At 39.3% G+C, this 281,117-nt stretch overlaps 3 protein-coding genes and 1 long non-coding RNA gene across 7 annotated transcripts; 2 read left to right on the forward strand and 2 right to left on the reverse strand.

Moving 5' to 3' along the window:
- Positions 1-16,850: 16,850 nt before the first annotated feature.
- On the forward strand, positions 16,851-19,564 carry LOC105466668 (high mobility group box 2). 2 transcript variants are annotated; one of them, XM_011715745.2, is made up of 5 exons: positions 16,851-16,997; positions 17,612-17,781; positions 18,060-18,205; positions 18,279-18,453; positions 19,033-19,564. In XM_011715745.2, exons 2-5 carry the CDS (start codon positions 17,632-17,634, stop codon positions 19,183-19,185), a joined length of 624 nt encoding a protein of 207 aa, XP_011714047.2. In that variant the 5' UTR covers positions 16,851-16,997; positions 17,612-17,631; the 3' UTR covers positions 19,186-19,564. The 2 variants fall into 2 exon arrangements, with proteins under 2 accessions (XP_011714047.2, XP_011714048.2); XM_011715746.2 differs by having other exon boundaries at positions 16,884-17,023.
- Positions 19,565-26,976: 7,412 nt separating this feature from the next.
- On the reverse strand, positions 26,977-179,812 carry LOC105466671 (polypeptide N-acetylgalactosaminyltransferase 7). 2 transcript variants are annotated; one of them, XM_011715751.3, is made up of 12 exons: positions 179,614-179,812; positions 102,991-103,451; positions 58,881-59,047; positions 55,741-55,871; positions 55,423-55,502; positions 53,278-53,460; positions 49,105-49,222; positions 47,184-47,306; positions 36,774-36,992; positions 33,222-33,320; positions 32,398-32,526; positions 26,977-29,429 (listed from the first exon to the last, which is right to left on the reverse strand). In XM_011715751.3, the coding sequence occupies exons 1-12, from the start codon at positions 179,737-179,739 to the stop codon at positions 29,292-29,294; spliced, it is 1,974 nt and encodes a 657-aa protein (XP_011714053.1). In that variant the 5' UTR covers positions 179,740-179,812; the 3' UTR covers positions 26,977-29,291. The 2 variants fall into 2 exon arrangements, with proteins under 2 accessions (XP_011714053.1, XP_011714052.1); XM_011715750.3 differs by lacking the exon at positions 53,278-53,460 and adding an exon at positions 52,954-53,136 and having other exon boundaries at positions 27,015-29,429.
- Positions 157,638-179,437, reverse strand: LOC112424025 (uncharacterized). The gene is made up of 2 exons (XM_071092822.1): positions 178,188-179,437; positions 157,638-177,622 (listed from the first exon to the last, which is right to left on the reverse strand). The coding sequence occupies exon 1, from the start codon at positions 179,323-179,325 to the stop codon at positions 178,615-178,617; it is 711 nt and encodes a 236-aa protein (XP_070948923.1). The 5' UTR covers positions 179,326-179,437; the 3' UTR covers positions 157,638-177,622; positions 178,188-178,614.
- Positions 178,699-196,069, forward strand: LOC112424024 (uncharacterized). 2 transcript variants are annotated; one of them, XR_003014664.2, is made up of 6 exons: positions 178,699-178,834; positions 180,475-180,630; positions 181,771-181,915; positions 182,253-182,427; positions 182,533-182,646; positions 183,424-196,069. It is a non-coding gene; the product is annotated as an uncharacterized lncRNA (long non-coding RNA). The 2 variants fall into 2 exon arrangements; XR_003014663.2 differs by lacking the exon at positions 178,699-178,834 and adding an exon at positions 179,124-179,229.
- The last annotated feature ends 85,048 nt before the right edge of the window (positions 196,070-281,117 follow it).

Raw genomic sequence — 281,117 nt, forward strand, 5'->3', positions numbered from 1 at the left:
TTTTTCTTTTTTGAGACAGAGTCTCGCTCTGTTGCCAGGCTCCAGTGCAGTGTTGGCGATCTCAGCTCACCACAACCTCCACCTCCCGGGTTGAAGTGATTCTCCTGCCCCAGCCTCCGGAGTAGCTGGGACTACAGGTGCGCACCACCACACCCAGCTAATTTTTGTGTTTTTAGTAGAGATGGGGTTTCACCATGTTGACCACGATGGTCTTGATCTCCTGACCTCATGATTCACCCACCTCAGCCTCCCAGAGTGTTGGGTTATAGGCGTGAGTCACCGCGCCTGGCCTGGAATATTTTTTTTTTTCCCCCACTGAATGTAACTCCCTGGAGATTCATCCAGGCTGTTGCATGTATCAGTAATTTGTTCCTTTTTATTGCTGAGTAGTATGGTATGGATTTGGAACAGTTTGTTTAGCCATTCACCCAGTGAAGGACATCTGGGTTGTTTCCAGTTTGGGGATATTATGAATAAAGCTGCTATAAACATTAATGTACAGGTTTTTTTGAAAATGTAAGTCTGTATTTTTCTTTCTTTTTTTCTCCCTATTTACTTTTGGAGAAAGTCCTTCATTTTTCTGAGGTAAATATCCAAGAGTACAATTGCTGGGCTGTGGGGCAGTTTCATGCTTAGGTTTTTAAGAAATTGCAAACTATTTTCCACAATGGCTGTATCATTCTACATTCCCAGTAGCAATGCGTAAGTGATCCAGCTTCTCTGCATCCTTGCCAGTATTTGGTGTTGTCACTATTTTTATTTTATCCAATCTGATAGGTGTGTGGTGATATGGCATGGTGTTTTAATTTGCATTTCCCTAATTGCTAATGATGTTGAATATCTCATTTGCTTATTTGCCATCTGTAAACCATCTATGGTAAGTTTTTATTCATGTCTTCTGTTTATTTTCTAATTGGATTTTTATTGAGTTTTGAGAGTTCTTTATATATTACAGATATCAGTTCCTTGTCAGATGTGTGGTTTGCAAGCATTTTCTTCTAGTCTGTAATTTGCCTTTTACTACTCCTAATGCTTTTCACAGAGGAAAATTTATTAGTTTAGATAAAGTTCAGTTTTTCCTTTTATAGATCATGCTGTTGCAGTATGTTAAGTCTAAGAACTCTTTCTTCACGCTTGGATCCCAAAGATTTTCTCCTATGTTTTGTCTAAAAGTCTCGTAGTTTTATATTTTACATTTAAGACTATTTTCTATTTTGAGTTAATTTTTGTATAAGGTGTGAGGCTTAGGTTTAGTTTATACACTTCTTTATTACTATAACTGTCTTTTATCAGTTGTAGATAAATCTTGGCTATTATATCTTCAAATATCCCTTTCCCCTATTTTCTCTCTTTATTTTCTATGTCTCGAGTTACATGAATGTTAGAAGTCACACCGTTGCATTTATTTCTGATGGTCTTTTTTGTAGTTTGCACTTTCCTATTTCTCTGTGCTTCTGACTGTTTTTTACTTATCTACCTTCCTTTTCTTATACAAGAAGCCCTGTTTACTTTTTTAAAAAAATAATGCTCACTCTTCCTTTTATTCATACAGTCTTTCTAGGATTATTTTCCTTCTTCCTGAAGTACATAATTTAGTAGTCCCTTTAGGGCTAGTATGTTGATAGTCTCTCAATTTTCCTTAAGATTTTTATTTGCCCATATAGCTTTTCTGAGACAAGGTCTTGCTCTATTGCTCAGGATGGAGTGCAGTGGGATGAGATCGTAGCTCATTGCAGCCTCAATCTCCTGGGTTCAAATGACCCTTCTGCCTCACTGTCATGAGTAGCTGGGACTACAGGTGCCTTCCATCATGCCCAGCCGACATTTTTATTTTTTGTAAAGATGAGTGCCCCATTATATTTCCCAGGCTGGTCTTGAACCCCTGGCCTCAAGCAATCCTGCCTCAGCCTCCCAGATTGCTGGGATTACAGACCTGAGCCACCACACCTGGCCTGCTCATATTCTTGCAGTTCAAGAATGGCAGTTATTTTCTCTCAGCACTTTATATTATAGGTATTTTTCTACTGTTTTCCAGCTTCCATTGTTGCTGCTGAGAAGTCTGCCATCAGTGTAACTGTTTTCCTTTGTAGGTGAGCTTTCTTTTCTCTCTTGCGTCTTTTAAAATTATTTTTCAGGCTGGGCATGGTCGCTCACACCTGCAATCCCACCACTTTGGGAGGCCTAAGCAGGCAGATCACCTGAGGTCAGGAGTTTGAGACCAGCCTAGCCAACATGGTGAAACACTGTCTCTACTAAATATACAAGAATTAGTTGGGTGTAGTGGTGCACTCATGTAATCCCAGCTACTCGGGAGGCTGAGGCACAAGAATCACTTGAACTCAGGAGGAAGAGGTTGCAGTGAGCCAAGATGGTGCCACTGCACTACAGTCTGGGTGACAGAGCGAGACTTTGTCTCAAGAAAAAAAAAAGTGTATATATGTGTGTGTGTGTATATATATGTATATATATGTGTATATATATGTATACGTGTGTGTGTGTATATATTTTGACTGCATATATATCTGCATATATATCTTCAAGTTCACCTTGAAGTTGTCTGTCATGGATTTCTTTTTATTAAGCTACTTGGGTTACTTTATGCTCCTAAATTTGAATTCATATCATTCACAATGAAAAAAATGCATCAAGAATATTAAAATAGTGCCACTTTGTGCTTTTCTCTATTCTTTTTCTAGGACTAATCAAACATATTGCAATATTGATAAACATTATTCTATTTCCAATGTTTCTCAGTTTTGTTTTTAAAATATTTTTCATCTCATTCTTCTGTGATTCAGTCTAATTTTTTCAGCAAAATATGTTATTTTTAGCTTTATCTAATCTGTGTAGCTCATTCATTAAGATTTCAACAACTGTTTTTTTCTTTCTCAAAGATCCATTTGGTTGTTTTCAGAACTTTTTTGTCATTCCTGATAGATACCTGCTGCTTCCTCATCTTTGTCATTTCATCCTTTTTCTTATTAAAAATGTTTGTATTCTGAATCTAACAATTGTAAATATCTGAATTACTTGGATGTTCAATGGTGGCTTGCTTCTTCATGTACCTGGTCATCTCTAATTTTGTACTTATATTTATTCCATCAGTCTGTAATATTTCTAAAGTAAGATGCTTTCCCTCAGTAAGGATTTCCACCTGTTTCTGCCAAGAGACAAGGTATGCTACTAACATGCTACCATTTTAGTTTATTGAAAGAGTCCCAGCTTAATGTAGTATCCAGTTTGGTTTCCTTTCCTTTTTGTGGGCCTATAGGTAAGGATTACAATTCAAACTTCTGCTTTGGGTATTTGTTTTCATGGCTAATTTGCTTCCCAGGTTTACTTACCACTCAAATTACCATGCTTGAGTCTAGCACATGATTGGCATCCCTACCAATCCTCATCCTCCGCCCCCACACTCTTGACTTATTTTGGTGTCAGGGAAAATTCCTTAGATATTTTTCCCAGTTTCTGTCATCCTAGGAATGCAGTAAAAATCTATTTCGAATTAATTTTGAGGGGATCATAAAAATATCTGAGTATCTGGGTCACCAGAGTGATGAAAGCTGCAATCATACATCACTCTTTTACATGGAAAGACAGAAAAAAGAAAGGCCAGCTTGGAATGTGAAGATTGCTTTCAAATAAAATTACTGTCCTTCATTCATTCATTCATTCATTCTGATTCAAACTTATAGGGACTTATGTACCAAATGCTTTGTTAAGGGAGAAGAAAAGGAGCATGTCTCTACCCTCTGGAGGTCTAGGCAAGGATACAGATACTAAGCTAATAGGCTAACAAATATATATATATATATATAATTACAGATAGTGATGAATGTTATAACCAGTGATATAAGAGGAAGTTGGGTAGTAACTTTATATTTAAGCTTAAACCTGAAGTGAAAGAGCCAGCCATGATGAGAGAGAAGATAAGAGCATTAAACACAGAAGCAATAGTATGTGCCAAAGTCTTGAGGCAAAAAATATTTTGGTGTTTGACAAACTAAAAAATAGTTCTATATAGCTATAGTATAGGGAGTGAGAGTGAAAGTGGTAGGGGATGCAGTCAAAGAGATAGGAAGACGGCGGGCTATGCAGGGCATTGTATGCAATGATAATGTATTACATTTTATTTGGAATTGGAGGCCATTCAAAGATTTTATGCTGGAAAGTGGATTAACCTGTTTCATGTTTTGAGAACACTCTGGCTATTCTGTGGAGGATGCAATGTTAAAGCCAAAAGTCTCTGGAATCAGGTAGACCAGTTCAGAGTCTATTGCTATAGTCTGGATAAGAAATTATTGTGGCTTGAGCTTGTGTGATGATAGTAGAGATGGAGATAAGTGGATGGTTTCAAAATATATCCTGGTGACAGAACGGAAGATTTTTTTTTTTTTTTAAATAAGCAAAGTGGCTCTGCAGAAGATCACATGCATAACTGGACATGTGGCTTTAACTTGTATCTGAAAGGCTATCATCTCACTACAGCTTTCTTGGTGATAGAGCCCTCTTGAGCTTCTTTAGATATAAGTGTCAAAATATGGAGCCAGCACAGGTAGAGAGCTGTAGGGAAAAACCGTGGTCTTTCTTTAGTTAGGGGGGAATCCAAAATAGTTAAAACTTGAGTGACCAAATACTTACTGCTTATCTCAGTTTTCTGATGAGTTACTGTAATGAAATAATCTAGTCCAGAAATAAATGACTTGTCTTGGGGTTGCTATGCAAAAGAAGAAAAAAATGCTATTAAAAAAGTTATTAGTCAATGGCTGCATATAATAGAATACCTACCTAACTGTATTATTATGAGTTTATTTTTCTGACATATAAGAAGACTGAGAGAAGATGGTTACTGGTATTGGTTCAGTAGTTCAATTAATGTCCGGGTTGATGTCTACGATTTTCTTACCCTTCTCGAATGCTACTGAGAATAGCTTTCTCATGATTGGTTTGAATCTGCAATAATTTATCAATAACTTGTTTATAATCAAGGTATTTTTTAAAGTAAGAAAAAAGGAGAAAATGGGTTTTGGGTAATTAACAGAGTTCTGAACAACAAACTAGATTTAAGAATTTTAGACAAAGGAATAGAACAAGACCATGCTACTTTATAGTTTTCAAACAGATGAAGTTTTTCAGAAGTTAACAGTAATGAGTTATTGATATGAACTATAAGTTTAAAAACACCTATTAACCTAGAAAATAATATTTAATGAATATTTAATAATCATTACATTGAAAAATTCATCCAGTAAATATTTGAGCCTATGCATATGCATAGCACTGTACTAGGCCTTATGAGAGATGTAAAAACATGATATTACTTCCTGCCTTCAAGAAACTCCTAAACAAGAATTTTTGGTATTATATTTTATATTTTATAACACTCTTTCATAGGTGTTCTTTCTTTTGAAATTTATAACTCCATGCATTAGGCAGATAAAATTTTTACCTGGTGAAGAAGTTGAGACAGACCCTGCTCTTGTCTCTCTGGCCATTACTACTTCAAAGTTCATTTCTTGGCTGAGGGCTTTCTCCAAAGCTGTGGAAGGCAGCTCTGTCCTTGTGTGATCAGGGCAATTTGGAAATGCCTGGGAATTAACAAACTCCCACTCTAGCAGCCTTCACCCAGTGACTGGAAAGATTTGTTATGTAGATACCCCAGCTCGCTTGGCCTTCAGATGGGATAACTTTGAGGCCTGTGTTTTCCCAGAGTTTTCTCATGGGATTATGCTGCAGTCATTACAAGTGGTAGCTGGCTTGATACCGCACCCTTTATTGACTATTTTCCCTTCTTTGTCTCGCTTCCCCACCTCCTACTGGTGTTTCCTGCACCTCTTAGATAAACTATTTGCAACAAAATCCTTGTCTCAGGTTTCTAGTGAGCATTTCCACTAGGTTATTTCCCCTAATACCTGCCCCGAAAGTGCCTAGCTTAATGAGGGGGGCACACGATTCAAATCAAGCCAGTTGGAATCATTCACAGGGAATTTTGTCCAGTCTGAAACAGTGAGAAAGGAACTCTCTTCCTTCATCTTCCTTTCATTTTGGTTTTGGAGTAGTGTCCGGCACAAAGTAGAAACTTAATATTTCTGGAATATTTAATGAATCCAATTCCTACAATTTCTTTCCTGCCAACCCGCATTCGTCATCAGCCATTAATTTAAAAATGTATGAAATAATGTTGCTATAGCATATCATAGTGTCACTGCATACTGTAGCAGTTAAGTGAATGGACTCAGGAGCTAGACTGTTTGAGATCTAAACTCTACCACTTGCCAGTTGTTTGACTGTGCTGGTTATTTGTCTGTTGTCTGTCAGTTCCATTCTCATTCTTTTACTCTCTCTATATTACAGAGTACTGGAATCCTAAAAATCGTTTCCCAGATTCACTTGCCAGTTTGTTTCCAGTTCAGTTCTGTTAATGGGAGATTCAAAGCCAAGAGGATGGAAGGCATTTTTTCTTTTACTCTAGCTCCGGCCTCTGCAGTGCTGTGCTCTACTACCCTGACTCCAGGAGTGGCCCGAGCAGGGTGAAGGATGCATAATCCTCAATTATGCATAAGCGCATTTTTTTCAGTCTGATTAGAATTCCAGGCTTTAAAATTAGATGTATATTTTGAAAAGTGTATCTGAAAATTTCATAGTTTGTGAATATATTTTTAAATACAGTCAAAATACTAAGCCCAGTAACAACACGATTTAGAGGACAAAGTTGTAAATATGCCACCTTTATATGAGTATTTACACAAGAATTTGCAGTTTTAAGTCGTTATCAATCATTGAATTGATATAAGGTCAATATAGTATTAATATATCACAAATTTACTTTAGCAGAAAACACCTACACAAAAGCAGATACAAAGTTATTTTCAGCCGGGCACAGTGGCTCACGCCTGTAATCCTAGCACTTTGGGAGGCCGAAGCAGAGGAATCATTTGAGGTTAGGAGTTCGAGACCAGCCTGGCCAACATGGTGAAACCCCACTCTACTAAAAATACAAAAATCAGCTGGGCATTGTGGCGCATGCCTGTAATCCCAGCTACTTGGGAGGCTGAGACAGGAGAATCACTTGAACCTGGGAAGCGGAGGCTGCAGTGAGCTGAGATGGTGCCACTGCACTCCAGCCTGGGCAACAAAGTGAGACTCAGTCTCAAAAATTTACAAAAGGATGATTTGCTAGTATATGAAAGTGACAGATATTCATCTGAATATGGGCCAAATGAACAATTCTATTACAATTCAAGAACAAAACAAGTCTGGGTGTGGTGGCTCATGCCTGTAATCCCAGCACTTTGGGAGACTGAGGTGGGTGGATCATGAGGTCAAGAGATCGAGACCATCCCGGCCAACATGGTGAAACCCCGTCTCTACTAAAAATACAAAAATTAGCTGGGCATGGTGGCACGCGCCTGTAGTCCCAGCTACTTGGGAGGCTGAGGTAGGAGAATCGCTTGAACCTGGGAGGCAGAGATTACAGAAAGCTAAGATTGCACCACTGCACTCCAGCCTGGCGACAGAGCGAGACTGTCTCAAAGGAAAACAAAAAACAAAAAACAAAAAAACACCACAGAAACTCTTATGGGGTCAGACCCTTGTAACAATTTAAATCTACTAATTCTTCCTACCCTTTATGCCATCGTTGTCATAGATTCTACTTGTCCAGTTTATAAAAATCCACAAGACATTATTATTGCTGTTTTAAGAAGGTAATACTCTTTTAAAATTTACGTAATTACCCTTGATTATGCTCTTTTCCTCCTCCTAAGGATTTGAGATTATTTTCCTTAAGTAGGATTCCTCGCAGTGAATTCTCTCAACTTCTCTTTGTCCAGAAACATCTTTATTTTGCTGTAATTCTTGAAAGCTTTTTCCCTGGATATGGAACTTGAGGTTAGCAATTTTTTTTTTTTTTTCCTTCAGCGATCTAAAGATGTCATTCTATGGGATTCTGGTTTCCCTAGTTCTGTTGAAGAATCAGCATTTAGACTTACTGTTGCTGTTTTGAATTATTTTTCCTTTTTCCTCTGGTTCCTTTTAAGATTTTCTGTCTTTAGTTTTCAATATTTTATTTATATATTATGATGTGGTCCAGATGATATCTTCTACTAGAGATGGTTTGACTTTTGCAATATTCTACCTATTGCTAACAGGGAGAAAGTTAAAGGATTATCTCAATCCAATTAGAGATTGAGCTGTGTCCAGGCTAGGCTGCAAAGTTTTAGTAAGACCCTTCCATCTGTGGCTTATTTCTGTTGCTCATACATTAAGACACTATCACACAGTCTTTTGATTAAGGGATTGACAGTCTGTGTCTCCTTAGCCCTTAAAGACTATGAAAAATTCATTTCTGTTCTTTGGAGGGTTTGAACTTGTGTCTCTACACTCCTGCCTAAACAAGTTCAAAAAATGTCAAATGTCTTCAGGAAAAGACAATGATAAGTTTGTGGCAGACCCCTCCCTCCAGCTGGACTTTTGTCCACTAAACACTGTGAAACCCTGGGACATTTAGCTTTGTCTTTTAGAAGCTTCTGGCACAACTCTCTCGTCTCCCATACCACCTTGGCATTCAGCTAATCTGTGGAAAATGGGCCATTATGGATATTTCAGAGTCCTTTAGTTTCCAATTGATTGTGCTAACGCCCACCAATACAACTGACAGATGCTTGCTGGAGTCTCTTTCATTTAGTCAAAATCCTTTTACCTAGGCCAAGTTAGACTGACTTCAGTTCCATGCCTAAAATCTACAAAATGTTTTCAAAACTCATCAGCATACCTAGGAAGGGCTCTTTCCGGTCTGGAATTTTAATTTGAGTTATTTTTTGATTGCTTCAACAGATCTCCAAAGTATTTTCAACATGATTTTTGCAACTTGTCATTTTTTTTCTAATTGTAGTAGAGGATTTTAGAACTAAGTAACTTTCTTGTGGACATTTAGCTGCTTCTTCTTCTAATTATTATTTTTGAGACAGAGTCTCACTCTCTATCCCAGGCTGGAGTGCAGTGGCTCAGTCATAGCTCACTGTAGCCCCTGTCTCCTGTGCTCAAGCGAGCCTCTTGCCGTCAGCCTCAGTAGCACAGACTACAGGCACGCACCACCAAGCATGGGTAATTTTTCTTTTTTTAGTAGAAAGGAAGTCTCACTATGTTGCCCAAGCCGGTCTGGAACTCTTTAGCTCAAGCAATCTGCCTGTCTCGGCCTCCCAAAATGCTGAGATTACACGTGTGAACTACTGCACCTGGCCAGTTTACCATAACTCACAAAAATAGTTGTTTAAATAGGAAAACAAAATATATTTGACTAATTGTTTTGCATTGAAAATGTTAGCATCAGAATGATAGGTTTTCATTCCTTCCTAACCTGTGCTTCACTTCTTCAAAAACAGTGTTATTTCAGTAAATTGAATTTCTGGGGTGAGTATACAGTTAGGCTTCTGAATTGGCGATCTACCCATTAGTGGATGTGCCTGTTTCATAATACTTCAGTAGGCTGATCCTTCCCCTCTCACAGCTTTTAAAACAATTTGAAAATATTAAGCACCAACGTAAGATTTGTCTTTGAGAAACTGGGTGCAGAGTAACAGTTTTTGGGTTTTTACATTATAAAACTCTAGAAAGCAATTATTTTATATGCAACTAACTTTTTATAAAGTATACATAAGGTTGGCTATGAGTTAATAATTATCAAAACTTTTTATTGCTTTGCAGAAGGGCTTAAAAAAATAAGTGTATATTCACTTTCCATCAGTATTTTCCAATCTGGTTTTGTCCGGAATTGGTGGGTTCTTGGTCTCGTTGACTTTAAGAGTGAAGCTGCAGACCCTCGCAGTGAGCGTTACAGTTCTAGAAGATAGTGTGTCCGGAGTCTGTTCCTTCAGATGTTCAGATGTGTTCGGAGTTTCTTGCTTCTGGTAGGTTCATGGTCTCGCAGGCTTCAGGAGTGAAACCACAGACCTTCGCGGTGTTATACCTCTTAAGGCGGGGCATCTGTAGTTGTTCGTTCCTCCCGTCTGCAAGTATTCATTCCTCCCGGTGGGTTCGTGGTCTCGCTGGCCTCAGGAGTGAAGCTGCAGACCTTCCCGGTGAGAGTTGCAGCGCATAAAGGCACCATGAACCCTAAAAAGCGAGCAGCAGCAAGATTTATTGCAAAGAGCAAAAGAACAAAACTTCCAAAGCCTGGAAGAGGACCCAGCCAGTTGTCTCTGGCTCCCTCACAACCTGCTTTTATTCCCTTATCTGGCCCCACCCACATCCTGCTGATTGGTCCATTTTACAGAGAGCTGATTGGTCCATTTTGACAGGGTGGTGATTGGTGCGTTTACAATCCCTGAGCTAGACACAGAGTGCTGATTGGTGCATTTACAATCCTTTAGCTAGACACAGGGTGCTAGACAGAAAAGTTTTCCAAGTTCCCACTAGATCAGCTAGATACAGAGTACTGATTGGTGCGTTTACAAACCTTGAGCTAGACACAGAGCGCTGATTGGTGCATTTACAATCCTTTAGCTAGACACGGAGTGCTAGACAGAAAAGTTCTCCAAGTCCCCACTAGATTAGCTAGATACAGAGCACCCATTGGTGTATTTACAAACCCTGAGCTAGACACAGAGTGCTGATTGGTGCATCTACAGTCCTCCAGCTAGACATAAAAGTTCTCCAAGTCGCCACTAGACCCAGGAGCCCACCTGGCTTCACCTAGTGGAGCCCACACTGGGGCTGCAGGCAGAGCTGCCCAGCATGCCCTCACTCCTCAGCCCTTGGGCAGATGGGACCGGGTGCCAGGGAGCAGGGGGCGGCGCCCATCGGGGAGGCTCGGGCTGCGTGGGAGCGCACCACAGAGGTGGGGCTCTGACCGGCGGGCTGCAGGTCCTGAGCCCTGCTGCGGGGGTAGGCTGCCGAGGCCCTGGGAGAATTTGAACTTGGTGCATGTGGGCCGCCAGTGCTGGGGGACCCAGCAGAACCTCCGCAGCTGCCGGCCTGGGTGCTAAGCCCCTCACTGCCTTGGGCCTGTGGTGCCCTCCGGCAGCTCTGAGTGTGGGGCTCCCCGAGCCCGCACCCACCGGAACTTGCACTGGCCTGTGAGCGCTGTGGTAAGCCCGGGTTCCTCTCCCTCTACACCTCCCTGCAAGCAGAGGGAGCCGGCATCGGCTGGGGCTCCCGCAGTGCAGTGATGGGCTGAAGGGCTCCTCAATCGCCCCCAGAGTGGACGCCGAGGCAGAGGAGGTGCTGAGAGTGAGGACTGCTAGCACATTGTTACCTCTGTTTGATGACCACAGATTATGAAAAGTCAAATTTTTAGGAAAACTAAATAAATGCTAGGAATTTCAATAACTGGCATTAACACAGATCATTCCTGTCAGATTATTACAACTGCTCTAGATAAATTCCAGTTTATCAACAGAATAGCGATTTAGAGGTGTTAGAGGACTACTTTGGAAACAGCTTCACTAACTCATAGTTTATTGCCTAATGTTTATATTTTACAATTCATGAGATGCTGAACTCAGACAAAGTTTGGCAAGTAAAGTAATATACTGATATCATCTGGCAGGGAAAAATGCTGGTAAGGTCATTTTAATTAAAGAATAGGATGACTGAGCAATACTGTGTAATGTAAAGTTTAGTCTACATTATTATATTTGGGCTATCAACTTTATCCTAATGCTGTTTTGATTTTAAAACTTATTTATATCTTTTGGGACACGGTTTTGCTCTGTCGCCTAGGCTGGAGTGCGGTGGTGTGATCACGGTTCACTACAATCTCAACTTCCTGGGCTCCAGCTATCCTCCCACCTCTGCCTCCTGAGTAGCCAGGACCACCAGCACATGCCAACATGCGTGGCTAATTTTTGTATTTTTGGTAGAGATAGGGTTTCACCATGTTGCCCAGATTGGTCTCAAACTCCTGAGCTCAGAGTCTTGCTCTGTCACCCAGGCTGGAGTGCCATGGTGTGATCTTGGCTCACTGCAACCTCCGCCTCCCTGGCTCAAGCAATTCTCCTGCCTCAGCCTCCCAAGTAGCTGAGATTACAGGCGCACGCCACTACGCGTGGCTAATTTCTTTATTTTTAGTGGAGACGGGGTTTCTCCATATTGGCCAGGCTGGTCTTGAACTCTAACCTCAGGTGATCCACTTGCCTCGGCCTCCCAGTGCTGGTATTAACAGGCGTGAACTACTGCGCCTGACTTCATTGGCACTCTTATAGTCAAGGGATTTCATATGACCCAAGTTACTTATTCTTTAAAATGAAATTATAATTTCCTGACTGCCCAACTGCATAAGTTAAAATGTATTATTTTCCCACACTGTGATCACATATTCACAGAATTATAGAATCATATGATTTAAGAGCTGAATTCTACCTTGGAGATTATCCCATAAACTTCAATTTATTGTCTATCAATCTAAGGCCTAGAAAAGACCAGGCACGGTGGCTCATGCCTATAATCCCAGCACTTTGGGAGGCCTAGGCAGGTGGATCACCTGAGGTCAGGGGTTCGAGACTAACCTGACCAACCCGTCTCTACTAAAAATACAAAATTACCTGGATATGGTGGCGCATGCCTGTAATCCCAGCTACTTTCGAGGCTGAGGCAGGAGAATCACTTGAACCTGGGAGGCAGAGATTGCAGTGAGCCAAGATCATGCCATTGCATTCCAGCCTGGGCAACAAGAGTGAAACTCCATCTGAAAAGGCCTAGAAATGCTAAGTGAACCATTCAAAACCATAAGCCCTGGCTGGGTTCTAATTTACGCATTTTTAAAAAAATGAAAAACACAACTATTTTCCTCTATATTATTTTGATACATGTTTCACCTTGATACATGTTTTAGAAATGTGTATCATTTTAATAGAAATAAATTTGTGGACTTTTTAGAATATATACAGTTGATATGTTCTTGAAAAAGTGGCTTTAAAACTTTTTGAGAAATACAATCTTACTTGGCATTTAGGACTGCAACAGGATTAAAACAATGAGAAACACGTTTAGTATTAACTCTTTAACGGACATTTTAGTTTTCTGATAAAGTCATAATAGTGTGGCAAATAATTCATAGTATAGTGAACTGGCCTTATGTTTTGAGTGTGTGTATTTAATTCATCTTTTGAGAATTAAATTTAGGACTAGATTTTTTGTGCTACCAGATTCTGTATATATTTTTCACACAAAAAATGGGCTTGTTCTGTAACCAAAAACTGTATGTGATCTCAGCTAAGCCTTATTTCTTTTATTACTTTACTGTGCCTCTTAATGGTACTTTTAAGTCAGGAAGTGTGTTATAAGAGTGAAGTCTTGGCAGCAATGGTAAAAGTAGGTTAAATATAGAAATGTTTTCCTTTTCTCTGCTGTTATGGAGAAGAGAATGGTAATTGATATTAGCAGGGGTGGTTCCTTCCCTGCTTCCTTGTGGGCTATAAGGAAAGGATCAGTTCCATGCCTCTCTCCTTGGCTTGTTGATAGCCATCTTCTTCCTGTGTCTTTTTCACATCATCTTACTTCTATGGCTGTCTCTGTCCAAATTTCCCCTTTTGATAAGGACATCAGTCATACTGGATTAGGGCCTCACCCTATTGCAGTGTGAGCTCATCTTAACTAATTATTTCTGCAGTGACTATATTTCCAAGTAAGATCATTTTCCGAGATACAGGGTGTTAGTTAGGACTTCAACATAGAAAGTTGGTGGGGGGAACACAATTCAACCTATAATCCTTAGGTGAGCTGAGCATCTACTCTTAGCTTACCCTTGTGGCCCTTTGCTTCTCCTAGGCATCAACTACTGGGAAGTGATTAAAACATCTTTCTGGGTCAGGTGCGGTGGCTCACACCTGTAATCCCAGCACTTTGGGAGGCTGAGGCAGGTGGATCCTGAGGTCAGGAGCTTGAGACCAGCCTGGCCAACATGGTGAAACCCTGTCTCTACTAAAAACACAAAAATTAGCTGGGCATGGTGGCACGCGCCTGTGATCCCAGCTACTCAGGAGGCTGAGGTAGGAGAATCGCTTGAACCTGGGAGGCAGAGGTTGCAGTGAGCCGAGGTTGAGCCACTGCACTCCAAAAAAAAAAAAACCTTTATGAAAAATAGTACCCCAAATCCAATCAGTTGCTAGTTTAAGTGATGGAATAGAAAGAAAAGAGATCTAAGAATCATGATTCTTAGAAAACAGAAGTGCTAGAATAGAATGTAAACTTCAGTTAGTGGCTCTGATTTTGGATGTGAATAAATTCACTATTTGCATTACAGTAACATTAAAAAAAAGCAGGTTGTGAAGCCATCCTATTAAATTATACAAATAATGCAAAATTCCTCAAGTGAAATAAAACTTTAGTGAACATTAAAAAGTTGATTAGCTTGTAGTGAGAGATTATTCATGTAAATAAGTGACTCACATCTATTACCATTGTCCCTTTGACTACAGTTTCGGACTCATAGAAAAGAATGAACCCAGTGAATTGATTTCTAACCTTACCTCATTTATACCACGCTATCAACACCGCTATCTAATGTGGAAACCTAATTATTTCATTTTCCCCAGTTTTCCACTGGGGAGATAAGGACTAAATTCCTTTATAAGCTGCAGGTTGAGTACCATCATCATTAAGTTCCTGTAATACTGAACTACTACTAATTGATCCCCAAACAAGCCAGGCTCTCTCAAAGGCCTTTCTGTTTTTTGTTTCCCTCTGCTTGAAATTCTCCAATCCACCTCTACTCAAATGCTACTTTCACAGAAGGGTTTTCCTATTTCCCTACACAGTCTTTAGGTGACTGTCTTATGCTCTCATTAATGAACAATTTTAACTAATGTTGTACTGTTTCCTATTTTTGTCTCTCTACACTAAATTTTTGAGGGCACAGGCTATGACTTTTCATCTTTGTATCTCGACTGCCAAGCTCAATGCTTGGCATATTCAATATACAGTTCTTGAATAAAGGCCCAGTTTTTATATAAACACAGCTTACTTTATGCCATAATTTAAAAAATTCTAAACATAAAACTTAAAAATACATTTTAAAAGTGTAATGCATTAGTGTCTCACTAACTGATATTAGAATAAAGTAGTATGAATTACTTGGTTAATTTGGATTTTTGGGTGTTTTTGTAACTGATTTTGTAGGTATTGCAACTTAAGGCAGAAAAGAGAATGTTATCAGCTAAGGATTATGCTTAACAAAATTCTGGGACACTTAAATACAAGAAAATACATTTTTTTCCTGTTTGAAAAACCGCCACTTTATTTTTTTTGTGGTAAAACATACACAACATAAAAGTTACCATTTTACCCATTCCTAAGTGTATAATTCACTGGCATTAAGTATACTCACAATGTTGGACAACCATTATCCATTTCCTAGGAAAATACATTTTTTTAAGATCTCATTTTTATTAGTAAACATAGATAAACAACTGCTGGTTTTCAAGTACTATTATGATAACCATATATAAGCCAAAGAGCATAGTCTAACAAGTGACAATGAACTTACGGAAAAATTAAGACAAAATATTTAAATTTCTTGAGTCATGCAACCTATATGTCAAAAGTGGGGGGAACCCCTCAAAACTAAATACCACAGAAATAGTACACCAGGATGTCAATTAAAGCCCTCTACCTTGGGAAAAGCAGCTTGTGACGCTGGTAAGCAGTAAGGTAAGGTAGCTTTGGCGCGCTCTCCCTATACTAACACGGAGGTTCTTAACTCGCGCTTGGAGGAGCCTGTAAAATGTGGCGATATGCCGTTTGGAGGATCTACGCAACTGGGGGTGGAGTAGGGAGCATGCATTGCTTTTATGCGAGTCTCAATTTTTAAAAACTATCACACTAGTAGGATGAGGCAGTGAATGCCCAGGCGAAGGCCAGGCCAGCCAAAGACAGGGAAGCCGCCGGACTCCGAGCTCCCGGCGCAGCGCTGCGGTGTGCGGCGTGGGGGCCCAGGCGCTTGGGGATTGGAATTCCGGACCCGGCAGGAGGGGGCGGGGCCGGGGGGACAAGGCGCCGCCTCCGCCCCTTCGGGACCCGGAGGGTGCCCTTGTTTACCTCCCAGTATTTGTCACCCGAGACAAAGAGGGAAGGAAGGAGGGGCCTTCTGAGGGAAACTCCCTCGGCGGGAAGCACCTACTTTCAGAACGTTTTGTAACACCCCACGGGACGCGGGAACGGCTCCCTCCCGGCCCCCCGCGCCCTTTCCGAGGTTCCCTGCCTTGACTTCCCCGAGTTCTACGCCAACCTCAGCAACAGCGGGAGGAGCTGGGCAATCGGTTTTGCAGGGCAAACTCCAGGCTCTCCCCATTTATTATTCTCTGGGCGGCTCAGGGGAGACTCTGCAGGGCCACAGAGCAGAGCGACTACAGCTCCCAGGAGCCAACACTGCAGGGCTGAGCCGAGGCGGGAGACAGACAGGACCTAAATGGTGGTCGGAGGAAGGGCAAAGCGGACCTCTGCTGTTACCTTAGCGCCAGCAAACCGAGCCGCCGCCGCCGCCAAGCCAGGAGACCAACCCTCTGTCTCCCGACTAGGTTTTTTTAAAATCTGGCGGGGCTTTCTCTCCCGAGCCAACCACTCCCACCGTTTACAGTCCCAGCCAGTCAGCGTGAGGCCCGCCATTTTTCAAACCCTCTTCCCGCCGCCAATCAGGATCGAGCAGTACATTCCTCTCCTGACCGGTTCTAACGGGTCTGGGAGTTAACGACCTGGGCGACCCACCGAACCTGCTAGGCTGGGGCGTGGAGGGCGGGTCTGGTAAGACCCTGACCAATCGTTAGCCGCCGTGGCAAGGGGGCGGGGACTATCTGGGTTTGAATAATCGTCAGAACCAATCAGAGAAGTGGGGATGTGGCCTGTGGCCTAGCTCGTCAAGTTGCCGTGGCGCGGAGAACTCTGCAAAACAAGAGGCTGAGGATTGCGTTAGAGATAAACCAGTTCACGCCGGAGCCTGGTGAGGGAAGCGTCTCTGTTGGGGTCGGCCGCTCTGCAGGACTCTGAGGAAAAGCTCGCACCAGGCAAGAATACCCTCCAATACCCTCGGGTTCGTGGACCTGCCTTTCCCCATTCCCTCAGAGCCTCTACTCGGTCTCGGCGCTGTGGCTCTAGGTGTCTGACCCGGCGAGCGGCATTTGGGGTGCGGGCCGGCGAGGGCCGGGGCTGTAGAGGGCCGGCAGGCAGTCGGAAGAGGCGGAAACTGCCCCCGCCCGGGCCCGGTTCTGGGAGTTTTCAATGTCGGTCACGAGGTGATTAGCGATTGAGTGAGGCTCGCGACGTGAAAGCCGGGGGACATTTCTGTCAGGAAAGGCGTCTTGAGGGCGCTTGCGGAGTCGCCGGACTAGTTGAAGGGCGGGAGGCGGCGTCTCAGGCCCCGGGAGCCACTTGCTGGGCGAGCGTGAGGAGTCGTCAGCCGCGGCCGCTCGGGCTGGGAGGAGGAGGAGGAGGAGGAGGGTGTGCGCCGGGGCGGGGGCGCGGGCGGCCGCCCTCGGGAGGACGCCCTCGGGAGGAGGGGGGCGCGGGCAGGGCGGGAGCGGATTTGGGCGGGAAGCGGAGCCCCGCCAGCGCCCGCCCTGGCAGCTGCGGGCTCCGCACCGACCCGCCGGCTTCCCCTCTCCCCCCTCCGCCCCGTCAGGTGGACGCCGATCTGTCACCATGGGTAAAGGAGACCCCAACAAGCCGCGGGGCAAAATGTCCTCGTACGCCTTCTTCGTGCAGACCTGCCGGGAGGAGCACAAGAAGAAACACCCGGACTCTTCCGTCAATTTCGCGGAATTCTCCAAGAAGTGTTCGGAGAGATGGAAGGTGAGGCGGGAGAGGGGGTGCAGGTGTGGTTTTCGGCCAGGAGGGCCTTAGGCAGGTAGGTAGTAGGCAACTCGAGAGCTTCAACTTTGCCACCCCCGATGACTCACCTGAATATCTTAAGAGTTTGAGGCAGACGATTTTAGGTTTTTACTTACATAAGACTTCGAAAGCAAAATGCAGTTAAGGAAAATGTGCTCCTTAAAGATGATCTTCTCGTCTTTGGGTGTTTATAGGTAACAATTTTGCCGTATTCTTGGCGCTTATTTTTATGTCCACAGACCATGTCTGCAAAGGAGAAGTCGAAGTTTGAAGATATGGCAAAAAGTGACAAAGCTCGCTATGATAGGGAGATGAAAAATTACGTTCCTCCCAAAGGTGATAAGAAAGGGAAGAAAAAGGATCCCAATGCTCCTAAAAGGCCGCCGTAAGTTTAAAATAAACCAAATTGCCCCTTGGATTTTTCCTTCAGTTTATTAAGCTCTGTTGCTTCCTTTCAGATCTGCCTTTTTCCTGTTTTGCTCTGAACATCGCCCAAAGATCAAAAGTGAACACCCGGGCCTATCCATTGGGGATACTGCAAAGAAATTGGGTGAAATGTGGTCCGAGCAGTCAGCCAAAGATAAACAACCATATGAACAGAAAGCAGCTAAGCTAAAGGAGAAATATGAAAAGGTACATTGTCATCTTACTTTTTTAAAGCTGTGATTAAGACTAGGTATAGGGAATAACTGTAGAAAACTTGGGAAATTTAGTTAATCTTGTATTAACGGTTGTCAGCTATGTTTTGAAAAGGCCTAATGAAAATTGTACACTTAAACACAAAGTAATCAAACCTTCCTTTTGAATGAAACCAGTGTTTGTAGCACTAGTATATTCCTGCAGACAGACTTGTAGTTACTGTGTAGTCTTTTTTTTTTTTTTTTTTTTTAAAGCAGAGGGTCAAATAAATTGTTTTATGTATATATATATAAAATATGAAGGTACAGCAGGGACTATGGCACTGTGTGTGAGGTAAAAGAGTATTGTTAGTGAAAGTACTGATACTGCTGTATTGCAACCCTTGTGATTTTACACCATTAACTTGTTAAAGCCTAGAGGGATAAGTGCTCTTAACACTTAGACTGGCTACCTTTTGGACAGTTATCAGGGTTATTGGTCAATCATCTTCGATTGTTTACAAGTAAGTGGTTTTCACAGTTGAGTAATGACACCGGATGCTTACTTTATTTTTTTTTTTAAACAATATTTCAGGATATTGCTGCATATCGTGCCAAGGGCAAAAGTGAAGCAGGAAAGAAGGGCCCTGGCAGGCCAACAGGCTCAAAGAAGAAGAATGAACCAGAAGATGAGGAGGAGGAGGAAGAAGATGAAGATGAGGAGGAAGAGGATGAAGATGAAGAATAAATGGCTATCCTTTAATGATGCGTGTGGAATGTGTGTGTGTGCTCAGGCAATTGTTTTGCTAAGAATGTGAATTCAAGTGCAGCTCAATATTAGCTTCAGTATAAAAACTGTACAGATTTTTGTATAGCTGATAAGATTCTCTGTAGAGAAAATACTTTTAAAAAATTGCAGGTTGTAGCTTTTTGACGGGCTACTACATAGTTAGATTTTACAGCTTCTGATGTTGAATGTTCCTAAATATTTAATGGTTTTTTTAATTTTTTGTGTATGGTAGCACAGCAAACTTGTAGGAATTAGTATCAATAGCAAATTTTGGGTTTTTTAGGATGTTGCATTTTGTTTTTTTAAAAAAAATTTTGTAATAAAATTATGTATATTATTTCTATTGTCTTTGTCTTAATGTGCTAAGTTAATTTTCACTTTAAAAAAGCCATTTGAAGACCAGAGGTGTGTTGATTTTTTTTCAGTATTTCTGCCTAATAGTTCTTAGACACAGTTGACCTAGTAAAATGTTTGAGGATTAAAAGAAAACCAAACATGCTCATATTTGCAAAATGTTCTTTAAAAGTTATATGTGGAATTCAGTGAACTTTGTAAGAATTTATGCAGTTTTACAGAACGATTAAGTTTTATACTTGACATTTCTGTTTGTTCATTAGCTAACTTGTTCCTCAGGAATTTTTTTTTTTTCTTTTTTGAGATGGAATCTCACTCTGTCACCCAGGCTGGAATGCAGTGGCACAATCCCAGCTCACTGCAACCTCTGCGTCCCAGGTTCAAGTGATTTTTCTGTCTCAACCTCCCTAGTAGCTGGGGGTACAGGCATGTGCCACCAAGCCCAGCTAACTTTTTTGTATTTTTAGTGGCCTCATGTTGGTGAGGCTGGTCTTGAACTGACTTCAAATGATCTGCCCACCTCAGCCTCCCAAAGTGCTGGGATTAACAGGTGTGAGCCACTGCGCCTGGCCCAGTATATTGTTTAACAACAGTTTATTTTGGGTGAGAAATTCTCTTTAATGTGAAGAAGAAAGCTAGAATGTGAATTCATATCTAAAAGGACAAACTGAAAAAAAATTCAGTAACAAGATTAAGTCTTCTGCTATTAAGTTGAGCTATTTCAAGATAGAATACCAGATTAGGTTTCGAATTACAGTAGTCCCTCCTTATCTGTGGGGTGTAAGACCCACAGTGGATGCCTGAAGGTGCCAAGAGTACTGAAGCCTTGTTTTTTCCTATACATAACTGATTAATTTATAAATTAGGCACAGTAAGAGATTAACAGCAATAATGAGAACATTTATAACTAATAAGTTATGTGAATGTGGTCTCTGAAAATACTGTAGTGTGGGAAAGTGAAACAATGGTAAGGGAGGACTACTGTGTATCTTCATTTTGGTCTTAAGCTTTAGAATTATGGGTAACAAACCGTTTGAGATGTTATATTTCATGACTAATTTAAACTTACTTAGGAATTGTATTATTTATGGGGAAGGCAGTTATTTTAAAAATGCTTGTTTAAGGAAGCAGTTGCTGTATTTGAATTAAGATAACTTTCAGTAGAGATTATTAGCGAAGGTTGACCAGGTTCGCTACGTGCTTATAGAAGTAAGCTATTTGTTGACAATTTTAGAGTTAAATTTGACAGTCTTGGTTACCTACCAAACTTTAAGATAGAAGTCAAGATTTCTGTTACCCAACCATGAGAGCTTTGGTTGTCTTATGTCATATTTGATAAGGATAGTCCTCTGTTAAATAGTGAGATATTAGAACAAATGGACTTAAGTAAAATCTTCAGTCATCTTTGTGATTGCCCTCTATTATATTCTGAGTGGGAGAGGCCTCCCAAAGCCATGGAAGAATTGATAAATTGGCCTACCTAAAAATAAGAAATCCTACATTCAGACTTGGGGCTTTCACTTACCATAAGATGAAAACTAATTTTCAGTGTTTCCCCGTGTTAGGTGACTTAATATGCTAAAACATTTGGGGTAATCTATTTTAGATACATACCTGTGTCTGGGACCTAGTTCCCTAGCTCTACCAAATGCTAGCAGTATGAACTTTATGTACTTAAACAGTTTTTTATGGTCGAAGTGTTATTTTAAAGTAGTAACTATTGCATAAAGGATATCAGATAAGAGTTTCTAAAACCGAAATAGAGTAATAGTTTGTTTCCTTAAGAATTTCTAAATATATTAATTAGATCCAAGAGGCACACTTGTTGGGTTCCTTGTCACCTTTCTTGGAGCCTGTGACTTCTTTCATTCTCTTTTCCATAAAATATATTTAAGTTTCTAAGCTAAGAACAACTATTGTTTTAATCAAGAGTACCTCCAGAATGAATTCAGGATTTGAGATGGGTCCTTCCTGGCTCATGTTTGATATTCTTGTAAGTGTGGATCAAAATTCAATCTCAAAATTCTCAATAATCAAGACCAGGTGACTTCAAGGAGTGAACACATTGGAAAGCGCTGAAACGAGGGCAAGAATTAGATCTCACACCAGCCACAACTTGGAGGTGTGTTTCTGAAATCTTTTTTCTTTTTAAAAACATATCTTAATAATTCAGAATGTAAAAGGATATGTAATAGTTTATACCCTTTCTTGATTCTGCTACCCTGTCCCAGGAAGCAACGCCAACAATGCAATAATCCTTTAAGGAAGACATAGGTGTAAAAAATATATGTGTATATGTTACAGTGTTACATAGAAGCTTCCTATATACAAGTATATTCTTCATCTCACCATTTTGGAGATTGTTTTCAGTATGACAGTAACAGAGCTGCCATTTTCCTTTAAATAGCTATCTGTATAGTATCCCATTGAATAGATCATAATTTAACCAGTTCCTTAAGGATAATAGGATAATTATGGTTTTTGTTTTGTTTTTGTTTTATATAAATATTTTTTAAGAACACCGTTGCTGGGTATGGTGGCTCACGCCTATAATCCCAGCACTTTGGGAGTCTGAGGTGGGAAGATCACTTGAGCCCTGGAGTTTGAGACTAGTCTAGGCAACATAGACCTTGTCTCTACCAAAAATACAAAAATTAGTTGGGCATGGTGGTGCATGCCTGTGGTCCCAGCTATTTGGGAGGCTGAGGTGGGTCACTTGAGCCTGGGATGTCCAGGCTATAAGCTGTGATTGTGCCACTGCACTCCAGCCTGGGCAACAAACCAAAACTTGGTCTGAAAAAACCATGTGATGTCACATGTGAAAAAAGACCTACAAGTGAAGTAGCTGGGCCAAAAGACATGCACATTTAAAAATGTGCTAATTATACTAGCTAAAACCTGTACTTAATATATGCCAGAAACTGCTCTCGTGCTTTGTTAACGGAGCCTGCTAAACAAAACTGCTTGTCAATAGAAGTTGTACTATGCTAAGCAATGAAATGTTTTAGAGTGCCTGTTTCCTCATCTCAGCAACATAATAGTTCTCAAACATCTTAGTCTTTGTTATTCTGATATAGATAAAATGTTTTCTATTATGAGTTTAGTTGTTTCTCTTTTTTTATGTTTAAGCGCCATTTGTGGAGCCTAGCGCGGTGGCTCATGCCTATAATCCCAGCACTTTAGGAGGCTGAGGCAGGCGGATCACTTGAGGTCAGGAGTTCGAAACCAGCCTGGCCAAAATGGTGAAACCCTGTCTCTACTAAAATACAAAAACATTATCCGGGTGTAGTGGCAGGCACCTGTAATCCTAGCCACTTGGGAGGCTGAGGCAGGAAAATCGCTTGAACCCGGGAGGTGGAGGTTGCAGTGAGTAGAGATCATGCCACTACATTCCAGCCTGGGTGACAAGAGCAAGACTCTGTTTCAAAAAAAAAGAAAGAAGAAAAAACCATTTGTATTATTTCCTGTGGTCTTTTCTCATTGGTCTTTTTATTAATAGCTTTTGGTAATACCATATATTAAGGAAAATGACCTTTTTGAGTTTATGATGCTTTTTTCATGCAGAGATTTCTTTATGTAGGCAAATTTAGCAATTCTTTCACTGAAAACTTTTCCAGTGAGGTCCTTCCCACTCAAAGATCATAAATCTACAAGACTATAAAAACAATTATCCTTTGTTTTCTTTTTTTAAATTTTTGATTAAACCTTTGATCCTTCTGGAATTAATTTTGGTGCAAGGACTGAAGTAGGGGCTCACGTTTCCTTCCCAATGTCAACCACTACTTTTGGTCTTTTAATCTATAAAAGCAGGGCACTGGGTTAGAATTTCCTAAATTCTCTTATATATCAAAGCACTCACTGCAAACTTGATCAATAGAGGAAAGTATGCTTTTTTTTTTAAATTTTTTACCAGTTTCACTTGCTGTAAATCGTAAGATTGTCTTACAATAGTAGAAAAATAGCATTATCTTAAACCTGGATTTTTATTACTAAATATATCACTAAAAATGCTTTACCAAGCAGTAATGATTTTATTTCTTGGGGAATAAAATCAAGAAAGCTAAAGGAGCTGCTATGCCACTGTGTAAGATCTAGTCCTTTAAAAATGAAATTTCATACCTCACCATGTTTGGATTAGTTCTTCATGAGATTCCTGTTGGAGACTGACAGTTTTAGAGAAAGGCAGAGTATTGACATTAGGACATGCCAAGACCTATAGAGACTAGCCAGGGAAAAGGACTGGATGTGGTGAAGTGAAGAACATTTCGAAAGTAAGCTCTGTGAGAGCAGTAAAACTTTCACTTTTGTATACTGCTTTGTCTGTAATGCAAGAAACAGTGTTCTATGCATGTTTGTAAATGTACAAATAACCAGGTTAAAGGGGATAGCCACCATTTAGCTCAGTCCCATTGCTAGATGGAAATGTGAATATAGGATTCCCAGATCTCTCAAATTTTCAAGTAGAACTAGAACTCTGTTGAATTCTGAATTTTAAATACAGTATTGGCAATGAATTCCAATTTTGGGGTCAAAACATGTCTATAGGTCAGATTCTGCCCAAAGGTCACTAGTTTGCCACTTCTATAAATTAAATAGTATAGGTAAATAAAAGTTTAATAATTTTTACTTGAGTCAGGTCCAAGGTTAATAAAAGTTTATATATACTTTACAGCTAACCATTGTTTTTATAGGTCAGAAACCCTCCTTGCCCTGATTGGAAACTCAACTTATCCTGCAGCAAAGGTAAATAAAAATGTTTCAATGGAACTTCATTGTGCTCCTGGGCCTTTATTCTTCAAGAGTTAACAGTGCAGACTTCTAGTGATCCTCATCCTGGGTGTTGCCACATCTACAGAATAGTGACTCAGGAGTGCAATAGACTGTCGCATTAAAAGGAAAGAAAAATAACTTTTCAGCTTATGTAGCACTAAATTTTGGAACTGGAAATGGCCTTTATATCATCTAGTCTTTCATTAGAAAGGCGGGACAATTAACTTGGACATTGTCCTCGGGCAGGTAAGAGATAGTAAAATACCATAATCCATTCATATTTGTGTAATTCTTTGATTCTCCACGTTTTTTCCAAAAGAAAGATTAATGGCTTATACAAAGAAAAACAAGAACAAAATATACAAAGAGAAAAAAACAAGGTTATGAAAGAAATTAAAAGCAAGGTAGTGAATCACGAGCTTGAATAGGGCTCTGTTTTTCTTACTGGTTTTGTAACATCAGACAACTCATGTAACCTTTCGGTTTCCTCATCTGTAGAATTTGAATGTTTTTGGTGATTAAATGAGGTAATACATTTAAGACACTTATCCTGGTGGCAAGAAATAGCAAATGCTCGATAAATATTAGCTAAAAGTATACATGCCAATATACATGGGTTAATACAGATACCATGATGGAGTATTAGATTCATTTCTAACTGACTGCAGCCTTCAGCTTCCGAACTCAAGTGATCCTTCTGCCTGTCTTTCAAGCAGCTGGGACCACAGATGTGTGCCACCACACATGGCTAGGTTGCCCAGGCGGGTCTTAAACTCCTGGGCTCAAGCAATCCTCTCCCTTGGCCTCCCAAAGTGCTGCGATTACAGGTGTGAGCCGCTGTTCCCAGCCCTGAGGTTCTTGATAGTCTAGGTAGAGAGAAAAATTAAGTAAGTTATGTGGAAAACATACATTCTTTAGGAGAGTTTTTCCTGGCACCAAATAAATACTCATCCCACAGAGTTAGAGGGATATTGAGTACTGGACTTGATTATGTCCTTGACCCCAGTACTAAATTTGTGAACTTGGACAAGTTATTTAACCTATCATGTATAAATGTGTAACATACTGTATGTTTACTTTTAGTCACTTTTGATATTGGTAAACAGTGATGAATAAAGTGTTTTGGGAAGTGCCTTTTTCATTCAATCCTGTACACCTAAAACTTGTTTATAACAGTTTATTCATATTCATCTCTGTAATACTCCATTGTGATTATATCATAATTCATCCTGTCTCCTGTTGATGGGCATTTAGGTTGCTGCCAGGGTTTTTGCTATTGCAAATGGCACTGATATGAAAATTCCTGTAGAGCTCTCCTGACACTCAAGGGTACTTCCCCTCCAATAACCTGGATTGTAGATTCTAGCTGTTTCAGCAGCCGGAAACCTCCACTCTGCCTCCTCAGTTCAGCAGTATCACCATTCTGAGCTGCATTCCTTGCACCATGTTTGGGAATGTCCTCCCAAGGAGACAGACGTGGTGAACCTGGGGTTCACCTTGTGTATTTCCTTTCTTTTAGATACCAGTCTGCTTTGACTAGTATCCAATTCCTGAAAACAGTTGCTTCATATATTTTGTCCAGTATTAACTGTTGTTTAGGGTAGCAAGATAAGTCTACTTCCAATTATAGCCGGAAGTGGAAGTCTATTCATCCGTATTTTCTACTCAAAGTTTTAGTTTTGTTTTGGGTAATTCTTAATACAGCTGTTTTATTTGCTCAAACCAAAAGCCCAAGAGAAATTTCATTTAAAGGTAATTTAAAGGATACAATATCTTAGATATTCTTCAAGATGCACTTAGTTCTATCCAAGGACTGAAAACACAGTTTCATAATGCTCAACACGTTTTAAAAAGTGCTTTCACATGGAATAATTTTCACATACCTAAACTATTGACCTGTTAGATATCTGACTCTCTGGTGAAGTACTTGTCATGTTTTCCATTTAATTATATAGGGATTTTTTTCCCAATTACTTTATATCCAGAAATGAAATATATTCCAAGATCCCTATGAGAAACTTAAGAAATAAAGGAACTCCCATTTATTCTAGTCTGGTGCTATGTCACTTTTTAAAATTTCTTAGTCTACCTCTACAGCAGCTAAGAATTGAGAGATATGACAATAGACAGGTCAGTTGAGAGAAAGTTTCCCAAATCAACACAGCCACTTACTTGAATCTGTTAGCAAACCGTATCTTCTCTTGAAATGGGTTTTGTACCACAAGGTCCTGTGGACTATTTCTAATTTCATTGTGATGGGCTTCCCTTCTCTTCATTTTTCTCCACTTAACCTGATCTGTCAGGTTGTAAACAAATTTGATTTAAAGGCATTTTTGCTTCTAACAGGCAATTCTATAGTAGCATATGCTGCCAAGAAGGATATATGTTGCTGGGGTAATTTTTGTAATTAAAAAAGTATACACTTAAAAAATTGGTATACATAGGCTAACAGGTAAAAGTAAACCTTTGTTTCCTTCCGACAGATACATAAGCTCTGAGTATTCTAAGCATGTGTAACAGAATGCTAAGCAACACTGAAGCACTTACTCAACTAATAACTGTGGTCTATAATACTTTAGGTATTAAGTGTGTCTTGTAAATAGTAAAATCAAGTAATTCTTTCAAATGTGCAGTGTTTAGATTTGAAATGATTACAAGCACCAAAAAAAACCCATGAATTAAAATACAATATTTTATTTTTTGTCACCTAAAAAACAAGCAACCCAGAATTAAGATATACATAAGTTTCTCAAATTTACCCTAATAAAATTTTGAATATTTATACAATTTCTACAGAAACATACAGTGTATCAAAATCTGCATAAATCAAATTTATAAAATGTGTAGAAATGCATAGTGATATTATCAACTTACAAAGCAAGGAAATGGGAATTATTTCCAAAGCAGCCTACAGTAGAAAATAGTCATTATGGCAGCAGCTTCTGATGTTTTTGTTTGGTAAGTTTTCTGATTTCAATATATAGAATCGTATTCATAGAGTATCTTCTTTTAACGAATTGCACAAAGTACCCATTTAAAATTTACATGCACAGTTCATTGCCACCTTTCTTAGGCCTATGCATAGTTAATAAGGTTATAATCTACTCAACATGGAAAATGGAGCCTATTTGCAAACACACAAGTAATTAAAGTACCAATTCTCTCTTAAAGTTTTTTTTATAGTTGATTTATTTTGCAATTATAAATGTTAAACATCCCTAGAGATGAAAGTTAAAATGGCTGATCACAGATCAGTAGCAAAATACAAATTGACAATTCAAAATTATAAATAAAACTGTTGAGGATGTTTAACTTTGACTCTCCAAATTTAAGAGCTAAGCTTGGAAGAAACAAATTCATAGGTTATATTTCCCTCTTAAATTAAAAAACAAACTTCCTCTGGCAGTAGTTTGTGAATTCCTTTCATTGTAATGATACTATGATTACAGGATCAAAAATGCTTAACTTACTTGCCATTCTGCTCACATCATCACAGTTTTTTTTTTTAAAGCACTCAATGTAGGCATTTTAATCTTTTGGGTAACAACAGAGTGTCTTTTGAGAAATTAAAATCGAATTGACCATTTGCAATATTTGGTTTTCATAAAAGGGACTGTCTTAGTAAATATTTAAATCCAAATAAATCTTCTGTTCACTGGAAAAACATTAATAAAAATACACTTCCTAAAAAGAAATTAAGAAACACTAGGGAACACCTAATCTAACAGAAAGTAGTTCACATTTGTTAATAAACTGTATTTGTAAATAGTCCTTTGTTTTTAAATTTTAAAAACATGCAGATAATGTCATTTGGATGAAAATATAAATGAAACATCAATTCACTCTTGGCTTCACAGGTTGCACAGCTTAGGTTATAATGCACACAAGTTTTATAAGGCCTAATCTAACAAGGGCTTGGAAAGTCTTACCTCAGTCAGAATGAACCTTTGACGTGTTTATAGCGGTGTTTTGTTGTTGTTGTCACCCTCCCTTTCAAGGGATAACAATAACAACTGATAATAGTTCTCTATAGTGACAGGTATTAGAGAAAAGGGAGGGTGACAGAGAAAAGTAAATCCCAAATGTCAGTGGACAATTTTTCTCTAGTTGGAAGACTCCTTTGCAATCCTAGAAGTAGGTATGGACAGAGGGCACTGGGAATGCCAGTAGGTAAGGGAGTGAATACTACACAACTTCCAACCCTATGGGATAGCCTTGGGATGTTCCATATTGTCATTTCTTTTTCAAGCCATACAACATTCAACTTTATAGCAAATGGCAGCACATAAATTCATTTCTGAGTAGTAAAAGTATTCCCCATACAGGTGACAAGTCCATCATTACCATTCTATAAATTTCATCACAAGCTCTTGAAATATATACTGAGAAATGAAAGAGGCACTAAATGTGTTGAAATTCACCTTTCAAAAAAGCAGCATGACTGTGAAGGAAGGCCACCTTGGCTAATAACCTGTGGCAGTGCTTCAAAAAGATGTAAAATTAAATAAAGACACAACAGGTTGATAATCACCAAGTTATATATGAAAGTCTGGCTACTCCAACCTTTTTTCAAGTGTGTTAAAAGTAAAAATCAAACTGCCTTTCAGACCCCTGAGTGTAATCCCAAAGAAGACAACATGCTTTAACTCTGTCTAATAAAACAGAGCTAAAGGCACAAATTACCAACATCATCTTAAAACAAAACAAAAAGATGTAAACATCTACAAAGTTTAAGGTAAAAGCAGTCTTGTAAACAGTAACTGCAGATGATAATGTTATTGTAAAATCACAGTTTATCAATGTCCTTCAAACTGATCAGGAGGTTCCAGGTTTGGAGCTGTACAGAGTTAATAACAATAGTTGCAGCAGGTTTCAGGCGGTTTTCAGTCCTGTATAAATTTACTTGTCAGTAGGTAGGTTATTGGTTTCTTTTATTCTCTCTAAACACTATGGATGTTATTCATTTCCCATTTTTGAGTCGTTTTACTGGAGTCACAATTGGAGATGAATACTTGATGCAGGACCTCTGAGCGATCTAAGCACTTTCCTGAAGGAATATGAGTAAATCTGTGCAGGTTCTGGAAAACACAGTAAGAAAAAAGTTTCAAATTTGGACTCTTGATAGCACTGACATCAGAAATCATCACTTGGCTTTCATAAGGAAACAGTTTAAGCAAATGGACAAGCTTATCAACCACACCTCAGACTTTGGATTTCTCTTGATTGTCAGTTTTGCAAGTCCTAAGATCTTTCATTGTTAAGTCACAATATACTGCTGGTATCTCACATTCAATGTGTACAAACCTAAATTCATTATCTGCCCCTCCAAATCTATGTCTCTTGTTTCTATCCTGGCTAATGACAATCCCAGCTTTCTAGTCCTTAGGAAATACTGCACTTTCCCTCATTCATTCACATTACACCAGTCACTAAGGATGAATATGTGCAATGTCTCTGGTTTATATTCCTTCCCATCACCACTGCAGATGCCCTGGTTTGGCCCTCACCGTATGTTGTAGGTTTCTTCAATATAGCTCAGAGCTTCTCAAAGTCTGGTCCTCAGACTATCCAGGATTGGGTCTGTAAGGGCAAAACTATTTTCATAATAATACAAAGACTCCATTGCCTTTTCACTTTAGCGACATTTATACTGATGGTGCGAAAGCAATGGTGAGTAAAACTGATGGTGCCTTAGCATGAATCAAACTATGCTAGTACCTGTAGTTGTATTGTTCATTGCCACACACAGTTAAAAAGTAAATGCCGGTTTCACTTAAGGATGTCACTGATGAAGCAGTAAAACATTAATTTTATTCAATCTTGACCCCTGATATACTTAAAAAAAAATTCTATGAGATGAAGTGGGAAGTACGTATCAAGTACTTCCATATAATGAGGTACAATGCTCAAGGATACCAGTCTACATTGCAAATACGTTTTAAGAAACTACTACTTATTAAGTTGTGGTGTGCAATAAAAAAATAGCCACAATTATATGAAAGGCTATTAAATTACTCCCTCTCTTTACGAACTGTATGCTTGTGTGGGGCTGGGTTTTCCTCATATATTGAATGAAAGCAACATATCGGATCAGACCGAATGAAGCAGGAGTATGAGAATCCGAATCCAGCTGTCTTCTTCTATTAAACCATACATTAAAGGGATTTGCAAAAATACAGAATTTCATTCTTCTCACTATTTTTTGTGGGTAAACAGTTATTTTTTTCACTAAAAATGTCATTTAAATTAGTGTTTAGTAGGTATATTATTGTTACTTTTAGATGAATTAATATATAAAAATTTTACAGATTTCTCAGACAATTTCCAATTCTGGAAATATTGTTAGTGATAACCTATATAAACAAAAGCAATTTGGGGGTGGGGGAGTTCAATAATTTTTAAGAGTGTAAAGGGAATCCAGAAGACAAAGTTTGAGAACTGCTGCTCAAGCTGATCTTGTTGCTTCATCAGTCCATACCTTACATTTCCAGATTATTTTCCTAAAAGTAGCCATTGTTTCCCATCACTACCTTTCTCAAAGAAGGTCAGTCCCTCTCCAAAACTTAAAATATGAAGTTCGGTACTCTTTCCTCCAAGCACAATTTAGGAATACCAAATGAAATGCAATTCTTTGAATTTTCTACATGTTTTCATGCCACGTCTTTGCTCATCCAGTCTTTCTTATTTACTTTCCATGGAAAGCCTTTTTACACTTCAGGACTTGTGCAATGACACTTCCTCTATGAAACTCCTCAGCAGTAATTCCTCCCATGAATCACTCTTTTCTGTCCTATGGCATTTTGCTTATCTCTATTTTTGCATTTCTTTCTTCTCTACCATTATATAATAGTGTGCTTTAGCTACATTTTTGAACTCCCCTACAGTCTAACACATCATTGGTCCCCAAGTGAATATTTAGTAATATCTAACACACAAATGTATATTCAGTGCTGTGTCTTTTAAAATACCTAAAACATGTTATGTGTCATTTTTTGGTCAATTCCTTCTTGATGTAGTTTCTGGTGTGTTAGCCTTCTTTTACTATTTTGCTAATATTGTTCTCATTGACCCCTACTATTTATTGCTATTATATTTCATTTTTCTTTGTGAAAATAAATGCTCCAGTCTTTAAGGTTTATGCTATTCTTCTCCTTCCTAACTTGTAAGAAACAAAATCATCAGGTGATACATGCTTATCACTTCCTGTAAATGACAATAACAGGGAATGTTAAGCTAAGTCATATCATTATTACATAGCAAACAAGTGCTTGCTTGCATGACAGATGGGATATGATAACAAATACTGGGTGAGTAAATAAAATGGAGGGTTGACAGATTTTTTAGTGTGAGGCAGCTTTCCCCACTTTTTGTTTCATAATAAATTGATTTATGTTAGCCAAATCTAGAATTTGAAAAACTATACATAAATCTACTAATATGTTGTAATCCTCAACTTGCCACAGAGCTTTAAATACTCACAGCTGAAACACAAAGCTGCCCCAGCAGTGTCACGTGAATAACTAAATTTGACCATTAAAGCAAGCAACTAGCTACATTTATCCCACTGTATTTAGCACACAACAATGATAAAAATGAAAGCCTAGATTTTAAGTTTTCTTTGTTTGTCTCTATCTCCACCTGCTGGACAATATCAAATATTAACCAAATTTTTTAATAGTATAAACATATTTTACTTTAATGAATGATTCACTTAAATTTCAAAAATCAGATTTTGATGTGAGCAATGGTGATGACTGCCTCATAGAACACTGACTTGCTTGTATTACTAAAATTAGCAGTGCTCGTCATAGACATCATCATGGCCTCATTACATGACAATATTGTACGAGAGAACAAAAGTGATGCCTCATTATAGAACAATGAGTCATCCAGTGCTCAGGAAAACCTATGCAAGTGACTAAATGAGAGGAAAATGCAAGCGAATTTGAATGCAGGTTTTCAGATTTATTTATTGAAATTCCACATGCTAGATGTTATTGAAAATGAAATAGCATATAATATTTCAGAAGTTCAAATGCAGAATACCTTGAAGTACTGCCATTCCTTAAATTCATTTAGATTACAATGTGTAATCATAACTTTTGATCCATCAGCCCCCTTGCTCAAACACTGGTCATACTGCATGAGTTGATTTGCTTCGTTGATTCTGAAAAGCTGTAAAAGGAAAAGATGGAAATAAGTAACAGAGGCATCTTCCCTGCTGATGTACATTTGAAAAGAAAGAAACTTAACTCCTATCATTAAGTTGAATGACTAACTTATTTTTCCATAATTTTTCTGTTTAGAACTGTAAGTCCACAGACAAATTATATTTATTTTGATGTTAATAACGAGCCTTATTAACACTGAAATCATTAAGTTCTGTACTCTCTAAGATACCAAATGGGTCAGTAACACAAATTTATTAAGTACCAACAATGTGAGAAAATGAAAAGGCAAAAACATACCCACATAAGTAAGAGAATATATGAGTGAAATACACATTACTGGCAGTAACACTCTATTGGCAAAAAGATGAGGATTAGTGAACAATATTTGCAAAAAATTGTTAGGGAGCTAGGCTTACATAGTTATGGTAGTGACATATACTCCCACAGGAATATATTTTAATCTCTTGTATTAGACATTAATTCTAGATCCTGACTGCTTACGTGAAAACCAATACTGCCATTATTCCCATCATCTAAGTGAATGTTTTAACACTGTCAATTTTTTTACAGAATGTTTTACTTTATCAAAACAAACAAAATTACCAAATCGAAAACCAAAGTACAAAGATCATTCTGTGATCAATAAACCTGATGGCCCTCAATGCGGAACAATTTAAACACAAAAGTAAGGTGGTTTACCTGATTCCCTCCCATCCTGTGGCAGGGTCCTAGTTCAACAAAGCCTCCATTTGTTTTTCCCATGCTATCAATGCAGTAAGCAGTTTCAAAGCCTCTGATCTAGGAAAATGAACAAAGATGCAAAAAGCAGGCAACAGTTTAGTTTCTAATGAACTCTGGCATCAGAATTTAACATTTCAAGGTAAATATTACAGTTTACAGGGAAAATCTGGGTATGCATAGTGACAGGTTATTACTGTATTGTCAATCTTTACATAGTTTTGAAATCATTTATGGTCTTGAAGTCAACACTGGAACGGGTTCTTTCTCTAAGAGCAAAGGACTATAAATTTCCATAAAATACCATAGAGAAAAAAACCAGTTACCATTAAATACAATTTCAGAATCACAGTAATTCATGTGAATGAGAAGCAAATAGAGGAAAGCTACCTAACCACAGTGGTAACAGACACTGGCCCTAGATATCGAGAGAGACTGGATTTGGAAGAGACCTCTCCCAAATGGCTGTGCAGCACTTTTGGTAGCTGCCTCGAGGGGCCTAGGGTGCACAGGTCATGCATGGCACAGGCTCGGGCAGTGAGGCTTTTCTCTATCAACATAGATGAAAAGCAAACACAGGTTTCCATCTTTGGAATGTACATTTTGTATGAAAATAACTATTTTTGGAAAAACCATGTATTTCTCTGAATTATAAATCACTACAGTATTTGGATAAAATGTTTTATTCTTGCATTCAGTCAGCAAATACTGACTGTGCACCTATGATGATAAGAGGTTTTGAGGATACAAAGAGGAGCAAGTCATGGTCCTCACCGCCTATAGACAGACAGAGGGGTAGTGGCCAGTCAGGACAGAGGCATGAATGTGCAGAGGAAGAGCTGCTCACCCTGCCTGGAGGAGCTCCAAAGACTGCCCCAAGAGACGCCTTTAAAACAGGTAGGGGTTTACCCTGGAATGTTAAGGAACTGCCGAGCAATGAAGTATAAAGTGCAGATGTCAGGTTAAACTGAAGATATACTTGGGAGTGAGATAGTAAAAGGAGGACAGAAAATTCCATTCATTCATTCATGTGTTTATTCACTCACCAAATACTGAGTACCTGATGTGTGCCAGGCATGTTGTAGGCTCTGAAACACTAGTGAACAAAATGAAGACCCCCTACCTCAGTAATGGGCATGCCGCAGTGAATGTGGGCCCCTGCCTCCATTCACTCTGGGAATGTAAGGGAAAAAAGACAGAATATAAGTTAAAAAACATAGTAGACAATTTGTCTGTTGTGGCGAAAGGTGGTAAGTGTGGTGAAAAAAAGGACAAGAAGAGGAAGTTAGGGTGGGCGCTAGGGCGTTGGGAAGTAACAAGAGGGACCTCACTGAGAAGTGGTAGGTCAGCAGACTTGAAGGAGATGTGAGAGCTGGCCATGCATGCGGGTATCTGCAGGGAAGCATTCCAGGGAGAGGGAACAGCACGGGCAGGCACATGCCTGGAGGGAGTCTGAGGACCAGTAAGGACGTGGGGCTGGAGTGGAGTGGGGAGAGCAGTAGCAGGTCAGGCGAGAGAGGAACGGGGACAGATGTTGTGGATCTTGGAGACCACCAGAAAGGACTCTGTCTTCACTTTGAGGTGAAGGTGCAGGGTTTGTAGCAGAGGAGGGACATGACTTGCCTTCGTTTCAAAACAGTCACTCTGACTGCTGTATTTGAAATAGGCTGTAGGAGAGCCAACAAGTTAGTCTCAGTGAGAGATGATGGTGGCTTACACCAGGCAAGAAGGGACAGATTCTGGAACTAGGTATGAAGTGCGAGACAAACAACACAGGATTCATGGAAGACTCCAAAGTTTTGAAATCAGCAAAGATGAGTTGCGGGGAGGAGATGGGAAGTTCCATTTTGGCTATGTCGAGTGTGACATGCCTGTCAGACAATCAAGTGCCAGTTAAGCATGCAGTTGGATAAACTTGTCTGGGCCCTCAGAGAGATTTGTATGTTGAAGGGTTTATGGTCTAGTTGGGAGTTAAACATAATCTGCTGTAATACGACAGGTAAAATAAGAGTATAGGGAAAAAGTATATTAAAGCAAGAAGTACAGAGAGAGCAACATGAGTGTCCTCTGTTGGTTTTTCCTTCTATTCCTGAACTTTCTGAGGGATGGGTCTAGTCTTCTCTTGTCTATCTGTATTTTCTCCCTCGGTGACCTCATTCAGTCCCATGAAATGACCTACCTGCTGATGGCCCCAAATGCACATCTCCAGAGTGGCCTCTTTTCTGGACTTTGGCATCGTGCAACCTACACTCTATGATCAGTAGGCCTTAATGGCTCCACCTGGGCGCCTAGCAGGTACTTCACATGCCCAGAACACCAACAGAAGCCTTGCCCGCTCCATTCACTCCCCTACTGTCTTCCAATCTCAGCAGTCACCTAATCAGCTACTCAAAAAAAGAAAAAAAAAAAAACAACCACCACCACCTCGATGTCATTCTGGCCCTTATCCCTTCACACACCAACCCATAAAGGATCCGCCTCCAGATGAACTATGCTTCCGCAGTTGGTCTGCTTCTCTTCATCTCCACTCTCTGATTGGCTGACTCTTTATCATTCGGATCTCAGAACGAATGTCACCTCCTCTGAGAGGCTTTCCTTATCCTGTCCTTAAGTCCTCTTGACAGTATTACGTGTCATTATCATTTATCACCATCTGTCATTATCATTTTTGTTTTCTCAGACTTTTTTGGTCTCTCTCCCCAGGTAGCATGCCAGTTCCCTGAGAAAAAGGACTTTGCTTCTCTTGTTTTCTATCTACAAGAGTGACTGGCACATAGTAGGCCCTCAAACAATATTTGCTGAACATAATTAAGCAGAGGATGTAGACTTGAACGTTCATGGAAGGTTTAGTGTACCTGTGAGGAATACAGTGGGGCTGAGGGGTGCAATCAGAAGTGAGTCTGAAGACAAGTTTGAATAAACAAAGAAATGACAATGTCTGATTGCCAAAATGCTTTTGTCTGATTTTAATTATTTAATTCATTTGAAAAGCATTGTTGGAGTGTCTATTGTATATGGTTCCCTGCGTCAGTCCACCCGGACACAGTGGTGATCAAGGTCCTGAAGTACTCGGACTGGTTGGGAGATGGTTGATTTTGGGTGTTGTGAGAACCCCTGGAAAGAGCACAGAACTGCATCTTTTTGATGAAGTGGGGAATAGTAAGAAGGGCTTTTCAGTATTGGTGATCTCTAAGTTGAGAGCAGTAGGATAAACTGAAATTAGTTAAGGAAGGGAGTTGGAGTAAGGGGCATGGAGGCACCAGGAGCTGGAGTGAAGAGTCGACGTGTTGCAGGCTAGGGGGCCAATGTGCAAAGGCTGCCAGGAGACAGTATGGTGGCTAGCGGGTCTAGCAGCTGTAGCTGTTTAGTGGAAAGGTGGTAAATGCTATCAGACAGTTTTTACCCCAACTTTTTCCCAAGAATACTTCTCTCTTACTCACATATTTCCACCTCTCTCTGCCTTCTCCCAAACTCAGTCTACAAACACATACACTTTGAGATGTGACTACTTACTTCTCCCCAGTCAACATTTTTGGGTGGCAAAGGGTAGTGTGAGGTGATATCATAAGCTATTTCTTCCATGAACCACTTAAAACTTTTGCAGTTGTGATCTTCTCGAAATTTTTTCAGCTCCGATATATCCCCATATGGTAATGCCTGTGATTCAGGACGACTAGCATAGAAGTAGTCTTTATATTCATCCCACCAAACCTCCACAACTCTAACATAATTCTGTAAAAAAAGATAAAAAAATATATATATTTATAAAAATACAAATGTCATATCATAAACAGCCTATATCAGACACATGAAATATGGCTTACATATAGCAAATTCATTTCAATAGGACCTGGCATTTAATTAAACAACAAATGCAAGTTAATGACTCTAATATGTCATCTGCCAAGGATTAAAATGTCATGTATATTTAAGTAAAAAGTGTTGTACAAAACCTGATATCCCTGAGCTGGAAGATCATATATGCTGAGATAATGTATTCTAATCTGCTAACGGGAGAAGAAATTGAATCACAGAGTTTATGAGAGCCTGGCTGGACACTGATACTTCTTTCCCTATAATAATCTTTTTTTTTTTTTTTTTTTTCCTGTGATGGGGTCTTGCTCTGTCATTCAGGCTAGGGTGCAGTGGTGCAATCTTGGCTCATTGCAGCTTCACCTTCCTGGGTTCAAGTGATCCTCTCATCTCAGCTTCCTGAGTAGCTAGGACTACAGGTACATGCCACCATACCTGGCTAATTTTTGTTATTTTTTTGTTTAGATGGAGTCTCATTCTGTTGCCTGGGCTGGTCTCAAACTCCTGGCCTCAAGAGATCCTCCCACTTCAGCCTCCCAAAATGTTGGAATTACAAGTATGAGCCACTGTGCCTGGCCTACAATCTCTATTAGAATCATTCTGTTGGTAAATGTAGGGAAAAAAATTCTCATTTCAGAAACCATCATGAGAAACAAAAGCTCTGTTTAATAAAACCATTTTTGCAGGTGATTTTATTGATCCTGTTATAACTGTAATAGAACCATGTCACTATAACCCCAAATGGATTGGGTATTTTCCCCAGTTGGTTAATTTTTTAAGTTTAAAAAATACATTTTTTTGAGATGGAGTCTCACTCTGTCACCAAGGATGGAGTGCAGTGGCGCAATCTCGGCTCACTGCAACCTCCGCCTCCAGGGTTCAAGCGATTCTCCTGCCTCAGCCTCCTGAGCAGCTGGTATTACAGGTGCCCGCCACCACACCTGGCTAATTTCTGTACTTTTAGTAGGGATGGGGTTTCACCATGTTGGCCAGACTGGTCTTGAACTCTTGATCTCAAGCGATCTGCCTGCCTTGGTCTCCCAAAGTGCTGATAATACAGGCATGAGCCACTGTACCTGACCCCAGTTGGTTCACTTTAAGAAAAAGCAGCTATAGAGCAATAAAATATGTTGACATTGTGATAACTGATAAATACCTAGCTTTTAAGGCTTTAATTGATGAATGAATGCTTGCATGAATATATGTGACCAAATTGGTACACACTTGCAGTGATTTGCATGTGGTTTGTCTTTGCCAAAATTCATGTCAGAATTTGATGCCCAATGTGGCAATGCTAGGAGGCAGGGCCTACTGGGAGGAGTTTGGGTTGTTAATACATTAATGGCCTCCTATGGAGGTGAGGGGGTGAGTTCTTGCTCTCACAGAAGTGTATTCGTTCCCACAAGAGTAGTTTGTTAAAGAGTCTGGCTTCCTTGGTCTCTCTCTTGCTTCCTGTCTTGCCATGTGATGATCTCTTTGCACATGTGCATCCCCCTTCTGCTTCCCATCATGAGTTGAAGTAGCATGAGACCCTCACCAGATGCAGCTGCCCAAGCCTGAATTTTCCAACCACCGGAATCGTGAACAAATAAACCTCTTTTCTTGATAAATTACCCAGCTTCGGGTGTTCTGTTGTAGCAACACTAAATGAACTAAAACAATACTCAATCCCTTGATCTTCTACATCATGCATCAGCAAATATTCTCTGTAAAGGACCAGATAGTAAGTATCTTGGGCTTTTTGGGCTATACAGTCTCTGTGGCAACTATTCGACTCTGCTATTGTAGTGAGAACCATAGACAATACACAAACAAATGAGTGTGGCTATCTTCTGATACAACTTGGTTTACTAAAACGGGTTGGATTAGGCCTGTCAGCCATAGTGGCTGACCCATGTTTTATATTCAAAAAAGAAATACCTAGTGTTCAGATTAAATGTTTTCTTTTTTTTTTTTTTTTTTTTTTTTTTTGGAGACGGAGTCTCGCTCTGCCGCCCAGGCTGGAGTGCAGTGGCCGGATCTCAGCTCACTGCAAGCTCCGCCTCCCGGGTTCACGCCATTCTCCTGCCTCAGCCTCCCGAGTAGTTGGGACTACAGGCGCCCGCCACCGCGCCCGGCTAGTTTTTTGTATTTTTTAGTAGAGACGGGGTTTCACCGTGTTAGCCAGGATGGTCTCGATCTCCTGACCTCGTGATCCGCCCGTCTCGGCCTCCCAAAGTGCTGGGATTACAGGCTTGAGCCACCGCGCCTAGGCAACAAGATAACTATCGAAGGGTGAACATGCCCCTAAATGCATTGTTGTTGCAAAAGTCCATGGGTTTAAAAAAGGCTGTTATAAGCAGCAAGATAAAAGAACATACAATATTGCCACTTGACATGGTTTGGATCTGTGTCCCTACCAAATTTCATGACCAATTATAATCCCCAATGTTGGAGATGGGGCCTGGTGGATGGTGACTTGTTCATGGGGGTGGATCCTTCATGAATGACTTAGCACCAGCCCACCCTCCACCCCCACGCCCATACCGTCCTTGTGATTGTGAGTTCTCGTGACAACTGGTTGGTGAAAAGTGTAGCATCTTCCCGCTTCTCTCTCTTGCTCCTGCTCCCACCATGTGAGATGCCTCGTTCCCCCTTTGCCTTCCACTATAATTGGAAGCTTCCTGAGCTTTCTTAGAAGCAGAAGCTGCCAAGCGTCCTGTACAGCCTGCAGAACTGTTTGTCAATTAAACCTCTTTTCTTTATAAATTACCTAGTCTCAGGTATATCTTTATAGCAGTGTGAGAACAGACTAATATACCACTAAACATTCTGAATCTTTGCAAATCCATATGAAATTAGACACAGTACATGTACTCTAGACATGAACAAACCTGAAGAGTTATGTATACACGTGTAAGATTATGGCAACAAAAAGAAGGAGCAATTAGTTTTCTGGGATGGACAGGGCCAGAGTGGCACTGTGTTGCCCCGTCTCGAAGGAGTGGTTAATTAAGTGGGAATGGTATCCAGGGCAAAGAGAAAAGCAAATGCAGTATGATAAATCATGGTGTATTGCAGTATAGCAAGTAGTTTACAAAAACTGGAATGCAGCATACACTGAGAGAAAACTTGCTTCAGTTTCTTCACTTTAAGACGAGGATATAGGCCAGGCGTGGTGGCTCACCCCTGTCATCCCAGCACTTCGGGAGGCCGAGGAGGGCGGAAGCCAAGGCGGGCGGAGTTCGAGACCAGCCTGGCCAACATGGTGAAACCCTGTCTCTACTAAAACTACAAAAATTAGCCAGGTGTGGTGGTGCGTGCCTATAATCCCAGCTACTTGGAAGGCTGAGGCAGGAGAATTGTTTGAATCCGGGAGGCAGAGGTTGCAGCGAGCTGAGACCCTACCATTGCACTCCAGCCTGGGCAACAAGAGTGAAAATCCGTCTCAAAAAAAAAAAAATTAGATGAAGATATAGTCCTTACCTCATAGTGTGTTGTGAAAATAAGAAGTTAATCTATATAAAGGATTTAGATTTATGCCTGGTACACTGTAAGCACTTAATAAATGTTAGCTATTATTAATATTATGATTCTTTTTAAGAGAACTTTGAATTTTACCCTTGAGATGACAACCATAAAAAAGTTTTAAGCAGGTAAGTGACATCAGATTTAATTTTCAGGTGAATGACACCGGTGGTGAGTGGAGGGTGGGCTGAAGGGGGTTGAACCTGATGGCAAAGAGCCAAGTAGGAGGCTATTTACTATTCATGGGAGAGATGTGAGGAGCTGCACTAAGTATAGAAAGGGAGGGATTGAAGAGCTACATGTGAGGCAGAATCACCAGGGCTTGGTAAGGGGGACGGACAGAGAACAACTCTACATGCCCCCTAAGATTCATTCACAGGCAAATAGAGAATACAGTGGAAGGAATCACTTTCGAAGAAAAGTTAAAGGTCAGTTTTGACTTCTGTTGGTGGAAGATCTAAAGTACATCAAAGAGGATAATTCTAGAAGGTTTGAGACTCAGAGGAGACAAATGAGCTGAAGAAACAGACCTGGCCACTGGCCCCCTGATGGCTCAAGTAGACGCTGTCAAAACTGGAGAAAAGAAAGTGCCTGGCACATGCTGGGTACTCACTAAGTGTATGCTAAATTCACCCTTATTGGGTAGTTTGTATGGTATATAGAGTTAATTTTTAGAGTGGATAAATATCCACCTGTCAGCTTTTTTCGTCTCTCTTTCAGAATAGACTTTTTTGAGTCAATTTGGCTTTTCATCAATTCTTCGTGATTGTGAGTCCAACTCCAAGGGGAGTTTCCTGCAATGTCAGTCATGCCTGGTGTTAGTTTGGTGCTATTTTTGTTTTATCACAGACATTTAAATCTCATCCCCTGTTGTAGCTGGGGCTTCATTTGGCCCATGAGAAGGATGTTCTGGTTCTGAAAGCTTAGCTGTCTGCTTATTACCTATTCCCCTTTTTTGAACTGTCCCAAGTTGTGTCTACAGTCAACAATAAACTTGACTTGGTTAAGCGTTCCAGAAAATGAGGGGCATCAGAGTTGCATGCCTCTTAGAATTTATGAAAGCAGCCCAACCAAATAAATTTCAAAGTTGTTTTGCCAGGGATAGAGGTCTTTGTCCTCCAAGCAGTTGGGACATCTGGATTTCTGCATGAAGCTTCCTTGGTTTGTTTCATAAATAAATGCCACCCCTAAGTGTCACTAGTCTGGGATGAAATGTCAAAGAACGGGGAGACCCGAACATGGCTGGATAATCACCAGATCATCATTCACCACCACACTACTTCTAAATCTGTCCTCCCCAGCTAGAAACTGTCGTTCTCTTGGAATACGGTGACTATGATATATCTCATTTTAGGAAGCGGAGAGAGAACTTACACTGCATGGAATGGTGAGAATCAATAGAAGGAACTAGAACTATGATTTATTTCCTAATAAATGTGTGACTGGGAAAGAAGCCTGGGAGGATGCTCATCCCACTAAAACAGTCCTGTTCAGTTTAAGTTAAATACATTTTATTTATTCAAAAAACAGTTTTTAACATTTCCAAAATGTTTTTAAAAACCAATGTTTTGTTTTTCTGCAGGTTCATGAGTTTTGGTAAAATATAGATTATCAATCCTAGTTCTACATTTACGGCATAGGAGATAAATTTTTATTAAATAATCATAGCAAAATATTTATCGCAGTAGGACAATTTGGATGTCACAATGAAAAGAGTCAGTGGAATTTTCCTCTATTTTTTTTTTTTTTTTTTTTGAGATGGAGTCTCCCTCTGTTGCCCAGGCTGGAGTGCAGCAGCGAGATCTTGGCTCACTGCAACCTCTGCCTCCCAAGTTCAAGTGATTCTCCTGCCTCAGCCTCCCAAGTAGCTGGGATTACAGGCACCCACCACCACACCCAGCTAAATTTTGTATTTTTAGTAGAGACAGGGTTTCACCATGTTGGTCAGGCTGGTTTCGAACTGCTGACCTCGTGATCCGCCCACCTCAGCCTCCCAAAGTGCTGGGATTACAGGCGTGAGCCACTGCGCCCGGCCAATTTTCCTCTATTTTATATGATAGAGATGGAGAATTTGGAGGCAGAATGCAATAGGACAAAGGATATTCACATTAACTTTTCAATCTTTGAGGGACAAGAGATATTAATCTCTTGTAAGCATTGTTCAAAAATTTGATTTTGCTTACTATGCAAACTCCTAACATGATTATCTAAATTAAAAAAAAAAACATATTTTACTCATGTGTCAGTAACAGAAGCTAGTATTTTTCCTTCAACTATTTCTCTACACAGTGTCAGACTTTTTAGAATTTATTTGAAATGTATTCGTGGAGAACATTCAATATAGGAATCTTAATCAGAATGGGATATAATGGGAGGTGAGGTCACCAAGATGGCAAAGTAGGAGACACCAGCCTTTATTCAACCCCAACTAAAAAACAAATACAGAGAGCTATTCACAAACCCAAAGAGCCCAGAGAGCTCCAGGGCCCATTGAAGAATCTGCAGCAACACAACGGAGCAAAAGAAACTAAGAATATCTACATAGGACAGGATCACCTGTGAGGTCTACATACCTGAAGCACAAGGAGATAGCTAGGAGAAAAGAAGAAAGGCAGATGCTATTGGTATTGTTCATGCGGCAGGAACTACCATAGTTTCCAGAGGTCTGCTCTGTAGAGGACACTGGCATCACTGGCCACTAAGGTAAACAACAACCCTTTTGCTGGGGAACCCCAGAGAGGGAGATGCATCTGAACACTCACCACCATCCAAGAAGCAGCTACTTTTCAATTACTTTGGGAAAAGCTCTGCCAGCTCTCCCATGCCCCAGTGAGCCCTGATCCTGAAGCCACAGCTGCTCTGCTAGTGTCCACACTGCAGCCCCGGGCTCTGTGGCTGCACTGGGCCTACCTCTGACATTGGAACCATTGCTATAGTGAGCTAGTTCATGCTCCAGACCCCAGAGCCACGCCTTTATTGTTCATGCCCCATCTCCAGGTCCTGGATCAGCTGCAACGGAGAGCTAGAACCCACCCCAACTCAGGAGCTGCTCTAACTCTATGCATGTTTCTGCTCCTTTTCTTGGCTCTAAAAGCTACTTCACAAGCATCTGGTACCTCACATTCTGTTATCAATACAGTAGCAAAGTATCTTTGCTCTAAGCCCTGGGTTTTTAAACTGCCCCAGATTCTGCAGCCATAGTCTTTCCACTCCTGCTTGTGCTTCAGTCCTCAGCTCCACAGCCACTCTACAAGTGCCACTGCTGGTGCAAGTAAGCCTATGAGTCAGAACCAGTGCCAAGATGCATTCAACTTCTGCAATGAGAGAAAAATCAGGATGACCTTGGCAGCCATACCCAAAGACCCCAACATGCCTCACTGCCACTATAGGTATCTACAGCATTAGCCACTGAGGAGCACTGGAATCTTTGCCAACACTGCCCTTGGTGGGCTCATCTGCACAGGGAATACATAGCTGGTATCCTTAGTAGTCCCAGAACTGCTATATCCCACCCAGCAAGAACCCTCACACCCTCCTTCCCCTACAGAGGAAAGTCTTTCCACATTGAAACCAGCCTATAAAGTCTGCAAGAGGTGACTGGTCCACAAAATGCACAGGCATTAATGTAAGTCAACAAGAAACATGAAAAATGAAGAGGACATAATACCACGAGAATACCAGTAGCAGACCTGGATAAATAATTCTGAATAATTGTTTTACAGAAGCTCAGTTAAATCAAACACAGAGAAATAATTAAAAGATCATTTATAATGATCAAGTGGGATTTATCCCTGGGATGCAAGGATGATTCAACATACACAAATCAGTAAATGTGATCCTCCACACTAACAGAATGAAGGACAAAAACCATATAATCATCTCGAAAAAGGCATTTGACAAAATTCAATGTAAAAAGCGTCAACAAATTAGGTACATGAGGATTGTACCTCAACACAATAAAGGCCATATACGACAAGTTCATAGCTAACATTATACTCAATGATGAAAAGTTGAAAGCTCTTCCTCTACAATTAAGAACAAGACAAGGATGCCCGCTCTCCCCACTTCTATTCAACATACTACTGGAAGTTTTAGCCGGGGCAATTAGGCCAAAGAAAGAAAGAAAAGACATCCAAATCAGAAAAGAAGTAAACTGTCTCTGCAGATGACATAATCTTATATATTCAAAACCTTAACGCTATTTAAGGTAAATGTTTATCTTTTACCTAATATACAGCTAATAATTTAATATTTTGTTTTCTACATATATCTTAGAGTTTTTCATGAAATAACGTTCCCATTTAAGATATAATTTCAGTGCCTTAAACGTTCAGGTCCCAAATGTAAAAACAATTTATCAATTAAATAATAAACTGTCAAATTAAAAAAAAAAAACCCTAAAGAGACTCTACCAAAAGCTGTTAGAACTAATAAACAAATCTAATAAAGTTGCAGGAAAATCAACATAGAAAAATCAGTAGTGTTTCTATATGCTAACAGTGGTCTATCTGTAAAACAAACTAAGAAAACAATCCCATTTACAATAGCTAAGCAAAACAAAAGAATATTTAGGAGGTGAAAAATCTATGTGCTGAAAACTATAAAACACTGATGAAATAAATTGAAGAATACACAAATTAAATGGAAAGACACCCTGTGATCATGGATTCAAAGAACTAATATTATTAAAATATCCATATTATAAAAGCAATCTACAGATTCAATATAATCTCTATCTAAATTCCAACGACATTTTTCCCAGAAATAAAAAATTCCATCCTAAAATTCATCTGGATCCACAAAGGACCTTGAATAGCTAAAGCAATCTTGAGCAAAAAGAACAAAGCTGGAGGCATCACAATACCTTATTTCAAAATCTACTACAAAGCTATAGTAATCAAAACAGTATGGTACTCACATAAAAACAGACACATAGACCAAAAGAACAGAACAGAGAGGCCAGAAATAATCCATGCATTTATGGTCAATTGATTTTCAAGGTAGATGCTGAGAACACATTAGGGAAAACACAGTCTCTTCAATAAATGGTGCTTGGAAAACTAGATATCCATACGCAAAAGAATGAAACTAGACCTTCATCTCACACCATATGTAAAAATCAACTCAAAATGGATTAAAAACTTACATGCAGACCTAAAACTGTAAAACTTCTAAAAGAAAAGAGAAAAACTCCATGACATTGGTTTTGGATGTAACAACCCCAAAAGAACAGGCAACAAAAATAAAAATGGACAAATGGAATTTTATCAAACTAAGTAGCTTCTGTAAGCAAAGGAAACAATTAACAAAGTAAAGAGTCAATCTATGGAATGGGAGACTACATCTGTGAACCATACATCTGGTAAGGGGCTAATATCTGTAATATACAAGGAACTCAAACAAATCAATAGTAAGGAAACAATCTGATTAAATTGGGCAAAGGACCCAAACAGACATTTCTCAAAAGAAGACATACAAATAGCCAACAGGTATATGAAGAAATGCTCAACATCATTAATTATCAGAGAAATGCAAATTAAACCACAAGATAGCCCTCCCACCTATTGGTGGGAATGCAAAATAGTGCAGCCACTATGGAAAAACAGTACAGAGGTTCCTCAGAATATTAAAAATAGAACTATCATCTAATCTAGCAATCTCATTACTAGGTACATATCCAAAGGACATAAAATCTGTATATTGAAGAGGTATCTACACTCCTGTTCATTGCAGCAGTATTCACGATAGCCAAGAGATGGAATCAAGCTAAGTGTCCATCAACAGATGAACGGGTAAAGAAAATATGGTATATATACACGATAGTATTAATACTATGCACCCTTAAAAAATCCTTAAAAAATAAAAAAATCCTGTCACTTGCGACAACATGAATATTATGTTAAATGAAATAAGCCAGGCACATAAAGACAAACACAGCATGATATTACTTACATATGGAGTGTGAACAAGTAAACAGAAAGTAAAATGGTGGTTACCAGAAAGTGAGGATTGGGGGGAGTGGGCTGATTTTGGTCAAAGGACACAAAATTTCTGTTAGGAAGAATAGTTTCAAGTGATCTATTATACAACACGGTGACTACAATTTGTAATATATTACATATATGAAAATTGCTGAAAACAAATTTTAAGTGTTCTCACCACAAAAACAAGTGACATAATACATGTCTAAATAGCTAGATTTAGCCATCCCACAATGTATACACATATTAAAACATCATATTGTACAAGATACACACAAAAATATTTACTTGTCAATTAAAAAAATAGGGTGCAATCTTTTTTTTTTTTTTTTTTTTGAGATGGGGTCTCATTCTGTCATCCAGGGTGGAGCGCAGTGGTGCAATCATAGTTCACTGCAGCCTTGAACTCCTGGGCTCAAGGAATCCTCCTGCTTCCGCTGAATAATCTTAAAGAACAATAAGATATTTCATGAATAAGTCTAGCTAAGTTCAACGTGAGAATCAACATGACTGCTGAAGAGATTTACCCCACTCAATAAGCTGACAATTATTAAGTAATTACTATAGCATGTGGTACATAAATGTTATTTCTCTTTCTTCCCCTTTTATCCAAAAAACTCACCTTCAGAGTTGGAGAAGACCCAACATAAATGGGCGGAGGATTTCCTTGCCAGCCCTCAAGACGATAAATATGTCCAACACGAGAACAAGGAACAAATAATAATTTGCCACCACACTGCCATATCTATGAAGGAAAAACACGTTGTGAAAGTTGTTTCCAATACAAACATAAACCATAACTGAAAATTTATCTTGTAAGTGTACATCTAAAATCTAAATTATATACAATGTCCACACAGAATTCTTAAACTAAACAAGCTCCTAAAATAATTTGCTCTTAAAAGTTCATCTAACAACCAAGAAGGCAACAGGGAATATAGTATTAATAATAAACTGCTACAAAGGGGCCTCTTCATAGCCCCTAGCAACCTTCTCCCAATATAATCTTGCAAAGTCATGTGGATTCTTTATTCCTAACTCACTCATCATTTCCATTGCTAATACATTTCCTACTTGGGTGATTATTATAATAACCTCCTAACTGGCTTCTTCACCTTCAGCTTCTCTCTACTCAACTATCCTTATTTATAGCAAGAGATTATTACAGCTGAAGGGCAGCTTTGGGTCATGTTATTCCCTTGCTTAATATCTTTGATCGTTCTCCACTGCTTATCAAATTAAATAAAAATCTCTTAACTCAGCTTTAAAGGCTCTCTTCAATATGGCCCTAATACACGTTCCCATTTTATCTTTTAGATGTCTTCCTTATTCATGTTGCCTGATTCTGCCCAAGTGTGCTCCTTGCTGTTCTCTGAATACGTTCCTTGTGTTCCCTTCTTTGTACTTTTCCCATGCTACTTGCTTAGATGTCTCCCTCCCGCCCCTTATCTGTACTTACCAACATCATACCCATCTTTCTACTTCTGCCTCAAATTCTACATCTAGCATAACGCTGCTCCCCTCCCCTCCCCTCCCCTCCCCTCTCCTCTCTTGCTCTGTCACCCAGGCTAGAGTGCAGTGGTGCAATCTCGGCTTACTGCAATCTCCGCCTGCCGGATCAAGCAATTCCCCTGCTTCAGCCTCCCAAGTAGCTGGGACTACAGGTGCGCACCACCATGCCTGGCTAATTTTTTGTGTGGCTAGGATGGTCTCGATCTCTTGACCTCCTGATCTGCCCACGTCGGCCTCCCAAAGTGCTGGGATTACAGGCGTGAGCCAACGTGCCTGCCTGACACTGTTTTTTAAACACACCAACTGAATGCCATTCTGCCTTCTTGCATTATGAATTTAAGTATAATTCTAATACCTTCTTATCAAGTTCCTTGAGAGCAAGGACTGGTTTACTCCTCTTCTATCCCTCACAGTGCTAAGCACAGGACATTTAAGACAAGAGGTAATGAAAACCTGTTGAACTCAAACTGTGATATAGTTCTCTCTCTCTTTCTTTTGGAAAATGGGGGTAGGAATGGGGGTTGAGGTGGGGGCTGGAGCATGGAAGGTAGTATTGCTCCAAGACTGCTTCAACAACAGGGGAGGCACTGCAGGAAGACAGCTCCAAAGTCAGCCTGAGGATGCAGCCATTGTGGGGCTCTGCTTCTGTCTTGAATCATGTCCTAGTGATAAAGGGTGACTATATCAGTGGGTGGTCAACTGTGGCCCTAATGCACGCAGATTCTTCCAAGGGCTTCTATAATAAAAAGCTCCAGTATATAGAAAGTTGGGGTGTGGGGTGTTTTCATTTCTAAAGGTTGCTAGCCACCATTTTGAGCTGAGCCCTGTATATATATGGTAAGTTTGGAGCTTGCATTTCGCCTTATTTTTCCCTCAAAGGCATCCATTTTCGTTAAATCATTCTTTATATAATTTGGAGAAATGCATTATATCATTATGGTTTTATCCCCCTACAAGAAACCAGCTTTATCTGAAAGCCACAGAAGTTAGTAACTACTTGGAAAATTCCATCTGTTGAAATAAAATGTTACCTTGTATGAGATCTCAAAATTTTCACCACCCCAAATCTGGAGACCTGGATCATAGAGACCCAATTCAAAGAAGAACTCTCGTTCAATGGCAAATAATCCCCCAGCCATGGCTGGGGACCTAAGAAAAAGAAACACTGCAATAACCATCATAGACAAACCCCCAATAACCCTTCACCAATAGGCAAGAAGCCTTGTAGAATACAGCCTAAAAATGCATAGAAAAGACAAAACTGATGGCCAAACATGAAGAAATTATAAAGCCTTTACAAAAAAAAAAAAGAAAAAAATCTGTTCATAATTCCCTAACGAATTTACCACAATTTCTAACTGAAACTATAGTTCATTACAAAATAGAGCATTGTTTCATTTCACCATTAGAGGGCGCCTTGGTTCCTTTGTCGATTTAAAAATTAAGCCTTAGTTTTAATTAATACAGAATTTTCTCTTTCACTCTTAAAAACACTGAGCCATACAGCCGTGGTCTGCTAACTGCTTCTGCACTGATTTATGAGTCATTCTTGGATGAACAAAACCATACACCATGGAAGTAGTCTGTCATTTTTAAATTTTATAGCTCAGGGACTCGCCAAATAAGGGTGTAAATCATCGTAGAACATCCACAGTTCATTCAGAGTTTGCAAATGTAGCACAGAAACGACACAGGAGAATTAGACATAGGTATTTACTGTGCCAGGAGGTAGGAATGCAAAAAGGTGATCTGTGGATCTGTGGGGCTTCTTGAATGGACCTTAAATTGGACACTTTTTAGGTCCAAGAGAAAAAAGATTTGGTAGCTTCTTAGGGACAAGTCACTCCCACCATTGGGAGAAATGACAGCAGAATTTATTTTACTCCCTGCTCCCCTCCCCAAACAATTAATTACTAATTCATCATGTTTCTTAAATTTTAGGGTATTCATTATTATTAGGGTAAACTTCATCATCATACATAATATTCAATCTATTCAAATAGGTTCATTGGAACATATTTCAAGGTTCCATTGATTCTACCTTGAAAACAAAAATCTTTTTTTTTTTTTTTTGAGATATGGTCTCACTCTATTGCCCAGCCTGTAGTGCAGTGGCATGATTGTGGCTCACTGCAGTCTTGATCTTCTAGGCTCAAGCAGTCCTCCCACCTCAGCCTCCTGAGTAGCTGGGAATACAAGTGCGCACCAACACATCCAGCTACCTTTTTATGTATTTTGTAGAGACAAGGTTTGGCCATGTTGCTCAGACTGGTCTAGAACTCCTGGGATCAAAAGTTCCACCTGCCTAGGCCTCCCTAAGTGCTAGGATTATAGGCACGAGCCACCGCACCCAGCCTTGAAAATATATCTTGAATCTGCTGACTTATTTCCAACTTCACTGCCACCAGCCTAGACCAGGCCAACACTGCTTGGACTTTCCAATATGTCCCGAGCTTGTGTCCTTTTTCTCTTCTGCCCCCTACTCAAGGCTAATCACACAGTAGCCAGAGCAGACTCCTCCGCATGCGCCTGCGTGATACCAGCCTCTCCCGGCTCTCTGGGCTCACCACGGTCTCTCTTCCCGTTGAGTCCTTCACTGCTCTGCTCCTACCTGGAATGTGCAGGCCTCCTTTCTGTCTCAAGGCCTTCATTCATGTTATTCACGATCCTGAAATGTTCCCTCTCCACAGAATTGGGCCCTCATCCTTCAGATCTCAGCCTAAATGACACTTTGTCAGAAGGGCCTTTCCTGATTTCCCAAGCTGGATTAGGTTCATCTTTCCATAAACTCATGTACTCTGTGATTTTTCTTCATACTACTTATCACAGCTGCTGTTCCAGAGTTTTGTTTGTTTTGTGAGACAGGGTCTCACTCTGTTGCCCAGGCTGTAGTACAGTGGCACAATCATTGTTCGCTGCAGCCTTGAACTCTTGGGCTCAAGCAATCCCTCTGCCTCAGTCTCCTGAGTTGCTGGGACTACAGGCACGTGCCACCACACCAGGCTAATTTTAGGGTTATTTATGTAGTTATCTGTTTAATTTCTGTCTGACTCACTGTATTTTACATTCAATGAGGAAACATATCTTTAAAAATGTATCCCCAAAAATAGTGCTTGGCATACGGTAAGCACTCAATAAATGTTTGTTGAGTGGATAATGAATCAAGAAATACTTTCAATACTAAAAGAAAATAGCATCAGGAAAAAGTTGTTCTCTTATGCCTTTTCTTAAAGTATGCTGTCTAACTCAGTAATAACACTATTACATTTTAGGTGATATTTTCATGTCACTTTTATTTAACTGTCATTTAAGATTATTCCATTATAGCTGTGTCTTTTTTTTTTAGACCGAGTCTTACTCTGTTGCCCAGGCTGGAGTGCAGTGGTGTGATCCTGGCTCACTGTAACCTCTGCCTCCCAGGTTCAAGCGATTCTCCTGCCTCAGCCTCCCAAGTAGCTGGGATTACAGGCGCACACCACCATGCCCAGCTAATTTTGCATATTTAGTAGAAACGGGGTTTCACCACGTTAGCAAGGCTGGTCTCAAACTCCTGACCTCTGGTGATCCTCCCGCCTCGGCCTCCCAAAGTGCTGGGATTACAGGCGTGAGCCACCTTGCCTGGCAGCTGTGTTTTTATCTTTAAATAGATTCCCATTCCTCTCAGTACATACTTGAAAATGCATCTTAACATGGACACCAGTGAGTTAATTAACAGATAACCTCCCTTTAATTTTTCTAGCTCACTTAAAAATTTTTCTTTACTGGCCTATGGAATTAGCAGAAATATAAAATTGCTCAGCACTCTTTATTTTTTTTCTCCCACAGTTATGTGTTAAGTTAAGCAGGTAAGCAGTAATTTCCTGGACTATTCTGAATAAGAAATTTCCCAAAAAAATTTGGTAAATGTCCAATTAAGCTACTATAATTAATTAAGTGCTATAACTTCTTTATGTTTGCCATTCAGTATCTTGATATCATGACATGCCCAAATCCCACCAGCATTTCCATGACATTGGAAGCACCATCCCAAAACAGAATTCTAACATTATCAGCAGTGTAACAGGGAGAGAGAGACCAAAAGCAGAACCATAGGATCAGAAAAATGAGATTAGACACATTCAGGAGAAGGCTATACTAACATTTGAGCAAACATTTCATTTGGGGTCATTTTTTACAAAGACAGTAAAATGTTCTAATTACAAGATCAAAAGAAGAGAGTAGCATAAGTTGTTCTACTGAAAGAACCACAAGAAGGTCAAAAGCTGATTTTTGAATAGAATTTTCTTTTAATAAATCACTTTTCTGAGAATGAAGCAATAAAGGATTCTATGTAATGTTTTTTAAAGTCATGTATTGTGATTCATCAGATTTTAGTACAAAATTAGTATTTGAGAGTTAACATAACAGAAAAAGGGGAGAAAAACCCAAAAATCTCTTGCTGGTGCCCTTCATTGTTAACATTATACCCACGGCATGAATGTGGAAATAAAAGTCTTGGTTGGATTAAAGTAATTTATGTATTTTAAATGTATAGAATGACACTGTCATCAAAAGAATAAAATCTGATGTCTAATCCAGGATAACTAAGATTTCTTTTTTTTTTTTTCACTTGTACTTGGAACATATGCCATATTACATTATTTTTCTTTCCCCAATGAAAGTGTGTATGTCTCAGTAGTGGACATCGAATTTAGGGTAAAAGCAATTACAGCGGAGCAAGTGGAGTAGAGTGAAAGCTCTGAAACAGTATAAGGAAAGATACTCTTTCAGAATCTGAGACAGCATCTACAGTTTTAAAAACAAATCTTTAGCTTGGCAAGAGGTTAATAGGTTAGCAGCAACTGGAGAAAAGAAAAATATGTAAGTGATTTAGTGATTACCGATATGGTTCAGTTTTTGTCTTTCTCAGTCTCTTCTCTTGAGGGGTCAGAGGCACCCGTTTCCAGAGCATACTCCAATCCCATGCTCCTCGGGCATACCCATCTTCATCACCGCCCCCTTGGGGTATAATTTCATATGTGTTGCCATTTATGACATCTATAAGCGGCACAGTGCAAATGGTTCTGTATTGTGTTGATGATGGCAGCAAAGATCAAATGGAAGCGTACGTATGGCCCCACACATTTATACGAGTTCATGGGGAAGAAAAAAAAAAACAACTTAGATAAACATTCAACATAAGAAAATAAAGTAATAGTCTTTACCGATAAGGTTCAGTTTTATGTTTTCTTTTGGCCTTTTCCTTGTGGCTTAGAGGAATACGTTTCCATAGTAAACTCCAGTCCCAGGCCCCTCTGGCAAAACCATCTTCATCCCCACCTTGCTGTGGTTCAATGGAATAATCATTCCCATCTATGTAATCTATTAGAGGCACAGTACATGTAGTTCTGAAACATTTACAGAAAATGAAAAAGCATTTAAGAACCCAAGACTAGTTCAGCATGCCTAACTACATTATCTCTTTTTGTTGTTGATTTGTTTGTGCACTGGGGGGCTTTAGTATCTAATGGGAAATACAGTAAATGAATGTCCCATAAAAGCCAAAAAGCCTGTTTTTGTAAGGGCAGGAGAGAGGAGCCTTCTCCCTAGGCTTACAGACAAATGTCAGGGACAAAGAACTATATCATTGAGTTTAATAGAGTTTTTCTCCTTTTCACTTTGGTACTAAAGGCAACTTTATTTTGGTAATTTTATATTATTTATAAGATTTTCTTGCCTGTTATTTTCCCTATCACCCATGAAAAAGCTCATGTGCGCGTGTGCATGCATGTATGTGTGTGTGGGGTCACCAATAGTACTTGCCACATTCTTAGCGGTTCTCTCGACCCTTTATTGCTTTCTATTTCTTGGAAATAGTTATTATGAAAATTTGTTTCTGTACTTTTGCTTGATCTTCCTCACTCCTCTAACTGTAAGAAAACAGCTTTTATTGCAAAAAAAAAAAAAAAAAAAAAAGTATTGTTGCTTTAAAAAAAAAAAGCAAAAAAAATCCCTCAAAACTTGCTGAAGAACTTAAGAAGTAGTCTGAGAATTTGGAACAAAAAATCTCTTATATTTGGGCTTCACGAAAATGCTAGTACTCTACAACCAATTCGATGTCAAAGTGACATTACAAACATGATCTGGTACCCTGCTTGTTGCAATGTTCATCTCGTCAGAAAGGATTTTAAAATCTATTTTCCTAAAACAAAAATGACAGCTGCTTATATCCAGGTCAAGGTGCTTTTAAGAAGTTTAAAAACCAAGTAAAAGGGAAAACCTACAGGGCTTAGAACTTTAATATGGAGGAAGTAGGGTCTAGAACAGGTGCTTCCTTCTGTGAACTCACACTGGAGGGTCATTGTCAGATTCGTGGAATCTGCCACTGGAATCTGGAAAAGCACTTCCTTACTACCCAGAAGCCTGCTGGAATTCACCTAGAGAGAGTTATCTGACACTTGGTCAGTTAACTTTCCTCACTTCTTATGATTTTCACATTCCTAAATACACGGTGCAGCGTAAAGTGTCCCAGGGAGGTCTTGGTCTGACAGTTTATTAGCTATCTGATTTGGGGAAAATTACTTAATTTCTCTAAGCCTCGGTATCCTCTTCAGTCAAATGGGGCTAGTAATCTCTATCCTGCAGGGTTGCTGTGAGGATTAAACCAGACAGCATGTGAAAAATGTTCGTGATCGGCCTTCACATTAAATCCTCTCATGATGAAATCCTCCAAAGTTCTGCCTTTGATTCATGCCATTTACCATTTGCCACACGGACATGTTTTATTTTCCAAATTATGGACTAGAAGCAAGGAAGGCTTTGAAGCTAGAAAACTGACGGTGCCTTGTATTGTTTTAGATATTTCTGGAAATTTAATGGTGATTGCCACAATTCCATGGAATAGTTGTGTATTTCTAAACTTCAATGTTTCTATAGGAACCCAAATCCTTGACACAAGTAACACTTGGTCTTTACTATTGAAAGTACTAATTTAAAAGTCACAAAAATCAATAGGTATAATTTCAAAGCATGGTTCCTCAAGTGTTTAGAACTCTTACCCCAGTTTAGAGGGAGCAATTCCTATTACTCTTAGGGAAAGTGCCTGGAGATAGAGGAGTCTTAATAACCCAACCACAAAATGATTCTTGAGTGAGGAACCCTGGGTTTTTCCCAAATGCCAGACTGCCTACATTTAAATCAGTCCACAGTATCAGTCTAGCTTCACCCAAGGAAACAACTAGATGAGGGATAACACTAATGCACACTTGACACACTGAATAGAACAGGAATCAAAGGATGAAAATATTATTTGCCCTTCCAGGACAAGGTTTACTTTCAACCAGGAAAGAAAAAAAGCAAGGTAATGTTACCTGTCCTTAGATATGGGAGCTACAAGTGGTGCATACCAGTTAACTGCCACCTCACAGTGGGCATCAAGGTATATCAAAACCTTAAAAAAAAGAGGCAGGTGAAAGAATACTCCTCGTATATGTTACATCATATATTACACACAATTTAAAATTAGATGCTAATAAAAATTAGCATTATAGTCAATTCTGACACACAAGTTATCTGTTTAAGCCAGCATTCTCATTTCAATTTAAAAAAACTGAAGAATGATTAAAAATGTATATGATTTAGTCACCAAACCCAAAATGTTGACATTGTAGATATCAAATGCTTCCTACCTGTCCAAGTTTAGCCTTCTGAGCACCAATACTTCGTGCTTGAATTAAACCTTCCCTTCTTTCATTTCGAAATACCTTCACTAGGCCATTCCACAGCTTAATATATTCATCCAGTTTTTCTTTTAAGTGCTCTATTAAGAAAAATCAATTGATATTATAAATGAGACTAATAAATAGAAACCAATTAATTATTATTTTTCTCAGGAAACAAGAATAAGAAACAGGTGCATTGGGTAGACACTAATTTTACATGGACCAGATTGAATGTTTTATCTATTAAGAAGGAAGGTGAAGTATATTATTTAAGTTAATTTTGAGTTTAATATGCCTACAGAGAACTGGTTAGTCTGAGAATTATCCAACGTCCCTCTAAACAGTGATTATTCCAATTGACAGTTAAGGTTTTAAGAGATATTAAAATTTTTGTTCCTGTTCACATGTTAATGTCAAATCTGAACGCTTTCAGGAACAACATTTTGTTGGCTGTTGGCAGAAGCAATGGTTAAGGTTTCTGAAGATGCACTGCCTACTAATAATACTGTACAATTTCACTGGAATCCACACAGGGTATAGGTTGTTTAACATTTGTTTCTGGGCCATCTTTCCCCAACCAAAATCAGTGTTGAAAGCTGCAACCTTCATATGATGAATATGGTTCCCACCAAGTTGGCAAATAATCAAAAAATCTCATTTTCTCTTTATCTTAAGCATCAAATGTATAATTATACATTATAAAGATAATTCTAATTATACATACATATATGTATAATATGTGTTTGTAATTTAGTAGAGGAAGTTTTGTGTTATAAAAACTAGACACATCTGGCAAAGTTTCTATCTTTGGCTTCCCATTATAAGAGAACTTCTTTTGTTCGTACCACTATGAGTCCATGAAATTAGCTCACCACAGTCAGAATGAGCTGCAGATCAGTTAAAAGATGCTTCTTGAGGACACACAAATTGTTTTAAAATTGCTTAAAAATTTGGCCCATGTATATGCAATCACAGGAAAACTGCTGTATTTAGAGACGAGTTAGTGGTTAAATGGGCAAATCAGACTGTATACTTAATCTTTTACTCATTTTAGGGCATATATTATTAGTAAGATACTCACATGTGGGTATCTGGAATTGAGAAAAAGAACTTTCTATTTTGGTACCCAGTTTTAATAAGTATTATAAATAAGATTCTCGTGCTTAATCATGTTTTTCCCCTCAGAAAACCTGAGTAATTTTCCCTTCAAGTTAACTTTAAAAAAAAAAAAGTCTTTATCATCTTCTTTTTAAAGTTCAGTGCAGTCCTAAATTATTTTTTTAAAGCCTTTTTGAATTCCATTAGGAGGATTTTTTGCACATGCAACTTAAACACATCTTCAGTTTTTATGGGCAGAAATGAATTGATGGCCTATGCTTCGAGTTTAGATTCTTGGTTCTGACTGCAGGCTGGGACATGTGTGACTTGCCGTGGCCAATGAGAGGTGGGTGGAAATGACATCAGTCACGCACATAGAAGCGTGAAGAGGCCGCTTGTGTGTGTCTCCTTTCCCACTGCCTCTCTGCAGGCAGTGTACGAACTGAGGCTGTTCTGCACGCCCGGGTCCTGCACTGAGGACGGGGAGCAGAGCTAGCGCTGACCCGCAGGGACCGTGTAATTTGAGCAAAAGCTAACCCTTCACCGTGCAAGCCACTGAGAGTGTGGGTTTGCTTTAATTTTGGACCAACTCAGCCACAGTTAGCTGATGCACACGTGTGTGGAGTCATTTGCTCTATTGTTAAGAGCTCCAAACCTTTATAGAGAATACTATAATGCCCAGAAACCCAAGTGTTATTATGAGTTAGCTCCTTTTATATGCATTTTGTCTTCAAAAGAAAAATCGTTATCTTAAAAGTTTTACTTTCTGAATATATTAGGGAAAGTACATACCAAATTATCACTCAAGTTTGATTAACCAAACAGTCTGTAATTTTACTAAGGATAGGACTGAGATTTTAAGGTTGATTTTAAGGTTGTTTTGAAATAGAAAAAACTAATTACAGCTGTACTTTTGTTCAAGGGTAGCCCAAACTTCTCTGCCTACTCTAAACTCAAGGGACCCTACACGATTGTCTTCATTAGAGATTTGTAAAAGAAGTAAAGATAAAAAAAAAAAAAAAAGACAAGAGTAAAAAAATACACAATACTCTGAGGTCTGAAATTGTGTTCTTTTCTTTGGCAAAGCAGTTATTTTAGGATGCTAAATACCTTTTGGTGTATTTTCATTTTTTTTTTTAGGATATGATAAACTTCTACTGGTATTAATAATACAGAGGTTCTTAAAATTAGTAAAATTGGGGGATTTTGAAAAGTTATTTTATAGATTTAGATTTTTGTACATGTAAATTATTATTGTATCAACAATATCATTTGTCTTAAGATAGAAATAGTATTTTAATGGAAACATTACTGTCATAGAAATTTGCAACATAATGGACATACACAAAACGTTGTGCCTAAAAGCTTTTAGATTTGACATTAACATGAGAACTGAAAAAAGTTTTAATGTATCTGAAAGCCTCTAAATGCATTTGATACGACTAAAAACTGTAAAGCTATACATTCTCTAGTATACTTAAAAACGACTAGTTAATAAACGGATCAGCTGCACAGAGAAGAAGGGAACAAGAGGTCATATTTCTATGTATTCGCGCTAACATATGTGTGCAGTTCCACGACTGTAATCATGGCCTTGCAAAACCAGCAAAGCTTTATCCAGACTGCAAGAATTCTCAATTACATTTTGGAGGAAGCTTTTTTATAAAGCCATTCTGAATGATGTTTTCATGCTACCTATGTTTATCTTCACTTCTAACATTACAACCAGTGGTATACTTTTACTAAATTTTTGTGTACAACCAAAGTTTTGTGTACTACTTGTACATCTCTGAGCATGTAAAACGGACATAATATCTACTGCAAGGATTACTGTTAGTATTAAACAAAATAACTCACAGCAATGCTCGGCACAGTGTCAACTTGTTGATAATAGATGCTATCAATAGATGCAATTAGTTTTTTAAAGCTAATTATTTCAAAATCATATTTTTGCAATTATTCATGCTTAACTTATTTTATGGACAAAATGTGAGTTTTACAGCCATTACCTTTATTACTGAAATCATCAATTAACACAATTTCTGCTAAATATTTCCTTGGAGTCCTTTTAATTACACTGTGGACTGTTCTCATGAGGGTTGACCATCCTTCATTATGGAAGACAATGACAACGCTTGAAGTGAGCAAGTTTTCATCATAATGCCAATACTTGCATCTGTAAAGAGAAAATTTCATCATATTTATTTACAGGTAATCTACAATGCTTGGCTCCAAGCTGACTATATTTTCTGGTTGGACTACATATTATCGACTTAACTACGGTAAGTGAATGAAATATAGCCTTCAATATTTAACGGAAACATAAGATAAAAGAAAGAAGCTATTATGAGATAAAGTTACTCCTAGATAAAGCTACTGCATAACCAGCACTTATTCTGTAATAAAAAGAACTAATTTGTGAATTTATGCTGAGGATGCTTAAGAGAGTATTTACAGCTATCAGGTGGTTGGCTTTTTTTTTTTTTCCCCCATGACCTGGATCTTAGTTTATTTTCCTTTTTGAAATGAGCTTTTGGCACAAGAGATTTATTTCACTTGCTATAAATAAACCATTATATTACTGTATTTGAAAGCTAAACACATTATATTACTATGTTTGACTAAAATATTCAGAAAAAAATTAAACAGGTTGACCTGAGGCATATAGCAAGCATTCAGAAATTTACTGTGGAATGAACAAAGTGCTAATATTATTTAGAGCTTTTAGATTAGCTGAAGGGCTTAGTTGTTCTACACAACTATTTGAAACAACTGTAGCAGGAGTACAGTTTCCAGAAGACTCTTCCTAAATAAAAGAAACCCCAAATGGGGTCTGGAAAAAAGACTCATTTTGATTCTGAAAGAGTACTTTGCAGTGTAACCCAAAGTTGGGAGGGACCAAACACTCTTTCAGAATAAGTTCAAAAACACAGTAGTAGGGAAAACAGATCTTGTAGGAAGATGTAATGTTTCTGGAGAGAAACTAAAGCAGGCAGAGCAAGGTATGCCTAATTTTAGATGGGTAGGGATAATAAACCCCCAAACAAACTATAACCCAGATAGGGACTCAGGCAACGTTTTTCTTCCTCTGAGTCTAACTACTGGGCTTAAAACAGCAGAACGGGGTGAGAAAGACAGCAATTTTGATTTACAACAGATACCAGAATTGGTGAAAATATGTAAAACATGAAAGGAAATTTGGGACTTGCTTCTAAGGCAGAAGATAGCAACTTGGGGAAAAGGGCAAGATAGAAACTTTGAATGGGAGACAGGACAGAGTTAGAAACATAAAGGGGCTGAAGAGGGAGGAAAAGGGTGGGGTGAAGGTGCAGAAGGTGGTGAGGGACCCCTTTGCTGTCCTAGGGACCTCAATTTGGGGAACATCTCCAGGCCTTGCGTTCTTACAGAGGACAGGGGACAACACAGCTGGAATAGAGCATAATTTTGTGTTTGTGTTGTATATTTTTCCATCTCCTTTCACCAATGTGTAGTTTAGAAATAATAATCCAAAAAACGTAAACCAGGTTGTGTGCCAGAGTAACTCTATTGGTATGTCTTTTTCTTATATTATTTGTCTTAAGAATTACAAAGTAATGCATAGTTTGTTGTACAAAATTCAAACAACATGCAAGTTTATGACATGAAGGTGAAAGTTCCCTCCCTGCCTCTCTTCAGCAGGTTTTGTTGTTCCCTCCAGATTTTCCACCTCTCCCTAAAAGAGCTTCTACTTCCTTTTTCTGAGGAAGAGAGACGTCCCCTAGTAGATGTCAAATCTCATCTCCTAGACGAAATCATTGTTAATAGTTGGCTTAATATATTTTTTAAGATTTTTGTCTACTCATGTAGACGTGTCTGGTATGTATACAGAACACATGTTCAGATGAGTATGTATAGACTTTTCTCCCATGTGAGCATGTATAAGACTTACATAATTCTTTTAATAAGAATGAAAACATTATAATAATGTTTCAATACATTATTGAATATTCCATAGTACAGCTGTTCCATAGTATGGCTGTTCCAGTCTACTGAATTATTTCCTTATTGATGGGCATTTCTGCTGATTTCATAATAATGTTTCAATAATCATCCTTTTGTATATACCTCTATGCCCTTGCATAGAAATCTTTCCTACAAAATTTTCAAGACTGTAAGCTCATTAAGGACAGGAGCCTCAGCTATTTTGCTCACTACCATATTTCCAGCATATAACAAATAACAACTGCTCCATAATTCTTTCCTGAATTGCTTTGGGGATAATATTTTTGAAATGTCTCTTATATTTTGTTCTCAGTAATGTCTACTCTCCACCCCACAATCTTTCTACTTTGAGACACCCTCTAGAACTGAGGGAGAAGGAAAGGAATAATCAGTTAGGGCAAACTCAGACTGCAGAAACGGTCTGCCTGAAAAGTCACAGCAACAGGTACAATTAAAACAAACTGGGAAAAAAACTCAGGCTACACCTGCACACAGATAAGCAGACATGGTCTAGTACAGAAGCCCTTTGTTAATCAGTGAGCTCTCAGGAAAAAGATTCCTCCCCTTTTCAGGCATATACATGGTGGGCTCCATGGAAGCTGGCACAAGGAGGATGGGGGCTTACCTAAAACAAACCCACAGTTAAACAAACAAGAGAAGCAGCGCTTTGTGCTTGCCTAGAGGCATACCCACAGCTGCATAAGATAAGGGGAGTTGCACAGACAGCTTTACTGATAAGAGAAGTTGCTCAAACTGCTACAGAAATGGAAGAGTTTCTTATAAAAGCTTTTGGATTTAGCTGTAACTCGGCAAACTACTCGGACTCCCCTCTCTGCTGTGGAGCATTTCTTCTTTCGCTTATTAAACTTTTGCTCCACCCCCACCCTTGTGTCCATGCTCAATTTTCTTGGATGCAGGACAAAGAACCCAGGTACTAGTTTAGAGAACAAGAAACTGCTACATTAAGGTGCATGGCAAAACTACAACATATTTAGGTGCAGGAAGAAGGGACCATCAGAAGAGTGAGGAAGAGCAGACCTTTAACCTTTTACTTTCATTTCTGAGGCTTCTTCTCTATTCGAAACCAGTTTCCTTTCACGAAGGGCCCAGACATCGCATGGGATTGGAAGGACGTTCTAGGGCAAATGAAGGTTTTTCGCTGGGGCTACCTCTCAGTATTATCTCCAGTCCCTGACAGCTATCAGGGCATGGGCACAAGGACTTCCAGTCTTTTCCTACTGCATTTTTCCTTCTTTCTTTTCATGGCTATCATGCCTCTTATTCCTTCTTTGTATGCAATGTTACAGATGTTTTTGCAGCCTAGGGATATAATCTTGCTGGGTAGAGTCAGTTGGTGAGTTACATTCCTGATTACTAAGACACCAACTGACAAACACAACAACTCTTGGAGTTACAAGAGTAACTTGGTAACTTGGAGTTACCAAGACAAAGAGTTGTTGTGTTTGTGATTTCCTGGAGACGAGGAATTCAAGATCAGTCTAAATTTTCACCTAGTAAGGGCTTTTTGTCCTCAATGATAGACACTGATGGCACTATATAAGGGGATATTTCACCCCAAGTAAAAATCCTCTTCCCTCTCCATTTGGATTGTTTCCTTCTCCTTTTGGGTTGTTTCTTCCCTCCATGTAAAAGCTCAGCACTGTCCAATGAATTTAAACAGTTCCTAAGAAGCCAAGTTAATTTTCTTCTGCTGGGAGGCATACTATGGGGACAGCCTATTAACTCCCAAACCTTTCTTTCTAACTTCTGCCTGGAGAGATAGAGTCAGTTTTTACATAACATCTCAGATCCTACAGTGCCACCTAGTGGGATGGGATTTTTTTCTCCATGGGGAGTCTTGTTGGCTGTTTGTCGAAAACCTCTAGTTCCCGGATTCTGCTGTTTGTCGAAAACTTCTAGTTCCCAGATTCCCCTCCCTCCTATGTCCCTCTATTAGGGACCAGGCTCCATGCCCCATCTGTAAATATTAAAGCTCCATCTTTAACAATCAAGAGGACAGCCATTCAATTCCTATGTTCCTTTTTGAGGCACCTGTTCTACATCCAACTACATTGACATTTAAACAAAAAGGGGATTTTATGTTTGGAAGTCAATTGGTCCCATTCTCTGGGATTTCAGTGTTTCACTAGGGCCATAGCAAGGGAAGCCAGAGATAATATTAAAAGACTTCCTCCATTCCATTAAAGTGTCTTGCCCAAATACAATCTCTCCTGGACCCTTAGGGTACACTGGGAACCTTACCGGTGAAGTAGGTCTAGGAAACCAGCAAGGGTGAAGGGCCAGGGCCACAAGCAGATGAGCATGACTAGTTATGCCAACTAGCTTCTCCAGGACCATAAGTGAAGGTCATACTTGCAACTATGCGGTGGTACCTATGACAGTCACTGGGACCCAGAGGACGGGAGGAAGCGGGTGAAGGGGAATGCCCCTCCAGCCTTTCCCTCCATCATGGGTCACTCTGAAGAGAAGGAGACTGAGGGATGCCTCTTCTCTTGTCTCTTCTACATGGGTAACACCCCATCTTCAAGCCTGCACTACCCTTGAGTGCAGCCTGGATCTCCTTTAGCCCTCAGACCCTAAAGTTCACTCTGGGCAAGCCCCAACTTCACTCTTGTACAGAGGCCTTCCAAGATTTAACCCAAGTATTTAAAGTCTCCTGGATGTTCCACGGATGGAGAAGCCAGAGGGGAAAATAGCAGTGCCCTTGGAGGACTCTAAATGAGACCATGATGATAGCATCAGAAAATGGGGAAGGAAAATCTTTCAAATGTGTATATTGGAGAACTTGCAGGGCATTAGAGCTAAACCTATTAACTCCTCCAAGCTTTCCACAATAGATCAAAAGCTAAATAAAAATCCTTAAACCTTTTTATTCATTAAAGAACAAGTTTATTACTCAGACAGCCCTTAATATGAGAAAGAAGTCGCTGAAACAGGCCGTGTCCAAAGATCTTTCTAATTTTTCTCACCCTCGAGTTGAAACTCTGCAGTACATAAATAACACTCTCCTCTGTCCCCCAACCAAGGAAGTCTCAGGGAGGCACTGAGGCTCTCCTCAATTTCTTAGCTGAAAAGGGATATAGGGTCTCAAAATCTAAAGCTCGGCTCTGTCAGACTTCAGTAAAGTACCTAGGTCTAGTCTTATCAGAAGGGACCAGAGCATCAGGCGAGGAAAGAATACCCACTTCCTTTACCAGTTGAGGGGATTCTTAGGCATTAGTGGATTTTGCAGACTGTGTGTACCTGATTACTGTGAAATAGCTCGCCCTTTATACTACCTCATAAAGAAACTCAAGCAGTTAAAACTCTCTCACTAACCTGGGAACCTAAGGTTCAAAAAGCCTTTAACCAGCTAACACAAGCCTTACTTAAAGCATCAACCCCCAGTCTTCCCAAAGGAAAAGCATTCAGTCTCTATGTATCAGAAAAGAAGGAAATGGCCCTGGGAATTCTGGCTGAAGCTCGAGGTCCAGCTCAACAGCCAGTGGGTTACCTAAGTGAGGAACTTAACTTGGTGGCTAAAGGCTGGTCAGCCTGCCTCTAAGCAGTTACAATGGTGGCTTTGTTGGTGCCAGAGGCCACTGGGTTAACCATGGGAAACAACTGTTTACACCCCATACAATATAGCAGGAGTGCTGTCCTCTAAGGAAAGTCCCTGGCTAACAGACAATCACCTCCTCAAATATCAAGCTTTGGCACTGGAGGGATCTGTGGTCCAGAGGAAAACCTGCCCTTGCTTGAGCTGAGCCACTTTCTCCCAAAGGGAACTGGAGAACCTGAACATGATTGGGAAAAGATAGTGGTGCAAACCAGTAAAAGGAATGATGAGGATCACTGTTTACATTCTCTGTAAAGTTTTAATTAATGAAAAAGATTTTCTTAAAGAATGCTCAGCTTACTTCAAAGTGGATATCTGAGCTATGGGTATATGTAAAAGGCCTTTATGTTTTTCTCTTCATAGATATGTTTTTCTGGAAAAAGTTTTTTTTTTTTTTTTTTTTTTTTTTTTTTTTTTTTTTTTTTCCAGTTGACTGAATTACTTTTTTCCACTGTGTCTTGTCATTCTTGGTGCATGCATGAAAGACCCTAGAATGACTTCTGGTGGCCTGGGATTCCTTGGGAAAACAGATAAGGTGCCACAAATCCCATTTTGGAGAAATCTCTGTTCTCCTCATGGAACCCCTGGAATTAGAGGTGGATAAGTCCCTTTCAAAATCTGTCTTTGTCTTCTGGCTATGCTTATTAGGCCCTGAAAACTATATTCCTAGCCCTGTTCTTAAAAGGGCTCCACCCTAAGCTGCTGGATCTTCTTGTGACTGTCTGTGCAGTCATATATGTGATATATATGTGAAGTCTATAAAAAGAGCTCTAATTAATTGGCCTAAGAAAAATTAGCACTTAAATAAAATATTTTGCAGTAAAAGTAAAAGCTGTGGTACATTTCAGTTCACGTGACTTTAATATTTAAAATAAAAACAGACTTAAGAATTACTGGTAAAATACAAATGTCTTCAAGGCGTAAAAATGTGGTCTAATTTATTATGCAGGTCAGATGCTAGGTTTGCTAAATGTTTTAAGGTTGCAAACTGCTTCTTTGGCCTTTTAAAAACTCTCCACTTGCCTGCTTCCCAATTAGTATGGCCTGGGAACACATGGAAGTGACCATGCTAACTATGCTAAAAGGAATCAGACTTTATCTGCACCTAGCACATAATTAAAACAACTTACCAGGCTTTACATTAAAGTTAAAAATTGCTAAGAGTTACCATTATGACATGTAATTGAGACTACTGAACATGGATTTGCATGCAAGGTTTGTAAAAACAGCGAAATGTGTTTTTAGTTAAAAGATTATAAGAAGGCATGGAAATGTCCATTTTGCCTAGGATTGTCTTAAATTAGATAAAATAAAGCAGAAGGTTTAAGCAAATTGTGAAAAGACTGTAAACATTAATCTTGCAAAGGAAACTGTGTGTGTGAACATATGACAAAATTCAAAAGGGTATTTTTTTTTTCTGTAAATTAAACTTTGAAATAAAAGCACAACAAGGTTGTCTTCTGATGCTGACCTGCTTTTTTTTTTTTTTTCTTTTGAGACGGAGTCTCACTCTGTCTCCCAGGCTGGAGTGCAGTGGCATGATCTTGGCTCACTGCAAGCTCCGCCTCCTGGGTTCATGCCATTCTCCTGCCTCAGCCTCCGGAGTAGCTGGGACTACAGGTGCCCACTACCACACCCGGCTAATTTTTTTCTATTTTTAGTAGAGATGTGGTTTCACCGTGTTAGCCAGGATGGTCTTGATCTCCTGACCTTGTGATCTGCCCGTCTCACCCTCCCAAAGTGCTGGGATTACAGGCTTGAGCCACCGCGCTGGGCGATGCTGACCTACTCTTTAGTAAAACTTGTAAAGGGTTATAAAATAACCATAAAAAAATATGTAAAAATCTCACCTCATGATCAAACTGGTTAAGATTGAATAGGATTGTCTATAAATATATATAGTTTCATTAAAAATTGGGGTTAACATTAATAGTAGACTAATGCAAGGGTGAAATTTGGCTTTCTATTCATGTAGTAGTAAGGGCTAATGAAAAGTTTTGGTTTTTTCAAAGTTTTGAGTCATTGTTTTGGCAAAACAAATGACTTATGGTAAAATTTTGTTTCATAATATCCAGTGTTTTAAACCTCTAACATATTTCACAGGTTTCCCAAAATTAAACTTCAGTCTCAAGGTTGTCTTTCCTGACCCCTTGCTTTTGGGCCCTACAGAGGGCTCCTGGAGCATGCAGAAGAGAGGTAAACAGGATCATTTAACATGTTAGGTACATGGGATTGCCAAAATGATGTCTAATACTCTTCAGGTTATGTTATGTTTTGGACATAATATTAAAATATGTCCAAAATTGTATGGGATAGCTAAGGCTCTAATGTCTGAATATGAGCTATCAATCACAATTAAGGTTGTTATGTTGGGTTATTGTATGCCACGGAAATAACCAACTTTGTCAATCATGTTCTTGACTGTAACCACCCTAGACATTCTGTCATTTACAGACAATTGTTGTCTTATTTTAATCTTCTTCAAAAAATGGTTTATAATCACTGTGGAACTTTAATAGGTACTCTCGAATGTAGGTTTCTGATAATAGAAAAAATGTATATGACTGAAGAAAAGCTGAAATGTTTACAAATATTAAGCAGAACAAGAGTTAATGGAATGGACTAAACTAATAGAAAAGTAAAAGAAACTTTTTGATTTTTGCTTTGAACACTGCTAATTCTTGTTTTGTTTTTCAGAGTCAAGAAAACTTTCTTTCAAGTTAGCTACAACTTTTAACAACTAAGTAAGGTATACTCCTGTGAACAAAATTTGGAACATGCTTGTTTCTCTCTGCCTGGTTTCTCTAGAATTCAGAAACTGGTTATAAGTATTCTTGACTTATAACAATATAGTCGTTTGCATCAGTGCAGTAAGAATCCACTTTATTTTGCAACAGTACACAATTGGAAAAACTGGTTGTTTTACTAAGGCTTTGACTGGAAGAGTGTGTTTCCCTTTAAAGAGTCAAGCTTGACTTGCAGAGCCAATAAAAGCCCCCTGGGAAACTGGTCTCATACCTTGTCTACACAGCCCCTGTACAGGGTTCCTAACCTGTGATGAGTAAAGGATGTCACTTTTTTTTTTTTCAAGACAGAGTTTCGCTCTGTTGCCCAGGCCGAGTGGTGCAGTGGCATGATCGTGGCTCACAACCTCCACCTCCAGGCTCAAGGGATTCTCCTGCCTCAGCCTCCCAAGTAGCTGGGATTATGGGTGCCTGCCACCACGCCCAGCTAATTCTTGTATTTTCCATAGACACGGGGTTTTGCCATGTTGGTCTGACTGGTCTTGAACTCCTGACCTCAGGTGATCTGCCTGTCTTGGGCTCCTAAAGTGCTGGGATCAGAGGCATGAGCCACCACGCCTGGATCAGCTTTAGAAAGTCCTATCTAAGATTCCTTGTGCAACAAAGTTCCATCAAAGCCAATCTAAAAGGCCTATGTAAAAATAAGGATTCTTGCTGCACTTATGTCAATAATCAGACAAAGTTTAAAACTCAAGTCTATTTTGCAAACAACTCAGTCCTATCATGATTTGTTTTTAACAAAAAGGAGGACTGGAGAGAGGGAAATTATGTTTCAAACTTATCATACAGTTGTCATTAATTTCTAGTCTCATTAGTTATTTTTAAGTTCTTGCCCACATTTTAGACTAACCCTGCTTATTCCTGTAAACCAACCAGCGACCTCTGGCTGCAGCTCAGAGGAGACAGAAAGGGATGGGTAATGTCAAAATCTGGAACAATATTCTAGTTCTGGGCAATTATCCTACAAAGTCTGCCAAGTAATAAAAGTAAATAAAGTGCCCCCATAACCTGGAGGTTTCCTTTTTGGGAAGGTAAAAGCAAGCAAGCTAACCAAAGCCAAGCCCCATATACCCAAATCTTAATAGATGTAACTATAGCCACCAGTTATCAGGGCATGTCAGCAGCCTCACGATTTTTAAGCCGTCCTTACCTCCTTCCTTGTCTCATTTTAATACATGTTCTCTAATAACCAAAATTGGTTTTTTTCATCGAGAGGCTATCAAACTCCAAATGGTAATGCAAATGGAACCACACATAAACGCACCTTTTTTCTGAGGACCCTTAAACCAGCCTCAGGAGGAATCCTAGCTGCTGTTCCTCACACAATGCCCCTCTCCAACAAGAAAGAGCCAGAAAGATCAATGCCCAACCTCCCTAACAGCAGTTAGAGTTCCCACTTCTGAAGTGGGGAATGAGGGTGAGGGAAAAGAAAAATCAGTTGGGGCAAACTTAAGAGTGTAGAAGTGGCCTGCCTGAAAAGTCACAGCAATGGGCAAAAACAAAACCACCTGGGACGAAAACTCAGGCTGCACCTGCACACAGAGAAGCTGACAGCATCCAGCACAGAAGTCCTTTGTTCTTTGTGTAATTAGCAAGCTCCCAGGAAAAAGTTTCCTCTCCTTTTCAGGCATATACGTGGTGGGCTCCACGGACACTCGCACAGGGAGGATGGGGGCTTACCTGAAACAAACCCAGTTATACAAAACAGAGAAGTGGCGCTTCGTGCTTGCCTAGAGACATACCCACAGCTGCATAAGATAAGGGGAGTTGCACAGACAGCTTTACTGATATGAGAAGTTACTCAAACAGCTACAGAGATGAGAAGAGTTTCTTATAAAAGCTTTTGGAGTCAGCTGTAACTCAGCAATCCACTCGAACTCCCCTCTCCGCTGCGAAGTGTTTTCTTTCGCTTATTAAACTTTCACTCCACCCCCACGCTTGTGTCCATGCTCCTTAATTTTTTCGGATGCAGGATAAAGAACCGTGGGTACTTGTTCAGACAATGAGAAACTGCTACTTTAAGGTGCAATGGCAAAACTGCAACAGGACAAGTTAAGTCTACATGGCTCCATATTCTGTGGAGGAGGACATGTTCCTCTTCCACAGAAAAGGGAAGTAGACGCTCTTCTACTAGGGGGAGGTGGAAAACTTGGAGGGAACAAGGGGATAGAAGGTAACAAAAGCAGATGAAGGAACGGTTTTGTGCGCAGCCTCCGTTTCCCAGCGTTGGAGATTATCCAATAAAAGGTGGTTGCCATGTAAAAGAGATACCATGCTGAAGTGTACTTATGCAGGACAACTAGAGACAATTTCCCTTTCCACATCTGCTGTGCAGTCTCCCTTGGCTGTAGGGTGGAGCCAGGGAGCCCAGAAGTTTCCACACGCTTCCAGTGGGGAACATGGATGGTAGCGAAGAGTTGAGAGCCAGTGGTCTGCCAGGGGTCACAGTAACAAGGAATAGGATGACACGTGGCAACTCTGTGGGAGGGAAGGCTTAAGACAGGACAGGGTCTTGTAGAGAAGCGGGCTTCAGAGGATCCACAGTACCAGTGAGAGCCAAAATGCAGATGAGTCCCCAGAGTGGGGCTGGCGTGGAAAGGACTACTGGTCCCAAAGGCAGCAAGAGAACTGAACAGAAGTTACTGCAGCAGGGGTTCCTTCAGCAGCAGATGAAAGGGTGCCAGTATACCTGGGAAGACAGGAACACCTTACCCAGAACCAGGAGGAGGCAGCAGAGACAGAGGTTAGCAGGCCAGAACCACCTACAACATGTTCCTCAAGGGTGCACAATCCTTCTGTCACCTGGGTGCTACAGAGAAAAGGAAGAGAGGAAAAGAGACCCTCTGGAGCACAGAAACAGCCCAGAGAGGGAGTCTGAATTTTGGGCCAACTGGATTGGACACTTATCCCAAATGAAAGCTTCAGCCCAACACAAATTGAGCTACCTTAAATTACAAGCTTTCATTTGCCACCGTCAGCCTGAAGGCAGCATCTTAAAGTTTAGCTCTTTTCTGGTTTGTCATTGTGAGATGAAGCCACTGGGTAGAGCACACAGAATTAGTATTTATAATACACAAAGCCTTGATACTAAGATATAGTAAGAAAGAAATGTCATTGTATTGAGGTAAAACCCCCTATTCTGCATCATCCTCTCAGTCTACTGGTGTAGAATTTGTAATAGTTCTAATAAGAAGGAAAGTCAACATTTAAATGGATGGGCCTTGATATATATTTTTGACTAATTTCTCCTCTTGGGTAGCTCATTTCCCAAGAAAGCTTTAAAATCCTCTAACATCAAGGACAGTACTGGTTCACCTACATTGTAGAACTGCTCTGATCACATATACTCACATTCAGATTACAGGCTTGCAATGATTAGAGTTATTCTTAGAGTAATTTTACAAAATATTTCCAGGGTAGCTATGTGGGTCAGGTGCTTGACATCATAGAAAATATGAGAATAACGAATTTCCATAGTGATTTTCCAATAACTTAAAAAATGGATTTTAAAAATAAAAATGAAATGTCTATGAATAACTCACTTGCATTTTCTCTGTATCAGCTATGTTTTCAACATCTGTAGTTTAATATAAAGCCTTGTTATATTTAGATTTCATCAACAGACAATATCTAATTCAGCAGACTATGGAAAACGTAACATTTTGAGGCTGCGAGTCCCTGCACTCAATATACGTTATCATTAATCTACAATAACGTGTGTGTGTGCATGCTTTTGTGTATTTGGTGTGTGGAAGTTACTCATCTCTTGCTCCTTTTAAAGGTTGTTTCTTACTTTTAGACCATTCACTAGGAGTCTCAAGAAAAAGAGTCATTTTTGATTCTCTTCCCTTAATTCTGAAGTAAGTATAACCAAGAAGGTTCTTTAGGCATAGGAAACAAATCCTCAGTTTGAGAAACACCGATTTTTTAACTATACTTTTTTTTTTTCCTCTTTATTGAGACGAAGTCTCGCTCTGTCACCCAGCTGGAGTGCAGTGGCACGAGCCTGCCTCACTACAACCTCTGCCACCTGGGTTCAAGTGATTCTTGTGCCTCAGCCTCCCAAGTAGCTGGGACTAGAGGCACGCGCCACCACGCCTGGCTAACTTTATTGTATTTTTAGTAGAGACGAGGTTTCACCATGTTGGCCAGGCTGGTCTCAAACTCCTGACCTCAGGTGATCCATCCGCCTCAGCCTCCCAAAGTGCTGGGATTACAGGTGTTTACCACCACGCCCAGCCTCCATTTTTATTTTAAAATAAATTGAGGACCTCTCCTGCTTTCATCTAAAACCTCTTTTGCTCATTTTCATCATAAAAGGAAGTGGAAAAATGCTTACAATTTATAATAAACAGTGCTGACACTTGAATATGTTACTAATATAGAATACAAAGTTTAATTTAGCATTCAGAAATCAATATACATTTTCAGTGGAAGGAGAGTTTATCACTTGATATAGGTTGGATGTTTGCTCCCCAGAATCTCATATTAAAATGTAGTCTGCAGTGTTGGAGGTGGGGCCTGTTAGGCGGTGATTGGATCGTGGGGGCGGCCTTCTCATGTTCAGCACCATCCACTTGGTGCTCTCCTCACAACAGTGAGTGACTTCTGGTGAAATCTGGTTGTTTAAAAATGTGTAGCTCACCCTCCACTCTCTCTTGCTCTCAGTCTCACCATGTGAGACCTGCTCCCCCTTTGCCTTCTGCCATGATTGTAAGCTTCCTGAGGCCGCCCCCAAAGCCAAGCATATGCCAGTGCCATGCTTGTACAGCCTGCGGAACCATGAGCCAATTAAACCTCTTTTCTTTATATATTACCCAGTCTCTATTATTCCTTTATAGCAATGCAAGAATGGCCTATTAGGTTACTGTTAAACCCAACTGCTCAAAATCAATAGACTGAGGGGAGTGAATTTTACCCAAGTGTTCAGTTTCTATGGACACTGGTTGGAATGACACAAAGTACACTCCTTGGGAACACAGTATGGTAGATTTTATTCCATACAGTGCATTACACATAGAAAAATAAAAAATCTAAGCTTCGAAAGAAATTTATAGATTAAAATTCCTCATTATCCCTCTCTGGAAATGCCCCATTTTGTCAACGTCTTTCCCAAAAAAGATTGCTATAATAATTCAGATGTGAACTGTACAACATACGAGATCAATGCTACAACTCTTAGGATACTTTACAAGTATAATCTAAAACTATATTGGCACTGTATTTTTGCAACTATATCATATTGCTATCTCACAATTCCCTAGAATTTTTCTCCCCGAATTACTATTAAGTCCAATGTTTCCCATTTTGTATTTTAGCAGTTGAACTTAGTACAAAATACCATGTTTACATTTATTGCATTTCATATTGTTGGTTTAGGTGTATGTTCCAGCAGGTTCTGCCCTCTTTGGATTTTGTCATTTGTTGTGCCTAACCATCCCTCCCAGTTTTCTATCTTGAAAATTGGACTAATATGATTCCACTTTATCTACTGTTTATATGGAGAATTATGAGGTCAAATATTGTTTTAAAGCTATGTGTTTTCCCTGAGAGGTTGATATCACTCATCAATTTCACCTAATTGCACTGTCATTCAGGCTATATTTATTTCTCTTCTCCATGGGGATCTGAAGACTCTACTCAAATATCTTGCTAACTCACGCTGCATGAGGTATCTATCACACAGTCTTCTGGTCTGCTAAGGTAAACACATATCTTCTTTTAGGTATAGCTATAACTTTGGTCTAACTCTTTTTCATAGCCCCATGCCGGTACCTAGTGATGGCTACTTTTTAAATATGTTCAAATGATCTCCTTTAAGTACTGTGTATCAGTGACAAGTTTCCAGGAACAAATTTTCTCTCTCCCCTTTGAAAAACATAAGGTACTATTTTCCCACCTCCAATTTCCTAAAATTTCTCCTCTTCTCTCAAGTACCTGCGGATTACTGACAGTACTTCCTCTTAAACTCATCTGGCAAGTTCCTATATTGATACTCATGCTGTAAGAGGTTTTAAAGGCTTTAACAAATCTAGTGCACTCTTAAGATGTCAGTTATAATACTTTCAACATGGAAATCACTCCTGCAGATAACTAAGAAGGAAACAAAAAAGTATTGCACATCTTTCTTTCTTCTTATAGGTTAAAATCGTATAACATGCACTAATAATCTGCCTACTCTTTGCTTTTTCATTATTTTACTCTGAACAAAATTTTAAAGCAATTTTTTAATCGTTGCAGACAACACTTGGAATACATATCTACAACGTCTCCTGTTTTTCTGAAAGCTGCTCCATCACTTGGCCCTACTGAAGTCCCCTTCTCTAAGAATCTCCTTAAACAGTAGCTCCCAAGAAAAAGCAACCGTGTGATGTCATCCCTAGACCATCAAAATGGACTCAGAGTGCACACCTGTTTGAGAAGTGCCAGTCAGAGTCCTTCTCTGCAAACTCTGAGCTTCTGAAACTCTTGTTGGTTTCTACTAGGCTCTTGCATTGTCAGGCAAGGACTGGGCAGCTATTTTCACGGAGAAGCAGGGAGAAAGAAGTAGAGATGAGAGTTCATGTTTGTACTTCCGAGTCTCCCACAGCAATCGTGTACTTCCTGGCCTTGGGTTCTATGAGATACTCATATATCCTTTCAACTAGTAGCTCGCACCACCCTGCTCCACATTTTTTTGTCTGTTTTAAGGTTAAACTAGTTAAACAGATTTGTTTATGGGCAAATAATCCATGTCTAACATGCTACACTTGATATTTTTGTAAACTTTAGTTTATTATGTATTAATGAACTGAGAGTTAAACTGAGAGCTTTTCACTAAGTTTTAATCAATCAATCAATCTATCTATCTTCTCTTTAAATTAAGAGATTATTGGAGATCTTCCTCTATGGTCATTGTTGAAGTTACAGGAATGTAAGCTAGAGACAGAGATGGTACTACTTGGTAGGTCCTAAAACTTCTTATAAATATGCAAAATGGATTAAACTTAAGAGAATTACATATGTTCACCAAACAAAAAGCTGATATATAAAATATTGTTTGAAATCAGAGAAAATAAAACAAATTTTCATGCAACCTAATCATCACTGGAAACTCTGCCTGCAAACTCTGGTTACAATGAGAAGGTTGCTTGGCAAACACAGAATCTGTTTTAATGGCTGATGCCTTACAGTTTTGAAGCTCCCTGCTTCCTCCTCCACAGTAGGGTGTGCTAAACAGACTAAATTTATAATGACTGACTCCAACTCCCTCTCTGATGGATAGCTAGTGGTACAATAATCACATCTTTTCTTAGGTTCTCTTATTCTAACCCCCATGTAGACTATTCCTTTCTTGATAATACTATATATTCTTTATTTTAACTAGACACAATAAAACTGAGGTTATAGCTTTTCATTTAATCATTTTGTCAAATGATGCCTCGACTCCTTGAAGACCTTCTCTTCTTTTCCTTGGCTAATAGAGACTCTAAGATAACCTAGTTACCTTTTTCCAATGTTATTATCAATCAATCCCCATGAAGGTCAAAATTAAGCCTATAATTCTACCCCATCATTCTACCTTATCATCTGCAAGATTAAAATGTCAGTAAAACTAATCATCAGAAGTTGTGCTCTTAGCTAAAACAGCATTTTCATGTATTATGTCAAAACTCAATACATACTTGTTGATTTGATTCCAAAAATTTTCCTGGGACTACTCCTTTGTCACAGGAGTACTATATCACAAAACGCTATCCATTTTCCTCATTAATGAATTAAATATTAATGAAGAGGGGAATAAAAAAATGTTTACTTTCTGCTCTATTTAAAGTTGAAAGTCAAAATCAATGCACATGGAATTAACGGATGGTCTACCTTTCAGGATGAAACTAGGTAATTAAGAAAGTATGGCTGTTAACTACAATCCTTGCTTTGGAGTGTACTGTATGGTGCCATAGTTGGAAGGTAGGACCCATTCTTGAAGGTAGTGCCAGTTGGTGGCTTTAGCTCATCATGCCCATATCCCTATCAGGTCCACTCCCCCAGTCAGCTCAATCTAAATAAAACAGTGTTTGCCATGTGTGCAGGGTTTTAAGACAAGCATTCCTAGTTCCAAGCAGGTTACTGCATCTGAACTTTTCCTGGGACAGATTTCATTTTCTGAGGCAAAGAGTTGAGATGCATAGATTTATTTCATGTCTAAATAATCAATGGGTTTTGAGGAAAGTGGACCATTGTTAGCAGAACAGAGCTAGTACCAGAAACTTTCCACCTTACCATGGCTGAATCCTGGGGCTGGAAAGCTACAAAAAGAGGTCATAAAAACCACTGCTGCATGTAGCTCATGAAACAAAGAGCTGCACCATGATCTGCCAGACCACTTGTGGCATTCTCTGACCCACAGCTCACTGAAAAGCTTATATTTGCATTTATTTCCATTTTCTCTACTCTGCTCTGAGGTAGCCAGTTTCCTGGCACTCCCACAGTCTGTGGGATGCAGCTGTCCAGGCGTTATTATGACAACACCTTTCTTATTTCAGTTCCCCACCCAGAGCTCGGCTGCCAATGATCTTTAAACACAGTAACAGTATGGTTAGAATTCACAAAGGAAGCCAGAGGCTTCCTAAAGGTCACATCATCATTGGACCATTCAGCTTGCAGTCTCTACTATAACCTTAAATAATGTGTACAAACTCTGGTACAGAAACATTCGAATACAGTTTTAGAGAACACTTCAGTCTCAGCCATCCCCTGATGCTCCTCCTCACTTGTGCCCTAATGAACACAAACAAATGAGAAAGTTATGTTCCCCATGTTGAGATACTATGAAAGAAGATGTAGGTGAGAACTTCACAGTTGACAGGTGTTAAGAGTGGCTGCACGGGGATGACTGTATTTCCTTTTGGTGAGGACATTAGAGGCGTCAGGGGCTATGACCATGGAGTCACTGAGCACTGGCTACAAGAGCAGCAGAGGAGAGACCACAGCAGTGAGCCACAGAGAAGGAACAAGAGCATTCATGAAGAATCCAACAGGATCCATTCCCAAGCATATGTTGAACATCCCCAGCTGACTCCCAGAACTAGTTGTGAATTTGAGGGAGCTAAAATTCTAGCAGAGTAGATAGTGTTTGAGCCAAATAAATGGTGATTTTGCTATTAGTTATTGTGATCTCCTTTTATCCCAGACTGAGGCAATGCAGTTCTAATAGCTCTTACAGTTTTCAAAGCACTTTAATACATGTTATCTCATGTGAGTTTCACAGTAACCCTGTGAAATAGGAAGGGCAAGCATTACTATTATTATTATTCATTTCATACATAAAGAAACTGAGGCTCTGTTAGGTTATATGATTTGCTCAAAGTCACACAGTTAGTGACAGCAGCAGGATTTAAAAATGGATCCTTTGACTCTAACTTGAAGGCTGTTTCCTTAAACCTACAGGTTTACTAAGAATTACATACAAATATATGCTTAAACAACATACAGGAAAATAAATTCCTTATTTTCACCCAATACCCAGAGAATACATGGCCACCAACAAAATGACTGTACACAGCTCAGAGAATGTCAGTTTAATTTTAAAGGTTGAGGATACTAAATACGTTATGGAAAATTAAGAATACTGAACTATGTCTTTTGGGTAGCTATTTTCAAATTTTCTTTTTTTGAAAAGGAAAACATACTCAGACAGATGTATCCAGTTAATGATTTGAAATCTCAAACCACAATTTAGAGAAAAAAAAATCTGGCAGGGATTCCTAGGACTGGACATATGTTCTCGTACATTTCTTCAAAACTCCCAGGGAAAGGAAAAAAAGAACATTTCACAGTGTGAGCCATATGTTTATAACTATATTGGACTCTCATTTCAAATATGAGCTTACATGCCATATTCTGTGTTATAGAAGTTCCAGCTTATCAAACACCAATATATTTGAGCGGAAACAACAGGAGTAAGGATCAACATTGGGCGCCATGCATGGATGTATAGATAACATAACAGTCTGAACAAATAAAGGTCTGCATCTTTGACTTAGTTATTAATTTATGCTACACCTTATTCCACAAGGACTTTAAGCAGCTTACAAAGACACACAGAATAAAAAACGATTACAAAAGTTAAAAATAGAAGGAGGGGAAAAGATGGATGAAGAAAGAATGAGAGGAAAAAGAAGGACGAATCAAAAATGAGGTTTTAGAAGTATATACCAGAGGGTCAAGGGCTCCTGTGTGCACGATTCTGGGGTACCACTGACAATGAGCACACTGTTAATGCACCACCCCAAGTGAGTAGCATGGTGGGCTGGGTATACCAAATACTTCTTATGGGTAAATCACAATTTTGGCTTGTATTTTCTAGCAAGAAAACCTAGTCAGGTCTGTGTTTAACAAGCCAGTTGTTCAGAAGAAGTACAATATTCATGGTGTGAAGATCAGAAGGGACTTTTTGTTGTTGTTGTTTAAACAACAACGGCCTCCTTATGGTAAATGCAGTAATGAGCTTCACGGGGCTGTTTTTCACGAAGACTTCAATGGAGACCAATGGCATTGTACCAAGGTGCAAGTCAGTAAAAACAGTTGTGCAGAGAACAAGTTGGGAATTTAAGTTCAACACAGATTTGAAAATCACACTTTACAAACATTCCTTAAAATGTTTATTGAGTCATCTCTCCCAATCCATGTTTCATCACTCAGTGAGTGATTATATGCCTTCTCAATGTACTCTAATTACAATGAGGAAATGACATCAACCATATGGAGGACTTACATTTCCAAAAGCAAATTTCAACACTGTTAATGACTGAAGAGGTATAGTCTTACAGTAGCAGCATGATAACTTTAGGCTGGAGTTAGTAAATAATTTCTCAAAAGAGAATTGTTAGATATTACAGGATTGGTTGCAAGAAAAGTTGTAATACTTACAGAAGTCATAAACATTGATAGTAATGTCCCTATAGCAAAATGAGGAGATGTACTAGATCATTTTTTGAAGACCCTCTCCACTGTAAAACAAATATGGAAAAGAATATGTAATATACAACAGTTAACATTTGTTAACTCACAGAACAGACATTTTCTGGGGTTAATAAGAATATATGTTGGCTACACTTAGTAATTTATTTTGTTAAAGATATTAGGAAACCAAGTAGTTCATTTAGCATATAATTGATACATATGAGATGTTTTAAAATGTTGTAGAGGAGAAAATTTGGTAATACTATTTCAAAAAATTATTGCAGTAGTCTATCTCATTTCTGGAATCAATTGAGTTATCTTTACTTCTCTTTTTACCTCTCTGCTTCATTGTAATTTTCCAGAAAATCAAATCTTTCTGAGGCAAGTGAGTCACGAAGAGTGAGTTGAAGTTAGTTATCAAATGGTTTATGGCTCAAAGATGGGATGGAATTATAAGAACTGTGAGGGTATGTTAATTCTCACTCTGAAAGAGGCAGATGCCAGAAATTCTCAAACCAAAATTTTAGAAAACATTTTAGTTCACTTAAAATCTGGCAGGGAACCCAATGACTTGACTCATGTGAACACTGCATGTAAGCTATGGTCAACTGTCATCTTGAAATAGTATCAGTTTGTTGCATTCTCTCCTGAGAGTCCCTCAATTTCTAATGATCTACAGATAGTCCATACACAGGGGGAGACCATTACCAAAGGAGAAAAAAAAAAAAAGAAAAATGGAAAAGGGCAAAACAAATATATTCTGTATGAAGTGGAAGCAGTGAGGGACAGGGATGGTGGAGAGCAGAGGAGAGACTCCAGAGTTGACAAAACACTACCAAGTAAAAGGAACCAGTTATTAATCCTTTGATTGAGTGATTCCACTAGGAATTTGTCCTCTTGAAATAATCAATGATGGGCACAAATATTGAGCCATAAGTGGGTTCCTCACAGCATTGTTTACAATAGTGAAAACCTGAAAATAATCCAAATGTCCAATATAGATGAAATAAATTGTGGTCATCCATGCAGTGGATCATATAGCTAGCAAAATGGTGTTGCGCAAAAAATATTTAAAGATACATAAAAATGTGTAAAAAAATTTTAACAAAAGTTTAGAAATAATATATAACATCTAACCTCATCTTTTATTTTTTTTTTAATTTTTATTTATTTATTTATTTTTGAGATGGAGTCTCGCTCTGTTGCCCAGGCTGGAGTGCAGTGGTACAATCTCGGCTCACTGCAAGCTCCGCCTCCCAGGTTCAAGCGATTCTCCTGCCTCAGCCTACCGAGTAGCTGGGACTACAGGTGCCTGTCACCAAGTCCAGCTAATTTTTGTATTTTTAGCAAAGACAGGGTTTCACCTTGTTAGCCAGGATGGTCTCGATCTCCTGACCTCGTGATCTGCCCACCTCGGCCTCCCACAGTGCTGGGATTCTGGGCATGAGCCACCGTGCCTGGCCCATCTTTTAAAAATATACTACTTGGGGCCAGGCACGGTGGCTCACACCTGTAGTCCTAGCATTTTGGGAGGCTGAGGTGGGTGGATCACCTGGGGGTCAGGAGTTCGAGATCAGCCTGGCCAACATGGTGAAAACCCATCTCTACTAAAAATACAAAAATTAGCTGCGCCTGATGGTGCACACCTGAAATCCCAGCTACTCGGGAGTCTGAGGCAGGAGAATCACTTGAACCCAGGAGGCAGAGGAGGTTTCAGTGAGCCGAGATCACTCCACTGCACTCCAGTCTGGGCAACAGAGCAAGACTCTGTCTAAATAAATAAATAAATAGTTTAACGTAAATCTATGTATTACTTGGGTGGTAGGATTACAGGTGATTGCTTTTACTTTCTTCTTTTAAATATTCTACTAAACATAAATACTTCTTTCCTTTTTTCAAAATATTTAAAATTGCTACTTAAGACAACTACAAGTGAACAGGACATTACTCTGGCAGCTTCATAATCAGCAAACCCCTGGGCAAAAGATCTAGCCTGATACCTTCATTCTCATAAAAAATAGCACATTAAAGCTTTCCCTAGAACAACAATGTCACCTTACTAACAGAATTAGACCAAACTTTGGTATTCACTTTGCAGATGACTTTGCTGAAAATGTATCTATTCTAAAAAGCAAGGGCATATTTTAAAAATCATTACTATTTACACCCATTCTCATTTTGATTCAATAGGTTAATTGAAAGATTTGCAAATTATACTTAGGGGAACTTTGTGCTTCATTGCTGCCAGTTTTTTCCCTTCTGATATTAGCTGGTTATTCCATCTAATATATAGTCCTTCTAGATAGCTGTCATACTGACAGAGCAGGAGCCTGCACAGAATGCAGCTGCCAAGAAGACTGCGGTTTTGGTTGCGGGGGCTGCAGCAGCTAAAAGCAAAGATAAATGTGCTTAAGCAGGAAAGGAAAACACAAACAAAGATATAAGAGCTCTGCTGGAAGAAATCTTTTACAAGGGCCAGTTGCCCACTTTTGGTGGTTTATAAATCCAAAGAGGAAAGCCAGAGCTTCTGAATTCCATATAATGTTCCAAATATTACTGAGTAAATATGTTTAATTATCATCACTTTAAAAAGTTTCATGTGGAGGAAAAATTACATCTTTTGATGAAAAAAAGTCCATGAAAAACCTCAGAAATCCTAAAATACTCTGAAGCAATTGAGATAGGCTCCGAGATTAGCTTCACAGCACGGACCTCTATGGTGATCTTGAATACTAAAGCCTTCATAAAAGAAAGGAGGCTGTTTCTGCAGCTTCCTCATTACCTAAGGTATTGGAATACAGAACATCAATTTTCCCCTAAAATACTCCCCAAAACACTTGTCACAAAAACAGGCATTCTTTTTTCAATCTTCAAAACTCAATTGCATAGGAGCAATCTGACTGAATCCCTCAGGTACCTAATGTCTCATTTTCTGAAGCTGATGTCAATCTGCTATATCTTTATTCCAGAGAGCACATGCAATTATAAGGTTATTGCCACAGTTTAAAGGGAAAAACGTTTCCCCTGTACCTCCAAATTATCTCACTTTAATTTCAAAGATTTCCCCATGAAATCATCCATATCTTCACATATTGCCAGTAACAGTTGCTCTATACTTCTGCAGAACGGTTAAAACTAGTGGCTATGGATCCAAGTACACTTGATTATCTTCTTATATTTTTCAGGTTCTAGAAATATGCATACATTGATATCATCTAGTTCTTTCTTCACAGGACCTTTGTAAATGACTTCTCCCACAATCAGCTGACGAGGTGGGGTGTCTCTAGTTTTACAGGATATGAAACATCCTAGCATCATGACTGCAACTTTTGATCCTCAAAAACTATTCATTTGTTTTCCTCCATGATTACAATTGGACTTTTTTGTATGTTTCTTTGAGACCAAGATTGAAGTAAGAAACAGGTGCAATGGCTACTTGGAAAGAATTTAAATTGCTTCTGTTGAGGAGGAGGAGGGAAGATTAAATCTAAAATTAATAAGTATTCCTGATAAAAGTCAAAGCTGGTTACCAGGACATTAAACAGATTCAATACAGCATCCAACCATTTAGGAAAGGTGATGCACTTGGGGCCTGAGGATATGATACTATCACATTTACATGGTCATAAGGACCTTTGAAATTCAGATTAGGTCTGGTTATCAGCAGAGACTATTTCAGCGCTAAATCTAATAAATATTCCAGTCAGCGCAGAAGACCTCCTGTGTTCCATAGCTCATGTCACCAACTGCAGCAGCTTCTGTTGGGTACACTTTGGCATTATTCCAGCTATAAAAGGAGGTGGAAGATAAAGTGGGGAGGGGTGGGAAGGAGCAAAGAAAGATGAATTATGGGGGGAACATATAATAATAACTAGGCCAATTTATTTCTGTTCCTTAAATGAAAAACAACATTTGATGCTTTTTGGTCTTGACATTTCTAAAAGCCATTATCAGATTTCATTTTTGAAATAAATTAACAGGCAAAAAATACTTTGTTTTGTTCTGTGCCTCTGTTGTCTGAGTGCCCCTATAATAAGCCATTCTTATCTGACAAACATCAGAGGAGCCATGCCCCTCTGATAAACATCTTCACTGTTACTGAGATTTGGGTTTTTTATAGTGGGGTACTGGGCATTTTGCCCATTAACTATATAGTAAATATTTCTGTGATTACCCTGAGCCCCATACTAAATATACAAAAATTCAATGGATCCTTATTATTTGTGGATTCTATGTCCACAAATGTGGATTGCCATTGGAGATGCCTGATGGGCATGCACACGAGGATGCTCTGTTTCTTGTTTCTGCTCATAAAGAGAACAAGTGTCCTATTTGCAGTTTGTTTGGTGCTACAGATGTTCTCATTTTTGTACTTTTAGTTGGTAATTTTGCTGTTTAAAACAGCCTCCTGAAAATAATGTCAGTGTGCTACCTGGTATTCCTAAGCACAAAGATGCTGTGCTGTGTCCTGTGCAGAAAATCCACGTGAGATAAGCTTTGTTTGGGCGCGAGTTAACAGTGCTATTGGCCCGGAGTTCAATGTAAACCCATCAACATTATAGGTAAAATAAAGTGTCTTTAAATAGATACATGCCTAAAACAAGGTTAGGTTTGTGCAAAAGTAATTGCGATTTTTGTCATTAAAAAATCGCAAAAGCCGTGATCACTTTTGCACCAACCTAACATTTTTTTTCACTTCTCTTGACGCTAATTATAGATTCAATCACCCACCACTTACAAGCAAGCATTTCCTTATCTTAGGTTGACGTTAAGAACTTCTTTATATTTACTCACTTCCTTTAGGACGCCTCCTCTTTTGTAGTAGGATGGCAGGATGAAATACAATGATGAGGGTACCGTATTCTAAAGATAAGGCTGAATACCACACACCTGGCATGATGAGAGGACTATATAGAAAAAAAGAGCTTCTGAGGCTTCTCTATGCCACACAAGGGATGAAGGTGGCCTCCAACAACCGTGACCTCCAACCAGTGAGGCTCATGTGTGATATGCCTTTTATGTCCTTTAGCACACTTGTTCCCCACAATAACTTTACAAGTCAAGTATTATTATCCACAATTGCTAGAAGAGGAAACCAAAGCTCCCTAAATGCTCAATATTATGCTCATAACTCTTTCAGCTCTGTATGGGATTCCCAAAGTGAACCTCATGTATTTATGAACTTGGCACTCTTGGGTACCATGCAGCACCCCTCATTTTCCGTGAGCTCTGCTTGCTGAGGTGAAGACTGCTGCAAAGGGGCCCCTGCTCCTGTGAAGCTGGTCCCCCTGCTGTGCCCATTCTAAGGAATGGCCATTGCTGATGACGTTTGCTGTTCTGTGCCCAGGCATGGTTTCCTGTCGCTGCAGAAGCCACTGGCTGGTAATCTGCCTACGAGTGTCCGCAAACCCTCAAGTATAGAAATTTGCCATCCTTGAGTTTGACAGGCATTTTAATGGAACGCTCTTTCAGCGTATCTCCCTAGCATTCAGGTATGCATTTCAGGGGCCAGGCTGGAGGGTGATCTAAGTGACAGGCATGGTACAATGGTAAATTTTGCCCACACTATCAACAATGATCCTCTACTCTTAGGCCACACCAAGGTGGCTTTTAAAAAATTAATATATGATAATATTACCTATTTATGGGGTACATGTGATATATGGATACATGCATATAATGGGTAATGATCAAAGCAGGGTATTTAAGATATGCACCACCTCAAACATTTATCATTTCTTTGTGCTGGGAACATCCCAAATATTCTTTTCTAGCCCTTTTGAAATACACAATACATTGTTGTTAACGATAATCACCCTGCTGTCCTTTCGACCATTAGAACTTATTCCTTCCAGCTAACTGTATGCTTATAGCTATTAGCCAACCCCTTTATCACACCCCAGCCCTACGCGCACGCACACACACACACACACACACACACACACACACACCCTTCCCAGCCTCAGGTAGCCATCATTATACTCTCTACCTCCATGAAATCAAATTTTTTAGCTCCCACATGAGTGAGAACATGCAATACTTGTCTTTCGGTGCCCGGCTGATTTTTAACATAATGTCCTCCAGGCTCATCCATGTTGCTGAAAATGGCAGGATTTCATTATTTTTATGTCTGTTTTATTAATAGTATGACTTCTTACAACTTAGATGTAAGCAGAGGCCCTTCTACATACAGTTGGAATTTTATATGTCCACATTTAAAGAGAATTACCTTGGGATTGATAACATACTTCTTTTGCTCCTAAGTAAAAATTTTTATTACTATAAAATGTTTCACAAATGTATCAAAAATACAACAATTAAAACTACTGCTCTGATCAACACACTTTCCTGCTCTTTTGTCTCGTATAGTAAAAGGTCGGTCCTAGAAGACCTGGATTCATTCCTGTCAGTCACTTAATTTCATCCTGGATGATCACATACTGTTTACACTTGGGATTTCTTATACACAAAGTGAGGGACCTCTCATAGTTTTAAAACTCTTTCCTTTTTTTTTTGTTCTTATTTTTTGAGACAGAGTCTTGCTCTGTCGCCCAAGCTGGTGTGCAGTGGTGTGATCTCAGCTCACTGCAACCTCCGCCTCTTGGGTTGTAACAGTTCTTATGCCTCAGCCTCCTAAGTAGCTGGGATTATGGCCACACACCACTAGGCCCAGCTAATTTTTTTGTGTTTCTAGTAGAGACGGGGTTTTGCCATGTTGGCCAGGCTGGTCTCAAACTCCTGGCCTCAAGTGATCCATCTGCCTCAGCCTCCCAAAGTGCTGGGATTACAGGCATGAGCCACTGAGATTGGCCAGTTCTAAAATTCTATGACACATTTAATATATTATGAGCAAGGTTCTTGAAGTGTCCAAGCCATTCCCTTTAAAAGCTACCACGTGACTCTCAAAGTGCAAACTTAAGCACTGGGCTCCCATCCATTCTGATAAGCAGTTTATCTGGGCCATTTGAGGAGTGAGATGAAAGCAAAGCTCTAGACTCAGAAAAAGGAGGTGAAAAGTAAAAACTCTGAAAAGCAATGTGGAAGGAATTCAAGACAATCCCATATTGCTTCAGAGAAGAAAGAAGGGAGAGAGACAGGGTGGGGGAGATTGGGGGACAGAGGGGGGCTGGGGGGCAGAGAGACAGAGGCAGAGAGAGAGAGAGAGAGAGAGAGAGAGAGAGAGAGAGAGAGAGAGATGCTTACACCACCATCACTGCTAGTATAAACAGTTAGCAGGCACCTGCTGCCTACCATGTGCTAGGTGGTGAGCCGACCATGTCACAAACCTGAGGTCATGTAGAGAAGGCTGGTGAGGCTAAAGGATAAGGAAATATAGGGGATGATAAGCTTTTAGAACAAAAAATAAGTTTTCTGTGTTCTAAAAATCATGCATGTGTCTATAGAGGTATGGGGAAAGACTATGACAACAATTCACCAAACAGTAGCTGGCTCTGGAAAGGTCACTTCTGGTATGTCAGGCAAAACGGGTTTCCTCTGCCCCTGGAGCTGGCACAAACAAAGGCTAATAGAAGGAGACATTCTCATAACAGGATTATATCCTGGAAATGCTAGCAGGGTTGAGCTTGGCAATATAAAATGGCTGACTGTCCTCTAGCTAATCCACCTGGTCCCTTGCCTGCTCCTGGGGAAACTGAAGAAGGGCAAGCCTGGTATCCTGGCTCCCAGTCTGATGCTCTCCTTGCCAGGATGGGCAAAGTGTTGAGTGGCTTGTACACGAAGCGCAAGTTTTGCCAAACAGCACAAGTTGCTAAAGTGCTGGGATCAAAGCAGCATTTGCTTCTGCACCAACACTAGGTAGCCAAGTCAATAGATGCCACATCTATTGTTACTTTCCAAAAAGAGCTGTCACACCTGGCCGTGGCCCGGGGGCTGTCAAGCCACTCTACCCTCCAGGATGCAGGAAGAGGCAATACCACAACAGAAAGTATGCCACAAAGCTCAGGCTCGAGTGACAACAGCTGCATACCAGCTGCTTGCTGGATGGTTCTATTAAGCTTTTTTACCTAGAGAAACAAGTGTGGAACACCCAGGGGAGAATGTAGAAACACAGAAAAACTTAATTTTAAAATGAGAGAGACCTAGGAAGACATCTAGGTCTCAGGTTTCCAAACTTGTTGGAGGAGCCCAGGAATTTCAAGAAGGTGCCAAGAACAAAAGTATAGAGTTGTCTAGGAAGTAACTTGAAAAAGGAGTCTGGGGCTTCTTGTGGTTAAAACAAGTTAGAAACATTGACAACTCCCTCTTTTTCAGATAAGAAAATTGAGACTCAGGAATATGGAAGAGCAATACCCATCTGACCCCAGTGTGTGCTCAGAGAACTCACACTGTATTAGGACAGAGATGCAAGAATCAACACCACTGTGTGTAGACTCACGCATTGTATCTTATAATGGACACTGATGGGAAAAATAAGACAATTTATCATCTCGCAGGGTTGGCTTTGCCTTATAACATTTTACCTGGTATCATAACCACTCATATCTTAGTTACTCTGGCTTTGGGTGAATTCTTCTGATTCCATTGTATATCTGCTTAAAGTTTTACAATCATTAGAATACAAACAGTAAGTTCCTTCTGACTACTCAGGTTATCATATAGCAGATATTTTTCTTTTGAAAATGGAAGGGTGCATGGGTTGGAAAAATCGAAATATGCGCTCAGGTTGGTATATTATTTTCCTACTGAAAATTTGGTCCTAAGAATAACTTTTTTTTTTTTTTGAGATAGAGTCTCCTTCTGTCGCCCAGGCTGGAGTGCAGTGGCGCGATCTCAGCTCACTTCAAGCTCCGCCTCCCGGGTTCACGCCATTCTCCTGCCTCAGCCTCCCAAGTAGCTGGGACTACAGGCGCCGCCACCACGCCCGGCTAGTTTTTTGTATTTTTTAGTAGAGACGGGGTTTCACCGTGTTAGCCAGGATGGTCTCGATCTCCTGACCTCGTGATCCGCCCGTCTCGGCCTCCTAGAGTGCTGGGATTACAGGCTTGAGCCACCACGCCTGGCCAAGAATAACTTTAAAACAATTATTTTGTCTCTATAAACACTACTTATGATAAAAGTAACTTGCTAAAGGGGGAAGGCTTTGCATGGAATAGCTTTGCGGATGTTCCAAACCAATGAGCTAGCAGTTTGGAACTTAGGTAATCAGACTAATGTCTGACCACAGGTCTTCATCATGTAAATACCATTCATCTTATTTTATGATGTGTTTATATTTATCTTAGCACTATCTCTAGACTTTAGAACATACGGAAAACTTTTGGGAACCCTGTTCAGTGAATTCTTGGCATTCCAAAAACAATCATTACAAAATACGGATATTATAATGAAATACCCGACTAACAAATCGGTGAACCTTGAACTCCTGGGTTTTGTTCCCACGAGTTCCTTTAATTTTAATCAATATGATGATGGTAAATTACTCCCTCCAGTTTGGAGGCTGGTTGCCTTACACCATTTAAACCATTTTAGTCCCATGAATATTAAAGCTGGTCAATTTGCTATTATTTTATCCATCAATCCTAAGTAATTAGTGTAGAGATAGCATTTCATACTATCCGGCCATCTATGCTTTTGCAGATGTGACTGCACTTTTGCAATATAAAATCAAGTTTTTCTTCTGTATCAGTTAATTAAAGCGGAGCTCAATACAATTTTGAGTAAGTGAGCATCTTAATTATCGAAATCACCACGAAGCACAGAATCTCTGAAATTACCAATAAATCAAGTACAAGAGATTGAATTTTACTTTATAAAATAATGTTGTATTTGTCACTAATCAAACTGGAAGACTGGTGATGACAAACTTTTTCTGAGGAAACTTATTATTCACCTTCTGCATTCTAAAATCTATAGCAGCGGCTTTTTCAAAGTATGATCCACAGATTTGTGGGGTCCCCAAGGCCCTTTCTGAAGTTTAGTGAGGTCAAAATTGTTTTGCTGGTCATATAAAGATATTATCATTTTTCAGATGTGGATATTTACTCTGATGGTACCAAAGCAAAGTGGGTAAAACTGCTGGTGCCTTAGCATAAATCAAGGCAATGGCACCAAATGGTACCCATATTTATGGTATTCTTCAGTGCATACACTAAATATAAAACACATACCACTTACACTGAATGACCTTGATGAAGCAGTAAGTCTTCCTTGATGATTTATTAATTTTATTAAATCCCTTTAGAATATACCTTTTTAATATTCTGTGGGACGAAATGGGAAGTATGCTTAAAAGACTTCTATTAGATACTCAACTATGATGGTTGTGTCAAAGAAAAGCACCTGAGACTGATCTGTATGCTGAATAAGTTTCTATGATTTTTTTTTTTTAATAGAATGCCATTTTCACTTGAAAGAATCAAAGGACAAACTATGGTCACTGAGACTGGTTATCTGCAGTTTTTTGAACATGAATGAAGGGAGACTGTCACTTCAACAAAAACAACCAACATCACTTGTTGCCAATGACAAAACCTGAGCTTTCAGGCAAAACTAAGAAATTCGGAAATATGACAGTCTCTCAGAAGTTAAGGCTTTTCCAATGAGACCGATGATGATGTTAACAAATGTATTATTCTTATTATTATATAACGAAATCGTCAGTATTTAAAAGATCTGCATTACTTGGGAAATCATTATTTTCCAAATGACCAACTCCTGATGTTACAGAATCATACAATGGTAAAATGTCCTGTTAAAGTGCAAGACAGACTAGAAACAGTACTAAAGGTTGATTTTTATGCCTTCATATTCTCTACTGCAACTAGTTTTTTAAAAAACTACCACTTGTTGAGTTTTAGTACAGTATCGAAAAGGAGTATCCACAATTACCTGAAAAAAGCTATTAAAATGCTCCCCCCTTTTGCAATTACATATCTGAGTGAGGCCAGATTTTCTTCATATATTTCAACTAAAACAACCCAGGGGCATAGACTGAAATGCAGAGGTAGGTGTTGGAATTCAGGTATCTTCTATAAGCCAGACATTACAGAAGTTGGTAAAAATCTAGGACAATGACATTCTTTTTTTTAACTTAAAAAAATTTATTTTCCATAAAATATGTAATATGTAATGAATTTGTTCTTAAATGAATTAACGATTAAAATTTTGTTTTAATTTCAATGTCATAAATTTTGATACTTAACCCACATAAATAAAAGCCTAATAATTTGCAGCTATCTAATTTTTTTTTTTTTTTGAGGCTGAGTCTGGCTGTGTCACCCAGTCTGAAGTGCAGTGGCACAGTCTCAGCTCACTGCAGCCTCCACCTTCCGGGTTCAAGCAATTCTGCTCCCTCAGCCTCCTGAGAAGCTGGGATTACAGGTGCACGTCCCCACACGTGGCTAATTTTTTTATTTTTAGTAGAGATGGGGTTTCACCATGTTGGCCAGGCTGGTCTTGAACTCCTGGCCTCAGGTGATCCAACCGCCTCGGCCTCCCAAAGTGCTGGGATTACAGATGCGAGCTGCCACATCTGGCCGCAACTATCTATTTTTTAAGCTCATTAAAGGGTGGTCTGTAAGCTCTGACAAGCCAACATATTAAATAAGTGTAGTGCAGGTCCTTGAATAACATTGCCTCATTCAACCTTGTTTTGTTTTAATGCTGAGAAAAAAAAAAAAAAAAAAAAAAAAAAACCTGATGCGACTGCCTGGGTAGAGTCTGCATACCCTTCCCTTGTCTGCATGGGTTTTCTCTGGATATACATCCCCGAGCTGTGCCCACTACGTGAAATGCTGTGTCTACACAGCTCAGGGTGAATGAGTATGGGTGTGTGTGAGTACACCTGTGACGGGATGGCGTCCTGGCCAGGGAGGGTGCCCATATTGTGTTTTCAGCTGCCAAAATTGGCTCTGGCTACACACCACCCTAAACTGGAATGAGTGGATAGCAAATTATATGAATAAATACAAATTACTATAAAATAAAAATGTGTAATGTAGACAACAATTATACAGATGCAGGACAATAAGTGATGTGGGACAGAAGCACTCAGCAAGCTCCCCACATTTGTTATTGCTTGTTTTTGAACTGCATATTGGTGCAAGGTACTCCTGACAATTTTTGCTTTGTAAATGTTTACTTGTTGATTAAATTCACCACCACTATGACCACCATCACTCATGGGTTCACCAAAAATTGAGTAAATCATCATCTTACTTGTTTTTATTAATCTTTCTCAAACGTATGTATACTTCACATTTATTTTAATATTTAATATTACAAGTATTTTGGTCCTTACTTAGAAGTTTGGTGATACTTTTGTGACCAGAAATATGCCACAGGAACTTGACTCTTGTTTATGTTGTAAGGCAGAATAACAAACATAAAAAGGCATGCTCATTTCTACTTGCCAACATAATTTCACAAAGCTCTGGATTCTGTGATGACATACAGCTCTGTAAAAAATACTTTAAAGACAAAAAAAATAAAACACATGGTCCCACCACAACGCTTGCCTCAGTCACTACATTTCTTAAATGATCCTAGTCCTTGCCTTTTCCTATACATAAAATAACATTTGACAAAATTAATGATTATACTTCTATAATCTATCACCAGATATACTCTTACACTGAAACGTAGATATAATTTTACACATATTAAATCTTCACCACCTACATGTAAACTATAAACTAAAACACTGCCTTAAAACAGCCTGACAGAATTGCTTCTGGGTTATAAGCCTCAGTCTATAGTCCTCAGTAAGACTTCCAAATATAACTGACTTTAATTGTTTAAAAACTTCAGTTTTTTTTCCTTCAGTCAACAATATCAATTTGCCTATGGTAAAATTAGCTTCATTGTACGTCCTCTCCCTGAACCTACAGAAGACACTGAGCAAGGACTCGTAGTATTGTTACGTGCTTTGCCTTTGTGTAATTCATTCTGGCACTTGATGGCATGTAACTACAATATTTATAAGTGAATTTCTTATAATAGTCCTGGTAAGTATATTGTAAAATTATCTTCAAAGGTTAATAAAATAAGCATTATTGATATTTTTCTTGTTACTTCAAGTAATTTCCCCCCACAGGTATTAGCAATTCTTCTAATTAAAAATACAAGAAATGGGCTGGGCATGGTGGTTCATGCCTGTAATCCCAGGCACTTTGGGAGGCTGAGGTGGGCGGATCACCTGAGGTCAAGAGTTCGAGACCAGCCTGGTGAACATGGCAAAACCCCGTCTCTGCTAAAAATACAAGAATTAGCTGGGCGTGGTGGTGGGCGCCTGGGATCCCAGCTACTGGAGAGGATGAGGTGGTAAAATCGCTTGAACCCAGGAGGCAGAGGTTGCAATGAGCTCAGATCATGCCACTGCATTCCAGCCTGGGCGACAGAGGGATACACACTCTCTCAAAAACAAAACAAAACAAAACACAAAACCAAGAAATGGAAATAAGAAATAAGGGGGATAATTCAAGAGGAGAATTAGTTTAATAACTTAGAATAAAGTTTGGACAAATATACACCAAATTCTGAGACGCCCTCAGTGGCTACCAACTGGCCGAAAGGTAGAACTAGAGAAATAGCAGGATTGGATCTTTTCTCTTGTATAGTACAAAAAGGGTGGCTCCCTCCACTCCACTCCTGGTATTTGTTATTTAAAAAAAAAAAGAAAGAAAAAAGAAAAGCGGGAGGAGGGGGAAGAGAGAAAGAGTTATAAATGCATCTGTAAATGATTACTGTACAACCAGCAACAATATTCAGATCTGCCACGATGGAGCCTGTGAACCTTCATGTAACCCTCCACTAATCTAATAACTATCTTCATCTTACTTAGGACAAAGTCCTCCTATCTATTTGTCCCATTCCATCAATCTGTTCCAATTCTTCCCTTTAATCCTATAAATGCATCTCTGTGATTTTCATTGTGTCACTCCCTCCTCCCACAACGTTACCTCGATCAACCCTTTACAGCAGTGATTTTTAATCAGGGGTGATTTTGCCCTCCAGGGGGCATGTGGCAACATCTGGAGAACTGGTTGTCACAACTAGGGAGGTGGAAGCGGGTGTACGTGTTCCTGACATCTAGTGGGTAGATGCCACAGATGCTGCTAAACATCCTACAATGTACAGGACAAAGAATTGTCAACAAAGAATTACCTGGCTCAAATATCAAGTGCCGAGATTGTGAAACCCTGTCTTAGGAGGCAGGAAAAAATCCTGCAATAATGACACACTAAACCTTTGCCTTTTACCTTTTTCTAACTCTCCCTCTAAAAAAAATCAATGTCCTGTAGCAAACTGGAACACAACCTCTTGGCTGTTAGCATCCCTAACAAGGCAATGGGTGTATATGCCAGAATTTGAGTCCCAGGATATCCATCTTCGAGTTATATGACCTGCAAGTGTTCTACTTCTTTGAGCCTCACTTTCATCACCCAAAAATATAGTGAAATTGAAAATATACTATCTCAGTATGGTTATAAGCATAGAAGATAGTATATTTAAAAACCCAGCATACTGCTGGACATATAGATGTAACACAGGGACAGTGATGCTGCTGATCCTTACTGTCACTGACTGAGTCCTCCTCTCCCAACCCCATCTCCATCAGCTCCAACAGAGAGATAAGAAAAGCAGCAGTCACACCAACAGAGATAATTATGTGGAAGTGGAAGACACAGTTTAGACCTCATTTGAAGTGACTGAGAAGTATTCCTGAAAACCATATAAACAAGTGTAAATAAGTACACTAGGGGTGAATCCTGCTTTTCTGGGCCACTCTATGTCTGTTGGTGCACCCCCTTAGCACACTGTTAATTCCAACACTTCCTCTCATCAGCCTCAACATCTGGCATATGACCCTGGAGCCAGAGACTAGTACCACAATGACAGAAGATGTGAGGTCAAGAACCAACCAAACTCTAGTCTAGGTAACATTATTGTCTGCCCAGAAGATAGGATAGATTCTTCTTTGTATTTGATTTAAATAAGAATACCCAAGCCTGCTTTCTTAAGTAGTTGTGTTTACACAGACTTCAATAGAAGCTTTCAAGAGAGTTTCTCTGTCCTCCTTTAATGCCCCTTCCCCAACTCAATCTCACTGGCAGAAGAAATCAGCCTTAAATATCTTCCTTGGATGGGGACCTACTCCAGCAGGCCTGCAGCTTACCATGTGTGGACTCTGGAGGGAGCTCCTACCTCACAAAAGATGAAGTACATCCTTCTACTGAAGACTACAATGCTTTCCTTTAAAGTGCCAGTTGTGAATCTCCAGGGTCTTAGGAATGCGGAGTTTAGATTCTCAAATTGTTCTCTAGAGCCCTTATCATGGTTTTGGTTTGCTCACTGGGCCTTTCTATTCTGGAGAATGCACGGATATTTTCCATTTGATTAAAATGGCAGTGTTCATTCTAAAATAAGTCACCAGGCTATTAAAAATGTGATTTTCCTCCTACACAATAGCTACATTTTGAAGAGTGGAATCTCCCCTAGGATTCAGTGAAGAGGGAAGCAAAGCTACAGGTCATTTCCCAGTGACAGACTAAAAGTTTACTGAATGTAATTAAACTATATTATTTATATAATGTTAACTCATGTAATTAGCTTGGCTTTGGTGTTAAGCCATTTTTTCTTCTTAGCACTTTCAACTTATATCTTGCAAAAATGATGAAAGACTAAATCTATTTATGATACACCAAGTGCACCTTTTACATATTCAGCTTAAAATGAACAAAGATAATTAACATATTTATAACTGCATTCAAGAAGTTATATAACAATTATTCAACCATTATTCATATTACTACTTCTACAATCCTTTCTGAAGAAAAAAAACTGGTGTTTATGATCCTGCTTTACAGCTCTCTCCAATGACTTGTCTTAATGATTCCTATAGATTAAGGAGTTGAAGTCAATTTTAAACTCTGAATGAGAGGAAGGAAGCCTCCCCTAATTGCCTCTAACCTGGTTCAACTACTTTTAAAGATTGCCTTCTCTCCAGCACAGGTCCTTTTACCGGATATTCCAGAGGTAAAGATCTATATGTGTAAATGTAAAAAGGGTGAAGTTATCTGGAGTTTTATAGCCAACTATGGCAAAAGTGAGTCCTGGCTCTAAACTGGGCCAAGTTTCTCCCCATTGTGGCCATATGTAACTCCTTGCTGTCTGTTGAGAGTGGTCTATTTTTTTAGAATGGTTGCTCTGCTTCTAGAATAAATGGAGAGGTAGGGGATATTCCTTCTATATAAATGTTGGTTTATGCTTGGATTAACAGCTAGACAGTGTCATGTAAATTATTAATCTCAAATATAGAAAATATCTCCCATTCTTCCTTTTATATTATGGCTATATTATGCAAAGCACTCATAGCATAGCCCTAAGCCCAGCAGTCTGACTATGCCTGCCTTTTAGGTGCAATTACAGGCATTTCTGCCTTGTATATGTAGTCCTAGTAAACTCTCTGTTTTGCAAGATTATGCGAAAGAAAGAAAGAGAGAGAGAGAGAGAGAAAGAGAGAGAGAAAGAAAGAAAGAAAGAAAGAAAAGAAAAGAAAAGAAAAGAAAAAAGAAAAGAAAAGAAAAGAAAGAAGGAAGAGAAAGAGCAATAAGACTTAAAAAAATAGGTAAAGGAAAGAAGGAAGGAGGAGGGAGGGAGGGAAGGAAGGAAGGGAGGGAGGGAGGGAGGGAGGGAGGGAGGGAGGGAGGGAGGGAGGGACAATAAGACTGAAAAAAAAATAGGGATAGGAGCAGACCACACAAAACTTAAGGACCTTTGGGACCAGAGCCCTAAGGAAACCAAAACCAATCAGCACAGTTAAAATTGCCACGAATTTTTGCATTTCGTATCACAGTTCATCTTTTGCAAACTTAACACCCATAGGCTTGTGTTTTCCTTTTTGTAGGTCTTTGGAGACATTCATTTTTAATACAGAGCAATTTCACCAAAATTAAAAGTATAATCCAAGGATAGCCTTCTTCATCAATCAGTTTCCTTCTCAGTTTCTTTGGATGCACGTGCAGCTTCTTCAGACAGCTAAATATAGCGGCAAGTAGAGTGAGTGGGTCTTAAAGCCAGTAAACTTCCCATTTCTTTCACTAAAGAAAAACACTTCTGCAGAAGACAATTTTTGTCCCCTTAAGGTCTTCATAAATAATTTTTTATGGCTATCTCTTTAGCTGTGAGAAACCTTATTCCTGATCACTTCCAAACATTACTATGCGAGAGGAAATCTATGAACCACAAAGACTTACACACTGAATTGATATAATTTCCCTATTTACCAAATGCACAGGAGTCAATATGCATCAAAGAAACACATATTGATACAACCATTAGACAGCCTGTATCTAATGGTTCTGGAATAGTCGGAGCTAAATTACCACAGGTGACCATGCTGACCCACTGCGGTAAAGGGGCGTGTGTTCCGCGATCCACACTGCGCTCTAGCACGTCTGGGTCTATTGGCACAGGCTGTCTTTTGGAAGGAACTGATAACCTTTTGGCAGAGAACAATGACTAAATACTTTGAAAAGACTGTTAGCTCAAACACTGAGATAGTCTAGGAGGAAAGGGTACAAAAAACATCCCTTAATCTCTGTGTTAGTGTTTCCCACGGGCAAACGACTTATTCTGAAGAGAAAAAAAGAGTCAAGGTTTTCCTGAAATTGTCTGTCACTGGGGTGGGATGTTATGGGATATCTAGTGGTGCCACCACAAATATTTTTCAAACTAGTCTCCAGGAAACTTATTCTAAATTCATAGCTGGGAGTAGAGGGCTGTGAAAATACAATAAATGCAATGTGAGTTTATAACTTTTTATCAGGGGTACTTTGTGATTTGTAACATTGGTGGCAGAGATAGAGGGATGAAGGAGGGAAATGAAGATAAATCCTCTGTCAATAGAGCAACCTGGACAGTAACCAGAGAGTGGGAAGGCTCTCATCAACCAAAGGAGGTCTGGGAGCAGAAGGACGTTTCCACCAAGGGAAGGGAGCCATCTAGAACCTATCAAGGGTAAGAAGGCAGTTCAGGGAGAAAGGGATTCAAGACTGCTGCTACTCTGCTAACGGAGGTTTAGAGAAACAAATTACCTCAATTTCCAGTTTTTGTAGCCTCACTGAAATAAATACGGTACCTCCCTAAACTGCTGTGGAAATGGGAGTAATGTAAGTTAACTCCTGCTTTTTAAAATAATTTCAGTTTGTCTAAATACGTCTGTTGTTAGCCAGAACCTTAAACAAAAATCAACTTGAGAAAATTCTAACATGCAATGTATATATGTTTTTGTGTTTATATGTGTGTGAAGACGAAAAATAGGCATCAGAACACAAGGGCTTATTTTAAAGTAAATCTGGAAAACCCCTGAATTCACAAAGTACTCTAGTTTCCAAGAGTCAAAATTTTCAGGCCAGTAAGCAACCTGGGTCATCTGAAACCACTTTCAAATGTGTTTTCTTAACATTAGACCTAAAGTTGCCAAACTGTAGTCTGAAAAAATGCAATATATTTTGGGCAATCTATGTAAGAAAAGGATTGTGTGTGAAAAATTGTCATCAATTAGTTTGGATGGTCAGATAGAGCCACCACATATTACAAAAACAGAAACTAGGGCAAAGTACAAATACCTCTGCATAAACATGATTCATATATGTATGTGTATATATGATTTCTATATATTCTAAATATTTGTCTTAACGTTTTATGAGTAGCTTTAAGGTTTTAGCTCTAGCTGAAATTTATGGATCAAGATAAGTAAAAACAAATTAAAAGGAAAGCTATAGTATTCCAACTAAATCAATGTTTTAAAAATAGCAACCATTTTATAAATTATAGCAATATGTTCTAAATAGCTTGGTAGATATTAAAGAGAACCTTTAACATGGATAGAGAATAAGAAAACCTCACAAACACAATTCATGTTAGGTTAAATTACAATATAAGAATCAATATGTATTTTGGACTCAGGTAAGAGGAGAATTATCTGGCATATAAGGCATGAGTGTAAATGTAAAATGTATTTTAAAAAAATATTTCCCATAGACAAGCTTAAGAAAGATACTAACAATCTTACTAACATGTGCATAGCTCTTAGAATTTTCAAAGCACTTTTACATCTATCATCTCACTTTATAATTGCAACTAAGATAGCTTTCTACAAAACAGAAATGCAAAAGGTGTGTAGGTGGGAGAAAAGGTTAAATATTAGAAGCAAATGAATTCATTCAATAAGTCAAAACATTTAATTCACTTGTTTGAATCAAAATACCTCTGATTGTCTGCTTTGTTGGGCAGAAAAAAAGGGTAAGAATAATTTCCAAGTGTTTGCGTCAGCAGTTCACAGTAAAAAGAAATAAAATCCCAAACTTTATCAGAAGAAAATCTAACCTATCTACAAATAGAACTTTCTACTTCTTCCCATAAACAGGCTCCTCATCCTCACTGGCTCTGCATGAATTCATCTAAACCAGGGGGCAGACCAGTTCAGGTAAATGAGTTTTGGGCAGAGTGGCTTGTTCTATCCTAACCAGCCTCTTTCTGTTAATGGCACCACTCCTCTTTGTGTTACTGAGCTTCAAAGCCTTGGATTTATCTTTGATTTCCCCGTCCACTCCATCACCTCCCAAAGCCTACTGCTTCTAACTCTTTTGTTCTCTTACATTGAATATCCTCGGTTCTATAACCTCCACTGGAGATCCCACTCGAATGCCACTAACCCTCTAACAAGTCTCCACCCCCTAATCTACTCTAACACCTCTACTAGTTTGAAATCCCCAAAGTTCTCTTTATAAACCTTCAATAGGTCTTCCCAAATACCAGATTCAATGTAGGCTCTGTGAATGGCATGTAGTCTTCCAATGCCCTACTATCTTCCCAGCTGTATTTCTCTCCACATAGCTCCAGATCCAAGGAAACCGGATCCATGAACTATGTGTTCATGTCTTCTACTACATGTTCATGTGCCCTCTTCCTAAAGACACCCTACGCATCCTTCAGGGTCTTCCCTAGTATTCCCCTCAACTATCATTTTCTTTTCTTTTTTTTTTTTTTTGAGATGGGCTCTTACTGTATCACTCAGGCTGGAGTGCAGTGGCGTGATCTCGGCTCACTGCAACCTCTGCCTCCTAGGCTCAAGGAATCCTCTCACGTCAGCCTCCCAAGTAGATGGGGCCACAGGGATGCACCACCACGCCCAGCTGGTTTTTTTGTATTTTTGGTAGAGACGGGGTTTTACCATGTTGCCCAGGCTGGTCTTGAACTCCTGGACTCATGCGATCAGCCCACCTCGGCCTCCCAAAGTGCTGGGATTACAGGCATGAGCCACCATGCCTGGCAAAGTATCCTTTTCCGACTCCCCTGTAACTTGACCTCTCACTCCTCTGAACCACATTATTAAAAGACCTTTCTAATGGTTCTACATTCTGCCTTACATTATGGCATTCTTTCCTTTCTTCCTAGTGGTAGCTGCTGAGCCCCTTGAAGGCAGGGACAGTGCATTACATATTAGAGATACTCAATATCTGTTGAACTGTGAAGAAAATCGTATTTGTATTTTATAGAAAAAAAGTGTGAAGGCAGGTGAAGTCATTCTTGGCTCAAGTCTTTAAAAAAGAAGTAGGCCTCCAGTTCACTGAAAAGACTGTTACCCTTTTAACAAGCAATCAACAGCCAATAAATTACTCAGTCAGTGAATGTAATTCAAAGCTATCACATACAGAAGTGTGAGTCATGCCAGCAGCTGGACACTTCCCTCCTGCTTCTAGGGAAGAGAACATTCATCTACAAAGACTACAGAACAGCCACAAGAACGAACAAACTAACCACAGTGTCAGATGTTACAGCTGGACAAACAGCCCGAGCCTGGTCTCTAAGCTATGCAGGTGCCTCATTTCTATGACAGACAGAGGCAGGAGAACAAGGCTGTTAGGGCCTGTGTTCTGAAGCGGCAAAAAGCCAGCCACAAGCAAGCCAGCTTCTGAGGCACTCCAAGCACATTCCCTATGAGGGATGAGGATGAGGAAGGGTGCATCCTCATGTACACAATATGGATGTACGATATGTTTTCAATATGTTGCCAGTAAAAGCAGACAAGTGCTAATATGTATATTAGGTAATATGCAACACTTAGGCGATTTTTATTCATGGTTGGTTTTTATTTTAGAGAAAAATTCCAAAGATTGTCCACATTCTAAAGTATAAATAATTTTACTTAGAAAATTATGTTATACTCTGCACTGAATTGTAAGTGTTCAAAAAGGAATGAAGTCCATCTCATTTTTTTTTTTAAGTGTGAGACAGAATCCAGTTTAAAAAATAATTTGGATTCAGTTTAAAAAAGTTTCTGGGATTTATTATATTTGGGCATTTTGAAATATTAAAAATGACTTTTATCACTAGTATAGGATTTCAAAGAGAGGCTTAGGAGCATTTACTAAAATAGATTTGGGCCTTTTAATTTTATTGGAGACACAATATTTACAGAAATAATACACAAAAACATGCAATGTCCTGTTTCTAGGCCCTGCTCCCGTTGTGCCAGAGGAAAGAACATGGGACACAATTGGCTATGCAAGGCATGGAAGAAGGAAAGAAAGGAGACGGGAAGGAAACCGCGGGGTGAAAGGAGGACTCAGAGATGCGAGGTTCCCATGGAAATCAGTGTGTCTGAAATTTTTAAAGGAGATGAAGGCTTTAGCATCATGGAAGGTACTAGTGGAAGCAAGAGGATGTAGATAAGGCAATGTGTGACATTCATATTTTCCAAAAAGCAACAGAGCCTATCAAAGCTACATAGTAACTGAAAACATCTGAAAGTTGACAACAACGTAATGAAGAAAATACCATAGCAGTAAAAACAGCTAATAATACTTAGGTTTCTAACCAACAGGCTAATAAAAGACTTTTTGTAGTCAATTATGTCATTTAACTCTAACGCTAATCCTGAGAGATTGGTATTGTTAGATCTGTCTTAAGGTTTAGGTAACTGAGGGTTAGAGAGGGTAAGTAACTGGTCAGAGATCTCGCATCTAGTGATGGCATTAAGGTTTGAACCCTGGCTGATTTCATTCATACATTCATTCATTCTCGACAGATATTTACCAACTGGGTACTACTACTGAGTTCCTACTTGTCAGCTACTAGGCTTACAAATAGGCATGGTTCTTGCTCTTAGGAACTTATCTAATGAGAAAGACAGCCAATAAACAATTTAATAAGCCAATATCTAATTATAAAATTTGATAAATACCATGAACAAAATGGCTAAAGAGAAGTAATAGAAGTAATAGAGAATAAAGTAGGGCCTTAGCAAATTAGACAGCATGGTTAGAGAAGTGCAAGTGAGCCTAAAGGCTGGGAAGAAGCCAGCCAGTCGTGGGAAGAAAGGCAAGCATTCGTGGAGGACGGAAAAGCATATGCAGAGGACCTGAGACAGGCCAGCACAGCTGGACTATGTAGGCAAGAAGTATAGTAGCAAGAAGAGGTCTGCAAGGTGGGTAAGGGCCACAGCATGGGGGCTGCTGCACGTTAGGAGTTTGGGTTTTAAGTGCAATGGGAAGGCACAGAATGGTTTTAGATTTGGGTTTCTAAAAGACCACACTGATCTGTGTCTCAATAATAGATAGTAAGAGGCAAGAGTAGAAATGGAAAGACCAGTAAGGAGACTTCTGCAGGATTCCAGGAGAGACGATGGTTGCATGGCCTCAGGTGGAGGCAGATGAGAGGAAAGAAGCGGACCTCAGAAGTGATCTGGGCTACATTTTGGTGGTAGAACCAAGGGGCCTTGCTGATGGACTGGATGTGAGGGGTTAAGGGAGGGAGGCGCAGAGGATGTCTCTAAATCCCGTGCTCTGCTTTAAGCCTTGTACATTGTTTAATTTTCTTAATGTATTACTTATATTGAAAAGTTAGCTATATTTATATTGGTGTTTTAAGTGACATATTTTTAAATAAACAGTTCAAGTGCTAAAATCTCTGTTTCCAAATTGCTAAGCTAACCCTCTGACTGTAACATCTGCACTGAGGTACACTACTCAGAGAGAGATATACACCTCAGGTGTGCAGTGACGGAAATGAAGGGGCTTTCACACCAAACCACCTAGGGGTGACTCGGCATTTTGCCATTCTTCTGGGTAAATGCAAAGAAGTCACAACTCTGTGTGAGCCTCAGACTTCACACACTCAGGTAAGAGCTCTCTCACAGTTTGGTTGTGAGAATTCAGTACCTTATACTAAGTCCCGGCCTGCAGCAGACCTTCCCTTCTCCCCCACTACAGTGATGAGAATGCCACCAGTCATTTTGCAAAGCACCTGTGTAACTGAGATGAGGGATCTGAGTGCTACACTGAAGATAACTGACACGCACTCTAGATGAGGGGCTCTACATCCTGTTAGGGGTCCTAAAGGGGCCTCATATGGCAGCTCTAACTCTTTAACAGCCATCTTTATCTCCTAAGACCGCCAGATAAAACACAGAACACCCCGTTAAAATTGGATTTCTGGGAAATCCAATTTAAAAAAATTTTTAAGTATGTCCCATGCAATATTTGGAACATATACTAAATTTTTTCACCGTTTATCTGAAATTCAAATTTAATTGGGCATCTTGTATTTTTATTTGCTAAATCTGACAATGCTATCTATGACTAGGCAAGTCTCTACTGGGAATAAATTACTCCAAGATTCTGCCTTCACAGCCCATGGAGATGCTCTGACTCTTCTCTGTATAAGAGGTTGTATCTCTCACCATCACCCTGCTGCACTTCCACTCCTATTTTCTTTGCACATTTCACTAATCTCTTCTCACTTTTACCAATAAAGGTACAGGAATACTCAAAGTCCATTGAATGGCTTTGTTTCGGACACAGGATTTTACTTAGTGGTCATAAAGAATGCTGGTGAGCAGGTGTATGTATATGTGTGTGAGTGTGTGTGTACATGATACGTGTATGTGAATAGGTATGGGGGTATGAGCACCTGCTGTATTAACCTTTTGAAAATTAAGATGATGCTAACAGTATGTCATCAGGAATACATTCTGCGTGTTTTCTAGTAGCAGTGAATTAAATTTCCAACTACATTCATGAAAGCTATGTAGATCCTATAGTAGTAGAACGAGTTATTGAATAAACTGAAAGAGAAAAGTTTTGAGTTCATTCAGTAATCACTATCCATCAAAAGTTAAGAGCTGAAAATCTTTCACTTAAAAATCATACTACGTGAAAAGAATTGGAAAGCTTAGGTCAGAGTTTTATCTATCTGAGTGTTCCTTTTGCTGATAGTCAAGTGTTTCAATTCCCAGTTTCAGTACTGAGGAAAAAAATTCAAGGAAACATAAATCTAGTTCATTATGCGAGATGCCCAGAACACTGTTACTGTTTGCTATTGTTCCACAACAAGATAAGGCACTTGCTCCAGAATGAAAATCAACAAATCAAGGAAGTTTTGCTATTAAAAAATTGTCAGTTAAACTAAACAACATATTTAATAGTGTAGTTGACTTACATCCTGGTGCAAGCTCATTTTCTCACTTGTGGACTGGTAACAAAAAATTCATAGACCAGTGCCAGTCTGGGGACCACGGTTTGAATAGCACTGATGTAGAGGGCCCCGGAATTTTATACAGCCCGCCTTCAATACAATGGCGTAAATGTAGGGACCGCCTCCTTCTGACCATTTTGCTGTTCAAAGATCCTCTTATTTCCTTGAAATAAAGGCATCAATAATTTCTCCATTCTAACAATCTAACTAAACCTAACAACCTATGAAAACAACAGCTGCCCCATTGTTAGAAAGAAGAGGATGTGTGCTTACTCTTCTTGGCGTAAGTCATTGACGCTGCGGTCCAGTGAGATCATGTCACTTGCCACCATGTTAAATCCAAACTCTTTAATGCTGGCTTGAATTGCATGTTTGAATTCTGGTCCCAAAACCAATGGCTTGGCTTTCTCTCCAGGGCCACCAACCACTCCAGGAGGCTCAGGTTCTTTGGGTTCAAAGTTACCGAGGATCCCTGGGCGAAGCACAGGATCACGGTAGGTGAATGTCTGAGGCTTAAATGTGAGATACTGCCTCTGCATGATATCTTTCTGGGAATCTCCTCCAGCATGGTGCTCTTGTTCATTTTTGGCCTTGTTTTTTCTTCTAATAGACTCTAAGTCCACTTCTACTCCTTCAACATGAGGCCATGGTACCACAGGTTTGAATCTGTCCTCCCCAGGAGCTAGTCCATTGCCGCCTCGGTTGGGCATGGGGTCATTGACATCTCTGTCTTCCTATACAAAAGGGAGGGGATATACAATGAGTATATGAAGGCAAACCACCACAGTTGAGTTCATGAGACCAATTTTCAGGTTTAAAAAAAGGCTGAGGCAACAATAAAACAGTTTGGAATACAAGCAGGACATTAATCAGGACTTCCCATTAGAAGATAGCTTTCAGAGTAGAGAGGAAATACCAAGAAATAGGCTATCTCCTCACCTTACTGTTTCAAAATTAATGAAAGGATGCATTTTTACTTCTCCCTTTACAAATCTACCTCTCTATCAAAGGCCCCTTAATAAAGCATGTTTTTAAGGGTTAAAGCAAAGAAGTTCTAGAATCTTTGATTAAAACAGATGCTTAATAGGTCATGTTTGTACAGTATGTGGTTTTCCCAGTTGGCCTGTGTGTGATAAATATAACCTTTTGTCGGTAGCACAACCATATGGTGGCAGTGGTATTAGATGGATGTCACTGTCAGCAGGCTGGCTCAGTGCCCCAAATGGCAGAGGAACAAGGCGGGGATATGCAGAGTCCCAATTTGGTATTTTTTACTCACTGAGAGTTTATCTGAATTCAGAAGTATAAAAAAAGCTAATACCTGTAACTAAGTCAGCTTGGGCTTTTCAACTACTCCCCCATACCTAGTTTGCCCCATTCCAGAAGCAGCATGGGTCAAAACAGGTTCTTTGTACAAGGATATTCATTCACAGTAAAGGGTGCCTCTCTTTTCTGTTTGGACCATCTTCATCACCTATGCAGATCTTCCAGTCAGATATGATCAGTGCTTTTGCTTCTGCCAGCACCATTCTTTGCACAAGACACTGTTTCTCAACATTGGCATCACCTTGATGGCTTTGAAAAATGCCAATGTCTGTGTCTTACCCTCAGACATTATGATTTAATTGGTCTAAGCATTTCGATTTTTAAAAGCACTCCTGGTGATTTTAATATACATCTAAGCCTGAGAATCACTGGCTTAATGGGAGGGCTGCTCATTATAATTAGACAAGGGGATTATAGAGGACGCAGCTGGGGAAGAGGCAAGGTGCACACAGAACAACTGCAAAATAGGCTGATGGGTCTGCCACTTTCCTCCACACTAACACTGTGTGATTCCCCTACAGATAGAATTAGCTACAGATAGATTCCCCTACAGTCATAGAATTAGCACCACCCGACCAAAATCTTTCTACAGGTTTAGAGCTACCTTGAAAAGTAAAGTTTACTAGTTTGCCTTAAAAAATACAAAAGAAAGTCTCTAAGTATGATGTTGATGTGTAGGTGCTCTCTATTAGTAGTTTATCTAGAGGCAAAAATCTTTATAGAAAGTCAGTTATTTCAGATGTGAAGTTAGTAGTTAAGGGATGGCAAAGACTTGATTCTCAAAAGTTCAAAAATAGGCATGCAATGCAAAATTCAAAACATCCAAAAGGGCATGTAGTGAAAATCAAGCTTTTCTGCCTTTCCTTCTGCAGAGGTGATTACAGCTACCAACTTCTTGTGAATTTTTCTAGAGATGTGATATGCATGTATAAACATACATGTGTATATATAACAAGATAATTTTTTTTGGAAACGGGACATAGATTTTAACTAACTCATTAAAAAAGGAACCTGTAAGATATTACAACTGGTTCAAAAAGAAATCCAAAGGACAAACATAAATATCAAGGATATTGCAAAGAATTTACAAATGGATGCAAATCTGGTTAAATTGGTCACTCTGCGTAGGGCAATAATCAACTGCATTCCACCAGAACAATTTGCATTTCAATGGACAAGGGTCTTTTGCATCACTCTCAGTTTTCTGTAATTTCCAGGATTGTAAAATAGGAAAGGGTGGGATAAGCTGGAAAGCTGAGTTAGACAGTCATCTTTTGGGACCATTTCAAAGTTTTTCACAAGTTGTCCCCTAAATAGAAAAGGCAACACAGCCTGATTGTATAAATGTGATGCCTTTGTTCAGGTATGTGTGGTACAGGGTTGAGAAAGCCTCTGGATCAGCCTTCTGATTGGCACATCTCAGGGACTTAGCTTGAGCCTAACCTGTGAGCCCTACTAAGGGTCAGAGTCAGTGAGTAGAAGGCTGTTTTGCTGGAAATCATATTCAAGAAGGACTGAAGATTCTCTTGGGAATTAACTAAGTAAAGTATAAGGCAAGCATAACTGTAAGAGAGAGGTAAGGGGTGATTCTGATGATGGAAAAAGTGTTTGTTTCTCCAATTTATCTCCTGGCTCCTTCCAAAATTATACTTACTTATGTTAGTGTTGTAAGTAAATTAATATAGCGATATCATTATAAAATGTTGTAACAAACTGGTTCCAAGTTGTTGATGCTGAAACAAGTATAACACAAAAAAGAGAAAGACATTCTCCTCCACTTTAGTTTTTCCTATCACAGGCTCAAGAGAATTGGTAAACAGGGAGGTAAGGAAATGTTACTAAATACAGAAGAGTAGTTTGAACAGCTCATATGATGTCAGCATCCAGAAGCCATAGCATCCACTAAGTTACCTAATGTTCCATACAGAGGAAATTGAATATTAGAAGAATACAGAATATGATAACATGAAATCAAATTGTGAAATACATGCTATAGTCTAGGTTGGCCTATGCTAATACCAAAATTGCAAATTTAAATATTTTTCAAATTCAACTATTTCAATGAGGGAAATTTTAATGGATTAAAAATTCATGTTTATTTTCCTCCAAAAGTTTTTTTTTTTTTTTTTTTTTTTTGACTTAATGGTTCTTTGTCTAATCTTAAACTGTCGGTGTTCTTCAGGGTTCTGTTATTAGTCTATTTGTCACTCCATCCTCATGTTGGGTTATTTCATTCTCTTCCAAGCTCAGTGACCAGTTTTATAGTGATCAAGGCTACAACCATTTCCCCAGCCCGTATCACCTTTCTGAACTCTAAACCTCATAGGCAACTGCTTCCTGAACATTTCTATTCATCTCTCTCTAGTAGCTCTAGTAGCTAAATTTAACATATCAAAAACTGAACCTATCATTCACCTCACATCACAAGCCTGTCTCCTTACTTCAGGGACTGAAACCACCATTCACTCAACTGATGAAATCCAAAACCTGCAATCATCCTCAACTTCTTATTCTCTTTTATCTACCCTTCTGACATCCAATTAATCATAAATTCCTGTCAATTCTATCACCTGCGTAGAGCCTCCATCTGGCCACTTCATTCTATCATCCTCACTGCTGCTGCCTTAATTCGGGCACCCTCACCTCTGAACAAGATTACAATAGGAATAATAGTGATGATGGTAAACACTGTGTCCTAAAGTGCTTCACATATATTAACTTAATCAATCCCATGAGTTAGGTACTATGATTGCCACGTCTATTTTATAGACAGGACATCTGACAGGAAAGTTACCCAAGATTAGAATCAGTATGTAGTAGAGTCAAAATTTCAATCCAAATAGTCTGGCTCAAGAGTCCATACTCTTAACCACTATGACCTAGTGCTTCTCACCCTGACACATGTACTTCCTACACAGCAGCCACAGGGACTTTTCTAAAATTCATATATCAACATGTTTCTTTCCCTGCTTACAATATTCCAGCAGTAGCCCACTGCCCTCTGGAGAATATACACTCCTCAAGGGGGTTGGCAAGGCTTTGGAGCTCTAGATTGCATTTATGAAATGTCTCCATCACTATCCATGAGAGAGGAGTCAGCTAACTTTTTCTTCAAAGGGTTAAGTAGTAAACATGTTTGGCTTTGCAGACCACAGGGTCTCTGTGGTAATTATTCAAGTCTGCCTCTGTAGTGTGGGAGCAGCCATAGACAATATGTAAATGAATGGGTACGGCTGTGTTCCAGTAACCCTGAATTTACAGACACAGGTGTTGGGCTGGATTTGGCCCCCCAATCCCTGCACTAGACTGTAAGTTCTGTGAGTGCACAGGCTATGTCCATCGTACACACCACTGCATCTCCAGTGCTGATCCTGGCACATAATTCCTCAATAAATACTCACTGAATAAACAAATGAATCCTAAAAGTTCTGCTTTGGAGGTAAGACAGACTCTGAAAAGAAAAGCGGAGATAAAGAATGGAAAATACAAAATAGGAGAGCAGGGCTTAGATCAGATAGACCCGTACTGGCAATACCTTATGAATTCACCAAGAACATAACTCTATATTCCCTCCACAGCATTGTACTTTTAATAATGCTATATAATAGGACCAGAAAAATTGAATTTGCTCACTTCTCAAAGACTGCATGTCATTAAATCTGAAGGCAAAACCAAATACAAGAATTGTCTGTCTAACCCCAAGTCAACTAAGAATAATCACATCAAATCTTAATTATATGATTCGAACAATGGCTATAAAGTGGTGTAATACTTTACTCCCCTGAGGAGGAAAGCTACATACTCCTTCTGTCTAAGAGTGAATGAGAATCAGTAGATGCCTCTGTGACTCACTGATACTATAATACCTTCGTAAACACCAGCTGATGCGCTCTACAGTCCAAACCAATGAATCACTGTTAAACAGAAATGGAAAAGAGGATGAGTAGATAATTTTCCAAGATCAGTATGTTCATAAAGGTGGAAATGGACTGAAAAATATAATCACTTATCACTGGATGGTATTATGGATTACCAGAAGTAAGGTCGGGGCAGTCACCATCCACCTTACAACTTACAAAGTGCCCCTTCTTACCTCCAAATCCTGCTTATACGTAATATTTTTCCAAGATGGCCATGCCTTGGTAGAGATAATATAAATCCAAAGGGATTTAGAAAAATGGTCTTTAGAGCAAATGACAGTAACTTAGGCTTGCTTGAATTTGAAATCGTAGGTGAAGCCTAGAAAACTAAGCTTTTAATGATGAGCTTATGCAGTCACACGATCTCTTGAGAAATGACTTAGCTTTAGGAAAGGGCCACTGCTTGAATGACATGCACACTATTTGGTTATCATTCTTCATGAGCCACAGAATTTAAAGGCATAACAAGCCAAACTTCAAACTGTGATTTTTAACTCTCTTGATCAAAAACACCTTTCATCAGAAAAATCCTATCAGCATCCTTTCTCTGGCTGCACTTACCTAAAAGGAGCAGAAGGAATGGGCACAGAAAGCAGAGAGGGAGGTGGTAAAAATAAATAAGCTCTAGAAATTCAGAGGGAACAAGGTGTGCTAGTAGGCTGGGGCTCCCCAGACTCTCACCAACATGTGGCAGGATGTGGGTGGGAATGTGGGGTGCACCAGCCTCAGTACCCTTCTTTGTCCCTGCTTAGTTACAGCCGGATGGACTAGACATTTCCTGCTGACTGAAGACCTCCATGTCTTGCTCCTTTCAGAGCACTGAGCGATGACTGCATTGGGAGCTGTAGCCCTGCTGGGCATGGTCAAGGAATTTGTCTGTGCTTAATCAGGGCTTAAAATGGATAAGCCCAAGATTAAACAGAGACCTTACCAGTCCTTGAATATCTAGAATGTCATCCATACAGGAAAGGACCCATTTCCAAGTATATTTTAATATCCCTAAACTAAAAGGAGATGGAAGGCCACTTTCCAATGGCAATGCCTCTGTTAGCAACTACAGAGGCAGAACTGAAAATGGATAAAGTATGCTTTCAGGTAACTTTATGGAAATACAAAAATTCTACATAAGCTGTGGGTGTGGCTTAAAGTATGACATTCTGGTAAAAATTATCTGCTCAAAGAAATAGACTCGCTTAGAGGAATTCCTATTCCTTGTCTTTATTTTTATTTTTTTTTCCTTTCTTTAAGTATCAGGCCAAGATATAAACCAAAGGGCAACAAAATAGAGAAAATAGTAGAGTTGACATCATAATGCTCCACTAAAAGAAATCCAGGTCAGCAACTTTAATACTGTATATTAAACTTAAGCAGGGTAACCAGGCTGAGTACTATACAGTAAACCAGTTCGTCCCAAACTTACTTTACGGATTGAAACACTGGTACTCTTGACAATGGAGTGCAGCCTATTAAGTAATAGTTAATAGTTATATCTTTTATTTTTATCTCAAGACTTCTGATATACTATGGCAACTGCAGTTACAAGTGGGTAAGTCTGTGATGCAGTTTTAGCCACCTACTGGAAAGATTTTATCAGGTTTCTAAGTGGGCATTTTGAGCCAATTAGATGCCACCTCCTTTAACCAAATAAGCAAAATATATAATACAGTATATAATAATACAGATCTATCCTGTATTATAGTGAAGAATACTGAAATAAATAAGTATCTTCCTAGGCTACAGGGATACATGATTGTGCCACTGCACTCCAGCCTGGAGACCACAGCTGTGACCCTGTTTCAAAAACAAAGGTATCATGCACACATACGTTTATTGCGGCACTATTCACAATAGCAGAGACTTGGAATCAACCCAAATGTCCATCAGTGACAGACTAGATTAAGAAAATGTGGCACATATACACCATGGAATACTATGCAGCCATAAAAAAGGATGAGTTTGTGTCCATTGTAGGGACATGGATGCAGCTGGAAACCATCATTCTCAGCAAACTATCACAAGAACAGAAAACCAAACACCGCATGTTCTCACTCATAGGTGGGAACTGAACAATGATATCACTTGGACTCGGGAAGGGGAACATCACACACCGGGGCCTATCATGGGGAGGAGGGAGGGGGGAGGGATTGCATTGGGAGTTATACCTGATGTAAATGATGAGTTGATAGGTGCTGACGAGTTGATGGGTGCAGCACACCAACATGGCACAAGTATACATATGTAACAAACCTGCACGTTATGCACATGTACCCTAGAACTTAAAGTATAATAGTAATTTTAAAAATAAAATAAAATAAAAAATAAAAAACAAACAAACAAAAAAACAAAGGTATCTTCTTAAAAAGTTGCCTATATCACCTTTTTGAACACCTTGTCATCTGAATAAAAGGAAGATTTCCATTATATAAGAGCCTCCCAATAAATCTCACAATTTTGCAACTTGTTAACTAATCTTAGGATTTTTATGCATACCATTTGGAATTCTTAAGAGAAGTCCCCATCTGTATCAACACAATAATTTTCTAAAGATCTCTGTGCATTCTGTACAGTAATTGTGATCAACTACACAACATCTAGACGAGGTAAGTTTTAAGTCTTGTGCTCTTTTCCCCCAGTTTTAATGCAATTTCTCCCACATCATTAGGATAATTTCATGATTTGCCTGACTTAACAGGAAAATTAAATGTACCAAAAACACTACATGCTCATCAGAAAAATACCAACTATTTCTTTTCATTTTTTTTTTAAATAGAGATTGGGTCCCAGTTTGTTGCCCAGGCTGGTCTTAAAGTACTGGGCTCAAGCAATCCTCCTACCTCGGCCTCCCAAAGTGCTAGGATTACAGGGGGTGACTAATCAACTATTTTTTGTCATCTCTTTGAGTTATTGAAGATAACCTCATATGAATATTATCCAAAACCATTTACACATTCTGATGCCTGCTCCAAGCATCCAGTGCAATTCCCTGCCTTCTGGAGATGGAATTCCCTTTTTAAACAGAAGACAAAGTATGCACAGCCATCCCCCTGTTTCTAACCCCCCACAGAGCTTCTTCCTCCAGGTGAAAGATGGGGAGCTGAATCTCAATGTGAAAAACTTTGAACCGTTCTAAGCATTTAAAATCACTGAAGAAGCCAACCAAGGGTTAAACAGGTTTGTTCCCACCAGACTTATTTCAATTTAGTATACAAAAAATATTGACACATTAGTCCCATATGTTCTGTCTTTGGACGATAATTATGCACTGATGATATGCCCAGTCTTAGTGTTGCGGGGGCGTGGTGGCTCATGTCTATAATCTCAGCACTTTGGGAGGCCAAGGCGGGCGGATCACCTGAGGTCAGGAGTTCAAGATCAGCCTGACCAACATGGAGTAACCCTCTCTCTACTAAAAATACAAAATTAGCCGGGCATGGTGGTGCATGCCTGTAATCCCAGCTACTCGGGAGGCCTAGGTAGGAGAAGCTCTTGAACTCGGGAGGTGGAGGTTGTGGTGAGCTGAGATCGCGCCATTGCACTCCAGCCTGGGCAACAAGAGCAAAACTCCATCACAAAAAAAAAATTTAAAAATTAGCCAGTGTCCAATTTCCATCGTCATCTCTATTTCAAGTAGATACATGAATAAGTATTTGACGTTTAATCTCAGAGCACTGGACATTGTGAGTGAACATACTTTTTGGTGGGGAGGCACCTCTTCACTCAGGCTTTAGGAAAATTGCTCTTCAACTGACAAGAAATATTATCTTTATTTTACCAGAACCCAATCTTAATGGAGAAGCATAACTTTCTTTAGATGATATAAATTTATTTAAAGTGTTTCAGAGATAAGAGGCTATATTAAGAAGAAAAACTTCAGAAATAAAAAACCTTCTAAGTCTTAAGTTTGATCTTGTGGAACTCTAGATTATTCCAGTGATAGGTATAGTTTAAAAGTGGTTTTGGCAGTGATATTAGTAAATATGGGGAACAAATCCATTATATTTACTCAGAAGTATATAGTACAATTTTGAACAAAATTTAGTTCATCCAAACTAAAGTACACGATCAAATTTACTAAAGTTATGCTAAATTTACTTTTAAAGAACCATAACAATGTACTGCATATTTTAAAGGCATCGGGGTAAATTACAAAATAAAAACTTTCAATTCTCAACATATAAGTTAAAATTATTACTGGAAAAAAGGAGGTTTCATACAAAACCCTTCTTTGTGTTAACATTATAACGTCCAATGTTCTATTTTGTAAATGTGAATTTACCATTAAGCACACAGTAGTTCAAACCAGCACATTTAAACTCAGGAACCAACTCCTGGGAAACTCTGCCCTCCTCCCATGGTCCTGGGTCCTGTTTTGCTTGTTTGGTTGGTTTTGTTTTGTTTACACAGATGCACTTTCTGCTTTCGTACCTGTGAATATTTCTAACATTGCACTTCTGTATTGCCTTAGTATCTGTTTGTATGTTTCTCCCCAATCAGACTGAGGGCTCTTTGAGGACAGATAGTGTGTATTATTTATCTGTGTGTCCCGAGTACCTAGTAGACAGCAGGTACTCAGTGCATGGTTTGTTCATGGATGAGTAAATGGAGAACATCGAGGTGTGGCTCATCTATTACCCTGCTGGAATATAAACTGATTTTGGGTCTATTATCTTATGCCACTGCTGGCTTGGTTTAAGCTAGCATTTTGGGAATCCAAATGAGATAAGTGAAAACATTATTTCCCTACAAATCTAAAATTTGAATAATCCTTTTTTTAGTTTCTTCTCTTCCTCAGATTTGGATAAATCATGTTGGCACTTCATGGAAAATGAGTACTTTATTTAAACATGAAAAAGTAAATCTGCTGATGTTAGTCTTAGTTCTCTTGGCCAATTTATCTTGCAAACAGTTTCCTGCTAAATCAGGTCAGAAAAACATGAGTTAATACTCAAGTGGGAATAAATTTTAAAAACAAGCAAGTAATTAAAGGACCAAAATACAGGTTAATTTTTGCAACAGAAAAATAAACAACAAATTGATTATCGTTTTACAAAAAAAACTTTTATTCTTAAGACTTTAACCGGAGCAGATCAAAGTTATCATCGTAAACAATTAAGAAGTCTATGTAATACATGAAATTTGAAAATATTTATGAAATCTATGTAAGTTCTATCTTTCAGACCTTATAAAAATTCATGCTTTGGCTCATAAACTGAATCATAAATATGCATTACAGGTTTAAAAAAATAGTTCTTATTGTGAATATTTAACATTAACTCTAGCTGATTTGAACTGAACTTGAAAAAAATCAAACGTCAATATTAAATAGTCAATATATCGTGTTGTAGTATATTTCAAAACGTGATAAAACTGTCTTTGTCAAAGTTTATGCCATCATTTCAGTGGTAAGAGCCTGTGTGTCAAGACAGGCCTACAAATACAAGGCACACGAATGCCACTGAAAAGCCCATCTCCCACAGGTAGTAGAAGGCTGATAATAATACTTTTTAGAAATAATAAAAGGATCTAGTAGATTTTAACTCTTCATGTTTAGGAGCTAAGCAATTCCTGAATTTTAAAAAGAAAGCTCCTAAGTAGCATTTTTATTCTAAAGATGAGATATCATAAATTACACAAAATATTTTAATAAAATAGTCAATATTTTACAAGAAATATCTTACCACATTATTCCTACAAAATGACCTGTCTAAATATAAGAAAGGTATTGGGAAAGTGAAGAGAAAAAGAAAATGAAAGCAAAGTAACGAAAGAAAGATTTAAAATAAAATTTGTGAGAAATTTTAAACACATGAATAACTTATGTATGCATATATATTATGTATGCACATGGAGAGAGGAAATATACATTTAAAAACCAAATGGCTTAGTAGGATAAGAAATAAGAAATTAACCCTGCTAAACAGACCCTTCAAAAGAACAACCACAGCATTTCATCAGGTAGAGAAAGGGGAACTGCTTAAAAGCTGAATTGATTGAAAATGAGGTCACATCTGCTCCTCTTCTGCCCACTCACATAGTGTTTTGGAATGAACTTTCATTTTGTGCCAATCAACCCTACTTTAGTACTTAGAAGAGCTAAGACTCTCTCTTTTCTTGATCCTCTTTAAAATATTTTAAAATGCATTCCCAATATCAATCCCTGGAGACCACACTGTTAACACTTTTTTTTTTTTTTTAATCCAGGGACGTACTTATTTAGACCTATCCTTTGATTCTTGTTTCCAATATAAGTGCACTTTATAATCTAATACCAGCCAAAGCCAAGCAAACAGTTTAATTCTTAATCCTCCTGCACATCTGGCAAACCCAGTGAAACCACATAATGATTTCCAAATCTTCCTAAAAACCTTATAGGAAATTAAAGTCACCAACAGAATCATCAATAATTCTTATGACACTAAGAAAAATATTTTACTGAGTGAGAGCAGAATGAGGTCAAATGTGGCATTTGTGTTGGGAGAGAATGTTTGTTATATCTTTTGAAAGGCAAAAAAGCAATGTCCTATTATCCCTCTAGGGGAGAAACTCGAGAATGAATATAGCACTGCCACATGAAATGTTACTACTTTCTGCAGCTGGAAATGCATAAAACGGCTCTTCCTCCACTGCATCCCTGCTTTGCTCTGAAGCATGGCTTACATAACAGCTCATAAAAAAAAGTATTGCAATGTGTCGCTTTACAACACATACATTATGATTGGTATATGATAACCTTCTCTCGGAAATCTGAAAAAATAACCACCGCAGGGAAAAAAATACCTCAAAGCTTTCAGGGCAGATGTATCATTTTAAAGCCTGGAACAACATTTTATTACCATGTTATGACTAGAAATCCATTTTAGGAGGGTGTGACAATGTACCGTAATTATGTGAGACAGAAAAATACAGTCAGAGTAGATCAAGGTTATTTATGTAATAAACTTTTTGACATTTTGCTTTTTAACTATCAACAGGCCTGTTCTCAAGAAGGAATGCTTATTCATAGTGATACTCTGGTTTATCATGAGTGTTATTTGTCATTCAGGTTACTATTTATATGCATCATTAAAAGATAAAAGAACTGTCCTTTTAGTTATCCAAATATTTATTACAGGTCTACTATATGCCAGACACTCTATGTAAAAGTGCCATGTTATAGAAAAAGGCCCTGCCTCTAAGGGAGTCACAGCCTGGAGGAAGGGAATGCCTGAGCAGGCCTCAGTGACCTGATCTGTGTTTTGAAAATAGTAGAGGCTCCCCAGGACATAGGCGGTGGGGATGTAAGGTGGGGCATGAGGAAAAGGCACAAAAATCATAAAAACATGGAGTGCTCAGAGAATGCCAAATCATTTGCTATAACAGAAGGGCAGAAGATGAAACTCGAGATACTGGCAGTTCCTCAGAGGGCCTCTTAAGAACTGCCGAGAGGTTCAGACTTTATCCTCTTACATGGGAGCCATGAGATCAAAGCTGAATTTTGGAATGAGCACTCGGATAGAGCAAATGAGTGGGAAGAGAAGCCAAGATGTTGTCAGAGACATAAGAATAAACTTAAAAATAAAATACTACAGAAGGCAAAGTGGGAGAGAATTTCAAGACAGGAGTGGTCAACAGGGCTAAAAACTACAGTCATGATGTCGAAGTAACAAGAATGACAAAGTCCAAAGGTACAGGCCAGGGAAGTATAGTAATGGCCGTGCTGCAGTGGGGCCCGCTCGCCAGCTCTCTCATAGACAACAGTGGAGGCCCCAGGAGCATGGTAAAGGTCTCCAGAGTCCTCGCAGCTCTCTCCCACTCAGCTAGAGGATGGATCTGTCATACCGCTTTCCACCTTCTAGAGCACACAAAGCATTTTTGTGATCCCCTTGTTGCTGTGCCCTAGACATTCCTTTCAAATGCCTAACTGATGGTTTAACAAATATGTACTGAGTACCTACTATGTACCAGGTTACAGAGATACAAAGGTAAGCAAATACATCCCTGCTTTTGTGGCTCTTTCTGTCCAGTGGGCCAGACAGATAAATAATCATATAAACATGGTGCTGTAAGAAACTTCAAGGAGAATTTATCCAATTTAGGAAGTTAGAAAAGGCTTTCTTGCGACCAGGCACGGTGGATCACGCCTGTAATCCCAGCACTTTGAGAGGCTGAGGCAGGCGGATCATGAGGTCAGAAGATGGAGACCATCCTGGCTAACACAGTGAAACTCTGTCTCTACTAAAAATACAAAAATTAGCTGGGCGTGGTGGGGGGCGCCTGTAGTCCCCGCTACTTGGGAGGCTGAGGCAGAAGAATGGCGTGAACCCAGGAGGTGGAGCATGCAGTCAGCAGAGATCATATCACTGCACTCCAGCCTGGGCGACAGAGCAAGACTCCATCTCAAAAAAAAAAAAAAAAAAAAAAAAAGAAAAGAAAAGGCTTTCTTGAGAATGAGTACATCACTGAGCAAAGATCTGAAAGAAGAGAAGTTAGTTAGGTAAAGAGAGGAGGGAAGAGTATCCCAGGTAGAGAACATGTTGTACAAAGTGCCTGTAGCAGGAAGCCCATGCTAAGCAAGAAGAACTAGATGTGGCTGGAGTACAGAGTGAGGCGTGCCTGGGGCAAGGTGAGGCTGAAGATTAGGTAGTAGCTAGGTCAAGCCAGGCCTGGTGTCCATGGTAATGCATCTAGACTTCATCTGAGAGCAGTAAAAAGCAAGTTAAGAGCTTTAATGCACCTTGGAAGGGACAGAAGCATTTTGAAAACAATCCCCTGGCTGAGTAATAAGACCTGGAAACAGGCCGGAGTGACCAAGGATAGATTCGGGAATAGACAGTAGTAGTCTGGATGAGAATCTTGGTGGTGGAAGAAAAAAAGTGAAAAGTGGACAGATTCAAGGGTAAATTAGTGTCTTAGTCCATTTGTATTGCTATAAAGAAATACCAGAAGCTGTGTAATTTATAAAGAAAAGAGGTTTATTTGGCTCACAGTTCTGCAGGCTGTATAAGAAGCACGGTACCAGCATCTCTTCTGATGGGGCCTCAGGCTGCCTTCACGCATGGCAGTAGGGAAGGGGAGTGGGTGTGTGCAGAGATCACATGGCGAGGGAGGGAGGGAGCAAGAGACAGAGAGGAGGTGCCAGGTTTTGTTTTGTTTTTTATAATCAGTGCTTTTGGTAACTAACAGAATGAGAACTCACTTATTACAGTGAAGATGGCACTAAAACAATACGAGGGATCTGCCTCCATGACCCAATCACTTCCCATTAGGCCTCACCTCCAAAATTGGGAATCAAATTTCAACATGAGGTTTGCGGAGACAGACATCCAAATTACAGCAATTAGGAAGTAAAATGAGCAAATGTGATGATGGATTGGATATGTGTGATGAAGGAGAGGGAGGTATGAAGAATGACTTTAAGATTTGCAACTTATTCAACTGGATACTGTTCACGGAGAGAGGAAACACTGAAATAGACCAGAATTGAAGATGATGAGTTCTTTTAGATATGCTGAATTTGAAGTGCTTCTGAAACATTCAAGAGGAGACAGAAACGTAGAATTTATAGCTCAGTGAAGAGGTCTGGACTGGAGAATATAATTTGGCAGAAATCTTTGTGCAGATAATAATTGACTCAAGAGCTAATAAAATGAATGATGAAGAGATTATAAAGTAAGAAAAGGAAAGGACCTTGGATCCTGGCTGTGAGGAATCCAACCCTTACGTGATTGATGGAAGAGGGTGAGACCACAGAAGAGACAGATGACTAGTCCAATATGTTGAAAGAAAAACAAAAACCAAAACAGTGTGTTCAAGACAGAGGGCATGGTGAAGTATGTCAAGATGCCAAGTAAGATGAGGATTGCATTTGGAAACGTGAAGTTGAAGCTGACTGATAACTTTACTGACAGCTGTTTTGGTAGGGTAATGGTGTCAAGAGCCCAACTGGAGTGAGTGGAAGTGTGGAGCTGGGAGATGTGGAAACAGTACAAATAAGAATAGACAACATTTTTGAAAAATGTGCCTGTTAAGGGACGAATAGAGATGAAGAAGCAGCTGGAAGAAATATTAAGTGGAATGAGAAAATTTAGTTTGTTTTTAATAGGAAAAGCTTGAAGACTTTTAAAAGCAAAGGCAATGGTGAGACATTAAAAAGCATGTGAGAGAAGGGATAATCAAGTGTAGAAAGTTATTGAGAATGTAGAAGGGATGGGAGCCAAAGCAGTCATGGTGACTGGCATGGTTGGGAGGAGGATACCCCCTCTGCTGTAATAGGAAGGATGGAATTGGCGCAGATACTGGATTCCAAATCCTCAACCACTGCAGTCTGAATTAATCCAACGGTATCTTCCATTTAACCTATTCTATATATTGCATTTAGACTTACCTCTGTTAAACACTGCGGATATATGAAAAAATACTCAACATCGCTAATCAGGGAAATGCAAATCAAAACTGCAATGAGGTATCATCTCATCTGAGTCAGAATGGCTATTACCAAAAAGACAAAAAATAACAATGCTGGCAAAGATGCAGAGTAAGGGAACTCTTACACACTGTTGGTGGGAATGTAAGTTACAACAGCCATTATGGAAAACAGTATGGAGGTTTCTCAAAAACCTAAAAATAGAACTACCATACGACCCACCCATCCCACTACTGGGTATTTATCCAAAGGAAAGGAAATTAGTATATCAAAGGATACCTGCCCTGTCATGTTGACTGAAGCACTATTCACAATAGCCAAGATACAGAACCAACCTAAGTGTCCACCAGTGGATGAACGGATAAAGAAAATGTGGTATGTATACACAATGGAGTACTATTCAGCCATAGAAAAAAATCCTGTCATTTGCAGCAACATGGATGGAAGTGAAGGTCATTATGCTATGTGAAATAAGCCAGGCACAGAAAGACAAATACCACGTGTTCTCACTCATATGCGAGAGCTAAAAAAGTGTATCTCACTGAGGTAGAGTAGAACCATGGTTAACAGTGGCTGGGAAGGGGAAAGGGGTAAAGAGAGATTGGTTAATGGGTACAAACATATACTTAGATAGAAGGAATAAGTTCTAGTGTTCAATACCACAGTAGGGTGACCATAGGGAAAAACAATTTATTGTACATTTCAAAATAGCTAGAAGAAAAGATCTGAGGCATTTCCAGCACAAAGAAAAGGAATGTTACAAGCTCACACCTGTAATCCCAGCACTTTGGGAGGCTGAGGGAGGAGGATCTCTTGAGGGTAGGAATTTGAGACCAGCCTTGGCAGCATAGTGAGACCCCCATCTTTACAAATTTTTTTTTTTTTAAATCAGGAGGGCATGGTGGTGTGTGTCTGTAGTCCCAGTTACTTGGAAGGCTGAGGTGGGAGGATTGCTTGAGGCCAGGAGTTCGAGGCCACAGTGAACAATGATCGTGCCACTGCCCTCCAGCCCGGGCAATAGAGCAAGACCCTGTCTCTAAAAAAAAAAAAAAAAGTTCAAGGTAACAGATATCCTAATTACCCTGATTTGATCATTACACACTGTATGCATGTGTCAAAATATCCCATGCACTCCATAAATATGTACAATTCATAGGTATCAATCAAAAATTTATAAAAACCACTGCTTTCTAGTATATGTCAGGGATTTTTTTTTTTTTTTTTTTAAAGAGACTGAAAGCCTCCCTAACCAGGCTCCACTATGTACTCACTCAAGCTGTCCCTGTACTCATTAGTCAGTCATGTCCCTTCAGGAGATGATTTTAAAAAATCATTTTCAGTCCTGCCTCTAGGGTTTGCTCACTTATCAGCCTTAGCCTACAGCACTGCCCTGCTTTCCTCCTCTCTTCCTTCTAGGTTCAGTTCCAATTCCATTTATAAAGACTCAGCCCCCACCATCTGCTCTAGTTCCAGTGATATTTTTCCCTCTTATGAATTTCTACTCAATATTTTTATATTTCTCTAACTGTCCTATATGTTAATTTTTCTTCCCCAACCAGACTAAAAAGCTCTAATTGAGGAGAGTCTTAGTCTTTTGCTCTTTTTGCACAGGAAGAGCTTCTATTATGTGTCTTCCTTTCTCCTAAATTCTGTGCCATTTCTATTTTCCTTATTTCTACTCCCATATACAAAATAATAACAGTTATTCAACAGGAAACATATTTCCTGGCCTCCATATACTTAAAGGAGGGTCTGCCTTATGTTTTTTAGATGGATTTTGGGGGCAACTCATCAGTGCAATTTTTGATTTTAAAAAATAAAACTACTAGACACCGTTAAGTATGTTACATACGCTAATCCTCACAACTATCTAGTGAGACAGGACCTGTAATTTTACTCTCACATTTTATAGTTGAGGAAGTCAGAGATTAGAAAGGAGATTATATATCATTAAGTACACAATTAGTAAGCCACTGATCTAGGTTTGAACCCTGGCCTGTGACTCCTGATCCTGTGCTGGTGGCCACAGTGCTAAACAACTTCAAGAAGACTGCTTGATAATGACTTCTACTTTGTAGAAACTCAGACATTTACAAAAACAACTTGAGAGGCTTTTAAAACATGCGATCAATGTATACTTTAATGTCTCTTTATTCTGCTTTTTAAAATCATGTTATAAGGCTATCTTTGGCAACCAGTTACACCAAAGTAGCAAATTCTGACACTACACAATGAGATCTGCCTGTCAAAAGTGTTTTGTTCCTTCAACGCGTTAGGTCATGATTTCCCCTGACAGCTTGTGAAATAAAGGGAAAAACATTTTTAAAAATTTAATACAAAGAATTAAGTCAGTCTGTCCCATAAGTAAGGACTAAAGTGCTTTTCATCCTATGTTAAGCACACTGTTCTGACTGAGGTATTACTGAGAATTTTTAGATGTTCAAACTATCGCTAATGAATACTCTTGCCTTTTTGTGACCAAAAGTAGTGCTGTGGCTATGGAAGAAAACTAAATTATTCACGATTGAGCCCATTCCTATAGCTTGGCTGATATTCTACTCTAACCAAAAATTTATCAAATGCCTGGTTCCATAAAGACAGCAGAAGATAATTACACCATCACAGAAGAATGTACTATATTTCCCAGGACATGCTAACTATATTATATGTAAGACCAGAGTTCCATTTTTTCCCTCCCATAATGTAAGAGGTATCAATGAGAGAAAGGGGGAAAACCCCTCACAGAGTACTTATCCAAAAATACAACCAACAGTCTGTTTTCTAGGACACATGAGAATGTTCACCAAGAAACCCAAGTGAGGATTAGGAGTGACATATCAAAACACTACTTTGATAGAGAATAGTATGGAATGTTTTCCTAATTTAATTTCTGATTTATGTAGTAAACAGATTATACTTATATTAAAACATTAAAAATATGATAGTTAACTTTAACTTCCCATTACTTTCTATTTCCATTTCTTCATCTTGCTACCTACCGCTTTTTAGATGAAAGAAGCAATATTCTAATTTTATCATAACCATGTTCACAATACTAAATAATTCAAGTAATCGTTTTATTTCAAAAAACTTTTTTGGCACTTTGAGAGAAGGAAACATAGCAGTAGTTGAGCAACAGGAAGCAACTCTACCAATTAACTGAAAGAAGCTAATCACATATGCTTAAATTTAGCTGATCTGACACATTCCAACCAACTTCAGTTGATCACACATAAGCTGCTGAAGTGGTACAACTGAAATTTGCTATCTGTTTGTGACGAAAGTTGAAGCTCTGGCAAATAATAGCAATAATTTATTAGAAGACTACAATGGCAAGTCTCACTGAATACCTCAGTTTTATTTTGCCATACTCTTCTGATGACCCTAAGTCATCCAGGTTTTTTGTTTTCTATTAAAAAGATTCCCTTCTTTTACCTGGTAAAATGAAGGTAAGCAGCACATTTATCTTGGTATCTACAAATAAATGAAAAAGGAAGCATGTTGTTACTACAGCACACACTTAAGACAGCCTGCCAATGTGTCAGTCAAAGCATTGCCAAAGTTGTAACAGAACCTCCAAAGGCTTACCAAGAAAAATGGAAGAGATAAAAATGAAAAAAAAAAAAGTAGTAAATCAATTTATCAGAGAAAGTATTTTATTGAACACTGACTTCCATCATGATGACTACTACAAAGACGATGATAATAGGATGAGGAGAAGGTAGAAGAACGCAAAAGAACCCATACAATGAAGCAAGCATGATTCTGCCAGCATTATACATATCTCTTTTAATTCCTGAAACAACTCTTTGAGCTAGATACCACTATTATCCCATTTTGCAGTTGAGAAATCAGAGGCACAGAGTTTAAGTAACTTGATAAAAGCTGTGCTCCAAGGAGGCAGTAAAGGTAGGATTCAAATCCAAGGTCTCTGGCTACAGATTTCATGTTCTTAACTATTGTGCTCTCTCTAGGTAGAGGGAGGCATCCATGCTTTTCAAATCCTTAACTAGAATTTCTAGGGAAATTCTAGCTAAATAAATTGATAGTTATCTTTGTAGATTGTTTAAATGCTAAAACATAAATATATTCCTTAGAATCACTGTTAATTTCAATACGATTATTTCAATAAAAATTTCCTTTATTTTCAAACCAATAAAATACTACTAATTAGAATTCACAATAAAATAGCTCAGGAAAGGCTACTGTAATAGAAGTAAATTTGTAGAAATCCAATTAGTATTTCAAAAAATAGTAATAACTTACTATGATGCCCCCTAGCACAGGTGAATAATAAGATGTAATAAATTGTAATATACTGGAAATGATATATTCATCTCACGTGACTTGATTGCTACAGAGAAAAAAGAAACACTTTATTTTCAGCTAGTCACTTTGGCACCTAGGACCATTAAACTGAGCTACTGTGCTTGCTATTCTGATTTCGCAAAAACACAGAATGGTCTTCAAAAATCTACTGTTTGTCTGCCACTGACAATATGAAGTAAACAAAATAAGGTTTTCAAATTGACACCAAAGAGGAGTTGCCACCCTTTCCACTGCCTAAGGCATGTTAGTATTCCTGAAAGGCATCCTCAATTTTGGTCACATGCAGATCTCAATAAGATCATTATTTTCAACACATTTCTTGCACATCTACTTCAGGGTATACTTGCTGGTAGGCTTCCAGGAAGTTAAAAGGCAGTGATGACCTCAAGAAGCATAAAATCTGTTTTTCAAAAACACACCAGTGGCTCCTAACCTTTTTAGGATCACAAAGATCTTAGACCCTCCTGGGGGGGGGGCGGGGGAAGGTACAAACAATTTAATGTTGGTAGAGTCTTTTTGTAAAGCCATCTGGCTGTAAGTATTAAAATCTTTAAAAGCATTCATTCCTCCTGACTACAAAATTCCAGACCTGTGAATTATTCTAGGGACACAATTCTAATTACAGAAGAGGCATTATGCAGAAATGTTCACTGCAGCCTGTATACCAGTCAATCTACTAGAAACAGAATGCCCTTAATGAGAACAGTTAGAAAAATTATGCTAACTGAACTTAACACAACTGAATAGTATATAATTATAAAACATTCAAAAAATAATTTTTGTGGAAAATCCTTACATATAATATTAGTTTTAAAAATATACACATTGAATGTACATACTGTTTATACCACATCTCCTCGAATATGCAAAAATAATAATGAGGCATAAAAATGACTAGAAGAAAAGAGAGTTAAAGCAGTTTTCTCTGGTGATGAGCTTTGGGTGTTAATTTTTCTCATCTCTTGGTTCTCCTTATTCCCTACATTGAGCACATGCTTGTACAAATTTTCAAAAAATTGTTAAGCTTCCTGTTAAATTTGTTTTTAAAATGATTTATTCAGAAAAAAAAATCGACCTGTTAGAAAACATTTTATATAACTTGAATATTTTTTCCATAAGGAAGTGCCTTATCATAGTAAGCTATAAAATTTGTTGGCGGCCAAAGGGATCATTTTACATAATTTAAAGAACAAACAGAAAACACATGACTAACACAGCTGAAAAGAGGCTCACAGAAACAATGTTTATGGCCACAAAATGACTAGGCTGAAAGTTCACACACCACACACGGCGTAGCTAGCAATATTTTTCACTTGAGAACACAACCAAACTTGAGGTAGCATTTAAAAAACAAAAACAAAAACCTTAGCTTAAGCGATTTTTTTAAAAAAGGCATAAAAAACACAGAATGCAGGGAAATCAATTATTAATCACTCAATTATCCATCTTTTAAAAGCAATGAGAATCATGTTGCATGACGTCCCCCAACATGAGACATTCATGAGATAGAAGTTCAAGTCCTACACAGCACTCTATGTGAAGAGGCACACATCCTTATAAAAAGGAAGGAGGCCAGGAGTGGTGGCTCAGGCCTGTAATCCCAACACTTTGGGAGGCCGAAGCGGGCAGATCATGAGGTCAGGAGATCGAGATCATCTTGGCTAACACTATGAAACCCTGTCTCTGCTAAAAATATAAAAAATTAGCCGGGTGTGGTGGCAGGTGCCTGTAGTCCCAGCTACTTGGGAGGCTGAGGCAGGAGAATGGTGTGAACCCAGGAGGCAGAACTTGCGGTGACCCTAGATAGAGTCACTGCACTCCAGCCTGAGCAACAGAGTGAGGCTCTGTCTCTAAACAAAAACACAAATAAAAACAACAAAAAAAGAAGGAAACAAATGCTCTACCTTACACTTTGCTCTTTAGTGATCTCTACTACTTATCTGCTCCCAGGTTCAATCTTCCTCAAGATACTTCTTTAAATGGAGTTACATTTTAAATTTTTTAAATTAAATTAAAAATTAAGGTTAAATTAACAGTTTTTCTCTTCAAAGTGGTAGATATACATGGTAAATTGGAAAGAAGCAATTAAAAGGAATGGTTGGAATAATTTTTAGGTTATTTTTCCTTATTAGGTTGGCTTTTAACCACATGTTAAAGCATATTTGACATATGCATAACTTTAAGGCATTTCATTTCTAGTTTAGAAAATATTATTAGCCAAAGAAAATTATGTAGCTGGGTACTGAGTTTCAATATACTCAGAAATGATTTATTTTTTAAAAACTACAGAATAAACATACGAGGTCTTCCAATAAAAATGAAGGCCAGAAATACTCCCAAAGGAAAAAGAGAACAAGTAGTACATTTAAACATAGCCTCACCTAATTTAAATGGAAAAATCAGGCATTTCTTTTGCTGAGAACACATAATCCCATACACAAGGGACCAGGTACACCGGAAGCAGAAGGAGGTGGACGTGTTTCTCTACACCATAGGACATGCACCCTTCTGCCTCCAAGTTCACACAGAAGACAGACAGTTGGGACAGTCAGCCAGCAAGCTGAGAGTGAGTAATTTTCTTCATCAGAAAATCATGGGATGAAGGATGTATGCTGAGTGTCAAAGAGGATGCTTTAACAAAGAAGGGGTTGAAATTGAGGAGATCCTAAGCCTGGATTAATATGAAGACTTTCTCCTGCATTGCCCTCTTTGAGAACCTTCTCAAGAATGGCTGTAAAGACAAGCAGAGTAAAATGTTGAGGACTGGAGATGCTAAACACTGGATGTTTAAAAAAACAAGTTATCTGCATAAAAATATTTTGGTTTATCCAATGTAATATAAGGCAAGGAGTTAAGAGCTGATACAACTGGGTTAAAAAAGACTTTCAGTTTATGGTGAATGACGTAAAAGAGCTAACATCTCTGAATATATATTCTTCAATGAGAAAAATAAGAAAAGAATAGCCAATAGGGAAAAAGTCTTTATCAAGAAAATTTGTTCTGAAGAAATTATAGCAAATTTATTGGCGATGTGGTGGACACTGTGATTAGTGATCACTTCTACCCCAGAAGCCCTTTCAGGATTAAAACACTTATTACCCTGGCTGCAGAGAGTGCCAGCAGAAGAGGGTGCCCATTCAAGATCAAGCCTCCTTCCAGGGACAGTCTGCATACAGCGATGGGTCAATGCAGAGGTAAAAAGGCCAGTCCTCCTGCTCCAAATTGGAAAGACTCTGAACAACTACCCCAGTTCCAGAGCTCTCTGTGGGGTTGGCTCAGGACTTGGTAGAGAACTACTTCATAGCTCAGCCTCACTGAGTGGTTGTAGTTGCATCTCCTCCCTTCCAAAAGTATTGATCCCCAGGGATCAATTCTGTCAGATCTGTCAGGTATCTCTAACAAAATAAGGTATCCAAATCTCAATCTCAGAGTCCACTTCCTAGGTAACTCAACCTGTGGCAAAGATAAAACCTGTGTTTTCCTTAGAAAGTAGCTCATTAAGCAGAGTACATATATTTAAGTCAGTTTCCTCATTTACAAAATTGTAATATTAATATGTGAGCACAATAAGGTTCCTGCAATGATTAAATGAGGCACTGCATAAAATACTTTGAGTGCCTGGCAATGCTAAATATGTAATAAATGCTAGGCCATTATTAAATAAGTCCTGTTTTTTAAAACAAGATTACTGTTTAAAATCCTCTGAAGAACTGTAAGGAAGATATTGAGGATAATGATAGCCCATGAAAAGTTACTGTTCATGCCAGTAGCTTCTAAGCTCCCTATACCACCTTCCTGCAAATTCTTGATCTTTCTTTTTACTTCCCAGTCAACCCTTTTCCCATTTCCTTAAACATTTCTCCCTGTGCCAGTAATTTTATCATTACATTATAACAAAATTATAAAAATGTCTAAGAAGGAAAAAAGAGAGGAGGGAGGATTGAGAGATATGACCCAAAGTAAAACAGATTTCACATATTGCAGCAGTCCTCAGGCTGACTAGGGCAGGAGATCATGGATTTGTTATTTTAAAAATATAAATCTACAATCTGACAAAACTCTCTCCCCAGGATTCTAATTCAGAAAATCTTGGGGAAGTGGGCACAGATATTTGTATTTTTAAAAACTCCCCAGGGACAAAAAGAATTGCAAAGAAATCTTAAACTTCGTTCAGAATTTTATTATAACTTAAAACTATATATGTATATATGAACCAAATAAACAAATATATTGCAAGTTGTAAATGTGACATACAAATATAATTTTTAAAATTAACGTTAAATTTAAATTACAAATATTAACATGAACTCATGATTAAGAGAAATACACTTATTGCCCTGCACTGTACACTGAAAAAGTCTAGAGGCAATGATACAAGTACTATAGGCATGCCTAACACTTAGAGCTTGTTTTTTTTTTTTTTTCTGTTTAAATATATTCTTCTTTTTTTTTTTTTTTAATACTTTATGTTCTAGGGTACATATGCACAACGTGCAGGTTTGTTACATATATGTATACATGTGCCATGTTGGTACTATAGAGCTTGATTTCTAAGTACCATCCTTCACTAAAAAGAACTGAGGTTCCTTGAAGAAATGGCTGATTTAGGGTCTGGGGCAGGAAATTGGAAGATGAGCAAATTTAGTTGTGTCAGAAAGAAAAGTAGCCCTGAAAAAATAATGGGAAAAATTCGATATGGTGAGATCCACTTGAAATGTGGTAAAAGGGAAGGATTACAAAATAATGGGAAAAATTCGATATGGTGAGATCCACTTGAAATGTGGTAAAGGGGAAGGATTACAAATTTACCCTAACTTTTTAGAAGAAACTGTAGTCCACCCACAGTTGATAAGGAAACGCTCACCTTTACAGAAGAAGGCCAGCTAATCAGTGTAGATGTAACAACAGAGTCTGATGGAACAACAGGTTGTGGTAGGGACAAAAGGATGGTTTCCTTTAGGTGAAATGTTAGCAACAGGATATTCACATAGTACCAGAGTACCACCCAGGCACGTTTGTTATTTACAAAAAAAGAGATCTGCCAGTTACCACCATGAACAAATGATTAAATACAATTACCAGCGATGAAACAACCTGATGTCATTTGCCACCTGATGTAATGCAATATGAAGTACCCACATCAATGAAGAGTATTTTTAACAATAATCCTTTACCTAAACTCAAATCAAGCCAAGACTTATACAGATAGGTCTAAGTATATACACAGAGAGGGAGAGAAAGGCAGAGAGAGACAGCAGATTTGTTAAAATATTAACAACTATTGAATTTAGGAGGTACTTGTATGAATGTTCATTGTACTAGTCTTTTAGCTTTTTGTATATGGGAAGAAAATTTTAGTTATAAAAAGCTTAAGGAAAAATAACATTAAAAATGTTCTTTAGGTGATTTTAGTGATCATTCAGCTTGACAAATTTTGGACTGCAGGGGGGCGGTCTCATTTATGGAAAGGAGTTAAGTTTATTCCAAGACTGAAGGAATTCCTAAAGAAAATATGTATAACAAAATGCAAAAATATGTATAATTAAATGCATTCATTTAATAACATTATTATTACTGAATAGTTATGCTACCATTACAGAGTTTTCATATAAGAGCTAGTATGATTTGCTTCTCTTAGATCAAAGTGAAATACAGATATAACTCAGGCTGAGAAATCTTGCTAATTAAAAAAACTATCACTTAATTTATTCACCATATGTATTAAATAATTAATACAGGTTAGAAAAAGGCAGGATATGGTATGAAAAAGGGAGGGGAAGTTTATTGCATTTAAAAGGCAATGAATGGAGTCGTATGCAGAACAGACTGTGTGATTTGACTTTTTGATGACTACAGTGCGTATCAATGGTTATAATTCTTGCATTCACTTATCAAGCAGCTTTCGAAAGGCTCATCTTTTGTTAAAAAGATTGCTGGTCTTTAGGAAGCTCCACCTAAGTACAAGTGTTTCCTAGAATTGATGTAGAGAACTGCTAAGGCTAGGATGGATTTTTTTTTTTAAGGATGATTTTTACTGTGAAAAAAAAATATCCTATTATTGGCAAAAATGATCCATTGGCAGAAACTAGCAGTCTGATACCCTAACCTTAGTAGTCATTTTATTTAAAACATCACTGCAGATCAATGATAGAAAGGATTGAGCTCAGCTGTAAAGTGGGAGTCACAAATCCCAGTTTACAGCTAATGTCTTCCATTAATTAGCTATATAATCACAGATAAATAGCAGTTAACTCATTGATAAAATAATAGTAAGTGTCCAATATCGTCATAGAGCTGTCAAGAAGATCAAATGAGATCATGTGTGGGAGAGCATTTTATACAAAAGTTCGATCTAAATATAATAGATTAAGGAAGGGCAGGCATAAAGTTTCTAAAGAAGTGTTTAGAATGGCTAAATCTTCATTGTTTCAAAAGCATCATTTTTAAAGAATAGCTGACTTTGGAGCTCGAGACCAGCCTGGCCAACATGGCGAAACCCTGTCTCTACTGAAAATACAAAAATTAGCTGGGCATGGTGGTGGGTGCCTGTAATCCTAGCTACTTAGGAGACTGAGGCAGGAGAATCGCTAGAACCCAAGAGGTAGAGGTTGCAGTGAGCTGAGATCACGCCATTGCACTCCAGCCTGGGGGTCAGAGAGAGACACCAACTCAAAAAATAATAATAATATGAAAATAAAATTAAAAATCATATTTTAAAACAAACCAATACCAAGCATAAATATGGGGTATAGATTATTAATGTAGAGATCATCAACATGAAACAAATGCCCCCACTCACACAAAGGTTTACTGAGGGTCTGCCAAGCACACACTGATACCATGGCCTAGCATGACTCAGTGAACTGTTATGGTTCCCGGTTCTATCATGAAGCAGGGACAGACAGTCACACCAGTGGTGAGAAACTACAGCATCCAATAGCTTAATTTTATGTCTTTTGAATCTAATTCGGACTTGTATTTTGTATGCTTTTAAAATGTTTACTTTGTTATTAAGGTTTCTGGTCCCTGTTTGGAGTCATGCTAAAATAGTGTATCTCTCACAAGAACAATCTCTGAACAGTAGTAATTAAAGAATGGGTGAAGTGGAATAAATCTGAATTATATATCCCACTGAAGTAACTGTAATTAATTTAAATCTTTGCTTATGTAACAAAGTCTAGATGTGACAGCAAAACTTAACCAAAATTTGAGTCAGAGCCAAATGTTAAAACTGGAAATAATCTGCTTTTTAACTTTCTCAAAGAAAGTTAAAATAGTTCATTAACTATTTGATAGATAATACTATTGAAATATTAAAGTTCTCTATAAATCAAATGCTAAGCTAATTAAGGAATGTTCTAAGTCTGACTCTAGAAACTACAATTTTAGAATGTAGTTTTATTCTATTGGTTGTTCCATAATTTCAATTAGTCTCAAAAAAACTTCTAATTTTATTTCATTTATTAATTAGTCTCTCACCAAAGAATTACATCTCTGACCTAATATGATTAATAGCTCTACTCTATTTGAAAAATTCAGCTCAGCATTGATTGCTTCTCCATTTTATTCACGTTGACTTTTATTTCTAGGCTAGAGAATAACTCCATAAGGGAAGAAACTATTCCTGTCTTTCTTCTGCTGTAACTCCAGCACCTAGTACATCTCCTGAAAGAATATTTATGAAAAGAAATGAAACCAAAAAAGAGCCCACATAGCCAATTCAAGACTAAGCAAAAGAACAAATCTGGAGGTATTACATTTCCCAACTTCAAACTATACCATGAGATCACAGTCACCAAAACAGCATGGTACTGGTATAAAAATAGGCATACAGAACAATAGAACAGAATAGAAAACCCAGAAATAAAGCCAAATACTTATAGTCAACTGATCTTCAACAAAGCAAACAAAAACATAAAGTGGGGAAAGGGCGCCGTATTCAACAAATGGTGCTAACTGGCAAGTCACATGTAGAAGAATGAAGCTGGTTTCTCATCTCTCACCTTAAACAAAAATCAGCTCAAGATACATCAAAGACTTCCATCTAAGACCCGAAACCATAAAAATTCTAGAAGATAACCCTGGGAAAACTTTCTAGACAATAGCTTTGTTAGGCAAAGACTTCATGACTAAGGACCCAAAAGCAAATGCAACAAAAACAAAGATAAATACACAGGACTTAATGGAACTAAAAAGCTTCTGCATAGCAAAAGAAATAATTATCAGAGTAAACAGACAACCCAGAGTGGGAGAAAATCTTCACAATCTATACATCCAACAAAGGACTAATATCCAGAATCTACAAGGAACTCACACAAATCAGCAAGAAAAAAACAAACAATCCCATTAAAAAGTAGGCTAAGGACACAAACAGACAATTCTCAAAAGAAGATATACAAATGGCCAAAAAAAATATGAAAAAATGCTCAATATCACTAATTATGAGGGAAATGTAAATCAAAAGCACAATGTGATACCACCTTATTCCTACAAGAATTACCATAATCAAAAAACCAAAAAATAATAGATATTGACATGGATGTGGTGAAAAGGGAACACTTTTACACTGTTGGTGGGAATGTAAACTAGTACAACCACTATGGAAAACAGTGTGGAGATTCCTTAAAGAACTAAAAGTAGATCGACCATTTGATCTAGCAATTCTATGCCTGGGTATGTACTCAGAGGAAAAGAATTCATTATAGAAAAAGATACCTGCACACGTGTTTATAGCAGCACAATTCGCAATTGTGAAAACATGGAACCAGCCCAAATGCCCATCAATCAACGAGTGGATAAAGAAAACGTGGTGTGTGTATACACACCAGGGAATACTACTCAGCCATAAAAAGGAATGAAATAATGGCATTTGCAGCAACCTGGATGCAATTGAAGGGTAAGTAAGTGACGTAACTCAGGAATGGAAAGCCAAACATCGTATGTTCTCACTCATAAGTGAGAGCTAAGCTAAGAGGACACAAAGCCATAATAATGATATAATGGACTTTGAGGACTCAGGGGAAAGACTGGGAGGGAGGAGAGGGATAAAAGACTACACATTGGGTACAGTGACATTGCTCAGACAATGGGTGAACCAAAATTTTGGAAATCACCACTAAAGAACTTATTCATATAAACAAACACCACCTGTTCTCAAAAACCTATTGAAAAAAATTTAAAGAAAAAAGAAAACAACTAAAATGACCAAGAATTTGGTAGTTGGTGGCTGCTTTGGGGGAGAGACCATGACTCATTTATCTTTGCATACCAAGCATCTAGCACAGTATGGATCAGGAAACCCAGAACCAGCAGAGGATCAATAAATGCTGGTTGAATAAAATAAACAAGTGATGAATGAATGGAAGCACTGGGCAACTGACAAAATGTAAAAGAATACATGTGCTTATCACTAAGATATTTTGATATTTATCACAAACTCTAAGCAGAAATTCTATTTTACTATTATTATTTGTACTGGATACTATCAATCATTATACAGTCAACACAATGTGAAGAGCAATGCTTACCTTAAAGAAACAGGAAATCTAAGTGGCTAGGACACTTGCTTGAGTTGCTCTTTTTAGGTACATGTGCATAATTTCCTTCAAACAACTGTCCATAAAACACCCACCCCCACACACCCTTCTCAGTGGCCTTGCTTGGATGCTGTTTCCAAAGCAAAGGAAACAAAATATTGAGGGAGAATTTGAGGTAAGGGCGATACTATCTTGTTCTCCATAATTTAAAAAATCCTCTCAAATTTACTTTAAGAGCTTTTTAGCTTTTCAGAAAATCTTCTCACATTTATTCAATTAGAGTAGTAGTTAAAGAAAAACCATTTACCCAACTCCTAAATTCCAGCAATCTTTTCTAAGCCTTAGGAAATTTAATAAGATTCATTTTTCTTTTTATATCAGAAGCCGTATTTTGTTCACAAATGAAATGACTTCTAATCTACAGAAACTGTCTATGCTAAGATTAGAGGATAAACCAGAATCACTAATCTATCTTTATTACCATTTAGCTGAAGAAACTCTCCCAAGCCCAATGAATAGCATAAGGTATTGAAATTTAATCTGTCTCCCTACCCTGTCTCCAGAAGCCAAGACAAAATTTAACAAAGTGATTCAGTCAGAGAAATTATAGTTATTATGAAATTTAATCAGAGAACTCTCTGGAGCCTGATGTCTTTATGACTGTATTTTATAAACACTTGTCAGTACCCTTAGCATTTTTTTATCTTTTGGCTTTAGAGGGAGTATCTTACAATAGGCACAAACTTCTATAAGCAAAGTTGAAATGCAAGTTTATCAACCCACTCCTTAATGACTCACAGAGTGAAAGCAGGCTGCAAAATATCTGTTTCTCACCAAGTCTGCACAGAAGTTTGATGTGTATTAAATTTCATCTTCACTGTGTGCCTTAAAGTGCACATGGCTAAATGTGGGTATAAAGGTTTAAGAAAAATTATGAATGGCAAAAAACATAAACCACCCCCTATTACTTAGGCAAAGAAATGTAGAAGATTCCAAGAGCTGAATCTTAAAAACTAGAAATATTAAGTTCAATTTAAATAAGAAAACTGTGCAAGGTAATTTTGGTTTTCTTTCGTAGAAAATTGTTTAAAAATGCACAAAAATGTCACCTGGGCTGGAGTGCAGGGGCGTGATCTCAGCTCACTGCAACATCCACTTTCCGGGCTCAAGCCATCCTCCTGCCTCAGCCTCCCAAGTAGCTGGGACCACAGGCCTATGCTGCCATACCCGGCAGATTTTTTTTTTTTTTTTTAATAGAGAAGGGGTTTTGCCATGTTGCCCAGGCTGGTCTCCAACTCCTGGGCTCAAGCAATCTGCCGCCTTGGCCTCCCAAGGTGCTGGGATTACGGGCGTGAACCACTGCATCCGGCCTTTTAAAGCCAGTTTTGAAGGTCCGAGTGTTTGTAAAAATGTAGTTCATATTTTCTAGCTCAATCTTAATTACTAGAACAGTTTCAAAATAATTGACAAAAAGAATCGTGGATTTTATATGGTTCTGTTGTCAGAATGCTCCTTGAAAGGATTTCCTGAGCCTGATGAAATTCCACATCCTAAAACTTCTCAAGTCAGGCCAGGTCTTAGGGTCAACAATGGGCCTTCCCCCAGCTCACCGCTGTGATCCTCAGTTGGGTTCCCCAGGACTTGGGTGCATTAAAAGAAGAGCAGGCTGGGCTTGGTGGCTGACGCCTGTAATCCCAGCACTTTGGGAGGCCAAGGCGGGCGGATCACCTGAGGTCAGGAGTTCAAGACCAGCTTGGGCAACACGGTGAAACCTCGTCTCTACTAAAAATACAAAAATTAGCCAGGCATGGTGCCACATGCCTGTAATCACAGCTACTTGGAAGGCAGAGGCAGGAGAATCACTTGAATCCAGGAGACGGAGGTTGCAGTGAGCTGAGATCATACCACTGCACTCCAACCTGGGCGAGAGAACGAGACTCCATCTCAAAAAAAAAAAAAAAAGAAAGAGCAGAGGGTGGTGGGGCCAGTGGGTATTCAGAACCTCTTGAATAGTTGGATTAGTTCTTTCCACTAACTTTCTTTGTGTATCCACCATGTTTCTAGCCAACATGGGTATGGGAATACAAGAGCTAAAAGTCATTGTGCTTACCTTCTAGGAGCTTAGATTCTGGCAGGGAAGAAAGAAAGTAGGGGATCATGATAGGATTACAGAAGGGAATGGGTCCATGTGTCCAAGCCACAACTTGACTATAAGAACTGGCATGTGGCCATCACTGAGGCAGTCAGTGTATTCCTGAAGCACGACCATAGGCTAGATGCCAGGATGTGTTGGTACTGCCTCTGCTATTTGAGAGGTTTCGAGTAACATTTTGGAAAATGCTGTCACTACTAGGGCTGGAAGGAACATTAAAAAAAAAAAAAAAGAAAAAAAATCCAATTCGTAAATTTGGAAGCAAAAGGAAGGCAAGGAAGACAGGTTACTACTTGATTCCATCAAGACATTCTGTAAACTCCCTGCTGCCAAGTGCCAGAAATTTGATTCTACCAGGCTTGAGAAGCTGAATTTGGACTAGTGGTTGAAACAGCTCTATTGAGAACTTATAGAGTATATACATGCACCAAGCACCTCACTGTTCCCATGGCTCATCTGGATCTGTCAGTCCCTTTTCTCTGTGCAGATTTCTTAAAATCTGGAGTTTTCTTAGGGCTCTCAGTCCCCTGTGGACTCAATTTAATCACAGAGATCTTGCTCTTTCTCTCAGAACACACTTTCTGCCCCAGTGGGCAGGCTAGTTAGAGATAAGGGGCCTGAAGCTACCATGACCTTACAGAGTGATCTGGGCCAAATCGCAAGTTAATGACTCCTCAAAAGAAAGCTTCTAGTTTATCAAAATCCAGAGGCTGAAATACTTACCACAATGTGGTCTCTTAAAGGTATTTTCTTTTTAAGAGCTTTGTATTTATTCTGTCTTTTGAACTGAACTTAATTGCTTAAAGGACACAACACTTAAACTTCTTTAAAAACATCAAGAGTAAAGAATACACAGTATAATGATCACTTCTCTACTTAGGTCTTACAAAAAATAATAACAACATTGGGTTGTGTGTTATTTCCAGAGGCATCTTGATCTTTTTGCAAACCAGAGATTGTTTAGGTTTGCCAGAAGCCATTGAAAAACCCTTACATTAACTTTATAAAGTGAAACGTATGTTAGTAAAGTACAAGGGCCAACATTTCAGAAACATACAGTAGAAGAATCTATTTAAGTCTATCTAAAAGCCCTCAGTATAAAATCAAAGGTGCCATAAAAAAAAAATTATGAGGAATCCTTTGGAGTAATAGGAAAGGATGTTCATGTAATTTAATCAAGGATAAAGATGGAATTTTTAAAACTAAAGCTGGTAAAAACATAATGGCCAGCAAACAAACAGAACTGAGGTGCTGTATGCCTGTCAGTGCTTAAATATTTATCTAAACAGTTGTATTTTTGTAATTTAATCTTTAATTTCATAACAGTGAATTTTATTATAGTGTTTTGGTTAGCAGACCTTCAAAAATTGCTAAGAAATAATCACTGTATAGTTATCAAATCACAGTTTTCAGGATATGTGCAAACAGCCTCCTTTATTTGACTGCAAAGTATAACAAAAATATCAATCCGAGACTCTTATAAAACAGTGTATAACTACTCATATTATACATCACAGCTCAATTGTATTAAACCCTACTATCTAATTGCCTAACCAGGCAATTGTTCTACAAACACTGGCATAGAAATAACAACTCTTTTTTTTCTTGCCGGAGTGAGTTCTTCACTCTTTTGAATGGCAATTGCTTAAACCTGATAATGTGCTGAACAAGGTACCTTCTAACAAACTCTCAAGTTTATGTGGAGCAGCTCCTCATGGGGTAAACAAAATAGCACAGAGCTGAGGGATCAGGTTTATCAGTTTTAATTCTACAATAAAATCACTGTTCTACATAAGAAGAAAAAAAAAACACTAGAAAGGAGGAGAATGTAAAACAAGAAATCATTATTTTTTGTTTTAAGGGTCTTGAACACTTAAGAATACATCAGGGAACTCCAAATAAGGGGTTTTCTATTTATCATCTCGTCAACTTAAAATTACAAATAAAATACATACATTTTTCTCAGATATTTAATACAAATTAATCAATAGTAACTCATACTTCCCAGTGCGTTACATATACAATTACACCCACTTGTCCAAAGGGAATTTTTTTTTTCATGAAGTGAGCAATTATGTTAAAAGAGAGAAACAAAGTTGTGGTTCCAAGTTTTAGTATTGTCCACAAAAGGTATTTTTAAAATTTGGATCTTGTACTCAGCTCGAAGGAACCTATTTTTGAAGAAATGATCATGCTCTTTAACGCCCTGTGGTAGACACGCGGAAGGAAACACACAGGGGACTCAGAAGCACTGAAGTCATGCTGCTGTTGTCTCTGTTCTGCTGTATTGGTATGTCCAATAGACATGTCAAAATATTTTAAATCATTTTATTATGAGCAAATCACTACACCTTAACATGCTATTACATTCTAGCAAAAGAAAGTCATCATAGCTGATTTAAAAAAAAAAAAAAGCCAACTGAAGTGAGTCAGAAGACAGTGGCAAACTAGACTGGAAGGGAATCTCTATGTGAGTGGAGTTAATCCCTTCATCTTTTTGGATCTCTCTGAATTTTCCATTTGTACAAAGACAGTCTAGATAATCTAAATAGAAGCCTCCTTCAAGTGGGTGTAATATAACCATCCTGATCACTGTTAAATAACCTGTTTAAACATTTTGGACCTTTAAAATGCTTTTTTAAAATTCTAGTCGTTATTTGTAGGCTATTATGGATACCATTATTTTATTTAACAGGCCTTGTTAATTACTTGTGACTTTTGTAGACTTAAGTTGATTTTTAATAAGGATACGGATTAAAGAACTATGAACATATTTAATGGTTAAATTCACTTGCATGAAATAAAACTGGATAATCTAAGTTTGGTCACTTCATACAAAATTAAGTGTTAAAGAGCAAACATTTTTCTCCATATCTCCAACTCATCAAAAATAATCCTCGAATTACCTTTGGATGACCTTTCTGAGACTTACTATCTTTCAGTGTAGCACGTGTGCTGTCCTTGTCAGCACTATGTGAAAGAGAAGAAAGCCATTGTGACTCACCTATAAAGAATTCCCATAAAATTACAGAGTAGTCAACCACACTGCCTGCTGATATCTGGCAGCCTTGTTATTAGTTTAAAGATATGAAATTTTAACCTGAAAAATCCAGAGTTGACACTTTGAAAACTGACAGGCTGAAGAACTTTTGTATTTCATCATGATGTCCAGAGATATGCTAAAATAATTATAATAGCCCTTGGTATCTATTTTGATACAGATTTTTAAAAGCAGTTTCAGAAACATATACTCTATGAGGTGAGTCTAAAAGGTATCAAGAAAATGGAAATACATATAAAATCTACACAGTCATGCCCATCACAATGAAACGTCAATTAACAAGACTATTTGATAATGTGTGTGTGTGCATGTGCAAGTGCTCATGCACACACGTGCAGGTAGGATATTTTACATTTAATTTCCTGACAATTAAAGAGTAACTTGAAAATCCCTTTTGCTGCTGACTCTTGTTATTGAACAAATCTGTGTATATTAGTCTACATTCTTATCCTATACGTTAGAAATGATGAGGCAAAAAGGACACCAGATTTGCGAATGGAAGACTGAGGTCTGTATCATTACTCTCTGTGGGAACGCTGTTTGATCACACAGGACGTGTTTAGTCATAGGTAGAACGGAGAAGCTGGACCATCTTAGTGGTTTTTAATTAAATGTACTTGTCAATATCACCTATGTACCTTTCTCAAGACACACATGCCCAGGCTCACACGGAGCAGAGATTTTTACCTTAGCAGATCTAGTGAGGGTACAGGCAGGAATGCATACTTAGAAAAAGCTTCCAGGTGATTCTGAACATGCATCCCCAGTTAAGAACTTCTAGATGTGGTTATTTCCAATATAAAGACACTAGTGAAATCACTCAAAATTTGGAGGTAAAGTGATTTCATATGTAGCTATTGAGTACTTGAGATGTGGCTGGCCCAAATTGAGATGTACCAGAAGTATAAAATACACACCAGATATCAAATGAAAAAAAAAAGAATGTAAGGTGTCTCAATATATTTTAATATTGATTACATGCTGATACATTCTTTTGAATATACTAGCTTAAATGTTAAAATTAATTTCACCTGGGTTTTTAAAGCTATTTTTAATATGGCTACTAGAAAATTTACAATTATAAATGTTACTTGCATTTATTTTTCTACTGGATAGCACTGAAATAGAATTTTAATAAAGTATCTTCTACAAAAGATATTTAATATTTAACATTTTAATTTTTTGTTGCAGGATCAAAAAGAAGGATGGGACAAAAATCAGCAAATGTAAAAGGAAAAAGTAGGCTGGGCATGGTGGCTCATCCCTGCAATCCTAGTACTCTGGGAGGCCGAGGTGGGCGGATCGCTTGAGCCCAGAGTTCGAGACCAGCCTGGGCAACATGGTGAAACCTCGTGTCTACAAAAATACAAAAAATTTAGCCTGTAGTCCCAGCTGCTTGGGAGGCCAAGGAAGGCTGATCGCTAGAACTCGGGAGGTGGCAGCGCAGTGAGCCAAGATGGCGCCATCGTACTTCAGCCCGAGCAACAGAGCAAGACCCTGTCTCCAAAAAAAAAAAAAAAAGGAAAATAAAAAAGTAGTAAATGGGATTTTCTGTTCTCCCTGGCTTTTGATAAGAGATTTGTGCAAAGGTGCAAAGGTGACTATTTTTCATTTAGCTCTAAGTATGTTTAGGAAAGAGTCAATGACGGTGAGTTTCCGACGGTTGAAATTCCATCTGCCTCAAACACAGGCTCCGTGCCCACAGAGACTCCGAAGCATAGGTTTCTTGGCATCCTTCCCTCCAGGAAACAAGTACTCATTCTTCTGGCTGGAGCCGGTTATGTTGAAGTTGCAATGTTTCGAGGTAAGCATAACTAAATAAGTATTTCTTTTTCTTTTCTTTTTTTGAGACAGTGTCACTCTGTTGCCCAGGCTGGAGTGCAGTGGCGCGATCTCAGGCTCACTGCAACCTCTGACTCCCGGGTTCAAGCGATTCTCCTGCCTCAGCCTCCTAAGTAGCTGGGATTACAGACATGCACCTCCACGCCCAGCTAATTTTTGTATTTTTAGTAGAGACCGGGTTTCACCATGTTAGTAAGGCTGGTCTGGAACTCCTGACCTCGTGATCCACCTGCCTTGGCCTCCCAAAGTGTTGGGATTAGAGGCGTCAGCCACCGCACCCAGCCATAAGTATTTCTTAAATTGCTAGGTGCCTAATTCTGCCTGAGCACAAAGGCACCTGAGGTCACAAACTGTCTGTGCTGGCACCCAGGAAGGCAGGCAGGCAGGCAGGTCAACGACAGACTGACAGGAAGGGTGGGAAACAGGGAGCCTAACGAAATGGCCTGAAGGCCATCTACACATTCCTGAGGGAGGCAGTGATGGAGGCTGGGTCAGATGCCAGAGATTGGGAGATCAGATTGGGTGACTGGGAGGTACTAGCAGGTATCAGGTAGCGGAAGGAGACGTGAAATATTGAGAGTGAAATCTGGCTAAGTGACCATTTTCCTTTTGGCTCCAAGTAACTACACAAATGTCAGTGAAGGAATATGTTCACAGATCAGAGAAGACTAGAATTATTGGCATGTACTGCATTTTCCAGTCCTAGACCTGAAAGCAAGTGAAGACAAAACCTGGGTGGAACAGGGAACTGGTATTACACAGGCGTTTTACTCTCTCTGCCTAGCTGGAAAGAAATACTGAAGAAGAGCTAAGACGTGGGCTGACCAAGGCAGCCTCATTCAAACGTGTATACCACGGCAAACTTCTTTTGCAGCAGGGAAGAGAGAATACAACATCAGCTAAGAATGTTTTGATAAAGAACGATGATGTCGGAGGATGGTGGTGAAGTTCTGCCTTCCAGATATTAAAATTCTGAAATGGCAGTAATTAAAAGTTTGGCACCAGTGTGCCTCAGAGACAGGTTAAAGAAGCAAAGCTCAGCAACAGGCACAAATATATGTAAGAATTCAGTACTTCAAAACTTTGTATTATTTAATAAATGATACTGAGTAGTTGGCTAAACATTTGAACAAAAGATAAATCTCCAAACCATTCTACCCACCAAAATTAATTCTAGAAATGAACAAAGATTTCAAAGTAAGAAGTAATTCACAAAAGTACCGCAGAAAACAATCTTAAATTAGAGAAGGACTTTCTAAACATGGCACCAAAGGTAGAAACCAAAAGGAATCACTTGCAGGTTTCATCACATAAAGATTTTAAAATTTCTATACATCCAAAGCACTACAATGTTCAGCTCAAGATGGCAGGCTAGGCACATTTGCCTTTCATCTTTAGAGAACCATTTAAATAAAAAGATGGAGGTACAATGAGGAAAACCTGTAACAGGGAAGAGACGGGCTAGAACGACAGGAAGCAGATGAGCCAGCTGGGAGATGAACCAGCTGAAAGAGCTGCAGTGGAGATGAAAGCCTGTCCTGTGCAGACTGTGGAGGAAGGAGAAACTCCTAGAAATAGTCTGGGCTCAGTATGCGGGTGCAGAGGAGGGGGTAAGAAGGGATAAAGGTGCTAATGTTCTCATTTTATAAAGCAGTGAGTCAAGAGATGCCACTGAATGATAATGGAATACAAAACAGAATTAGGTGAGTTACTTCAAGTCATAAGGGTAAATAACAAGAATTTTTAAAATCTCAAATATTAATAGGATAAGAGGCAAATGGGAAAGGGTAAGTCAAATTCACACCTTTTCTATCAAGAAGTGCATAGAAATTTTCTATTGCTAAAACAAAAAGATAAAGAATTATACATTTTCTAATGCTGTTAGGTAGAAAATATGAAAACAGCACGATTATACTTTTCATTTTTAGCTTTTACATCTTCTGTAACCTTAAATAATATTTTAAAATATCACAAATAAAATAAAAACAAAAACAACTGGGGGGAGTAACTAATATTTATGACACCCAAATTGTTAATATTCTTAAATCCAAGTCCCCTCCCCTAGAGAACTCTTACAAATCAATAGGAACACATAAACACATCCATGGTAAAAAATAGGAAAAAACAAACAGGCAATTTACAAAAGAAGAAATATCCACATGACCAATTTGTAAATAAAAAAATACGTTCAACTTCACTAGCAATTTAAAAATATAAGTCAAAAACAATGAGATTCATTTTTCACCTCTGAAGCTGACAAAATCTGAAATGAAAATATCCATTGTTCACAAAGGTTTTCCATTATTGGTAAAAGAGTAAACTTACATAACCTTTCTAAAATGCAAATGACTTAAAATTTTGCATACTTTTTGATCCAACAATTAAAATGCTAGAAATGTACCCTAAAGAAATCATGACACTGTGGATCAGTAGGGAGAGCAACTTAGTCACTTCCCTCATTTACACATATTACTTAAAAAATAAACCAGAAAGGGGAGGAAAGTATAATATTTAAGAATGTGCACAAATAATTAGCTACATCAACTCTTACCACAGAACTGTTTACAACAGCAGAGAGGTGAGAAACAACTTAATAGAGGATTAGCTGAACAATTTTACTACTAAACGATACGAAAATATTTAATGGTATGAAAGATAGTTTTAAGAGAAAGTCAGTACACTAAGCTACAGGTACAAAACAAGCCATTTTATTTAAAAAGTATGTTTTCTTTATGTAAATATATATACATAAATGTAGAAAATGTTGGAATAATATATACCAAATTCAGCAAGTTGTCTTTGGGTGGTAATTATTTTATTCTTTTTTTTATTTTTCACAAAAAATATATTTTTGAATTAAGATTTTTGACAAGCATATAAAGGGGCATTCTTGGGTAGCACACACTAGAACGGCCCCAGTTAAAAGGCAACAGATGCCCTTTGGAGAAAGTTCTAGAGCCCACTGCATAGTCCTGGTACTCAAAACAATACAAATTAGACAGCTATGAAAAACAAGTGAAGAAACTATGACAAATTATCACACCTCAGACACACAGCAACATATGAGACAACATAGGTGAAGACAGCTGATAGAGAGTCTGCTTCTTGGATGGTAAACCCCAACAGTTATAGATAGGAGCTATCAAAGGGAAGCTGATGACGGCCACAGGGACAAAAAGCAAAGTGCCCTTTTGCACAAAGGCCCTGGTGGCAAAAGCAGCAGTTTCCAAAGGCCTGGCAATGGTAGACAGTTGTAGTCAGGGGTAGTGTCACACCTTGGTTGCAAGTTTCACAGCAGTTTGGTGAATCTGGAACCACTCCAATGGGAGAAATACTTTCAGCTGGGCACTAAGGACCCTCTCTCCACAGCCCCTCCCCAACCTTCCCCAGCAACAAAACTCCTGTGGAGCGTGCAGACTCAAGGACAGTTCTCCCTCATCCATCACTGTTCTTTTCTACTTCCCATTTCTTAGAACTTAACAGAGAAAGAAAAATCTCACAGAATCTAAAGACTAGTTTGAGATTCCACATCTGCACAGTGGAAGCAAGTAACCTCTGAATTCACAAAGACTGAAGTTTGAACCTTGGCTCTACTAAATAGTTTTGTGTCCTTGGCAAGAGATTCAAGTTTGCTGAACTTCAATTTCTTCATCTGTAAATCTGGGACAATATGAGATAGATACCAAGAAATGGAGGAACAGGACTTTCCAGTACACATCACCTCCACCCAAGAGACATATCAATGTGAACTACCATCCACATAGAAAAACACCTTTCACAAGAATGAAGGAAACCAAGTGAGAGATTATAGCACCTGGATGTAGCACTGAAGAAGGTAGGAAGGATAGTTTCACATCACTTGCATCACCCCCTCCCAACCCCAGGCGCCACAGCTTAAAGCGAGGTATCCTCAGCATGGAGGAAGGAGACAGAAATAAGCACTAGACTTTGCTTTGGACCTGCTGGCAAAATGAAACTTGCCTCAATAAAAGCCAGCATGAGGCTGTCCCCTGCAGCCTGTCATCAGGCTTGCACCTGCAGACCCTGCTTCTGGGCTGCAGATACAGGTTCCAGGCCCACCCAGTGCCAGGCCAGCCCCTGAGGTTCCAGATTCCAGGTTCCAGGATGGTACCTACCTGTGGACTGAGCATCCAAGTCTTTCCCAGAACCAGGCAGGATCCCGCAGCCCCAGGCTCTAGGCCAGCCTGGCAGGCTCAGTCTCTGGACCTGCCCCACCACCAGGCCAACCCCAACAGTCCCATTAGCCCCAGACTTCAAGCCCACCCAAGCTACCAAGCTGGCCCTGAAGCCCTAGTCATGAGGTCTGCCTCTGCAGGTATAGGCTCTGTACCCACCCAGCACCAGGCCAGCCTCTATGACCCCAGGTTCCACCCCGGGTTTCAGACCATCCCAGAGCCAGGTTGCCCTACACAGCCCCAGACTTCAGACCACAGCCCCAGACTTCAGACCCAGACCAATGACAATGGGCTGGGTCTGTCATTCAGCTGGCTAACCTGTCCAATGGGACTGGGTCTGAGTCACCAGGCTGGCACCTCAGGACACAGGCTTCAAGATTTCCCAGTGCCAATCTGGTCCCTGCAGTAAAAAATCAAAGCACACCACTAGACAAAGCCACCTAATCATAAAAAAAGACAGCAAGAGCAAAGAACAAAGTCCTTGCTGCCCCACGCTCCATCAGACCCAAGGTCCAGGCCTAGCCCAGCAGACCCTGCTGCCAAGCTGGCCCCCATGTACCAAGGCTCCAGGACCAACCCTGCAGACTCAGGTACCAGGCCATCCCAGTACGTGGTCAGCCTCTGCAGACTCACACTGAAGACCTACCCCAGGACCAAGTCAGCCCCTGTGGCCCCAGGCTTCAGATCAACCTGAGTACAGGGGCTCCAGACCTACTCATACATATACAATGGGGATCCAAGGCTCCAGGCCCAACCCCACAGACCCAGAGACCCAGGTACCAGGCCCACCCACCTGCTGATCCAGGCACAAAGTCCAAGGGCTCCAGTAGTAAGTCTGCCAGAGGACCACACCAGATGACCTGCTCAGAATCTTTTGATGAGCTGACTGGTGAAAGGCTTCCCCAGAAAATCCCAGTATGCAAAGACTGGAATAAGTCTTTACTTCTTCAAGTGCACGGATTATTAACATAAAGCAACAAAAAACATGAAAAACCAAGGAGACATAATACCACCAAAAGAACACAATAATCTCCCAGGAGCTGCCCCCTGCCAAAGTGGAGATATATGAACGGTCTGACAAAGAATTCAAAATAATTGTTTTAAGGAAACTTAAATGCAGAGAAATAATTCAGTAAAGTCAAGAAAACAATAAATGATCAAAATGAGAAACTTAACAGAAAAAATGAAAGTACCTTTTAAAAATCAAACAAATATTCTGAAGCTGAAATATACAATAAGTTAAATGAAGAACGCAATAGAGAGCATTGGCAGCAGAATTGCTCAAAGCAGAAGTAAAAATCTGTAACATTAAAGGCAGGTTATTTGAAAATATACAGAGGAGAAAAAAGAAAGAAAAGGAACAAAGGAAGTTTCTGGGATTTATGGGACAGCATCAAAACAGCAAATATTTGAACTGAATTGAAGAAGAGAGTCAAAGGCCCAGAGAGCTTATTTAAAGAAGTAAAAGCAGAAAACTTTCCAAATCTGGGAAAAGATATAAATATCCAGGTACAGGAAGGCCAACAGTCTACACTCAGATTCAATCTAAACAAGACTACACCAAGACATACTATAATCAAACTGTCAAAAATCAAAGACAAAAAGAGGATCATGAAAGCAGGAGAAAAGAAGCAAATAACATATAAGGGAGTTCCAGAAAGACTGGCAGTAGACTTCTCAGCAGAAACCTTACAGGCTAGGAGAGCGTGAGATGACACATTCAAAGTGCTGAAGGAGAAAAAAGTCACCAACCAAGAATACTGTAGCTGGCTAAGCTGTCCTTCAGAATTAAGGAGAGATAAAAGACTTGCCCAGACAAACAAAAGCTGAGGGAGTTAATCACCACTAGTCGGCCGGGCGCGGTGGCTCAAGCCTGTAATCCCAGCACTTTGGGAGGCCGAGACGGGCGGATCACGTGGTCAGGAGATCGAGACCATCCTGGCGAACACGGTGAAACCCCGTCTCTACTAAAAAAAAATACAAAAAACTAGCCGGGCGAGGTGGCGGCGCCTGTGGTCCCAGCTACTCGGGAGGCCGAGGCAGGAGAATGGCGTAAGCCCGGGAGGCGGAGCTTGCAGTGAGCCGAGATCGCGCCACTGCACTCCAGCCCGGGCGACAGAGCGAGACTCCGTCTCAAAAAAAAAAAAAAAAAAAAAAAAGCACCACTAGTCTTGTCTTATAAAAAACAGTAAAGGGTGTTCTTCAAGCTGAAAGAAAAGGATGCTAACTAGTAATATGAAAACATATGAAAGCATAAACTTACTGGTAAAAGTACACAGTCAAATTCAGAATAATACTGTGATAGTGGTGTATAAATCACTTATACTTTAGTATGAAGGTTAAAGTATAAACTATATACATAATAATAGCTACAATGTAATTTGTTGATACACAATATAAAAATATAAATTGTGGCATCAAAAGCATAAAATGTGGGAGAAAGTGGAGTAAAACTGTAGTTTTTAAACGCAATCTGAGTTGTTATCAACTTAAAATAGCCTGTTATAACTAGATGATGTTGTATATAAACCTAATGGTAACCACAAAGAAAATCTATGGCTGATATTCAAAATTTAAATAATAAGGAATCAAGGCATAGCAGCAGAGAAAATCGCCTAATCATAAAAAAGACAGCAAGAGAGAACAGAATGAAGGATTTATAAAGCAACCAGGAAGTAGCGAACATAATGGCAATAATAAGTCCTTACCTATCAATAGTTACCTTGAATGTAAATGGATTAAATTCTCCACTCAAAAAATATACAGTGGTTGAATGGATAAAAAAACAAGACCTGGCCGGGCACGGTGGCTCATGCCTGTAATCCCAGCACTTTGGGAGGCCGAGGCGGGCGGATCACAAGGTCAGGAGATGGAGGCCATTCTGGCTAACACAGTGAAACTCCGTCTCTACTGAAAATACAAAAAATTAGCCAGGCAGGGTGGTGGGTGCCTGTAGTCCCAGCTACTAGGGAGGCTGAGGCGGGAGAATGGCGTAAACCCGGAAGGAGGAGCTTGTAGTGAGCCCAGATCACACCACTGCACTCCAGCCTGGGCGACAGAGCAAGACTCCATCTCCAAAAAATAAAAACAAGACCTAACTATTGCTGCCCACAAAAAGTTCGCTTCACCTGTAAGGACACATAGACAGAAAGTAAAGAAATAAAAAAAAAAAAAATTCCATGCAAATGGAAATCAAAAGAGAGCTATACTTTCAGGGTAGCTATATTTGTATCAGATAAAATATACTGTAAGTTAAGTACTGTAAAATGAGACAAAGAAGGTCATTATATAGTGGTATAGGAGACAGTTCATCAACAGAATAATTGTAAATATATATGCACTTAACATTAGCACACCTAAATACATAAAGCAAATATTAATACATGTGAAGGGAGAGAAAGACAATATAAATTTGGGACAATGATAGTATGTATCTCATGGAGCTGCTGAGAAATAAAAGCAAGCAAATAGTCTATATTCAGAAAAATGATAGCTTTTATTAGAAAACACCAGGCAGTCTTAAGGGTCAGGTGGTATGGTCAAACAAATGCTGTCAACGGCCAGGTACAGAAATCAGTTTGAGTTGGAGTGAGCAGATAAGGCTTCCTAGAGGAGGCAGGATTTGAACTAGACTGACAGCTAGATAAGGATTGAGGAGGTAGAAAGGAGTGAAGAGGGTTATCCAAGAGGGTTATCTAAGAAAAGACAATAGTATTACCAAAGTTAGGAAGACAGATCCCTCCTCCTCCTCCCCTTTTCAATGATTTCTCAGCTCCATGGCCACTGCAGACCTACATTAAAAATCAACTTCATAGGCTCTTCTCCCTACAGTGTCCTACAAGTTTAGGTGGTCGTAGTTTCTCTGCCTTTCATAATGTATGGTAAAGAGTTGGACCCGCAATAATTTGTACTTCTCTTTCAGAGAATTTTCATTCACCCTTGATACCTGAGTAAACTTCTTTAGAGCTATGCCATATGGCAGGCACTGGGGATAAGCCAGAAAAATTACTTTAAATACTGTTTGATTCTCAGTTTTTAAGAATACAGAAGCATTTCCCTTTAGCAAAATGAAAACAACTTATACAATATCAATATTGCTACAAAATAGCAATAATGATCATCAGAAAGAAGAAAAATCAATAAATACTATGAACTTCTAGACCAGTACAGTTGTCTTAAGCAAAACCAGACTTCCTAATGAACAGTTCATAAAATCAGAATCTATTGTGTTTTCTTTTGGATAGATTTTCCTCTTTTCAGAAGTATAAGACCCAGGCATCTATTGACAAAAAGACTGTCACTTTTTCAAAACTTTAAAATCTAAGAGACATAAAGGTCTGAAGTTATCTGCCTTCCTATTAAGGAAAGCCCACAACATGAGGGATGATGAAAAGATGTTTGCAGGGTTCTGGGCAACCTGGCCAAAGCATTATTGAGGCGCTCCAAGCTAATTAACACAGAAGAGTATAGGACACAATCAGCAGTGACTAGAAAAAAAGGTGCTTTTTCTAAGATGTCCTCTCTGATATCACCTGTTGCTCATCTGCTCTGAATGGGAGTTGGCATTTTCATTAATGTTAATACAATGTTGAATTGAATCCTGTAAACTGAAAATGACTTACTGGTTTGGCTCAGTCTAGAAATAGCATATAACCCAATTCTCTTTGCTCAAAATAGATTATATTCTAGTTATACAAATAGCTGTGAACCCTTACAAAGCACTTAAATTTTTTTCTTTATTTTTACCTCCATAAGGAAGCAAGGCATAAGGCAGCAAGGTGCAATGAGAACTGCAAATGCTTGGATATTTATCATATTTAGGTTTATATATTTGGACCTACCATTTCTTACCTGTGTGACTAGTTGATTTATTAAATTCATTTAATAACCACACCTTATATAGATAATGACATAAGGTGGCTTATCTAAAAACATACAGTAAAACACTATTTTAAAAATATTTCGCAGAAAAATGAAGGCCAGAAAATCAGGAGAAAAAAGATAAATACAAAATTCATTCTAAAAGGTCTTATGTAATTGTTAAAAGTAGGTTCAAAATACTGGCTTGGAATTACATGAATGTTAAATGCAAAGTAAAAAACAGTAATTTACAAAATCGCTAGACCACATACTTAATCTGAACAAATTTATTTGTGATGGATAAATCTCACAGATCTTGAAGGTTTATTGTAAGAATTAAATACCTCTATGAAAATACCTAGTGTAATCCCTAGCACACAGTAGCTATTCCATAAATGTTCTTTCTTTCTTTTCTCTTAATCTTTTCAGTGATAAATCTCTCTATTTTAAACTTAGGTTCAAAACTGGTATTTGAGAAATGCTACTCTAATCCTTTTCTCATTCAGAATATTACTTTCATCTCACTGAAATAAAAAGCAGCACATAACACAATCTACAATATAAAATTTCAGGATTATAGGATCTTTGTACTACAAAAAATGGAAATGGCTGTATCTTGCAAAATATATTTGCTGCAACATTCTTTATGATTACACATTCTCCTCCTACTCCTTAGCATACCCTAAACACTGGAAACACATAAATTTTAAAAGACAAAACTGCTGTTAGCAAGCTGTGGAGAATATGTGCCATTCAAATAACTAGAATAATATGGTCTTGCACATGGAATCCTAAAATAACATGGAGGAGGTTGTCAGCTCTCTGATATTAGTGTGCTAATTAGGCTCCCCCAGAATAAAATGATATGTCAAGCAAGATATTCTTTTTTTTTTTTTTAAGAGTAGAATCCTATAGATTTTGGAAAGCAGTATCCAAGAACAAAGTGGTCTTAGAACATGACAGCGTGTATGACATATACAGATAACTGAAAATAGTTCTAAACAGATTAATCTGAGTCGCTTTCTTTCTGCCTTAAACAGTCAAGGGAAAATGTGACTCTCTGTAATGGAAAGACCTGACATTTTCATTCTCTTGGCATAAAATTGTCATGTTGCAAAAGGTGACTGACTTTCAATAGGATGCAATTAGATTAATTCCAAAGTGCTGTTACAGAAGTTAGATATATAATTGGTTAGCTAAATGGCTTCTTCCATGCACAAACAGAATTTTAATAATTGCTTTAGCTTTATAAAAATCTTTTATTTATCTAAAATGGTTAGGGAATGGGTTCTTCAGGTTATGAATACTTGCAGCAATGGAGACTTTCTTATTCTATACATGGATTGCCAATTTTCTAAGAATTAGAAATCAATAATGTACTAAAACTATTCCAGGAAGACTTTAACTTTTGTTGACTCAGAAGGAACATGGTGCATCTTTTAGCACCTTAGGGTCATCATTATGATAATCTATTTTTATTACAGTACTGTGGTTCTCATCTACCCTAATTATCCAGCAAGTGGTTCATTGCAGATTCTGATTTGTTCCATCCTACCTCAACCCCGTTACCAACTATCACCACCCACCAACCACCACCCCCGCCCAAACTAAAAGACAACCAGAGATAAATCCTCAAGAAACTTCTTTTTAAGAGGGTGGTTAACAAAGTTAAATTGGGTAGAAAACAGATGAAGCAAGTTTTAATCTCTTTGCTGGGTAAGAATAGTGCCTACGTGGTGTGGGTGATCATGTGTAAGACACTGATGGGTAAACCTGTGGCCCAGTAGGAGGGCATGAAGACTCAGGCATCTGAGCTGGACCATGGCACTAAAAGATTACAGTGATGACAACTGTAACAATGATGATGTTTATGACAGGAATACCTCTAACATCATCATCTTCAATTTTAGCATGTGGTCCTTATGTTCCAGGCACTGTCCTAACAACTTTGCATATACTAACAATCCGCTGACAGAGGCACTAGGAATGTCCCTAATATTCACATGCAGAGGTCAGTGGCTTGCCCAAGGTTATAAAGTAAGTGGTAGATCTCGGACATGAACTTGGGCAGTCTAGCTCTAACCTCGCCACTACAACATGCTAACTTTACCATGCAACTTATCACTCAGTCCCCTAGATGTCTTTCTTCTCCGAACTGCTCTACCCTTTAAATGTAACTGTCATCTCTGTGTCTGGCACACAGCATCTAGCACATAATGCTCCATAAAGATTTACTACATATTCTGTACACAAAAATTTGACTGAAATACTTCTTATATATGCTCTTTGCTCTTATTGGAACAGCTTTCCTCAAAGTGTGCTGTCAAGAACACTAATTCCCTTGCTTTTATCTCTGCATAGAAGGTTCTGCCCTCCAAGATTTTTGCAAGGCCAGTTAACTTGAATTATTCAGATTCCAGCTCAAACATCACCTCTTCAAGAGGCCTTTTATGACCATCTGATCTAAAATAGGTCTCACGTCTCACCCAGAATACCTACACTGATTTATTATATTCAGTGTATCCCTCATGATCTGGAACCATTATTTCAATCTTTTTACTCATCTCTCTCTCCCTCCCCTAGCCCTCCCTGAAGCAGCCCGTGATGGTGTCTGTGGCACACAGCAAGTCCTCAAACATTTACTGAAATAACACATGAATTGATGCCAATAGGTTATCATACTAAATAAATATTTTGTTTTCATATAAGTTTGTGAAACTCTGGGTTAGAGAAAGCTAAATAAATTCCTTCAGGACTTTTCAGGCTTGTGAATCTTTAAGAGGCAGGTATAACAAACAGCTTTTGCCAAACTTATCTGGTCATAGAACTTATCTGGCCACAGGAATTTTTTGTATTTGTAATGGATCTCCTCACAGAAGGACACTCTGGGAAGGGCCACATAGAGATGTATTAACTATATGAGAGGCTGTTGACATTGCTTTATTTAAGAAGTGCCCTTCTCCCCAGTCTTTTCTTCACTAAAGAAACAATCCAGGCCAGGGGCAGTGGCTCACGCCTGTAATCTCAGCACTTTGGGAGGCCGAGGCGGGCAGATCACGAGGTCAGAAGATCGAGACCATCCTGGCCTACACGGTGAAACCGTGTCTCTACTAAAACTACAAAAAAAAAAAAAAAAAAAAATTAACCGGGCGTAGTGGCGGGCACCTGTAGTCCCAGCTACTCGCGAGGCTGAGGCGGGAGAATGGCGTGAACCCAGGAGGCAGAGCTTGCAGTGAGCCAAGATCGCGCCACTGCACTCCAGCCTGGGCGACAGAGTGAGACTGCGGAGGGGAGGGGAGGGGAGGGGAGGGGAGGGGAGGGGAGGGGAGGGGAGGGGATCCAGGTAAAATCAAGTAATGCTAGCTGCATCACCCTTGCAGGGGTTTAAATGCAGCGTAATGCATGGTTTACAGGTTTTAATTCCTGGCCTCCCTACCTGCCCTCATGGCAGCCCTAGAAGAGGGGCACAATCTGCATTTTACAAACCAGGAAAGTGAGGCTGTGATCTGTGAAGTAATTCACTCAGCTAATTCACCACCCTAATCCACCCAGCTGCCAAGAGGATGGACCAGAACTCAAATTCACAACCTTCTGGTCCCAAAGCCCATCCTCCTCCCATTACTGAACCCCACATCTTTATCCCCCCACTTCTCTCCAACCACAGCCTGGACATCCCTGGGTCTGGGCTTTGGGATGACCCTGAGTGAGATGTGGCTGCTTAAGTTAGAGCAGAAGTAGACGACAGCACATCTCCACCTCCACTGCATGTGTTTACATTGCTCCCTGTGCAATTCAAACAAGAACAGCGATTAGAGCTTTTCTTAATATCCAACAACACTAGGTACTATGGAATCTATGCATCAAAACAAAACAGGAACATCTCTGATTACCAGTAGTATAACCATTTTCATCCCTTTACTGTGTAGGATTTCAGAAAGAAGAGAAAGATCTTTTTCCCATTGCTGAATTAAGTTGATTAACAAGTAAATTACTTTTTATCATAAAAGTCCACTCTAGGGTGTATAAAACTTATCCCCATGCTTTCTTTTCCTTCATATACATGAAATTTCTTTACTCTTTTTAAGAGAACATAGCTCTAAATACTACCCTCTTAATGCAATATAAATTTATCTTTTAAAAAACTTCAGTTGTAGAAATCCTGCAGAGCATCACTATTTTGCTTAAGAAAGAAAAATAATCTCAGTGATGAGTCTGGAACTCTGAGGTTACTTTCCAGAACTTGCACAGAGAAGGCATTCATGGAATTAGATATCTACTAGCCACATCCTGACAATCCCAAATGATAGTTCCTTCTGTTTACCTGTCAAAAAAAAAAAAAAAAAAAGAGAGAGAGAGTCTAAAATTTTCACCTTCTCTGAAACATGTACCTATCAAATGTACCTCTGGGTGTCTGGGCAAAGAACCCAAATTTTATATGCATTAAACTGGCTCCTTAAGCAACAGGAAGAAAGATAACATTTAGGACGCAAAGAAAAATCCAAATGTGCAACTGTCTCTGACGTTAGGCCCTTATTACACTATTGCACTATAGTCATCAAACCTGTTTTCATGACAATAATCTTCATGTTACCCAGAAAACCAAACACTGCATGTTGTCACTTATAAGTGGGAGCTGAATGATGAGAACACATGGACACACAGTGGTAACAACACACAATGGGACCTGTCTGTAGGGGCAGGGAAAGCATCAGGAAGAATAGCTAATGAATGCTGGGCTTAATACCTAGGTGATGGGTTGATCTGTGCAGCAAACCACCATGGCACACGTGTACCTATATAACAAACCTACGCATCCTTCACATGTACCCTGGAACTTAAAAGTTGAAGGAAAAAAACCTTCACATTACCAAATAACAGTGCCTTATCCCTGCTCCAAATTCCAAGTTCTTTTTAGAAGGTCTTTTAGAATATATAAAATGCTTCCATTTTAAACAGCTTAAAATACATTCTGGGCCGGGCGTGGTGGCTCATGCCTGTAATCCCAGCACTTTGGGAGGTTGAGGCGGGTAGATCACCAGAGGTCAGGAGTTTGAGACCAGCCTGGCCAACATAGCAAAACCCCGACTCTACTAAAAATACAAAAATTAGCCGGGTATGGTGGTGGGCGCCTGTAATCCCAGCTACTTGGGAGGCTGAGGCAAGAGAATGGCTTGAACCCAGGAGGTGGAGGTTGCAGCGAGCCAAGATTGCGCCACTGCAGTCCAGCCTAGGTGACAGAGAGACTGTGTCTCAAAAAAGAAAAAAAAAAATTCCAACTTAAAATTCTCTTCTCTATTAAAATACGAACTAGAAAATTGTTATGTAATTTTGTATTGTCCAATTGTTAGATTTTTTTCCCCCTATTAATTTAGGGAATTTGAGAGTAAGGATCTCATCCACATCTGAAAGCAAGTAAAGTAAGCAGCTGAAGTTATTAGTCATGTCCATGTTAACTTGAAGGCAGTTATTCTTTTGACTGTATAATATTAATAAGAGGCATGTTTTAGTTTTAGGTTTTAAATTGTTAATAGAAACCACATAGTGATATGTGTGTGCACTCTCTTTCCTCACTATTAAATCCCACATGCTAGATCTAGTGTCTTCACTAAGAGACTATGCATCTGAGTAAACCAAGTGTAAATTCCTTTACCTGTCTCATAGAAGTCATCATCTTATCTGATTCACTGTAAGCATGGAAAAGAACAGAAGTTCTTGACAGTAATTACAGATTGTCCAAGGAGATTAGCCAGGTAAGGACAACTCTGCTCTTACTTTGAGAGATTACCTTCAGGATCTAGTGTTCCTAGAGAAGAAATATGTTTTGGGGTTACACTCAGGTATTACTGGCAACTAGGAAGTACAGTGTTTTTTAATGTCACCTTTGTTCCTTTGCAGGACGACCCTAAGATCCTAGAGAAATTACACAGTCAAGTTTTCTTTAGAGAAGATGGAGAAACAACTCAAGCATTTACAGGTCTTCTGAATGGAAGGGCATTAGACTCCGAGAACTGTTTCAAACGTGAATTGCACTTTAAAGTAGCCTAGACACAGAGTCAGTCACTCAGATCCCCCTTCAGGCTTTGGAAGACTGTTCTTCTTGTGTTTACAGGTCATTTTGGTACTTTTTCAGAAATAACTAAATTTAGCAACATGAGAAATAGTCACAAATACTTACAGATGAAGATGAGGAAGTAGACATAAAAGTTCAAACATATGACAGACTTGTTTAAGGACACTTCATCAGGAGCAAAACACTCAATATTAATTCCAAATTAATATTTTGGGTCTTGAAATTAAAGGAAACAAATGGCTTTATAAAGACTTTACGTGTGTGTGAAACCAAATCTTATGAACAAGTTATTATTAAACTAGCACTGAAAAGTAACATCTGTCACTCACTCACTGATTCTAAGTAGAAATTTAGCTAAGAAAATCTAAGCCAGAGTTTTCAGGTTTACAAAACCCTTCACTGATCTCTTCAACAGCAGCAAAAAGTGGAGAGGACATTTTCAGGATTCAGTCTGAATGCTACTATGGCTGAAAACCAGATTAAATTTATCTCCTATAAGGCAAAATCCTAATCAGAGACTCATATGAAATCGCCTCTGAAACAACTGCTTAGATTCAAAACTGATTATCAGTTTCATTTTATTATTAGTAAACTTCATCTCTCCTTTATTTGTGAACATGATAAATTCCTAAATTTACATTCAAAGCCACAGAATATTACTGCAAATGTGGACGTGTTGACAAAAAGCTTCCAACAGCTTTTCAAACATTTTTTTAAATGCAATATGGTGTATACTAGCCCTAGGGCAATAAGACAGAATTTCTGAGACGATAAGTAAATTGCCTACTTTAAATTTAAATTGCCCCTTTAAACAACCTAAGACATGTACAAAGAATGCCTCTGTATAAATGCTGTCTGTTAACATGTTATATTAAATCTGACAATAAGAACCCCAATTAGTTTACATCATTAGTCTCCTTAGCCTACTATTATCTCTTAATGCTTTTAACTCTCTGTACCCTAAGCAAACACTTTTAAAAAGTAATAGTTACAAAGCAATTAGTTGAGCCATTAAAGAAATATTTAATTGGTTCCTAGACTATCAAAAAGACTTTAAATCCATTTACAAATAGGAAAGTTTGAAAACTAAAGTCTAATTGCTTTCACTATAACTACATAGCATATGAACAAAATTTACAGCAACTACATAGTAAGTAAAGCAATAAATTATTAGTATTGTCAACAACCGAATATATTTAGCCTCCTTTTTTAAAAAAAAAACAATAGTTTTTGGTACAATCATCTATTTTATAAGCCACACGGATGCCTCCCTAATAACAGATTTCAAATTCATTAATTTCACATTCTTTAGAAAGGAAATTAAAAATGAAAACCTTAACCACCCAAAAAAACTAGTTTTGGGATTGTAATCAAAGCAAACACACCACTCATTATTTGGGAGGTTGGTAAATGCCTTTTTCTCATTTGTTGCCTTCTGCTTTATCCCTTATTTACACAGAAATTTCTTCAAATTTCATACTATATATCACAGTTGATGATTCTTTTATTGTCAAAAATATCAACAAAAAGCTAAGTATCACTTTAAAAAACTACAGAAAAGTAATTTTATGGTTATACAAAAACATGCTTTGTCTTCTGTGAATGCGATGCCTTTAAAAAAAAAAAGTTGGGTTGAGGGGAGAGAAAAGACAGACAAGACACAGGGCTAGGCAGCAACTTCATGTATGTGATGTGAGGGTCCTGCTCAAAAATCTCCCTTTCTGGCTTCCATGTGAATTTTCCATAACAGTAAATTCCTTTAGGGTAAAGCAGGAGATTATTTCTGTACGGAGTGTATGTTACTCTAGAATGACTTATGTACAAGTTACAGAAACCAATTTAAGCTAGCTTAAATAAAACAGTATTTGTTATAAGGCTTCACGCCTGTATCACAACCGAATCAGCAGGAAGAACAGGCAGGTCTCATGGTAGTATTAGAAGGTCCTCAGACAGAGGCAGAGGCAGAGTCTTTTTGCCTGTTTGTCCCTCTCCATATCATCTTTATCACTTTTTCTGGAAAGAAAGTGAAAATCTACTTCACTCCTTTCTCTACAGACCGGCTTCCTTGGCAAACCTTTTAGGTTTTCCTCTCCCATAACTTTGCCTGGTATGTGACTGATGCGTAAGGAGCTGACCCTGCCTACCGACCAACTCTGCGCCATCTCTAGTGGACAACACCACGTGATTCAAAAATCCCCGGACAAATAATATAGTTGACCTAGCTTGAATATTCCTGTCCTATCAGCTATGTCCATGGAACAGGGTTGAACCTTCCCACCCATGGATGGGGACAGAGAACTGACAATGGGATGTAGCTTAAAATGAAACACATGTGTCTTACAAGGTCCTGCTGAATTCAAATTTTATACATGGAGAGGATAATATTAACCACTGAACACAAATAGGAAGACTGAGGGAGAAAGGCTCAGGCAGGTGCATTCTGATTGTTTCCCAACAATTTATTTCTATAGCCTTTCAAGGCAACGATGATAATTCAAGAACTCGAGTGTACATATAAAGGAGACATGCCGCCTTCCGGTGGCATGGCAGCTGGGGCATCTTTCATTGTTTGGTGATTCTGATGGCTCTCCAGACTACCTTTCAGAAGTAGGGAGGACCCACATACAGAAACTAGAAATTGTTCTGCAAAGGGCAACTTATATAAAAACATGGATGAGACGGCTTTCAGTTTGAAGATAAAGGTATTTTTTTAAAGGAATTTGTTACTTATAAAGTTGAATATCTCAGCAATATGGCTGAAGTACAGAAAAATCATAATGGACAGGGGGAGGGTATATATCAAATACAAAATTCTGAAACAAAGAGGACCCCTTGAAGTCAAAAAAAGAAAGGTTTCAGGGCAAAGGAATAACGCTTCTTTATACAGTAACTGGTAAATATACAGCACATGTCATCTTAATAATGATTTCTCCATGCCCTTTAAATTTGTGGTTTCTACTTGCTGCCCTCACCCACTACACACTACTCCACACACTTCTCCCTCAGCCTGGCAAAGTCCTACTTTGAAAGACAAGCACAAAGTTAATTCTCCACAGACTTGCCTTTTTCCCCTTCCCAGATATGATCCATTTTATTTTAATATTTAACATACAATGTTAGTGTCTTCATATTCACCTACCACAAACCAGGGTGTGACTTACCTGAGAACAGAGATTATATCTTAGTCATCTTTGTTTCCTCAAAGTCCAGTATAACAAAAGATACCTAAAAAAACCCACTAAGTAGTTTTTCTATGAGTCACAGACACTAAAAACAAACTCAAGAAACAGTCATGGAAACTTTTGAATAATATATTCATAACAGATTTCCAAGGAAAGAAAGGAAACTCCAGGCTGCATCCTTACCTATGAGGATGAAAGGATAGAAAGCATGCTTTCTCACGTAAAAGTGACTTTGGTATATGTGCAAGACACTCCTCAAGACTGAGTAGACCACTCTTCTACTCAATCTTGTTCATACCATCTGGCCCAGATCCACCTAATTTCTGTCACAGTACTGTTTGGCACAGTATCTTCCAGCTGAACTTTCCAAAGGAAGACTTTAAACCTGCTACTGTGCCAGTGATTATTATCTTTCAGTTCCAAACCCACCTTTCTATATTTTGCTTTGTGAATCTGGCTCTAGAGCTTTGTAAAAGTTTCTTGCCAACAGCCTTCCCATAAGGCTTTACCAAACAGGGGACACAACACAGAAGCAGTAAGGCTGGCGGAAGAGACTTACATCCTTTTGCTTACTCACCATAGTAATTGGAGTAGTCCCAGCATTTATTCATTTATTCAACCCTACTCCTACTCCCCAAATTAGCCCCATTATTTTCAAGAGATACAACAGGCAGTCAGCCAGCCAAGAACTCCCCCATCCCACCCCCAGAGATCTGAACCCCAACTTGCCAGGTGCTTTTCTGAGCTTCCAAATTTTGATAATCCCAACCTCTTCCTTTTATTGCCCTAGTCCTATCTGTGCTAATTCTTCTTGGAGTCACTATCTGTGTGTTTCCTTAATATTTCCATTTTGTTTTCTTCAGTGCTCCAATATAACTTGCCCACTGTAAGACCTACCAATGCTGCTATGCAAATCCACAGACTTTTGCTTATAACCTTCCATGACCCATGATCTTTTCCATGGTTCCCTGACTGCCAACAGCAATGGGGTCTGATAGTGATTTTTGGTAACAAATCTTTGCCAATTCCATGCCTCCTCTGCATTTCTGATACAGGATACACCTCAGATACGTGGAGTAGGGATTATTCCAGTTGGCAGAAAAAACACAAGAGACGTTGAATCTGTTAACAACCAAGCAAAGCAATAAATGTAGAATTTCAATAGTCATCATAACCCAATGTTCAACAAACTTACTGAACACTAATGTTAAAAAGCACTGCTTGGTAATAATGAATGAATTTAAAAAACTTAAAGCCTGGCCCTATTCATGTGAACTTGGGAGACAAGTTTGAAAAGAGACTTGAAATCAACAGTTAACCAAGTAATACAAAAAGTAAGAAATTTATGTTTGGATAAGATCAGATTTACACTAGATACCAAGACCATGCTCACTGTGCTAGGCAAGGAGAAGGTGCAACGAATTAAAGTTAGCTACAAGTGACTTTTGATCCTTGCTTATACAACTTTATCATTTAAAAAATTATATGCTATTACCTTGTAGGAAAGACTACGGTTCCTCCCTTTCTATCTCATTAGTTACCACCAGCTAAAACCATTTTTAGCTATGCACATGGCCACCTAGAATAAAGATACTGAAAGTGATATATACAGGTGAAGAAGCAAATCCCTTCTGATTCCTTCCTTCCTACTGCTGCAATGTGGACACGGTAGTAAAATCTCAGACCATGTAGATGAAAGCAACTCTCCAGGAATGACAGAGTAACAAGAGAGAAGGGGCATGGATCCCTAACAATACCATAAAAGACTATGAAGTATTACCATTATCAGTTTGGGTATTTATGTAAGAGAAAAAAAAAAACTAACATTTTGGACGGCTGTTATAGTAGCCAAATCTATATTTTAATTAACATAAACTCCAAATATGTACTATCCCGTAAAGTTCACACACAGTCAACAGAACCAACTGAGAGTTGAATCTATTGCTCAGTTTTCATGTGTTTCCATAAGGTTGGGATAGTGGTAGAAATAATGTTTCCCAGCAGGTACCATTCAAAGACTTCCAGAGGCATTCGTGAACACTGAATAGAGAATAAAAATGTTCAAGATAGATAATGTTAATTTTGTACACAGAAGTCCCTTGGAGCAAGGGAAGAATATCCATGATTACTGCAGGGAGTTGCCAAAAGAAAAGGTGGTGCTTTCGGTGCACACTTTACTAGACTAATATTTTAAAGCACTTCATTCAATCTTGCCTATGTAGAAAAATTTATCCAACTAATAGACACAACATGGCTCTGGTGCTTGCAAAATGTTCTTGGAAGTATATTTGATTTGGGGGACATATTTTGATATTTCCATGATATGATGAGTTTCCAATAACTGAAACATAATTCATACACTGGACATCTATTTCTGTATGAATAGAAATCTAATATGGGTTATACTTAAAACCATTTGACTCACAACTGGAGTCAAGGAACCACTTACTTTGGGGTTCCCTGCATAAAAGAAATTCCCAAATATAAATACTCAGCAGATTCATCAGGCTCTGTGGCAATGTAGCAAGATGGAGGTAACTGCCAAGCTGGGGTTGTTCTAGGAAACCTATTTTAACTATCAGTAGAATTTTTCTGTAATTGTGAAATACACTGTAAACAGAAATCTTTTTTGATAAATAACTGCAAGATCAGTGAGATGTATTCAAATGGAAAACAATATGGGGAGCTTAAGTGCTGATATGAGTGTAAGGTGATCACATGAGCCCCTCAAGTTTGAGGATTAAGAATGAAGTGCAGGTCTCACCAGGATTCACCACCAGGGAGACAAGGAGTATTTGTAAACCAAACAAAAACCACTGGAACACTTTAACCTCTCCCCCCAGGACAGTAAGGCCACAGCAGACAGGGGTATAGTATAAAGTAGGGTGTTGAAGAGTTTAGGAACTCTATAGTATAAAGTAGGCTGTTGAAGAGTTTAGGAAACAGCCACATGCTAAAAGAGCATTACCATCAGTCATAATCAGGTACATAATGAGGAACCTTGTACATAATGAGGTCAGATATATCAGTGTGGACTCAAGTAGTCAGGAAAAGCTTCAGAGAACAGGTAATCCTGAACTGATCTTGAAGGATGCTAAGATTTACACAGCTGGATGATGGCATGCTGCACATGAACACGTAAGGAAGGCCTCAAGGCAGAATTCAGCAAGCCGAGGCAGCCAGATTCCTCCCCTGAAGACAGGTCCATCTGTCCACAGTACTTTCTCTTCTCTCAGGACACTAAAGTTCTTTAAAGAAAACTAGATGTTCTTTAAAAACTGGATCAGTGACCAGGTCAGTTTGTGAAAGATGTGCTAAAATGCTGAAGTTTCCTTTCTATAGTACTTTTCAGAGCTTTTAACATACCAATGTATGCTGGGAAATCTCTGAGGGGATGATACAATATGCAACATTTATCAACCTTACTGGCCCAAAACCCCTTTTAAAAGTAATGCCTGCTAATACACCTTGGGTTATAGAACACAGTTCAGGAAGTGCTACTTGGTGGTACTGAATCCCACCTGAAAAGATAGGCTCTGCAGTCAGCCTAGATTTGAACTCTAGTTGTTACCTACAAGACTAAGTGACCTTGGGCAAGGTATTTAATTTCTCTAAGCCACAAATTTCCCCAACTGCAAAATGTCAGATTAAATTAAGGATGTAAACATACCCAAGAGTTCAGTATAGGTTACTTATTAGTATTTGATGCTCCATTTTCAGACTAGAATTGGGCTCCCCACATGGGTGGGGAGTGACTGTGCTGACCTATTGTATTAGTATATAAGTATAAATAAATGCATAGTGTCTGTATGTATTTAAGATGCAAACACATGGAAAAGAAGAGCCCTATCACCTCATAGTGAAATAAGTGTAGTCCAACTATGCAATGACTAAAAGAAAGGGTATTGTTTTAATTTTTAAATATTCCTAATATGAAGGAAAATGAGAAAATCCTGGAGTGGCTGAGTTGCATCAGGAGAAAGAAAAGCGAAATTATACTTCACGACACACACACTATAGGAGTAAGACTAATAAACAAAATTCAAGAAACCAATATTTTTATTAAACCTCATATTTAACCCCATGGCAGTGACTTAAATTGCTTAATACTAACTCACTAGGCAGAAGTTTAAAAGCTTTAGAGTGCTTTACAGTCCACAACTTTAAGTTGTCAACTATGTTGGGGTAAAGAATAGGGAAGAGATCGTGAAATAAGTAACATCCACAAAACACTTGTTCTTCCAGTGATGGCTTCTGTTTTTCTTCATTTAATTGCTGGTCTTTCCAGAAAGGACTAAAAGTTTAAGCAATCTTAATAAACCATCTTACAAAATTCAAAATCATGCCTTGGCTTTTTTCAAGGGCAGGTGAAAAAATTTTGCAAATGTGGTGTATATGACAATTTCAGATCTCTAATTCCCAGCACACAGGTTTTTTTTTTCTTTTTTTTCCTAATGTCCTCTTTCCTTAAACCATCTCAATACTAAAATGACCAGATGGTTAAAAAAAAAAATTACAAATCTATACATATCCTAAAAACAATTAAAATATTTCTACAGTGAAATTTAAAAAGCAATCCACAGAGTTTATATATACTGTGGACTATGTCTATGCATAGTACATACATTTAGGCAAGAAATACACCAAATAGCTAATGATAATTATCTTTGGATAGGATGGGTTGTAGATAATTTTGTTTCTTACTTGCTTTAACTTTTTAATATTTTCTACAATGAACATACATTCTTTTTTTCTTAATGTAAATGTATTTTAAAAGTAAGTAGGCCCAGCACGGTGGCTCACACCTGTAATCCCAGCACTTTGGGAGGCCGAGGCAGGTGGATCACGAGGTCAGGAGATTGAGACCATCCTGGCCCAACAGGGCGAAACCCCGTCTCTACTAAAAATATTAAAAAATTAGCTGGGCGTGGTGGCACGCACCTGCAATCCCAGCTACTCGGGAGGGTAAGGCAGGAGAATCACTTGAACCAGGGAGTTGGAGGTTGCAGTGAGCCAAGATTGCACCATAGCACTTCAGCCTGGTGACAGAGCAAGACTCCATCTCAAAAAAACAAAAAACAAAAGTAAGTAAACAATAATATTTGCCTCTCTCCCTATTTGAGAACACTGGTTCATTGAAGGATATAACTTTGAAGGCAAAAGTCTAAAAGTCCAGGAGAAAAGACAATATTCAGCCCTCCTTCACTTATAATTCAAAATAATGAATTCATAATAAGTTTGCAGAACTTAAGTATTTTCATTTTTAAAGCACTCTTGAAACTATGTACAAATTGTGCTCATCCAAGAAGAAGGAACAGAAGGAAGGAAAAACAGTATGTATAAAAGTGCAAGTTAAACCCTGTCATAGAAGCTCTGATAAACTGGAAACACAGGAACATTGCCATGAAGTTGATTTTATGTCTACTTTACAGATGAGAAAAAGGAAGTTCTCAGTAAATAAATCACTCGGTCAAGCTCACTAAAGCTATTAACAGTGATTGTACCAGCATTTTAATCCATGTCAGAGTCCATGTGTACTTCTACTATATAATGATGTCAGTTTTCATTTTTAATCTGCCAGCTGCCACCTTGTCCTTGGGGAGCTACATGTTACACAGTAAGGAAAATTGCATATCAATATAATTTCTCTAGAAAAGTCAGTATTCATAGGGATTAATATTCATGGTTATCGACTCAATTAAAAAAAAAAAAAAGTCTGTATGTGGTTTAGACCCATTCACCCTTCCTACTCCCTAACCCCAAGACAAATGATTGGCGTAAGCCATGACCTTGTACTATACAGCAGGCCCCTCCTCCTTTTATGTGGAACACACTTATCTTCTTCCTACACCTTAAAAGCTCATTCTCCTTGCCCTACGCCCAAGCTCTCCTAAGGAATACCATAATCAAGTTGAATGTAATTTCCCTAGGAATCTTTTGAATTGATTAAGGATGTGTTTGGGTTTTTCAAAATCTCAATGAGACAGTGACAAGAAAACATCACTAGGATAGCAGCTTATCCCAAAACCATGAGATTGCTAAATCTCTTGAACCGAAATAATGTTTAGTTATCTCTTTCTTGACTAGCACACAGTCCATACAAATAGTAGACTCTAAAATGTATACAAGGAAATTTAAAAAAAAAAAAAACTTTCCCAGTAGCACAGGTTTAACCCTCACTACTTCCTGGTAACTAGTTGCAATACAAAGTTCTGAATTTAGTATTCCTAAACTATAAGTCCTTTTTGCTTGTGCTAAATATCTACTACATTTTAATTCAGTATACTGCCTGGGACAGGAAGCATTTAAGCAGTATTATAAAATCAGAAATGCAGTACCTGTATTATTTTAAGAATAAGGGATTTCTCTCAGTCAAGTATGATAGTAATCAAAACCCTAAATTATACTAGCTTCTTTTCCCCAAAACGAATTTTTTCACTTTTTCTTTTTTTTTTTTTTTTGAGAATCATTGATCTTCTTCACTCCCAGTAGTAAGTTAAACCTGTACATATACTTAGTATGTGCTATCTATGCTGCTACACACTTTCATAGAGTGGTGAAGAGAATTCAATGAATCTGAGTCTTCTCTAGGCAAGGCAAAGGTGATTTCTGACTTATAACAAGCAAACTGAAACAGACCAAATTTCTCATGCATTTTGCTTCATGACAAATCTGTTAAAGCATGGTGATTTCTGTTTTGCTTTTTTACTTTTTTGGGTGTTAGTCATCTGTTACCAATGTATTTTTTAACCATGTAAAATCCTAAATAATGACAAACAGGAATATCAGTACTGGTCCATGGATTTAAGAAATTAGGTAAATCAATATGTATCTAAAAGGAAAGTACTAGAAATCAGGAACCTGACTGAAGAAGGCACTGTATATTTTCTGATCTTCTTTACCACTTAATATGGTTATCATGTAAAACTGTGGCAAGTGGCCCAATGCTCATAGACAGCTGACAACAAGTAATGGGGATGGAGTGAAGCAGATTGAAAAATCATTGTTCAGCTTTCAGAATATTAACATTAATATTTCAAAGTACCGAAAACCCTCTTCTAAAACAGTTTTTTTACATTATCAGGAGGATGTTCCATTTAGTAATTTAAATTTGATTTGATTTTCATCACTGCATATATAAGGCAATTTTAAATTAAGCCCACGTCAACCCAGGAAAATTTGCAGTCCTGTGACAGAAAGGAGCCTTGTGCCAGAAAATCAAATCCCTAATCTTTCTCCCATTCCTGCTCAATCACTAGTCTTTAACTTTCATCATTCATCCCTCTCAAGACCTGTGGTATTTCAAAGGATATAACAGCCTCTTAATGCAGCTTAAAAAAAAAAAGTGCAGCATGTGAGAGGAATAGTGGGAGAAATGAAATTTTATTTTCTCATTATCACTGGCTCAAGAGTTAAAGGTTCAGTTATCCTTAATTAAAAAGTATCAGGTACATAGAGAAAAAGCAGTGTGTGTGTGTGTGTGTGTGTGTGTGTGTGTGTGTGTGTGTGTGTGAATTATGAGTAACCTGCTAGCCTCACCATTCAAAGGTTTGGTTATCTTTAATTTAAAAGTATCAGGTACATAGAGAAAAACCAGTGTGTGTATGTGTATGTGTGTGTGTGTGTGTGTGTGTGTGTGTGTGTGTGTATGTATTATGAGTAACCTGCTAGCCTCACCATTCAAAGGTTTGGTTATCTTTAATGTAAAAGAATCAGGTAAATAGAGAAAAAGCAGTGTGAGTTTATGAGTATTATGAGTAACCCGCTAGCCTCATCATTCAGGGGTAACATGCTGTGTGTGTGTGTATATGTGTGTGTATTATGAGTAACCTGCTAGCCTCATCATTTAAGGGCAACACGCTGTGTGTGTGTGTATGTGTGTGTGTGTTATAGTAACCTGCTAGCCTCATCATTCAGAGACAACACGCTGTGTGTGTGTGTATGTATTATAGTAACCTGCTAGCCTCATCATTCAGAGACAACACGCTGTGTGTGTGTGTGTGTGTGTGTATTATAGTAACCTGCTAGCCTCATCAGAGACAACACGCTGTGTGTGTGTGTGTGTGTATTATAGTAACCTGCTAGCCTCATCATTCAGAGACAACACGCTGTGTGTGTGTGTGTGTGTGTGTGTATTATAGTAACCTGCTAGCCTCATCATTCAGAAACAACACGCTGTGTGTGTGTGTGTGTGTGTGTGTGTATTATAGCAACCTGCTAGCCTCATCATTCAGAGACAACACGCTGTGTACCCACATGGCAAGTTTACTTTTTCTAGCTACCTGCAGTCAATAAAATATACAACTGACATTTTTTAACCTTAAAAGAATCATTCTTACATTTAGCACCCACTGGAACCCAAAAGAAACTGACCAATGAATCACTCAAATTCCAGGCCTCATAATCAGAGAAAGGAATCCGCTGTACCAAGGGAGAAAAAAATAGATTGTAGTTATTTTTAAAAATAATTAAAGGAATAATAGGAAATGTATCTAAATTCACCAGAAAACAAAAATACTGAACAAATGTACATTACTTTTGCTGTTACCTTAAGTTTTCTAATTTTCTATATTTAAAAAAGCATCTATTCCTTAACCGACACTTACAACTTCCTTTTAGTTATTCTTTCTGCATTTATCAGCCCTTAGAAATCATAAATCATTACAAACAAAACATGTTACTTTTAAACATAAGTACCTGTCACTTAAGCTAAAGAAGTAGATGCAAATAAGAATAAATGTTTCAAGCCATTCATTTATCTTTAGGAAGTGATTTTTGCCAACATATAAGACTGTAACATTTACTTTTACCTTACTGTTACCAGTTAACAGAGCGGTGCTCAAGGATGATAACTGCTTCTTACAAAACATGATTTTACCACTGTGAAACTATTAGACTCTCTGGCTGTGATTCGCTTTCCATTTAGTCACAGTGTATAGGCTGATCAAACAAGAGTGGCTGTACTCTTCCTGCAGTCATAATTAATGGAAAGTAAGATGAAGCCACATTAATTAAAACCTTCCTCGGATTTTCAAATAGGATACTGGGAAAAATAATCTGAGAATGACCATACAGTACATACATATTTTGACCAATACTTGGATGATACCAGCAGTTCCTTTCTCAGGTTAAGCAAACAGCATGACCTAGGAAAAGTCATGGTATTTTCAGCTCTATTATGTTTGCAGGTTGATTCCACGCTTCAAAATTTTCAAAGTTAACAACTGTGCTTTCACATACCCTACATTTATTTTAAAATAGAAGTGTTACATGTGCCATGATTTAGAGTCTAAATGTTAGCTACAAGAAGAGGAATAGAGTAATCTTAATTTCATACAGAAAATGTATTTCTTTAAAATACTGAGGTATTTAAAAACCATTCTCTCTTAGTATATGTTTAGAATAGAGAATTTTAGAAAATTATTTACTGAAGTTTTTTTTTTTTTTTCTCTACTACCATGATCTCCCTGGACTGTAAGCAAATTTATTTTCATTGATCACTAAAATGGAAACATTCTCCTCCAGCCTCTCTGACGAACACTGGACCTAGAATTTCCTCTGAGGTCTTCACACAGGGAGCAACAGTTAACGAAACTGCCGGCCTGTATATCCCCATTCCCCAATCTTTTGCTAATTGTTCAAATATAATTATATATTTTAAGTGATAAAAATTTCTAATCTTGACAGTGATCTTTTAGTTTAAGAATATCTACCATAGTAGAAAAATCTGCATGTGTAAAGTAATAAAATTTCAGTCATATTCCATTACTCTAAAAAGCACTTTGTAGTCATTTTTTCCGTACCATAATTGAGAGCTTATTTGCCAAAAATCTAATGGATTTTTAAAATTCATATTAAATCATCCTGGCAAGAACTAGCAGATTTTTGAACAGGGGTGTTTAGACACTTTCTTTCAAAAGATGATGTAAAACTCTGCAAACAGATTGTAAAGGTAACACTAAGATTTACACAGCACACCTTGCTGTATTAGAGATTAAAAGATTAAACCTGTTGGGTTAGGCAATAAGAAACACAATGATCAAATTGTCTAATAAAAATTGCATGCCAAAATACTAAACTGCCAGAAGAAAACTACCAGGAGAAGGGTAAAGATTTAAGTCTTCTCAAGCAAGCATCATTAAAACCTATATCCAATGAGACAAACATTTTAGAAAATGCCTCAGACAAGTTTTGAAATGGCAATGCAAAGTATACCTTTGACTTCCAGGTACATGGCTTTTATTAACAAAGAACTGGCCAGGTGCAGTGGCTCACACCTGTAATCTCAGCACTTTGGGAGGCCAAGGCAGGCGGATCACCTGAGGTCAGAAGTTCAAGACCAGCCTGGCCAACATGGTGAAACCCCATCTCTACTAAAAATACAAAAATTAGCAGGGCATGGTAGTGGGCACCTGTAATCCCAGCTATTAGAGAGGCTGAGGCAGGAGAGTCACTTGAACCTGGGGGGCAGAAGTTGCAGTGAGTCAAGATCGCGCCATTGCACTCCAGCCTGAGTGACAAGAGTGAAACTCCATCTCAAAAAAAAAAAAGGAACTGCAGTATGGAGAAATATATTGCATGGTAAATTTTTCTAGGCAAATAATTTCCTTCACAAATATGTGTTTTTCATAACAGCATTAAACAATCAAGCAAAAAAAAAAAAAAAAAAACTTAATTGACTTAACCTAATTAGACTGTTCCTGACATTTTTAAAATGTTTACATAAATGACCATAAACTATAAATCTAAACAGAATTAGAATCTCCTAATAATGATGCTATTTTCACATTTTCCATTTCTAATTTTCATTACTCAAATATCTTTGATATATTCTGGCAAAATGACACTTGCATGACTCACTTAAGTATACTGATAGTTTTATTTTATGCTAGGGTTGTAAAGGAACTATTTTTGCAATAATAAATGTTAATAAACAGTATATAAAATATTTACTTCAAATCTACAGAATAAAAAATGTGAAGTACAGCAGTAAGTACTGACAAGGACTTATAGAGAACTTCATGCATCATGACTTAAGGACTTCTTTTTTGCAATGTACAACTGTACGTTACTGTTCTTTTTTTGTTTTGCTTTCTACTTAGGCTTTCTAAGGAATATATTTTTAAAAAAACAAATTCTCACAGAATCATAAAGATACTACATTGATGGTGTCATGATATCACTTCTCTAGAAGTGTTAATTCTTAAAATTCTGTGGAACAGTTCAAAGGGGTCTCATCATACTACATTAGGAATTGAAACTATTGTTTCACTCTAATAACTAGAATCAACTGGTTGGTTTTAAATCAAGAGTTCTTGTAGAAGGAGTTAGGCATTGGCACAGTTGTAAAAGCTACTTGCAAACCTTGCTCACATTAAAGAGTATCTTATCAGGTTTGGTTTGTTTGTTTTTTAAGCGACAAGATCCTGCTATATTGCCCAGGCTTCTAGCCACAAGCAATCCTCCAGGTTCAGGCAGCCAAAATGCTAGGATTATAGGCATGAGCCACCACACCTGGCTGGTGTTTCTATTAAAAGGAAAACCAAAAGTTAAAGAAGAATTATTAATACAAACAGTTTAATAAATAAAAATGCTGACATACCCAACTTCTAATATGAGTGAACTCCCTCCAAAAAAGTTTTGGCAGTTTCTCAGTTACTGCCTATTTAATAGGCAGTAATACTTACATAATAAATAATACCATTTCTTTTTATAAGACACCAGTGAATACACAGCTTTCATAGGAAGCATAGCTTTACCAGTGAATACATAGTTTTCACAGTAAACAGCTATGCATAAAAAATAATTTCATAAAGGTAACTACAAATGCTAAAATTACAATTAAGCCAGATAATCATTAAGCATGTTAAGTTTACTACCGAAGACGGCAGCATACCTCTTGAGGCTCAGATGTATTCCAAAACCCAGGGAATTGGTAAAAATTAAAATTAAAAAAAAAACTAGGTCATCTACACTATTCTGTTACAGAATGGTTCCCAATAGTATGTGACTTAATTTTAACTCATCCAGTTTAAAATATTCTTGGTAGTAGCAGATTCCTATTGCTTAGAAGCCTATTCACAAACTAGTTGGTATTGATATAATACTGCAGCTAATTGTACCTTCTAGATTTGGGAAACCAGGCTGCTCTGCACCAATTCTGTAAACCTAATTAGATAATGTAAAGTTAATTTTTTCCTCAAGTTTCAGCGTACCAGTTCTTGTATGCAGTGAAGTGAATCAGGTCTCCCTGTCGACATGTTTAAATGCTTCTTGGGAGTAATGCTTGAAAATGCTACAAAGGCTGGGGAGCCCAGAAGGGAATTTATAATGGTGCAGAAATGAGAACATTTCTCATCTGGAAATATTCAGGATTCTTAGCAAATGAAGCAACTGAAAGTTAGCTCTTCCCTCTCCAAAAAGATGTAGACTCTGGGTGACTGCAGTTCAAGTTGTCTCAGTGTTGCTTTCAGGATCACAGGGCTGAACTAGAATTTAATGATAAACCTCATTTTTAAAAACTAAGAATATTGAAATGCTGAGCATACGTTTTCTCTATGCTGAGAATAGCACAGTTTTGTTGTTCTGTTTTTTTAATACACTTCAGTCAAGTTAATGTACTAAAAACTAAAAATTGTCTAATGTTCTCAGAATAAAATATATTTTCCAATTTTAAATATTAAATTGTTTTTCTAGTCACAGCTTTTCAAATCACTGGATTTTAGACTTGAGTAAAAAAATGACTAATAAGTGTTGCAGTATCTAGCTTATATAGTATTATATAGGATCACAACTAAAATATATATACATAGGTGTCTGCACACACACACACAGAGTTGTGGGTAGGGAGAGGTGGAAAGGCACATAAAGTTACAGTAGTCCAGATATAACCAAAAATGGGTTAAGTTCCTCTTCGATAGTTACAGCTCTCTAATAAAATTTTTTCTCTATTTGTATTTTTCCCATAGTGAAGATGACTCTTCATGACCTGAACTTCTTTATCATCTGAACCAGTTTTCCTGGGCCACAATATTTACTGAGATGCCAATGATGATGATGCTGTGGTCCCTCTCTAGACCAAAGTACTACTGGTTAGCTTAGCAGGCAGGTAACGCTTCCACAGCCACTTGTTTCAGCTTTCATTCTAGTCAGTTCTCAAATATTGTAACATTCGAATTTGTTGATGGCCCTGCCCTTAAAGAAATTATTTTTGCTCTCGGTTAGGCAATATTGTCTAAGTCATTTTACTTCTGTCTATGTCTTCTTTCATCTCTCCCCACCAACCCCCTAGAGCCTAAAAGAAGGCATTTTCCATGTTTCTTTCTTAATACACACATTTTTCTCCTCCATCCACACAGGCTCCTTTAACTTACCAATCTGCTCCCTGAGCTTCAGACACCACCCTCTGGCCAATGAAATGCATCCACTTCTGATTCCATGCTGCGCTCCATGTACCTGGTTAGACACCTTCGCTCAACTGACCTGTAGTCTATAAAATACTATATGCCAAACCAAACCAAATTTTTCATTTTGCAGCCACCAAATCTATATAACCTCTAGACTGGCACTCCTCAAAAGCATGATCCCTAGACAAGCAGCAGCAGCATCAGCATCCCTGGAGAACTAGTTAGAAATGCAAATTATCTGCTCTATCCTAAATCTACTCACTCAGAAATTCTGGGCATGGGGCCAAGTTATCCGTTTTCTCACACCCTCTAGGTGATTCTGAAGCCTACAGAAGTTTGAGAGCCAGTGCTTCGGACAGCTGTATTCCTTCTAAAGGCATCAACATCCTTTCCTTTACCATCAAGAATGATTCCTCCTCCCACTGGGCAATTCTATTATACTTCCATAATCTCTTCCTCTGTATTCAGTTTCTAGGTCCTTCTCCTTAGTTTAGGCTTCATTATATCCTTCAGACATAATTCTTTCCTCACTGAAATCTAGCTTTCACTGTTTCCAGATTATTCCTTATAGCCCAGCTCTGACCATTCCAAGTCTTTCACAGCTCAGATTCTATTTATCTTTCTAGGGTCCTCTCTTCTATTCCACCCCTCTCCAACCCAATTTTCCAGCCATGTTGTCCCCAGGATTGGTCACAGTCATTTATGCTGTTGCACACAGTCTCCTCTGTCCTCGTCTCTCCAGCATGTCTTTTTATAAGACAAGCTCTCTGACAGCATCCAGCCCCATACGCTAGATGCTCCTTTCTCTGTGATCCCACAGCACCCAGTGGACTTAACTAATACAGTTTTTGTCTTACTCACCGCAATTGTTTACTTGTGCATCTGGCCCGCAAACTGTGGCCAAAAAGGACTATTATTCATTTTATTTATCTAGGAACATACATTTTAAGCAAGACACCCATATAATTTACCATCCAACCCAGGATATTTCTGAGAGTGAAAGGATAATAATGGCTAATGGGCAGCAAATGTAAACTAAAACAAATAATCACCCTAATAACAGACCACAGGAGCCACACACGCCCATCATCTGAGTCCTGACTACATCTTCAAGCTCATCCAGCACTGTACTCCCTCCAAATTCAACAAACTCCAGCCATACTGGCTTCAAACACTCCAGTCTCATTCCATCCTCAGGAATTTTGCACTTCTGTTCCCTCTGCCTGGAATGTTCTTCCCCCAGATTTGCATGATAGTCTTACACTTACTCCTGAAGTCTCTGCTCTGGCCATCGCCTTCCCTGATGTTCCCTGAGTGGTCCCCTCCACCCCATTCTCTCTTTTTTTATTATTATTATTTTTTTTTTTTACTTTTTTTTTTTTTTTTTTTTTGAGATGGAGTCTTGCTCTGTTGCCCACGCAGGAATGCAGTGGCGCGAGCTCCACTTACTGCAACCCCTGCCTCCTGGCTTCAAGCAATTCTCCTGCCTCAGCCTCCTGAGTAGCTGAGATTACAGGTGCATGCTACCATGTCTGGCTAATTTTTGTATTTTTAGTAGAGACAGGGTTTCACCATGTTGGCCAGGCTGGTCTCAAACTCCTGACCTCAAGTGATTCGCCTGCCTAGGCCTCCCAAAGTGCTGGGATTACAAGCATGAACCACCGCCTCCCATTCTCTTTCATATTACCAAGTACAGATGCTCCTCGACTTACCGGGGTTACACCCTGCAACAAACCCATTGTAAACTTGAAGAATCATAAGACATCTTAAGTCCAGATGTGCTCAGACTTATGACAGAGTTACACACCGATAAACCCATTGAAAAGTCAAAAACTATAAGCTGAATCATGGTAAGTCAGGGACCATCTACATTGTCTTCAGTGTTTATCTGAAATTACCCTGCTAGCATCTATATATCCACTTTTCAATGAAGTCCATATGTGTACTTGTCTGTGTTGTTAAAAACTGTAGTGCAACATCAGAAAGCACAGCTCTGAAGTTAGAACACCTAAGATTGAATCCTGGCTCTACAATTAATTAAGTGAATAACCTTGGACAAAGAGTTCACCTCTCTATACTACGACAGCCTCATCTATAAAGCGGGGATTCCCTCAGACTTGCAATAGAGGGTGGTTGTTACAAATAAACGACCAAATACATGTAGAATATTTATTAGGCCCAAAGTAAGGATTCAATATATGTAAACTATTATTGTTGCTGTTATTACTGAAATCCTTAATTTAGCTACTTTTCAGATTGTACATTCATTCTTCAGGAATGAGAATTGAAATTCAAAATATGAACAAAGACAATTATCTAGTTTGAAGTTGAATAATCACAATCATTTTCCTGCATTCAATAGCTACTCAAATCTTGCTGACCAACTTTTTTAATAACTCAAGTTAGAAATTCCACATATTCTGTTTACAGATGGCTCAAGCTCAGAATTTTGCTTTTTCATTCATGATGAATTATTTTTCTCTCTTCCTCTTTCTCCAATTTACTATCGTCTGATCTAACACAGTTTATACAGAAACCCAAATCATATCTCACACGTTATGTCCCATTCCATGCAACCAGCCTAAGTCACAAAATAGACTGCTGTTCAACAGTTTTCATTCTCTCTTTACTAATAATTGTGCACTCCCCAAAAGGCCATTTTAAGGCTTCTCCACCTACTGGTTTGACTGCTGACGAAATATATTCTTGTGACAGTTCTTATATTATTTCTTTACATTGCTACTGGATTAAGGAATAGCTCTCCCCACCCCCAACTAGATTGTGAGAGCAGGAACTCCCACTTCGGGTGTTCTCAGTATTCCTCATGAGGTCTTAGGGAGGGGAGGATGGGGAAGGGGGCAGGGGCAAGCAGATGGTAACAGGGCTGATGCCTGACCTCACATAGACCACTGGATGGGAAACATTTCCACAGAAGTGATAAATACAGCAATTCTTAGGAATTCACCAAACATTTCCGAAATGTTCAGACCTATGTGGGAGACATAAATGGATGTACCTTACTTTAGTTTCTTTTAGCATCTTTCCTGATGCTAATTTTATAGAAGGCACATATCAAATGTTGAGGAAATACTCAATGAACAGGAAACATGAACCCTGCCTTCAAAGGGCACATGGTCAGTGGTTGGAAGCCTTGTTTGGTTTAGAGGACACTTTAGGAAACACGAAAGCTTCTGATTATCAACCTAGAAAAAAATGCAGATGTATGCAAAAGTTCGCATTAATTTCAGGAAGTCTATAAACCCCAGATTTCTCAGACTTGGTGATGTGAGATTTTTAATCATTATGTGTGGGGAGAGAAGGCGAATGGGAGATTGAAAACAGCAAAGAAAACAAAAACCAATCCTAAGGCGTGTAGCCTGGGAAACTGAGAGAACAGTGACCATTTAAGACACTACACTTTCACTAAGTGATAGCTCCATCCCTAATAGTATAAACAGAGCTTCCATTTGAAATACAATCTCATGTTCAAGGGCAGAATTTTTCAAGTTACAACTGATCATCACTGAGATAAAATGGCTTTGGTAAGGTGGAACTTGACTGCCAGGGTAATCAATTCAGCCACTAGTCCTCATTTAAGCTATATTCCTTTCAAACCTGTTAGCTTGCCTATCACATAAACCTCTTGGCCTAGTAGTTCCTGAATTAGTCCTACTATGTACACCCTGAACCTAAGTGGCATTAATGACTTGACTAAAGTTGCATTTGCATATCCAGAGAGTCATTAGTTTACACACAGTTTCTCACCAGCACTGAATGTTTTAATGCAGGGGTCCCCAACCCCGGGTCATGAACAGGTACCTATCCATGGCCTGTTAGGAACCAGGCCGCACAGCAGGAGGTGAGTAGCAGTCTGGCAAGTGAGCATTACCGCCTGAGCTCTGCCTCCTGTCAGATCAGTGGTGGTATTAGATTCTCACAGGAGCATAAACCCTATTGTGAACTGCATGCAAGAGATCCAGGTTGCGCACTCCTTATGGGAATCTAATGCCTAATGATCTGAGGTGGCACCGTTTCATCACCAAACCATCCCCCACCCAACCCAATCCCCCCAGTCTGTGGAATAATTGTCTTCAACAAAACCGGTCCCTGGTGCTAAAAAGGTAGGGGACTACTGTTTTAATGGATCTGTCAACATTTCCTTTAAAAACCTTTATTTTCAGAGGCTTATGAGTCAACTGTAGACAGTCACTCAGGACTAAAACCTGGGATAAATCGTGTTAGTCTGAGACGTATTATAATTTATTTAATTAAAGGAGCTTTCTGTGATTTGCAAGTCTAAACAGATAATCTTAATAAATGCTGTCCTTAAAATATCCAGAGGACAAAGACTTAAAAAAAAAGGCTTCCCATAATCATAATACAACACAAGAAAGTATACATTTCGCCTTGAGAACTTTCCATAATGGAACAAATAATCTATCATCCTAGGCCTCCTGACACCTTCGCTACCATATCCAATCGCCAAATCCTGATGCCTTTGCATCTTTAGGAGCTCTTGAATCAATTTATTTTTTTCTATCTCTACCACCACCCTGCCAATCTAAGCAAGGATTATGTCCCACCTGAATAATGACCACCCCCACCAGGATTCCTGCTACCTGTTCTATAGACAAATACGTACTTTCTGTAGGCAGCCTGAGTGCTCTTTTCAAAACACAAATCCACTCTCCCCTACTTAAAATCCTTCAATGGCTTCTCACTGCACTTAAGATCTCCTTAGCGTGGACTACGAGACCCATGCTTTCCTGAGTGGCATCATTCCACTTCTCATGCTCCATGTTCCAACAACATTCATCTCCTAGTTTCTCACTATTTCACCCATGCTACCTCCTGCCTTAGACCTTTGCACAATTGCTCCTTCTCAAGAATGCTGCCACCCACTTCCAGATTAACTACTTTTCTTGAAATGTTCAGATTTTGCCTCAAAAGTCAGAGTAGGCAGCTAGGCAGACATGAGCAGGGCAGGAAAGGCCCCTCACCACCAGGAATGTCAGGTGGCCAAAGGGTGATGGTCAGGCAGTTGTTAAACTGTCTCTCTGAAATAATAATTGGTCGCAGCCAACACCATGGAAAGGCAGTCTCCCAATAGACAGAAAACACCTAACGCTGGTTATCAGCAGGTTCCCGCTAAGATCTCAGGAGTTGGGCCAGTGGGCTTCAGCATGTGCACTAAGAGGCAAAATGGCGGCTTTTAACTCGTACTTGCCCTTCCTCTAGGAAGGCCCAAATGGTAAGGGAAAAATGCCTCAGGTGAGCATGAGTACAACTTCAGTAAACACACTGCATGCAGCCCCTCCCCGCTGCTGGCAGGCCACTGCCATGCAGACAGACCACCCCAAGGGAAGAATCACGGGAGAAGAAACGCAAACCCTGGAATCATGCCAATGCATAAGACCCCCCAAGTCCAAGGTGAGAGGAGGTACTTGGATTTCTCAGGTCGCCCACATGGCCCTCTTCAAAGTGTACTTCCTTCCCTTCCTGATCTAAAGCTTTGTAATACTCTCGCTCCTGCTCAAAAATTTGCCTCGGTCTCTCACGCTGCCTTATGCCCCTCCAATAAATTCTTTCCCACAAGGAGGTAAGAATCGAGTTACTTCAGACCTGTATGGATTTGCTACTGCTAACAGTCATTTCTTCAAGTAAGGCTTTTATGACCAAATTCCTCCATTTTCTTGCCCCCTATGGTTTCACTATGAAAGCAGTAGCACAATTTTTATTTATATATTTATGGAGGTTTGATTGCTGTGTGGTTTTTACAAGATCCATGAGATTCAGGACAAGGAGTATTTCCTTAACAACTAGTACCATGCCTGGTACATAATAGGCACTCCAAAAATGTTCGAATAAATCAATATTTAAAATCACACAACAGAATATGATCGGAAAGGTAAGGTCATTTTTCACATCATTCACCTCAGAGAAAGGACAAGCAGCCCAGAGATGGGAAGGAAGTAAGAAACATGTTTCTTTTGTCTTGACTCCACAGGTGGACAGACCTAAAACAAGGAAATAGTGCAGATGAGGGAGGACCATCTCGAGTCGTCAAGGCTGTAACAGAATTTGGTGTCTTAAATATTCATAGTTCAAGACAAAAACTGGCAGAGGGTGAATGGAGCCACAAGTACAAGCTTGCTGGAGTAGAGGCAGAACCCACACCTGGTAAACTGGATCGTTCAGGCCATTTAAAGGGATCCAAAAAAGTCCATGTGTAGATCAGCATTAAAGAGAAGCAGAGATCTCACAATGGGTGGAATATTTGCAATAATCATCGAAGGAAAAGAACCACAAGGGGGAGGAGAAATTCAGGAGTCACAATCCTCCCTACAGGATTTGTCCTTCTAGCACTGTATCTTAAAAGTTCCTGGGTTAGTCTTTATTAAAGGAAGGTAATGATCCCTTATTTATGCTCTTATTTATAAGTTACACTTTAAATTGCTTGTATTACTATTTACCTGGGAAGCCAATAAAAGGGTCTTTCTTGCTCTTCTGATACCTAAGCATTCTTCTTAATGTTAACTATGTTAAGTCTTTAAAATCTACCTTTTGTCTTTGACGAATGATAGAAATTACACTGGATCCACTGAGAAACTTTATCAAGTACACTGAAACAAACAAAAAAATCAAGATATCATCACCTTCTTTATCATCACCATATAGTATTGAAATGGGCATTATGGCCCATCCTTTATTTGCACTAATAAAATATTCCCCGAGTTGGCAAGTGATGCTGATGTTCCGCCACCTCTTTAAAAGACTATCAGAAGGGCGGGACATTCTGAACCTAGCTAGTTTTGTCAGTTTCTCTACCAGAAAATAGGGGGTTAAACATTTCTAGCTACATGTAAAAAGCCATCTGATGACTTAAAACAAATATCTTCAACTGCAGTATTCAGTTATCCTTTGTCAGTAAGTCATATTGAGAGCAAAATCATAAAAAGATCACCATCACTCCATGAGCTGAGAAGCTTAAAACCGCAAACGTACTGAAAAGGAAAACTGATACTTTTTATTATCATCAATTTAGATGACTTAGATGGGAATCTATCCCAGATATTACAAAGGGATTCCACTGCTGTAGAGACTTCAAATACTAAAATTTACAGATTACATCTAATCTCATGATATAGGCAAAGAGCTGATAATGGGATCTCCTCCTAGGATTCTTACTCTTGAAAGGACACCACAAGCCTTTTCGCCCAACTTCTTGATGCTAACTTTCCAGAAGGAAAGTTAATAAACATGACATAGAAGCGATGCTGGTCACATTTACAAAAAGCACTTTACAACAGAGTGAGTGACTCGACTCCCCCGGCAGCCCCGCCGCCTCGGCGGTCGTGAGCCCCTCATACCCTCTCCTACCCCCACTGGCAGCCGGCCCAGTAGGCTGTCCCAGGCTCAGGGAGGAGGAAGCAGGGGGTGCAACGGTTCATCTGGGGGGAAGCAGGTCAGGGTTCCGGGCGAGGCCGGTGCGCGCCGCCCGCTGCCGGTCAGGGAAGCCGCAGTGGCCTCGATCCCTTCCCCGCGCTGCGCGGCTCCGGGTAACTAATGTTCCGAGGCGCCTGACTAAACCCTCCAAATCCAAGGAATGTCAGCGCTAACACTCGCGCCCTGGGCGGCAGACAAATGCGTCCCAGCGGAGCTGCCGCGAGCTCCGCGCCGCGGCTCCCCTCGGCGTCCGCCTGAGCGGCGGGGTGGCCGGGCGCCGACACAAGTTAGTTTTCCGGCCCGAGCAGCCCTGCCGCAGCCGGGAAAGAGGAACTGCTCCTTGTCCCCCGGACAGCGCCCGAGCGCTGCCAGAGCTGGGGCTTCCCCAGGTGCTGAGGGCGGGGGGCGGCCGGCGGGGCGGGGACGCCCCTCCGGCATCTCCGGCCAACCGCCCCTCCCTTGCCTGGGAACACGAGGGGGACCAGCGGTCCGGACGAGGCCTCGGCCGCGCATCGCACCCCAGCTCCCCGCCGCCGGAGTTGAGGGGGAGGCGCGCTCTCCGTAAGAGCCGGAGGCGGGGCGCCATCGCCCTCCTACTCCCCGGCGGGCGGGCCGGGGGAGCCCGGGGCTGCGAACACCCCCAAACGAGCGGTGGCGGCGGGAGGGGAGGCTGGACCGAGGGGCCTGGTCCATCGGACCAGCGGTGGCGACAGCGGCATCTCGCCTCCTTCAGGCCTGCACGCGCCACAGGCCGCAGCCTGGACCAACCCCGCATACACCGGCCGTGAGTGCTGTGGTCCCGGCTCCCAAGAGTGGGACGCCCGGCGGCCGCGGCCCCCGGGACCCGGCTCTTCCCCAGCTCCGCCCGCAGTCCCGGCATGGAGAGCGGCCGCCCGAGCCGCTACCGCCGCAGCGCGGGTGTCGGCGGCGGAGCCCGGGGCGGGGAAGAGCGGAGGAAGGGGCGGCGAGGGGGCGGGCCGGCGGCGGACAGGGGGTCGGGGTGCGCGGGGCTCGGCACCCCTTCGGCCCGCGCTGCTCCAGCACCACCTGCGGAGCTGCGGTGCCCACGCCGTGCCGCGACCCCGCCGCCCCCTGCTCCCTCCACACGCGGGCAAACAAAACAAGTTGCCGGTCGCTGCCGCCGGAGGGGGCCGGGCGGGTCACTCACCCTCATCCTGCTCAGCGGGCTTGGGTCGTCCGGCCGCGGGGTCAGGGAAGACCAGAGGACCACTAGCCCCAGGAAGCTTCCCACCACCAGCAAACTGCGTAAGATGAACCCAATCTTCAGCCTCATCTTCCTCCGGCGGCGAGAGACTCACAGCCCGGCGCAGCCGCCGCCACCGCTCTCCCCTCCCTCCTTCCCCCTCCTCCGGCTCTCCTCCTCCTCCTCCTCTTTCCCCCACCCCTACCGCTACCGCTGCCGCCCTCTCCGCTGCCTGCCCTTTCCAGCTCCAGATCCGGAACTCCCCTCGGCTATACCTTTCCCCGGGCTCTTTCCTTCGCCCCTCCCCGCGGCCCCCTCCCCTCCGGCGGCCACCGCAGAGCTCCGGCTGACCCGTGTGCCTCGCTCTTCCAGGCTGCCTTCCTGTCTACCTGCCCCCTTCCAGATCCGCAGTCCCCTGCTCTCCACGCGAGCCCCCTTCACAGTCCCCTGCTACCTTGCAAGTAACTTGCACTTTCCCCAGGTCTGGTCCTTAGCCTTTGCCCTACAGCTCAGCTCCTTAAAGCTTTCAGATCCCCAAACTTTTATTGTAATTATGGACCATAACTCCGTCCTTAACGCCTGTGCCCCCCGGGATCCCCTGGCCCACCGCCCCCTCCGTTGGACCTGGGGTCGCTCTTCTCTGCACCTCTCCCTTAGACCCACTTCCCTGAGCGCCCTGACGAGAGGCTTTCAGGAAGCCAACCAGGAAGTAGGACTACCGCTGCTGCTGCAGCAGCTCCACGTGGCTGATTTATAGCTGAAGGCTTTTTTTTTTTTTTTTCCTTTTTTATTGATTGTTCTTGCTTTTTCACACAGCTCCTTAAGGTGGTGAATTTGTAACCGAAAGGCCCAGGTGAGATGTGCAAATATCACTGAATTGGAGGAGCTCACTTGGAAAGCTGGTATTTCTTTCTCTTGAGCTAATGAAAAGAAAGGCTGTCGTCTTACGCCAAAAGCAATACCAACCTTGTTCACGGGCTGGTAAGTTTCAAATCCAAGGACCATGCATTTCAGCTCCACCCTCATTGCCTCCCTCAGACCTGGTTTTTGCCACTTGATCTCTGCTTTTCAAACGCCTTTTCTGCCTGTGTTACCTAAATTACACAGGAAAGGATATTGGCAAATGTTTGGCCAAATGCCCCACCCTGAGGAAATAATTTTTCTGCCCATATCTCCCAATAAAGATGTCTATACCTTTATATCAGAGTGTATGTGATTACATTATCAGTGTACTTATACCCTAAACTGCTAATTTAAATCGAACAAAACGTTTTAAGATTTTATCGTAAGTTTTGTTGTTTTTTTGATTGTTTGTTTGTTTGTTTGTTTTTTTGTTTGTTTTGGGGGAGATAGAGTCTCTCGCTCTGTTGCCCAGGCCGGAGTAGAGTGCAGTGGCACGATCTCGGCTCACTGCAACCTCCACCTCCTGGGTTCAAGCAATTCTCCTGCCTCAGCCTCCCGAGTAGCTGGGACTACAGGTGCACACCGCCATGCCCGGCTAATTTTTTTTTTTTTTGTATTTTAGTAGAGACGAGGTTTCACGGTGTTGCCCACGCTGGTCTCGAACTCCTGAGCTCAGGCAATCCACCTGTCTCGGCCTCCCAAAGTGCTGGGATTACAGGTGTGAGCCACTGCACCCAGGCTATCCTAAGTTTTCAGATGGTGAAAGCTGATTCTTTTTTCTCATACTGTCTCATATCTGCAAGTTTTTTGCTTTAAAACAAAACCCAGTTATTTCAGTCATCAAGATAGATAAAGAATTGTACCAAACTACCTTCATGTGCTTTTTGGCTTGGCTTACAATGGCTAGTATATCGGGGGGTTCTGTAGATGCCACAATTTCAGAATTTCCACACAATATCTGAAGTGATATCCTCATGAACAGCATGGTTCCAGAAATGCAGAATGGACTGTAGTTAGGTGTATTATTGGTTGGCTGAATGATTGTACATCGTATTGTGGAAAAGTCCACTATATAGAGTACCTGGTAGAGGGACTGTCAAGTTTAAAACACAAATCACTGCTTGACTTAGCATTTGTATCAGCCCCTTAGGTTAAAACCAGTTGTTTTGAGTAGAAGATGAGAGATTTCACCTAAGACCACTTTTTTGTGTGTGACAGATCTAGAGTGTGTAATTCATGAAGTATGAATCTGCTAGGTAATGTGATATAAAAAGCGAATGAACCATTTCTTGGTGATGATTCAGGTCAGCGCTGGGACCCAGGAATCTCCTGTTAATCAGTACCCTGGTGATTTTTGACCCAGGTAATCTGGGTACCACCTTTGGAGAAACACTGAAAGGAAGCAAGGTGGGGGGCTTGGGAAAAGTCTTATATAGATAACTTTGGAAAGCAGGAATAGGCTCATTTATGGACTCAACTTGAACTGTTCAGAAGTGAGGTGGACTCCTTTTCTTTTTTATTTAATTTTTGAGTCGGGGTCTTGCTCTATCACCCAGACTGGAGTGCAGTGGCACATCCATAGCTCACTGCAGTCTGGAACTCCTGGGCTCAAGTGATCTTCCCACCTCAACCTCCCAGTAGCTAGGACTACAGGTGTGAGTCATCATGCCCAGCTAATTTTTTTTTTTAATTTTTTGTAGACACAGGGTCTGTTGTCTGGTCCTGTTGTCAAGGCTCGTCTCAAACTCCCGGCCTCCAGCGATCCTCCCTTTTTGGCCTCCCAAGATGCTGGTATTACAAGCAGAGCCACCATGGCCCACCTGGACTCCTTTTTATAGGAGACAGTTCCCTAGGCAGAGACTGGGCTTGAAACAGGTAACTTACAAGGCATCTTGTGATCATAAGAGAATAATTCCATTTGAAATCAGCAGCTGAAGTCCACGTGAATAATTAAATCTTTCACTTGTGTTATTTTCACAGGGGAGACAGTTTTGTATTCTTAAGAAGGCAGGAAGCTTTATTTTTACTGTTATGACCATAGCTGGGCAAGTATGCAAATGGAAAGTGATACCTATCATCAAAGTATTGAGAATGGTTAGTCCTTTGAAGGTCCTAGCATTCTGAGAACATCCTGCCACCACTACCACCCCCTACCTTTAGTTTTACACATAGAGAACTTAAAATATGTGTGAAAGAGTATATAGTTATACAGTTGTATATTGATGAATAGGTATATAGTTGTAAAAGTTTATGTTTCTCTGAGTCCTAATAACTTTTAAAAGAAACTGCAAGTAAATTAACACAGGAACAGAAAACGAAATACTGCATGTTCTCACTTACAAGTGGGAGCTAAATGATGAGAACACATGGACACATAGAGGGGAACAACACACACTGGGGCCTATTGAAGGGTGGAGGTTGGGAGGAGGGAGAGGATCAGGAAAAATAACTAATGTGAGTACTAGGCTTAATACCTGGGTGATGAAATAATCTGTACAAACCCCCATAACACAAGTTTACCTATGTACCAAACCTGCACATGTACCCCTGAACTTAAAAGTTTAAAAAAAGTGCAATATACCTTAAAACATATGCCCATTGCAGTATTTGCTGGGAGGCAGCCTTTGTAGGGTTGACAGAACTTGTTTAGAAAATGAGGAGCTACATTCAAAGCTTAGGTCAAGATAAATCACATGCCACTCTGAACCTAGGGCTTTTATCTGCCAAATAGTGATTACAATACTCAACCTCACAATGTTCTCAAAAGGAATAATTGAGGTCAAGTACATATACAAATATAAAGTACAATTAGTGTAATGGAACAAGCCTCAGGTGTGTGTGGCTATAATTCTTGTTTTATGAATGCTGCAGTTCCTGGGATAATAGTCACTAAGGAAGAGGATAGAGACTACAACTGAATGAGATGGACATAGAGATGGCCAAGAGAAGCATCGTCCTCTGCCAAGTCATGGGGTCATGTGTGGTGGATGGTGACATGGTGCCCTCAGCTCAGAGTCCAGCTGGGGGCTCAGAAGCAAGGTAACTGAAGGGAGAGAATTATTTGAGCACCTAGTGAGTGTAAGATGCTTCACATTAATTATTTCACCTAACCTCTACACAACCTGATGTGGATATTACTGCTCTCAAGCTGGGATTCAAAGCAGGTTTTTCCAACCTCAGAATTCTTGCCAGACTGACTGGCCTTCTGGGTCTGGAAGATAAATGTTTTCAGGCAGTGTAATGTGCAAGAGGTCAGAGCCTAAAGCTTTGTTATTTTTTAATTTCTCCACCATGTCAGCTCGGTTACAGGGAAGCCCACCAGAAGGAATTGTACCCATTTTGGGGCTACACTACCCCAATGCTATGCTGCAGCCAAGCTGAACTTCTAAGTTTCTAAATGTAACTCACTTACCTTCAGGCCTTTGTACAGGGAGTTCTTTTTGCCTGAAATACCTTCTGACGTCTTAACATTACGCTTAGATGTCAGTTACAAAAAGCTTTTTCTAGACTCTCTCATATTTCCCACTCCACACCCCTATATCTCTTCCCACCAATGTACTAGGGTAGGTATCCTGCTAGGTGCTTCCACTGCACCCTCTACTTCTTCCCTATTGATTACCACTATATTGTAATGGCTTAATTTCTTTTTCCTACACCCAGATAAAAATGTACATGAAGGTGGAGCCTTGTCTATCTAGTTCGTTATTGTTATTCGTGTCTGGTATGTGGAAAGGGCTCAGTGAGTATTTCTTGATGGAATGTTGAATGAATAATGGGATTGAAAATATAAAAGGCAGATGAAACTTAGAAGAGGGACCAAGTTTACTTCAATTGCTACTCCTCCCCACTGGGAGGTTTATCTTCCAAGGATAAAACTTTGGAGGTTTTATTAAATTAGAAAAGTGATTATTTTATACATGTTTATCGTCATCAACTGATAGGCTGTTGTTTCCCCCTTACTCAGCATCCTACTGAGGCTACTCAGAACCAAGAAGAAAGGGTAGTTTTAATTTAAGTTCATATTTTTGTATGTACAGAGATTTAAAAAATAACAGCTGCATTAAAATGGGAACATGTACCCGTAGGGAATTATTTGCAAACAAATTTAAATATTAATTATGTCTGGTTGCCAAGAACTCAGGTTAAATTAGTGTCAATGACCTCTAAATTACTAAATATCCTATCACCATTCTATAAGCCATTTAATCACTTCTTTTCAAAGAAGAAGAGCACCATTGGTAGTATCTTTAAAGGAAGATACATTTTATTGTTTAGAAAATAATTACTATTTAGATATCAAGGAGAACATAGTGTTTGTTAAAAATTTTTTAATTTTGTGTACTGTTCATTAGTTACCTCTTACTGCTTAACAAATTACTCCAGTTTAGCACTTACAAACAACAAACATTTATTTCACACAGTTTCCGAAGTCAGGAATCTAAGAGTGGCTTAACAAGGTGGTCTGGCTCAGGGTCTCTCATGAGGTTCTTGCCAGACTGTCATCCGGGACTACCATCATAACCATCTGGGCCTGGAGAATTTGCTGTCAAGTTCATCCACATGGCCAGCAAGCAGGCCTCAGTTCCTCACTGGCAGGCGGTGGGAGGCTTCAGTTCCTTGTCACCTAGGCTTCTCCATAGGCTACTCATGGCAAGGCAAGCTGACTTACCCCCTTCATGAAAGATCTGAGGGAGAGAGAGCCCAAGAAAGAATCCACAGTCTTGTATAAGAAATACTCTGTATACTGCGTTCATCTGTAAAATGAAGGTGTTGGACCAAATGATCTTTAACATTCTTTCCAATACTGAAATTCTGAGATTTTCCTATGATGTTGATGTGTGATTGAGACTTAAATTTGTGCTTTCATGTGGAATACTATGAAGTAAAATCCTGCTTTTGTACTTTTTTTCTGACATGGGGTACTATTTCTATCATAAGCTTGAGATGGATAATTCCTGAGTTGTGCTCATCTGGAATAAAGGACTGTTGTCAAGGGCTTCCATTTGACGAGGTTAAGAGTCTCCTACAGTGTTTTGAAAGCAAAACTACTTATTTAAAAGCCCTCGGATTTCACATCATAGAACACTACCTCTTCATAATTTGGTACTGTTTTTGGACTCCCATAATTCAGAAGTGCTCTTCTGATCTAACTATTTAAGAGGTGATTGAAACGGACTTTGTCTCTTACCACTCTTGTTTAAAACCTCTTCAACAACTTCCCATTGCTCTTAGATTTAAGCCCAGACTCCTCCATTTATTACAAAGCCTTTGTGAGCTTGACTCTGCTTACCTCTGCAGCCCCATGGCTGGTCAGTTATCCCCTCTTTTGCAACTTAAACTGTAGCCATGTTGATTTTCTCTCCATTTCTGAAATAGGCCAACTTCACTCTCACTTTTAGACCTTTGTGTGTGTTATTCTCTTGCTTAGAACGCTCTCCTCTGTAGTTCTTACACCAACCCCTCTCCCATGAACTCCCTGATAATCCTTCAGATTTCAATTTATACATCAGTTCTTTCAGAAACCTCTAATTGTCTTCAGCCTCTCACCCCACTGCTAGGTTAGAAGACCCTGCTTCATGCTTTCAAAGCACCCTGTTAAGTTCTCCCTCAGAGCATATAGAACTCTATAATTGTTTATTCAGTTGTCACCTTCATTAGACCAAGTTTCTTTCTTTTTTTTTTTTTTTTTTTTGAGATGGAGTCTTGCTCTGTTGCCAGGCTGGAGTGCAATGGTGCCATCTCAGCTCACTGCAACCTCTACCTCCCAGGTTCAAGCAGTTCTCCTACCTCAGCCTCCTGAGTACCTGGGACTACAGGCGTGAGCCACCACGCCCAGCTGATTTTTGTATTTTTGGTAGAGATGGGGTTTCACCATGTTGGCCAGGATGGTCTCAATCTCTTGACCTCATGATCCGCCTGCCTCGGTCTCCCAAAGTCCTGGGATTACAGGTGTGAGCCACCGTGCCCAGCCTAGACCAAGTTCCTTAAGGGCAAGGACCATATTCAAATTTGGCATTGTGTCTCTAGATGTTGACCATGCTTGGCAAAGAAGAGATGCTCAGTATTAAGAGACTGAACGAGTGAAAATATATTTCCTGTGTTCACTGTTAAGCGTGGGGAAAAAGGAGTTGCATAAGCAAAAATATGAATTTAAAAGCCCTCAGATTTCACAGTGTGGAACACCACCTCTTCATAATTTGGTACTCTTTTTGGACTTCTGTAATTCAGCAGTCTTCTTCTGATTTAAGAAGCATTCTTTAATAGCTCTTGAAAGCTGATATCTAAATGATTTGCAGAAGCATTTTATAGGTAGATGGTTTTGCCTTTATTTTGGGTGTTGGGAAAGAAGGGTACAGTATTCTACATTTTACCTGACCAAAATGAGTACTGTAATTCCTAGATAATAAACTGATAGCTATTTGAAACTGCCTGTCGACTTACTGAAGGGAAAATGCATTGCCCAGAACCTCACATCTTTTATGTGGGAACCCAGTACCTACAAGACAAACTGGCCTCTCTCTGTTACTATTGAGAATCTCTTAGAGCATAACTTGTAAATAATGGGTGGAATGGAAAGGAACTCTGTCAGTGAAAGGGCTACAGAACTTGCCCTGCTGTATGCAAATTAAGAGATTTGGCTAGACTCAAATTTCTAATTTCCTTTCAAATGCTCAAATTTCTTAAAATTAAGGTATGAAATGCACTGAAGAAAGACTCAGGTTCTCAGCAGTGTGGTTAGTTAAATGACCTGAAGTCTTCAAAACTGGTATTTGTCAAGGTATTACTGTAAGTCCTCTTACAGTTTGTGCACATAAACCTCCGCATCAGCAAGCAGACTAGTTTCAGACAGTTATCAATTTGTTATCACATCCTTCCAGAGATCCTGCTTATCTAACTATGCCTAGAACCTGACATTCTTTATTGTGGGAACCTGTAAGACAAACTAGCCTCTCTCTTGTTAATACTGGTTATCTCTTAGAGCATAACTTTGACACAACAGGAATGAAATAGAAAGAATCTATGTCAGTGAAAAGGACAGATAACCCATGCTGCCATATGTAAAATGAGAGGTTTGGCTAAACTACATTGGGCATAGCTGGATAAGCAGAATCCCTGGAGATGTGTGAAGATGTGTGGACAGGAAAAAAAGTCAAGGAGAAGGGGACATTCCTGTGCTTGACCATCTTCTGTTTTTTGATTAATTTTTATAAAATTGAAAATTAGTAATGGACTATGCCTACAAGCCTTTTTAGGCATTTGAGACAAGATAAACAGTTACACACAAATAAAGAAACTGAGGTTCAGACTACAGAGAGATTATGATGCGAGAGGTTTTCCCAAATGTTCCAGGAATTAAGAGGCTGGACAGGGACTACAGATCTGTTAATTTCAAAACTTTTACTTCCCAACTATGACATCTTGCTAGTGTCCAGAAATTTCACCCTTTCTTTAGTTTGTAACAACTGAACAATGACAAGTACATTTTCTCTTTTATTTGAACGTGTGACTCTGTATTAAAAACCTATTTGGAGAGCCACAACAGAGAGTTGTGAGCTAAGAGTGCTGATCTTCGGGGGAGCTCAAAATACTGCCATTTAGGTAAATGTACCTTTTGGCATACTGCAAAGAGCTATGAAATTTGAATTTTAATTACATTTCTTTTTGGAGAGTGATCTTTGAGGACTTGGTTTTATGGGATAACTTCTTTTTTCGAACCATATAAAATGATTTTTAACAAATGGAATTCTTTTCTATAATCTTGTGTATTTTTAGATATTTCTATTCAACACTTTTTGAGCATGTGTCATGTGCTAGTCATTGTTCTAGATGCTGGAGATATAGCAATAAAGTAAAAGCCAAAATCCTTGTCCCCATAGAGTCAGACAATAAGCCAAATATGTATATTGTTACATATCGTTATTGAATAAACTGCTATATCACCATGTGCCAAGCCTTGTTCTAAGAGTATACAAAGGTTAACTCATTCATTTAGATAGCATGTTAGAAGATAAATGCAATGGAGAGAAATAAGTCAGGGAAATGGAATGTGGAATGCTGGAGAGGGGTGAGGGGAGGTTTCCATTTTACATAGTCTGAGAAGATAATATTTGAACGAGACCTGGAGATGAGGGCACAGCCAAATATGTACCTGAAGGGAGATGGCTCCAAGCACAAGGAGCAGCAAATGTGAGGCCCTTAAGCAAGAATGTTCCTGCTTGTTTGAGGAAAAGCAAGGACATAAGGACAACTGTAGCTGAGAAAGCGAAGGGAGAGCATTAGATCATAGTAAAGACAGTGGCACTTATTTAGAGTGACAGGGGAAGACATCAGAGACTTTGGTGCAGAGGTGGCATCATCTAACTTACATCTAAATAGGATCACAGCCTCTGGCTTCTGGGTTTGGTTTAGAAAAGAAAAAGACAAAAGCAAGGACCAGTTAGGAGGCTATTGTGGTAGCATAGAGTAGGTTTGTAACAGTAGAGGTGGGTAGACTACTTGTCAGAATGGGGATGCATGCTGATTATTCTTCAGCTATTATAGTTCCAACTAATTAGGCTTGCTGTTTTGGTTCTCTATAAGTAGTTAAATTAATAACCTAAAAAAATAAAGCAAAAGCAAACTCAGAATGCTCCGGCATCACACATTGTTTAAATAAACTATGCAAGCAATTACTTGGCATTTTCTTAAACATCTTTGTTTAGATTTTCATGTATCAAATAATATTTTTATATATATATATGTGTATATATATATGTGTGTGTGTATATATATGTATATATATATATTTTGGGATGAAGTTTCGCCCTTGTCACCCAGGCTGGAGTACAATGGCGCGATCTCAGCTCACTGCAACTTCTGCCTCCCAGGTTCAAGCGATTCTCCTGCCTCAGCCTCCCAAGTAGTTGGGTCACAGGCATGCACCACCACAGCTAGCTAATTTTGTATTTTTAGTAGAGACTGGGTTTCACCACGTTGGCCAGGCTGGTCTCAAACTCCTGACCTCGTGATCCACCTGCCTCGGCCTCCCAAAGTGCTGGGATTATAGGCGTGAGCCATTGCGCCCAGCCTTAAAAATATTTTAAAAATATTTTACCTGGCATTTTTGGTTGTTTTTGTCAGATCAGTTGTCCTGGCCCCTAAACTACCACTGTTGCATAGGAGATTTAATTTCTAAATACAGGTTGTTGCATTTGAAAATATAGGCTTTTTACCTGGGGGTTAAAAGATGATTAAGTAGGCTGGATGTGGCGGCTCACACCTGTAATCCCAACACTTTGGGAGGCCGAGGCAGGCAGATCACAAGGTCAGGAGTTCAAGACTAGCCTGGCCAACGTGGTGAAACCCATCTCTACTAAGAATACAAAAATAAGCCAGGGGCGGTGGTGCACGCCTGTAATCCCAGCTACTTGGGAGGCTGAAGCAGGAGAATTGCTTGAATCCAGGAGGTGGAGGTTGCAGTGAGCCGAGATCGCGCCACTGCACTCCGGCCTGGGTGGCCAAGTGAGACTCTGTCTCAGAAAAAAAAAAAAAAAAAATGAAATGCATCCATTCGTAACAAGAAAATAAAGAATGCTAAGGTCAAAGACTGATAAGGCAGGTAAGCTGAGCACTGAAGCTGGCTCCTACCTTAAGGCCTTTGGCCAGAACTGAGGAACCTGAGTATCATATATATTCTCAGTTTGTGAGTTTGGGAACAAAAAACAAATTGAGAGCCCTCCCCAAAATGGAAAACCAGATAGGTCTGCCAAAACCAGGATTCTCAAAGGGCTGTACCCCAAGGTGAGAGAGAACTAAAATTAACTCATTCCCTCACCTTTTGAACAGAAACCTCCCTCTACATGTATTCACACCATCATCTAAGAAATTCATAATCATAAATTGGCCCTCATGAGGAATTCACACTATCTGGATAGCTAGAAAAACTTTAAATCAATGATTTTTTTGGGGAGGGATCGTTGTTTCTTTTTCTATTATTTTATTTTATTTTATTAATTAATTTATTTATTTATTTATTTATTTATTTGAGAGGTTCTCACTCTGTTACCCAGGCTGGAGTGCAATGGTGCAATTACAGCTCACTGCAGTCTAGACCTCCCTGTCTCAAGTAACCCTCCCGCCTCAGCCTCCCAAGTAGCTGGGACTGCAGGCACACACCACCACACCTGGCTAATTTTTGTGTTTTTTGTAGATACGAGGTTTTGCCATGTTGCCCAAACTGGTCTTGAACTCATGAGCTCAGGTGTTCCCCTGCCTCAGCCTCCCAAAGTGTTGGGATTACAGGCGTGAGCCACTGTACCCAGCCTATTCTTTTATTTTTAATTTTCGATTTACACAGGTACATAGTATATATATACACCACATATATATACCACATATATATACACCATATATACATAGAGAGAGAGAGCATACATGAGATATTTTGATACTCGAGTACGATGTTGTAATAATCACATCAGGGTAAATGGGGTATCCATTACCTCAAGCATTTATCATTTCTTTGTGTTATAAACATTTCAATTATACTCTTATTTATTTTAAAATGTACAATAAGTTTAAAGTGGTTTCAGGCCAATAATGGCACAGGCATCTGAAAAGCAAATAGAAATCCTTTTTGCAAGAACCCCTTCACCTCATGCTTTGAAAAATGTTTTGTTCATGTGGTCTCTAAAACAGTGAGTTACTCACAGTTGACAATCACTGAACACTCAAGACGCCATAAGGGAGAGCCAGCAAAAACCACAAACTGCAAAATATGATGCATAAAAAATTAGCAGGTGCAGTTTTCAGATATAGAACGTAAAATAAGTATGTTTAATACATTTCAAGAAGTGAAAAAAGAGGCCTGAAAATATGAGTAAAATTGAGAAAAGAACTAATTTCCAGAAATAAAAAATATAATTAAAAATTTTTTTTAGTTTCTGAATGGGTTAAATTGCATATTGGAATTATTATTGAAATTATCTCATCTCTTGGTTTCTGGACTCCAGGTTCTTTCTCTTTCTATCTATTCTTTCTATCTCTTTCTCTAATTCTACTATCTCTAGAAACAAGGCGTCATTTAGAATTTAGTCCGTTCCAGTTCTTTTTCTTTTCCTCAGTTTTTAATCTCTTCCTGGACTAACCCATTCACAAGGCTTCGACTTATGTTAATAATCCCCACACCTAAACTTTTTTGGCACAGGTTGTTTTCTGAGCATTAGACCTGCAGGACATTTCTCAATGGATGTTCCATTAGCACTTCAAAGTCGGCATTTCCAGAATGGAATTTATGTATTTCCCCACCGAGTCACCTGGTCTTTGTAGGCTTCTGATTTAGCCATTGACACTTGAACAAGACATTTCTGAGACATCTTCCATAGCTTCCTCCACTTTTTCCTCCCAGATTTAGTTGTTATCAAGTCAAGACCATTCTATCATTGGTATTTACTTTTGCATCTCTTCTCACTGCTGTGATTCAGGGTCCCTTGCCGTGTCCTTTATCATTTCCCCACCTTCTAGGATCCTGTTTCTTAAAACCATAACTTCTAGCACTACCAGAGTTACTTTTCTAAAATATAAGTTCAATCATGTCACTCTTGGAGCAAAAGCCTTTAGTGGTTCACCCATAGATGTAGTCATTCATTGCATCCTGGGAAGTATCCTCTCAAAGCACTATAAAGTACAGCGTCAGTGCCCTGATTGGAGAACATCAAGAAGCTTATAGCTTTTCATGGACTTTTTGATGCAGAATGTTAGAAAACTAGATAGATGGCAGAGAAAGAGAACATTCTGTAGGATCACATTAGATAAATCTTTCATAAAAAATTGTCTTAGGTGATGTACATGGCAACCTACTCTCCTACCTTGGATTTCAGAAGTGGTAGTAAGTGAAATCAAGTATATTCACTCAATGAGGAGACCACTAGATAGACGTCTTCATCTGAGATTAAAAGAAAAAAAAAAATCAAAATCAGGCCCATAAAAAAAGTACTGCAAAACAAGGGAACGGAGGTTTGGAAGATTTTAAGACTTACAAGAAGAACATAAATGAATAATTGCTGTGATGACTCCGAAATTTCAGGGGCTTAATGCAATAAAAATTCATCACAGCACAGCCCATTTCTCTCTGTGGGTTTGCTGAGGGGTGCGAAGGGACTCTCTCCATTTGGTAGATCAGCTATCTCCTGGGATGTCAAAGTTCTCCACTGATGCTTTTCTGCTACCTGGCAGTGGAAGGTGAAAAAGAGCACATGCAGGATCACTAGGAAGTGGTGGTGGTGGTGGTGGTGGTGGTGGTGTTGTTGTTGTTATTTTGAGGCAGAGTTTCTCTCTGTCGCCCAGGCTGAGTGCAATGGCGCAATCTTGGCTCAACCTCCGCCTCCCGGGTTCAAGCAATTCTCCTGCCTCAGTCTCCCAAGTAGCTGGAACTACAGGCGCACACCGCCATGACTGGCTAATTTTTTGTATTTTAGTAGAGACTGGGTTTCACCATATTGCCCAGGCTGGTTTTGAACTCCAGGACTCAGCCAATCCACCCCCTCGGCCTCCCAAAGTGCTGGGAATTACAGGCGTGAGCCCCCATGCCTAGCCTGGGAGATGTTTTAAAGAGTCAGGCCTAGAGGCAGGAAATGTCCCTCTGCCCAAGTTTTATGCACCAGCACTCAGCCACATGCCTATTGGTAGATGAATCATTAAACAGTGTATCTGTTCCTTTATGTTTTAAAAAATATTTAGTAAAGGAAACAATAGACCATTAAGTGGAGAAGAAAACATGATACAAAGCTAAACACACTCTGGTTCTAACTCTGTTAATAAAAGAAATCTACATATTTTCATTTTTCAAACAACTGTTAAAAAATAACCGATTAACATTTTGATCTATATCTGAACAGTAGGATTGCTGGGAATATTCTTAATGTTTTTCTGTACCTACATTATTGACAGTGAAATTATTACTTTTCAAAATGAGCATTACCAAAAAAATTTTTAAAGACAATGGTGTGTTTTTAAAAATATTTCTGTATTCCCTAAAATTACCCATTAGAGGACCTTGTCCACCTGGTAGATGCTTAATAAGTATTCACTGATTGAATCATTGTACCATTGAATGGAATAATTAAGTGTAAATAGCCTAAGAACAAAGTGTTAGGAAAGTTATTTCCCTAGTGACACCAAATAAAATGTGATAACTGATGAACCAAATTACCATACTTTCTTCTCTATATAATTACCTTGATTTCAGTTTTATAACACTTATACCGTAAGTGTGGCATTAATACTAGTGAGTTACCTGTGATTCCTGAACTTTATTCATATTGGTACTATGTATACTATTTTCAGTCCTACCTAAACTAGCAATATCCTATTGCTTTCATATTTTTCATTCAAATTTCTTACTTTTTATAAACCTAAATTTAGCATTGTATTAAACAGCAATACCAGTAAAATCACAGCAGTGTATTTTTTCTACACAGATTAAAATATAAATGTGTAATTATCAAAATTTTAAATGTTTGTGGAGGTGGAGTCTCGCTGTGTCACCCAGGCTGGAGTGCAGTGGTGTGATCTTGGCTCACTGCAACCTCCGCCTCCTGAGTTGAAGCAATACTCCTGCCTTAGCCTCCCAAGTAGCTGGGATTATATGCACCCACCACCTCACCCAGCTAATTTTTGTATTTTTAGTAGAGACGGGGTTTCATCATGTTGGTCAGGCTGGTCTTGAACTCCTGACCTCCCCAGTGATCAACCTGCCTCAGCCTCCCAAAGTGCTGGGATTACAGGTGTGAGCCGCCACACCCAACCTACTTAATCATCTTTTTACCCCCAGGTTTACCACATTTTAGGATTTATAACTGACTTACATTGTACTTCCCTATTTAATGTTTTAGGTTCAAGCTTCTGTGTGTTTGGGGACCATGAACATCATATGTTTTGCCCAGCTGGCATCTAGTTTTTATGATTTATGATCTAGTTTCATCATTTATGTTTGTATATGTATGTATATATAGGTACCAAAAAGTAAACGCTTTAACAGGTGCTGTATGGGCTGATTTTTTCTTAAGCATGCCAGTGTTTTAGGATTTTTTGGCTTTTTTTGTTTTTAACAATGAATACTCTGTCTCTCTCCCACCACCCCATTTTTAGTGGAAGTTCACTGATCTGACATAAAATGTTCCTATGGCAAAACTTAGTAAGTTGGTTAATTAGGGAACATTTTAAAAGTAGATCGCTTTGATGTGTACCTTGCTCAGGTGAGTAAAATAGAAAGGTAACTACCATTTCTTGAGATCATAATCCTCTTCTCAGAGAAGATAAGCAACCAAAATTAAAAAAGGTTAATCATTAATTTTACACTTTGAATGAAGGGTTTTTTGTTTGTTTGTTTGTTTTAGATGATAAAGAATAGGCTTTAGGTTTTGAGACACTTAAAAAGTACAAAGGAACTTGTAGAATTGATTGGGGGAAATCCTTACAATAGAGACCTGTTTGGGATTTATGGGATGTCTGAAAATATGGATGTTGTTTCTAGGTTATTTCTGACTTTGTGGTTATTATGATTAAGTGTCTCATTTTCTTAACGCTAAGTATTAAGAAATGGTTGGGAGCAAGGCAAGACTCGGTGAAGTCAGTAATCTAATAATTGCAATTCATACCCAAGTAGTTATTAAACCAAATGAATTAATAAGTTACACTAGGTAGGTTAAGGTGGAAAACCTGTATAATTTTATTTTTCCTGTGTTTTTAAAACAAATTAAAACCTTCAGCACAAACCGCACCTGCAAAGTCCATGCAGGATCTTATAAAACAACAACTGATAAACTAACATTAGCATTCTTGTGGAGTACAGACTTGGAATAAGCCCTTCCCTGTGTACTGATGGCTATGAACACATGGGCTGAGCTATTTATTATTATTACGAATGAGCTGTGACTGACTCTCTGTTGTACCTAGTCATTCCATCATGTGATTCAATTTATGGGTGTATTTGAATTATTGAACAAGAAAATGAATAATTAGAAAGGATACCTAAGAAAAAATATCCATCTTCTGTATTGTCCTATTAGTGAGGAACTATGAATTGATTTTTCCCCTTTTATGAAAAAGAAATATTCGCACATCTACAAGATAAAGAGAAAGAACAAGAAAATAGAGGAATGGGACACTCTGGCTTTAGGCCTATAATAAATGTTCAGTTCGCTCCACATCGCACATGCTGGAGCCCCGACCTCTACCTTACCGAGCTGCAGTGATCACATGTCCTGGCATGCCATTCTCCCTCTCCAACAGTGTCTTCACATATTATCTAAAGAGCTGGTTTCATATGTGTCTTACCCTACACAGCCTCGTCTTTTGTGACATTGGATATAAGTTACAAATAAAAGATCGTGAATTTAGCCTGTTTTGACTGAGCTCGTTAAACTTTAAATGGGAATCATTGAGACCTACAAATGTACATTTCCATTGTTTTGACGCCAAGGTGTAATGGCTAGAGTTCATAAATAAAATTATATAAATGATTCTGTCTTGCATAAACTGCCAGGGAGACAACAGATGATGTGCCCCTCGGCCCCCTTCGGTGAATAGGCTGGAGGAATCACCAGGTTGATGCATCCGAGCGAAGCAAAGAGGCAGACCCAGCCAACTACGCTGCAAGCAGTTCCAACTGCACAGCCAAGGACAGGCTCCATGGAAAAGGCTGTTGTTCAATTGTTGGCCTTTTTAGCCCCATTGTGTGGACAGCAGTTTTTCTCTAGGGTACCAAAGTGTCCCTCTTCGATTTACAATAGTGTTTGTATTTCTTAGCTTCACAAACTATGATATGAATGAGCAAACTAAATTATGCTATTTAACTTGTTTTGTAGGGGAAGAAAGGGACTAGAGTCAAAACAGATAGCCACACCATAGTAGTAATAGGATTTAAACCCATTTCTGCAGACTCTCAGTCTAGAGTTCCCTTTACTCTACTGAGCTTCCTATTTCAAGTTGAAGACGTGGTTAGTTTGTTGGATTTCGTTAACTATAAATTGAACATGAGCGCTAGAGATGTGATGGTAGACAAGATAGAAGAATTCTCCGCTTTCCACAAAGTTTATAGGTCCACAGAGAAGGCAGACATTAATTTATATGATGAATGCTATGATAAGAGATATTTATGATCCAGCACTGGATGCTGGAGGCACCTAGTGATGTCTAATCTACTCTAGTGGATCCAGAAAGGCTTCCTGGAACAAGAGCCATTCAAGAGGACACTGGCAGATGCATAGATATTACCCAGGCAAGGGGGTGGAGTGGAAAGGAGAATGTCCAAAATGCCAGAGATGAGTTACAGTGATAGGAAGAAACCCGGATGGCTGGAGTGAATATTCCAGAGTAGGCAATAGCTAAACCCAGGGTTTTCGAGGCAATCCTAAAGACAATGGGCAAGGGAGGAAAACAGACTATCAAGTGACTGTGTGGAGAGCTACAGAGAGCACCAGGATTAGCTTAACACACCAGAATATACAGAGTTCAGTTTAGAGTCCCTTGCCTCATCTTATCTGATACTGTTAAGAATGCACATATATCTGTTTTCCTAAAAGTAGACTGGGGAAAGAGAAGCCAGTGCTCTCTTACTGGATGCTATTCTTCAATTTATTTAATGTATGTTTACTGAATATCTGGTATATTCAAGGGCATGTACACATTGTGCTAAGCACTATTGAACATTCAATATATAAGTTAATATTTATTGAGTGCTCGCCCATTACACGCTTAGAGTTGTGGTGATCATAAATGAGGTTATAGGCCTCTTTATAGTAATCTCATCGGAAGTAGGACACAGCAAAATAAGCAACTAGGCCTGTCTACAAACAGGTATTATGCACACTGCTTAATGTTTTAATAAACAACCAAGTTGATCTCAGGGTTATATCCAACAATAAGAGATTTTTTGGTTGTTAATGTTATTTTTAAAAGACTTAGAACTAATTTCAGTTTTATAGTACAGATACCAAATAAATTTTTGCTCAAAAATATAAGTGCATATTATGTGCCAGGCATTGTACCAGTGATACAAATTGAGGACATTGTTCCTTGCCTCTGAGAAGCTTGCAAACAAGTGGGAACTATAACAATAAATATATTATGGTAGGATGTGCTATAAAAATGTTAGAAGATGTTAAAGTAATGTGGGCAACTTTGTAAACCTGTTGAATTTATTCCATTCCATCATACTGCAAAAAATGAGAATAATGCATTTCCTGCCTTTTTTTCTTTTTTTTTTTTTTTTTTTTTTTTGAGACAGAGTTCTGCTCTTGTTGCCCAGGCTGGAGTGCAATGGTGCAATCTTGGCTCACTGCACCCTCTGCTTCCTGGGTTCAAGCGATTCTCCTGCCTCAGCCTCCCGAGTCACTGGGATTAAAGGCGCCGGCCACCATGCCCAGCTAATTTTTATTTTTAGTAGAGACGGGGTTTCGCCATGTTGGCTAGCCTGGTCTCGAACTCCTGACCTCAGGTGATCCACCTGCCTCAGCCTCCCAAAGTGCTGGGATTTCAGGCATGAGCCACCATGCCCAGCCCATTTCCTGCATTTTTATTGACACAATTTTAAATAAAATGGTTGAAATCCAGCACATTTCTGTTTTCTTCTGAAATGTTCTAAATAGAACATTTATTTGTCTAATAAATTTATAAGAGTCATGAACCATTTCTTCTTTGCATAATTAGTCTTTTGGTAATCAGAAAAGGAAACAAACTGCATTCCAAAAATAAAACTGTTTTAATCAAAAGGAGACATTTTCAGTGTGATTAGGCAGTTTTCTGTCAGCACAGGTTAAAGAAAATCAACCAATAGACTAGATCCCAAAAAACTTTCTAAGAATGTCATTGCTTTTTAAATAAAACAGACTTCATTCATAGTATTAAAAGCATTTGTATAGCTTGCTTCGTAAATGCTGTACACAATTTTTCATATCTCAGCATGGAAAGGTTTCTGCTTTTATTTGAAATATGCAAATGTGTCATAACTGTTACCATTCGCATAAGATGTTATTGATACATGTATTCAGTAAGTAGTGAATGACTAGTTGTATCAGACTGTGAGGTTACAGAATCCTGCCCTTAGGGCACTTGCAGCCTGGAGAATCCGATGGAGTAATGAATAGTTACAGAAGGTATTTCTTTTTCTTGACCATTCTTCTCACTAATACTTTTAACAAAAAATTGAAGGTCATACTTTATTAGTATTTTCAAATACCCCCATCGATTATAATTGCCTTAAAACACTGCTTTGCTAGGTATCTTTAATTTGATGCTACAATGGCTCACATCATGAACTTATCAAGGAAGATTACTGCCATGATTCACTGTGGTGAATTTTTCTGTTTAAAAAAAAAAGATGGAAGGAAGGAAGGAAGGAAAGGAAGGAAGGAAGGAAGGAAGGAAGGAAGGAAGGAAGGAAGGAAGGAAGGAAGGAAGGAAGGAAGGAAGGAAGGAAGGAAGGAAGGAAGGAAGGAAGGAAGGAAGGAAAGGAAAGGAAAGGAAGAAAGAAGGAAGGAAGGAAGGGAGGATTAACATAGCTACCTCTGAAGCTTTTTTATGGAAGATGTATAATAAAATAAGGAAAATTTGGGAAGCAGCTATTTGGGAGCACAGAGAGAAGGAAAAGTGAAATATAGGTAGAATTGTACAACAAATCAGAATTATTTTTAACCAAGGTTGGGAAAACAGAAGGTTAATAGTTAATGCAATCTAAATGAAATCTTATTACATAACCTAATGATTGAGGAGATCCTAAATTAGATATGTTATCAAGAGGAAATAATGTATTGCAATTCCTTAATTCAGCAAGAAATAAAATTTCAGCCACCAATTGCCCATATAAAGCCTACCAAGTGACTAGAATTATGTCTCTTGCCTAGAAATAGGTCAATTAGATAAATGATTGCAAAGAAATAAGTGATGTCTGATTTCATGAGTCATTTAATGCTTAATAACAAAAGCAAATCAATCAAGGGTTAGGTAAAATAGCAGTTCTAATCTGTTGGTTTTGAGGCTTGAGACTTATTTCACTTCTTTAATTTTTAAATCTCAGCATTAGAAATCAGAATTTTTCATTACATTTCTCTTTTCTTCAAATAGTCTCAAGTGACAGTTTGTTGAATTCATAGAATTACATATGTAAATTTTAAAGAGAAGATTGTTTTACTTGATAGGTTTTAAAAATGTCAATTGCATAGAGAGAAGGTGCTATGAATAAGAATTCACACCTGCCTAGTGCAAGTAGACAATTTAAAAAAATCTACATCATTTTAAATATGCATTCTCATACTTTTGGATCAGAACATCAAAAGAAGAACTTTACCATTTAGAGTTGCCATGAACTTGCATTTATTGAGCACCCAGAATTTGAGCACAAGTGATTTTAATAGCAGCACAACCTCACTCACTAACTCACAGAAGCTCCAAACTAGTCCTTTCCCTTCATTCTGAGCCTATTGTCTACCACTAAGCTCAGCTCAGTAGGTAGCTTTAAGATTCAGTGAAGTCTCTTCTTATTTCTATAAATTTGAAGGATAACTGTTTCAAAGCGTAAAATACAAGAAAAGTATACATTGAAGGACTAGTTATTAGGATTTAACATTCTTATCAGAGCCCACACTCACCCTCCAGGTAGACTAATGGGGCAATCTGTAGAGATACTACGTGTTCACCAAACTCCCATCCTTTTTTTTTTTTTTTTTCTGGTCACACAGCTTTAGTACATTTCCCAAATGCCCTTGATGGGATCCTGTCACTGAGTTCTAACCAATGGAAATGATGTGCAACACTTGCAGGCCTGGTCCCTAAAACTCATCTTGCATAGTCCACAAAATTGTCTTTTTTTTTTTTTTTTTTTGAGATAGAGTCTCACTCTGTCGCCGAGGCTGCAGTGCAGTGACACCGTGTGGGCTCACTGCAACCTCCATCTCCTGGGTTCACGCAATTCTCCTGCCTCAGCCTCCCAAGTAGCTGGGATTACAGCCACCCACCCCCACGCCCAGCTAGTTTTTATATTTTTAGTAGAGATGAGGTTTCACCATGTTGGCCAGGCTGGTCCTGACCTCAGGTGATCCACCTGCCTTGGTCTCCCAAAGTGCTGGGATTACAGGCATGAGTGCCTGGCCAAGTTCTGTCTTATCTGCCCATCCTATGCACAGAATTCAGGGAAAGGCTGAGGTCTAGGGGGATGGGAAAGGCACGCTGAGGGCATGTGCAGAATAGTTTTACCTCTCTTCCTCCCACTACACTTGCATTGGACTGTGACTTGAGCAAGAAATTAACCTATTTTGCATTATATCCAGATGCTTTAGTTTTTGTCATTGCAGTTAATACAGGATGAATAATACAGTTGGTAAAGGAAGATGGTGGGTAGGAGAATGAGAAAGCAGATATCTTTGCTTTATAGTTTGCCACTAATTCCATATAACTCCCGGTGGAAGAGAATATGGTAATAGTAATACCACATGATAGAAGTGCCAGACATAAACAAAAAGTTACCAAACCAATATGTCAGGGATCCAATGTGGTTGAGTACCTCGCTACCATCCATTTTTTTCTTCAAGCAAGTTCTGTATATCTTTATCACGTTTCCCCTGACATATTTCTTGACTTGCCCCTGGGATCCAATAGTTCATTTATTCCATTCACAACATTTTCCCCTTGATTTCTGAGCGTTATTATCCTGCATTCCATTTCCAAGTTTCAAAAAATGATTTTTTTTCAGAAATTGTTAATAACCACTTTTTTTGAAATTAATGAATTTGGCAAAAAGAGGAGAACTGAATTGATTATTTGAGCAGAAAACTGTTATAAAGGCCAGGTGTAGTGGCTCACGCCCGTAACCCCAGCACTTTGGGAGGCCGAGGCAGGCGGATCACTTGAGGTCAGGAGCTCGAGAACAGCCTGGCAACATGGTGAAACCCCATCTCTACTAAAAGTACAAAAATTAGCCGGGCATGGTGGCGCATGCCTGTAGTCCCAGTTACTCAGGAGGCTGAGGCAGGAGAATCGCTTGAACCTGGGAGGTGGAGGTTGCAGTGAGCCGAGATCACACTATTGCACTCCAGCCTGGGTAACAGAGCAAGACCCCATCTCAAAAAAACAAACAAAAAAGCTGTTATAAAGGGCTTTTTTTAAAAAGTTATACTTTTGTTATTGTTAAAAATTAAAATTTTCTTCTCTTTTTCTTCGACCAGATATTACGTTTTAATAATATAATAATCAAAACCAGTGTAATGGTGATGCTGTAATAGCCAGATCAATGGACTGAAACAGCCCAGAAGTGAGTTGGGCATGGTGGCTCATACCTGTAATCCCAGCACTTTGAGGCCAAGGCAGATCATTTGAGACCAGGAGTTGGGCAACATAGTGAGATCACTTGATCACCTGAGCACATGGATTGCTCGAGGCCAGCCCGGGCAACATAGAGAGACCTTGTCTCTACAAAAGGTTAAAAAAATTCACCAGGCGGCTAGGTGCAGTGGCTCACGCCTGTAAGGCCAAGGTGGGTGAATCACGAGGTCAGGAGTTCAAGACCAGCCTGGCCAACATGGTAAAACCCCGTCTCTACTAAAAATACAAATATTAGCTGGGCGTGATGGTGCACGCCTGTAGTCCCAGGTACTTGGCAGGCTGAGGGAAGAGAATTGCTTGAACCCGGGAGGCGGAGGTTGCAGTGAGCCGAGATCGTGCCATTGTACTCCAGCCCAGGTGACAGAGGGGAACGGTCTCAAAAAAAAAAAAAATTCACCAGGTGAGGTGGCACATGTCTGTAGTCCCAGCTACTCAGGAGGCTGAGGTGGGAGGATTACTTGAGTATGGGAGGTCAAGGCTATAGCGATTTGTGACTGTACCGTTGCACTACAGCCTGTGTGATAGAGTGAGACCCTGTCTTAAAAAATAAAAATAAAGCCTGGACACGGTGGCTTACGCCTGTAATCCTAGCATTTTGGGAGGCTGAGGTGGGTAGATTGCCTGAGCTCAGGAGTTTAAGACCAGCCTGGGCAACACGGTGAAACCCCGTCTCTACTAAAATACAAAAAATTAGCCAGGTGTGGTGGCGTGCGCCTGTGATCCCAGCTGCTTGGGAGGCTGAGGCAGGAGAATTGCTTGAACCCGGAGGCGGAGCTTGCAGTGAGCCAAGATCGCACCACTGCACTCCAGTCTGGGCAACAGAGCGAGACTCCATTTCCAAAAATAAAAATAAAGATAAAAACATAAAAATCAGGTCCAGAAACATACTCAAATATATAGAGACCATTCTTTTGTTTACAATATTTATATATATATTTGAATGTGTTTCTGGACCTTCTGAGTGAACATTTCCTTCCCCCACATTGTGTTTTCTTCCCTTTTTTTTGTATTCTTCTTTTCAAAAAATCATAGTGTGTTAGCAAAGCCCCAAAATGGATCTCAGTGATCTCCGCCTCCTGGTATTCACAGCCCGCATTTTGGTATACACATGCTTGTGTAGTCCCTTCCCACTTTGTGCCAGGGTTGGTCTATGCGAGCAGTAGAACTGAGCAGAAGTGATGATATGTCACATGGTATGTTGTTAGGTCATCAAGACCATGGCTTCCATCGTAGGTAGTCACACTCTTTCTCTCTTGGATCGTTTGCTGTGGGGAAGCAAACTGTCATATGAGAGGACACTCAAACAGCCTCTGGAGTCTCATTTGGTAAGGAACTGAGGACTCCAGCCTGAGGACTCAGGCAAGTAACTGAGGCTTGCCAACAACCATGGAGCAAGCCTGGAAGTGGACCATCCCTCAGCCTTCAGATGAGACAACAGCTGGAATGACAGCCAAGCCAGCACCACCCAGCTTAGCCACCCCCAGAGAACTAACTCTCAGAAACCATGTAAGATAATACATGTTTGTTGTTTTAAGCTGCCAAGTTTGGGGGTAATTTATTATATAATAGATAATTAAAACACATAGCATATAAATAAAATAAATAAAACCAGTATGGATCTGTAATGAGTAAATTAGATAATTAGACAAATTTTGACATTTCTGTTTCTATGTTAATTATTTTTCTCAGAATAATTTCCTACGGGAAAATATGTTAAAAGTGGTTACCAACAGGACATTTTAAAATTAATAATTAGTTTGGGAGGCCAAGATGGTTGGATTGCTGTAACTCAGGAGTTTGAGGCCAACCTGGGCAACATGACAAAACCCTGTCTCTACAAAAAATACAAAAATTAACCAGGCATGGTTTTGTGTGCCTGTTGTTCCAGCTACTTGGGAGGCTGAGGTGGGAGGATCAGTTGAGCCTGGAAGGCTAGGGTGCAGTGAGTCAAAATCATACCATCTCAACCCAGCCTGAGCAACAGAGTGAGACCCTATCTAAAATATATACATATATATTAACAATTATCTCTTGAAACTAAAGTATAATCACAGTACTATTTCCCATTTTATTAAATGCACTAAACAGTGTTGCAATTTATTTGTGTTTATTAAAAAACATTTTTGAAATCTTTGGGAGAAAAGCTACTTCAAATTAGTCTGAAAACTATCATTTCTTTCTAGCAATGTGTAGTAACATAATGATTGCTTAGTAGAATTTCCTGAGAGGGACTGTAACATATATTTTAAGCATAATATTGTAAACAAACAAGTTCTTTTGCAGTACTTGAAGATCTTTTTTTGTGACTATTCCCCTTATATATTATGAAGATACATTTTTTGTGACTATCCTCTTTATATGTATTATGACGATAAGTTTTTTTTTTTTTTGGTGAATATTCTCCTAATACTACGAGTATTGTTTGCAGTCTGTCATTATTCTTAGTGTAAAATTAAACTTCAACATAGTACCTGTGTGAACTCTAAAAATTTTTGAATTAGTGAAGCCCCAAATTAATGATGCTTTACTTGGCATAAGGGAACTGGAAAGACTGAAATCTCAAGGTAGAGTCCAGGCAGTAATTCCTAGCAGCCTGTGTTTCTCGGTGTTTTTCATGCTTCACAGAGGTTGGTTGGAATTCAGCTTCTAGTTTAAGTTGTCTTAATCTTGGCCACAGTGGTAATTTTACTTTCCCACTCTTTTTTCCTCAACTAGAATGACTGGGAGAGTTGAGCTAACAGAGGTTCAGTATTGATCCATGAGATAGGTTCTTAGAGATATAAATGTGGGCATGGAAGAAGGAGGAATGGTGTGCAAGAGCAGGTGGAGACAGCCACAGCAGGGCTTAGATATTCCCCCTATCCAAAGCCTGGTTGTGAGGAATTTGATAGAAAGGATTGCGTGGGCTAAAACGGCAATTTTTATGGTAATATTTGAGGGAGAAAATTGAGATCTTGGAATACATTTGAAAAAGATTAGTTTTAATACAGTTATTACTTTACCTGAGACCCCATCTCAAAATCAAAATCAGTGGTGATGACTTTGCATTAATGTTGGAAAGACTTATGCTACCTTCGACATAATTTTTCTGGTAAATTATGTAATGAGAGGTCAGTATAATAACATGGTTATTGTGAAGGGTACAGATAGTATTTCATTTTTTTCCCTCTTAACATGTAAAGGCTGTTTTCCATATTATACATACATTCATATTTATATGTGAAAGAACAAATAGAAATATCATCAAGTAAAACTGAAGGAGTTGATTTGGGTTATTTCTTGTGTGAAATGGATGAAAAGAAAAATATTAGAACATTTGATTACATTATGAAGTTCTCATCAAAATACAGCTTAATGAACGTGAAAAGATAAACTAGAAATAGACCTTTGTAACACATGTAACTGGCAATGGATTAATATCTGGAATAGAAAGAATTCTCAGAAATACATGTAACCCAGTAAAAAAAAATGGACAAAAGATATGAATAGACGTTTTGGAAAAGAAGTAATACAAATGGCCATAAACATAGGAAAAACACTGAGCCACATCAGTAATCAGCGAGATGCAAAGAAAAGACAATGATATAACAATTACATCAACAAAAAAAACACGGAAAACTCTTTTTTTTTTTGAGACAGAGTCTCGCTCTATCACCCAGGCTAGAGTGCAGTGGCGCGACTTTGGCTCACTGCACCCTCTGCCTCCCGGGTTCAAGCAATTCTCCTGCTTCGGCCTCCCGAGTAATTGGGATTACAGGCGCCCGCCACCATGCCCAACTAATTTTTGTATTTTTAGTAGAGACGGGGTTTCACCATGTTGGCCAGGCTGGTCTTGAACTCCCGACCTCAGGCAATCCGCCCGCCTCGGCCTCCCAAAGTGCTGAGATTACAGACATGAGCCACCGCGCCCGGCCTAGAAAACTCTTATAATACTAAATGTTATTGAGGATGTGAAGTAAGGGGAATTTTCATTACTGATAGAAGTGGAAGCTAGTACATTCCCTTTGTAGAGAAATTTTGTATTGCCTAGTAAAGTAATATATATGCATAACCCATGACACAATAATTTTACATTTAGGTGTACTGTATCTTGCACAAATTGAATAGGAGACATGTTGAAGAATGTTAATAGGGCTTTTTTTTTTTTTTTTTTTTTTTTTTTCTTAAGACAGAGTGTTGCTCTGTCACCCAGGCTGGAGTGCAGTGGCATGGTCTCAGCTCACTACAACCTTCACCTCCCAGGTTCAAGTGATTCTCATGTCTCAGCCTCCTGAGTAGCTAGAATTACAAGCCTGTGCCAACACACCTGGCTAATTTTTGTATTTTTAGTAGGGACAGGATTTTGCCATGTTTCCTGGCTGATCTAGAAGGCTTGACCTCAAGTGATCTGCCTGCCTTGGCTTCTCAAGAATTTTTTTTTAGAGACAAGATCTCACTCTGTTGTCCAGTTAATTAGTCTGTTCTCACACTGCTAATAAAGACATACCCGAGACTGGGTAATTTTAAAGGAAAGAGGTTTAATTGACTCAGAGTTCAGCATGGCTGGGGAGGCCTCAGGAAACTTACAATCACGACAGAAGGGGAAGCAAACACAGCCTTCTTCACATTGCAGCAGCAAGGAGAAGTGCTGAGCAAATAAGGAGAAAGCTTCTTATAAAACCATCAGATCTGATGAGAACTCATTATCACAAGAACAGCATGAAGGTAACCTCCACTGTGATTCAGTTACCTCCCATGGGGTCCCTCCGTGACACATGGGGATTATGGGAACCACAATTTAAAATGAGATTTGTGTGGGGACACAGCTCATTTTGGACCAAACCATATCACCCAGGCTGGAGTGCTGTGGCTATTCACAGGCGTGATCCCAATGTTGATCAGCATGGAAGTTTTGATGTGCCCTGTTTCCAACCTGGGCGGGTTCACTACCCCTTAGGCAACCTGGTGGTCCTCCACTCCCTGGAGGTCACCATATTGATGCTGAACTTAGTGCGAACACCTGATTGGCATAGCGCACTGCAGCCCAGAACTCCTGGGCTCAAGAGATCTTCCTGCCTCAGCCTCCCAAGTAGCTGGGACTACAGGCACACACCACAGCATCCGGCGGCATTCTTCTTTATTTTGTTACAACCAGTCTTAACTGGTAGATACGGTGTTATGCTTAATATCAGAAAGTTAGAAGCAATCATCAACAGGAGGATAGATATATAATCTGTTGTATAATCATACACTGGAAGGTATTAAGTAACAAAAATTATTCCACTACAATCACGTATGTCAACACAGATGGCTCACAAACCTAAGGCAAAACAAAAGAAATGTATCACAGTAATACACAAAATATAGTTGTGCTGGTGTATCATTAATTGGCATATCAAAACACGGTTGTATTTGTATATCAATTTTGTATATCAATAGATATACAAAAGCAGGCAAATGGCATGAAAGCAGACAAAATTAAGCGATATGTTGTTTAGAGATAACTTTTTTATATATAATACAAATTGTAAAACCCTGAGGAACAGCAAAAGAATGCTTAATACAAGTTTCAACATAGTGGCTAGCCCTAAAAGAAGAAAGCCAGCTCTGATTGGTGAGGGGCTTCTACATTTCTCATAATATTCCCTTTCTTAAGTTGAATGGTAGAGGAGCAAGGTTGTTCATGTTATTGTTATTCCTTAAGTTGTGCATATATATATTCTCAACCCTTTGCATGTGTGATATATCTCATGACAAAATATTTTAGAAACGTGTATGGAGTCTATACATTGGGAAGTTGGCCTGGATACAATTTGCAAAACGAAGACAATTGTTATATCTATTAAATCATTGATTTCCTCCCTAAATATTTCTTGAACTTGCCCCTACTCTCCTTTTGTATTTGTTCTTTACCCCATGTTCTTATCATTTCTAATCTGGAGTATTATCATCACTGTCTAACTGGTCTTACCCCTTGGATTCATCTTCCTCACAGTCATCAAAATATAAATCTATTCATGCCCCTTCCCTCACTATTTAGAACAAAAGTTAATGGTCAGGCTTTCCCTACAGCTGTGCTCTCTGCTGTCAGTAGCCTCCAGAGGTATTTATACACAAGTACTACCTTGATAACATATTACTCATATTTAAAATATTTAAAAGACAATAATAAAGATATAATAATTATTTTACATTATTTATCAAGAACAAAAACATGTTTGCTCTTAAATATATTATTAACAAGAATTCTTAATTCTTGTTGAAATTAAAGGAAGAGAGCAATGTGATTTAATAAGCTTCATGATTTTTGAAGTTTTGATGCAAACTTAATAATGCAAAGCATCAGAGATGTGGCTCCAACATCAATTTTTGATTCTCAGTGTTAATGACTGTCATAGCTTCATTTATCTCATTCATGTTTTCCTTATATCCTGAATTTTCTCAATTATTGTTCTCTTTTTTTGCACTGTAGTATTTTTGTAAGTTGTATCAAAATGGATGGGCTAGGTAATAAATAAATAATCTGAACAAATCATTAGATTCAGTTTATGCTCCCAACAAATAAGTGTTTATAACTCAAGCCTTCCAAAAAAGTAAACATTTTATAATAAACAACAGATAATTTATGGAGACTTTACTGCAGTAATAAATGCAAAGATGGGTAAATCTTCTTCAACAAGTTCAGTTCTAGAATATCTCAGGGACATAACACCAAACCTATCAGTAACAGAGAATATTTACTGGTCATATACATACTCAGTTTGTCAGATTATCTTGTTAATTTTTGTCAAGTTCTGTCTTATATTGCATTTGCTAAGTTGGAAGAATAACATAACTTTGACCATACCTGAATTTCCTGTAAACCCTCTCAGAATACAAAGGAGGTTAAGGGACCAACTTTTGTTCTTAACAATTCAATATTGTTACATGATGCAGAAGTTACAAAGCTTTCATCAACAATTACTGACTACTTTCATTGTCATCCTCATGTGGGAGTTCTGAAAGACTGTTTGAGATGCGTTCAAGTAACAGAGGAGAGTGCACAGTGCAGCCTTCTGTGTTAAACAAAGAATAAGAAAAAAATATTCACTTCTATCCAATGTGCAAGCAATAGAGCATCAACAAACAAAACAGGCACTAGCCACAAAGCCTGTAGGAATTCAGGAAAGGAAGCTCAAAATCACACTCTTTAGAGGTGAACAGTATTTAAAAAATACGATTTTATTTGCAGCAGAATTTTTATAAAAGAAAGACGTGCCCGAATAGACTATTAGCCAGATACTTCTTTCAAACTGAGTTCCAGACAGTGGTTCACTTTATAAGGACTCCAACAGTACCATATCCAAACTAAAGCGAAACAGTTTACGAAAATATTCTGCCAGTGTCACCATTCAGGCCAACCAAAACCACCCACAATTGATAAATTCCTAAATCCTAATTTATTAAAAAATCATAAATGCCCCCACATCATTCCAGATTTATTTATACCTCTCAGAGACCTAAGTCAGTACTTTACATCAATATTACTCTATTACAAAAGGATAAAATGATTTACCTCTTTGACATTAAGAAAGTGAAATATCTAATTAGAGAATACATACACTCCAGATTTATGATGGCAGCTGACAGATAGTATAAGAACTTCCTAAATTTAATGCACTATTAAAATTGCACCAATGTTCATATTAGAATAATTGTCAAAGTAAGATTCAGAAGACCCTAAAGTAGTATTATTTTGCGAGGGAAGAATACAATTAGTATTCTAATTCTGATAGTAATTTGGGAGGGAAGAATATAATTAGTGCTCCTGTGGTCATCATATGGTGGTTTACAAATCCCAGACTGTCTCTCTTTCTCAACACATGGTAGGATTATACTTTGCTGTGCACTTGGAATTAGGTGTGGCAATTAATTTCTCTGGCCAGAGACAGTGAAAGCTTTAAGAGACAACGTCTCCTTCACTGCATCCGTTTTCCCCTCTGGCTTTGTGATGAATAACATTTAAGATGGCAGTTGCTTGGTCAGCCAAGATCCCTGAACAATTACCAAAGGCAGAGTCCTGCTTCCAACTTGCAAAAGAAATACAGCATAGCAAGAAATAGTTACAATTTGTGTTTTGAGCTGCTGAGATTTTGGGGTTTGTCACTGTGTCACAACCTAGTCTGTCCTGTCACAATGCCATGTGCAAGAGTATGCAAGCATCTATCTGATTTTTAGACATCATAATCAAGAGTGAAAGAAAAGACATGTTCTCTGTCACAATTCTGCTTTGCTTTATCAAAAGAACCACTAGTAGTTGCTATGAGAAAGATATCCCAAATTGTGTCATTTAATTTGAATGCTACAAAATTGTGCCTGCTCAAGTAGGACAGATGTTGCATATTACAATACACACTAGCTGAAAGAATGTCAGGCAGCCTATTGTGCATCCGTCTGCGTTTATTTATACTAAATGAACAGGAAAAATATTAGTTTGTTTGTTTATTTATCTATTTATTTAGAGACAGAGTTTCACTCCTGTTGCCCAGGCTACAGTGCAGTGGCACGATCTTGGCTCACTGCAACCTCCACCTCCCCGGTTCAAGCAATTGTCCTGCCTCAGCCTCCCAAGTAGCTGGGATTACAGGCGCCCGCCACCATACCCAGCTAATTTTTTGTATTTTTGGTAGAGACAGGGTTTCACCATGTTGGCCAGGCTGGTCTTCAACTCCTGACCTCAGGTGATCCACCCACCTCAGCCTCCAAAAGTGCTGGGATTATAGGGGTGAGCCACCGCACCCAGCCTAGTTTATTTTTTTAAAGCAATTTATTCCTATCCCATTTGGGCTCTGGTATTTATTCTCCTAATCAGAAATTAGCCAAGGCAGCAACTTGGGAGTCTTTTTATTCCTTTTTAAACGGACATTCAAATGATACTGTAGATTCCTTTGACTTTATTTAAAATTGCATTTTTATTTTTATGAAGGAAGGAATCTTGTTGATATTGTCAGAAACTACATCTTTACTGCTTAGAATAGTGCACATTTTTGTAAGTACCTCAAAAATACAAATTTTTTTAAATGAATGAATCTGCATTTCTGCTAGAAGCACTCATTAACTGCAAGGTCAATGTGAGTTAATGGTCTGATGTGGCTCTCCTAAAACCCAAATGCCATTTTAGGCTGCAATAATAGAGGTGTCAGATCCAGGATAAATGAAGAACATAATTCATTCTACTCTTAGTTTTTTGGAGTATAACACTTAGTTAAACATAGTACCACACAGCAGGAAAGACTGACATTAATACATTTTAGTGCAGTGTTTCCCTAACTTTTTTTTCCATCCTGGTGAACCCAGAAAATGGTAATATTTGTAAGATACAAATGGGTAAAACAGGCTTTGCTCATCTTAAGGCTGGGGAACTAAGATGCTGTCAAGAACTAACAAATTTCTTTTAGTTGCTTTTTAAATGTTGATAATGAGAGAATATTTATATGATAAAGGAGAGAGACTTTTTATTCTAAAAAATCATAATACTCAGGAAAGAACATAAAATGATTATGATGCTTTCTCTCAGGCACACCCCAATGCCATGACACTCACAGAAAATAATATGTTGGCACACTTGTAACACCCAGTTTGAGAAGCTGTAGTCTATTGTGTCAGGAGAAAACCAACTGGGATGGGAGGAGGAAAACAGAAGCCACAGAATTAGTCATTATACAGGTCACAGTTAATCCAGCACCTCTAATGTAAGGCACTTTGCATATGTTAACCCATCAATCCATTTATCAATAAAATGGGATGGTGTTATTTTCTCTGCTTTGTCATTAAGGAAACAGAGACTTAGAGACATTTAATATTGTATCTAGGTTTGTGTAAGTGCTTTATGGTGAGCTGGGTTTTGAATCTAGGACTGACCCCAAGTCCCATGTTATTTTCTCTGCAAAATAGCAAGACAGAAAGGGCTTCTATATGTACACCTGTCTTCAAATGTAAAAGGACTGCTAGGTGGCAGAGAGATTAGAAATTTCTGACGCTCCCAGATGTTGATCTCGTACCTATGAGTGGAATAATGAAGGGGGGACAGACTCTATTTCAGAACAAGGAAGAAACGACTATCTTATGAAGGTACAATTCTCTACCACATGACTACTTCTTAGGGAGTTTTAGAAGAAACTTCTATTTGGATGACCCCTGACCTTACTTCCAACTTCCAGTATGATGTTATAGTAAGTAAAAAGCATGAGACAAATCTGTTAGAAATACTGTTACTTTTACATGAACTTTCTCGAGAAGGATTTGTATTTTAGACTAATTGCATGTAGATAAAGAACTGACGTCCAAAATAAAAGGCTCAATAGTTCTCCAAAGAGTTTACAAGTGCCTTTCTTTGAAGTCTGCCCTATTATTTTGGAGCTTCCAAGACCTGGTCAGAAATGCATTGATTCTCAAAAATCAAAATACAGTCCCAAACCTCTATCATCAGCAGGGTTGCAGTAAAACAAAGAGGCTCTATTACTTTCCTCAATCCTTCTCAAAGTGAATGGACATCAATTAACAAGAAATCTTAGAATTATTAGACTACCCTACTGTAGACAATGGTTTAAGGCAATTTTAATGTGATTCTGTTGTGTGTGTAAGAAAAATATTATATTTATTTTCAGATTTCGTCCTGTGTTTCCTACTTTTGGGGGGAGGAAATGCCCTTTTCATCTTCCCACAATCTCTTTCATAGACACACTTTCAATTTTTGTTTTAGAATACCTCTCCTCTTATAAATCAAGGGTTTTCTAGAAAGAACACTTTTGTCCTGGACAGAGCACAAGAAAGTTAAATAAAGGATTGGCTACTGATCAGTAAAGAGAATTCATAGAGCCAGGTAACATCACTGCTGCTGCCTCCACCGTTGTCTTTTCTGCCTTTGGCCCATCTCTCCCTTTCTCCTCTTTACTTCCTTCCAGCCAAGCAGTTGGTGCCCCATTCAACCTCCAGTCCTGTGAGGAGTCTGAAATGATTTTGGACTTGCAGTGACTGTTTCCTTGATTCTTTCTTCCCCAAACCAAGGATAATTATGAGAGAAACCTAGGCCAGGCATGGTGGCTCACACCTGTAATCCCAGCACTTTGGGAGGTTGAGGCAGGAGGATTGCTTGAGTCCAGGATCAAGATCAGCCTGGACAATATAGTGAGATCCCATCTCTAAAAAAAAAAAATAGCCAGGCATAGTGGTCCATGCCTGTTGTCTCAGCTACTTGGCAGGCAGAGGTGGGAGGATCACTTGAGCCCAGGAGTGTCAGGCTACGGTGAGCTAGGATCATACTACTGCACTCCAGCCTGGGCAGCAGAGTGAGTCACCATCTCTTGAGAGAGAGAGAAAATCTTAACCATTACAAAGAAGAAAACTGTGACCTTTCAATCACTTGCAAATGACCTCCCTTTTCCTTGGCTGCAAGTATCTTTCATCATAAAGAAGAATGAAGTCAGAGAGAAAATCTAGTGGATCTGGATTGCAGATAATTCTGTCATTAGTGGCATTAATTATTTGTCAAATGCAAGTGAGCACATAAATATCGATAAAATTTGCTGAAAGATATCTACCTAGATAAAATATATAATTTATTTCCTGTCCTATCCTTCCTACTATTTTTTTAAAGCCAGGTACATATTTTGTGATCAATAGATTCTTGTTGATAAAAAAGATAACATGATTGAGAGAAAATTATAATTTCGATATCTTTAATATGCATATTTTGAGACAACTTCTTGATGGGTGAAACCATTTAAAAACCAAAGTCCTTTCAGTTCAGTAGATCCATTGGTAAGGATCTAAGACAAACCCAATACATACCTAATTTCACTAGCAATAGAACTAGTGAAAATTTTTCCTTTAATGAGCCTGGAAAATTGCATAGTGATTTTGAGTTCATATTCAGGATTCAGACTGCTGGAATCCAACTCCATTACTTACCAGCTTTATGACATTGCACAAGTTTCTTATCCAGATTCCCTCATCTGTACTACATTCTCTCATCTATACATTGGTGGTAACTGATAGGGTTGTTGGGAGGATTAAATGGGATAGATCTTGTAAAATACTCCGCATAGTGCCTGACATAGTATTAAATAAGTGTCAACCATTATTAGTATCATTAGTTTATCAGTATATAGAATTAAAGGAAATATATACCTAAGGAAGTATAACACTAATACATAAAAAAGGTAGCTTTGCTGTCTTTTATACCTGTGCACTTACATTTCTTTGAGATTTTAGGTTACTATGCATTGTTTTTCTGTTGATGTACTTGCTTCAATACTTTGAGAAAATAAACTAATGAATGTTAATCTATTAAATATCCCTCTGTAGTATATACGACATGGTTAAATGCTTTGTAAAGCCTCATCAAACCTAAGGCTATTAAAATTGTTTTCCCTGAAAATATGTTTTATGTTTTAAATACACATATTATCTGTAAAAAGTAGTCACTATATTTTATTCAGTGCTGGAACCTCTAATTCTAAAGTCTGTAGACATAATGCTACTGCCACTGAAGTTTGCAAGTGGATTGACATGCTTCTAAGAAGCATGGGCACGGTTCAGAAAATTATCTTAGAAGGTAAAGAAGAACACTCTGTAAATAGAGTTGGAAATCTCTTTATATTGAACTGATAGTTCTGTATCTTAACATTAACAATCTTCTAGACACTAAACTTATTCAAACTCAAGACAATCCCTGATGAATTAGTTGAATTGCCCTGATGTGGGCCAAAGGTTAAGGTTACATACATTCTCATTGAGAGAGCCATGACACTTTTTATTAAATTTCAGACTCCTTCAGTTAGATTTACACTGGGGTGTTTTTTCCCCCTCTAACAACATTTAAATTTAACTTCTTATTCACCTTTCTTACTACTTGTTTTTGTCTAGCATGATTTTTATGCCTTCAGGTGCATATCAATTATTTATGTACCCATATGATTTTCTTCCTACATCTCTATGCTGTGTTTTAAGTGAAAAGTTATGAAGGAATATTAAATAAGATGAAAGCAAAGCCAAGGGAAATGCAATATAGTTGTGTGTATGTGCTGATAATGCTAACCATCAAGTATTACTGGACTCAGCTGAAAAAAACAAATATGAGCTATTCTGTAACTGCCTTCACCAGTTGCTCATTTTGTATCACCCTAGGGCAAGATTAGTTCCTAGAAAACATCATTCTGTAATATAACCCCTTCTCACCTCTGATCTCCCCAGGCCCTTTCCCTTCCCAAATACCAGGTAATTTTACTAAATTATAATGCATTTTGTTAGCAGCATGGGGAAAGAGACTAAATGAATGTTGGATCATCTATTATGCCAGTGGATAAATTACAAAGTGCCATTTCTCCAAATCAAATGCATTTGCAAATCAAACCCTGCAGTAGCTGCAAAAAGCAGACATTGCCTGACTCATATTTTACAATCATTTTCAGTTCTAAATCTTTAGAGTGCCTTAAAATGAATGTAAAAAGTCATAAATCTTTAGAATGCCCTTAATTCCACAAATACAATTGTATATCTCCTTCCATGCCATTCACAGAGAGTAAAGAAATTTGCCACATTTGCACTATACCATCCTAACAATTCATGTCCTTAACAGGCCTTTCTCAAAGACCCATCTCTCCCTTAATCTTCTCCAAAAGCCATAAAACTCATGCTTTTTCTATGATGAAGAGACAACTTTAGTCCTAAATCTCCAACTTTGCATTTTCATCTTCAAAATATCCTCGCTGTAAGGAGTAAACCCCTTCCTTGGCTTTCAAGGAAAAAAAAGAAAGAAAGAAAATGGTGTTTCAAGTAACTTGATCCTATGTATCTCTGTATCACTCAACACCTGTTTCTTTCTTCTAACCTCACAGTTTGCCATAAAATTTTTGGTTTTAAAACTATACCACATCCATCACAAAGTTGGAGATCAGAGAAAGTGCCTTGATAGGCCATTGTGAAACCATCTGCCGACTTTCAACTGGCTTCCAAGAAAGCGCAAAGTAAAACATTTTATTGGCTTGTAGCATTAAGAAAATGAGGCTATAAGGCATTAAGTCAACTGCAACAAACAAGTGATTTTGTTTTTCCTCTAATACCTAAACCTGCTCCAATATCTAGTGAAATCTTTTACTTCTTTTTCTTTGGCAATGAAAGAAAACATGCTCTCATGTAAAACGACCTCTGAAATGACAGTGCAGTAATGCAGTCAGAGCAATGTGTTTAGAGTCAGAAAATCAAGAATGACCTTGCTATGTAATCTTTGACAACTCTCTTACTCTCTGGGTGTCCTGTGAATTGGATTTCTCTTTCTGTAAAATATACATGACCTTTTATCTACTACAGTAGGAATAGAAAAAAATATTTGAGAACTCTCTTAGCATTGCATTTTTTTGGTATGAGAATTTTTAATTTTTTTAAGAGTCACAACTCATTTACTTTCAGATTGTATCTGTGTTGTGGTTTCATTTTGCAGTCCCTGCATAACCACTATTTTAGCTACTGATATTATTCCAAATTATTTTTTGTCACCAAAACCAAAAATAGTAGGTCCTGAATAGCCACTATAGGTCTTTATGTTTTTCTTTAGTGTAATACCTCTAGAGAGCAGTTTAACTCCCTTCTTTTCTAGATTGTTCATGTTGGAAGGCATACTTTCTGAACTCTTCTCAAGTGATGATAAAATGGACTAGTTGATAAATCTTTCTGGTACAGGTTTTCAAAACTTCCATCTATCCACTGTGCTTTCATGTTAAAGAAAGAATGGAAACATCAACTCTAAAACAAGATAACCAGCTCTGGGGCTGAGGAGGCCAGCCTGCTACTGGGTAGTTTTGATATCAGAAGTATTTCAAAACTTTTCCCCTGTGGAGGATGAGTTATATCCCCATCCTGGGGCATCAACATGAAGGTGCTGACCAGCGTGCCATTGACTGAACGCTGCAGGTCCCACAGGCCACTCCTGCTAAAGTATAACTTAAGTTATTCTCACAGAAGTGCTGTCCCACAGAACCCACCTGGGGGACTGTGGTTCCACACTGACTCAGTGATCAGAGTGGGGATATTTTCTTATCCTTCCAGAGACTGACAAGAGAGGGACCTGAAGGTACCTTGATCTCACAGCTGCATCCTGATACATATATATATATATATATATATATATATATATATATATATTTTTTTTTTTTTTTTTTTTTTTTTTTTTTTTTTTGAGACGGAGTCTCGCTCTGTCGCCCAGGCTGGAGTGCAGTGGCCGGATCTCAGCTCACTGCAAGCTCCGCCTCCCGGGTTTACGCCATTCTCCTGCCTCAGCCTCCCGAGTAGCTGGGACTACAGGCGCCTGCCACCGCGCCCGGCTAGGTTTTTTTTTGTATTTTTTAGTAGAGACGGGGTTTCATCGTGTTAGCCAGGATGGTCTCGATCTCCTGACCTCGTGATCCGCCCGTCTCGGCCTCCCAAAGTGCTGGGATTACAGGCTTGAGCCACCGCGCCCGGCCGATACATATATTTTTAATACTGTGATGGGAATAAATTACTCTTGAGGCTCCCAATAATGGCTGTTTTTGTTTTGACAAATGAGACTCTGAGGTTGGATCCCATAAATCTCTACTTCCATCAGTGGAGATTGAAATATTCATGTAAATTATCTGCATAAATTCAGTCTCAATCTATTCAGATAAGGACCAATGTCATTTTTAGAGAAAGAACTGAAATGTAAACAGGTGATTTTCAAGGGCTTTCTTTTTACAAATTGCCTGCTCGCTGGTTACAGAAGGGTGCGATGAGAAGAGCAGACTGGGCAGGGTCGTGGCCCACTTCTGTTTCCAGTGACTCCATTTTCCATGACTTCTCAGCTTTTTCATGGGCCAGGAGGTTGAGCCGAAAGCAGCTGTGGCCACGTAAATGATGTTGGGGCACAGGCATTTTAGGAGGTGTGGAGGATGTAGTGGCTACCAAGGTAAATAAATCCTCTTTCCTCAGAATATTGGCCATGTGAAAATTATTGCTTTTCTCTTTTTTCAAGGTTTTTATAAAATTGCTCTTGGATTGATTACATGAATTTTGTTGTTGTGTTTCCTTTTATAATTTTTGACCTTCAGAGCTCAAAGAGGCAATCTCATTTGCATGGCACTAAAAGATGCAGGTTATTCCATTGTGTGTGTGTGTGTGTGTGTGTGTGTGTGTGTGTGTGTTTGCTTTGTTTGAGGCAGAGTCTCACTCTGTCACCCAGGCTGGGGTGCAATGGCCCAATCTCGGCTCAATGCAACCTCCACCTCCTGGGTTCAAGTGATTCTCCTGCCTCAGTCTCCCGAGTAGCTGGAATTACAGACATGCACCACCACACCTGACTAAGTTTTGTATTTTTAGTAGAGACAGGGTTTCGTCATGTTAGCCAGGCTGGTCTCTAACTCCTGACTTCTGTTGATCCACCCGCCTCTGCCTCCCAAAATGCTGGGATTACAGGCATGAACCACCGCGCCCGGCTGTGTGTTTTTTAAAAAAGCTTTGTGACAAATGTATACATGCAGCTGATAGAGTAAAAGTCTCGTTTTACATGTGTGTTAAGTCTCTTAATGCTAACACTAAATGCAAAACAGGTGCTGGAAAGAGCCTAAAGCAATTATAGTAGGGATGACACATCAGTAGTTGTTATAATGACTTAACAATTAAGGGTTCACTGAAAATCTTGTTAAACTCAGGAGACTGCTCAGCATCATCATCATCTTGTGGAAGAGCAACAATTAAGCTCTTGCTTTGCCATGTCATTATTCAGAACTGAAAACGCCCTTTGGATTAATTTTTCTTCATTTCCCAGCCTGCTCATTTTATTGAATGCCATGGTTATGGGACCCTGGTAAGTTTTGATTCGCCTTCTGTTAAGAGGTTTATTTTTACATACATTCTATTAAAAGTCTCTTATCCCCAGCTTAAGCCATACATGAAGTTACATGTTTTGCAAACTATGCTCAAGTCACATATGTCTTCATTTCATAGCATTATGTAGACCATACCTACTGTAATTCTTTTTATTATCAGTACTGAAATTCTCACCATTTTGGGGGAAGTTAACAAAACAGACTCAAAGTCAGTGGAAAATCCTTTCAAAGACTCAAAATGAACCTAATTTTTACCAATATTAATTTATACAATGGTGGAAGTTAAGTTTGATTTCTTCTTCCAAATGCTAAAGTTCCAGTTAGCATCACTTCTTTTATTCTCTTTCTTATTCTTTTTAAAAAATCTGTCTTGGATAAGATGTCAGTTACATGTGTGCTATTCCTGCTTTCACTTAAAGGTTATAATTAAGTCTTTTGTTTGTTCCGACTGCAATTCATTCCTGGCACTGGATAAGAGCTAAGCTATTGCTTCTCCAAGTTCTTCCCACAATAAAGGTGGAAGTAACAGTAAAATGATTACTAGCTTTTCTAATGTGAATTATAATACACCTGACAAAACAAATTCACTTTAGTATAAAGTGGGATGTAGAATTTTATTTCATCAGCCACTTGTCAAGCTAACCCACTTAGAAATTCTCATGTTGTTTTTAACCTTTGCATTAATGTTGCTTTTCATTTTCATTCTCAAAAAATTCATCAAATTTCAAATGATGTGCCCTTTCTAGGGGTTACGTATGCTTTCACTTTTTAATAGCAATTAATATACTACGTGAAAAGTATTACTTCATTTTATCTACTCTAGTTTTTTGAGGTCAGAGTTACACTCAATTCAGCATGTTCTAGAACTAGGTACTAGGAAAAATACCCTTCTTTCTGGTTCCTCTTATGCAACCTAGAGTCGTCTTTATTATGAAGGAGTACATTGGGCATTGGCAAAAATAAAACTAACCTCCTACTCTTAGAGTATAAGATTAGGTGTGTAGTAAGTATCTTTAAAGTACTTAGCAACTATGAAGAACTTTTTTTAGGTGACTCTTACTTATTATGAACTCCTCTGCAATTAGGCAACCAAGACCCTAAGGATTTTAAGTTTACAAAGTGGTTAATGGGAATAAAATCTGGCTTTCAGACTCCTTGTTCTGTGTTGCATAACCAGATGAAGAAGGGGCTACAGCCCTCATCGTCTAAGGACATAGTCTCTCCATTCAGCTTTTCTGAATAGAGACCTCATGGTTTTCTTCCTGCTATTGAAGAACCTCTGTGGTGTGACTTTTCCTTGATTATTTGAAACAATTTACACAGCCTCCTCGCCATGCCTTCACTTCAGTCCAGTCTTCCATCCATGAACACACTGGGCCCGATCCTGCTTCCTTGCTTGTGCCCCACCCTTCTCCCCAACATCTTGCTGGCTGTTCTTTTTCACCACTTGGTTTTCCATCCTTTAGAGTTCGGTTCTGGTCTTATCTCCTCCATTACCTGCTATTAACACCAACCTCTCCTTCCTCTGAACTCTAAAACTTACAGCTATACTATTTTATATTTTTATTTTGTTTATATGTGGCTTTACATGATATGCTCCTTATGAACTATATTTTCTATGTCTATGTCTACCACTAGCAACACGGTTTTATACATCTTGTATAATTTAATTGAAGGGGCAAAAATGGTCATTGTGCTCCTTTGGTTCTCCTGTTCATCATTCCACTTCTAGTGGTTTGAATTGGAGACTACCAGGGAAATGAATCAGTCAGAGTCCAGTCAGGAAAAAAGAACCCAGACCAAGTGGTTTCACTGAGAGAATTTAACATGGGGAACTTAACAAAGAGGTGGGAAGTGCTAAAAAGGCAAACAGCAGATGGTGAAGGCAGGTCTTTGCAAAAGTAGGAAGTTACCATCACCTTTCTAGAGGAGGTAGTTTCACCACAGTTTAGGAGCTGGGGCTGCTCAGTGGGTGCTGGGGCCACCAAGGGCAAGGCTTCCCCAAGGAAGCTGGGACCGTGGAGGAGACACAAGCAATATCAGAAGTACTGGCCAAAGCAAATTCAGACGAGCATATACTGGCTTCTCCCCACCTACATTCCAGACTCCTGCCTGTGATACTTACTAACCAAACTAAACAGAAGCCAGTTAGCAAAGAAGCACGGGTAATGTGTTTTGCAGAAATCAACCCTCTGTGATACAGAGCAGAACAGGGGAAGCAGAAAAAAGAAATCTAAGAGTAAATGGGCAAATGATTAACACATTGATAGAGCAGAATTGAACAAATTGAAAGCTATTCTACATGTGGTGGAAACTACAAATAGTTTAATAGCTCGTAAGTAACTTGTTTCCAACATCTTTCCTGGGATTACTATTTCTGAATGATCACAAATAAATAATTTAGACTTCTTAAATAATAATTTATAATCCCTTGTATTTTATTAAAAATTATAAAATACAAAGTATTTCTGTCTATCCTTGGCCTGTTTCAAAGGATTGCAACTATTCTCGCATCCAAATGTAACATATAAAGAAATGATTTCCAAAATATATTTTCTAATTTAATCTAATCTCCTAAATTGTAGCCACTCCCCAACTTACACCTATTCAATATATTTTCCATCTACAAACATATCTAAAACTAATCTCATCCTTTTGTTATTAGCTGAGACTTTTTCATTTAAAAGTGATAGAAATCCAACTCAAACTAGCATAAGCAAAGTAGGAAACATATTGGCTTAATCTAACTGGGAAATCTAAATCTAAATCTTGTATTTCAGGCATAGCGGAATCCAGGAGCTTAAACGGTATCATTTAAATTCATTTTCTCTCTCTTGTTCACTCACTGTGCTCTGCCTGCCTTTGTTTAATTTTGCTCTCAGACAGGCTAGCTTCATGTGTGATATGCATAGAATTCCTGCAAGAACTCTGATTGGGATGCCTGGATCGCAGGCCCACCTAGAGAACCATTCCCTAAGGTCAAGTTTATAGTGGATTCTCTTTGGCCAGACCTAGGTAAGGAAAGTACCATTTCGGGTGGGGTTGGGGGTGTTATCTTCCTCACCCAAATCACATTACATTGGGAAGAAGGTTGTTTCCAAAAACTGGCATACTGAGATGATTCAAAAATACATACTCACCACACTCTTCCTTCTTCCTACTACCAATTTCTTTTTTAAAATTTTTGGTTTTTGGCCAGGCACACTGGCTCATGCCTGTAACCCCAGCAATTTGGGAGGCCAAGGTAGGAGGATCACTTAACCCTGGAGTTTGAGGTCAGCCTAGGTAACAAAGTGAAACCCCATCTCTTAAAAAATAATAAATAAATAAATAAATAAATAAATAAATAAATAAATAAATAAGTAAATAGCTGGGCATGGTGGTTCATGCCTGTCGATCTGCTGAGGCGGGAGGATTGCTTGAGCCTGGAAATTTGAGGCTGAAGTGAGCTGGGTTGGTGCTACTGCACTCCAGTCTAGGTGACAGAGCAAGGCCCTATCTCAAAAAAAAAATTGTTTTCACTGTCGTAATTTTGTCAACCACGCAAGTTATAAACTGTCTACTCCCCAAGTTTTGCCCCCAGACCCAATCAATCATCAAATCCTATCACTTTCTCCTTGGAAGTAATTCTCGTATCTGTCATTTGCTTTTATTTTCACTTGCCACCACCTTGATTTAGACCAGGTTTTCTCAACCTGGGCACTATTTACATTGTGGGTCAGGTGACTCTTTTTGGTAAGGTATTCTCCTGTGTTTTGTAGGATGTCTCTACTTCATGGATGCCAGAAGCACTCTCCCTAGCATGACAGCCTAAAATGTCTCCAGATATCCGAAATGTCTTCTGGGGGCAAAATAATCTCCTGGCTTAGAATCTCTGATTTAGACGTTTGTTATTTTACACATGGGCTACTTTGCCAGTCTTTTACATTTTATTTTATTGTATTATTTTATTTTTGAGACAGAGTGCCCTCTGTCTCAAAGGGATCTCTGTTCATGGCAGGAAAAGAAAAGGTGGCATGAGAGCTGGACTTTAGAAGATGCATAGGAATTTCAGTGGCACAATCTCGGCTCACTGCATCCTCTTCCTTCCGGGCTCAAGTGATTGTCCTGCCTCAATCTCCTGAGTAGTGGGGATTACAGGCATGTACTACCATGCCCAGCTAATTTTTGTGTTTTTAGTAGAGATAGGTTTTTGCCATGTTAGCCAGGCTGGTCTCAAACTCCTGGCCTCAAGTGATTCACCCATCTCGGCCTCCCAAGTGCTGGGATGACAGGTGTGAGCCACCGTATCCGACCTACTTTGATAGGCTTATATCTACTGTTTCCACTTTCATGACCTATCCTTTTAACCTTTTTTTTTAATATACAACATAGCCAAAATACTATCATTAAAACCCCACACTGATTATGAAAATCCTTCACTAAAATTTCTGCTAATTTTTCTTTACTGCCTACTGAATAAAGACCAGATTCTTTTTTTTTTTTTTTTTTTTTAATGAGACAGAGTCTCACTCTGTCACCAGGTTGGAGTACAGTGTTGTGATCTCGGCTTACTGCAACCTCTGCCTCCTGGGTTCAATTTATTCTCCTGCTTCAGCCTCCCAAGCAGCTGGGATTACAGTCATGAGCCACCACACACAGCTAGTCTTTCTATTTTTAGTAGAGATGGGGTTTCATCATGTTGGCCTGGCTGGTCTTGAACTCCTGACCTCAGGTGATCTGCCTGCTTCCACCTCCCAAAGTGCTAGAATTACAGGCATGAGCCACCGTTCCCGGCCACGACCAGATTCTTTAATCTGGCATCTATAACCAAACTCACAACCTGTTACTACTCCGCTAAATTTAAGGGAATATTTTTCACTCAGATTGGACTACCCATTGTTCCTTGGCTCTGCCTGCATTTTCCAAATCATTGATTTTGTTGCTCTGTAGGCCAGGAGTGTCTTCTCTCAACTTATTCTGAGTCAAACTCTCAAACTCCTATGCATCCTCTAAAGCTCAGCTCTGGTGCCACCTTTTCTTCTCCTTCAGGAGATCTTCCTTTTATCTTCCTTCAACCTCCCCAGTACACGCTTATCCCGCTGCTCTCACATTTTACTATGCTCTTATTACATTTTGGCTTGTCATTCATTTGACTCATAGCACATGCAGCTTGTACTGTTATCATGTATGATCTTAGTAAGACCTTATTATTCCTACTCAATTATAACTTCCTTGAGGGAAGAGATTGAAATATGTGATACTCTCTCTGACATCACCACTTAGATGTGTCTTAAGGCAAGTGAGGTTAATTTGCCTGTGTTTTTGTTTTTCCATCTGCTTCATGGAGACAGTCATGCCTTTCCTTCCTATCTCACTTCCTTCTTGAGGATAAAATACATAAGGTGATTGCATTTCACAGAGCTACTGCAAAGGACTACAGAGTTCTTACATGAATCTTCTCAAGATTTGCTGTGACTCGCTGTCGAAGATCAGTATACTTTTGGGTATGGATAGGAAAGTGAAAACAGAACTATTCTGAGAATTATTTATGGTTGTGACTGTGTATAGACCACCCCAGTATTTTGTGCTTTCACTTGGATATTAGGTTGACTAACTTTGTAACAGTCCTAAGGGAAGTAAGAAAAATGGAGTCATGGGAATGGAGAATGGTGCAGCTACTTTGGAAAACAGTCTGGGAGCTCCTGAAATAGTTAAGCATGGAGTTACTACAAGACCCATCAATTCCACCCCTCTCTATCCAAGAGAAATGAAAACATATATACATACAAAAATGCATGCATGCATGTTTATGGCAGCATTAACTCATCCTAGAATAGATAGAAACAACTCAATTTTCATCAACTGATGAGTAGTAAAACAACATGTGGTATATTTACACAGTGGAATGTTATTCTGCCATAAAAAGGAATGAAGCAGTGATAACAGGTTACAACATAGATTAACCTTGAAAACATCATGCTAAGTAAAAGGAGATAGTCACAAAAGATCTCACATTATATCATTTCATTTATATGAAATGGCCTGAATAGATAAACCCATAGAGACAGAAAACAGGTTAGTGGTTGCTTCAGACGGGAGGTGGTGGGGGAAGATGGGGGACAGATGGGCAACATCTAAAGAGTACAGGGTTTCTTTGTATCTGTATCTGAGGTGATACAAATGTTCTAAAGTTGACTGTGGGCCTGGCATGGTGGCTCACGCCTGCAATCCCAGCACTTTGGGAGGCCGAGGCAGGCAGATCACTTGAGGTCAGGAGTTCAAGATCAGTCTTGACAACTTAGTGAAACACTGTCTCTAAGAAAAACACAAAAAAATTAGCCAGGCAGGGTGGTGCACACCTGTACTCCCAGCTACTCAAGAAGCTGAGGCAGGAGAATTGCATGAATCCAGGAGGTGGAGGTTGCAGTGAGCCAAGAGCATGCCATTGCACTCCAGCCTGGGCCACAGAACAAGACTCTGTCTAAAAAATAAAACACAAATAAATAAATAAATAAAAATAATGAAGTTGACTGTGGTTATTGTTACATGTATCTGTGAATATACTAATATCCACTTAATTGTACACTTTAGATGGGAAAATTATATGATGTGTGAGTTATATTTCAATAAAACTTTTTTTTTTTTTTTTTTGACGCGGAGTCTTGCTCTGTGCCCCAGGCTGGAGTGCAGTGGCGCGATCTCGGCTCACTGCAAGCTCCGCTCCCCCGGGTTCACGCCATTCTCCTGCCTCAGCCTCCCGAGTAGCTGGGACTACAGGCGCCCGCCACCTCGCCCGGCTAATTTTCTTGTATTTTTAGTAGAGACGGGGTTTCACCGTGTTAGCCAGGATGGTCTCAATCTCCTGACCTCATGATCCGCCCGTCTCGGCCTCCCAAAGTGCTGAGATTACAGGCTTGAGCCACCGCGCCCGGCCAAAACTCTTTTTTTTAATCTAAAACTAACTGACAGAAAAAAAGGATTCCACAACCTATCAATATCTATTTAAGTTTCTTGAATAAAAACAGGCAAGATAATCCAAGACTGAAATGTTAAGCCAAGGGATTCTATCTTACCTGTTCGTAGTGTTAGTCCCTTGTTTGCCCTGAACTATTCCTACTCCCCTGGCAGAAACTGTATTCTGCATTCTCTGCTTTTGTGCTCTTGTTTGATGCCGAACTTAGTGACTCGTGGATCCACAGAATTCTATTAACTTGCCATTACTAATTTTTGATTTTAAACATAGCTATGTCAGGTTGTCAAAATACAAATTTTTATTATAAAGGATTATACTTATGGGGGATAGAGAGGAGAAAATTCTGGCTTCCCAAATATAGGGGACACTTGAACAGCATCAATTTCTGCAAGTGCTGTTATGTTGTGGCCGATTATACAGGACAAAGTTTATGCAGACCATGACTTTTTGCAATTGTTGGAGGTAACCAGTTTTCTCTGCTTTCTGAGACGTGTGCTAAGATCGCCAATGAACTGCTGAAGAGTTTTCATTTCTCTGTGTAATACATACATTGTTTTACATAAACTCAATTTCACCTTTCTGGTCTATTTCCTCTTTTAACTATAACAGGAATTTGTGAGCCTCCCAAGCCTTTCCTAGGGGCGGATGTTTTAAACAACATGAAACAATTCAGAAGTTTGGCCTTACCATCTCTCCTGCAGATATCCCTCTGCTGTCGCTGGCATTCTGGGTTTCTTGGCTGCCACAGTAGCATCTGTTTCTTAGCACCTCCAGAGACTCTCTTCTCTTGCTGCTGGAGAGATTGTAATGAAGAAGCCTCCCTCCTTTACTTTTCCCTTATTCCCTTGACACTTCAGCTTCTTCAATGGGAAAATATCAGCTGTCATGGAATATATAATATGTATCAAAAAGCAGTAATAGCCAGGCGCGGTGGCTCACGCCCGTAATCCCAGCACTTTGGGAGGCCGAGGCGGGCGGATCACAAGGTCAGGAGATCGAGACTACGGTGAAACCCCGTCTCTACTAAAAATACAAAAAATTAGCCGGGCGCGGTGGCGGGCGCCTGTAGTCCCAGCTACTCGGGAGGCTGAGGCAGGAGAATGGCGGGAACCCGGGAGGCGGAGCTTGCAGTGAGCCGAGATCGCGCCACTGCACTCCAGCCTGGGCGACAGAACTAGACTCTGTCTCAAAAAAAAAAAAAAAAAAAAAAAAGCAGTAATAATGATAATAGGAACATTAATACAGGCACTTATTGAGCACCTACTGTATATCATTTACTAACACATAGCTGCCTCTGCGTGTCACGGCCTGCTGGCTGAGTCCTGCCCCCATAATGTCAAGTTCCTGTCATGTGGCCCTTCCCAGGCAGCCCTCCCTGTTGTTGGATTCTGGTAACCACTCCCTCCCTTACTCCACTTCAGGCCTCAGGTGGTAACACCTGCTGTACCAGCCCCAGAGATTGCACTAACCCCTTGTGGGTTCTCTACACCCTGTGGACACCTTGGCAAACAGGATTTTTATTAAAATTTCTTTGAATTTTCCTGTTATGAGCATGCCACTTATTTCCTGCCAAAGTCCTAACTGATGCAGTCCCTTGGGTGTTCCCCATTCCTGACCTGGTTCCACCTCAGTTCACACCCATGCCTCATCTGGCTCATGGCCAAACTCAAGTTGACTGTGAGCCTGGCGTGGTGGCTCATGCCTATAATCCCAGCACTTTGGGAGGCTGAGGCAGGTGGATCACTTGAGGAGAGGAATGTGCATGTCTTCAGTTCTTTCCCGAATCCTGCAGGCTCAAGCAGGCTCTGCCAGTCTGGTGGACCTATGGAAAGAGGGAGGCACGGGACCCTCAGCTCTGGTTCTGTCTTCCCACCTGGAAGGGCTATGGGTCTGCTGGTGCCTTACTAACTAATGATAGCCCTGGGCACATACTAATTATTATCTCAGAGACAACATGGACTAATCAAAAGAAAAAAAATTATTTTATTAGCAGAACTCTGGTTAACACCTGCAGAAACATCTCGTCTTCATTATTGTGCCTAAAATCATCAGGTTCAGATTCTTTTCTACTCTGCCTGGGGGGCCTGGCAGCACGAACAAAAGACCATAGTATATATCATATATATCATATATATCATGTATTACACACACACACATTCTTGAGTCCTTCTTTTACAAGGTTATATCTTTATATACTCTTCTTCTTTTAGTTTTGAGCAGGATTTCTACCTAGATACTGCATTCTCATGTATCATCTAAGATGATCTCCTCTCACCTTGACAGTGTAAAGTATTTTTCCATACAGGTAGTCTCTGAGGCATCTTGAACTTTCCCTTCCTGCGATCAAATGAGTTCCCCTCAAGGATCTTTGAAGAACTCTCTTCAGACTTTTCTGCTTAGAGGAAATTCCTTTTTAGCCTCAAAAGATAGCTGGCTGCATTAAAAGAAGTGCTGCTATGACTGTAATGTTTGAAGATTGCTCCAGAAATTGTGGCTTCGTTTTACTTTTAATTTTAGTTTCTGAATTACATATTTAATATAGACCAATTTGCAAGAATAGCAGATATGCCAGCTGATTTCTGTGGCAGGCAGCAGTGTTCTTCCTATCTGCTGTTCTCTGAGCCAAACAGCTGTGCTTTGAATCTGCTCTCCAGGCAGCTGCCTTATGCTGTGACCCTCCCAGCATACTTCCTGCCTGATTGCCACACCTGGAAGCCCAGAATGTCACTGGACAGACTGAACGCTCCTTCCTACACATGTCTGCAACTTACAGACATCGTAAATGATTTGCCAAAATTTAAATGTCTACATTGAATTGTGGTAGGCCTGCTTAATGGTAAAGACATATTCTATGTTTGAAAAATGTTTCACTTTGTTGTAGGCCAAAGCATTAATCTGTAACTCTGTGACTTCTGGTAACTATCTCCAAGCTTGCTAAGTTGTTGTCATTATTATTATTGTTGTTGTTGTTATTGTTTTGCTGGAAAATCAGCTTTGGAAACACAGCAGGATGAATAACAGCCCAAGTTCATGTCCCAAGGAATTCATGCTCCACTCTTGTCCCCAGAGTCACATTTCCTATATCTTAGCCTTTGCCAAATCCATACCAACAAAAGAAAAGGCTATACAGTTTCCTCTACTCTGGTTTATTATGTCTGCTAAGCATTTACTAGTTAATTCGCCAAATATTCATGAAACTCTCCTATGTGGCAGACACTGACAGAGACATCCCCACCTCTACTGTCCGAATGTTGGTGGCAATCCCAGACCACCTTGGGAGACCTGTATTTTGGGGAATATACGAGTCAACCCACATTACATATTTCCAAGTTCCATCCCTATTTTTCAGTGTTTTTGAGGAGGAAATCTAAATACAGTACCTCAGATCATGAAAAGTTACTTTCTTTCCATTGGAGCTATATATTTTTAGAGTTTAAAAGGGATTTGGCAAACCTGTGGTCATACTCTTTCAAGGCTGTCTTTTTCTCTTCATTTCCATGGACTTTTACCTATCTGTGGTTATTTGCCTGTCTGCTTTTCCCTATTATTCCTGGAAGGTAGGGCTGGGTCATATTAATTGTAGAATTCTCGACAGTTAGTATCAGGTGTGCAAAAGATACTCAAAAGTCAATTGGAAAACAATCGCATGAATCACTTACCCCAGAGAGGTAAGTGATCTGTTTAAAGTCAAAAACTAATTAGTGATTTCTGTGTGTACCCCAGTAACATGTAATTAGGACCATATAAGCCGAGTAATGAGAAGGCTCAAAGTCAGCCCAACTAAGACTGGGTGAAAGTCATGAGTCAGACAGACACACAAGTCTGGACAGACAAGCCAAGTGACCATGAATTATTGCCTCCTTGTAATGAAAGGACCTGAAAAATTGAGGATTTATGGGTGGAGTTGAATGAAATGAAAAGCAAATAAATGCCTAGTCTAATCTGTGAAAGAAGCAGGAAGAATCTTGAAGAAAACTGATACTCAATATTTTTTTAACCAGAAGGTTAAGGAGAGGAATCTGCTAATCTGAAAAAAAATTTAATGATATGATGCCATTTTTGAAGCAAAATCATACATACATAAAACAAATTGTGTATTAGTTCGTTCTCACACTACTGTAATGACATACTGGGTAATTTATAAAGAAAAGAGGTTTAATGAGCTCATGGTTCTATGGATTGTACAGGCTTCTGCTTCTGAGGAGGCCTAAGGAAACTTACAATCGTGGCAGAAGGTGAAGGGGAAGCAGGCACATCTTCACAGACTGGCAAGGGGTGGGGTTGGGGGAGGAGGTGCTACACATTTTTAAACAAGCAGCGCTAGGGGGATGGTACTAAACCATTAGAAACCAACCCCATGATCCAGTCATCTCCCCAGGCCCCACCTCCAACACTGGGGATTACAATTCAACATGAGATTTGAATGGGGACATGGAGCCAAACCATATCAGTATATCTATTAAATTTTTATTAGAGATTGTCTTGGGGGTAGAATTATTAGGTACTTTGCTGACTATTTTTTTTTAAACTTTTAAGTTCAGGGGTCCATGTGCAGGTTTGTTACATAGGTAAATGTTGTCATGGGGGTTTGTTGTGCAGATTATTTCATTGCCCAGGTATTAAGCCTGGTACTCATTAGTTATTTTTCCTGATCTTCTCCCTCCTCCCACCCTCCACTCTCCAATAGGCCTGTATGTGTTGTTCCCCTCTATGTGTCCATGTGTCCTCATCATTTATCTCCCACTTGTAAGTGAGAACGTGTGGTATTTGGTTTTCTGTCCCTGTACTAGTTTGCTAAGGATGATGGCCTCCAGCTGCATCCATGTCCCTGCAAGGGACACAATATTCTTTTTTGTGGCTGCATAGTATTCCATGGTGTATATGTATCACATTTTCTTTATCCAGTCTATCATTGATGGACATTTAGGTTGATTCCATGTCTTTGCTATTGTGAGTAGTGCTGCAATGAACATACACATGCATGTGTCTTCATAATAGAATGATTTATATTCCCTTGGGTATTGCTGGGCTGAATGGTATTTCTGTCTTTAGGTCTTTGAGGAATTGCCACACTGTCTTCCACAATGGTTGAACTAATTTATGCTCCCACCAACAGTGTAAAAGCATTCCTTTTCCTCTGCAAACTTGCCAGCATCTATTGTTTTTGACTTTTTAATAATAGCCTTTCTGACTGGTTTGAGATGGTATCTCATCATGGTTTTGATTGGAATTTCTCTAATGATCAGGGATGTTGAGCTTTTTTCCATATGATTGTTGGCTGCATGTATGTCTTCTTTTGAGAAGTGTCTGTTCGTGTCCTTTACGTACTCGTTAATGGGTTTTTTTTTTAATTGTAAATTTAAGTTTCTTATAGATGCTGAATATTAGACCTTTGTCAGATGCATAGTTTGCAAATATTTTCTTCTATTCTGTTGTCTACTCTGTTGATAGTTTCTTTTGCTATGTGGAAGTTCTTTTGTTTAATTAGATCCTGTTTGTCAATTTTTGCTTTTGTTGCAATTGCTTTTTGCACATTCATGAAATCTTTGCCGTGACTATGTCCTGAATGGTATGCCTAGGTTGTCTTCCAGGATTTTCATAATTTTGGGTTTTACTTTTAAGTTTTTAATCCATCTTGAGTTAATTTTTGTATATGGCATAAAGAGGGGTCCAGTTTTAATCTTCTGCATATGGCTAGCCAGTAATCCCCACACGATTTATTGAATAGGGAATCCTTTCCCTCTTCCTTGTTTCTGTTGGTTTTGTCAAAGATCAGATGGTTGTGGGTGCACGGCCTTATTTCTAGTTCCTCTATTCTGTTGCATTGGTCTATGTGTCTGTTCTTGTACCTGTTTTGGTTGCTGTAGCCCTACAGTATAGTTTGAAGTCAGGTAGTGTAATGCCTCCAACTTTGTTCTTTTCTCTTAGGATTGCCTTGGTTTTTCAGGCTCTTTTTGGTTCCATATGAATTTTAAAATAGTATTTTCTAGTTCTGTGAAGAATGTCAATGGTAGTTTAATAGGGATACCATTTGCATTAGTCTATTCTCATGCTGCTAATAAAGACATACCTGAGACTAGGTAATTTATAAAGGAAAGAGGTTTAATGGACTCACAGTTCAGCATGACCGGGGAGTACAGCACTACAATCATGGTGGAAGGCAAAGGAGAAGTAAAGGCACGTGTTACGTGGCAGCAGGCAAGAGAGCTTGTGTGGGGGAACTCCCCTTAATAAAACTATCAGATCTTGTGAAACTTGTGAAACTTTTCACTATCACAAGAACAGCATGCACTTTGGGAGGCCGAGACGGGCGGATCACGAGGTCAGGAGATCGAGACTATCCTGGCTAACACGGTGAAACCCCGTCTCTACTAGAAAATACAAAAAACTAGCCAGGCGAGGTGGCAGGTGCCTGTAGTCCCAGCTACTCGGGAGGCTGAGTCAGGAGAATGGCGTAAACCCGGGAGGCGGAGCTTGCAGTGAGCTGAGGTCCGGCCACTGCACTCCAGCCTGGGCGACAGAGGGAGACTCCGTCTCAAAAAAAAAAAAAAAAAAAAAACAGCATGGGAAAGTCCCACCCCCGTGATTCAATTACCTCCCACTGTGTCCCTCCCATGACACGTGGGAATTATGGGAGCTACAATTCAAGATGAGATTTAGGTGGGGACACAGCCAAACTGTATCAGCATTGAATCTACAAATTGCTTTGAGTAGTATGGCCATTTTAATGATACTGATTCTTCCTATCCATGAACATGGAATGTTTTTCCATTTGTTTGTGTCATTTCTGATTTATTTGAGCAATGGATTGTAGTTCTCCTTGTAGAGATCTTTCACCTCCCTTGTTAGCTGTATTTTATTCTTTTTGCGGCAATTGTGAATGGGGATTTGTTTATGATTTGGTTGTCAGTTTGACTGTTGTTGGTGTATAGAATTGCTAGCAATTTTTGCACATTAATTTTGTATCTTGAGACTTTGCTGAAGTTGCTTATCAGTTTAAGATGCTTTTGGGCTGAGACTGGGGTTTTCTATATATAAAATTATGTCATCTGCAAACAGGGACAGTTTTTCTTCTCTCCTTATTTGAATGTCCTTTATTTTGGTCTCTTGCCTGATTGCCTTGACCAGAACTTTCAATAAAATGCTGAATAGTGGTGAGAGAGGACATCCTTGTCTTGTGCCAGTTTTCAAGGGGAACGCTTCCAGTTTTTGGCCATTCAGTATGATGTTGGCTGTGGGTTTGTCATATGCAGCTCTTACTATTTTGAAGTATGTTCCTTCAATATCTACTTTATTGAGAGTTTTTAACATGAAGCAATGTTGAATTTTATCTAAAGCCTTTTCTGCATCTATTGAAATAATCATGTGGTTTTTGTCTTTAGGTCTGTTTATATGATGAATTACATTTATTGATTATTGAGTAGTGTATGTTGAACCAACCTTGCATCCCAGGGGTGAAACCTATTTGATTGTGGTGAATAAGCTTTTTGATGTGCTGCCAGATTTGGTTTGCCAGTATTTTGTTGAGGATTTTTGCTTTGATGTTCTTCAAGGATATTGGCCTGAAGTTTTCTTTTTGTGTTGTATCTCTGCCAGGTTTTGGTATCAGGATGACACTGGCCTCATAGGATGAGTTAGTTTTATTTCAATTTTTTGGAAAAAGTTCAGTAGGAATGGTAACAGTTCTTTTTTGTATAGCTGGTAGAATTCAACTGTGAATTCATCTGGTCCCAAGCTTTTTTTTTTTTTTGGTTAGTAAGCTATTTATTACTGCCTCGATTTCAGAACTTCTTATTGGTCTGTTCAGGGTTTTAATTTCTTCCTAGTTCAGTCTTGAGGGGTGTCTGTGTCCAGGATTTTATCCATTTCTTCCAGATTTTCTAGTTTCTGTGCATAGAGGTATTTATAATATTCTCTGATGGTTGTTTGTATTTCTGTGGGTTGAGTGGTAGTATCCCCTTATAATTTCTGATTGTGTTTATTTGAATTTTCTCTCTTTTCTTCTTTATTAGTCTAGCTAGTAGTCTATCTATTTTACTAATTTTTTCAAGAAACCAGCTCCTGGATTTCTTGATCTTTTGAATGGTTTTTTGTGTCTCTATCTCCTTCAACTTAGCTCTGATTTACATTATTTCTTGTCTTCTGCTAGCCTTAGGATTTGTTTGCTTTTGGTTCCCTAGTTCTTTTAGTTGTGATGTTAGGTTGTTAACTTGAGATCTTTCTAATGTTTTATGTGGGCATTTAGTGCTATACATTTCCCTCTTAACACCGCAATAGCTGTGTCCCCAAGATTCTGGTACGTTATATCTTTGTTCTTATTAGTTCAAAGAACTTTTCGATTTCTGCCTTAATTTCATTACTTACCCAAAAGTCCTTCAGGAGTGGCTTATTCAATTTCCACTTAATTGCATGGTTTTGAGAGAATTTCTTAGTCTTGAGTTCTAATTTGATTGTTCTGTGGTTCAACAGACTGTTATGATTTCAATTCTTTTGCAATTGTGCAGGAATGTTTTACCTCCAATTATGTGATCAATTTTAGATTAAGTGTCATGTGGCACTGAGAAGAATATATATACTGTTGTTTTGGGGTAGAGAGATCTGTAGATATCTATCAAGTCCATTTGATCTAGGGCTGAGTTCAGCTCCTGAGTATCTTTGTTGATTTTCTGTCTCGATGATCTTATATTGTCAGTGTAGTTTAAAGTCTCCCACTATTATTGTGTGGGAGTCTAAGTCTCTTTGTTGGTCTCTAAGAACTTGCTTTATGAATCTGGGTGATCCTATATTGAGCACATATGTATTTAGAATAGTTAGCTCCTCTTGGTGAATTGAATCCTTTATCATTATGTAACACTCTTCTTTGTCTTTTTGTTTTAACCTTTGTTGGTTTAAAGTCTGTTTTCTCAGAAACTAGGATTGTAACCCCTGCTTTTTTCTGTTTTCCATTTGCTTGGTAGATTTTCCTCCATCCTTATATTTTGAGCCTATGTGTGTCATTGCATGTGAGATGGGCCTCTTGAGGACCGCATGACATTGGGTCTTGGTTCTTTATCCAGCTTGCCACTCTGTGCTTTTTTTTTTTTTTTTCTTTCTTTTGAGACAAAGTCTTGCTGGAGTGCAGTGGTGTGATGCTGGAGTGCAGTGGTGTGATCTTGCTAACCACAGCCTCTGCCTCCCAGGCTCAAGCAATTCTACTGCCTCAGCCTGCCAAGTAGCTGGGATTGCAGGGGTCCACAGAATTTTTGTATTTTTAGTAGTGATGGGCTTTTGCCATGTTGACCAGGCTGGCCGTGAACTCCTGACCTCAGGTGATCTACCTGCCTTGGCCTCCCAAAGTGTTGGGATTACAGGCATGAGCCACCATGCCCAGCTGTCTGTGCCTTTTAATTGGGGTATTTAGCCCATTTACATTTAAGGTTTGTATTACTGTGTGTGGATTTGATCTTCTCATTATGAAGTTAGATGGTTATTTTGCAGAGATTTTATGTGGTTGCTTTCTAGTGTCACTGGCCTTTGTACTTCATGGTATTCTTGTGGGGGCTGGTGATGGTCTTTCCTTTCCATATTTAGTCCTTCCTTCAGGATCTCTTGTAAGGCAGATCTGGTGGTAATGAATTCCCTCAGTATTTGCTTGTCTGAAAAGAATTTTATTTCTCCTTCACTTATGAAGCTTAGTTTGGCTGGATATGAAATTCTCGGTTGGAAATTCTTTTCTTTAAGAGTGTTGAATATTGGCCTCCAGTTTCTTCTGGCTTGTAGAGTTTCTGTTGAGGGGTGCACTGTTAATCTAATGGGCCTTTCTTTGTAGATGACCTGGCCTTTCTCCGTAGCTGTCCTTAATATTTTTTCTTTCTTTTGACCTTGGAGAACCTGATGATTATGTGTCTTCGAGGTGATCTTCTTGTGGAGTATCTCACTGAGCTTCTCTGCATTTCCTGAATTTGAATGTTGGCTTGTCTAGCTAGTTTAAGTTCTCATAGATAATATCCTGAAATATGTTTTCCAAATTGGTTTCATTCTCCCCATCTCTTTCAAGTACACCAATCTGTCATAGATTTAGTTTTTTTACATAATCCCATATTTCTTGGATGCTTTGTTCATTCCTTTTCATTCTTTTTTCTCTATTCTTGTCTGCCTTTCTTATTTCAGAAAGGCAGTCTTCAGGCTCTGAGATTCTTTCCTCTGCTTGGTCTATTCTGCTGTTAGTGCTCGTGATTGCACTATGAAATTCTTATATCATGTTTTTCAGCTCTATCAGGTTGATTACATTCTTCTCTATACTGGCTGTTTTATCTGTCAGCTCCTGCAATGTTTTATCGTGATTTTTAGCTTCCTTGCATTGGGTTACAATGTGATTCTTTAGCTCAGTGAAGTTTTTTTTAATCCATATTCTGAATTCTACTTCTGTCATTTTAGCCATCTCAACCTCAGCCCACTTATGAACCCAGCTCTGAACCCTTGCAGTCATTTGGAGGAAAGAAGGCTCTCTGGCTTTTTGAATTTTCAGTGTTCTTGTGCTGATTCTATCTCACTTTTGTGGACTTATCTACCTTCAATCTTTGAGATTGCTGACCTTTTGACGTTCTGATTTTTTTTTTTTTTTAATAGTCTAGCCACTTTACTGTAGGGCTGTTGCAGTTTGCTGAGGATTCACTCCAGTACCTAGTCACCTCAGAGTTTTTAGTACCTATAGGTATCACCAGTGAAGGCTGCAAAACAGCAAAGATAGTAGCCTGCTCCTTCCTCTGGAAACTCTTTCCCAGGGAGGTACAGACCTGTTGCCAGCCCAAACACACCTGTAGGAAGTGGCTGGAGACCCCGGTTGGGAGGTATCACCCAGCTGGGAACAATGGGATTAGAGACATGCTTAAAGAGGCAGTCTGGCTGCTTTCATAGAGCAGCCGTGCTGTGCTGGGGTACTGCTTCCAGCCGTGATTGGCTTGGGCTTTCCAAAGCCTGGAGACTGGAATGGCTAAGTTGCCCAAATAGTAAATATGGCAGCTCCCCCCTCTCTCTGGAAGCTTTGTCCCAGGAAATTTTCAAATCTCTAGCAACCAGAGAACATTGGTAGGGGTGGCTGGAGGCCCCATTTGGGAGGTCCTGCCCAGTGAGGAGGAACAGGACTGAGGACCCACTTAAAGAAGCAGTGTGGCCACACTTTTGTGGAACAACTGTGCTGTGTTGGGGTACTGCTTCTGGCTCCAGTTGAACTGAGCTCTCCAAAGCCCACAGGCTAGAAACTCTAAGTTCACCTAAACAGCAAAGATGGTGGCCTGCTCCTTCCCCGGGAATTCCATCTCAAGGAGAATTCAAATCTCTGTCAGCTATGGAACACTGGTGGGGGTGGCTGGAGGCCCCAGTTGGGAGGTCCCACCCAGTGAGGAGGAAATGACTGTTTTAGGAACAATTAAGGAAGCAGTCTGGCCACATTTTGGCAGAGCAGCTGTGCTGTGTTGGGGGATCCCTTCTACCCGGGGCCAGCTTGGACTCTCCAAAGCCTGAATGCTGGAACAACTGAGTTGTCTAAACAACAAAGATGGTGGCCTGCTCCTCCCCCAGAAACTCCATCCCAGATAGGGACAACACTGTTGCCAGTGATTGGCTGGAATTCCAAGCCAGTGGGTCTTATCCTGTAAGGCGCCCTGGATGTGGGGCTGGCAGACCATTGCTACTTAGCTTCCTGGATTCAGCCCCCTTCCTAGGGGTGTGTATGGAGGTCCAACCTCCCGCCATGCTGGAGTTGCAGTCACTTTGCCAGGAAGCCCAGAGCTAGAGTATGTAAGCTCCTGGGTCTCTGCACATGTCTGAGCAGCTGCTCTGCCAAGACTCCACTGCAGCTCTCTGTGTCAGACTGAAGGCCCTGGTGGAGTGGGTTCATGAGGGGATCTCCTGACCTGAGAGTTGCAAAGATCCATGAGAGAAGTGTGGTTTCCTGAAGTCACACATTCACTCACTGCTTCCCTGGATGGGGGAGGTTCCCCTGGGCTCCGTGTCACTCCCTAGTGGGCCATTGTCCTGTCTTGCCTTTGGGTCAAGTTGTTTCCTTTATTAGTCCCAATGTGAGTACCTGGATGTTTCAGTTGAAGGTGCTGTATTCACTCACCCTTTTCCTTTTCTATGTGAGAGCCACACACCGCAGCTGCTTCTAGTCGGCCATCTCGGCCCAAATCCCCACTATTTTCTATTTATATTCTTCTTTGATTAGTAAAAATCATAAAAATGCTAGAAAATCATAGATTTACTTTTTTTTTCTTTTGTTTGAGAACTTTTAAAATATTAAAAGCTTCTATGTGCTATATTTAAGCAACACTTATTGGAGCTTTCACTATGAGGATAAACTCAGTACTGTGCATGCAATATTTTTTGCCAGAAATTTTGATGTATGAAAGAGGTATAACTATGGTGCTGTGAGAACGTAGGGAAGGAGTGGGGGCGGGTTTAGCAGTGAATTCAAGCAAAAGGTGACTTTGGAGTGGACTTGAAGCGTGAGGAGAACCTTGAGAAGGAACATGGAAGATTTCTTCTTCCAGGTGGAGAGAACAGCATGAGCACCAGGAACATGTGACAGCACACACTTCTTGGGGACAGGATAATAGATTTGTGTGAATGAGTTTATTCTTTTGCACGAGGAAAAGGAATGCTCAATGTAGCAAACTTTGAATGTCATGCTAAAGAGCCTGACTGTTCTGTAGGGATTAGGAAGCCGTAGGAAGCTTTGTGATGAAGGAGGAGATGCGATTTTGGTTACATGGTTGAACATTTAAAAAAAAAAAAAAAAAAAAGGCCACGGTGTGGTTACTCATACCTATAATCCCAACACTTTGGGAGGCCTGGGCAAGAGGATTGCTTGACATCAGGAGTTAGAGGCCAGCTGGGCAACATAGCAAGACCCTGCCTCTACAAAAAATAAAAACAAATAAATTAGGGTCGGGAAATCCCAGCACTTTGGGAAGCTGAGGTGGGTAGATAGCCCAAGGTCAGGAGTTCAAGACCAGCCTAACCAATATGGCAAAATCCCATCTCTACTAAAAATACAAAAATTAGCTGGGCATGATGGTGTGTGCCTGTAGTCCCAGTTATTCAGGAGGCTGAGGCAGGAGAATTGCTGGAACCGGGGAGACGGTTATTGCACTGTGCTAAGATCACACAACTGCACTCCAGCCTGGGCAACAGAGTGACACTCTGTCTCAAAAATAAATAAATAAAACAAAAATAAATAAATAAATTAGCTGGTTGTGGCAGCTCATTCCTGTAGTCCCACCCCGGCTACTTAAGGTGGTTGCTTGAGTCCAGCAGTTCAAAGCTATGGTGAGCAATGATTATTGCTACTTCACTCCAGCCTAGGAAGTAGCAGGAAGCCAGGCTGTTTTAAAACAAAAAGCAAACACTACATATTGTTTTGTAACTTCTTCTCCATACCACTGATTAAGTTTTTTGGACATCTTTTTGTATCGATAAATATAAACATATATTATTTTCAATTGCAGCATAATATCTTATTACATAGAAGTATTATAATTTATTTCGCTGAATTCTCTTGGTAGATGTTTAAATTAGTTCAGACATTTAGATTGTATAAACAACACTCCCTCAAGCACCATTTTAATTATACCTTTGTCTTCTTACCTAGGTATTTCCTTTGGACCACTTTTTGGAAGGATACTTGCTAGTTCCTTTCTAAAACTTCTGGTTTTTCTCTTATGTTTCAGAAATTCTTTCCTCTACTGCAAGGTTATTTTACCAATGTTCACTTTTATTAATGTCTAATTTGAATGTTTTCATTTTATATATATAAATCTTTAACCCATCTTAAGTTCATTTTGGAGTGCAACATCAGATGGGAAATCTAACTTAATTTAGAAAAGTAGTTTTCCAGTTTTCTTGTTGACTACTGAAGGGTCTGTTCTTTTCCTACTGTTTTGGAACACTTAAAAAATTATATTCTAAATTTTTTAATATATTGGATATAATTTTGGATATAGCATTTATTCAATCCATTTATTCTGAATGCAGTACCACAGTGCTTTAATTTTGTAACTTTACAGTAGATTTAACACTCAGTCAGGAAATCTCCCCTTATTCCAGCTAGTGTTAGGTAGTTTCCGTATGTGTTATAGGAATTTCCCTCTGTAATCCCCAATTTTTAATAAAGGTCTTCACACCAATAGTTATATTAGTGGTCCTCTCAGGATTAATGGGATTGGGAGTGTCCACATTAAAGAAGCTGGGGCCAGAAATGGAACTATGTGCAGAAATGGATAAGCAAGGAAAGGCTGGAAAGTTTAGAAAAATTGAAGAAGGCATTACATTGACTTCGAAGGATAGAGTGAATCCAAATGCCTGTAGATATTGAGGACCTAAAGCTTATATATATTATGCATTTCATGTATATATAAAAAATGTGTTTATTTGAAATACACTAATATACACTAATATCAGACTATATTAAAAATTTTTATGTTATGCTTTTTAAAATGAACATTATTTTAGAGATATTCTCTCTAAAGTTATATTTTTATCTTTCATAAACTTTATTGGTTGTATAATATTCTATCCATGGATATTGCATTATGTCATGATGCTTCATAAAGTTGCATAACAACACTTCATTATTAATGTCTCATATAGGTTAACTACAGAGGAATAATCTAAAGTTAATTCTGTCTGTGCCTAGAAAATAATGTTTGACCTAAGTTGTTTGACACCTGACCTCAGGTGATCCGCCTGCCTCAGCGTAAGTGCTGGGAAAGCCCAGCCTGGTTTGTTTGTTTTGTTTTGTTTTGTTTTTACCAGTTTTTGAGTCAGTTTTGACTTTTTTGTAGATTCACTCTTGACAATTAAATGTGCTTGTGTGGCTCTTATTAATTTACGGGTCCACCCTAGTTATTTACATTCTATAACTACCTTTTGAGTAATCAGCATAATGTAAGTAGTATTTAATCCTCATTCTTCTTTCACGTCAGAGAGCTGGTGTTTCATTAAATGGTTAGGCGTGGCCATATAACTATGACTCAGGAAACACTTTCATGTTTACAGAAATGCATGTTTAAGGCATTTAACTTAATAATCCTTGACAAGAGCCTTGTGAAAAAGTTCTCCCCATTCTCTGAAATATTATTTTTAATAATTTGTTTTTAAAATTTGAAGAGATTTTTAAAAATAAACACTATCACCCCTCAGACAGGGCAAGTGATCTGCATGATTTAGAACTAGAATACAGGTCCTCTGGTTCCAAGTTTAATGATTATTTTTCTCAAATTCTCCTTTTGTATAGCGAATCTTTCTATCCCTTGCATAAACCCCACTTAGGCATAGAATGATGGATTTTATATGCTAACACCATATTTATGATTTATATATATGTTTACAAGTGATATAGACCTACCTTTTTATTTGTATTATGTTTTCAGTTTTGGTATCAAAATTATATGCCAAGTTTAAAATATTCTTTATGTTCTGGATTTATTTATATGGCACAAAATGAACTGTTCTTTATTTGGTAGGCTTGCCTTAAAATATCCTGGTGTACTTTTAGGGGTGTCATTTGTTTTGTCTGTAAAAATTATTTTGTAGTTATTGATACATTAAGCTTTTATTTTCATTTTTATTTTTTTGAGACGGATTCTTGCTCTGTCGCCTAGGCTGGAGTGCAGTGGTACGATCTTGGCTCACTGCAACCTCTGCCTCCCGGTTTTAAGCAAATTTCCCTGCCTCAACCTCCCGAGTAGGGGATTACAGGTGCCCATCACCAAGGCCAGCTAATTTTCGTATTTTTAGTAAAGACAGGTTTCACCATGTTGACCAAGCTGGTCTTGAACTCCTGACCTCAGGTGATCTGTCTGCCTCGCCCTAAGTGCTGGGAAAGCCCAGCCTGGTTTTTTTGTTTTGTTTTGTTTTGTTTTGCTTTTACCAGTTTTTGAGTCAGTTTTTTCCCTTGGAAATAATATATATTATCTAGGTTTTTAGATTTACTGGAGCAAAAATTTTTTTACCTTCTCTTATAGTTAAAAAACATTTTTGTCTTTAACTGAGGCATACTCCATTCTAATTTTTAATGCTGTTTGTGGTTTTGTGTGTGTGTGTTTTCTCTTGTTTTCTTGTAAAAACTTTATTTTATTGGTCTTCCCAAAGTATTACCTTTTATTTATATTGTGAGAAAGAAGAAGGGTGAGGGGAGGGAGAAAGAGAGAACTAATATAAATTAGAACACACTTACTACCTTTTTGGATCTATTTGGTCTTCCTATTTCTACAAGAGATGTATCACATTCTCACATAGTTATAAAAGTTTCAATTTCTTATTGGTTTTTCTTTTAGCTTTTGCTTCATAGTTTCTCAGCTGTGCTCACAGATGCATAAAAGTTTACTACTGTTACACTATTTTGTGGCTTATATCTTTTATAAATGTAAAATGTGCCTTTTAAAAACTAATAAATGCTTTTTTCTTTAAATTGTTTTGTCTAATATTAATATTGCAATACTTCCTTTCTTTTTGCCAAAATTAGTCTGTTACATTCTTTTTATATCACTTTATTTTTCACCTGTTTTTGTAATTTTATTTGCTTTAAGGTCTGCCTACACTACAGCTGCCTGGCTCATATCATAATTTTATTTGTCTTACTGCAATAAGAGAAATATGAAATAATAGAGATCAGTCAAAAGCCCACCTACTCATTATTTTATATTTTATGCAATGCTCAAATAATACCTATGTTCTCTGGACTAAATTGTGTCTTCCCAAAATTCATATGTTGGAGCTCCAATACCCGAGGTGATGGCCTTTGGAGGTGAGGCCTTTGGGAGGTAATTAGGTTTAGATAAGGTCGTGAGGATGGGCTCCCATGATGGGATCTGTGTCCTTAGAAGAAGAGGAAGAGAGACCACAGCTTGCTTTCTCTTCACCATGTAAGGACACAGCAAGAAGGTGGCTGTCTGCAAGCTGAAAGAGTCCTCACTGGGGAACGTAAATGGAAGTCACCCTGATCTTGGACTTCCAGCCTTTAAAACTGTGTATTGCAGGAGCCAGAGCAGACTAATATGCTAAGACATAGTCCACTAACATATTATTACAGCTCTCCGCCTGAAGACGAAAATCTTTAATCAACCGTAATGATCCTAAATTCAGAGATTAGCATTGCCTTCTCAGTGCTTGCGGAGTGGAGGGACAGACCACAGACAGGGCTTATTCTCAGCTAATACAAATAGGTAACCTGCTTTGTGTTTTTGGAAGCTCTTTGGATTTTTAAACTTTATCTTTGGTGTTCTGAAATTCCTCCATAGATGTGTATCAAATCCTACTAGAAATTCATGAAGACGTTGGCTCTGGGAAATTTTCTAACAATGCTTAGTTTGATTTTCTAACTCACTAATCTACTCCTCAGCTATGTCCATTCCGCAGTTCAGTCCATCAATTGAGTTTTTAGTTTGTCAATTACATTTAAAAGTTTTCACCAGTGCAATATGTTCTTAAATCTCTGAATACAATAATTATGCTTATGTGGTAGATCCTCTGTAGGTTCACAACCTTGCCTGTCTCTGTCCTAGGTGTTGGAATTTATAGTCACATTCATAATTCTAGCTGAGTTTGTTGATACAGTCATTTTTATGTCTTCTACTTTTTACTTTGTGGTCTGGAGCTTTAGCAGCTATATTGCAACCATTACTGGGGTAGAAAAGGGGCACAGAAAATGAGGAGAGTAGCCAGCCATTCAACACAGCTGCCTAATTAATCACCAAGAGCTTCTTAAACACCTCCCATCCTGTCCACTGGCCACTAAGTTCCCCAACACACCTGACCACTTTTCTTGGTAAGATAATCCTTTGCATGAACTGCAACTACATTAATGATGTTTTCTCTTACACATAATAAGATTTGTCGAATTTTTTCTTTTTTTTTTTTCTTTTTTTTTCTTTTTTTTTGAGACGGAGTCTTGCTCTGTCACCCAGGCTGGAGTGCAGTGGCCGGATCTCAGCTCACTGCAAGCTCCGCCTCCCGGGTTTACGCCGTTCTCCTGCCTCAGCCTCCCGAGTAGCTGGGACTACAGGCGCCCACCACCTCGCCCGGCTAGTTTTTTTGTATTTTTTAGTAGAGACGGGGTTTCACCGTGTTAGCCGGGATCGTCTCTCGATCTCCTGGCCTCGTGATCCGCCCGTCTCGGCCTCCCAAAGTGCTGGGATTACAGGCTTGAGCCACCGCGCCCGGCCGAATTTTTTCTTGTATAGTTACTTGGAGAATTGGATTTGGTTTGCTTTCTATTTCCAGAAATGACACAAAAGACGTTTTCTGATGATGGTACTCTAGATTTCTGGCTTCTCTGAATTTATTTTTTTAAATCAGGTAATCTCAAACTTTAGCCTGCATCAGGATCACCTGGAGGTCTTGTTAAAGCCTACCCACAATGTTTCAGCAGATGTGGGGGAGGCTGAAGAAATTTACATTTTTGTGTTTCCAGATAATGCTGATGCTGTTGGCCTGGGGAACCACACTTTGAGAGTCACTTTAAAAAACCATATCTGTTACTTAATGGATGTTTGGAAAGACAACTCTGCATATGTGATTGGTTTTCCATATTGATTCAGTCTTATAAGTTTGAATCCTTTTAAACAAATTTTATTTTTAAAAATCCAAGATTTTTATAATGAGTAGTCAAAGCTCAGAGGAAAACCAAATACAATGTTACTTTCAAGTTCTAAATATCCTCCTCCACGCTTCTTACCCATTTAAAATTATTCCAAATATTTCACTCCTCATAGCCCCTGTTGTCTTCTGGAACTCAGTGCTTTCACATCATTCAAATTTCGAATGAAGAAAAAAAATCAGTGTGTGTAAGAACATTTAATATCTTCATATATATAAATATGTGGCTTTACAGACAAAGAATTATTTAGATATATAAACATTATTTCAGAAAATTCTACAATAGTTTTTTAAAAGTGCTGTGTGTCAGGTACATTTCTACAGCATTGTCTGAGACTGACTCAGATAATTTAATCATCTCCCGAAGCCAATCCACTCACGATTTTCCCAAAGTAGCCACTAGTACCTAAGGAATCCAAACAGATGAGGGAAGCTAAATATATATTGCCTCCCTTAGTCTCATATCCTGTTTCTCCTTTCTTCTTCAGAATTCATTTTCAGGCCCAGGCACATGATTATGTACTAGTTTTCAAGATTAAATGTTCATATCTGCTTTATACTATGTTTTTGGGAATGACTTTAAATGCATGAATGCATTTACAAGAATTCCTTATATGCATGTATAGGATCCTTAGGACATAAAATACAACAAGAAGAAACACATTTATTAGCCTAGTTTATTTTATCCGTGAGATTTCTCTCCTACGTTATAAACAAGACAGCCCTTCTTCTTCCTGCATCTCCTAAACTTAAATATTTGAATGTGCTTTGAGATTACCTTGTTCCCACTACCTGTCATCGAGTACTGAGCTCAAACATGTGGGGAAAAGAAAGAGATCAGCCTGTTACTGTGTCTATATAGAAAGAAGTAGACATAAGAGACTCCATTTTGTTCTGTATTTGAGATGCTGTTAATCTGTGACCCTACCCCCAACCTTGTCCTTGCAAGAGACATGTGCTGTGGTAACTCAAAGTTTAATGGATTTTGGGCGTGCAGGGTGTGACTTTGTTCCTAGAAAAGCTAGGTATTGTCCAAGGTTTATCCCCATGTGATAGGATGAAACAATGTTGCTAAAAGGTTTATCTCAAGGCACAGGATTTTCCTTTAAACTTATTCATGTCACAGATCCTTGTTCTTATGTCTTACTGCTAATTTCCTCCCTAAAAACGATCCTATTGTCCTGCCACTCCCTTATCTTTAAGATGGTAAAGATAATTATCTATAAATACTAAGGGAACTCAGAGGCCGGTGCCGGCGTGGGTCCTCTGTAAGCTGAGCGCCGGTCCCCTGGGCCCCCGCTTTTCTTTCTCTATACTTTGTCTCTGTGTCTTATTTATTTTCTCAAGTCTCTCGTTCCACCTAACGAGAAACACCCACAGGTGTGGAGGGGCAGGCCACCCCTTCAAAACACTGGCTATTTTAAGCTCTAAGTACTTTAATTTAAATTTGCAAGTAATTATTACCTCTTGAATTTGAAATGCACACATTTCTTTAAGTGCAAAAATCACATTCAAGTGAATCAGCTTATGTATAAATATAAACAACCTTAGAGTAAAGGAAATCTAAATAAACCAGTCTTGTAGTAGCTGTAATCCGAACGTATCACATATATATTTTAGGCTGCAACATTGCTGCTACAACCTAACAACTAAAAATACTACCTGTATGCTTGAGGGTAAGTTATGAGTGTCTGGGAACCATAATTTTGAACCTGATATTTGTGGGCATAAATCTCAGCCCCTTTTCTACCTAAGCCTTTAACTTAGGGGGAAAAATGTTTTAGAGGCTTATTTGCATATGGTAACAATAGCATTTGGCCTGACTCTGGTCTATTGTAGTTGCTGTCAAAGTTTTTTCAGATACAGCTGGGTATGAAGGTATCTCCTCATATAGGATGCCAACTTGATCTCACTGCCCTTCAGTATGGGCATTGCTTAGATTGCAGTATCAATACACAGAGAAGGACAGATTGAATGGTATTTGATGTATTAGAATTTTCTGGGGGAAAGAAATGGAGAAAGAAGAGAAATAATAGCTTGGAAGTCTTTATATACTATTTGTATAAAGATAGTGTTTATCTTGAGAAAAGCTTTGAGCATGATTGGAAGTGGCTTTCTGTTGTATTTTGAGAGTTTAGAGCACCTAGCTGTGGCCCTGGAAAAGAGGTTCAATCTCTCAGAACAGCAGTGTCTTCACCTGTGAAATGAAGGATGTAAGTGTTACCTTATAGGGATTTTATGAAGATTAGATGCAATAATATGGATAAGGTGCTTGCTACATACTCTGCTTACTGCATATAGGGACTTCATAAGGAGTGTTTAGTATTGTTGAAGAAACTGAATCAAAGCAACAGAATAATGATGACCAAAGGAGACATAAGGCAAGTGTGAGCCAAACCCATGTGTGTTATAATAAACAATGCTTCAAAGAATTGCCTTTAGGCAAAAATCACATTAAAAAATAAATACAATTGAGGATGGAGAGAAAATTAATATTCATCTGAGCAATCACTTTGTGTTAAGCACTATGTAGGGATATTAGGTATCTAGTGCTGAAACCAAAGTACCACAAAACTTAGCATCTTAAAACAACACTGCTGTAAGAGAATACCACAGACTGGATAAATTATAAAGAAAAGAAATGAAAAGAAAAGAAAACAGATCTGGAGTCTGGGAAGTCCAAGAGTATAATGCCATCATCTGGCAAGAGTCATCCCATGTGGAAAATGGAAGTGAGAGCATGAGACAGAGAAAGACACGAGAGGCCAGACTCACTTTAAAACAACCCAGACTTGCAGTAACTAACCTGTTCCCAAGATACCTATATTAATCCATTCATGACGGCACCACCCTCATGACCCAACCACTTCATATTAGGCCCTGTCTCCCAACGCTGTTGCACTGGGGATTAAGTTCTAACACATGAACTTTTGGGGAACACATTTCAAACCATACCAAACACACATTTATTATATCACGATTTTTATGAATCGGGAGTCACAGTATGTCTTAAATGGGTCATTTGCTTCAGGATCTTTCATAGGCTGCAGTCAAGATGTAGGCCAGGGAGGCAGTCTCATCTGAAGGCTCAGCTAGGGAAGTATTCACTTTCAAGCTCACATAGTTGTTGGAAGAATTCAATGCCTTGAAAGTTGTTGGACTGCAACTTCAGTTCCCAGATGGTTCTTGGCTAGAAATGCCCTCAATTTTTTTCCACACTGGCCACTTTCTTTTTTTTTTTTTTTTTTTTTTTTGAGACAGAGTTTTACTCTTGTTGCCCAAGCTGGAGTACAATGGTACGATCTCGGCTTACCACAACCTCTGCCTCCCAGGTTCAAGCAATTTTTCTACCTCAGCTTCCTGAGTAGCTTGGATTACAGGTATGTACTACAGGCATGCACTATCACAGCCGGCTAATTTTGTATTTTTAGTAGAGATGGAGTTTTTCCGTGTTGATCAGGCTGGTCTTAAACTCCCAGTCTCAGGTGATCCAACTGCCTCGGCTTCTGAAAGTGCTGGGATTATAGGCATGAGTCACTGCAGCCAGCCTACACAGGCCACCTTTCTAATCTGGATGCTTGCTTCATCAAAATATGCAAGTCAAGAGAGTCTAAGGCAGATGTCTTAGTTTTGTTTAGCCTAATTATGGTAGTGACCTCTCTCATCACCTCTGCTGTATTCTGTTGGTTAGAAGCCACTCAAAAATTTCACCTATATTTCAAGGGAAGGGATTATACAAGAGTATGAATGCCAGGAAGTGGGGATCATTGGAGACCATTTTAGAGTGAGCCTACCACAGTAGTTAACATGGAAATAATAGAAGTTGTAATTATAGCAAAAACTAACATAGTACTAATTATGTGCCAGGCATTTCTCTAAGAATTTACATTTATAAATTCACTTAATCCTTCCAACAACCCAATGAAGTAGGCGTTATTATTATATCTGTTTCAATAATGAGGGAACTGAAGCACAGAGAGCTTAAGTAATTTGCTTAGGGTCACATAGCTAATAAGAGGTGGAGTTTAACACTTGACATTCTGACTCTAGGGTTCTTATCCCTAAACACTATGTTACACTGCATATACTTTATAGCTATATAACAAAATTATAAATATTAATTTATTTACAAATATGGTAGATTTTCATTTATTTCTTATCTTCTATATTTGAAGGAGGTGTCTGATTACTAGTAGTTTTACAAGAAATAAAAACATTCTGGATAGATAAGATAATGTGCTACTACATAGTACGTGCTCAGTCAATGTTGGTTTCCTTTCCTCTCATTGGTAGCTATACTGGGCATGGCAGAGTTAGGGTAGCATTCTTTGGGCAGTCTTTGATTTGCTCAGTGTTTGAAAATATTTTCATATTACTAGCTCTCTGAAAACCAAAATATTCAGAAGTATTTGCTTGCAGTAGAACAATATACCTAAGCTCCTGAGATATTAGGATTTTTGCTTTCAGAGTGGAACCCAAGTAGTATTTGAATAACAAGTCATTGGCTTTGAGTGAATGAATTTCAGTGACAGAGTTGAGCAGCATTTGTTTAAAGGGGAATTCTTCCAGTCTTCATTAAATCGTTACAGTCGTCTGAGTAGTAGGATAAAGATGATGTATTTAATTTGATTTCTGCATATTGTAGAGTTCCCTTAGCTTTGCTACCACATCTACTCACTTCTGTTGCTTTGAGTTCCGGTTTCATGCTTCCTTGCCCTGCAGTCCTCTCCCTTACAAAATGAGATAGGATGGAGATAGTTACATGACTCTAATAGACAACTTTTTCCTACTAAGTTTAAAGTTTGTATGTCTACATATAAAGGCATGGCATGCCCTGTATCATCTGAATTGTACTGCTTCGGCAGAACACTTGATTATTAGAACAGTTACAACAATACTTGTGATTCCTAGGTAATCTGAATACCTACTCTACAGCTTCACTAACTTCCAAACTAGTCAAAATTTGATTATACATGACCGTATGTGGGGAAAAGAAAGAGAGATCAGACTGTTACTGTGTCTATATAGAAAGAAGAAGAAAGAAGAAGACATAAGAGACTCCATTTTGTTCTGTATTTGAGATGCTGTTAATCTGTGACCCTACCCCCAACCTTGTCCTTGCAAGAGATGTGCTGTGGTGACTCAAGGTTTAACGGATTTTGGGCTGTACAGGGTGTGCTTTGTTAAACAAGGGCCTGAAGGCAGTATGCTTGTGAAAAGTCATCACCATTCTCTTAATCTCAAGTACCCAGGGACACGTACACTGCCAAAGGTCGCAGGGACCTCTGCCTAGAAAAGCTAGGTATTGTCCAAGGTTTCTCCACATGTGATAGTCTGAAATATGGCCTCGTGGGAAGGGAAAGACCTGATTGTCCCCCAGCCTGACACCCGTGAAGAGTCTGTGCTGAGGAGGACTAGTATAAGAGGAAAGAAGGCCTCTTGACAGTTGAGATAGAGAAAAGCATCTGTCTCCTGCCCGTCCCTGGGCAATGGAACATCTCGGTGTAAAATCCGATTGTATGTTCTGTTTACTGAGAAAGGAGAAAACCGCCTTAGGGCTGAAGGTGGGACCTGCTAGCGGCAATGCTGCTCTTTATGCACTAAAAAGGTTTATGGAGATGTTTGCATATGCATATCAAGGCACAGCACTTTTCCTTAAACTTAGTCATGTCACAGAGATCTTCATTGGTATGTCTTACTGCTGACCTTCTCCCTACGAAGATCCTATTATCCTGCCACTTCCCTTTTTCTAAAATGGTAAAGATAATGATCAATAAATACTGAGGGAACTCAGAGACCCGTGCAGACGTGGGTCCTCTGTATGCTGAGCGCCAGTCCCCTGGGCCCACTTTTTCTTTCTTTATACTTTACCTCTGTGTCTCATTTCTTTTCTCAAGTCTCTCGTTCCACTTAACGAGAAATGCCCACAGGTGTGGAGGGGCAGGCCACCCCTTCAACCGTATATACTCTGTGTGTGTGTGTGAGAGAGAGAATATCTGTAATGAAAAAGAAAAACTAAGTCATGAATTATTCTTTACCATCTTAAACAACTCCAGAACATAAGTGACCATTAATAAGTAAGTAAAAGCAGCATCCATTGTGCTCAGAAGTTACACTCAAGCATCATTTTGTATGGTATTGTGGATACTTTTGGGTATGCTGTTATGGACTGAATTGTGCCTCCCACACCCCTAAATTCATATGTTGAAGCTCTAACCTCCAATGTCAATACATTTGGAGACTGAGTCTTTAAAGAAGCCATTAAGGTTAAATGAGGTTATAAGGGTAGGGCCCTAATTCGATAAGACTGGTGTCCCTATAAGAAGAGGAGGAGACATCAGAAATCGCTCTCTCTTTTGGAGTGGACACAGAGGAAAGGCCATGTGAGGATACAGCAAGAAGACAGCCATCTACAAGTCAGGAAGAGACCTGTCATCAGAAACCAACCATGCTGGCACCTTGATCTTGGACTTTGAGTCTCCAGAACTGTGAGAAAATAAACTTATTGTTTAAGCCACCCAGTCTCTGATATTCTGTTACAGTAGTTTGAGCACAGTAATATAGATGGCTATCCAGTTAAACTCCCTATCACCAACAGCCCCGTCCTCATTGCCTACTTCCTTCTAGAGAGCAAGCTCCCATAGATCTGGCTAAGTTGGTAGCAAGGAAGCAATGTAATCTTGTGACCTGAGAACAGCCATTGATCCCAGCTGTTCACACTTGATCTAAGTTTGTCCAACAGATTCACTCTAGGGGGAATTTGAAGCAACGACTCAGAAATTCTAGTTAGTTTCTGTGAGATGCCTTAAAAGAGAAAGTATTTGAAGCCTGGGCTGTGGTAACCTTGTGCATGCAGATTTTGGGGGAGAAGAAAAAGAATAAAGTAGAGTGCAGATGTGTGAAGAGAGGAAGAGATGCTAATCCACAAGACTAGCCTAAGAGAGATGGGAGGAGGGACCTTGGCTATGAACTCTGAAGTTCTGACTTCCAGTCTCTTAAGAGGACCCATTCAAGTTCTGTACTTGGTTTCTATGAAATATCTCTGATTTTTAACAAAAATTCCTCTTTTCTTCAGCTGTCTCTAAGCAACTTCTGTTTTGTTGCAACCTGTTCCTTAGTGAGACATATGGAAACATGTATAATCAAAGCCTAAAGCATGAATTAAATAGAAATTCCACAATAAAATAAGGTTGATTCATGAATTAGCTAATCATCCTCCCTCACAGTGGAAATAATCAGAATTTTATTCCTAATATATGGCAGTTAGAGATCTCTATAGGTTCAGTTATTTTGATTTCTTGTTCACATTCTACATTGAAAGTCTTTCTGAGAAAGTTCCTGCCATGTGTCTATGACCTATAACAAAAGTAAGAAGAATATATTCCATTTATTCATTTAAAAAATAATTGAGTATGTGCTGTGGAGAAGTTCTGGTCTGGAAAAAAGTCTTGGGCAAGCACATTTGAATCAGAACTTGTTTCTGTCTGAAGTATTTCATGTTAACTGGTGGAATAGTCACAGCATACCCAGGTATGACCACTCAGTTCTTTATATAACTACAGGGGACACATTCAACATTACTGTGGACAGTATGCTCTGGGGTGTGCAGTACACAAATTTATACCAAATGTAGAGCCCTGAAATGACTAAGCATAGCAATATGATTAGTACTAGAAAATATATGAACAAAGTCATATGAAGCACAATTAGTTCTACATGGGAAGGAAAGAATCAAAGGCAATTGGTGAAGGCTACACTGAAAATGAGACATTTGATGCATGATTGGTAATTTTCCAAGCAGAATAGACAGAGAATGTGGGCATTCCTAGCATGGGAAATAACAAAAATACAGACAAAGAGACATAACAAAATGCATGGAGGGAAGGATGGAGTAGGAACTCCCGAAATCTGCTCATCATAAAAGCAATGAGAACACTGGCAAAAAAAAAAATTAAAAATAAAAAAGTCAAAATCAACTTTATCAGAGCTCTAGAAATTAACTAAAGGCTTACAACAATTCATGGAGTATATAATCAAGAAAAATTGCAGAATCTCAGAAAAAATAGCAAGTCCTGTAGCATTTTAACTTGCCCTAATTCTGTAATCCTCCCTAAGGTCTGTCATAGCCTTGAAAACCAACAGATTCATAACAATAGTAGCTGTGAAAACCAGAAGCTTAGCACCCACTGGATGGGATAGAACAGTTTGGAGCTACACCAAAGTCCCATCCCCAGAGAATTGTCATTACTTGGCTTGTCTGGAAGCTCATGGAAAAGTTCTATTCTCAGGGCCTGTCTTTATTTGACCTGACTCAAAGCTTTGTCTTTGTGGTGATTCCTATTTGCAAGGCAGTGTAGCTCACAAACAGGATAAAAAGCAGTTGATAGAAACTGTCTTTGTGGAAGTCCAGATGTTGGACTTACTAGACAAACACTTTAAGCCCTCCCCATTATAAGCATGTTCCAAGAATTCCCTTCATTTAGGATATTGTCAATTATTATGAGAAAAAACGGAGTTCTATGGTCAAATACACTGACGAAATAAGGAGTTAAACAATTTCTGTATTGTAGGGTATATCAGTACCTTTCCTGTGCTAATATACATAGTGATCATCTAAGAGTGATATATTATACAGCATTTCCCAAACTTCTTTGACTACAGAAATAAAATGTCAGAAAACATTTTCGATCTTATGGGGACAGTAATGACTCTTCATGTAGTTTAGAAAATATAGGCCTAGACCATCATCTCCTGTAATAGGGTTATTCCTAAGATAGGAACACTGTCTTATCTAATTTGCATGTCTCCTGGTTCACTGTCCCATACATCCTCCTTGCTTTGTAATTGTTTACTGAAGGAATATATGTAAGTGGAAAAGCTAGAGGGGAAAAATTAATTAGAGGAATAGTAACAGCAACAAAGCAGGATAAAGACTTCTGCTTAGCCAGCCTCTCTTGTTCATTACCACCCTGGTTATCCCCACCTGTATATGCTACGGGCATCTCATCTTAAGACCCCAGCTGATCTTATCACAACACAGGCTTCACAAAAGCACTTTGAATTTTGTCATTACCTTCCACTATTTCCTGTCTTTTGTTGGTCCCTAAACCCAAATCCAGCTGAGCTTGAAGTTCCCATTTAACTCTCACTAGGATCTGATGGACTGACATTCCAACTCACCTGTCCAGTGTTTACCAATCCCAGCCCTGGAATAAAACTCCTGACATATCTGCTTTCCTCCACTTCTCCTCTATGTAATACTTCAGATCAGAAGGAATTATAATGGTTGGGTCACTGAAGTTGTGCCGAGAACAAACCTGTCTCAGCCACACTTAATAGCGATTTCAAAGAAGGTTCCCTTGGTTACCCTGATCTAGGAAACATCTCTTCCAAACCTCCTGTACTTTTCAGTCAGTGACTCACCTCCATTCTCCAGCTCTTTTCCCACTCTACTGAGCAGCAGAGAGAGTTAAACTAAATAGCAAAACAGGGAAAGAGACATTCTATTTTAGAATATTTGGTGTGGGTAGGATGAGAGCCAATAGTGGAAGAGATCTAAGCTAGGCAAGGGCACCTCAACCTAGTCCTAGAAACAATGCAGTATTATCTATTGAAGACTCCATCTCAGTATTATCACTGACAAGCAGAGTGCTGTGTTAAAAGAATGCAGTGAAGACAAGAGGTTAAGAAACTAATGCTAAAGAAGAAAAACTAAAGGCATTGAAATGGCAACAGTTGTGATGCAAATTAATCTCATGTAAATGTAGAAACTTACTAAGAGTTCTTTAGAGCTCTCTGATAAATGTGCATTTAAGCAACAACAGTCAATTTTCCAGGAAACATTTTTGTAGCATATTTTGACTTGGACCTTTTGAATAAAGCAATCAGAAATGTTTGTTATGACAATGGATAATAAGACTGCAACTTGAAAGAAACTAGCAATTGAGAGGGAGCAGCTTGACCAAGTATGAAGAAGGTAAAAAAAATTCCAACGACTTGCTTTCACTGCCAGAGTATCTGAAACACTCTAAGAGCACTGTCAAGAGAGCTATTCTTGACATTTAATTCAGGTCCCCAACATGTGTCTGTCTCTTGGTTTACTTGGGAGAAACCCTGAAGGCTCAGATGGTCTTTGGAATAAGGTCACTGTAGAAGATTGACAAGGGGTCCCTGGGTGATAGAGAGGGCAGACAATCCCTTTTCCTATCAGTCAGTGGTGACTGGTGGCTGTTATTTGCTCTTCTGAGAAACAGGACAAAACTGATAAACTTCAGGAGCTGAAAAAAAATACATTGTAAAACAATAAGCACACTGAGCATCCCAACACCCACAGCTGCAGGCAAGGTGCCAAAATCTGTTAAGGCAAAAATCATAGGCCCAGTGAAGCAATGGAGAGCGGGCAGGCACTGGGCAGAAAGGGTGGGGGCAAAATAAAGTAATTGGATCTGGTGAAAGAAGACAGGAAGGCTGAAGAAAAACATGATCAAAAATATGACTATAGACATATACATATGCAACTTGTATTTCTGCGTGTAAACATCAAGTGTGACAACTATTTATTGAACAGAAATGCAGTAAAGCACGTTAAGGGTACAATGCCACCAATGTCCATTCTATTTGAGTTTAAGATTATCACTATAAGTTACTGGACCTGTCTCCTCATATCTGCATAGGATTTTGAATTTTAATGACTTCTTTTTTCTTTTGAGACGGAGTCTCACTGTGTCACCTAGGCTGGAGTGCCATGGTGGAATCTCAGCTCACTGCAACCTCCCTTCCTGGGCTCAAGCAATTATCCTGCCTCAGCCTCCTGAGGAGCTGGGATTACAGGTGCCCACTGCCACACCCAGGTAATTTTTGTACTGTTAGTAGAGACGGGGTTTCACCATATTGGCCAAGCTGGTCTTGAACTCCTGACCTCAGGTGATCCGCCTGCTTCAGCCTCCCAAAGTGCTGGGATTACAGGCGTGAGCCACCGCGCCTGGCCTAATAACTTATATTTGGTTATCATGGAGATGATAAATTCAAAATACGTATGTTTCTTTTTCCGACACTAATTGAAACCAATAAAATTTACACATTGTCTCTGCTAAGTACAAAACTGCAAAGGCTCCAAGATTTTACTCTTATTGAAAGATAACAAGTTAAACTGCGCCAACTTTATCTACATATACTGACATAAGAGCACAAGATGCCTGAGCCTGCAAAACAGATCACTTATTACTCCCTGCAAAAACGTCAGCCAAAGAGCATCCTGTACTGGTTCCCACATCCCAATCACTGCATAGTGATGTGATGAGGACCAGATGTTACCTGTGTATGCAGCAGGATACATCACAGGAGTATATGATCAAGCTCCCAATTAGGAGAATTGCCCAATTAGGAGACTCTTAGCTAAATTGGCCTCCTGGAACATCTTCTCATCTCCTTCCCTCTAGAGAGAGAGATTCCTCATTATCCTGGAATGTAAGTAAATGATTCTAGGTGGAGAAGAGTCTCCTATCTTTATTACCATAGAACGTCTCTGGTGAGGAATATCTCTATCTCTCCATCTCTGCAGAGGATTACACTATCTCTAGCTCCCAAGGCTGTTCTTAAAAAGTGTTCTTCATTCAGAAGGCCTGAGCCATGCAGAAATGAAAGCTATCCATGAAGAATTGTCCCCCAACAGCTTCAATTTCTCAAACATTTCATTTAGTTTTTTTTTTTGAAAAGGTTTTAATTTTGTTTATTTCTACTATCCTTTTATGTTTTACCATTTTTTAAAAATTCTTGTCTTGTTCTCACAATCGCAGGCTTTCATATTTCTGTTACATAGAAAAGTCTTCACCCCAAGATGAATTCTTTGACTTATTTGATTTTGTTATTATTATTATCATTATTTTGAGACAAGCATTTGTTCTGTCATCCACGCTGGAGTGCAGTAGCGCGATCATAGCTCACTGTAGCCTCAAACTCCTGGGATCAAGTGATCCTCCTGCCTCAGCCTCCCAAGAAGCTAGGGGTACAGATATGCACCACCATGCCCGGGATTTTTTTGTTTTTTTTTGTTTTTTTTTTTTTTGGTAGAGATGAGTTCTCAATATGTTGCCCAGGCTGGTCTCAAACTTCTGGCCTCAAATGATACTCCCATCTTGGCCTCCCAAACAAGTAAGATTACAGGTGTGAGTCACTGTGCCTGGCCTGATTTGTTTACTCAATATTAAAATTTATATGGGTGCTCTATGATATTGTAGAAAATTCAACCAGTGTAAAAGTATACACTATCCAGAGATAACTGGGTACATACACCCATATATGGAAAAACGATATTTTACCTTAATGAGGTCATTAAATACTACTTTAAAGTCTTCTTTCATTGGACACTATGTCAGTGACTCCTTTTCATATGAATTCATATAGAGCTACAGCATGCTTTGAATGCCTGGTTTTAATTTGCCACCGAAACGGCACACTTTTTAATGGTAGTAAGAAGCACCATGGAAGAGAAAGTTGCCCCAGAAATTGCTTCTTTAGGCTTAACTTGCTTTCTCTTTATAGATTACTTGCCCCTTCTTGAAAATTATCTTCAAACCAAAGGCTCTTCTACAAAGTCTTGTATTTCTCTCAGGCTAACATAGGAGACAGATCATTTTTCTTCACAGGGTTTTTTTTTTTTTTTTTTTTTTTTTTTTTGAGACAGAGTCTCGCTCTGTTGCCCAGGCTGGAGTGCAGTGGCCGGATCTCAGCTCACTGCAAGCTCTGCCTCCGGGGTTCACGCCATTCTCCTGCCTCAGCCTCCCAAGTAGCTGGGACTACAGGCACCCGCCACCTTGCCCGGCTAGTTTTTTTTTGTTTTTGTTTTTTTGTATTTTTTAGTAGAGACAGAGTTTCACCGTGTTAGCCAGGATGGTCTCGATCTCCTGACCTCGTGATCCGCACGTCTCGGCCTCCCAAAGTGCTGGGATTACAGGCTTGAGCCACCGCACCCGGCCTCTTCACAGGGTTTAAGAATAAACTAAAAGCGGGACCTGAATATCCATCGGATTTTCGCTTTACCTCTCATCTTTGCTCCTCATCCTGGAATATGGCTTCCTACAGCTCCTTTGTTTCAGATTTCCTCCTAGTATATAACAAAATATAACATATGCCCTTCCCTAGCTTGCTTCTTTAGTTCTCCTAAACCACTACGCACCTATACTTCCCTTCTTTTTGACACAGCATTGTGTCTTGTCCATCATCTTTCTACCATACACACCTGACTTTACAATAAGATTCATACAAGAAATTTGTCACCCATCTGACAAGGACTTGATAATGAGAATATATAAGGAGCTCAAGCAACTCAATAGCAAAAGAACAAATAATCTAATTAAAAATGAGCAAAAGATCTGAATAGACATTTCTCAAAAGAAGACATGAAAATGGGCCAGGTGCCGTGGCTCATGCCTGTAATTCTAGCATTTTGGGAGGCCAAAGCAGGTGGATCACTTGAGTACAAGAGTTTGACACCAGCCTGGCCAATGTGGCGAAACCCTATCTCTACTAAAGATACAAAAATTAGCCAGGCATGGTGATGCATGCCTGTAATCCCAGCTACTCGGGAGGCTGAGGCTCGAAAATCGTTTTAACCAGGAAGGCAGAGGTTGCAGTGAGCTGAGATCATGTCACTGCACTCCACCCTGGGTAACAGAGTGAGACTCTGTCTCAAAACAAACAAACAAACACACAGGACATAAAAATGGCAAACAGGTACATGAAAAATGCCCAACATCACTAATCTTCAGAGAAATGCAACTAGGAACTACAATGAGATATCATCTCATTCCAGTGAAAATGGCTTTTGTAAAAAAGACAAGCAAAAATGGATGCTGGCAAGGATGTTCAGAAAGGGGAACCCTCACACACTGGGTGGGAATGTAAATTAGTGTAGCCACTATGGAGAACAGTATGGAGGTTCCTCAAAAAACTAAAAATAGAACTCCCATATGACCCTGCAATCTCACTGCTGTGTATATATGTAAAAGAAAGGAAATCAGTATATTGAAGAAGTATCTTCACTTCCATGTTTATTGCAGCACTGCTCACAATAACCAAGACATGGAATCAGCCTGTGTTCATCAACAGAAGAATGGATAAAGAAAGTGTGGTACATATACACAATGGAAATCTACTCAGCTGTAAAAAAGAATGAAATCCTGTTGTTTGCAACAATGTGGATGGAACTGGATGACATTATGTTAAGTGAAACAAGCCAGGCACAGAAAGATAAATATTGCATGTTCTCACTCATATATATGAGGCTAAAAAAAGTTGACCTCATGAAGGTAGGGAGTAGAATGATAGATACCAGAGTCAATAAGGGTAGTGGGGAGGTGGGGGATAAAAAGGGGCTAGTTAGTGCATACATACAGTTAGATAGAAGGAATATGATATAATGTTTGGTTGCACAATAAGATGGCTATAATTAACAATAATTTATCTTATATTTCAAAATAACCGAAAGAGAGCAATTGGAATATTCCAAATACAAAGAAATGATAAATGTTTGAAATGATGGATACCTCAGATACCCCAATTTGATCATTACACATTGTATATTTGTATCAAAGTATCACATGTACTCCATAAATATGTGGAACTATTATATATCTGTAATAATTAGAAATCAAAAATCTAAAAGAAGTTTGCATAGTGTTAATACCACCAAGTGAAAATTACCTTTCCTCTCTCTCTTTAGCGCTATATTGATAATATACTTGTTTCTTTAAATTGTGAATGCTGACTTTTCCTGCATATGACATTGAAAACCAAGTTTTCTCAGACCATCCTCAAAGTTTTAAGAACAAAGCAGTGATGTTATAAACACAGGAGCTTTTCCTCTGCTTAGCATCTTATTCATATCCCTCACTTGGAGGGTCGCATAAATTTATTTGTTTATTTAAGGTAGTTCATCTTTCTTCACAAACTGGGTTCCCAGGAAAGCAAGGGAAAACTCCGAGATGAAGTTTAGTTGTCAAGATATTAATTAAGGAATGCTTTTGATATCAATGCATAAGAAAGGGAGGGGAGGAAGCAGAAGAGGGTAGATGGAGAAGACAAGCTGTTATGCAGTCCCATTGACAGTGTTAACCAATCCCACCGGGAACTCTGGAGCTAGAATGGCCCTTCAGAGATGTCCTGAGTTGGGTCAAAGTGGCCAGACCTTTATGTCATTGAACTGAAGAGTGACTGAATGTGGGCTTTCCTGAGAAGTGATATGACCTTGAGCAGGGCTCTCTTGCCAACTGAGGCAGTCTCTGAAGGCGTTACCAACTGAAGGCACCCAGCACCTCCAGCAGTTGAGGTAAGGGGTCCTTCTCTGCTTGCAGGGGGTCTGGGCAGCACGTCACAGTGTCCACCACACCTTCTTGAGAACTGGTCCCTTCTATACCTTGTTTTGGAAACAATTCTATGCAGTGCTCCTTTTAAAGATCTTTTTTATTTTCTTTTCCTCTGACTAAACTTCAATCTATTTCTAGTTCCTAAACCCACTACCATCCTTTATTCTCTCCTTGTATACTTAAAATACCTGTAAGAAATGTCTTTAATCTTGCTTGATTTCTCTTCTTCCCTTATCAGTCTTGACTCTGTTGACGGAACTGTCTCTCAGATGTTGTATTTTGATGTTTCACTCCAGTATTTTACCTTTTTTTTTTCTAGCATGTGCTTGATGAATATGCTCACAGTTGGGAATGTTTACTTTGCTCTTTAAAATCTTTGGCTTTGTGCTTTCCATTGAGAGTTTCTATATATTGTAATATGTTTCCTGTTTTCTGACACATTGAAAGAACAGGTCCTCACTCCCCTAGATCATTTCTCTTACATTTTTCAGTTTCTTTCAGTTGTGATGGGAATTTTCTTGTGTTTCATTGCCGAAGCTCCCATTTCAGAAAGCTTAATAAGTAAATGAAATAGAAGTTCCTATTTGAGTATATTCTGGGATGCAGACAAGCCTAGATTCATAGACGGTGCTATAAGAAGTTTACCTGCATCAAGTGAGGTAAAGGCATTTGCCCTATACCCTGGGGAAAGGGAGGAAGGGAATGGAGGAGGCAGCGGTTTGTATCTTTCATATAGGATCCCACCCTTAGATGAGTCTCAATGGAGACAGGTTCAAAGGGAAGCTGAGAGGGCTGTAACCACAAGAGGCCCACTGCAACACACAAGTGGCCCTGCTCCAGTGCCAATGTGACAAATGTGACCCAGCGGGAATGGGACAGGGCCTCACTCCTTTTTTTCAGGGGACTCACTCCAGTTCACAGGAAACACGGGGTTGATTTTGCAGCACAAAGGTTTGCTTTTAGATTTGCCAGGCATCAGGAAGGAGCAACCTTGGCATGGAAGCCTGGTGGCAAACGGGCCTGCAAGACACTTCATGACAGAAAGGTTTAGTGGCTCACTGTGTACTACCTACACACACATACCTCATCTCCCACACCTCATTTTCCCAAATGGCCTTTGTACCTTAGCAACATCTATTACCCTCACGAGTCCTTAGAATGAGTGGGACCCTTACTTGTTTTTCATTAGGTTGGTGGGTACCAAGGAAGGAAGGCACATGTCGCTCTCGTGGGTCATTGCAGCAAGATAGACAGCACACGGCAGCAGGAATGAGAAACCGGAGTTTGCCTTGACAATACCCAGGAAAACCACTGAAGTATTGGGGAGGGCGTGAATATCCACTGGGCGTGGATAGGGGTCCAGTACGATTGTGTTTAAATTTCAAGGAGCAGGAGACCTCAGATGATAGCTGGGTTACAAAAAAATCCCTCTCCTGCTTGGCATTCTGCTGGCAACCCTGTTGACTACTGTTATGGATTGAATTATGTCCTCCTAAAATTCATATGTTAAACCCTAACCTCAGTACCCTAGAATGTTACCTTATTTGGACAGAGAATTGTTGCTGATAAAATTGATTAAGTTGGTATGAAGTCGTCCTGGAATAGGGTGGCCCTCTAATCCAGCATGACTAGTATTCTTATAAGAAGGGGAAATTTGCGTAATATTAGCACTTTGGGAGGCCAAGGTGGATGGATCACTTGAGGCCAGGAGTTCAAGACCAGCCTGGCCAACATAATGAAACCCTCTCTCTACTGAAAATACAAAAATTAGCTGGACATGGTAACACATGCCTGTAATTCCAGCTACTCGGGAGGCTGAGGCACTAGAATTACTTGAGCCTGGGAGACACAGGTTGCAGTGAGCCAAAATGGCAACCCTGCACTCCAGCCTGGGCAACAGAGCAAAATTCTGTCTTTAAAAAAAAAAAAAAAAAAAAGAGGGATTCCTGGACAAGATGGCCGAATAGGAACAGCTCCTATCCGCAGCTCCCAGCAAGACCAGCACAGAAGGCGGGCGATTTCTGCATTTCCAACAGAGTGGCGCCTAGAACTCCAGCAAGGCAGAACCATTTACTCCCCTGGAAAGGGGGCCGAGGCCAGGGAGCTGAGTGGTCTTGCGCAGCAGATCCCACCCCCACAGAGCACAGCAAGCTAAGATCCACTGGCTTGAAATTCTTGCTGCCAGCACAGCAGTCTGAAGTCGACCTGGGATGCTCGAGCTTGGCAGGGGGAGGGGTGTCTGCCATTACTGAGACCTTAGTAGGTGTTTTTCCCTCATGGTGTAAACAAAACTGCTGGGAGGTTAGAACTAGTCGGAACCCACCACCACAGCCTGGCAATGCCGCTGTAGCCAGACTGCCTGTCTAGATTCCTCCTCTCTGGGCAGGGCATCTCTGAAAGAAAGGCAGCAGCCCCAGTCAGGGGCTTATACATAAAACTCCTGTCTCCCAGGGACAGAGCACCTGGGAGAAGGTGCAGCTTCAGCAGACTTACACGTTCCTGCCTGCCAGCCCTGAAGAGAGCAGTGGATGTCCCAACACAGCATTCAAGCTCTGATAAGGGTCAGACTGTCCCCTCAAATGGGTCCCTGATCCCTGTACCTCCTGATGGGGAGACACCTCCCAGCAGGGGTTGAACAACACCTCACACAGGAGAGCTCCAGCTGGCATCTGGCAGGTACCCCTCTGGAATGAAGCTTGCAGAGGAAGGAGCAGGCAGCAGTCTTTGCTGTTCTGCAGCCTCTGCTGGTGATACCCAGGCAAACAGGTTCTGGAGTGGACCCCCAGCAAACTCCAGCAGATCTGCAGAAGAGGGACCTGACTGTTAGAAAGAAAACTAACAGAACAATAGCATCAACATCAACACAAAGGATGAACTACGCCAAAACCCCATCTGAAGGTTGCCAACATCAAAGACCAAAGGTAGATAAATCCACGAAGATGAGGCAAAACCAGCTCAAAAAGGCTGACAATTCCAAACACCAGAATGCCTCTTCTCCTCCAGAGGATCACAACTCCTTGCCAGCAAGGGAACAAAACTGGACAGAGAATGAATTTGATGAATTGATAGAAGCAGGCTTCAGAAGGTGGATAATAAAACACTCCTCTGAGCTAAAAGAGCATGTTCTAACCCAATGTGAGGAAGCTAAGAACCTTGATAAAAGGTTACAGGAACTGCTAACTAGAATAACCAGTTTAGAGAAGAACATTAATGACCTGATGGGCTGAGAAACACAGCATGAGAATTTCATGAAGCATACAAAAGTATCAATAGACAAATCTATCAAGCAGAAGAAAGGATATCAGAGATTGAAGATCAACTTAATGAAATAAAGCATGAAGACAAGATTAGAGAAAAAAGAATGAAAAGGAATGAACAAAGCTTCCAAGGAATATGGCACTATGTGAAAACACCAAACCTATGTTTGATTGATGTACCTGAAAGTGACGGGGAGAATGGAACCAAGTTGGAAAACACACTTCAGGATATTATCCAGGAGAACTTCCCCAACCTAGCAAGACAGGCCAACATTCAAATTCAGGAAATGCAGAGAACACAACTAAGATACTCCTCGAGAACAGCAACCCCAAAACACATAATTGTCAGATTCACCAAGGTTGAAATGAAGGAAAAAATATTAAGGGCAGCCAGAGAGAAAGGTCAGGTTACCCACAAAGGGAAACCCATCAGACTAACAGAGGATCTCTTGGCAGAAACTCTACAAGCCAGAAGTGAGTGGGGGCCAGTATTCAACACTCTTAAAGAAAAGAATTTTCAACCCAGAATTTCATAACCAGTCAAACTAACCTACATAAGTGAAAGAGAAATAAAATCCTTTACAGAGAAGCAAATGCTAAGGGTTTTGTCACCAACAGGCCTGCCTTACAAGAGGTCCTGAAGGAAGCACTAAATATGGGAAAGAAAAACTAGTACCAGCCACTGCAAAAATACACCAAAATGTAAAGACCATCAAAACTATGAAGAAACTGCATCAACTAATGGGCAAAATAAACAGCTAGCATCATAATGACAGGATCAAATTCACACATAACAATATTAACCTTAAATGTAAACAGGCTAAATGCCCCAATTAAAAGACACAGACTTGTGTAATTGGATAAGAGTCAAGACCCATTGGTGTGCTGTATTCAGAAGACCCATCTCATGTGCAAAGACACACATAGACTCAAAATAAAGGGATGGAGGAAGATTTACCAAGCAAATGGAGAGCAAAAAAAAGGAGGGGTTACAATTCTAGTCTCTGATAAAACAGACTTTAAACCAACAAAGATCAAAAAAGATAACGAAGGGCATTACAGAATGGTAAAGGGATAAATGCAACAAGAAGAGCTAACTATCCCAAATATATATGCAGCTAACACAGGAGCACCCAGATTCATGAAGCAAGTTCTTAGAGACCTACAAAGAGACTGAGACTCCCACACAATAATAGTGGGAGACTTTAACACTTTACTGTCAATATTAGACAGAATTAGACAGGCATTCTTATACACCAGTAATAGACAAACAGAGAGCCAAATCATGAGTAAACTTCCATTCACAACTGCTACAAAGAGAATAAAATACCTAGGAATACAACTTAAAGGAATGTGAAGGACCTCTTTAAGGAGAAGTACAAACCACTGCTCAAGGAAATAAGAGAGAACACAAACAAATGGAAGAACATTCCATGCTAATGGATAGGAAGAATCAATATCATGAAAATGGCCATACTGCCCAAAGTAATTTATAGATCCAGTGCTATCCCCATTAAGCTACCGCTGGCTTTCTTCACAGAATTAGAAAAAACTACTTTAAATTTCACATGGAACCAAAAAAGAGCCCGTATAGTCAAGACAGTCCTAAGCAAAAAGAACAAAGCTGGAGGCATCATGCTACCTGACTTCAAACTATAGTACAAGGCTACAGTAACCAAAACAGCATGGCACTGGTACCAAAACAGATGTATAGACCAATGGAACAGAACAGAGGCCTCAGACATAACATCCCACATCTACAATGATCTGATATTTGACAAATTTGAGAAAAACAAGCAATGGGGAAAGGATTCCCTATTTAATAAATGGTGTTGGGAAAACTGGCTAGCCATATGCAGAAAACTGAAACTGGACCCCTTCCTTACACCTTATACAAAAATTAACTCAAGATGGATTAAAAATGTAAACATAAGACCTAAAACCATAAAAACCCTTGAAGAAAACCTAAGCAATACAATTCAGGACATAGGCATGGGCAAAGACTTCATGACTAAAACACTAAAAGCAATGACAACAAAAGCAAAAATTGACAAATGGGATCTAGTTAAACTAAAGAGCTTCTGTGCAGCAAAAGAAACTATCATCAGAGTAAACAGGCACCCTACAGAATGGGAGAACAGTTTTGCAATCTATCCATCTGACAAAGGGCTAATATCCAGAATCTACAAGGAACTTAAACAAATTGCAAGAAAAAAACAACCCCATTAAAAAGTGGGCAAAGGATATGAACAGACACTTCTCAAAAGAAGAATTTATGCGGCCAAAAAACATATGAAAAAAGCTCATCATCACTGGTCATTAGAGAAATGCAAATCAAAACCACAATGCGATACTATCTCACGCCAGTTAGAATGGCAATCATTAAAAAGTCAGGAAACAACATATGCTGGAGAGGATGTGGAGAAATAGGAACACTTTTACACTGTTGGTGGGAGTGTAAACTAGTTCAACCATTGTGGAAGACAGTGTGGCAATTCCTCAAGGATCTAGAACTAGAAATACCATTTGACCCAGCAATCCCATTACTAGGTATATATGCAAAGAATTAGAAACTATTCTACTATAAAGACACATGCACACATATATGTTTATTGCAGCACCATTTACAGTGGAAAAGACTTGGAACCAACCCAAGTGCCCATCAGCAATAAACTGGATAAAGAAAATATGGCACATACACACCATGGAATACTATGTAGCCATAAAAAAGGATGAGTTCATGTCCTTTGCAGGCACATGGATGAAGCTAGAAACCATCATTCTCAGCACAGGAATAGAGAACTAAACACCGCATGTTCTCATTCATAAGTGAGAGTTGAACAGTGAGAACATATGGGCACAGGGAGGGGAACATCACATACCAGGGGCAGTTGGGAAGTAGGGGGCAAGAGGAGTGATAGCATTAGAAGAAATACCTAATGTAGATGATGGATTGATGGGTGCAGCAAACCACCATTGCATGTGTATACCTATGTAACAAACTGCACGTTCTGCACATGTATTCCAGAACTTAAAGTATATAAGGAAAATTGAGAAGTTTGGACACAGACATGCCCAGAAGAATGACCTGTGAAGAAACACAGATGACCTTCATCTATGGCCAAGTCCAGAAGCCTGGAACAGATCCTTCTCTGAACAGCCCCAGAAGGAACTAACCCTGCTGACTCCTTGATTTCAGACTCCTACCCTCCAGAATGTTTAAGCCACTGAGTTTGTGGTATTTTATTATGACAGCCTTAGCAAACTAATACTACCAATGCTAGTCGCTTCACATTTTGTCTTTTCATTGTCTGTAATTTTGAAAAAATTAGTTTGAAAAGTGTATCTTGAGCTTTGTGGTCTTCTCTTACTACCTGTCTACATGCATGTGCTATTTATTTTGCTTTTCTCTGCTAAAAGTTTTGCTTTCTTCATGATTGTATGATGGTGTCACCACTTCTAGGTTTCCTGTAAACTCCCCCTTCTTTCTTAGTTTGACTCTTCAGGTTTTTCTTTCAACTTCATCTCATATTCGAATTTCCATTTTGTAATTTATACTCTTTGCTATTCCTTTCTCCTCTAGATGAGTTCCATCGACTGTAGATCCAGAATTCTTATTTTCTTTGTTTTTCACTCTGCAACTTATCTGAATGTTCTCACCCCATGTCATTCTTCTTCTAACAATGGCAAAGCTTTTGAAACAAATACACTGTTGATTACTTTCTTTGGTAAATATGAAGATCATTTCCTTTCACCCTATCACAACCTGAAGTCCATTAAAAGTCTGTAAATGTGGCCAGACATGGTGGCTCATGCCTGTAATCCTAGCACTTTGAGAGGTGGGATGGGCAGATCATTTGAGGTCAGGAGTTCGAGACCAGCTTAGCCAACATGGTGAAACCCTGTCTCTACTAAAAATACAAAATTTAGCTGGGCGTGGTGGTGGGCACCTGTAATCCCAGGTACTGGGGAGGCTGAGGCCGGAGAATCTCTTGAACCTGGGAGAGGGAGGTTTCAATGAGCAGAGATCGCACCACCGCACCCCAGCCTGGGTGAAAGAGCGAAACTCCGTCTCAAAAAAAAAGAAAAAAAAAATTTGTAAACGCAATTGACCCTTGAACAACATGGATTTGAACTGTGTGGGCCCCGTATATGCAGATTTTCTTATACCTGTGCCACCCCTGAGAAAACAAAACCAATCCCTCCTCTTCCTCCTCCACCTTAGCCTACTCAAAGTGAAGATGACATGGATAAAGACTTTTATGATGATTCACTTCCACTTAATGAATAGAAATATATTTTCTCTTCCTTGTAATTTTCTTATTAACATTTTCTTTCTCTTTCTCTTGCTTAGTAAATTGTTAAGAATATAGTATACAATATATTTAACGTACAAAATATGTGTTAATCAACTGCTTGTGTTATCAGTAAAGCTTCCCGTTAACAGTAGACTATTAGTAGTTAAGTTTTTAGAGAGTCAAATATTAAATGTGGATTTTTTTCCACCTCCATCACCCCTGAGACAGCAGGAACAACCTCTCTTCTTCCTCTTTCTCCTCAGCCTACTCAACATGAAGATGACAAGGATCAAAACCTTAACACCTTTATGATGATCTACTTCCACTCAATGAATAGTAAATATATTTTCTCTTTCTTATGATTTTCTCTACAATGCTTTCTTTTCTCTAGCAAACTTACTTATTTGTAAGAATATAGTATATAATATATATAACACAAAAGTAGCCATTACTCAACTGTTTATGCCATCAGTAAGGCTTTCAATCAAGAGTAGGGTATTAAATTTGGGAGAAGTCAAAAGTTATACATGTATTTTTGACTACGAGTAGGGTCAGTGCTCCTAACCCCTGCATTGTTCAAGGGTCACCTGTAATCTACATCTCTTCTGGAAACCCCTTCTTAGGGTCTATTTTCCTTTGTTTTTGGACCCTTTTAATTTTGATTCCCACCCTTGAAGGTAACATCATTGTGACTAATTTCCTTCATCTCCCTTCCTCCTTACCTATTTAAAAAAAATAAATTTTTTTAATAGAGACAGGGTCTTGCTATGTTGCCCAGGCTGGTCTCAAACTCCTGGGCTCAAGTGATCTTCTTACCTTGGCCTCCCAAAGTGTTGGGATTATAGGCATAAGCCACTGCAACCAGCCCTCCTTGCCTTTTTAATGATAAATTCTTCAGCATTTTGCATAGGAATTTCCTCTTTGTGATTAGTGTTTCTCATTAATATTTTCTTGTATTGTCTTCCCCAGTTACCCTCATGAAAATTAATAGACAAAACCCAGTGAAACCACATGTCTTTTGGGGGCCATCTCACAGTTGTTTCAGTTTTTCACTTTTCATTGACTACTACTGGTTTCAAGCCAACATAGATGGTCAAGCAAGTCATCATGATGAGCCATAAATGCTACATAGTAAGAACAAAACTCTTTAGTGTGATGTAATAACATTTTAAAATAATTACAAAGATCATCACCTCACTTAATATTTACCTCATGAGAAGCTTACAGTGGCTTTTTGTCAGTTTTTTCCTATCCTGAAGAATATTGAAATCATCATAGGAAAAATAGCTTTAAAAACTGTTATACTTTGAGCCTATATTTTACTTAAATGCTGTCAAACTTCTATGAAAGCATCGCAGGCATCACAGTAAAAACCAACAGCCTTGGGAGGCTATTAATAATTTAGTGTCTCGAGTTCATATGGGAATGTTAATCCCACTTACTGAAGAAGAGTTCAGTATGAGTCACTATGATTAAGACCTTGTAACTGTGGAGATGCAGAAGTGTGAAAGTATGCTATTATAGACATATTGAGTATAAAATCCAAATATACCAACTGAATAGATTGTGAGTATGCATCCCTGATGAATATTCCTTGAAGGTCTTACTTTAAAAGTTAAACTCTGCCTGTAATCCCAGCACTTTGGGAGGCTGAGGTGGGTGGATGATCTGAGGTCAGGAGTTCAAGACCAGCCTGGCTAACATGATGAAACCCCGTTTCCACTAAAAATACAAAAAAATTAGCCAGGTGTGGTGGTGTGCACCTGTAATCCCAGCTACTCGGGAGGCTGAAGCAGGAGAATCACTTGAACCTGGGAGGTGGCAGTTGCAGTGAGCCGAGATCACTCCATTGCACTCCAGCATGGGCAACAAAAGCAAAACTCCATCTCAAAAAAAAAAAAAAGTGGGAATGTTATCCAAACATTCCACTTTTTTGGTGCTTCTGAGACTATCTGGTAGGCTTATAATAGCAGCTTTAACTATCTTAGGTTTGAGCTAGCTAAACCAAAAATGTAATCTTTCGAATACCCAATAGTGTTTATAATTTAAAAGAAATGATGGTATCATTCCATAAACTTTTGACAGAGACAAAAGGACAGACTTGGAAGAGCAAGGGCAGATGGTCTGGAGAAGTGGAAGCATAGACTTTGAGGTTGCCTTGGAATAGTTGTGCATTTTTGCATACCACATGTGCCTCTGAGAATAGAGAGACGGTTGGGGTTCTCCGTGCTCTTCAATGCTGTGTTTGGGTAGCGTCCACAGTGTTGTTGAAAACTGTGCTTCATTGAGGCATGTGCCTTTTGGCCTCTCTTCCTTCCAGTTGTTATGACTGTCCTTTTACTCCTCACTCATTTATTAGTGAACTTTATGCTGGTCTAGTAGTGATTCTCTCACGCAGTTCCTGATATCATATATAAATACATGACCTGGCAGGGTGCAATAGCTCACGCCTGTAATCCCAGCACTTTGGGAGGCTGAGGCAGGCAGATCACCTGAGGTCAGGAGTTTGAGACCAGCCTAGCCAACATGGCAAAACCCAGTCTCTACTAAAAGTACAAAAATTATCTGGGAGTGGTGGTGGGTGCCTGTAGTCCCAGCTACTTGGGAGGCTGAGGTGGGAGAATCGCTTAAACCTGGGAGGCGGAGGTTGCAGTGAGCCGAGATGGCCCCACTGCACTCCAGCCTGAGTGAGAGAACATCTTTAAGATGCTGGATGTCACTGCAAATGCCTGCACTTTTGGCTGGTCTCTTTCTTGGTGCCTTGATACTTTAATCACATTGTGTATTTAAAAAACAAAACAAAACAAGGCCTAAGAGAGGGGAGTCATGCCTAAATTGGCAGGTCTTAAAACACTTCTCCCTATCCTTTGGAGCTCAGGTTAAATGTCATTTCCTCAAGAAAACCTTTCTTGTATCTGTGGGACTATGCCAAGTCCTCCACTGTATGCTTCCAAATTCATGAGACTGTTTAATTAATATCTGACTTTTCTACCAGAATGTCAACTCTGAAAGCGCAGAAACCGTATCTGTAAGGCTCACCGTTGTACCTCCAGAGGTCTGTACAGTGTTTTCCTAGGCTGGGTGCTTGATAAATGACCGTTGAATGAACAAATAAATGAGTGAATTAATAAAAGAGTTTATTATCTACCTGTCTAACTAGTAGTATTAGAAATCTGGAATCATGGAAGCCAGGCATGGTGGCCGGTGTCTGTAATCCCAGCTACTTGGGAGACTGAGGCGGGAGGATCAAAAGTTGGAGCCCAAAAGTTGGAGACCAACCTGGACAACATAGCAAGATTACCAGACCCTGTCTCAAAAAAAAAAAAAAAAAAAAAAGGAAGAAAGAAAGAATCATCATCTGAAAATCATTCTGATTTCTTGATAATAGCTGATTTATACTTAAAAATATTTTATTCAGCTTTTGGTGAAATTCAGGAGGACACCCAAAGAGAGAAAATGGCATTAAAATACAGATACTTTCTTTGTCAATAATGGCTACTAAACATAATCATTAAAAAGTACTTTTTCTCTTTCATTCCTTTTCTGTTAGTGATATATGTTAGAGGTGCTTACAGCAAGAGTGTTAAACCCTGTGTGTGTGTGCGTGCTGCGTGTGTGTGTGTATGTGCTGTGTGTGTGTGTGTGTCTGACGCAGTCCTTTTCAGAGTCCATTTGTAATATAGCCTGGGCTTGGTGGTTGTGGTCACTGTTTGCAAAATCTGCTGTTCTATGTCTTTTCTCCCCGCATTCACAATGACTCATTTTCTCCCAGGTGCTGAGATTGCTTCACAGCAGGGCACGCTTATTGCCACATGGCCTGATTTTGTGCTTAATGTTCCCTCCACGCATCTTGTTCTGTTTCTGCTCCCTGCTTGACAAATGCCTACTCAGCTGGTCACCCCTTAAAAAGTGGGCTGCCTTAAGCATGACAGCAGGGCTTCTGAATAAGCTGCATTCCAGCCTGGTGCCGAAGCCCTCACCCATCCATCTGCTTTAGGGAAGAAAAGTGCAAATTTAAACCTGACCTTGAATTCCTAAATGGCATTCTGGGAGTAAACAAAATGACTAGGTATTTTTGCAGCACGTAAACCCTCTCACGAAAACCAGTCAGTGCACTCTAATAGACAATTTATTTAATGAGTTTTTACGTCACCCAGTCCAGCCTTGTTTCTTTACCCTGTATACAGCACCCAGCACCACACCTACGTTGTGAAAAATTCACCTTGGCTAGTTTTAAATTGTGCCTTACCATCTGTTTCTGGCCATAATTCCTGGCTCATTTCCCTTTTAAGAAATCTCCCTTTCAGCCCTTGCATTTGACTTACCTGTTTTTGTTATTCTTGTGCTAACAACTTGGATTCTGTATTTAAGAGAGTCTCTCTCTCTCTCTCTCTCTCTCTTTTGTTTATGCTGCTTTCGTCTATGCTGGGTAATTAATTGCCTCACTGGCTGGAACTACCTTTAGTATAGATGCCACTGACTGCTGCCTCCACTGGGTTCCACCCAGTCCCCTAAACCTAGAGGACTCAGAGAGATGCCAGGCCAGATTAGTTTTATTTATCTTTCAAGAAATTTTTAAAACAAAACAAGACGCAATTTTCTTGGTGGTTGACAATTTAGGACGAATGAGTTTTGAGCGTGAGTAAATTTGGGATGTTCACTGTACAATGAAAGACTGTGCTGTCATGATTTTATTTTTAGAGCTGGTGAGTCCAACATTACAAATAAGAACCTGCATATTCAAACCTTTGTACGAAAATGTTAATTTTTAGGAAGGTTTTGCTGTTGTTGTTGTTGTTATTTGTAGATGGGTGATGTGGTTAAATCGTAATGAGTTGACAAATTGACCACTTAGATGTTGAAGGTCCATCAAGCTGACCTCACCTATGACTCATTTTTAGTGCTCCTTGCCCTGGGTATAATCTGTGACTCTCTTTAACCACTCCTGTTTTGATTAAGGAAATAAAGACTGTTTCCCTTATTTTGCTACTGAGTATATTCTTATGTCAACTTTGCCACTCACATGTCATTTCCATTGCCATAAGGTATCTGTCAAAGCAGAGGTTGTTTTATAACTTCTTGTAATAAGGAGAACCTTATGCCCGATTGGTGGTTTTTTTGATACATGAAATGTTCTCAAGATTGTCCTTAAATGCCTTATTTGTTGTCATTCTAGTTACACAAGTAATCAGCCTTGAGCTGCACACTATTTTAATGAAGAGATTTGGTTTTTTCCCTTTTCTTTCTTTCTTTTGTTTCCCCCCCTCAGGTGTTTAGAACTACAAAAGATTTGTTTTTCTAATTGCTTAGTTGCAGTTAGGTGGAACCTACATATTGTTTTTTTTTTCTGCTGCAGAATTTTTATCATGTGGAATTAAGCAAGTACCTTGCCTTAGTCCATTTTTTCTTGCTTATAACAGAATACCTGAAACTGGATAATTTATAAAGAAAATGCTTTTATTTCTTACAGTTCTGGAGACTGAGGAGCCCAAGGTTGAGGGGCCTCATCTGGTGGGAGCCTTCTTGCTGGTGGAGACTCTGAAGAGTTCCAAAGTCATGTGGGGAATCATATGGTAGGGACTGAACATGTTTGTTCAGGTCTCTTTCTCTTTTTATAAAACCACTGGTTCCCTGCTCATAGTAATTCATTAATTCATTAACACATTAATCCATAATGTGACATTATGGTGGCTTTATAATTAGGGGGATTATAAACTTATTCCCCAATGTGACATTATTGAGAGGTGGGGCCTTTAAAAGGTGGTTGAATCATGAGGACAGACCCTTAGATCGTGGGTTAATGAGTCTGTCCTCATGATTCAACCACCTTTTAAAGGCCCCACCTCTCAATAATGTCACATTGACCATTAAGTTTCAACACGAGTTTTTGAAGGGACATTCAAACCACAGCATAACCACTAAATATACCTACGAAATAGCTTTTAAAAAATTTGACTGTGACCTAGCATTTGCAAATGCTTAATTAAATATTTTTATACAGTTACACATTATAAGTAGTTCCCTCTCCTTTAAATTCAGGTACAGCTTAGTTGTGAAAACAGGGTGGGTGCTATTTAGAAGCCCATAGTCCTAGAGAAGTTCTTAATATTCAGCTCTAACCTTCAAATATCCTTTAGATTGATAGCATTTAGGGGCATTTAGTTTGAGTTCAACGAGGTTAGAATCATAGAAAAAACATAACATTTTTACTCACTAATCAATTCAGAAACTGCATATTTTAGATCCCTCTGGAGAATTAATTAAATATTCAGTTATTTTAAAATTGAATTGGTGAAGGGGTAATTTGATTAAATAACACTTTGCTAGAAGAGACACTCTAAAACTTCAGTCTAGAATACATCATGTAGGAGGAGGTGTAACAAGCCGTCTCTCACCTTCAGGTTTCGGAGTTTCTCCAGATGTCTCCGCGCTCACTTCTTCCCCTGGTAATTCTATTAGCATTTGGGAAAAGATGATCTGGTGGAGAGGATGTAGAGCTGTACACAGCATGATGACATTGTCAGAGTGGAAATTTCACAGACGAGACTTTAGTTGGACTCTAAGAGTTTGCTCTGTGACCTCTTTACAGATTCCTTTCTCAGTGTCATAGCTTGGATCTGCTAAATGGATACAGTTGAATAAAGGGTATCAATTTATGAGCCAAAAAAAAAAAACCTCCTGATAACCAGTTAGACTAGACAGATGATTTTTTTTTTCTAGGCAAAAAGTGTTCTATGCAGAAAAGATTGTATACAGAAATATTTAGATCCCTTCTCCATCTAGATGTGAACAAGGTGACAGAATATGACTTTCTAACACTTGTGCCCTCATAGAAACATTAATTTAAACAACTATCTATGCACAACACTATTTTCACAAGAGCTAAGGAAACCGGATGAGAGATTATAGCACCTGGGTATAGCACAGAAATAAGAAAAGATGCATTGAAGAAGGTAGGAAACATAGTTTTATATCACCCGCATCACCCATCCCCCAACCCCAGGCATCACAGCTTGGAGAGAGGTACCCTCTGTGTGGGTAAAGGAGAGGAATGTGAGCATCAGCCTTTGCCTTTGTCCAACACTGGGACAGATCCAGTAAAACCCAGTGTTGAGTGAGTCCCCACAACTTTAGACTCCAGCCTAGGATCCATGAACTGAGCCTCCAGGCCTGCCCGGCACCAGGGTAGATCCTGCAGCCCCAGGCTCCAGGCTTGCCTGGCAGATTCAGTTTCTAGGCACACACCAACAAGAGGCTAACCCTGGTGGCCCCTGGTTCCCAGCAGCCTCCAGCACTGAACTGGCCCTCGCATCCTTGAACTTCGTCTTCCCCACTGCCAGTTTAGCACCCCTGGTCTCAAGATCCAGGTCTGCCTAGAGTCAGATTGTTCCCTGTAGCCCTACCCTCTAAGCTAGCACCTGTGCCCCCATAATCCAACAGTCCCGGGGTCCAGCAGACTCATCCCAGTATACCACAGTGCTGAGCCAGTGCCCATGGATCAAGGTTCCAGGATCACCCCTTTTTAATGTAAGCCCCCATGGTCCCAGGACCCAGGCCAGTCTTGCAGAAGTAGCTTTAGGCCAGCACCTGCACACCCATCTTCCAAACTGGCCCCCTCAAGCCCATGCTCCAGACCAGCACCTGGGGTCCTAGGTTCAAGATGGCCCTGGTGGAACCAGGCTCCATGGCTGACCCAGCACTACACCACTTCCAGTCTCCAGGCTGGTCCTTGTCGATCAAGGCTCCAGAAGGCACAGGATATGGACCCACTCCAGTATATTCCAGTGCCAGACTGGCCCCTATGGAGTAAGGCTCCAGGACCACCCTTGCAGATATAGACTCCAGAGCAAGCCCACCTCCATGAACTCAGGCTCCAGGACCACCCCTGCAGACACAGACCCCAGGGCAGCCCCTGTGGACCCACCTCCACCCCTATAAACTCAGGCTGCAGGCCTACCCCAGTACAGGGGCATAGACCACAGGCCAGCCCCATGGACACAGGCTTCAGGCTCAATCTTGTGGATCTGAGATATAGGTCTGTGCACCTGCTGACCCAGACACTAGGCAAGCCTGCCCAGGGACCATGCCAGATGGCCTGCCCAGAATCTCTAGGTGGGCTAACTACTGAAGGTCTTTCCCAGAAAAAGCCAGTTTGCAAAAACTGGAATAAGCCACCACTCTTCAAACGCACAGACATCAACATACAGCCACAAGGTTCAAGAACAATCAGGGAAATATGACTGTCGTCAGAGGAGAAAAAAGAAATAAAGCCCATGGGATTTTTGAGACAGCACCAAAAGAACAAATATTTGAATTATATGAGTTTAAGGAGAAGAGAAAGTCCAAGGTCTAGAAAGCCTATTTTAAAAAATAATTGCAGAAAACTTTCCAAATATAAGGAAAGACATAAATATCCAGTTATAGGAAGATCAGAAGTCTTCAACTGGATTCATTTCAAATAAGACTACACTAAGACATGTAATCAAACTGTCAAATATCAAAGATATAGAGAGGAACCTGGAAACAGCAAAATAAGTAACTAACCCATATGGAAGTTCCAGTAAGGCTAGCAGTGAACTTCTCAGCAGAAACCTGACAGTCAGGAGAGAGTGGAATAACATATTCAAAGTGCTAAAAGAAAAAAATTGCCTACCAAGAATACTATACCTGTCTAAATTATCCCTCAGAAATGAAGGCAAGATACTTTCTCAGACAAAGTTTGAGGGCGTTTATTGTCACCAATCTTGTCTTACAAGAAATGTTAAAGAGAGTTCTTCAAGCTGAAAGACAATGATGCTAATTAGTAACACAAAAATGTATGAAAGAATAAAACTCACTGATAAAAGTAAGAACACAGTCAAATTCAGAATACTCTAATACTGTAATGGTGGTATGTAAATCATTTATATCTTTGGTAAAAAGGTTAAAAGACAAAACTAATAAAAACTGCAATAATTTGTTAGTGATACACAATATAAAAAGATGTAAATGTGACATCGAAACACAAAATGGAGGGAAATTGGTGGATAGAAGACAGGGCTAATGTACAGCTCTCACTTGGATGAACAGAACGATATACGGAGACTGACACAGTAGACTTTTGCTCCAGGAACCACTGCAGGAGCATACCAGGAAAACTGAAAGAAATCTCAGATCCTTTGAAAGAAGCAGCAAGCCGCTGCAAATTCTGAGACAGGTGAAAAATTGAGTTCCCAAAGTGTGAGAGGAGGAAAACCTGCCTCTGAACACACATCCCCACTACAGAACCTGAAAATATAGATTATGGGAGATGGATTTAACCTTACCTACAGTTGGAACAAATCAGGCGTGAAATACAAAAGTAGCAGTAGTGGGAAGAGCCTTGTAGGCACTCCTATTCTCCAGCTTGAGCCCAGAGACATTATCCCTGACTTTATCTCACAGGGGGTCTCAGGGAAGGCAGGTGGTGGAATTTGGGAGGGGTCACGTGGTGAATGAAGCTTCCAATGGAACTTTGCAATAATTTAGGCTGGGCACAAACTTTCTTGAGCACAATTTGGGGATGAACAGGAAAAGCGGCAGAAAGGAAAGCAGGAGATGCAGCGAGGCATGGCCTATCAGCAGGGAACCATATAGGCTGGGGCTAGGACTGAGTCTCTGCCTGCAGGCTGCCTGGAGATAAACTTGGTGCTGTTAGTGGGGCACTGCAGGAGTGAAACTGGTCACGTAAACTCTGTGGGAGCTGGGTGAGGCCTATTGCTACGGGCTTCTCCCCACTTCCCTGGCAACAGAGGCAGCCATAATTCTCTCTGGAACATAACCCCATTGGCCTAAGAGCCACCCCTCCATCTCCAACAGTGGCCAAGGCAAGTCCCACCCAAGGAGAGTCTGAGCTCGGACCTGCCTAATCCTGCCCCCGTCTGATGGTATTTCTCTACGTCCCGTGATAGCCTATCACAAAAGACATAAACTCTTAGGAGCTTTATGAACCCACTCATCACCCTGAGAAACCCGAATATTTATCCTGGCCAATTTAGAGCAAGCTTGTATCTCCCTTCTACTATTGCATCTGGTGCTGTCTCAAAAGTGCCACCTCCTGGCTGGAGGCCAATCAACTTAAGACATTATAGCAACTCATGACAGAATAACCCTGCTCCAAGGAAAGAGAAAACGGCAGCTAATTGCACTGCCTGCAACATCTTGGCTAACCAGTGGTCCTGAGTCTTTCCATGTGACAACTTCACTTCTACATAACCAGCATTTGAGAAAGACAGTACACAAAACGTATCTACAACCAACGACTCTCACAGAGTCTAATTCACTCCCCTGCCACCTCCACCAGAGCAGGTGCTGATATCCATGGCTGACAGACCTGAAGATGGATCACAGCACAGGACTCTTTACAGACATTTGCCAACACCAGGCAGCGCCTGGGAGCCACAGTGAGTGGCTAGACCCAGTAGAGCAATAACAATCACTGCAGTCTTGCTCCCAGGAAGCCCCATCCCTAGGGGAAAGGGGAGTGCACCACATCAAGGGATCACCGCATGGGACAAAAAAAAATCTGAACAGCAGCTCTTGGAGTTTCAGATTTTCCACTCAACCAGTCTACCCAAATGAGGAGAAATCTGAAAAGCAACCCTGGTAATATGATAAAACAAGGTTCTATAACACTCCCAGGAGATGAATTAGCTCCCCAGCAATGAATCCAAACCAAGAAGAAATCTCAGAATTGCCAGATAAATAATTCAGAAGGTTGATTATTAAGCTACTCAAGAAGTTAGCAGAGAAAGGTGAAAACCAACTTAAATAAATTTAGAAAACAATACAGGATATGGACAAAAGATGCTCCAGATAAATAGATATCATAAATAACAAACAATCACAACTTCTGGAAATGAAAGACACACTTTGGGAAATACAAAATACACTGGAAAATTTCAACAATAGAGTCAAACAAGTAGAAGAATGAACTTCAGAGCTCTAAGACAAGGCTTTTGAATTAACCCAATCAGACACAGACAAAGAAAAAAGAATTTAAAAAAATGAACAAAACCTCCAAGAAATTTGGGATTATGTTAAATGGCCAAACCTAAGAAAAATGAGTGTTCCTGAGGAAGAAGAGAAATCTAAAAGTTTGGAAAACATATTTGAGGGAACAATTGAGGAAAACTTCCCTGGCCTCACTAGAGAGCTAGACATTCAAATAAAAAAAGTTCAAAGAACACCTAGGAAATTCATCACAAAAAGATCATCACCCAGGCACATAGTCATCAGGTTATCTAAAGTAAAGACAAAGGAAAGAATCTTAAGAACTGTGAGGCAAAAGCATCAGATAACATATAAAGGAAATCCTATCAGATTAATGGCAGATTCCTTAACAGAAACTCTACAAGTCACAAGGGATTGGGGCCTTAGCCTTAGCTTCCTCAAATGAAATAATTGTCAGCCAAGAATTTTGTATCCAGAAAAACTAAGCTTCATAAATTAAGGAGAGATAAAGTCTTTTTCGGAAAAAACAAATGCTGAGAGAATTTGCCACTACCAAGTCAGCACTACAAAAAATTCTAAACTCAGAACAAAACTTTGAAATACACCAAACCAGAACCTCTTTAAAGCATAAATCTCACAGGGCCTATAAAACAATAACACAATGAAAAAAACAGATATTTAGCCAACAACGAGAATGATGCATACAATAGTACCTCACATCTCAGTACTAACATTGAATGTAAATGGCCTAAATTCTCGACTTGAAAGATACAGACTAGCAGAATGGATGAAAATCCACCAACCAAGTATCTTATCTGCTGTCTTCAAGATACTCGCCTAATGCATAAGGACTCACATAAATTTAAGGTAAAGGGGTGGAAAAAGATATTGCATGCAAATGAAAACCAAAAGCAAGCAGGAATTGCTATTCCTATATCAGACAGAACAGACTTTAATTCAACAACAGGTAAAAAAGACAAAGAGAGATATTACATAATGATAACAGGAGTAGTCCAAGAGGAAAACATCACAATCTTAAATATATATGCACCTGACATGGAAGCTCCAAAATTTAAACAATTATTACTAGATGTAACAAATGAGATAGATGGCAACACAATAATAGTGGGGGACTTCAATGCTCTGCTGACAGCACTAGACAGGTCTTCAAGACAGAACATCAGTAAAGAAACAATGGACTGAAACTATACCCTAGAACAAATGAACTTAACAGGTATATACAGAACATTCTACCCAACAATTGCAGAATATCCATTCTTCTCATCAGCGCATGGAACATTCTCTATGACAGACCATACAATAGGCCACAAAACAAGTCTTAATAAATTTAAGAAAACTGAAATTATGTCAAGTACCCTCTCAGACCACAGTAGAATAAAATTGGAAATCAACTCCAAAAGAAATCCTCACAACTGTATAAATACATGGAAATTAAATAATCTGCTCCTGAATGATCTTTGAGTCATCAATGAAATCAAGATAGAAATTAAAAAATTATTTGAACAATAATAGTGACACAACTTATCAAAACCTCCTGGAAACAGCAAAATTGGTGCTAAAAGGAAAGTTCATAGTATTAAATGCCTACATCAAAAAGTCTGAAAGAGCACAAATAGACAATCTAAGGTCATACCTCAAGTAACTGGAGAAACAAGAACAAACCTAACCCAAACCCAGCAGAAGAAAAGAAATAACAAAGATCAGAGCAGAACTAAATGAAATTGAAACAAAAAATACAAAAGATAAATGAAATGAAAAGCTGGTTCTTTGAAAAAATAAAACAAATTGATAAACCAAATTAATAGACCAAAAAAAAAAAAAAAAATAAAGAAGAAGAAGAAGAAGAAAGAAGACCCAAATAAGCTCAATTAAAATGAAATGGGAGATATTACGACCAAAACCACAGAAATACAAAAGATCATTCAAGGCTACCATGAACACTTTTGTCTACACATATTAGAAAATCTAGAGGAGATGGATAAATTATTGGAAATATACAACCTTCTTAGATTAAGTCAGGAAGAAATAGAAACTCTGAACAGACCAATAACAAGTAACAAGGTTAAAACAGTAATTTTAAAATTGCTAACAAAGAAGTCGAGGACCAGATGGATTAACAGCTGAATTATTTCAGATATTCACAGAAGAATTGGTACCAATCTTCCTGAAACTATTGCAAAAGATAGAGAAAGAGGGAATCCTCTTTAAATCATTCTATGAAGCCAGTATCACCCTAATACCAAAATCAGGAAAGGACATAACAAAAAATGAAAACCACAGACCAATGTCCCTGATGAGCACAGATGCAAAAATCCTCAACAAAATACCAGCTAACCAAATCTAACAGCATATCAAAAAGATTATCCACCATATATTAAACCAGGGATAGTTTAATATATGCAAGTCAATAAATGTGACACATAAACAGAATTACACACAAAAACCATATGATTGTCTCAATAGATGCAGAAAAAGCATTTGACAAAACCCAGCATCACTTTATGACTAAAACCTTCAGCAAAATTAGCATAGAAGGGACATACTTCAAGGTAATAAAAGCCATTTGTGACAAACCCACAGCCAACGTTATACTGACTGGGTAAAAGGTAAAAGCATTCGTTCTGAGAACAAGACAAGGATGCCCACTGTCATCACTTCTATTCAACATAGTACTGGAGGTCCCAGCCAGGGCAATCAGGCAAGAGAAAGACATAAAGGGCATCAAATCAGTAAAGAGAAAATCCAACGGTTGTTGTTCAAAAAGTCAATATACACAAATCAGTAGCACTGCTATACACCAATAGTGACCAAGCTGAGAAACAATCAAGAACTCAACCCCTTTTACAACAGCT

This window comes from Macaca nemestrina, chromosome 3, assembly GCF_043159975.1.
Source record: "Macaca nemestrina isolate mMacNem1 chromosome 3, mMacNem.hap1, whole genome shotgun sequence".
NCBI classification, from domain to species: Eukaryota; Metazoa; Chordata; class Mammalia; order Primates; family Cercopithecidae; genus Macaca; species Macaca nemestrina.

Excerpts from the sequence above, each read along its gene's own strand:
- LOC105466668 (XM_011715745.2), top strand. The coding sequence starts at position 17,632 with ATGGGTAAAGGAGACCCCAACAAGCCGCGGGGCAAAATGTCCTCGTAC. Across the intron at positions 17,782-18,059 it reads AGTGTTCGGAGAGATGGAAG|ACCATGTCTGCAAAGGAGAA; the intron begins GTGAGGCGGGAG and ends TTATGTCCACAG. Across the intron at positions 18,454-19,032 it reads TAAAGGAGAAATATGAAAAG|GATATTGCTGCATATCGTGC; the intron begins GTACATTGTCAT and ends ACAATATTTCAG.
- LOC112424025 (XM_071092822.1), bottom strand. The coding sequence starts at position 179,325 with ATGCCGGGACTGCGGGCGGAGCTGGGGAAGAGCCGGGTCCCGGGGGCC.
- LOC105466671 (XM_011715751.3), bottom strand. The coding sequence starts at position 179,739 with ATGAGGCTGAAGATTGGGTTCATCTTACGCAGTTTGCTGGTGGTGGGA. Across the intron at positions 47,307-49,104 it reads ATTTTGAGATCTCATACAAG|ATATGGCAGTGTGGTGGCAA; the intron begins GTAACATTTTAT and ends TTTCCTTCATAG. Across the intron at positions 36,993-47,183 it reads GGTCTTCTCCAACTCTGAAG|AATTATGTTAGAGTTGTGGA; the intron begins GTGAGTTTTTTG and ends CTTTTTTTACAG.